Source organism: Gopherus evgoodei, chromosome 7 (genome assembly GCF_007399415.2).
Source record: "Gopherus evgoodei ecotype Sinaloan lineage chromosome 7, rGopEvg1_v1.p, whole genome shotgun sequence".
In the NCBI taxonomy this organism is placed as follows: domain Eukaryota; kingdom Metazoa; phylum Chordata; order Testudines; family Testudinidae; genus Gopherus; species Gopherus evgoodei.
The window spans coordinates 125334867-125623224 of record NC_044328.1 but is presented as its reverse complement, the minus strand read 5'-3'; the positions used below and the strand labels follow the sequence as shown (position 1 = coordinate 125623224).

At 44.5% G+C, this 288358-nt stretch overlaps 2 protein-coding genes and 1 long non-coding RNA gene across 7 annotated transcripts in view; all 3 read right to left on the bottom strand.

Annotated features, from left to right (window-relative positions):
• Positions 1-4201, bottom strand: part of PSMD6 (proteasome 26S subunit, non-ATPase 6) — a 9712-nt gene extending 5511 nt beyond the window's left edge. Inside the window, exons 1-3 of the mRNA XM_030569902.1 lie at positions 4018-4201; positions 2155-2360; positions 1245-1390 (exon numbers count right to left, since the gene is read on the bottom strand). Coding sequence (XP_030425762.1) covers positions 1245-1390; positions 2155-2360; positions 4018-4162 — 497 coding nt within the window. The 5' untranslated portion in view covers positions 4163-4201. The remainder of the gene's footprint in view (positions 1-1244; positions 1391-2154; positions 2361-4017) is intronic.
• Positions 4202-42775: 38574 nt separating this feature from the next.
• On the bottom strand, positions 42776-48280 carry LOC115655461. The gene is made up of 3 exons (XR_004001396.1): positions 48155-48280; positions 45436-45441; positions 42776-42788 (listed from the first exon to the last, which is right to left on the bottom strand). It is a non-coding gene; the product is annotated as an uncharacterized LOC115655461 (long non-coding RNA).
• A 50525-nt stretch (positions 48281-98805) lies between these two features.
• On the bottom strand, positions 98806-286799 carry PRICKLE2 (prickle planar cell polarity protein 2). 5 transcript variants are annotated; one of them, XM_030570703.1, is made up of 9 exons: positions 286737-286799; positions 286151-286236; positions 158802-158985; positions 142218-142331; positions 140151-140288; positions 138602-138805; positions 131606-131792; positions 121557-122420; positions 98806-101673 (listed from the first exon to the last, which is right to left on the bottom strand). In XM_030570703.1, exons 1-9 carry the CDS (start codon positions 286776-286778, stop codon positions 100805-100807), a joined length of 2688 nt encoding a protein of 895 aa, XP_030426563.1. In that variant the 5' UTR covers positions 286779-286799; the 3' UTR covers positions 98806-100804. The 5 variants fall into 5 exon arrangements, with proteins under 5 accessions (XP_030426563.1, XP_030426568.1, XP_030426566.1 ...); XM_030570708.1 differs by lacking the exons at positions 286151-286236; positions 286737-286799 and adding an exon at positions 227635-227716; XM_030570706.1 differs by lacking the exons at positions 286151-286236; positions 286737-286799 and adding an exon at positions 210705-210950.
• Positions 286800-288358: the final 1559 nt, after the last annotated feature.

Here is a 288358-nt window from a genome sequence, read left to right as displayed (position 1 = left end):
ACTTGTTTTCTTTATCTGAAATAATGAGTACAATACATTTAACAAGATTAGAGTGCATAAGGAAGTCTCAGTTATGAAGTACACTATCTCGTAACAATTAGGGCTTCAAAAGTGCGCTTGTCGTTGGTAGATGGGATGCTTTCCTTGGTGAGGCCAGAATTCAAGCTACAATTTAAAAAATTTAAAAGTTTCTAGCCTATTTAATTGTGATGTTAATCTTCCAAATGTGAACCTATGCAGTACTGTGATCCTGAGTCTGCAAACACACACCTCCAATGCTGCTGTTGCTCACAGCTTTGTCCACCAGTAGTAAACTAAAATCATTTTTAAAAAATGCAAGGGGGGAAAAAACCCCAAAACCTATGGGTAGCAGTGAAACTTTCAAGATCCACGTAATGCTGCTGTAGCCAATAGCAGCAACAGAGGAAGGGCCAGGAGCCATTCACAGGGGAGAACACAAAAAATAGTGACTGAGGGAAAAGTAAAGTCAAAGATCTCTCATTGCAACAGCCAAGATGATGAGGAATCAATAGTGGAGACCAGCTCATTGCAGCAGCCTGAAAGTGCTACGGTGCTAAGGGGAAACAAGTTCCTCTCCCTTCTAGCAGCTACAGGCAGGAAGAGGTTTGGAAATTCAAGCTCAAACACAGGATAGCCAGGAGCAGACACAAAAGATTCAAGCTCCAGGTAGTGTCCAGGGGCAGCAAGCAGCCTCACAGAAATCCCAACACCTGCACTTCCTCACTCCCAGCAGCTGGAGATTGTAAGGGCACCAATGTTTCTCCTATGGGATTGCCCCATGACTAACTGAGGCAGCATCCACTCATCTTTCATATCTAACCTGAGCTAGTAGGTTTAGTCCTCTGGCTAGTGGGTATCTGGTTAAGTTTTTCAAGCCCTGGTTATAATCGTTTGTGTCCTTCATAACTTTACCCAGGACCATAATGTATAACAACTAGATTTAATTGCAAATTAGTAAATAATGAGAATACAAATGTCACTGTATTTTAATTATAAGCTCCATGTGGCAGGAACTCAGATTTCTTTCAGATTGCGAAGTGCACTGTGCACTTATAACAAGAATCAGTACTATTTTTTTAAATTATTAACAAATAAGCCAAACCTATTCACTAGCAATCGCGCAGTTCTATAGCTATCTTCAAAACTAGTGTTTCGTTAGACATATGCAACCAATGATGCTTTACTTCAAAAGGTGATATCTGCCACAAATCTAACAATGGTACCTTTTTGCCTTTTCAATATTCCGTGTGATGAGGTCATTATCCATGTAAAACAAACCAATTCTTAGAAGGTAGAACACAATATCCAGACGATGTCCCAGTGCCACAGTTTTGTCATATGTTTTACGAAAAGCAGTCAGAGCTCCTTCCTAACAAGACAATATTTTCTAATATTAGAATATAAAAAGGAACTGGCATCCCACTAAAATGTCTTATCAAGGGAAGCTGCCTTGCGTGTTACCAGAGTAGTGTACAGATTTATCTTGTTGAAGGACATTTTAGCAGTACTGTGGGGGCAAAAAACCCAGACAAGTGAAATGTGTCTTGGCACTTAAAAAAGCTGGCAGCCATCTTAGAAAGCCAGTTTAAACTAAGTTAGCATGCTCTGATCAAGGTGTATCACCCACAAGAGAACTGTACAACTGTCTATCCTAAATAATTAAAATACCAACCTTCTTCAGAAAAGGAGATTAACATTCACAACTTGTCAAAGTTTAAATCTGAAGTTCCAAAAGTTACTCTCAAAATACCTTAACAGAGTCCCCAATGATTATACGAGTACAGTAACTAACTCACTTTGCATATGCAATTATGATGTAACAGCTTAAAAACAAAACATTAGGTAGGTAGAAAATACTGTCTACAAAATGTTTTGAAAAGTTTTAAATGGCAAACTTTTATTTGTTCTCTTCTTGGCTTGCCTTTCACTTCCCAGTTTTACATCTTTTTCCTTTCTCTTGCTGCATTGCTTAAATATCACCATCCACCCCACCCATGTGTGGTTCTATTTTCTCCAGATCATGAGTCAGCGTGCCTCCTCTAAATGCATAGAATGCATAGGAATTTGCCTGGTTTGAAAGACGAAGAATGATTTTAATGACAGCAGCCCAAGGAACCTGGGCCTTTAACTCACCTTGTCCCCAATTCGGCACAGGTACTCAGCCTTGGCCATCATTGCATCACGGATTTCACTCTCCCCCAAGATCTTTTCTGCATCTTCCAGTTCATTGTCGAGACGTTTCAACTCTTCCTCATTCGCCTTTTTCATCTTATTCAACAACTCCATGTCCATCTGCCAGTCAAGTGGCTTGCAGAGTGCTTCATAGTATGGTGCCATATCTGAAAGAGAATTGGAGTAGCTCTTGCTGTCTTAAACACGGCTGCAGGATCCCATATCAATAGTCTGAAGTGCTAAAGGAAAACTCCCATTGAGGGAGGGATATAACCAGATCAGTTATCAGGAGCTGCCTGTTAAAAGGACATTTAGACACTATGCATTGAAGATTGTGTTTCAGGTTCTCTTCCTGTTTGACAGTCTCCTGCCTCTTATGCACAACTCATTCACTTCCCTGGGCCCCAGCCTGCTCTTTAGCTACTTAGAATATCAGGGTTGGAAGGGACCTCAGGAGGGATCTAGTCCAACCCCCTGCTCAAAGCAGGACCAATCCCCAAATGGCCCTCTCAAGGCTTGAACTCACAACCCTGGGTTTAGCAGACCAATGCTCAAACCACTCCACCTGCTTCTTGCTATGTTACTAGTCTAGCTGCTTGGCTCTTTTCTTTACTTGCTTATACAGGTCTGTCGCATCTTATGCTGGGGTTACGTTCTGCACTCAGTGTGTAAAGCGAAAATCGCATATAGTCAAAATTACACTGAGTAATGGAGGGCAGAATCACCTGCACTACAGGTACAGTATTAACACTGGTCTTCTCTTGTTTTTGTTTTCGCGGACCGTGTAAAACTGAAATCGCACATGTTAAAAGCGCGTAAGATGCGATGGACCCTGATGCTGGACTGGCACTGTTAGCTGTTACTGCAAGATAAACAACAGCCATTTCTCTTCAGCAGTAGAGACCATGGGGCACACAGACTGATATGTACCCACACCTCACAGAATAAGGTGATGCTGTGAACTCCCCCCACCCCTATGACTGCTGGCAGGGCACACGGGGGACTCGTTACTGGGGGAGAGAGAGAAACCCCAGGCTGCACCTCCTCAGGGGGACAGGGAATGGGGTCTGAGGTTGGGGGGATGTGGCGGGGGCAGGAAGGGGACTGGCAGTGGGAAGTTTGGGGAGGGAGGGGTTGGGAACGGGGATGGGACTAGGAGGTCAAAGGGAATGGGGACTGCGGGCTGGTGCTGGGGGATGTGGAAGAACAGAGTGGGGGGGACAGACAGAGGGAGGAGGATGGGGGGGAGAGAGCTAGAGCTGGTGGGGGGGGGAAGGGAGCCCGAGCGGAGGAGACGACAGAGAAGGGAGGGAACAGGGGTCAGAGAGGGGGCTGGGGCAGGGGCCCGGGAGAGGAGAAATTGGGGGAGGGGCTGGGGCGCGGGAGTGGGGGCCGGGGCCGGGAAGAGGAGGGGAGGGGAGGGGAGGAAACAGGGCCCAGAGAGGGGAGAGAAGGGGCGGAGGAGGGGACCTGGGAAAGGAGGGAACAGGACCCCGGAGGGGGGGGAGGCGAGGGAGTGGGGGAGGGCAGGGGAGGGGAGGGAACGGGGCCCGGGGAGGGGCCGGAGGGCAGGGCAGGGAACGGGGGCCCGGGGAGGAGGGGCCGGAGGGCAGGGCAGGGAACGGGGGGCCGGGGGGGAAGGGGCCGGAGGGCAGGGCAGGGAACGGGGGCCCGGGGAGGGGCCGGAGGGCAGGGCAGGGAACGGGGGCCCGGGGAGGGGGAGGGGACGGGGGCCCGGGCAGGGAACGGGGGCGGGGGTCAGGGCAGGGAACGGGGGAGGGGGAGGGGCCGGAGGGCAGGGCAGGGAAGGGGGCCCGCACTCACTGTGGCGCCGCACGGCCGCCATGAGCTCCTCGCGCACGGCGGGGTCGGGGCGCTGCGGCCGCAGGCTGAGCAGGAAGCGGAGCTGGGCGATGCGCAGGTCGGGGTTCTTGGGCAGCCCCTCCTCCTCCAGGTTCTCCAGCGGCATGGCGGGGCCGGGCGGCGGGCGGCGGCGGCCAGTCACTCAGCCGCCGAGAGACGGAAACCGGCGGCGGCCGCTTCCGCCCGCCCGGCCCCGGCCCGGCCCCGGCTCCGGCTCGCAGCGCCCCCTGCAGGCTCGGGGGAGCGGCCTCCGGGCCCAGAGACCCCGCCAGGCAGCGCCCCGGCTCCCCCCACAACGCCCTAGCGACCCCCGACTCCGACCCCTCTACCACCCCGACACCCCCTGACACCCCGACTCCGAACCCCCATATCACCCCTCGACACCCCGACTCCGACCCCTCTACCATCCCCGACACCCCGACTCCGAACCCCCATATCACCCCGACACCCGCCTGACACCCCGACTCCGACACCCCCATATCACCCCTGAAACCCGCCTGACACCCCGACTCCATACCCCCATATCACCCCTGAAACCCGCCTGACACCCCGACTCCATACCCCCATATCACCCCCCACACCCGCCTGACACCCCGACTCCGAACCCCCATATCACCCCCCACACCCGCCTGACACCCTGACTCTGACACCCCATATCGCCCCCGACACCCGCCTGATATCCCGACTCCGACTCCCCAGAGATCGACTGCCCCATATTGCCCCCGACACCCACCTGACACCCCCGACACCGACCCCCCCTTATTACCCCCGACACCCGCCTGACACCCTGACTCCGACACCCCCATCTCACACCTCCAATACTGACTCTCCCATATCACCCCCCGACACTCGCCTGATACCCCGAGTCTGACAACCCCAACTCACACCCCCGACTCCGACCCCCTATATCACCCTCGACACCAGCCTGACACCCTGACTCCGACCCCCCCCATATCGCCCTCTGACACCTGCCTGATACCCCGACTCCGACACCTCCATATCATCCCCGACACCTGCCTGATACCCCGACTCTGACACCACCTCACACCCCGACACCAACCGCCCCATATCGCCCCCCCAACACCCTCCTCACACCCGCGACACCGACCCCCCATATCGCCCCGACACCTGCCTGATACCCTGACTCTGACACCCCCACCTCGCACCTCCGACACTGACCACCCAATATCACCCCCCGACACCCGCCTCACACCCCCGACACGGGTCCCCCCATATCGCCCTCTGACACCCACCTGATACTCCGACTCCGACACCCCCGCCTCACACCCCCGACACCTGCCTGACACCCTGACTCCGACCCCCCATATCGCCCCCAAACCCCGCCTGATACCCCTCATAATGCCCCCAGACACCCTAACACCCTCAGAGACACCCCCATAAGTCCCCCGACCTACCTAGCACCCTCAGAGACCCCCCATAATGCCCCCAGAAACCCCGACCTCCGCCTAACACCCTCAGAGAACCCCCATAAGTCCCCCAACACCTACCTAACACCCTCAGACACCCCCATAATACCCTCAGAAACCCCAACCTCTGCCTAACACCCTCAGAGACACTCCCCATAATGCCCCCAGAGACCCCGACACCTGCCTAACACCTTCAGAAACACCCCCTGACACCAACACGCCCATGACACCCCCAGAAACCCTGACACTCACCTAACACCCTCAGAGATACTCCCTGACACCCCGATGATGCCCCCAGATCAGGGGTGGCTCTAGGTGTTTTGCCGCCCCAAGCACGGCAGGCAGGCTGCCTTTGGCATGCTGCCGAAGGCAACCTGCCTGCTGCCCTTGCGGTGACTGGCAGAGCGCCCCCCATGGCTTGCTGCCCCAGGCACGCGCTTGTCGGGCTGGTGCTGGAGCCGCCCCTGCCCCAGAGACTCCTGACACCTCACTCACAATGCCCTGGAGACCCCCCACACCACCACACATGGTGCTCTCAGAGACCCCTCCCACCCCATCTCAATGCCCCCAGATACTCAGCACCAACACACCCCCACACTATCCCCAGAGACCATTGACACCCCCCCAAGACCTGTGACATTGACATCCCCATGGTGCCCCAAGACACCAACCTTCCTCCAACCCCCCCAAAGATCCCTGACACTGCCCCCCCTCCATGTCCTCAGAGACCCCTGAGGCCAACAACCCCACAATGCACTCAGAACCCCTGGACACCAACACCCCCCACTAATGCACCCCGGGTCCCCTATGCTAACTCCTTCCCCTCCCCCAATGCATCTCCCCCAGACTCCTTCATTTGAGACACATATTTCACCATAGACTCCTCCCACTGACACAGACACTCCTCCCCCACACATCGACTCCTCCCGCTAAGAGAGACCCATCCACCATGGCCTCAGTATAATCAGACTCCACCAATGGAGAGGCATGCACAAGCCACCAGTACCCCCCGCCCAAATTTTCAAATTTCTAATTGAAATGTGAAACATTTCTGTCAGCTGTCATATTTCACACTTTTCTAACACTTTCCATCCGTTGCTGTTAGTATCACACTGCGTAAAACATGTTATCTCTGCTGTAGCTTTCTTACTCCCTCATACACTTTAAGGCCAAAACCGACCATCTTGATCAGCTAGTCTGACCTCCTACACATCACAGGACATAGACTCTCACCCACCCATTCCTGTAATAGGCCTATAACCTCTGGCTGAGTTACCGAAGCCCTCAAATCTCAATTTAAAGATTTTAAAAGTTATAGAGAATCCATCATTTACTCTACTTCAACAAACAAGTGGCCGGTGCCCTGTACTGCAGCGCAAGGCAAAACCTGACCTGGGGGAAAATTCCTTCCTGAAACCCAAAATGGGAATCAGTTAGCATGGAGGTGAGACCTACCAGCCTCATCATTACTTCTTATTTTTAGTGAAAAGTCTGAGCATTTGTGATAACACTGCTCTACAGCCAAAATGCTTCTGAAATAAATGTAGTCCAACTTTACTAATTCTGGGTCACTGAGAACAAAAATGATGCTTAAAATTGTTGATTGGCTCTAGTTTTCAGGATATGCTATTGGGTCAGTATATACGACCCTTGACTTGGGAATGGCGGAGGATAAGTGAGTTATAAAGGGAAGAGATCTCAATTTAAACCAGAAATGACTAAAATACATCTTTGACTGGATCTATGAATAAATCTATGACTGGGTTTGGACAGTACTTGCTTTTTAGGCAAAACAATGAATGATGCAATCTGAAGCTGGTATTGTGTCATACATGATATGAATTGCATCATGTTATTCCTAGAAGTCATGGATGTTGCAATCATAACGAAGCTTACATCACTCTGCTGAACAAGTTGCCCTATATCAGCTCTAGAAATCATACAGTGTCGCTCTCTTATTTGTCAGTGTTTGATTTTGCAAAGGGACACATTTCTGTTTAGCCAAAGTGAGCAGAGATGCCTCGTACTTGTGTGAACAGTGCAGATAACTTCTGCTGTGTTTGTGGGGAAGTGACTTTTGCATCACAAAAGCGCAGTATAACCACTATAGTTAAGAAAGCCTATCACCTTTATTTTGGCTGCAAAATTAGAGATCAGGTCAAGAGGTGGGCCCCACACAGATGCTGCAACACTTGTGCAACAAATCTTCGCCAGTGGTTGAACAGGAAAAGGAAATCTATGCCTTTTGCAATGCCAATGATTTGGAGAGAGCCAACAGATCATACCAGCAATTGTTACTTCTGCATGGTGCCTCCAGTTGGGAAAAGTGTGTCAAAGAAGAAAAAGTGGACTGTGCATTATCCAAACATTCCATCAACTATACGCCCAGTACCCCATGGAGAAGGACTACCGGTTCCTGATGCACCAGAATCATTCTCACTTGAGTCAGACGAGGAAGAGGAAGAGGATGAAACTTCTGGTCCTGAACCATCAATGTCACAGGACCCACATTTTCTCCCATCCTCCTCCTCTGGACCACACCTCATAACACAAAGTGAACTGAATGACCTTGTCAGGGATTTGGAATTACTCAAGAGTAAGGCAGAGCTGTTGTTCTCCAGACTACAGCAGTGGAATCTCCTGGCAGGCTATCAGGGCAAATGGAGCCCATCAATGCTTGCAGACTATTGCTGGACAGTGACAAGAGATGCTCCATTTAATGAATGCAAGAGACAAGCCAAGAAGCTCCGAGTAGACACTGAATAGGACTAAACTATGTACATAATAGTTTTTTGTCTTTTGTTTCATAATAAATTTTATTTATATAACCCTTTTGCTGATTTTTAAAGTGTTACATAAACAGGACAGGTGAAGTATTATCATGTAAAGCAACCATAAACACATGAAAAGACCTAGGTTTACAATTTATGATTAAAACTCTACTATCTACACAATATACATAGACACGAAATGTAAAAACTTAAATATCTTAGAAACAGTAGCCAATCAGTTGTTTTAATTGTCATATTTGAATTCAGCGCCTCAAAATACATAATAAATATCACATTTTATCTCTGAAGCAGACGACTTCTCAAAAATTGTAGACCAGTGTAATTTGAGCTTCTGTGATATTGTAGTTTGGACATTAGAATAGCAAACTGTTTTTGTTATTAGGTATTAGTATTGTGGTAGCCCCTGGTTTCGCCGGCTGAGATGGGGCTCCATTGTGTTAGGTACTATACTATTCTTCTTCGAGTGATTGCTCACATCCATTCCAGTTAGGTGTGCGCGCCGCGCGTGCACGTTCGTCGGAAACTTTTTTACCCTAGCAACTCCAGTGGGCCGGCAGGTCGCCCCCTAGAGTGGCGCCGCCATGGCGCTCTATATATACCCCTGCCGGCCCGCCCGCTCCTCAGTTCCTTCTTACCGCCGTGTCGGTCGTTGGAACTGTGGAGCGCGGCATAGCTGTCCTCCACGTCCCTAGCTCTCCTAGTTTTCAATCGCTTATCTCTAGTTCTATATAGTTGTTAATTAGTGTTGTTAAGTAAGTAGTTTAGTCAATAGTTGTTAAATAGTTCTTGGCCGGGGGCTTAGCCCTTCCCGGCACCCGGCGCCAGGCTCATGCCTGTCTCGCCGGGCTTCAAGCAGTGTGCGGCCTGCAAGAAGCCCATGCCCACCAGCGATCCCCACGAAGCGTGCCTGAAGTGCCTCGGGGAATCGCACAGGTCTGACAAGTGCCGCATCTGTAAGGCTTTCAAGCCGAGGACAAAAAAGGAGAGAGATCAGAGGCTCCGAACTCTCCTAATGGAGGCGGCACTTGACCCGTCGACTTCGCGGACCGTGGTCTCGGCACCGGCACCGGATCGCTCCGGCACCGAGAAGACTCCTCGGCACCGACCTTCTCCGGCACCGGAATCACAGCCTAGGCCGTCGAAGTCTGCTACTCCGGCCAGGCAGACCCGGCTTGAGCGCCCGGCCTCGACATCGGCCGCGGCACCGCCGGCACCGTCAGCACCGTTGACTCCGGGCCCGGCGGGTCCGTTGAGTCCGGTGCCGCCGAGCTCCCCCATGAGATCTGGGGTTGAGATAGTGGTCCCATCAACACCGGAGACCTTCGCCTCGGCTCGGGACCTTATTGCCCTGACGGAGCCCACTCGGCTGCCACCCCCGGTACCTCCGGTGCGGGTCGTGTCCAGGGGCAAGCCCATGATGTCGGCGCCGCCCAGAGACAGTCCTTCGCCATCTAGGTCCCGACGTCTTGGGCGCTCCAGATCCCGACGCCGCTCGCAGTCCCGGCACCGCTCCCCTCAGCGGCACCGGTCGCACTCGCGGCAACGGTCGACCTCCAGACGGTTGCGGTCAAGCTCCAGTCGGCGTCACCGGCACCGCGACTCCAGGAGCAGGTCCCATCGCTACTCGCCGCACCGGTCGACCTCCCGGCACCGAGCTGGTGGCAGGTCCCGGTCTCGGTCGACCTCCCGGCGCCGAGCCGGTGGTAGGTCCCGGTCGACCTCCCGGCACCGAGATGGTGGCAGGTCCCGGTCTCGGTCGACCTCCCGGCGCCGAGCCGGTGGTAGGTCCCGGTCGACCTCCCGGCACCGACATGGTGGCAGGACCCGGTCTCGGTCGACCTCCCGGCGCCGAGCCGGTGGTAGGTCCCGGTCGACCTCCCGGCACCGAGCCGGTGGCAGGTCCCGCTACCGAAGCGACACCCGGTACCGATCAGGATCCCGGCACCGTGACAGATCCAGGTCCCGGTCCCGATCCCGGCACCGATACGACTCCCGGCACCGGTCCCCGGCACCGAGACGATCCTCCGTGCCGGCCCGCGCCGGCCCGTACCATCCGGGGTGGCCCCGCCGTGGCCCTCGAGACAGCCGTCCGTATCTTCTCAGGCGGACAGTGCGTATGCGCTCGGCACCGACCGGCAGGCGGCGCTCTTCGGGGATCCGCCGCTGGAAGACCAAGGCCCACCACAGTGGGGATTCTGGACACCCTGGGCATACCATCAGGCCCAGGGCCCCCAGCAGCTCCCTCCCACACCGGCGAATGCGGAGCGTAGGGCCCCTGAAGCCTCCTTGTCTCGCCCCCCCTCCCTCCCCGGAGGCGGAGGAAGGGTCCAAACAGCAGGACTCCGCTGTGGCTCCGGAGGTAGAGGCGAGGGCTGAGGAAGACCCTCAGTTGGACACTATCGTGCCTGGGGTCTCCTCATCCTCCTCCCCGGATGAGGCGGTGGCGGGTACCTCCTCCAACAGTCCCCCCCCGCTGGATCTCAGGGCGCACCAGGACCTCCTCAGGCGGTTGGCCCAAAACCTGAGTCTGCAGGCAGAGGAGGTCTCGGAGATAGAGGACCCGATTGTTACCATCCTCTCTTCGGATGCTCCCACCAGGGTCGCCCTGCCCTTTGTACGGACCATTCAGGCCAATGCCAATACTATCTGGCAGTCCCCGGCCTCCATCCCTCCGACAGCGAAAGGAGTCGAGAGAAAGTACATGGCCCCTTCCAAGGGGTATGAATACTTGCACGTTCACCCGACTCCCGGTTCACTGGTGGTGCAGTCGGTGAACGATAGGGAGCGTCACGGCCAGGAGGCTCCGGCCCCCAAATCCAGAGAGGCCAGGCGCATGGACCTCCTTGGCCGTAAGGTATATTCGGCTGGGGCCCTGCAGCTCAGGGTCTCTAATCAGCAGGCCCTGCTGAGCAGGTACGCTTTTAACTCCTGGGTGGCAGTGGACAAATTTAAAGAGCTGCTGCCACAGGATGCTCGCCAGGAGTTTACGGCCATCCTGGACGAGGGCAAAAAGGTCGCGCGCACGGCCTTACAAGCATCCTTGGACGCTGCGGACTCGGCTGCCCGTACCCTCGCGTCGGGAGTTACGATGCGTCGCATCTCCTGGCTGCAGGTTTCCGGCCTTCCGCCAGAGCTCCAGCACACGATACAGGACCTTCCTTTCGAAGGCCAGGGCCTGTTTTCGGAAAAGACAGACCCCAGACTCAAGAGTCTGAAGGACAACCGGGTCATTGCGCGGTCCCTCGGGATGCACACCCCCGTGACGCAGCGTAGACCCTTTAGGCCACAGCAGCAGCCGTACCGTAGGCCGTTTTCCCAGTTCCGCCAGCGGCAGGACCCTTACAGGCGCCGCGGCAGGAACGGCAGGCGCAGGCAGTCTGGGAACCAAGGGGGGCAGAACCAAGGCTCCTCGAAACCCCCGCCTGGTCCTAAGCCTTCATTTTGAAGGTGCGCCCGAGGGCGCTGTAGCAGTTTCCCCTATGGATCCTTTCCCCCCGTTTTCAAACCGCCTTTCGTTTTTCCTCCCGGCGTGGTCCCAAATAACATCGGACCGCTGGGTCTTAAACCTGGTGCAGACGGGATACCGCCTGCAGTTTGTTTCGTTTCCTCCTTCCCGCCCTCCTTCCTCGTCCCTCTTCAGGGACCCCTCTCACGAGCAATTCCTTCGACAGGAGGTGCAGACGCTCCTCAGCAAAGGAGCCATAGAGGCGGTTCCGGGAAAACGAGAAAGGCAAGGGGTTTTATTCCCGCTACTTTCTGATCCCCAAGGCCAAGGGGGGCCTCAGGCCTATCCTCGACCTGCGAGAACTCAACAAATACCTCGTGAAGTTGAAGTTCCGCATGGTATCCCTGGGGACCATTATTCCATCCCTGGATCCGGGAGACTGGTACGCCGCCCTCGACATGCAGGACGCGTATTTTCATATTGCCATTTGGCCGCGCCACAGACGCTTTCTCCGCTTCGTTGTGGGGGCTCTTCATTATCAGTTTGCAGTCCTCCCTTTCGGCCTGTCCACGGCCCCAAGGGTGTTTACAAAATGCATGGCAGTTGTCGTGGCGCATCTTCGACGCAACCGTGTCCACGTGTTCCCTTATCTGGACGACTGGTTGATTCGGGGCACGTCGGAGCAGCAGGTCAGCAGCCATGTCCGCCTGATCACCGCCGTATTTGCAAGTCTGGGCCTCTTGATAAACACAGACAAATCCACTCTGAGGCCCACGCAAAAGGTGGAATTTATCGGGGCGGTCTTGGACGCCACGATGGGCAGGGCCTCGCTGCCTCTGCAACGGTTCCAGACCATGGCGGCGATCGTTCAGCGTTTGCGGTCAGCCCCGTTGACGTCAGTAAGGACATGTCTAACCCTGTTAGGCCACATGGCAGCGTGCACTTTTGTGACCGGCTACGCTCGGCTCCACATGAGGCCTCTCCAGCTGTGGCTTATCAGCCGTTACAGGCCGCAAAGGCAACCTTTAGACATGTTAGTCACAATCCCCCAGAAGGTCTTGGACTCTCTCGGCTGGTGGTTGGACCAGTCCGTGTTATGTGCGGGTCTTCCCTTTCACCCCTCTCAGCCATCGGTATCCCTGACAACGGATGCCTCAGATCTGGGCTGGGGGGCCCACCTGGGGACCCTGCGGACACAGGGCCTGTGGTCCCAGGAGGAGGTGGGGCTCCACATCAACATACGGGAGTTGAGAGCGGTCCGCCTTGCTTGTCAAGCGTTTTGTCATCAACTTCAGGGTCGTTGTGTCGCCGTGTTTACGGACAACACGACGACGATGTACTATATCAACAAGCAGGGCGGCACCAGGTCCTCCTCCCTGTGCCACGAGGCGATACGTCTCTGGGACTTTTGCGTAGCCCGCTCCGTTCACCTCAGGGCTTCCTTCCTCCCTGGAGTACGGAACACTCTGGCAGATCGACTGAGCAGATCCTTCCTGTCGCACGAGTGGTCCCTTCGCCCGGATGTCGCTCTCTCCATTTTCCGGAGGTGGGGTTATCCCCGGGTGGACCTCTTTGCGTCCAGGGGGAACAGGAAGTGCCCAGCATTCTGCTCCTTTCAGGGCAGGGAACCGGGGTCGATAGGGGACGCCTTCCTCATCCGGTGGTCGACCCACCTGTACTATGCATTTCCCCCGTTCCCTCTAGTCCACAAGGTCCTCCTGAAGGTGCGCAGGGACAAGGCGCTCGTGATCATGGTAGCCCCGGCGTGGCCCAGGCAGCACTGGTACACCATGCTGCTGGACTTGGCCATAGCCGACCCAGTTCCCCTGCCCCTTCATCCGGACCTGATTACCCAGGACCACGGGACCCTTTGTCACCCAGACCTGCAGTCGCTGCACCTAGCGGCGTGGCTCCTGCGTGGCTGACTGGCCCAGAGCTGCGATGCTCCACGCCTGTGAGAGAGGTGCTCTTGAGCAGCAGGAAACCGTCCACAAGAGCCACGTATTCAGCGAAATGGAAGCGCTTCTCCTGTTGGTGCGTAGAGAGAAATCTCCGCCCTATGGAAGTTTCGGTTTCCGAAATATTAGACTACGTTTTGTCCCTCAAGGGGCAAGGTCTGGCCTTATCGTCGTTGCGAGTCCACCTAGCTGCTATCTCCACCTTTCACCCGGGTGCGGACGGTCGCTCCGTTTTTTCCCACCCGACGGTGTCGAGATTCCTTAAAGGGCTGGAACGTTTATTCCCTAACGTCCGTCCCCCTGCTCCCACCTGGGATCTTAACCTGGTGTTGTCCCGACTCATGGGGCCCCCCTTTGAGCCGTTAGCTACTTGCTCCCTGCTCTACCTCTCTTGGAAAACTGCCTTTCTAGTGGCTGTCACCTCAGCTAGACGGGTGTCGGAGCTCCGAGCTCTTGTGGTAGACCCCCCATATACGGTCTTCCACAAGGACAAGGTGCAGCTGAGACCACACCCTGCTTTTCTGCCCAAGGTGGTCTCAGCCTTCCATGTCAACCAAGAGATTTTCCTTCCGGTTTTTTTCCCAAAACCTCACTCCTCAGGCAGGGAGCAGCAGCTCCACTCGCTGGATGTCCGTAGGGCTCTCGCGTTCTACATAGACAGGACTAAGCCCTTCCGAAAATCCCCCCAGCTTTTCGTGGCGGTAGCAGATCGTATGAAAGGTCTTCCTATCTCCTCCCAGAGGATATCCTCTTGGGTTACGTCCTGTATCAGGACTTGTTATGACTTGGCCCATGTCCCTGCGGGCCGTGTGACTGCGCATTCTACCAGGGCGCAGGCGTCATCGCTGGCTTTCCTAGCCCGTGTGCCCATCCAGGAAATCTGTCGGGCAGCGACCTGGTCATCGGTCCACACTTTTGCTTCCCACTACGCCCTGGTCCAGCAGTCGAGGGAGGATGCGGCCTTCGGAACTGCGGTGCTCCGGGCCGCGACTTCTCACTCCGACCCCACCGCCTAGGTATGGCTTGGGAGTCACCTAACTGGAATGGATGTGAGCAATCACTCGAAGAAGAAAAGACGGTTACTCACCTTTGTAACTGTTGTTCTTCGAGATGTGTTGCTCACATCCATTCCACACCCGCCCTCCTTCCCCACTGTCGGAGTAGCCGGCAAGAAGGAACTGAGGAGCGGGCGGGCCGGCAGGGGTATATATAGAGCGCCATGGCGGCGCCACTCTAGGGGGCGACCTGCCGGCCCACTGGAGTTGCTAGGGTAAAAAAGTTTCCGACGAACGTGCACGCGCGGCGCGCACACCTAACTGGAATGGATGTGAGCAACACATCTCGAAGAACAACAGTTACAAAGGTGAGTAACCGTCTTGTCAGCAGTCACTGCCCTACAGATTTTACAATCTAAGCCTCTATGTAGGAAACCACTTACATAGACAAGACACATTATTTTTGAACTTTCAGGGTTGGCGGTACTGCCTATGTATTTATAATTTAGACTGTTCAATTTCTGTCTAATAAAATTTTACGATTGTTTTTTATCTGTCCAAATATCTCAGTTTTGTTATATTTTCCCAAGTGAACACATAAAGCCCATGTATTTCAGTGCATTTCTGGGGATGTGATTTTGTTTGGAGACTGTAACATTATCTGGAGTCACCAGATGGCACTATACATACAGATGATCTTGTATGAGTGATAGTGTGACCGGGTCATTAGCAAAACTAGACAATCTATCTCTGTGTTGTTTAGTGGAAGTCTTGAATTTGCGATCTGCTCCAGCAAAGTCGATAAATCATTTATAGCTATGCTGAAAAGGCTTAGGCTCAGATTACATCCCTGTGTTATTCCCTTCTCTTGCCTGAGGGCTGTTTGCAAATTGTTTATTTTTCTTCTGTATTTGATAGGTTGGTAGATTGATACAGTGTCATGTTTTCTCACTAATTCTAGTTAGTATCAATTTAAGAGTCAATCCTGGGTGCCAGACTGAATCAAAAGCTTTTTAAAAAGTTACATGAAGCAGAAAACTCTCATCTCTTTTTTTTTTAAATATGTTTGTTGATCATCTGCTGGGCGAAATGCAATCAGTGGCTTAATACCGTTTGGTTTTTTATTATTACATAGTTACTGGCTAGACTAAAATGTATTATTGTTTTCATTGTGGGTGCTACAGAACAGTTGATGATGTTGTTGGTAATATAACGACCTTTGAGATTGTCTGAGTTGAGGCTCTCTCTCTCTGCTTTTTGAATGTTTAGTTCATCTGACCTTTTCGGAGGGAAGTGTCAACACTGGGGAGGTTGGGCTAAAAATTTAAAAGGCTTTCTAAATGATTTCTATGTTGTGTTTCAGTATCAATTTGAAATGGAAATAAATTTACAAAGGCAAAAATGGCAGCCAAGCACCTAGTTCCTACAGACTGCTAATGCAAGTTGGGCACCTAACTGCCATTAGTGTCTTTGTAAATATTACCTATATTATCTGGTCTGTATGATTTTCTGAATTTGTGTTTCTGAAGAGTTTTCTTGAGTTTGAGTATTGTAAAAGGGGTCTTCAGGATGGTTTGGTGGTTTTAAACTGCATCTTCAAGTCAAATCTTTTTAAAAATTATGCTCTTGTTTTCTTGAATAAGGTTTGGGGTTGGATTTCTTCATAAAGGTCTTGGAAAGAATTGTTTTGTCCATATTTCACTACTTTGAATTCCTAAAGTTTTCCTTTTTTATTGGGTTTAAATTCTTTACAGGTTTGCCAATAGGAATTGTTACCCAATGCGTCTTTGATTTGTGCTAAATATTTTTAAATGGGACTTTTGTTATTATTATTCCTGTGAAAGCACTAATTAGTAGTTCTGTGGTATGGTAAGTACAAGATATGTTAGCTTCAAGAGTTTGTTTCAGTGTTTTAAGTTGGAGAATTCCTGTGTTTTCCCCCTTTGCTTATGATAGCCTATATCTAACTGTTTTTCTTCTTTTTTCTTTTTGAATTTTCAGTCTTCTTTTGCTGGTTGTATGATTAGGGGTTGCTTTGATGCTCTGTTGAGAACTCTGTGTAGGTCTTCTGCATCGATGTTTATGTCATTTGCCTGTTGGTCATAGCATTTGTTCAGGGTTGACTAGGGTTTCAGGGCTCTTTTGTAGTTTTCTTTTGATTCTTATCCCCAGATATATTTTGGACAATTTGTATTGGTTTTGTGGTGTGTTGTTTGTTGATGGTATAATTTAAGAATATAAAAGCTGGTTGGCAGTGGTCTGATAAATATGGCTAATGTCTCAGCACACACACACTCCCCTTGCACACTCATTTACATGCAGACTCTCTTTTTCTTGTTCAGACACAGACCTATTCCCATTAAACTCAATTAAACTGTTTACAACATTAAGAATTCCTTGTGAATAATTAAGACAGGATTGGTTTCAGAGTAGTTGCTATGTTAGTCTGTATCCACAAAAAGAATAGAAGTACTTGTGGCACCTTAGAGACTAACAAATTTATTGTAGTATAAGCTTTCATGGCATTGTACAAAATCTTATGGCATCGTGGCACGAAAGCTTATGCTACAATAAATTTGTTAGTCTCTAAGGTGCCACAAGTACTCCTGTTCTTTTTGTGACAGGATTGGAAACATAGGAATTGCCAGGCAGATCAGACCCGAAGTCCATCTAGTTCAGTATCCTGTCTCCAAGACTGACCAGCACCAGATTCCTCAGAAAAAGCAACCTCGCATTAGGCAGATGTGGGATAATATGCTCTCCTCCTCACCCCCCGCCCCCATATTAGGTCTCCTAACTAATCTCCATTAGTTAGTGATTAGTTTTCACCCCCAAACTTGAGGGCTTATATCTCTTCCAAATTGTCTGTTTGCATTAACTGAAAGCTCTGGATATTCTTGTTTTCCATACAAATATTGAATCCCTCTTTAAATCTTGCTAAATTTTTGGCTTCAACAACATTCTATGGCAATATGTTCTACAGTTTAATTGTGCATTGTGTAAAACAGTATTTCTTTTTGATGTGCCACATTTTAATTAGGCCCTAACTATTGTTACCCCTTTTGAGTGCCCACCCAATAAGTCTGGGTTTTGTAGGTTGGCCCAGTTAGGAGGAGAAATTGATGAGAGAGTTAGGTACCTTGGTGCAGTCTTGTTTGTTTACAAAGAATGTGCAAAGTCCTGTTTCCCTGAACACACGAGGAACCAAACAACAGCTGCCAATCCTCTCTTCAGCGGTGGGTCCAGGCACCAGCGCTCCAAGCGCGTGCCTGGGGTGGCAAGCCACGGGGAGTGCCCTGCTGGTCCCTGTGAGGGTGGCAGTCAGACAGCCTTTAGCTGCTTGCCTGCAGGAGGTCTGCTGGTCCCGCAGATTCAGTGGCAAGGCGGCGGCGGGTACGCCAAATCTGTGGGACTGGGGACTTCCTGCAGGCAAACCGCTGAATCCGCAGGACCGGGGACATCTGCAGGCAAGCCGCCGAAGGCTGCCTGATTGCTGTGCTTAGGGTGGCAAAAAAGCTAGAGCCACTTCTGCCTCTCTTAGCCAGGCCCCCAAATCCTCTTTCTAGCTTCTCTCAGGGCCACACACCATGCTTATCCAGGCTGTGTCTGTAGCTTCCTTTTCCTTCAGATTCTGTATGCTTTTCTTATTGTCTTCCCTGCCACTAGTGCCAAAATCAAGTTTTGCATCCAGATGAGGTGAAGCTGTGGTGGACAGCAAGCCCACCATGCATTCTCCTGGCAATGGCGGCTCTTGTCCCAATGCTTAGCCCAGCTCCCCACTCTGAGCATTGCCACCTGGAGCCCGGCCACTCTTCCATCATGACAGAGGGGCGACTGGGTTAATTTTGAGTGTGTGGCATTGCAGCATGGTACATGGGATTGCAGTGCTACATCACAAAACCTGGAACAACAGCCAGGCCCAATCTGTGGGACTGCAGCAGCTGCTGTTGGATGAGTATGGGGCTGGCTTTCTCTCTAGCCCTGTGTGAAAATGTGTGTCAGACTCCTCCTTTTGTGAATTGCATAATATGCTTGAAAAGGCACACTCATACACCCCTAGCCTGTCAATTAGCTCCACCAGTAACCACCCACATTCATTCAGCCAATACTTGGTGAAGGCCTTTGCCCACATAATTCACATTTCCGCGTGGCCTTGGACATGCCTTTGTTGTGAGTGGACACTGATATTATTTCATAAAGGAGCTTAACTGTTTTTACTATCTTAAATGACGGACATCAGTTGCACCCGCCAGATTCAATGAGGTTTAACCCAACCTATAACAGTATGTTGCTATGAGTGAAAAGAGAATAAGACAGCTGATTTTACTTTCAATGTGGTTTTCTATTATTGTTAAAGTAATGCATTTTGTTTTGGCAATTATATGTGAAAACCTAGTTAATTTATTTTTCAATTTTTGTCTAAATATTTAGCCCACAGTTTTCTAAATGTATGTGTCTTTGTTCTTCCCTTACCTAGTGGTTGCTTGAAACAATAACTAGGAGGAGAGGAACCTAATTGTGTGCCTTTGATCTTTATTGCCAAATGTGTTAGAATTCAGGGAGGTAATTCTTATGTCACCAATTGTTATAAGAAGAAAATAAGGCTTAATTTGGTGGTAATAATTCTAATTTGGATTAAGATCGCTAAAATAATCCAAATAAATAAATTCCTTTGTTGCAAAAAGTATCAAAAAGTAGGGCTGAAATGGTCAGATGGGGGAATGGAATCAGAACTCCTGGGATGCTTCTTTATATTCACATTACTTCATCATTCCAGAACAGGTGTACTGCTTGAAGAGGGGTAATGTAGATGCGCTGACATGGTTATTGTAATGGCTTAACGTGACATATTTATGCAGTTGTATTAGTTAATCCATTTTTAAACAGTTCTGCTGTGCTCTTAGTGTGAATGTGGAAGGTATAGTTTGACTAGAAAACTATCAGACTATTAACCTCAGATGATATGGTAGAAGCGAATAATATGTGAAGTATTTAGTCTTCAAAATATACAAATCGTTGTATTATCCAAAATTCAGATCACAACTCAAATTTGTTCTTAGCGGTTCCCTGATTTTCCTAAAGACCTTCATACAAAATTGAGGTTTGCCGCCATTAAAAAACGACAGTGCAGAGCTGCCCATCATTTCCTGTCTGTGTGCTGAGCCTGGCACCTAGCCAGCTGCAGCTGCTGAGCAGAAGGTCTCCGGCAAGTTTGTTGCTTTTCTTTTTCCTGTAAGGCCCAGTCCTGTGAACACTTACACTCAGGAGTAACTTTAATCACGTGAGCAGTTCCACTGACCTCGATGGGACTACAGTAGATCTCTATTGACAGGCCCTCTGCCTCTTCACAATCCCACTGTAGCAGGTCATGTTTGTCTGTTCTTGTATCTGTGTGGTCCTAAATTCAGAATTAGCAAGGAGAAAGTAAAAACAATGAGGAGTTTGGTGGCACCTTAAAGACTAACAGATTTATTTGAGCATAAGCTTTCATGGGTAAAAACCTACTTCTTCAGATGCATGGAGTGAAAATTACAGATGCAGGCATTATTATCAGGGAGAAAATAATGACATTTACTATTTAATTGAAAGGGTTAATAGATAGGGCACTGTTTGGTAAAACTGCCAGCGGGCGCCAGTCCTCTCTGGGTGCATTTGTTTATTAAATCAAGAAGTATAACAACATTAACATATTTAAGAGCAACAGCCAGTTATGTTACACTATCCTCCTTGTTCCCCTTCAAACAGCCAGCCCTTCCCCACCACTAAGTTACAGAATTTCTAAGTGTACTTCCAGATACTTCTGTGCTAACGTATGCTCTCACAGGACATTAACACAATTCCTAAGAAAAATCCCTTTCATCTTTTTAATTCAACCTGCAAACCCAAAAGATGAGGTAGCTGTACATGAGTATCGTAGATTATTAGTGTTGGAAGGGACCTCAGGAGATCATCTAGTCCAACCCCCTGCTCAAAGCATGGCCAATCCCCAAATGGCCCCCTCAAGGATTGAACTCACAACCCTGGGTTTAGCAGGCCAATGCTCAAACCACTGAGCTCTTTACATAGAGAGGTTTGTTTTCTATGGCTGACACATGGGATAATAAAAGGGCCTTGCACAGTCTTTCTGGAGCCATAACCAGCTCAGACCCAGAACAGCCAAAACAACAGGTGGAAACTTCCCAGAAGGAAGGCGCCTGGGTTTTACACACTGTCCCGTCTTCACTCACAGCTCAGTGAAATGTGCCTGTGGCTGCTGAGCTGATATTGTCTATGTTGACAGATACTACAGGCAAATAATACTTGGTGTGAAACTGAAAGGTGGGAGCCCAACTTCCACGTCAAGGCTTGGTATTACTGCTGCTGGCATCCCCCTCTCTCTTTTCTCATAAGATGGCTCCTCCAACAGCCCAGTACTAACCCCTTCTCAGTCAAGGGAGCGTCAGGCAGGGCCATGAACCTATCTTGCCCAACACTGCTTTCTTGATTTTGGCAGCACCGGAGGCCTCGCCTTCTTCGGCTGCAGCAATGTGGTCCTGCCAGGAGATTCTCTCTGCCTTTAGACCCCCTGCTGTTATAGCCTTACTGTATTCCCTGCTCACCGATGTTCTTCTCCTGTCATCTCTCTACCGTATCTAGATACACCTGCTCCACTGACCAGCTTTGTGACACTTTAGAAGCCACTGCTAGCTAACTCCTGTTTCCTGAGAGTGCAGTGTGCCAGAACCATGAGACAGTCACTTATGCATGAGCACCTTAGCTCAGGAGGAGTTTATTACCCACCTCTCCTTTGTTTAGATCTGCCCTGTGCTCCAGTGACAATATGGGGATTTTTTTTTAAAGAGTTACCCTTTTGTAAGTGAGCTGCACATATCAAAGGCAGAGTCTGGCAACTGTTCTTTATGCAGAACTGGTGGCATGTACAACTCTACGGAAATCAGCGGAGAGACTCTGTATTCAAACCAATGGTAACCGAGAGAGGAATCTGGCCCACTGAGTGGTAAGTAGTGAGGTAAAAAGTTTGGCTTGGGTAGCTGGAAGGAGTTACAGGACAGAATTCATTGGCTGTGTTTTGGAGGAAGGGGTCAAAACCCACAAGGGCTTTAGATGATGAGATGAAACACAGTAGGAGTTCAGTGAGTGGCCTCCTCAATTAATCCCCTGCTTTCATCTCTTCAGCCACAGATACTGGGCTGTAGCAGGGATGGGTGGACTGCTTTGACAAAAGAAGAGCCCTCCTATCCCTTTGTTCTGAACCGTAATCTATTTCTTGCACCGCGCCTGGTCTCCAGAAGTGATCTGGGTTGCACTGTGATGTGATGTGCTACACCTGCAAATTGCCACAAGGTGACAGTGTTTCAGAGCAATACTGAAGCATAATTTTACCTCTCCTTTTTGTTGTTTTTCCACAATGTAAAGTGAAACTATGTCATCACTAAATCCTAACTAAAATGATCAGGTAACGCCAAATTATCACTAAGCAACAGTTGTCGAAATGCTTAGGTAATTAAAGCCATAATTGTGGACGTTTGGGGTAGGCTGCCTGAAATCACCATAGAGATGATTTTGCCTCTTCTTCATCTGTCCAAATTCATTGTTCTTAAATCAAGAATGCTTGTTTCTCCTTATGAATTGCCTGTGAATGTTCCCACTTGGGGGACGTCGGACTCTGACCCTTGGAATTTCAGGATACCAATGCCTCTTAGAGCCGACAAACACCATCTTGCAACACCCCTTGTTTAGAGTTGAGGTTATAAAAGTGTCATGTGACCCCAGCCACCTACATTTGTTCTTTCCCAAGCCAAGCTGTGGATGTAGTGACCTTCTGTCAGTGCATGTAGCAACTTCTGATACACAGCTTCCTTAATTTCTAGTGTTTTAGGTACTTAGCTAGTTAGCAAATATTAGATAGTTTACATGATTTGGCATTTAGTTTATCCTGGGCCTTGGATGTTCAGAGTTTTCAGTCAGGGCTGGTCCAGTCTCAAAGGACTCAGGGTACGTCCAGACTACCCGCCATATCGGCGGGTTAAAATCGATTGCTCGGGGATCGATATATCTCATCTAATCTAGACGCGATATATCGATCCCCGAGCTCGCTTATATCGATTCCGGAACTCCATCAACCCCAACGGAGTTCCGGAATCGACACGGAGAGCCATAAACATCGATCCCGCGCCGTCTGGACGGGTGAGTAATCCAATCTTAGATATTCGACTTCAGCTACGTTATTCACGTAGCTGAAGTTGCGTATCTAAGATCGATTTCCCCCCCTAGTCTGGACCAGCCCTCAGATAAGCAGGGCAGATTTAAGTGATGTGGATTGCGGGCCTTCATGTTCCTGAAGCACATTGATTGTTTGTTCAGCCTGGGAGAAGAGCATCCTCATATCACTGCATGGTGCATAAAGCCTACACACCCCAGGCCCACACAGACAGGTTGCTGGCTCCAATGTCAGATCAGTCATCTGTCCCTATGAAGGGACACAGCAGTCCATCTTTGGCTTCAAAGTCAGGGACAGTCCTGAGGTCAAAGTCCGCTGCAGATAGATCAGGTTCCAGGGCAGTAGTGTAAGACCCAAGTCTTCTGTAGGGCTGAAATCTCATTGGCACTGAGAACATCAGCTTTAAGACATGAGTCTGCCGATGCTAGAATTCCACCAGTGCAATGGCTGATTTTTCACTTATTAGGAACCCAGTGATTTGGTTCCATCATTGGTGCCATTTGCTCTGCAGGTAGCTAAGAAATTGGATACTAAGGAAGCATTCACAGTGACAAAGATTTCTCAGTGCCAAAAGCCATGTAGGTCCTCACTTAATCTGCAGGTGTTCATTGATGCCAAAGAAATCGGTACAAAGGCCTTGTTGTTACTGTCACCTCAGTCTCAAGTAATCCTCATTTCAAGGACACTTCAGTGCCTCTCTTCACTGCCATCAAACTAAAAAAAGTTAAACAAAAAAGGTACCAAGAGATTTTTGGTGTTGGAGCTGAGCACCATCTCAAAAGGGTGGGAGGAAGAAACGTCACTATAGGTATGTCTGTAATGCAATCCAAGGAGTTATTTCAGCTTGGCAGGGTCAGCTCTGGCTTTTTTGCCGCCCTAAGCAAAAAAAACAGGGTGCAAACTTTTGGTGCCACTTACTTGGTGGCTCGCGGCTTCCTCCCCCAGGTGAGCTGGCGAGTCTCTGGGTGGGCAGCGGCTGCACTCTGGCTAGCGGGACTTCCTGCACTGCAGACATGCCCAGAGCAGCGGAGTGAATGCCCTGGCTAGCGGGGGGGGGGGGTAGTGAGGGAGAGGGAGAGTGGGGAAAAGAGAGAGGGGGAGGGTGGTCAGGGCTTCCTTCAGCTGGGGCGTTCACCGCTCAGCCCCTCTGGCAGTGCTACCTGCCGGGAGGGCTCCACACCGCTCCCGCCTGCAGGTGAATTGAAAGTCATCAGTCGAAGGGGAGGGAAGGACGCGGGCTGCCCGGCTTGCTGCTGACCTGGCACTGGCTGGGGCAAACGGAGTGCACAGCTCTCTCCCAGCAGGGCATTCCCCTCCTCCGCGCCGCCACCCCCTGCAGTGGTGCACTGAAAGTTGTCAGCAAAACAAAAGAAAAAACAAAACAAAAAAACACCAGGGCACAAGGTGGCCGGAGCGGTGAACCTAAAAAAAAAAAAAGAAAAAAAAAAGGCAGCTGTGCCACCCTAGGATTGGACGGAATGCTGCCCCTTAGAATCTGCTGCCCCAAGCACAAGCTTGCTCCGCTAGTGCCTGGAGCCGGCCCTGCAGCTCGGGTAGACATACCTGCTCCAGCTTTGCCTGGCCTAGCATTGCTAAAAATAGCAGGGTAAATGTGATGGTCCAGGCTTCAACACGGGCTGTACAAGCCCTTTTGGAACATGGGTAGCTACTTGCATTGCCAAAGGCTGTGCCACCTCATCTATGCTGCTATTTTTCGCAGTGCTAGTGCAGATATGTCTACCTAGGCTGCGTTCACAGTGTGGGTTGCAATAGAGACATACCCTGTGAGACTAGGGACGTTGTGGCTGAGATATCTACCATGGCGCCTTTGAGGCTGAGGGCTCTTGCACCTCTTTTCTGGCCCAACATCTGTGTTTGGTGCAAATGTCAGAATGGATATTAGAGCATCGCTTTCTGAATTCAGGACCATCTGGAAGCATGGCATCCCTTGCCTTTGTATTGCAAATGCATACGTGTACATACCATGGACTAATTGTAGTATTTCAGCCATTGTGGTGTCTGATATTATGCTTAAGTATCCTTTGTACGGAATGACATTCCAAGCTGCAGTTTCTTCTCTCAAATGCCAGTTACGTTTTCTCAGACTGTTTGTTTGAAACCATGCTGCAATGCTTGGACAGCTTGTTTCATTTTCCAGGCTGCCCTAACTTGACTTTGGAACTGATGATTCTTGAGACATTCGTTCTTTATCCTTCAGTTCACTGCTATGAACTGTTGAATGTAACACTAAGATCTGTCCTAGATCTATGCTTCCTATCAAATTAATATATATCTCTGTATCTTTTTTGAAACCTAGGGGGGGTGTTTTGCAGGGAGTTTGTCTGAATATGTCGTCTAGAAGATTGTGATCTGCTTTAATAACTGATTATTGTTGACATTTTATAATCTGTGGAACTTCTCACATCCAAAAATAATAATCTTTGTGTTTGATCAATTAAAGATGCAGAACCAAAATCTCTGCTGGTGTAACTCCATATTCTGAGTAGCATTAAGCCACCAGAGTATTTACCCCACATTCTCCTGTGTACATTATTAAGTCTTAGGATATTCAGAAAATGACCTTGTTTTGTGATCTTTCCATCTCAAGAATTTCTTGATTCTTTCTGGGGACTGGATGAATTCTTTTGTACTGAGTGCTCATTCCCGGCATCTCCATGTTGCTAATTCCATTGAACCAATCAGACATTTGTTTCATTTTAATTGGTTTGGGTTTGGGTTGTAACCTTTTAAAAAAAAATTAGCTGGATGTTTTCTGATCAGCAATTCCCCTCCTGTTATTTCAGCATTATGCTTTGAGATACAACTTTTCACATACTACTAATAATAAGTCTCTTTAAACTTTTTTTTTCTGTTAATCAGTACATACTAACAAATGGCCATTTAAAGGGATTTATTAGCATGGGAAGAAGCAAACTAAACTATCATAATTAATTACAAGTTGGAGAGACTGTTGGCCTTTAATGGTCAGGAGGTGTTAAAAACTAGCTATAGATCAGATGAGTGTGAAGGAGACCCACACACCCCTTCCCTACTTTTGTCCCAGTCATACCCCCTCCACTGACAGCATGGGGGGGGGGAGTACAGAAGCTGCAACACTGTCTCTACTCCTGTCATGGTATAATTCCCCACTCTGAACCTTAGCGTCCAAAAGACGGGGCACCAGCAGGAATTCCTCTAAGCTCGATCACCAGCTTAGTACTTGTAGCGCTGCCACCAACCAGGAATTCCAGTGCCTGGTACACTCTGGTCCCCCCAAAACCTTGCCCAGGGACCCCCAAGACCCAGTCCCTCTGGATCTTAACACAAGGAAAGTAAACCCTTTCCCTCACCATTGCCTCTCCCAGGTTTCCCCTCCCTGGGTTACCCTGGAAGATCACTGTGATTCAAACTCCTTGAATCTTAAAACAGAGAGGAAAATCCACCTTCCCCCCTCCTTCTCTCTCCCCCTCCCAGACTCTCCCTGAGAGAGACAGTAATCCTAACAAACAGAGAAAATTAACCTTTCTCTCCCCCTTCTCTCCTTTCTCCCCACCAATTCCCTGGTGGATCCAGACCCAATCCCCTGGGGTCTCACAAGAATAAAAAAGCAATCAGGTTCTTAAACAAGAAAAGCTTTTAATTAAAGAAAGAAAAAACAGTAAAAATTATCTTTGTAAATTTAAGATGGAATATGTTGCAGGGTCTTTCAGCTATAGACACTGGGAACACCCTCCCAGCCTAAGTATACAAGTACAAATTAAACTCCTCCCAGCCAAATACACATTTGAACTCCTCCCAGCCAAATACACATTTGCAAATAAAGAAAACAAACATAAGCCTAACTCGCCTTATCTACCTAGTACTCATTATTCTGGACAGATAAGAACCTGTATCAGGGAGATTGGAGAGAAACCTGGTTGCACATCTGGTCACTCTCAGAACCCAGAGAGAACAACCACCAAACACTAACAGCACACACACAAACTTCCCTCCCTCAAGATTTGAAAGTATCCTGTCCCCTGATTGGTCCTCTGGTCAGGTGACAGCCAGGCTTACTGAACTTGTTAACCCTTTCCAGTCAAAAGAGACATGAAGTACTCCTGTTCTATTAACCCTTAACTATCTGTTTATGACAAGTCCATTATAGGATCCCCCTACAAAATGTGAAGAACCTCCGAGGGTCTGCTATTAATTATTATTATTATTTTGTTTTATCATTCTGTAGCGAGGCGGTGTGGCTCCCCTCACCCTCAGGGAGGGTCGAGCCCTGCCGGACACCTAAGGGGGCGGGGCTACAGAGCAGTGAGCCCGCCCCTCAAAGGGTCAGGCGGCGACCCGGAAGTATAAAAGCCGGCCATCAGAGCTCAGTTGGAGCCCAGCCGCCATCGGGAGCAGACCTGCTAGAGGGAGCTCGTGACTGGGAAGCCGCTGGGGCCCAGGGCAGTTGCCCTGACTGGCCGGAGCTTCCCCGCCCCCATTACTGGGAGGAGCCCCCGGAACTTCCCCGCGCCCGCTACGAGGAGGAGCTGCCGGAGTCGCCCCGTCGCTGCTGTTACCCCGAGGACCCCCCGGAGCAAGCCTGGCCGGACTTCCCGGAGGAGCTGCCGGACCTACCGCCCAGCCCCGGCCGGGAGGAGCCCATGCTGCTGGCACCACGGACCAGGTAGGCCCGGAGGGGGAGATTGGAAGTAGCCCGGGGGCAGCCGACCCCAGTCAGGCTGCAGACGTACCTGACCCCATGTCAGTGTGTTGCGGTCAGGAACCCCACTGACTGACCAGCGGAGTGACAGCCGCTGCCAGGGCCCCGGTCTGGGACGCAGTGGAGTGGGAGGGCCTGCGTCCCCCCTGCCACCCCACTCCGGGGTGGCAGACTCCCCCTCTCCCTGGCCTGAGGAGGCCGCTCAGATTAGTCTGTGTTTGGTGCCCCGCCCGAACCGAGGCTGGGCCCATTTGAACGGTACCGCTGCTCAGCCCTGCATCAGAGGGGCTGAGCTCCCCTGAACTTTGTGTTTGCTCAGCCCTGAGACAAAGGGCCTGAGCTCCTAACTGACTTGTATTATTGCTCAGCCCTGCAGCAGAGGGCCGGAGCCCTCACTAACTCGGGGCATCGGTGCTCCGCCTTGCAGCAGAAGGCTGGAGCTCCCAAGCGACTGTGCCGTGTCGCTCCACCCTGAAGAATAGGGCAGGACCCGACTACGTGTAGCAGGCTGGTGTGGCTCCCCTCCACTCTCAGGGAGGGTCGAGCCCCAGCTGCACAACTTTACAGTTCCCTTATTTGTGTGATAGTAAAACCTAAAAGTACCAACAAAGATCTGGTAAGAGACAGTTCCTGCTGAAAATTGCTTATAATCTAACTAGACAAGAGAGAAGTTTGAGAGGGGAACCAGAGGTATAGCTAGGGGAAATGACACAGCCAGAGTCATGCAGCAGGTCAGTGTCAGAGCCAAAAACAGAATCCAGATGTCCTGAGTCCCAGTCTGATTCCCTATTAACTGGATTATGTTGCACAGTGTTAGCAGTGCAATACTTAAGTGGGCATAGTGCAGAATCTGGGCAAAATCTCATCACAATTCTGTCTCATGGAAATTTAAAGCTGAATTTCCCACTCACCCAAAAGGTCAGTGAATACACTAGATGAAAGCTGATCTCTATATATGTCCAGCCAGAGGCGACACATGGCCGGGGGTGGGGGGTGGGGGAAGGGTATGTGTGGTCACGTGCCCCTCCTCCTAATTTGCTACTGGGCTTGTACTGAGCATGCTCACACAGACTGAACATGCTCAGTAACACTACTGAAGCCAGCTGCCTTCACTCTGCCCCTCCCCTGCATCAGCAGGCAAGGGTCATCTCTGGTTCCAGTATAAAGTACAATACTTCATCAGTATGAAGTTAAGATTGTCATAATATGTATATTACCAAACCAAACTAATATTAAAATACAGGGGAAATTGGCAAACACCATTCATAAATATATACATTAAAATAGTGAAATCTCTGACTTACACTTTTGAAATGCAACTTAAAGATAATTTTACATTTTGGACATTATATGCCAGAGCCTCACCCCATCTGAGGTTCTGACCACAGTTTTGTGGATGCAAACTCTGAACCGTTAGAATCAAGCCACTTATTAGCTAGAAGAATCCTAAGGAAATGCTAGATTGCAAGTCTAAATTTCAGAAGGACATTTTAGCTTCTCCTTTCTCCTAAAGTACAGATTTACTACCGGAAAGTAACTGTCTACTCAAAGTGTAAATGGATGAACTTTGGTGGGGATACAGATTATTTTTCATATATAACAAAAGAATCTGGGCCCAGATTTTTAATGGTATTTAGATGTTGCTGTACTCACTGTTGCAACACCTAACTGATTTAGGAGACTAAATCTCTCAAACGTTACTTAGGCACTTAGGAGTTGGCGCACAGTAACACCTAAATACCTTAGAAGTCAACATCCATTGAAGGCAGTAGGAATCTCTTTATTGGCTTTGATGGGCATTGGATTTAGGCTTTGGTTCCCTGCTGTAATTGCACATCTCAGTGCGACCTCTAGACCGCCTCTAGAGTGAAGTAAATGAGACTTTGGCATGAGTAAAGTCTGCAGCGTGAGGCCCATTATTTTCTTAAATAACTTAGAGTGTGCAAAAACCCATGGCTCTTCATTACCATTTGCCCTCCCCAGCTGCGTGCCTGTATATTATGTCTTTTTATTGAAGTAATTTGTGCAGTCCACTTTTACCAAATCATTGTACGTATTGTGCACAGTTCCTTCTGGACTTTTCTGTTGAATCTAATTACTGCCACATCGACTGCATAAAAATGTTCCTTTACTGTATAATTAACTTTATCTGCTTTGCTACAATGACTCTCACTGTTAATTACACGCACTTCAGCTCTTTCACTGCATTTCTAAGACTTTAAGAAGTGCTGATTACCCTTGCCCTGTCTATGTCCAAACGGAAGGTTTTCATATGTGTACAATTATATCTTTTTTTCCTTGCAACATTCCTGCTGTAATTTGGATATTGATTATACCATGTACAACATGATCTTTAAATAAACCATCTGCTTGGGATTCATTGGTTTTGGCATTATTACACGAGCCGGAGGCAGAATGATTGCTTGAATCACCAGGTTGCTGAATTATTAGTGTTACAGTTAAGACTTTCCACTGAGATGATCTGGAATGGAGAATGGGATTTGTGAAATATTTCACTATTTTTGTCCCTTCTTTTGGTATTTTCCAGTGCTTGATTTAGGTTAGCAAGCTCACATGCCTCTATTCTGATTTCATGGAACAGTGTAACCACCTTTGCCCTCTGAATATTTTTTCCTTACAGTGTGCTGCTTTATTCTAGATATCATTGAAATGTTGTACCATATTTCCAATTCTCTACAACCAGGTTCCCTTCCGAGCTCAAGGACTCTGAGGGCTTAATTTGTTTCACTGTTCTCTTTGCAAAGAGTAAGTCCTTTTCACATTATGTAATAAGAAAGGCTCCCAGCAAAGAAGTTTTAAATACACTCTCCTTAGGCCTGATCCCTTATCATCTCCAGAGGAAGTGATGCCAACTACTCTGCAATATAATGTTACCCTTTAAAACAAGCAGAATGTTGTAATGTTTCAGAACATTGTATTACAATAGCTGAGGATCAGGCTTACCCTAACGGTTAGTGAATTTCAGCTCTGCTCACTGCTGCAGAATGTACTTGTGCCTGGAAAGCAGTTTCATAATGCCCACTGATTTGAACAAAACATTAAGTTAAAAGTCACATCAGGTGCCTTTGGTTTCACTGACTGAGCATCCTGGATGAACTCTATCCAGTGAGGGTTTAAGGGTTGTAAATGTTAGCATTATCACTCAGACATAGTGTTGTTTGTGGTCATGACAGTGTGTAAGGGCCTACAAGTTTCAAACATGGGCCCATAGCCTCCCAAGCAACCCTCACACCCTGGCCACCCCCGGATATTTCATCCAGAACTATTGGAAGTGAGGGACTAGCAGAACTGTGACCCCTCCCAGGAGGATCCTGACTGGGGATGATGACCGGCCCCACCAATTTGCCCAGCCACATGATCTAAGCCAGAAGGAAGCACAGGCAGTTGACTAAAGCAAGTGAGAGACTTCATGGTGGGCTGGTGCACTGGACCTGACTCTTGGCTTGGTCCCTGATTCTGCCTCTGACTCCTGGATTGCTTCCTGGACTCTGATTCTGGCTGTGAGACCTGTCTTTGCCTCTGCCTCTGACCACTAGCCTTGACCACCCCTTCTCTGACCTCTAGATCTAAACGCCCATGTCTAAGTCCTGACAGACTGTCCTGGAACATAAATGTTTATTTTTGAATAGTCTTATCCATATTAAATTTGTGATATCACTTTCATGACAAATTACAGGTGTTCTATAGCTGAAGGGAACCCAAGGTGGCTAGGCAGTAAGCCTGTATCCCACTGAATGTGTATGGGATACAGTATATCAGGATAAATGCACAGGAGGGGAACTTTGGAAAGAACAGAACTGGGTTTCTGTTTCTTCCTGGAAAGGGGGAGAAATATAGATCTGGAGGGAGAACAACCCAGAGAGAGTCAGTGAGTTCCAATTAATGGCTTTGAATGGAAATGCTGCTAGTTTCACATAAAAATACAATTATCAGCCTTTGGCCTGTGTACCATAAAACCCAAATCTTACATGGTGCTGAGCATCTCAACTCAATGGTTGTTCAGGATGGCCACTACCAAGCAGGATCAGACCCTAAATTTCCAGAACTGTAGTAGCCCAGCTTCCCATAGGTACTTTACTTTAATCTGTTTTTCTCTTCCTTAAATGCAGCTGTGCCTGACATTCCACTTTGAGATGGAGATTAATGCTAATCTCCCTGTGAACAAAAGATCCTATGCTCCTGTGGGGTGAAAAGGAACATGATGGAGGCGATGATATTCTTGCAAACACCCATGGTCAGTGAATGAAATTATTGTAGGATTTGACCCTTTGTAAGTGCTAAGGATTAGTATTAGTTTAAGTTCTAACACAGTTCCTGTAATTACTGGTACTCTGGAGTTTGTAGAGTTCTGTCTTTTATGTGGGGCGAGGTGGGGGTCAACACGTGGTCACTCTTATTTGATCAGTTTGATTTGGATTTAGAGTTTTCTTTTTTGTTGGTATTCATTTTAGTTGTCTATTTCATCTGAAATTTCTGCACCTGCATTTGCGCATGTCAGTGTAAATCTCAATAATTAGTTCCTGGTGGTCTTCTTATGTTGTAACTGTGACTCAAGAATCCCTTTTTGACAACTGGCCAGAGGGTTACAGGAATATCTGGATTCTGGTCTGTACCTCCTGGTTCACCAAACATAAGAGCATGAGAAAGGCCATACTGGGTGAGACCAAAGGTCCATCTAGCCCAGTATCCTGTCTTCTGACAGTGGCCAATGCCAAGTGCCCCAGAGGGAATGAACAGAACAGGGAATAATCAAGTGATCCATCCCTTGTTGCCCATTCCCATCTTCTGGTAAACAGAGGCCAGGGACACCATCCCTGCCCATGCTGGCTAATAGCCATTGATGGGCCTATCCTCCATGAATTTATCTAGTTCTTTTTTTAACCCTGTTATAGTTTTGGACTTCACAACATCTTCTGGCAAGGAATTCCACAGGTTGACTGTGCATTGTGTGAAAAAAATACTTCTTTTTATTTGTTTTAAACCTACTGCCTATTAATTTCATTTGGTGACCCCTAGTTCTTGTGTTGTGAGAAGGAGTAAATAACACTTCCTCATTTACTTTCTCCACAGCAGTCATGATTTTATACACCTCTATCATATCTCCCTTTAGTCGTCTCTTTTCCGAGCTGAATAGTCCCAGTCTTATTAATCTCTTCTCATATGGCAGTTGTTCCATATGCCTAATATTTTTTGTTGCCCTTTTCTGAACCTTCTCCAATTCCAATATATCTTTTTGGAGATGGGGCAATGTGACAGGGAGCACTCGCCTCCGCACTAGACTGGGAAGGGTTAATCCTACATTGTGCGCTGAGGAAGCCACGCCCCCTCAACTCTACTGGGCATGCTCCAAATGCAACAGTATAAAAGCGAGCAGCTCAGCTTAGTTGGGACTGCCTGCAGGAGAGTAAGATCACACGCTGCTGGCTCCAGCCAAGGATCAACCAAAGCCAGAGACTGTGGGAGCCAGAGATGCTGTAACCAGGCAGACTCCAGGCTACCCACAGAGGTCCTGCAGAGTCCAGAGTTGCCGGGGACAGCGCAGCCCGGGGAACCCAGTGACAGCCGAGATGCCCAGACTGCAGCAGTGAGAAACACAGTAGGAAGCAGCCCAGGGGAAACAAATAGTGGCCTGGTTAGTGAACCAGAATATTGAGTCAGTATGTTTCAGTGTTCCCTCATCCTCCGGTGACTCAGTGGCATGCGTTCCTGCCACTACAGGGCACTGGGCTGGAGCCTGGTGGAGAGGGAGGGCCTAGACTGCCACTACCACCCTTTCTGGGCATGGCAGCCTCCTTCCCTGACTGAGTCCACTTAACCACTAGGCATTATTGCCCTGTGAACAGGGGTGAATCTGTTGACTATGGCCATTAGGCCTTATTGCCCCGCAGACAGGGATGAATCTGTAGACTTTGATCACTGGCCCTTACGGCCCTGTGAACTGGGACAGTTCTAATTGACTTCAGCCACGAGGCCCTACTTACCTGCTAAGAGGGGTGAATCCATTGACCCTGGACGCTAGGCCTTACTGCCCTGCCAAGAGGGAGGATCTATTGACTCTGGCCATTGGGCCATACTGTCCTACTAAGCGGGGCTAATACATTGACTTTGGCCATTGGGCCTCAATGCCCCGCTAATAGAGGCAAGTATATTTACTCTGGTTACAGAGACATAGATGCTGGTGACATACAGCCTATACCCTAAGGGAGATGGGGCACACTAGCCCTGCACTGGATGGGTCTCCTCAGCCCTGTTACAGGCGACCACATCTGCATGCAATATTCAAGATGTGGGCGTACCATGGATTTGTATAGAGACAATATGATATTTTCTGTTTTCTTATCTATCCCTTTTTTAATGATTCCCAACATTCTGTTAGGTTTGTTGACTGCTGCTGCACATTGAGTGGATGTTTTCAGAGAACTATCTACAATGACTCCAAGATCTCTTGAGTGGTAACTGCTAATTTAGACCCCATCATTTTATATGGATAGTTGGGATTATGTTTTCCAATGTGCATTACTTTGCATTCGTCAACATTGAATTTCGTCTGCCATTTTGTTGCCCAGTCACCCAGTTTTGTGAGATCCTTTTGAAGTTCTTCGCAGTCTGCTTGGGACTTAACTATCTTGAGTAGTTTTATATGATCTGCAAATTTTGCCTCCTCATTGTTTACCCCTTTCCCCAAATAATTTATGAATATAGTATAGACCTCTGGGGGTTACCACTATTTACCTCTCTCCATTCTGAAAACTGTCTTGTGGTGATTTCCCCTGGGGTGCCACCTGGAACTGGGGTACCACTGAGACCCCTAACCCACCAGCCTGGGCTCGCTCTCACACTGTACTGCTGTGGCAAGCTGCAAAACCCTCCACCTGCACTTACACCAGCATTCATACAGCTAGGGTCACACCCAGATGCAGTTACATGCAAGCTCTCTGACCAGCCGCGGTGTAGGAAGGTTACAGCCAAGGCAACTCCCAGCTCCCCAGGTCTGGACCCCCTCTGGAATATAAACCCAAAATTATACCATCTTGCACTGCACAGGGAACTGTGCAGCGTAAGCTCATAAAGTTTGCCCCCTCCCTCATTGCGGAGAGGAATATGCAACAGCCTTTGCCCCTTGAACTATGATTCTCATTCACTTCACTACAACTCACTGGTTTAGATAAAGCAAAAAGAAGTTTATTAACTACAAAAGATAGATTTTAAGTGATTATAAGTGATAGCAAACAGATCAAAGCAGATTACCTGGTAAATACACAAAAATGCAAGCTGAGCTTAATATACTAGATAGGTAGGATATGAATTAGCAAATGCTCACCCTGAGTAATAAACACATTGGCATATTCTTAAGGCACAAGCTGCCTTTGCTTTGCAGCTTGGGTTTCCCAGGTTTTCATACATAGGCTAGAAATCCCTTTAGCCTGAGACCATCACTTCCTCCCTGTTCAGTCTTTGTTCCTCAGGTGTTTCCATGTATGTTGTTGTAGGGAGAGTGAGGTACCATGATGATGTCATTTCCCCATTTTATATCTTCTTCCCACTTGCTGGAAAGTTCTTTTGCTGTGACCTGGGTCAAACAGCTCCCATTATGTAGAGCTATCTCTGAGAGGTTTCTGTTGTACACAGTTCCTGGGATAATCCCTGTGCTTGTGTGCCTTTCCTCAATAATCCAGAAACATTGTTTGGCCTTTTTAGTGTTATACTCGAAAGGCTGTTTGTGGTTGTTTTCAACCTCACAATTTTTCTGTAACAGATACACAGCCAAACATCATAACTTCACATACGAGGATAGCACATACAATCCAATGAGATATTAATGTCTAGCAGATCAAGACTTTTAGAATGATACCTCACAAGGCATAGTTTGTGCAAAACATATCCTAATTATATGACAGTGGTGAATAAGGGGGTGCCAGAGTGTCGTGTGATGATTTTTTTCCTACCCTTTGTTTCCTATCTTTTAACCAGTTACCAATCCATGAGAGGACCTTCCCTCTTATCCCATGACAGTTTACTTTGCTTAAGAGCATTTGGTGAGGGCCTTGTCAAAGGCTTTCTGAAAATCTAAGTATACTATATCCACTGGTTCTGTAAGGTTTCAAATGAAAGCCATGATCACAATGGTCTTTAATATCACTATGAAATGTATGTACGATACTATGTAAGGAGTTATGTGCATATATACTGAAAAATATGTTTTAAAGTCTGTATCAAGGCATTGGTCACCAACGGAGGTGGAAAAAGGTTTTCCTCCAGACAGAAGGTAAGAAATTTAGCATTGTAAGCTAACACAGTGAATGCCCATGTACATTCAATGTCAAATGTTAACAAAAAGATGCAAAGTCAATAGGGAAACAGTGCACAGAAAAAACAAGCCACTGGTAGTTATCCTGTCTCTGAGAACAGGAGACAATGAACTTTGAGTTTATATGCAGGAGGCAAAGAAGACACCCTCTCATCCTGCACCTACAAAGGAAATGGGCAGTGTGTTTACACTAATAAAAATGAGATCTCGGCTAACCTTGGTTGCAAATGCTTCAAAAGACTTAGGTGGAGAGAGAAACTTCTTTTGCCAGGAAGTTAACCATAGTTAAGTTTAGTCTCTAGAAAGTGAGTTATGATTTTGTTTTATATTTAACCATTTGTTTCCAATATCCTTACTCATTATCTCTTGAATCTCTAGACTTCAATAATACATTTATATATAACTATAACTATATCTCAGTGCTATGGTGTTAAGCAAAGAACTGGGTCCTGAGCTGAACCTTACAATCTGGTGTGTGTATTCTTCCTGGCAGTATACCTGACAACAGACCTGGTATTTCTGTGGGTAGCAAATGTCAGGGGCTAGATATCACAGGGACTGGGGTGCACCTATTGACTTGCAAAGCAAAGTAATGTCTGGCATAGGCCAGAAGAGAGTACTTGAGTGGTATGGCTGGTGGGGTCAGGCAGCTGACACACAGGTCAGCACAAGCATGACTCTCTCCTGCTGGTGCACCGATGACACCAGCTTCTTCCTGGGGGGAGGGGAGAGGTTGAGATGGGCTAGCCTAGACAGAAAATTGTGGTGCCCTTGGCATGAAGCCCTGCCCTTCTCCAAGGCCCCAGCCCTGCTCCTTCTCAGGTAAGTGCCAGCCCCACCTCCTCTCCCTTCCCCTCCCCTCCTTCCCCGAGGGCCTGCCCCCTGGCCAGGTTGGAGGCTGGAAGCTGAAGCTGTGCAGTGCAGAGTGGCTGCTGTGCTGGCTGGTGCCACGGTGCGGGTGGCCATGGCATTCCTCCTTCTCTCCTCCTGCTGCTGCTTGGGTCCCGGGGCTGCAGCTCCTCCTCAGCATTCCACCACCCTTCAACTGCTCGGTGCCAGTAAGAGCCACCCAGGCAGGGGTGGGGGACCTGGCTCCAGGGCCAGCATAGCCCTCAGGAGTCAGGGCTGGAGTGGGTCAATCTGGGCCATTGTGGGGAGCCCCAGACCCTCCACCTGCCCTGGGCAGTGCTCCCCAGTGGGTGGGGACATGGGCTGGGGTATGCTGTCAGGCACCCTGGTCCCTTTCCTGGGCTTACTTGTGTGCTGCTGCTGGCGCTGCCTTCAGAGGCTGCCACCAGCAGCAGTGCAGAAGTATCTGCGTAATATCTGACCTTTGCACTGGGAGGGATGGATACGTGGGGGCTAAGGCAAATTTCTGTGTGGTTATAGCCTCCGCAAGTTGCCCCTCAGTGCCACACTTGTGCTGGTGGCAGAGAGTAACAGGGCCCCCAACAGGGGAGGCAAAAGGGGCAGGGACATTAAGCGCAGCAGCACTTTAATGTGGGCTGGGTATGGGCTGGTGCGGGTTCGTACTGGTGCAGAGTACCAGCCCATACCGGCTCACTTCACCCCTGGCTTTAAATCAGAAGTGGACAAACTATGGCCCGTGGGACCCTCCTGCCTGGCCCAGGAGGCTACCCCCAGCCCCTCCCCTGCTGTTCCCCCTCCCCCACGGCCTCAGCTCGCTCCGCCGCCGGCACAATGCTCTGAGCGGTAGGGCTGCGAGCTCCTGGGGCAGCGCAGCTGCAGAGCTGGCCTGTGCTCTGTGCTGCACAGTGTGTGGCTGGCTCCAGCCGAGTGGCGTGGCTGTAGCGCCACCAGCCACCAGTGCTCCAGGCAGTGCGATAAGGGGGCAGGGAACAGGGGGAGTGGATAGAGGGCAGGGGAGTTCAGGGTGGTGGTCAGGGGGCAGGGGTGTGGATAGGGGTCGGGGCAGCCAGAGGGCAGGGAACAGAGGGGTTGAATGGGAGAAGGGGTTTTGGGGGGCAGTCAGAAAGGAGAGGGGGGGTTAGATGGGGGGGTGGAGGGCAGTCAGGGAGAAGGGGTGATTGGATAATGCAGGGGTCCCGGGGAGGCAGTCAGGAAGGAGAGGGGGCATTGGATGGGGCAGAGCGGAGCAGTCAGGGGTCGGGGAGTCCGGGGGCAGTCAGGGGACAGCGAGGGGTGGATGGAGGCAGGGATACCGGGGGGGCATCAGGGGACAGGGAGGGGTGGACAGGGCAGGGGTCCTGGGAGGCCATCAGGGGGTGAGAAGCTGGGGGGCGTCGGATGGGAGTGAGGGTGGGAGCCAGGCCTCACCTGGCTGAGGAGGCACAGCCTCCCCTAACCAGTCCTCCATACAATTTCAGAAACCCAGTGTGTCCCTCTGGCCAAAAAGTTTGCCTGCCCCTGCTTTAAACATTTGCTTTTAGCTGACTAGAATTTCCACTTGCATATTGTCATTTTCTCTTGATTTGATTCTTCCTTTCAGCCTACCTACTAGTTTACCTCCCATTCCCACAACATTTATTGCCAGTAAACCCAAGTATTAACATGGCCCTTACTGCTGGCATTCCCTGTGCAAAGTGGTTTGAGTTTCAAGAATTGATTCATAGTTATGATCCATCTTTTTTATTACCATTCCTGACAGCTTCCGGTTGGAATCCACATTTAGCTCTGGCCTCATTCATTTCCACCACCCAGTTGATCCATATAACGGTTTCCATTGATTTTGAAGTAGCAGTGGTCATCCCAGATACACACCTTTATTTTCACTTTGTAGTTTGTAATCAGACTTTGTATCTTGGGGTCCATCTATCTGTCTTGTTGTTGTAGCTAGGTATTCCATGTGCATCCATCACTACATTATCTGAGAAAGCACTGGCCAGAGGGGTATGCTGGGACGTAAAATGAAGTCTGCACCCCTCCGAGGGGCTGAACTGAAAGCTTTCATAGCACTCTCTGCTCTTGCTCATCTGAGTAATTCAGTACGAGGTTAGAACTACACAGGTGTATTGCCACACTACCAGGTTACTAGCTCTAGAAAATGTCAATAAAATTGGGGATAACCTTCGCACGTCCAAATTCCTTTTATCCTGGTCATATTTTGGATTAGGCTTAATGTTCACTTTCTTATTGCAGGTTCATGCAAAAAAATTGGCTTTTGTTTCAACATCTTTTTGTTATTTCCTCATCTACTCTTCCCCTTCTCCCAGTCACTCCATTCCATCATGGTTTGCTCATGATGCTTCCTTCAAGTGCTGAGCGTTGATCCTTTGATACACTATTTTTTTCAGTCTGTCACATATAATTCTTGGCTTTTTTCCCCCATACACCAAACCCTGCCAACTTGTAAAACCTCTTCCGCTTTACTGCGCTTGTGTTGTTTTTCCTTGAGTTGACTGGTTTTTTTCCATTTTTCCATAGGCTGGTTCCTTTCATTCGAATCTACTCCCTTTTTTTCTAGCTTCCTCTCTTGAATCCTTTTACATGTAATCTAAAACACACTGCGTGTGAATGGAGGCCCAGAGAAGTATTTGCTCTGGCTTTTAACAGCACTTAGCAATGCCAATGAACTCTGAAAGAAGGGATTCTCAAACTTGCAGTAAAGTGACCCTTTCCTGTAAATCCTAAAATGTGAGTCGTTCTCACAAACTACAGGAGAGATGATTATCTGCCTCAAACCATAAATTTTAATCAAATTCTACAGAGTGCATTCAGAACATATTTTGAGTTTAAGCCATGATGAAACATAACTAGGCTTGCAAGGATTAGATTTTTGTTGGTAAATATCAGTAAACACTGATTTCACCATATACACACAAACTGACAAAGATATATTTCCATTGATAATAATCAAAATTTACAGATAGGCAAAGTAAGAAAAATGCTGTTTTAGAACTCATGAGAGTCAAAATCCAGTGGTTTAGACTTTTGAGCTAGGCTTGTTACAAATGAACTAGCGAATAAATAGTAAAAACCTGTATGATTTGTTGATTTAAGGATATTGATTGTATATTTTGACATGTGATGTTGAAAATTTGTGTTTTAACAGTTAGGAGGTTTGGGTAAAGCAGAGTGGCTAATGGAAATAAGGATATGAACATGAAAATGACCACATCCGAGGTGAAAGTCAAACTGAGACATAATAATGGGACTAAATCGGGGATAATCTCCATCCAAGAATATTAAAGGAATTGGCACATGAAATTGTGAGCTCAATAGCAAGGATTTTTAATGAATCTGTAAACTTGGGGGCCACACCCTATAATTGGATTGCTAATATAATACCTATTTTTAAGAAAGGGGAAAAAAGTGATCCAGGAAACGGCTTGTTAGTTTAGCCTCAACTCTATGCAAAGTCTTAGAACAAATTTTGAAAGAGAAAGTAGTTAAGGACATAGTGGCAAATGATAATTGGGATAAAATACAACATGGTTTTACAAAAGGTAGATTGTGCCAGACCAACTGGATCTCTTTATCTGAGAAGATAATTGATTTTTTTAGACACAGAAAATGCAATACATCTAATCTACCTGGATTTCAGTAAGGCATTTGATATGGTTCCACATGGGAAATTATTAGTTAAATTAGAGAAGATGGGGATTCATATGAGAACTGAAAGGTGGATAAGGAACTGGTTAAAGGGAGATGACCGCGGGTCATACTGAAAGGTGAATTGGCAGGCTTGAGGGAGGTTATTACTGGAGTTCCTCAGGGCTTGGTTTTGGGACCAATCTTATTTAACATTTTTTTAATGACCTTGGCACAAGGAGTCAGAGTGTACTAATGAAATCTGTGGATGACACAAAGTCAGTACAGAGGAGGACTGAAATATCATACAAGAAGATCTGGAAGACCTTGAAAACTGGAATAATAGAATTGGAATGATAGTGCTAACTGCAAGGTCATGCACTTAGGGACTAACAACAAGAATTTTTGCTAAAAGCTGAGGACTCATCAGTTGGAAGCAACAGAGAAGGAGAAAGACCTGAGTGTATTGGTTGATCACAGGATGACTATGAACCATCAACGTGATGTGCCCATGAAAAAGGTTAATGCAGTCCTATGATTCATCAGGCGAGGTATTTCCACTAGATATAGGGAAGTGTTATTACCATTATAAAAGGCACTGAAGGCACTGAAGAACCTCATCTGGCTAACAAAACAAAGGCTGAGGGGAGATATGATTGCTCTCTATAAATACATCAGAGGGATAAATACCAGAGAGGGAGAGGAGTTATTTAAGTTAAGCACCAATGCTGACACAAGAACAAATGGATATAAACTGGCCATCACCAAGTTTAGGCTTGAAATTAGACAAAGGTTTCTAACTATCAGAGGAGTGAGGTTCTGGAACAGCCTTTCAAGGGGAGCAGTGGAGCAAAAAACCTAACGGCGCCAAGATTGAGCTTGATAAATTTATGGAGGGGATGGTATGATGAGATTGGCAACATACAATTGTAGGCAATCTGAGACTGCTAGTAGCAAATAGCCCCAAAGGCCAGTGAAGGGACACTAGATGGGGAGGGCTGAGAGTTATTACAGAGAATTCTTTCCTGGTGTATGGCTGTTGAGCTTTGCCAAAATGCTCAGGGTCTAACTACTAACCATATTTGGGATCAGGAAGGAATTTTCCCCCTGTTCAGATTGGCAGAGATCATAGGTTTTTTGCCTTCCTCTGTAGCATGGGACACAGGTCACTTGCAGGTTTAAAATAGTGTAAACAGTGGATTCTCTGCAACTTGAAGTCTTTAAATCATGATTTGAAGGTGTCAGTAACTCAGCCAGAGTTTATGGGTCTGTGACAGGGTGTGCACACTCCACATTGGAGAAGAAAGGGTTAACCCCCACACTATGGGCGGCGGAAGTTCTGCCCCTCAAGCTGTGCTGGGCATGCTCCAACTCTATTGCCTCAGTATAAAATGGAGCAGCCCAGCTCATTCTAGGTGGATGGCCGGAGGGGAAGAACCTTCAGCTGAAGCTCCAGCTAAAGATCTGCCACAGCCCTTGCTTGCAAGAGCCAGAGACCCCTCGAGCTGGAATGGAGGTCTGGAGCCCAAGGAGCCCCAGAGGACCGTCCACGCTAAGAAGCTCACGAACAGCAGCTTCTGGAACTATGGTAGGAAGTGACCCAGGGAGGGTGAGCAAGTGGTGTCTCCCACCCAAGTGAGGTCAGCATGTTTCGGTGGGATTCCCACTGACCCAGTGACAGACCACTTCGTCACTGTTAGAGCCCTGGGTTGGGGCCCGGTGGAATTGGGTGGGCCTGGGCCCCCTGCCTGGGCTGTCACTGCCCTGGTGGCGGCCCTCACCTTTCCCCACCCTATTGACTCTGGCCATTAGGTTCTGTTGCCCTGTGTTTGAGGGTGACCATATTGTCTCTAGCCATTAGGCTGTGTTACCTTGTGTCTGAGAGCCACCATATTGACTCTGGCCATTAGGCTGTTAACTCTGACCATTGGGCTGCACCGCCCTGAACCTGTGGGCTGTTAGCCAAACACTGGCTGCTGAGCCACCCTGCCCTGCACCCGAGGGCGATTACATGGACTCTAGCCACTGGGCTGCACTGTCCTACTGTTACTCACACCTTATTGTCAACTATCTGTAATGGACCACTCTCTTACCACTTCAAAAGTTATTTTTCCTTCCTTGGCATCCTGCTGTCAATTGAATTGTCTCATTAGACTGACCTCACACCTGGTAAGGCAAATCACATCTTTTCCTGTATTTATACTTGCTCTTGTATTTTCCACTCCATGCATCTGATGAAGTGGATTCTAACTCACGAAAGCATATGCCCAAATCAATTTGTTAGTCTCTAAGGTGCCACAGGGACTCCTTGTTGTTTTTGCTGATACAGACTAACATAGCTACTGCTCTGAAACCTGTTACTCTGTTCAGTAGTACCTAACTGTAACAAATGTGCCTTCTGCATTTTCAGAGAATGACTTTGAATACTGATTTGCCTAAGTGCTAAGCAACCCACCAACCCCCGCCTAACAAATCGATTGACTCATGGGCTCATACGAGCACAAGGGAGACCAATAGATGCCATTTAGAGTAGTAACTGAATAATGAGTGTTTCTGCTTTGTGTAGACACTAGCTCTTCAAAGCTCCTTGAACATTTATTCATCCTTCTGGTGGCTCCCACTGTTAGACTAAAGATAAAAGTTTTACAGCCTTGTTGGAGGAATTTGTCTTTCCAAATGAAAACAAATTGTCTGAGTTTTGTGACTTTCACATGTCTCTCTAGACTTGTGCTGCTTTAAGACCCTTACATCCTGGTTGTATTTGTAGGATAAGTAAAATAACAGGCATTTCCAAGGACAGCCAATCATTCTAAGAGGCTGGGATTCCATTTGCAAATTAGGGAAAGATCCAGGTTGGTGGTGGTCAGTGATCCTTCATGGAGGAAGTCAAGTGAGAACTTTACAGTGTCTGTTTTAAAAAAGAAGGAAAGAAAAGAGAAAGACTAGGCTTTTTTTCCTATCAGATAGCAAAGTGCATTTTATCACTGTGGAGTGTTTTGTTCAGAATTTTTATGCTATCATTGTACTTTCTTAATAAGTTATTGGTTACGGGCCTTTTGTTTGATACAAAAACTTGGACACGGTCACCTGCATCTGGTTTGTTAGGAATAGCAGAGAGACACTACATAACCATTGTGTCACAGAGGTGACCTAATTACAGTGGTCATCATAAAAGCACCACTGTATTGCCTGGCAGGTACTTCTGTACCAGATGTGTACTGAGCACAGAGCAAGATACGCACCAGATATGTTCATCATAGGATGCTTTAATGCTCTGCCTGGCCTTGCTGAGTTTCAATAAGATATTTTACATATAGCAGCACCTAGTGGCTGAACAGTATAACACATTTAGCATTTTATTACGTTGCCTTTACCATGTTATAGCTGTATTCACAATGGGCCCTGTTAATTAATACAGTGCAGTTATACAGAGCCCACTGTATTTCAGGCACATATTGCCTCTCCCTCAGATTCCAGCTATGTCTGTCTATGCAGAGGACGGGTGGTAGGGATCAGCAGCCTGATACTTAGGGTCAGCACTATTTATCATCAATGCTGGCAGCATCCATAGGCAGCTTTTGGGTGATAAACCCGACTTTTGTGCATCCCTGAGGCCTGGCTGGATTTCCCTAACTGAGTGCTATGAACCGCTCAAACACAGAGCGTGTAAGGCAGGGGGGTTGGGCCCACTCTGGGCCTGTCTGACTTCAAATGGAAAAGAGGCCCTCCCCACAAACTCCTTTGCTCACATGAGTCAAAACTAAAAGGATGGAGGCTGCTCCTAGAGCTTGGTGGGATGATAATTAAATCTCTGGTGGCAGCAAAAGAGAAGACATCAGAAGAGGACCGTCTATCCCAGCTTAAGCCAGGTTCCTGCTGTCATAGGAGCAGACCTTGTGACAATGACCATTTGTCTGGGGTGACCTGGATCTTGCAAACTACAGCTAGATCCATTGTATGCACGTGTGAGAGAAAACCCCGCTGAAAAGTTTGCAGTGAAACAGCCACCATTTTCTGTTTCTGTCTTATTTAAAGGGAGAAGCAGCACTCATGGAAAACTAACTGACAGGAGCCCAGTGTGGGGTTCCTGTAGCTTATATCTGTCATGACTTGTTTTTTGTGTCATTTTTCAATTTAAATGGAAAGAAGAATCTCCCTTTTGGCTGCTGAGGCAGCTGCTTATTTGCATTTCAGATGTAGCTTGTTGCAGGGGGCTGCTCGCTTGCTCACGGGGCTCTCCTGTGGAGATATTTCTGTTCTTGTTTTGCTGTTCTCCGGACATAAAATAAAGGTCATTCCATCTGAAAGCTCCGTCTGCTCTTTCTTTATGGAAAAATGCCCCAGTGTGTGAAAACAAAGCCTTTGTGAGAGCCTGATTTCCAAAATGCCAGGTGCTCACTTTGTGTGCATTTGTGCTCCTCGGCTGTGCTTCAGCTAACTAGGGACAAATGCACAGAAATGGTCAGTTTTGCATCTGATTGGCCACTGGTGCCTGATTTGCATATTTGTTCATAAAACAGCATGCCAGATGTTTCTGAGATCAGGCACACGGCGTGTCATATTTGCCATCGTATAACAAAACTAATGTATGCAGAGCCTATCAAACTGTTGTTTTCACAGAAATGAGAGCAGTCACTGCCTAGCTGGAGCTCCTGATCTACAACCATTTGGTGTGTGAGTGACTGTTGCCCGCCTGTGGATACAGAACCTGTTACTTAACAGGACTATGGAGTTCTTCAGCACTCTGGCTTTTACTCTCTATCTGGGATTTTGGCACTAAAGGACACGGCTCTTCTCACAGCTGCTCTTCAGGTAGCTATAATAGTCTGTCTGCAGCATATGGATTTATTACAAGCTTCCTAGATAATGCTACAAGTCATTTATCTTTTTCTCAGTTAGAAGGACCCCATTAGAATTTACTGCAGACTGGACAGAGAACGTCTGGCTACGCGAAAGTAACACACATCCTTGAGAAAATAGGAAAGATTTTTTTCATTTGACAGTTATCTGCGGAGTGGATTTTTTTAATAAGCTCACAAAGCTTTCTTAAAAGAAAAGCTATTTTTCCATCTGAAATATTTTCATTTCATAACTGTGTGTGATGTCTAACATCCAGAAAGTCCTTTGCATGAAAATGTAGCTAAGATGTGTCAAAAAGTTAAGTGAGCATTGCTGGGAAAAAAAAATAACCCTGCCAAATTTGCTCTATGCATAGAGATTGTGTGTACATTCTGACCTGTCTGAACCAGAGCAATAGATAATTATATATGTGGAAAGGCTCTTTTAGACTGGGGTGAACAACAGGGAGAGAAGCCAGTCTCTGTGTCTCCATAGAGCTGGAAGAAATCTCAAATATTTCTGGTTGTCTGCAGAACAGCTGGTGGGTTCTCGTCTATGAATCTAATTAAACATATTCCTTGCCACAAACACTTTTAGTTCTATTTCTGAGATGCTGAATGTCTCTCCAAAATGTATCCTGGAGTATATTGCTTTCATACAGCATGCTCCTAATCCCCATTGGAAGCCTTTTTTCTGTGGCAAAATGAAATTGCACTCATAGGCTAACTCAAAACTCACCCAAGTAAATAATGTTGATTGATTTTCTGGTTATCAATAAAGCATCATGAATTAATGATGGTTGAATTTAATGCACCGGACCATAGAGGCTCCTTGTCAGCCTTGCAAGAATGATGAACCCAACCTTAAAGCCACATTTTCAAAACTTGTCTTGGTCCAGTGGTTCAGGTGCTCACCTATGATTTAGATTGGTCCCTGCTTTACCACATGCATGGTGCCTGATCTTGGACAAGTCACTTAGTCTGCCGTTTCCCCACAGCAGTTCCCTATCTCCCCGGGGCATTATGAAGAGAAGTACGGTACCATTTTGGAGTATTCAGACATTATGATAATGGAGGCTATCTAATCCCTAAAAAGGATAAGAATTTTGCTCACATGGTCAATTGCAGATGCAGTGTTTGTAGAGTTCTCAGTTGTAGGCTAGAATGTAAGTCCTTAGAGGCCATAAATAAGTAAATAAATAATTGAGTGCAGATATTCTAGTTCACTATTATTGTGCAGGTGTGCAAAATGCATCCAGTAAATTATCCGACTAGCATTCTTTGATCAGTTCTATTGCCTGCGTGGCTGAAGATCAGATAGTTAGACATGCCTAACCCTGTCTTTTCAGCAGTGCAACCTCACTGACTGTGGTGGGGCTACACTGACATAAAACTGGTCAGGCCCCTTCTGGGCTGAGGCCCTTTGGAAAATGTGCCCTCAAATGAAACCAAAACGTAAGTACTTTACATCTCTGTAGCAGCTTGTATCAGAGGTTCCCAAATCATTAATTTATTCTGGGATGCTCATCACCATAGTGTTTGTCTCATAACTTCAGACTAACATTACCCTGGTGAGCTAAGTAAATCGCATGATCCCCATTACCAAAAATTGAAACCAAGGCCTAGAGACAGGTAGGGCCTTACAGACACTGACTTGCACTGGGAGCAAGGCAGAGCCACTCTGCCTCCACAGATGCACCTGCCCATAGCTTCAGACCCTGTGAGGGATGAAACAGGAGCTCCTGTCACCAGCCAGTCTGCTCCTCTGGATGTGGTATAGCGGCAGGGCCATGACCCTACTGCTTCCTGCTCCATTTGAGATGGCCAATTCCCATTGAGAGAGTCTTTTGCTCTCTTTATGGTTTGGATTTTAGCAGTTCTCACGGTATTTCGACACCTCAGGCACCTAGTCCCCCACTAAGCTTGAGTGATGGTATTTTTTTTTCACTTATCTCAGAAAACAAAATAAACCGCAAGTTAAGGGCTACTGCTATGTGACATTTCTACTGCGGTTTAATGAGCTGGATTCGGTGTGCTAATTTTCCCACTCTGGATGGTAGGCAGTGATTCAGCAGAGCAGAGTTGCCCCTGTGTTCAGGCTGTGTGGTCAAAGGAGTTTCTTTTATCTGAGGGAGTCAGCTTAGGAGGCAAATATAAATATTAAGGAGAAGTTTCTCTTTTAACCACATGCTGCACTTTGAACCCCAATATTTATTGTTCTGGCACAGAAGGGACTTTCAAGTCAAAGGGCTGGACGGTGCCTTTACAATCAGCCCTGAGTATTCGGTGAGATGGCATGGAGCTGTATTGGCCCAGGAGGAGACTGGAGAATGAACTGTGACTGAGGCACCACTCCTCCCCTGCTTCCCTCTTGCTCTGTTCAGGGAGCAACTTCCTCCTTTCTGACTTTCCATCTGGATATTCTCTCTACTGGGTATGAGGGCTGGGCATGGAGTTTAGGGCTACTCCCGCTCACCACCTGCTCCTTCCCTTCTCAGTCACAGCACTGAGTATTGGACAAGTAACCCCAGCCTTCCCATCCGTTCACAATCTGAGCAGGGCCAAGCAGCGGGTAAGGGCTTTACTCTGTCATACTCCCCTGTGCAGTCGAGTAAGGGCTGTCACGATCTAACCCAGAGGCCAGAGCTGGGAGGCCCAGGTTACAGACCCCTGAGCTGGGCCATGAAAATGGAATGGATGGCAATAATCCTAGGAACAAAGGACTGGCCAGATTGGCTCAGACCAGTGGTCCATATTGCCCAGTATCCTGTCTCTGAAGCAGTGAACAGAACAGGGCAATTATCAAGTGATTCATCCCCTGTCATCTAGTTTCAGCTTCTAGAGGTTTAGGGACATCTGGAGCAAGAGGTCACATCCTGGACTATCTTGGCTAATCACCATTGATGGACTTGTCTTCCATGAACTTCTCATTATTTTTTGAAACCAGTTATGCTTTTAGCTTTCACTACATCCTCTGGCAATGAGTTCCACAAGTTGACTGTGCATTATATGAAAAAGTATTTACTTATGTGTGTTTTAAACCTGCTGCTTGTTAATTTTATTGGGTGACCCCTGGTTCTTGTGTTATGTGAAGGAGTAAAGAACACTTCTTATTCACTTTCTCCAACCATTCATGATTTTATAAACCTCTGTCATATGCCCCTTTAGTAATCTTTTTTCTAAACTGAACAGTCCTAGTCTTTTTAATCTCTCCTCATATGGAAACTATTCTATAACTTTATTTTTTTTGTTGTCCTTCTCTGTAACTTTTCCAATTCTAATATTCCTTTTTTTTGAGCTGGGGTAACCAGAACTGCACATTGTATTCAAGGTGTAGATATACCATGTATTTATGTAGTGGCATTATAATATTTACTCTCTTATTATCTATCCTTTCCTGATGGTTCCTAACATCTTGTTAGCTTTTGACTGCAGCTGCACATTGAGCAGATATTTTCAAAGAAATATCCACAATGACTCCAAGGTCTTCCTTGTATGGTAACATTGTTTTGTATGTATAGTTGGGATTTTGTTTTCCAGTGTGCATTACTTTCAATTTATGACCATTGAATTTCATTTGGTACTTTGTCACCCAGTCACCCCATTTAGTGAGATCACATAGTAATTCTTCTCAGTCAGCTCTGGACTCAAGTATTTGAGTAATTTGTACCATCTGCAAACATTGCCACCTCACTATTTACCCCTTTTCCCATATCATTTATGAATATGTTGAACAGCACAGGTCCCAGTATAGATTCTATTTACCTCTCGCCATTGTGAAAAACTGACCATTTATTCCTACCCTTTATTTCCTATATTTTAACCAGTTATTGATCCATGAGAGGACCTTCCTTCTTATCCCATGACTGCTTATTTTGCTTAAGAGTCTTGGGTGTGGGACCTTGTCAAAGACTTTCTGAAAGTCCAAGTACACTATACCAACTGTTCACATGCTCATTGTCTCCCTCAAAGAATTCTAATAGATTGGTGAGGCATGATTTCCCGTTACAAACGCTGCGTCCACTCTTCCCCAGCAAATTGTATTAATCTAGGTGTCTGTTAATTCTGTTTTTTACTACAGTTCAAACAACTTGCCTGGTACTGAAGTTAGTCTTACTGGCTAATAATTGCCAAGATTGCCTCTGGAGCCTTTTTTTAAAAATTGGCGTTATTAGCTATTCTCCAGTCATCTGGTACATAAGCTGATTTAGTGATAGGTTACATACCAGAATTGGTAGTTCTGCAAATTCATATGAGTTCCTTGAGAACTCTTGGGAGAATACCATCTGGTCCTGTTGACTTATTAGTGTTTAATTTATATTTTTATTCTAAAACCTCCTCTATTGACACCTCAGCTAGGGACAGTTCCTCAGTTTTGTCACCTTAAAAAAAATTGCACAGGTGTGGTAACCTCCCTCACATCTGCTATGAAGACTGATGTAAAGAATTCACATAGCTTATCTGCAGTGGCATGGTTTTTGCTGAGTGCTCCTTTAGCACCTTGATTGTCCAGTGGTTCCGCTGACTGTTTGCCAGGCTTCCTGCTTGTGATGTACTTAAAAAAAATATTGCTTTTAGTTTTTGTGTCTTTTTGCTAGTTGCTCTTCAAATTCTTTTGTGGCCTGCCTAATTATATTTTTACACTTGACTTGCCAGAGTTTATGCTCCTTTCAATTTTCCTCAATAGGCTCTGATTTCCAATTTTTAAAAGGATACCTTTTTGCCTCTAACCAACTCTTTTACTCTGTTTTTTAGCAATGGTAGACTTATTGTTTTTTCTGTTTGGGCTATACATTTAATTTGAGCCTCTACTATTGTGTTTTTAAATAGTTTCTTTGCAGCAGTTTCAATCATGTTAATGTTCCTTTTAATTTCCATGTAACTACATTTCACATTTTTTTGCAGTTCTCTTTTTTGAAGTGAAATGCTGTTGCGGTATGTTTCTTTGGTATTTCTCCCCCTACAAGGAATTCAGGTACATTATGGTTGCTATTACTGACTGGTTCAGCTATATTCACCTCTTGGACCAAATCCGGTGGGCCACTTAGGACTATATCAAGAATTGCCTCTCATCTTGTGGATTCCATGACTAGCTGTTCTAAGAAGCAGTTATTAATGGTGTCTAGATATTTTATCTCTGCATCTCATCCTGAGGTGACATGTACCCAGTCAATATGGGGATAGTTGAAATCTTCCATTATTATTGGGTTTTCCGTTTTTGTAGCCTCTCTAATTTCCTTGAGCATTTCACAATCGCCGTCACCATCCTGATCAGGTGGTTGGTAATATATTCTTACTACTATACTCTTATTATTCAAGCATAGCCTCTCTGTCCATAAAGATTTTGTCATACAGCTTGATTCATTTAAGGTTTTTTCTATATTTTACTCTTTCTTTCACAAATAGTACCACTCCCCCACCAGCATGACCTGTTATTACCATGTACCATTGATTATCATCGTTCTTCCAAGTCTGTGTGATGCCTATTATATCAATATCTTCATTCAATACCAGGCACCCAAGTTCACCCGGATTATTAAAAACCATCTCTAGAGTATTTGAAGGGGCAATACTGATCATTTGATGACCCTCACATTATACCCCCATCTCAATTCCCTGAAGGAAGGAAAGTAGCATCAGCCTAGGCAATGGAACAGCAGTGCTCCAGTGGAAGCTAGAACACAGGAGAAGCCCTCTTTCACCAGAAGGATGTTGAGAAAGGACAAATGGATCCTCCCAGATCTTGACTCGTGAAGGGAGTTACACAGATACTAAATGATCAAATAGGGTGGTAAGGGTATCTTGTAGGTAGTGGGAAATGGATCAGACCAGGGAGTGGTTAAAAAAAGCTAGAGATGGCACCTGGGAAGAGAGAGAGGCCCCCCACAAATAAAAACTTTGACTGTTGTGGCTTTGGAGGTTTCTCCAGGTTGGATGTGCTGGTTTCTCATTCTCCCCACTTTAATAGTATGAGTATTTCATCAAGTTGTCTGAACTATGCAACCTGGCCTATTTAATTCTTCCCATGTGGCTTTCAGGGACAATATAATACATTGCTGTTGTTTTCAACAAGCAACATTTCTGAACTCTTTTTTTTTTTTTTTTTTTTTTTTGCATGCACAACACTTTTTTCCCAGGCTGTGCATTGATTTCAACTTGTGTTACACTGGGTATTGTCGGCAGTCTTGACATTTCAGAGGATCACTTCATATTCCAACACTGATGCGGGTTTTACATCCATGTATTTAATCATCAAGAACAGCAGCTTAGCTCTTTAGATTTAGGTGCCTCACCTATGTCTGAAAGCATTGGCTATTATCTATCTCACTGTAGCAGACAATGGATTTGAATTTCGTTTTCACTTTGTTCCCATGTCATGCTGGCCCCGGAGCAGAGTGAAGAGCGTGAAGTGACAGCAGTGATTCTATTTGCAGATCATTTGAAGTTTCTTCTTGCCTAGATTTTACTTGTTGCTCATTTCCTGGCAGGGTATTTTACCCTTTAAAAAACAGAACTGATCCCTACTTTTGGGTGAAGGTCCAAAATAGGGTCCTCCCCTCTCCTGTTGAACTCACAGAGGAGTTCTCTTCCATCTACATCCCTCTGTTTAAGAGCTTTGTCTGTGAGCTGGTACGTCTGATCCTGCACCATTCAACTTCAAAATGAACACAATCACATCCTTTGTGTAAATACAGCTGGGCTGTGTCTCTTTCTGTTCTCTCTGTGAGCTTGCTTCTTTTCCACTGATACATGTGAAATCAGCTGGAGTAACATCAGGACTGTGCCGAAGGCAGGAAAGGGTTACAGAGGGGCAGAACATGGAAAATGTATGGAAATTTGATGTCGGGGCATTGATTGAAAGGAATATTTGTATGATACACCTGCATGCATGCGAATAAGTGGTATGGCAAATTCATCAAGAGCAATATAAACGTACTTCACACTGGACTATTTCGCAAAAGCCAGTTTTTAATAAAGTGCAGACTATTATTTCATGGCTTAAAGGTTTTTCTGTAGAGTCCTGAGTGTTATTTCTCCCATGGTTGGGACCCATGTGCACTACTTCAGTGCAAATGCTAAACAATTATAACAGCGTATTAGACTCCACAGCCCGGCTTGCTGAGGAGTTCTTAGACCTTATATGAACTGATCTCTCCTACTCCTTTCCCTGCTCCATCCACTTATGTGGAAGTGGGCTCCTTTGGTCCTGTTGCGTAGCACTGCCACAGCTGGTGCAAGAACCTTTTTTATAAGCTTCCACCATCTGGACCAGCCTTCTTTTGTTTCCTCGTCTGGTGACAGTGCATCTCTTTTCAAACCCCATTGCCTTGCCTGTACCTCTTAAGTTGGGTCTCATTCTGTGGTGGTTTAACTCTGTGAAGTTATGTGGGAAACAATTTCTAATGAAGCTGTTGCTCAAAATTGAGTTGCATCAGAAATACATGGTTAAAATCATGGCTGATGTGGAGAAAGTAAATAAGGAAGTGTTGTTTGTTCCTTCTCATAACACAGGAACTAGAGGTCACGAAATGAAATTAACAGGCAGCAGGTTTAAAACAAACACAAACAATGCACAGTCAACCTGTGGAACTCTTTGCCAGAGGATAATGCAAAGGCCAAGACTATAATGGAGTTCAAAAAAGAACTAGATAAATTCATGGAGGATAGATCCATCAATGGCTATTAGCCAGATTGGGCAGGGATGGTGTCCTTAGCCTCTGTTTGCCAGAAGCTCAGAATGGGCAACAGGGGATGGATCACTTGATGATTATCTGTTCTGTTCATTCCCTCTGAAGCATCTGGCATTGGCCACTGTCAGAAGACAGGATACTGGGCTAGATGGACATTTGGTATAATCCAGTATGGCCGTTCTTATGTTCTTCTAAACATTGTGATTTGCCTGTGCACCTCAACTAGTTAAATGAAACGATGTTCACTTGCATGTACAAAGTAAAGCTAAAAACAATTAATTGCCACTGATCTGTTCTCTCTTTTATAGGAAGCATGATGGAGAATAAAATATATGATCATTCAAGGTATTTCCGTCCCTCCCTCAGTGGCATCAGTAAATATCACACACATCACATTTTTTGATGTTTCTTTGACATTTTTCCAACAGTGTGAAATTTGCTTGCTGATGTCAGAGATGTGAAAGCAGGGCTCAGAATTGGAATGCAAATACATTAACCCTAAAACTGTAGTAAGAATAGTTCACTACTCATGATTATAGAAACAGCAGCAGATTATGAGAGGGTCCATAAGCCAGAAGCATCTTATGTCCCAGCAGCTCTTGAAAAATGATGAAGGACCCGGATCTTCTTGAGTGCAACCATGTGCTCATATAAAGCCCTACTGACGAAAGTGGGTCATCATGTGATGTAAGAGTTTCTCTGTGCTTCCAGGATCAGGGCCTGAACGTCTCCATCAGCTGGCATTGCGTTGTTATCGAAACAAAGCAGCTCAGTAGCTTGTATATGAAAAACAGAATTTCAGGTGGATGTAATATATGACCTGGAAAATCCTCAGGGATTACAAAGAATGTGATCACTGACCCTCAAAAGAAAGCCAGAAGTGGTAAAGTTTCATCTCAAGAAATTGTTCACTGGGCAGCTTTTAGCCACTGTGTGAGCACAGTGCTGAATCTTTGGCCTAGCAGTTTAAGTCCGATTTCTGAAATAAAGGTGAATCTTTACCCTTTTGAAAACTGCTTAACAAATTCCACCCAAATTCGAGCTGAGCAAATGGTACGGGAAACTATTTGAAACATTCACTTGAATGAAAATGTCAAGTTTGCTCCATGTCCTTTTGTGTTCACCTTGGTTGAAATCCTCCCCTTGCAGTGGGCCAGCACAAGACCTGTGAATCTACCTCTCAGAAGAGCCCTCTCTGCAAATAATCAACATGGACGTGAACAGGAGTGCTTATAGAAACAGATAATTTCAATGAATGTCCAGTCTGAGCATGCACACCAGAAATTTGAGTTGAAGAGTTATGCAACCAAGAAACAGACGCGATATCATATAACTTATCTGTCCACGCAAAACTAACTGACTTCTCTTGAATGATGAAGATTGAGCACGCTTGATATTCCATGCTCATAAACTATTAGCAGAACGAGGGCTATTCACTAGACCAGGATTTTTAAAAAAAAAGTTTTAAAAAAGGTCAATTCTTCACCCACACCTTTTCTTTTTTGCTTCCAAAATTTCAATAAAAATTTGGTCAGATTGTTGAAAATCAAAACATTTCAGCCAGTTCCATTATTAATAATTTTGAATAACAAATGTATTTGCCCAAATCTCAAACTGCTCTAATATAATCTGCAACTAGGCAAAACAATCATCTATAAAATTACTTTCTAATAATTATTTGCTTGGCTCCATAAGTTACAAAGAAGCAGAGGACACTACATGCATGTATTTGAAAATGTGGGGCCCAATCCAAAGCCCACTGAAGTAAATTGAAAGACCCCCCATTGACTTTACTGGGCTTTGGATCAGACCTACAGTTCTGAAGTCAATTGGAGTCAAGGGCAATTGCAGGTCCCTTGCTTGTGCAATGGAGAAATGCTACTTGGAACCTTCAATAGACCCTCTCCGATGCGATTATTTAGGTCATTTTTGCTTGAATGTCCCTTTTATTAGAGAGAACAAGTGAACTCATCTCATTTTCCTTAGATACACTTTGATAATTATACTTGATATAGCTGGGGATTGAGGAATAGGGTGTGAAATGTTGCAACCTTTTAAAAGCACAGGTTGATTTAGATTCATAGCAATGATGGAAAAAATTGTAGTGTCTGAGACAGTTCTGCTGCTTCTTGCATTATACTGTCGCCTATTTGGAGATGACCAAGGCAGAAACTCTATTATAACAGCTACTTGTGGGTGTGCACTGGAAAACTGCAGTTTCTTATGAGTGATTATAAGTGTCGCATCTGTTCAAGTTGCTATGGTGATGCCAAGGCTGATTATAAGCTAGGTTAACCACTTCGGTGCTTTTCAATGCACAGCCTCATCCTGTGGATCAGTGCTCATCCATCCTCGGGAATGCATGCTGCATAGCCCATCCCTTCGGCAGGGAAAAAGTAGCCTCAAAATAGACAATATTGCAGTTTGGCCAGGTGATGAGTGAAATCAGAGCGCATATGAGTTATTGGGAACCACTGAAGAGTGTCTTAGATACCCGCGTCATACAAATGACAATAACAAACCATAAAGCTCAGTGTTTGCAAATGGAGATGACTAAAAGAGGGGAAATCGGATACACCAAACACCTCCTCAACGCAAAATATACTGACAGATCCTCATCTAGCAAAAGTCCACGTAGTTCCATTTCAATTGTTCGACATTCTTTATCAGTGAATGCTCCAAATTGCTGTGCACTTACTATCAAAAGGTGGTAGACGCTTCTGGGGATCATACTACAGCACTGAAAAATCTATTGTTTCAAAATGTGGCATGTACAGTGTAACCTTAAATACAGCATTCTCATAAATTAGCAAAGAAATTTATTCTGCTGTGCAGTAAAGGTTACTGTTTGGCAGCAGGTGGTTTTCTTTTATGTAACAGCTATTCTGTCATTACTAAATAAACATATATGTGATAAAAAGGCAACGGGGTTGACACACAGCTAATCTATTCTTAGATTTGGCATTTGCTTAGGAGGGTTTCACCACATTGTATCTGACTCGCCGCATGTGCCATTTCCCAGGCAAGCAGATTTTCACTGCTAATAAATTCTGATTCTCATTTAAAATTCAAAACTACTGTGCAGCCTTCCTGCATGGTGCTCTGATGTAAAGCTTCCTCTCTTACCCTGGTGCTGGTGCACCTTGCACTATCAGCATCCTGTCTATGGAATGGATCCTTCTATCATTTGTACATTTAGGGGTTCCACAAAATAGTCTTTCAGGGCCCATTTTTTTCTAGCTTTGGCCAACTTTGGCTCCAGAGATGAGGCTGCTCAGCACTTGTCAGAATCAGACCTTTGAGTGTGCATCACTGAACTTCTTGGAGGTAGTATTAAGTCCCACTGGGCTCTTCAGTGGCTGCTACCAAACAGCCCTCCTGGGTCCAGCTGGAGTCGGATCTATTTGGAAACCCTTAATCTGAAACAAAGGCTCTTTCCCTTGGATTACAAATTTAGTGTGAAAAGAACAGGAGTACTTGTGGCACCTTAGAGACTAACACATTTATTTGAGTGTAAACTTTTGTGGGCTACAGCCCACTTCATCGGATGCATGTAGCCCACAAAAGCTTATGCTCAAATAAATGTGTTAGTTCCTAAGGTGCCACAAGTACTCCTGTTCTTTTTGCGGGTACAGACTAACACAGCTGCTACTCTGAAATTTACTCTTCCAGATTTCAGTCATTTGACTGAAGGTCAAGAACACTCTTCTCTTTTGAGGACTGTAATGGAAACAGTGTTACTGCATATGGAAATGGGGTCAGGTGAGCTGGAGAGAGATGGGACAGAGATTCAAAGGAAATGACAAAAGCTCTAATAATGGAACTGAAAATATGGACAGAAGTCGGTGAAAATCCCACAGGAACTTTTGTCCTCTTTGAATTTCTTCAAGAAGTTTAAGCACTCTTTGTTCATCTTGCCTGGATTTTTTAAATTATACAGTTGTAGCTGAAAGTGTGAGGTTGGGGGGGCAACTGCTTTAGGAAATCCACAGGTAGGAAGAGAAAAATGTAGTGGAAAAATAAGCAAATTAAGGTGGCTTAAGTCTAAAACTAAATAGAAATGTGTCAGCATTTCACCTCTCAGCATTTCGTTAAACCCCACTCTTTAAAAGGTTAGGTGGGTGCCTTGGCAATTTAGGCCAAGGGAAAAAAGACTCAAAGAAACAGTAGAGGTTTCTTTTCCCCCCTTTTTGCAAGATGTAGTTTGTCATTGCCATCCCAGGCTGCTGAACAGGAGCTTACTTCCTGCTGTCCACCCACCTCCTGTCCTTAGTTTAGAATTATTTTCTTAACGGGTGCATAACCTTGGCCAGATTTTCAAAAGTAGCCTTTATATTTGCACATCTGAAGTTGTTCATGGAAGTTTCTGCTTAAGTTTTTGCCCTTCCAAAACTTGAATTTAGGACCAGAAGGGACTACTGGTAATCTGACCTTCTGTCTATCACAAGCTAGCTACACTACTCAGCACCCACATATGGACTTCAGCATTGTTTGTGCTGGTTTGAGCATTGGCCTGCTAAACCCAGGGTTGTGAGCTCAGTCCTTGAGGGGGCCATTTAGGGATCTGGGGCAAAAATCTGTCTAGGGATTGGTCCTGCTTTGAGAAGGGGGTTGGACTAGATGACCTCCTGAGGTCCCTTCCAACCCCAATATTCTATGATTGGCACTCTTATGCACAAATTGAAAACTAACCGATCAACAGACATAAATACCAGGGCAAAATGGGATCCCATTGTTTCATAGACACGAAGGCCAGAAGGGACCATTGTGGTCATCTAGTCTGGCTTTCTGTGTAACATAGGCCAGAGGACTGGCCCAAAATAATTCCCTTTGAACTAGAGCATATCATACCCTCTCTCCACCACTGACACACAAATTAAAAAAAATAAAATCTTGATTCAAGAGTGGTCATTGATGGAGAATCCACCACAACCCTTGGTAAATAAGATATAGCTTTCTGGACCATGTGTTAGAGGCCTGAAACTCTTGACCCACCTGCTGTGCATCACTTGTAGTATGTCATTTCCTGCCTGTGCTCTGCAGGTAGGTGGAGAGGCTTTGGATATAATCTTCCTGGCCATACACTGCTGCATGCCGAAAATTGGCTTTCCTTGGGCCTTAATTGAAGAAGTGATGCTGAAGACCCTGTGAGAGCAGTAGAGTCTATTCATGAGTGAATAAGCAACAGAGTATGGCAATAGAGCCAGTGTGGTTATCGGGGCTATTTGAAGAAAGCACATAAGATATGGAATTAGATCCTGAGCTTTTCACTTTAGGTTAACAAAATGGAGATTGGGGAGATGCTTGAAGAGGAAAAACATGATTGCAAAAGCAGAGGCGATATCACACAGTACTAGAGACTTTGCTTTTTCTAGGGCTAATATAACCAAACCATGTTGTGGTATCTTACTTTACATCGGTCTAGGTATTTCTGTGACGTCCACCTGGGGATTAATGGATATAATATCTCATTTAAAAATATTAATTTCTTGACAATTCTTTACTTAAGATGTGGCTTGTTATGAACGAACACTAGTGTGTGTGTTCGTTTGTGTGTCTTAATTATTCCCCCCTTTCGGAATAAATGAGGGAGTGTGAATCCCTCCATATTTAGGGCTGGAGCTAGCTTCCCATTTTAAACCGATTTTCATTTTGTTCTCCCTTTTCGTATACATTACAAATGCCAAAAGTTAAAAGCAGTAGGGAAAAGAAAGCTACAATAGTGCCATTCAGGTTCTTAGTGTTATTCCTCTGGCAGCCAAGGTAAAGAAAAGGCTCTCTGTTCTTCATTGACTCAAGGTCAGTCCCCACTGGAGATGCACTGGAGGTGCTGTATCAGGCCCCCGGAGGATTTTCCCTGGTCCTACATCACCACCTGTTTCTGGTTTCCAGCATGGTAGCATGGGGAGAGTGACCATTGGATCACTTGATGATTATCTGTTCTTTTCATTCCCTCTGAAGCACCTGGCATTGGCCACTGCTGGAAGACAGGCTACTGGGCTAGATGGGCCTTTGGTCTGACCCAGTGTGGCTGTTCTTATGGCTAGGACATTCCTATGCCCTGGCAATCTGTGTCTGATGGAATGGCCCATTGGAACCTTGGGTAAGCTGGGGGTAAATTAGAGCATCCCCAAGCTTGCACCAATCAGTCCCAGAACTGTGGGGACATAAAGGTAGCTTAAACTTACCTTCTCCCACACCACCCATCCTCCAGTTGTGCAGCAAGCTCAGCTCACGTTGTCCGGGATTCAGTCTCTGCATCAGTGGTTAAAGAAATAAACCTTAATCCAAATAGGTAGCATATTTACTTGTGCTTTTTTTAAAAAAAAATGCCTGCAACTTCAAATATTTTCAAATCTCCACAGTTCTTGGCTGAATGCAGAACAGAAGCCTATGCTGAAGCATGTTTTCTGCTGTACATTCTGCTGAAGGAATTCAGTCTTTAACTACTTCTTCAGCTGGAAAATCAATTACCAAGGCATTTCTTTAGCAAACTTTTTGGCTTCTCTGGCAATAGCAGAATGACGAATCTCCTCATGGAGAGTTCTAGATGCTTTGCAAGTTATTCAACAGGGCATTTGAATTACTAGTATTATTAAATGGAAATCCTGCTGATGACAAGGATTGCTTGATATAAGCCAGACAATCAGATTTGGGATTGCTAATGAGCGCTCTCCACTTTTAACCAGCTCGTGTCACACCAGGGTTGTTCTGGTTGTGTAATCTTTCATAAAGATGGATCCAGGTCACACAGAAGAAAAATTGTTTCTATGGGCAACAGACCCTTTAGTTTTACCATGAACAAAACCTCTGTCCTGAAGAGATTTTATACACACAGTGACCACAGCATGGTATTCTCCCTGGGTCTGGCAAATTTCCAGACAGAGGTCTTTACAATTGGAAAGTTTGGTTTAGCAATTTGGTGCTTACAAGAACCTTCTGTATTTCATCTCTCTGGGTTTCACTCGCTGCTTCAGAGCCTTGGCATAGGCTCCTACTTAGCTCTCTATTGTCTTTGCCTGTTCTTCAGTTAATTTCATTCTTCCTCTTAGTTTCTTGAAACTCATGTGGTTTAATCTAACAGTGTTCACCAGTGTCCATATGGCGAGTGGTATGTTGCTTTTTTCATGATGAGCTGGCAGCCATTTTCATCAGGTTGGGATTTAGCATGTCATGTTTTTGAAAGAATTAATTCTCTTGAGTCGTTTTACAATATTGACTCGTCCAGAGATGGGAGGCAGAAGCTGGTGAGGTCAGCCATGTAGTTTTTCCCCATTTATCACGCACCTTATAGCCAAGTCCTGCCAGACATGCAGTTTACCTGAGGACTGAAAGAAATCTGAGCAGGGATCTCAGGAATTGGGCCCCATAGTGTTTATGACGCATTGTTCATAGTGGCAGTTATTTGACTTTGAAAAGGGGCTATTGTGCCTGCATGTTGGATGCTTATGTCTTTTGCACAATATTGAAAGCGTGGTATGATTATACAGAGGTTCAACAACCGCATTTCTTATCCATCGTGTCCACGGAAATGTGTTCCGTACAACACACAAAATCATGCACCTCTGCCTTCTGGTGAGTTTTTCCTGAGTGAGAAGGACCTGCAGACCATGCAAAATGTTGGAGGAAGTTTGATTTAGACTTATGGGGCCAGATCCTCAGCTGCTGTGAACTGGTGTAGTTTCATTGACTTCGGTGGAGCTATACTAGCTGACACCAACTGGGGATCTGGCCCATGTTCTGGTGCTGTTGTAATGATAATGATAATACCTAGCTTCTAGATAGCCTTTTTCAGGCTTACATCTCAAAGCACTTTACAAAAGCGGGAAAGGCTTAGGATCATTATTTCCATTTTACACACAAGGAAACTGAGGCACAGAGTAGAGAAGTGATTTGCCCAGGGTCACCAGAAGGCCAGTGGCAGAGGCAGGATTTGGAGACTGGTCTGCTGAGTCTCAGTCCAGTGCCCTGCCCACTAGGTATAATGATGGTTCAGTCCTCATTACAATATAATTAGGAAATTTTTAAACGTGCTTTTCTTTTCCTTTTCTTTCTTTGTATTCATTAGCTTGAAAGAAAGAAAGAAAGAGAATATATCAAACAATTTTAACTGGACAGTGTCGCCTTTACTAACCTGAAAGCAAGCTCCCCGTACAAGTAGTTTGTTGTTATGACTCCCATCAGGTTAGTCACCTGTGATTCTGTAATTAAGCCAACATGGTAAGTGATGCTGAATGCTTCTCCTTGTTTGCTAGCCCCTCACATGCTGTATATCAAAATTCATCTCCTGTCGTACCTTTTGTAATAAATCACTACATTCATAAATATCCAGTGAATTCTTTGCTCCAAGCAAAACCCTTAGCTCTCACAAAGGGAACAGTTAGGCCACGTCTACACTACCCGCCAGATCAGCGGGTAGGAATCGATCTATCGGGGATCGATTTATTGCATCTCGTCTAGACACGATAAATCGATCCCCAAATTGACACCCATACTCCACCTCTGCAGGAGGAGTAAGCGGAGTCAACTGGGGAGCTGTGACGGTCAACTTGCTGTTGTGAGGACGACCAGGTAAGTCAAACTAAGATACTTCGACTTCAGCTACGCAAGTTGCGTATCTTAGCTCGATTTCTCCCCCCACCCCAGTGTAGACTAGCCCTTAGAGAAATAAGGTGGGTGAGATCATATCTTTTATAGGACCAACTTCTGCTTGTGAAAGAGACAAGCTTTTGAGCTCCACAGAGCTCTGCTTCAGGTCTGGGACAATGTCAAGTCAGGCATAGTAATACACTCAAGGAGGCAAAGTTACCCAAATAATTCTAATTGTGAAACAAACTACTAGGAAAATAACTTTAAGAAAAATGTAGGTTTTATACGAAGCAGCTGAACAACGCCACTGAGTTCTAAAATACTCTGGCTAGACAGTATTTCCAGAGGTGCTCAAGCAATGTGCATTGAACCACCACCCATCAGTGCCTCGCTCCACAGCCAAGTGTGCTTCTTATTGGTCTGTCACTTGTGCTCAGGGCCTTGCACTCAGTATTTCGGAAGGAACAAAGGAATCTCTCAGCCACTGGGGAATGATACATTTGACTTCAGATCAAGAAAAATAAAATCACTGGTCTGAGCACAAAATATTCAGTGGTAGCAGTCAGAAAAATAAGCCATAAGGGGCCAGATCATGTTGGTTTTTGACCACACTAGCTTTGTGGAAATGCAAAAATGTTTGATTTTTTTCCCAACACACTTTTTCACAATAATAACTTGGCTGCTGTTGGGTCATATCTGGGTCACGTGTGAAGTTTTACTGTCTTGCAGCTATCCAAGTGCAAGGTCCTCTTCTTGCAGGGCTTGAGGGAATGTTAGTCCAGTTTGGACTCTGAGGACATACATGCGAATACCATTTTACTCCTTAGGAAGCCTCTTTACTTACATGTCTGAGTTACCACTATTCTTCTCTCCTCCCTACTAGCAACAAAGGGGAGTGCTGACAGCCTCTCTGGCGGACAGCCGTGCTGGCTGGCAGTAGGCACTTTTGAAAAGCTAGAGTGTGCCTAGCCTGCTCATGTATGTAAGTATAAGGAGCTTGCCTTTCTTCCCCACTTATACTCCTGATGACAAGAACAGTTACATTTGCAGTATCTGTGTCCCAGGGGGAGCACCAGGACTGCTTCCGCCTTGTACCCCCAGTGGCACAACCTACCCCACCGAGGCAAGGAACAATGTAGAGAGCTGGTCAGATCCCAAGAGGGTAGCACAATGCAGTATCCAGAGGGATGTAACAGCATGTCCACACTCCCTGCTGGCACACCGGTGATGTCCTCTGAAGGCACCGTTCCTCCCAGAACTTTCCCATGAGGCAATGCTGCTCTGCACCTCCTCCTCCCCTTGGTTAGCTATCAATGAGACATTCTGGCATTCCGGGAAGAGCTGTTCTCCTTTCCTCCCAGCACACAGGACTGGGCCTGGAATGGCATGTCTGAGGAGATTTCCTAGGTTACACTACAGTCCCCAAAATAGTCCAGGTTACCTGAAAAGTTTGCAGAGATGGAAGCATAGCTTAAAGCAGAGTTGGGCCCGCTGAAGATTTTGATTCAGAAGAGGATGAAACCCGGGTTTTGACTGAGCTCTGGGCTGGTTTGGTTGTAGGAACCTTGAATGCCAAGCAAACACCAGGTGAACCAAAATGGAAGAAAATGTTCACACAGGCTCTTACAAACTGAAATGACCATGCGTCACCCAGCTCTTCTCATAGCTCAACAATGTAATTTGACATCTGTATATGGAACAAGCTCTCAGAGATGTTAAGTAGGCCTAGTGTTTGGGAGAATCAAAGGTGGAGTTCAGGTTCCAAGCTGATGACAGTGCAATCTTGCAAGGCTTTGGCTCCAAATGACGGGAGTCTTGCGGTATCAGAAGTTCTTGCTAACTTTTGACCATTAGATCTGGGTGAATAATGAAACATAATTTGCAAGTATTTCACTCAACATTTTCAAAACATTTTTTTAAAAAAAGGTTGTAAGTTTTGTTTAACTGCTTGAATATATAAAATACTCACCAGCTGCATAAGTTGGATAAATAATGGGGGAGAGAGGGGGAACCTTGGTAAATCCACACAAATCATGACATGCATGATTTGATGGCAGTAATTTGACCAGGTGTATTTACCATCTTGGGCTAACATCTCAGAAGGCTTCTGCCTCTGAACTAGAACCAGAAATGTTTCTCTTTCAGATTTTGGCGTTGACCCAGAATGAAAGTGAAACTGCACGGATGGAATCCGATCAGGGGGATTTCACTTGGAATCCTCCACCCAAATTTTGGAGTGCTTGGATTGGCTGCTCTCTCCCAGTGTGTTGACACATGCTACTCAAGATGGCTTTGCTTGAAGAAAAATGCTACTTGGTGTTTAAATTAATAAAATAAAAACAATTGTATGAAAAAGAGATGGCAAAAATCCATTCACCGGTGTTCAGATGTCTCATGTTTTCATAAGAAATTGAAGCTAAAGTCACCAAATGTAAGTATTTCTGAAAATGTGTGTCAGTTCCTGTTCCCCCTATATCAACGTGAGTTTTGTGACTGAATTAAATGAGAACAAGGGTCAGCCTTTATTTACCATGGTAGTTTGCTAACATATGTGCCAGAGTGTGACAATATAGAATTTCCGGTTTGAAATTAACAAGACACTAAACATAATGGGGCAATACTTTAATATTCTTGCAAACAAACTAATGAGGTCTGTTAGTCACTATGCAGCACTTTGTGGAATTCTTGTGCATTGCAGATGATAAATAGTAATCATATTCCCAGAGGTTTGGTAGATGTTCCAGACTTAATTGTTTTGTTTTGTTTTGTGTGTTGAGCTACTTGGGTACCAAAAATGTAAATGCAGTAGAACCTCAGAGTTCCTAACACCAGAGTTACGAACTGACCAGTCAACCACACACCTCATCTGGAACCGGAAGGATGCAATCAGGCAGCAGCAGAGACAAAAAAAAAAAAAAAAGCCAATACAGTACAGCATTGCGTTAAAGTACTAAAAAAAAAAAAAAAGGGGAAATTTAAAAAAAAAGATTTGTCAAGATAAGGAAAGTGTTTCTGTGCTGGTTTCGTTTAAATTAAGATGGTTAAAAGCAGCATTTTTCATCTGCATAGTAAAGTTTCAAAGCTGTATTAAGTCAATGTTCAGTTGTAAACATTTGAAAGAACAGCCATAGTGCTTTGTTCAGAATTACAAACAACTTCCGTTCCTGAGGCGTTCGTAAGTCTGAGATTCTACTGTGATGAGCTGCAAGAATGAGGAACAAAACAAAAGAAAGCTAATTAAACCAAGCACCAAATGAAACAGTTTGCCCAATCCAGTGTCAGCTGCTTGTAAAAGAATATTTGTGAGCTAAAAATTGGAAATTAAAGGCGTCAACTTCCAGAAAAAAAGATCCTTTATACAGTTGAACTGAGTTCTTTAGGATTCTGAAGGTCTCGGTGAAGCGTATACATAAAGAACTGAATGGAGCTTGAATGCCCGTGTGCAATCACTGAAGTGGGAACAATAGGTGGCTCAGATCTCAGCGCTTGCATCTGTTTTTCAACACGCAGTTTGGTGTGATGTGGGTGTAGCTGGAGCCAGCTGATCCTTTTGAGGGAGTGAAAATCCATTTTTATGAGGCACTAAGGAAGAGACATACCCATTGTGATGGTTCTCAGGGTACTCCCTTCATTTAGCTTGAGAGAGTCCTGCCTGTGATAACGGAGGTGTCATCTCCCTAATATCATCAGCCTTTCAGCATTCAAGCCCTCTCCTCTGGGCTTTGCTAGCCCTGTGTTCACCTTGCAGGTCAACAATAGGTATCCCCCAGTTCCCCAGTCCCTTTGAATCATTCTGTGATAGCCTGCCCCTGACTCTGCTTACTCACAGAAATCCCAGATCCTTTGCCCCCAAAAAAGCAGAGTACCCCAGTTTATCAGTTTCACCTTAAACTTCAGTTCGGTTATAAACACAGCACTTGTCGTGAAACCAAAGAAGGTTTATTTGAGAAAGGATAGAGATTCTATTAGAAACAAGAGGGAGGGGTGGAAACAAATGGTTGCAATACAAAACAAAACCATGAAATGCAGATCTGAGCCTACACTGATTAAGCGTTACCTTTCCTATCTAACAAAGCAGGATTTCCCTCCAAAGTTCAGCCTGTTGCAGAGGTAGCTGGCTTCCCAGGAACCAAGATCCAAGTTTTGGTGAGAACATCCCTGCTCCCCAAGATGTCGTCCCAGTCAAAGATTGCAGAGGGCCTCTCCCACTCCGTGACAAAGTTCCTTCTCTACGTTGGTGGGTCCTGCACTTATTGGCAGATTTGCTCACCTCAGTGATCTTCCCCACAGTCTGGGTCAAGTCCTCCTGTGTCTGATCAGAAGTTCAGAGGTTTGAGGGGAACCTGGGCCCACCCTCTACACCGGGTTCCAGCCCAGGGCCCTGTGGATTGCAGCTGTCTATAGTGCCTCCTGTTATAGCTGCATGACAGCTATAACTCCCTGGGCTACTTCCCCATGGCCTCCTCCAAACACCTTCTTTCTCCTCACCACAGGACCTTCCTCCTGGTGTCTGATAACGCTTGTACTCCTCAGTCCTCCAGCAGCACAGCCTCTCACTCTCAGCTCCTTATGCCTCTTGCTCCCAGCTCCTCACACACACTTCCTCTCCTCTGGCTCCCCCCCCCCCCGCCTGACTGGAGTGAGCTCCTTTTTAAACCCAAGTGCCCTGATTAGCCTGCCTTGATTGGCTGAAGGGATCTAATCAGCTTGTCTGCCTTAATTGGTTCTAGCAGGTTCCTGATTACTGTAGTGCAGCCCCTGCTCCGGTCACTCAGGGAACAGAAAACTACTCACCCAGTGACCAGTATATTTGCCCTCTACCAGACTCCTGTACCCCACTGGTTTGGGTCTGTCACATACCACTCCCCCCTGCTCAACACCAATGGGTTGGCCAGCTTGGGATGCCAGACAGTGCACATGTGACAAGCCATCAGCATTGCCGTGACGGCTCCCTGCTCTGTGTTGCATACAGAACTGGAAAGGTTGGAGGGATAAGAACCACCTGGTCACCCTTGTGTTCTTCTCCTTGTTCCACTGCATCCGTTGAAGAGGGCATGGTTGGTCACGAGGACAAATCTGCGCCCGAGCAAGTAGTAGCACAATGCTTCCATGGCCCATTTTACGGCGAGGCAGTCTCTCCACCACTGCATATTTTTGTTCCCTCGGAAGGAGTTTCCTACTGAGATAGAGAATTAGGTGTTCCTCCTCCCACACCATCTGTGATAGAACAGCCCCCAACCCTACTTCCGATGCATCTATCTGCAGGATAAATTCCTTGGTGAAATCAGGGGCTACCAGTACAGGGTTACTGCAGAGGGCAGTCCTTAGGTCTGTGAATGCTTCCTCTGCTGCTTCAGACCATCTCACTAGATCAGGTCCATGGGCTTTTACCAGGTTTGTCAGGGGGCTTGCCCTTGTGGCAAAGTGGGGGATAAATCGTCGGTAATATCCCACTAACCTGGGAATGCCCAGACTTATTTCTTGCAATGTGGTTGGGGCCAATTTTGGATGGCCTCCAACTTGTTCACTTGGGGTTTTACCAGACCTTTTCCCACAATGTAGCCAAGATATTTGGCCTCCGTAAACCACACAGCGCACTTGGCAGGGTTTGCTGTAAGGCCAGCTCGTCTGAAGGTAACAAGGACTGCCTCCACCTTCTCTAGGTGGGTTTCCCAGTCTGGGGTATGAATGACCACATCGTCCAAGTAGGCAGCAGCATAACTGGTATGCGGACATAATAGCTTGTCCATGAGGCGCTGGAAAGTAGCCGGGGCCCCATGTAGTCCAAAAGGGAGGACAGTATATTGAAAAAGACCATCTGGTGTAGAGAACGCAGTCTTTTCCTTTGCGTCTTCCACAAGGGGAATCTGCCAGTACCCCTTTGTCAAGTCTAGGGTAGTCAACTACCGGGCATTACCCAGACGGTCCACTAGCTCATCTATGCTAGGTATGGAGTATGCATCGAACTGGGATACTTCGTTTAGTAGCCGGAAGTCATTGCAAAACCTTGTGGTGCCATCAGGCTTGGGCACCAGCACGATTGGGCTGGACCATTGACTGTGGGATTCTTCGATGATCCCCAACTCCAGCATTTTTTTTACTTCTGCTTTTATTTCTTCCCTTTTGGCTGCTGGACCCAATAGGGCCTCATTGTTATCCTGGCTTCAGGGCTTGTGATGATGTGGTGATATGCCTCGGTTGTTCGCCCCGGTTTTGTAGAGAACACATCTTGGTTCTGGAAGATTATCTCAGATATCTCATTCTTCTGGTCTGGTGTTAAATCGGGAGACTTTCTCACCTGTTTGGAAGGCTTGTTTTCCTGGGTTAGGTCTTTTCGGACAGTTATGCATGCCTCTTGTGCATGCTAGGGTTTCAGAAGGCTGATGTGATAAATCTGTTCTTTTTTTCAGAGTCCTGGCTGCCGCACCTTGTAGATTACTTCCCCCATGGGTTCAACAACCTCATAGGGCCACTGCCATTGGGCCAGAAGCTTGCTTTCTCTCGTGGGTACGAACACCATCACCCGATCCCCTGGTTGGAACTGTCGGACTTTTGCCTGGCAATTGTAATGGGTTCTCTGGGCCTCCTGTGCCTTTTCCAAATGTTCCCGTACAATAGAGGTGACCCGGGCTATCCAGTCTCGCATCTATATTACAAGTTCTATTATATTTCTCCCCTCATTGAGTTCCTCTTCCCAGATCTCTCTGGCGATATCTAGTATGCCACGGGGGTGACGCCCGTATAATAACTTGAAGGGGGAAAACCCAGTTGAGGCCTGAGGTACCTCCCGGATAGCGAACATAAGATAGGGTAGTAGGGTGTCCCAGTCCTTCCCGTCCCGACTTACCCCCTTCAGTATCATAGCCTTGAGGGTTCAATTAAACCTTTCTACCAACCCATCAGTCTGCGGATGGTAGACTGAAGTTCTCAGGGTATGTATATGAAGCAACGTACAGAGGTCCTTCATTAGCTTTGACATAAATGGGGTTCCTTGATCTGTTAATATCTCCTTTGGCAGCCCCACTCGGGCAAAGATACCCGCCAGTTCGTTGGCTATCATTTTAGAGGCTGTGTTCCACAGGGGGATGGCCTCTGGGTAGAGAGTAGCATAGTCCAAAACAACAAGTATATATTGGTGGCCCCGAGCCGTCTTCTCCAGGGGTCCCACTAGGTCCATGGCTATTCACTGAAAGGGGACCTCTATGATGGAAAGGGGTACTAAAGGTGCCCTCAGGTGGGGATGGGGACTGTGCAGCTGACATTCCGGGCAGGATGCACAGTACCTCAGCACTTCTTCATGTAGTCCGGGCCAGAAGAACCATTGTAGAATTCGTGCCAGGGTCTTCTCTACCCCCAAATGTCCCCCCAAAAGATAACTATGAGCAAGACTTAATACAGCATTCTGGTGTTTTTGAGGTACTAGGATCTGCTGTACCTTCTGCCCCTGTACTGGTGCAACCCGGTATAAGAGATTCTTTTTCATTATGAAATAGGGTCCTGGTCCCTGGGTTTTCCCTTCCCCGGGGACTCCATCTATTTCAGTCACCTCCTTCCTAATGCTGTTGTACCTTGGGTCTTCAGCCTGGTCCCGTCCAAAATTTCCTCTCCCAGGGCTAATCTGCCCAAGAACTAGGGGCTCAGTCTCTGTTGCCTCTACTGGTTTGGAAGCGTTAGGCTGGGGGTCAGACTCAGGTGATTCTCCCTCCTGAGTGGCCTCCTTTTCAGCTGCTCGGGTCCGCCTACCTACAAGAGCGACCCTCTGGCTTTGAGTCAATATTCGGATTCCCAAGGCCTTAGCTACCCTCCTTTCCCTTTTTGACTTTCTACCCTGTCTGGGTAGGGAAAATAAATCTGGGGATATTTCAGAGAAAACTGGGGGTTGACTGTCTACTGTGGATGCCTCACTAACTTCAGGGTTCCCCTCTGTCTCCAATCCTACTGGGAGTAAGTTTCAAAACCCCGGCAAGTCTCTCCCTATGAGCACCAGGTATGGGAGTTTAGGGACTACACCTGCTGCTACCTCAGTAGTGTTCCCCTGAATCTCGATTTTTACTGGGATGGTGGGGTAATAACCTACTGTCCCATGGACACATGTTATCTCCGTACGCTTAGCCCACAGCAGCTGACTACACTTCACAAGCTTCCTCAAGACAAGCACGATAGCGCTCCCCGAATCAACCAGTGCTGTGGTCTCTAACCCATTTAGCTTTACTGGTCTGGTGTACATATGTGGGGTTAGTGAGACCCCCTACAAGGTGGATTAGGGAGCATGGGTCTGCCCAGTTCCCCAGGTTACACTGCATAGGCTCCTTCGCATTGGGACACTGTGCAGCTATATGTCTTCACTCCCCGCAGGCATAACATCTGTATGGGGCCCTAGGCATTCCCCGGTCTCTTGGTTTGGGCAGTCTAACATCATGATCCTCTTCCCCCTCAGTATTCTGACTGTTTGTGGCTTCTGATGGGCCTTCAGCCCCTCTCTTTTTCCACCTGGGCTCTCCTGGTGGCCCAGTCACCCGAGCTCTAGGGCTTAGTGCTGCTAGGGGTGCCTCTTCCTTAACTGGTTGGGTCAGCTCCCTTGCCGTCCTTTGCCTCTCTATCAGTGCAACAACCTCATCATAGGTGGAGGGTTCGTTCTGGCTTACCCAGGCACGAAGGTCTGGCGGTAGCCCCCTCATGTATCGGTCAATGACCAGAACCTCTAGTATCTCCTCCGGACTCTGTGACTCTGTTAGCAACCACTTTCGTGTGAGATGGATGAGGTCATACAATTGGGACCGCGGGGTTTTGTTTTCCTGGTACCTCCACTCGTGATACCTCTGGGCCCGCACTGCGGTCGTTACCCCAGATCTGGCCAGAATCTCTGCTTTCAGCTGGGGGTAGTCTGCTGCAGTCTCTTCAGGCAGATCATAGTAGGCCTTCTGGGCCTCCTCACACAGGAATAGGGCAAGGTTGCCAGACTACTGATCTCGAGCCCAGGCCCTCCCATAGGTCTGTCCTCTCAAAAGCCAGAAGGTATGCCTCTACATCATCCTCCTGCATCATTTTCTGCAGCCAGTGGCTGGCCTGTATGATCTGCGTCCCATCATGGCCACGGTTCAGCTCTGTAAGAGTCTTTACCTGGTTTACCAGTTCCCGCAACATAGCTCAGTCTTGAGAAGCCTGGTCCCTCAGCAGGTGATTAGTCTCTTGCTGCAGCCACATTGCCTTCTGTTGGGCAGCTTCCTGGAAACAGGTAGCCTCCTGCTGGGCTGCCTTAGCTTGTATACTAGTGGTATTTTAGTGGTGTTCTTGGTAACTAGTGGTGTTCCTCAAGGGTCAGTCCTAGGACCAATCCTATTCTATTTATTCATAAATGATCTGGAGAAAGAGGTAAACAGTGAGGTGGCAAAGTTTGCAGATGATACTAAATTACTCAAGATAGTTAAGACCAAAGCAGATTGTGAAGAACTTCAAAAAGATCTCACAAAACTAAGTAATTGGGCAACAAAATGGCAAATGAAATTTAATGTGGATAAATGTAAAGTAATGCACATTGGAAAAAATAACCCCGACTATACATACAATATGATGGGGGCTAATTTAGCTACAACGAGTCAGGAAAAAGATCTTGGAGTCATCGTGGATAGTTCTCTGAAGATGTCCACGCAGTGTGCAGAGGCGGTCAAAAAAGCAAACAGGATGTTAGGAATCATTAGAAAGGGGATAGAGAATAAGACTGAGAGTATATTATTGCCCTTATATAAGTCCATGGTACACCCACATCTCGAATACTGTGTACAGATGTGGTCTCCTCACCTCAAAAAAGATATTCTAGCACTAGAAAAGGTTCAGAAAAGGGCAACTAAAATGATTAGGGGTTTGGAGAGGGTCCCATATGAGGAAAGATTAAAGAGGCTAGGTCTCTTTAACTTGGAAAAGAGGAGACTAAGGGGGGATATGATAGAGGTATATATAATCATGAGTGATGTGGAGAAAGTGGATAAGGAAAAGTTATTTACTTATACCCATAATACAAGGACTAGGGGTCACCAAATGAAATTAATAGGCAGCAGGTTTAAAACAAATAAAAGGAAGTTCTTCTTCACACAGCGCACAGTCAACTTGTGGAACTCCTTGCCTGAGGAGGTTGTGAAGGCTAGGACTATAACAGCTTTAAAAAGAGAACTGGATAAATTCATGGTGGCTAAGTCCATAAATGGCTATTAGCCAGGATGGGTAAAGAATGGTGTCCCTACCCTTTGTTTGTCAGAGGATGGAGATGGAGGGCAGGAGAGAGATCAGTTGATCATTGCCTGTTAGGTTCACTCCCTCTGGGGCACCTGGCATTGGCCACTGTCGGTAGACAGATACTGGGCTAGTTGGACCTTTGGTCTGACTTGGTACGGCCGTTCTTATGTTCTTATGTATCAATGCCCGTACTAATTCATCCATTGTGGTGAAAAAAAACAAAAAACCCTCTACCTTTTTTTTTTTAATCACCCTCCTTCTTCTGCTGCACCGTGCACACCAAATCCCACTCAGGGAACAGAAAACTACTTATCCAGTGACTGGTATATTTGCCCTCTACCAGACTCCTGTACCCCCCTGGTTTGGGTCTGTCACACCCCATAGTGAAGCAGTCTAGACCAGTGAGCCTTGCATTGCATCACGCGCTAACTAGGAAGGGTGACAACTCCCTCGCATGTGACTGGACCATCACCTAGACATATTACTCCCTGGTGACTTTCACATCAAGACCGTAAACCGTACGTCCAATATTTTTCCTTAAACATCACCTGGACATGTATCTTGAAATGATGATGAGTCCCAGTAAGTTAAAAGCTTTCTGTAAATACCTTAAATGTTACCCTTCCTAGATAAATATGCTACAAGATGTGTAAGAGTTGTCAGGTCTGAGATGAAAGTTGTTTGCAAAGAACAGGAGACCCTTTGTAAGGGAGCCTCTGTGTCATACCCATATGGCCACAGACAGACACACATTCACTTCCTCTCTGCTCTCATTCTCTCCCTCTCCCTCTCACACACACACAAACACACACGCCTCACCTGGACCAGGATTTAAGCTGCAATGTTAACACGGACTAGCTAACGTGTTAACTAACCTGTTATAAAAGCCTGATTTAAATAACAGGCACTGCCTTTAATTACGTGCTTTCATTGTGCTTTCAATGACGGGGTCTGTTTTCACTGCAGAATTAACCCAGGTTCTTACTCTGGTGTTGGCCCTAACCTCTTTCAGTCCAGGCTAGCTGGCTGCCCCCAGGATATAGGCTAAACCCTGCATGGGGCTTTCATTAGGGCTGTTAACCCACCCACTTAACTGTGCAGCTGCAGGCTAAATCACTCCAGTGCAGATAGGTCTCCAGTACTGTCCCACAATTTCTGCCGTGTGCCCAGAAAGACACAGCCAGGGTCCCACAATTCCCTGGGAAAGACTCAGAGAGCAGTTAAGCTTCCTGCAGTGCAAAGACCTCTGGGGTGTGACTCCAGAAGTCCTAGCGGTGTGCACAGGGGAGTGGGGCACCAATGAGGATGCAGTCATTTGTGTGTGGCTACTCACGCCCAGGCTAGGCAAACCCAGGTAGTCTGACATGCCTACTGCAATGAAGAAATGGCTTGAGGCCATTCAAAGCCACACCCCTTCCCAAGGGAGGATATTGAAGAGGAGCCTTATTCAGTGGAAAGGTCTGAAGTATTGTGAGACTGCACCAAGCTATGGCTGTAGGGACTCATCACACCATCAACGGGGAGTCAACAAAGGCATTTCCCAGTGAAGAACAGCTAGAAAACACTGCCTTGTTCCTGACCAGTCGCAACATGCTGTGCGATACAGTCACTACTAGCTTTCCTGTGAAGTGACTTTGCCTTCTCACCTCTCTCTTTTTGTGTTTTAACCCCACATGACCCATTGGGGTTACATTAATCGCTGGTACTGAGCTCTGCACTGCCATGTGATGGGGCAAGTCATTCTTGGTCAAGCCCTTTTCAAATGTGGGCTAGACCTTTAAATCTGGCCAGGCTCCGCTTGGTGTAGGACTTGGGCAGCAAAGGTAGCCCAGGGTGTCTCTGATTCCTACCTGTAATCACCTCCTAGCAAGGCTGTTCGACCAGTGAAGATTGCTGGAGTACAGCATGTTCTGGACACCCCCGCTCCAAGCCCCAGTACAACCGCTATGCGTGTGAGATAGAACCACTATTCCCACTCGGGAGGGCTCACCAGGAGCTAGAGACACTGCAGGCTAAAGATCAGGCCCCGTAGACAGCAAGCGAAGGCTTTAGCAGTGTGGCTTTGATTATTTATTCTGTGATGACACTGTGCTTGGCGCTGCACAGAACACAGATGCGGTCAGTCCCTGTGCTGAAGAGTTAGCAGTCTCTTGGTCCCGCTACCATTGCAGAGCAAAATGCACTCTTTATTTGCCTCCACAGGACTCCCGGCATCCTCAAGAGAGCTGTTAGACTGAACTTTTGGCTTTTATGTGAACGAGGGTATCTGTGTACAAGACACCAGGCAGGTACGTGAATATTAAACAGAACATGTGCAAGCAATAAAAGTGCTCCAGAGGCGGAAAACTCCTGAATAAAAACACTAGGCCATGTAACAAGGCTGAAATATCCTGGCTTTAGCCATATGACTGTAAGTAGACCTAGAGGTTCCTTCAGTTATGGTAACGAAAAAATAGACCAGTCAGCCTGAAAGTGAGCGTAAAGGGGGTGGAGGATGAGTGTCAAGAGGAAATTAAGGCCTTAAAAATACTTTTATAGCAACTATCACCCAAGAAGCTCTAATCACCTTACAAATGGGAATTAAGCCTACCCTCATAGGATAGAACAGTTATAGACGGGGAAACTGAGGCATATACATTTCTGTCATTCTGCCAGTCAGTGGCAGAACTGGAATGCTAAATAGTAATTAATATGTTTGATTTGTTAAGCACCAATGGCGTACTCAGCTCTATATGAGACACAGTCCCTGCCCCCAAGGAATTTACACTGTGACTGGATTAGGACCTAGGAGTCTGATTCCCTGTCACCTGTCCTGATGACTGGACCATAAAGGACCTAGCCTTATTTCTAAAGTATCAGTGATTATTTCATAGAGGAAGATTGTAATTCAAGATCAAATTCCAGGCTTAATGCATATTTTATTTTATGAATGATGTATATGCACTGTGATACAATGCACATTTTTCTGGGTTTATTTAGATTGAACTGACTTGTTACATTTGACCTTGTTTGCTTATCAGTTCCATTTAGTCAGATTTTGCTTATGAAACTAACTGTATTTGCACACTTAAAAAAAAAAAGTATAGCAGATATTCTTGAAACGTTTGCCCCCACAACTTTAAAACATCCCTGGAAATTCTCTAGCAATTGATTACATGGTTCTGTTTAAAGTAGGGAAGCAGGTACTCTGCCACCATTTCATTAGCACGAAGCACTGCAACAGGCAGGCAAAGTTGTGGGAAAGATCTTTACGTAAAGTATGCCAAGTGGCCAGTATTACATGATAAGTGCTCTAAAGTTTGAGTGTCAGCAGTCTAAACTCAGCGGCCTCCATTCCTGCACTCGCTGGTGCGATACTGAAGTAGTCCCTCCTGAAATCTCACCTCTTGCTTCAGTTCCACTCATCATACTACACCATTTTTAGCTGCATCTCAATTACTCTGTCTGTAGACGCAAAGGTCAGAAGTGCTTTGAGCTTTGTAAAAAATATGCCATTGAGAAAGAGAATGTGGCGGGCACACAGTAAATTCTCGCAGTTTGAACCATGATGGAAGTGCACAGAAGTCAGCTTTTTCCTAAGGAAGACGCGGTGATGGGAGCTTGAGGCTTATCTCTTTACCAGCTGTGTTTGCTGCTCGCAGTGAAGGATGAAGAGACAATGAAGAATGCCTCAACCCAGGGGCAGGTTTCAGTGGAAGGGATGGTTGAGTCAAGCAAGTTAAAGTTTATGGCTTCCTCTTGTGCCTGAGAGAATTCAGGCAATCTAGACCAGTTTCCTTGCATTAAACACTAATCATAGGATGGCCAGGTGCTGAACAAATATGTGAGCATCTGGGAATAACTGTCTGGGTTAAGGAGAAGAGAATTATTTTCTTCCACACTGCAGAGGTAGAAAATCATTCTGTGAAAGATTAAAACTCTTTCTTAAAAGACATTGAATTAGATTTTCAAAGGTATGGCAGTGCCTATATGTTCAGATAGCTGTCTACTGGTATTTTCAGATCACCTAACCAGGTTGGGTGCTTATCTCCTATTGAAGTCAAGGATTAGTAAATCTTTACTACTAAACCTGCCAAGAGATTCACAAAGACAAGCTAAAGGAAGTGACTAGAGACTTACTTAAGACAGACAAAGAAAGGAATTTGTAAGGCACCTGGCCAGCTGAGCTTATGATGGTGCAAGAAACATCAACCTATCACTATAACCACGCTAGAGTTTGAGGGCATCTCCATTTCTTTTAAGTCAAGGCCACAAAACTCAGTGGGTAAGTGGCAAGAAGAGCTTTCCAACAGCAGGAACCAGTACACCATTACAGTCCTCTCCATTGTCTCAGCATGGTTAGACAGATCCTGAAACTAAACGTTTGCAAGATAATCATCCTGTGACCCTTGGAAAAGAGTCAAAATCTCCGGCTTACTGAATTTGTTCAGGTTTTGGCAAATGCAGAGGATAGCATGCTCTGGGACAACTTCCAAGGAAAGAAGGGAAAACATGGAACAGAGAGCCAAGCCCTTGGTAATCATTACCGATATCACAGGACTGAGTTGCTACTTTGGTGGCTAGATTAGAGAATTATTTATTGATTAAAAACCTCTGGAAACTAGTGGTACCGGGAGAACCTTATCAGTGGGTAAGGTTTTCAAACATGCCTAAGTCCCATTTTTAAAGTAATTAGGGCTTAGGCTGCTAAAGGATTTAAGTGCTTTGAAAATGGGACTTCGGGTCCTAAGTCACTAAGGTGTAGACCTGCAGGTCTCAAACTAAAGGGCAGGCCTCCCAAGGGAGGTGCAGGAACGTGTCAAGGGAGGCACGAGCTGTATGCTCGATTAATTTATTTTCTTTGGAAGAACTCTGGCTACCAGCCTGGGGTGACTGGGCTGGGGCTTGTGCACAAGGGCCGTGCACACCTGAGTGGCGGGGATAAAGAGGACAGCTGGAGCCCCACCACCCTTTCGGATGCCCTCCTTCCCCTCTGACCCCATCCCTCACTGGAAGGCAGCCCAGGCTCAAGCTCTCTTCCCCCCACCCCCAATTCCTCAGGCTCGGGGTGTCTGCAGCAGCGCAGAAGTAAGGATGGCAATCAGGTGCTAAGGCCACAGTGAAAAGTGCTACTGACGACTACAGACGCAAAGGAGGCAGGGGGGATGAAATAAGTTTGAGAACCACTGGTCTAGATTCTCCAGAGTCTTTAGGTACTTAACACTCATTGACTTGAATGGAAGTGAGGCCCCTAAGCACCTTTGAGGATCTGGCCCTTAGACACTTTATTTCAGGTGTTTAAGGAGTGGTAGTGAATCAAATGGGAACAAAGAGGACAAATTGTCCTTCAAGATCTATGAAATTGCTCTCAGTTACTTACTGAATTATCCCCTGGTACATTAGTCAAACGGCTCTAATAGGTGACAGACATTCTCAGAGAGAATGAGGACACCCTAGATTTCAAGAATAGCACAATTGTACAACAGCACTGACAAATATTTTCCTCTTCGCGACCTAAAAAAGAACAGTATTTGTCAGCTAACGGCAAGGCAAGCTGTGGTTATCCAGGCCGGAAGCAAGCTGTTCTACTAGGCAAGATAAACAGGGTTGGATACTTTTTTTCCTGGAGATTCAAGGATGCGTATAGCAAAAGAGTAGCCTGAACTTCTCTTTACAGCAGTCAGCATTGTACGTACAGCTGTATGTGTGACAGCACTGCTCCATCTGCAGAACACACCATCTGCCAGTTGTCTGACCTAGGATAAGCTGGGAAGGAGATCTGTTAGAGAGAGAGAAAAAAAAATTAACTGCTCTCCTATTTCTCTTTCGTCATGCTGAAGCAGCAGTGCTGAATACTGATGAGGCACTATTTAGTACAACCCCCAGGCAGTCCTTTCTGAGTATTAAATGCTGGTACCAAATGCATGACCTTTGCGAGAACTCTGTTTTCTCAGGTTTCCCAATGACAGGGCAGGTATTTTTGTAGCCTGCTCTGGAATTTAAGAAGATTGAGTAGTCCACTTGCTGATAGCTAAGTAGCCCTGGTGTGTTTTTGTTTTGATTGTGGGAAGGTTGATTCTCTGGAAGGAGAGGTGCTGGAGGCTTGGGAAAAATAGGGGGTAAATCAAAGGAGGAAAACAAAAAGCAATACACAGCATCAGGCCAAACCCTGACTCAACCCCACCTCCCACAAAGTGGGTGCTAGCTGATATACAGGCAGGACCTGGATCCCTTGAGCAGAGTTGGATTGACTATGGCCAGGGCTTGCAACCTTAGAAGGCTGAAGCTGAAGCATTGAGGGTGGGATTTCAGAAGTGCTCAGCGTCAGCCTCACTCTTCTCCCATTGAAGTCAACGGTCAAATGCCCACTGACGTCCATGGGAGGAAAGCTAGGCCGGCCCAGAGTTCTTCTGAAATCCAGCCCTTAAAGCCGCACGGAGACACCTACATAATTGGCTTGATCTTTCCAAGCTGCCAAACACCTTCAACTCCCATTGAAATCGAGCTCTGGCCCATCGCATTTGTGCACTGATGTCACTGATTGATTTTGGTTTGGTTTTGCTTGCTCTTGCACACTTGCTGGTGCAAGCCCACAATGCATTGCACAGGGAGACTGAAATAAGCAAATTTGTTCCACTTGCAAATAGGAGTTAGATCAGGGGTCAGCAACCTTTCAGAAGTGGTGGGCCGAGTCTTCATTTATTCACTCTAATTTAAGGTTTCATGTGCCAGTCATACATTTTAACGTTTTTAGAAGGTCTCTTTCTATAAGGTCTATAATATATAACTAAACTATTGTATGTAAAGTAAATAAGGTTTTTAAAATGTTTAAGAAGCTTTTTTAAAAAATAAATTAAAATGCAGAGCCCCCCGGACTGGTGGTCAGGACCTGGGCAATGTGAGTGCCACTGAAAATCAGCTCGCGTGCTGCCTTCAGCGCCCATGCCATAGATTGCCTACCCCTGAGTTAGAGTATAACCATTTTGAGATCAATGTGGTTCTGATTATTTTAAAATCTTTTACTTCCTATTGCCAGCTCCTTTAGCACAGTCTATGCCCATCTGATTATAATTTGTCTGGGTGAATTCACTTGTGTGTGGCTTTTGAACTCTCTGTAACTAGGACACCAGATTTCTGGGAGTTTCCCTGAGGATTTATGGCTTCAGAGCAACAGAGAGAATTTGAAAATGTGAATCTGCCCTGGGGGGTGATGTTTCTTGCTGCAAATACTCAGAAGTACATTGCAGGATGCTTTAGAGAGGAGTGTATCATTTTCAGGAAGACGGCAGCAAGTTGTTCATTACAGGTGACAGTGGAGCTATCAAGCAGTATCCCACAGACTCACATGGAAAATATTTCTGCTCACCCACTAAAATCTTTTCTGTCCTCTTTCACTTTGCTAACAGAATTTCATCCAGGGCCCAGGAACTTGCATGTGACTAAGATGCAGCTTGCAGAAAGGCATCCAGTCCTGATTTGAAAACATCAAGATGGGGAATCCACCCCTTCCCTTGGTAGTTTGTTACAATGGTTAATAAACCTCCTGGGTAAAAGGTTGGGCCTTATTTCTCATTTGTATTTGTCTGGCTTTAGTTTCCAGCCTTTGGTTCTTATTCTACCTTTCTCTGTTATATTAAAGAGCCCATTAGTACCTGTTCTTTCACATATGCCCATTCTTGCTTTCACACTGGTTAGTTACAGTGGGGCAGCACTGGAAAACAGGGTGGCTTTACTGGAAGAGAGATCTTTTCTAAGCCAAAAGTCGGGCTTGTTCTGAGGCCTGAGTCTACTGCTCAGTTTATTAAAGATGCCAAGAAGGCAGTGAGTTGTTGGGAGTCTCACAAAGCTCTTCTGAGCCAGAACCTATCTCTCATAGGCGATGGCTGTTGTTGTACCACAGAACAGCTGTACCAGATTTTTGCTAGAGAACAGGACAACTATACTTACACATCACACTGGAGAAGTTCAGGGCACTTTACACATAAATTAACTAATCCTCACAACACACTCTGGAGGCAAGTTAATATCTAGTCCCACTTTACAGATGGGAAAACTGAGGTACATGCTAAAGTGACTTGTTCAAAGTCATACAACTAGAGGAAAGTAGAACACAGTACCCTGACCTCCCCAGGCCCCCTACTGCTCTAACTACTAGGAAACACTGCTTCCCCATACAAACCCTCCAGGACAGTACGTGTATCCAGTATGAGTTGGTTTGGTGGGCAGCAGTAAGCCACGAGATGAAACAATGGGCTTTAAGGGCAAGCTGCTCAAAGAGAAAATGGTATGAGAATTCTTGGTGGAGCTCAGTTTAGTCCTTGGGGAACTGGACAAATATTGCAAAATAAATTCATGGCCATTCATGTGTCACTCATAGATGGTCAGACGAGATGCTCACAGAGGCCTTATCTGGCTTTGGAACTGCCGAATAGCTGCAGTAGTGGCACATCCCTAGTGAGTTGCAGCAGCGAGAAGTACATCTCCCAGTCTGCCAGCCACTCACATTGCGCTCCCGGCCCACTCTCGTTCCCCTCCCCATAGTAATAGCAGGGCTCACCGCCCAGCGGGGCCGTAGCTGTGTCCTCCATGGCGCTGCACTGCGCCCCACTGCCGCCAGCTCCCACCATTGCCCCCCTCCCCCTGTGGCACGCCCAGAGACCTACCCCAGGGTGCCGCTCTGCCAGCCCGGGCCAGGGTCCTGCTGTTCACCCCCAGGCACATCCAGGTCCAGAATCTCAGCCCCTGACCCAGGCACATCACTTCTCTCCCCCGGCCCCTTGCAGACTACCTCACCCCCTGCCTCCCAGCATAGAGCAAAGCTTGAAGACAGAAAAGGAACAAGGAGTAGGGGGGCTCCTATTTGCTTGGGTTGGGGGAGGGGAAGTGAAATCGCTCTAGACCCCACACTGGGGTGGGGCAAAACAACAACAAAATCATTGCAAAGTGCAAATGTGCAAAAGCCAAAAAAGAGGGGGGATTTTTTTTTGCTTGGGGTGGTAAAAAACCTAGAGTCGACCCTGATAACCCATTAGGTTTGATGAGGTCCCTGCCCCGCCCCACCCCCCCGAACAAGTGGTTAAGTATCACTGGGAGGACTTTACAATTAGGCTGCTAGCTGGTCCCTGTACCCACAATTAAGACGTTCACTTAGTGAGTGTTCTTCTCTTAGGTGCACGTCCCAACCCTTTTATCTAGGAATCATGCTGAACCTGCTGCCTCGTTGCATAACTCTACATGCCACTGGGTTCTTCCAGCTGGGAGGCCCCAGCCCAGGCCACAGCTCAAACATGCATGTTATGGTCACTTTGGGTGGCCCTTACCAGATGAGATTCATTTTAGTTATAATCCATCCAAGAAGACAGCAGCTGAAACAACAATTGAGCCCCGCGCCCCACCCCCTAAAAAAATATGAACAGAAATAATTTCTGAGCAGATGTTTAAATGAATTGTAATTAGGGCTGTAATAAAATGAAGGGTGTGGGGAGCTGATAAAAAAGTACTAATTATGGGCTTAACTTGACTGGCTGAGCCTCATATACCTGATCAGATTGTTAGCAAAAGGGATGACAGGCTAGCCTAGCTCTGCTCATCCAGCTGGCAAAGCTTTTAAAGAAAAAGATGTCGAGTCTTTTGGCAAAGGCAACACACTACATCTTTAATAACTTGTCATAGACATTACACCTTTTGAGCCATAAACATGGCACCTTTCACGGTAAGCAGAGTGCCAGCACCCTTTCTTTGCTAGGGATATGAGCGTTAGTAACTGCAAAGTGATAGCAAAGAAAATAATTTTCTAAGGGCACTTGTGTTCCCACAGGGGATCAGAGAGCCTAGCCACAGCTGGTGCAGCAGGGCCCGATGGTTACAGAGCAGAAGGTCACAGGTGTGTAGAACCAGCAGCCTAGTTCAGTGGGATTGTCAGAACCATTTAATCAGAACCATTAGTTCAGTGGGATTGTCAGAACCATTTAGTCAGAACCATTAGCCCAGTGTAGGCTAACAGAAAGTATGAATAGTTTTCCTGTGTATAGTGGGTGCGAGCAGTGATTTCCCTACACCCCCCCCCAGGGGGTGTACACCCTCCCTGAATTTCCTTAACACCCCTCACCCCCCCAGTTTTGTGAACTAGTTACATGCCAAACCTGGTGGCTGAACTTTGCAACTTTGTCCTCAACTACAACTATTTCACATTTGTGGACAATATATACCTTCAAGTCAGCGGCACTGCTATGGGTACCCGCATTGCCCCACAGTATGCCAACATTTTTATGGCTGAGTTTGAACAAAGCTTCTTTAGCTCTCCTTCCCTAACACCCCTACTCTACTTGCGCTACATTGATGACATCTTCATCATCTGGACCCATGGAAAAGAAGCCCTTGAGGAATTCCACCATGATTTCAATAATTTCCATCCCACCATCAACCTCAGCCTAGACCAATCCACACAAGAGATCCAGTTCCTTGACACTACTGTGCTAATAAGCGATGGTCACATTAACACCACCCTATACCAGAAACCCACCGACCGCTGCTATACTTACCTACATGCCTCCAGGTTCCATCCAGGACACACCACACGATCCATTGTCTAAAGCCAAGCTCTAAGATACAACCGCATTTGCTCCAGTCCCCCAGACAGAGACAAACACCTACAAGATCTCTATCGAATATTCTTAAAACTACAATACCCACCTGCTGAAGTGAAAAAACAGATTGACAGAGCCAGAAGAGAACCCAGAAGTCACCTACTACAAGACAGGACCAACACAGAAAATAACAGAATACCACTAGCCATTACCTTCATCCCCCACCTAAAACCTCTCCAGCGCATCCTCAAAGCTCTACAACCTATCCTGAAAGGTGACCCCTCACTCTCCCAGATCTTGGGAGACAGGCCTGTCCTCGCTTACAGACAGCCCCCCCCCCCCAACCTGAAGCAAATACTTACAAGCAACCACACACCACAGAACAAAAACACTAATCCAGGAACCTATCCTTGCAACAAAGCCCGATGCCAGCTCTGTCCACATGTCTATTCAAGTGACATTATCATAGGACCTAATCACATCAGCCAAGCCATCAGGGGCTCAGTCACCTGCACATCTACCAACGTGATATATGCCATCATGTGCCAGCAATGCCCCTCTGCCATGTACATTGGCCAAACCGGACAGTCTCTACGCAAAAGAATAAATGGACACAAACCTGACATCAGGAATAATAACATTAAAAAAAACCAGTAGACGAACACTTCAACCTCTCTGGCCATTCAGTAACAGATTTAAAGGTGGCAATTTTGCAACAGAAAGGCTTCAAAAACAGATTCCAACTAGAAACTGCTGAACTTGAATTAATATGCAAACTAGATACAATCAGTTTAGGCTTAAATAGAGACTGGGAATGGCTGAGCCATTACACACATTGAATCTATTTCCCCGTGTTAAGTATCCTCATACCTTCTTGTCAAACTGTCTTAAATGGACTATCTTGATTATCACTACAAAAGATTTTTTCCCCCTGCTGACAATAGCACATCTTAATTAATTAGCCTTTTAGAGTTGGTTGGGCAACTCCTACCTTTTCCTGTTCTCTGTATGTGTATATATATCTCCTCACTATATGTTCCATTCTATGCATCCGATGAAGTGGGCTGTAGCCCACAAAAGCTTATGCTCAAAGAAATTTGTTAGTCTCTAAGGTGCCACAAGTACTCCTGTTCTTTTTGCAGATACAGACTAACACGGCTGCTACTTCGAAACATGCCAATTTAGTGACTGGAAATTTGGAAATTTGAATTGAAATTGAAACATTAATACACACTTTAAAAGCGTATACGGTGTATGATAAAATACGTGTATCTGAAAGTATAATAGATTTGAAAAGTATGAACATAGACTAGCTTCCTTATACAGCTGTTGTGTTTTATGACGTCAGTGCATTCATTTCAGTGACGTTGGCAACCTAATAATTTCAAATGATGATTTGTAAGCAAAGTCTAAATGAGCTCTCCCTGACCGCTAATGATGAGGTGGGGGGAAAGGCTTCAGGACCAGATTGTATTTACAGTCACACCTAATCTACTTAGATATCCATCAAACAGAGCTGTGTTGCCCAAGTGATAGATTTTGGCTGGGGTTGGGTTACAAATCACTTGAATGTGGGGGGTGGAGGTGGAGTTGGGAATGAAATGTTGTTCTTATTGTATGAGTAAAGGGCAGTTGAACTGTACTTAGCTTGGGCTGATTGAGGGCATCAAAAGAGAGAGTGAGGACCTGTCCCTCTCCACAGTTTAAAGACAGAGCTGACTAGGCTCCATAGAGAGTCTTTTGTTCTAAGTGACCACTGCAGCTGAAATCACTGATAACCAGGTCTAAATGCTTAGTCCTGCTGTGGGGACAGTGTTCCTGTGCGTACAGTGTTTTTGTGGAAGAGACAGCCCAGACTGCGCTAGCAGCGAGGTTCCCCCACTGAGAGCTCAGCTGAAATCACTGAGAGCTGGTGGAACCTCAAGAGACCAACTTGCAGAGGTCACGATGGCAGTAGAAGGTGACTGCGCAGGGCCATTGGCATCTGAGTGGTGGAGTGAACGGTGGCACAATGAACGGCCGTGGCCAGAGCGAAGAGTGAGCAGCTGGAGGAACGAGTAAGGTGTCTTCTTGCCCCCCCACCTGGGAGATGTACTTCAGTGAAAGTACCTCTAACAGCTTAAATAAGGGGCATGTTAAATAAACATTTGTTTCTTGGACTATATTTTAGTGACTTTGCTATAGAATGCTAGATTTGTGACTGGGAATGGAAACTTACATATATATGTTTCCTAGTAGGTCACGATTTTTAAAATGCATTATCTGCGAAGGTTGTTATCTCACATTGTTGCTATCTTGAGAGGTCATTATGTTGGGGAGTTTCTGTACTAAACAATTTTATTATTATAATTAATTTTTACATAAGAATGGTCATACTGGGTCAGACCAATGGTCCTTATAGCCCAGTATCCTGTCTTCCGACAGTGGTCAAGGCCAGGTGCTTCAGAGGGAATGAACAGAACAGGTAACCATCAAGTGATCCATCCCCTGTTGCCCGTTCCTAGCTTCTGACAAACAGGCTAGGGACACTCAGAGCATGGTGTTGCATCCCTCCCCATCCTGGCTATTAGCTACTGATGGACCTATTCTCCAGGAATTTATCTAGTTCTTTTTTAATCCTGTTATAGTTTTGGTCTTCACAGCATCCCCTGGCAAAGAGTTCAACGGATTGACTTAATGGTGTGTGAAGAAGTACTTCCTTTTGTTTGTTTTAAACCTGCTGCCTATTAATTTCATTGTGTGACTGCTAGTTCTTGTCTTATGTGAAGGATTAAATAACATTTCCTTATTCACTTTCTTCACACCAGTCAAATTTTATAGACCTCTATCATATCCCCCCTTAGTCGTCTTTTTTCTAAGCTGAAAATTCCCAGTCATTTTAATTTTTCCTCCTGTTTCATACCCCGAATCATTTTAGTTGCCCATCTCTGTACCTTTTCCAATTCCAATATATATTTTTTAGGATGGGTGACCAGATCTGCACATACTATTCAAGGTGTGGGCGTACCATGGATTTATATAGAGGCAATATGATATTTTCTGTCTTATTATCTATCCCTCTCTTAAAAAAGAAAAAGTTTCAGAGTAGCAGCTGTGTTAGTCTGTATCAGCAAAAAGAACAGGAGTACTTGTAGCACTTTAGAGACTAACAGATTTATTTGAGAATAAGCTTTTGTGGGCTACATCCAGTGAAGTGGGCTGGAGCTCACAAAAGCTTATGCTCAAATACATTTTTTTGTTTCTAAGGTGCCACAAGTACTTCTGTTCTTTTTAAAAAAGCAGACAGAATGTTGGGAATCATTGACTGCTGCTGCACATTGAGTGGATGTTTTCAGAGAACTATCCACAATGACTCCAAGATCTCTTTCTTGAGTGTTAACAGCTAATTCAGACTCCTTCATTTTGCATGTATAGTTGAGATTGTTTTCCGATGTGCATTACTTTGCATTTATCAGCACTGAATTTAATCTGCCATTTTGTTGTCCAGTCACCAAGTTTTGTGAGATCCCTTTGTAACATTTCGCAGTCTGCCTGGGACTTAACTATCTTGAATAGTTTTGTACCATCTGCAAATTTTGCCACCTCACTGTTTACCCATTTTTCCAGATCATTTATGAATATGTTGAACAATAATGGTCACAGTACCGACCCCCCCAGGGATACCACTATTTATCTCTCTCCATTCTGAAAACCAATAATTTATTCCTACCCTTTGTTTCCCATCTTTTAACCAGTTACTAATCCATGAGAGGCCTTCCCTCTTATCCCATGATGGCTTACTTTTCAAAAGTCAATTTAAATTAAATACATTTAAAAAAAAATTATATGTTTTTAGAAATCTAGATCTGTTATATGTTTTGGTGTAACTTGCATTATCCTTATGTTAAATTTGCATTGATCTTAACAAAACATTTACTTTATTCATATCTCTTTTATATATATCCCATTGGTCCTGTCATCCGCCCCCTGTAAATTCAAACACCCTTCCCTAATTTCAATTCCTGGGGAAACCACTGGGTGCAAGATAGCAGCCACTTCAGAGCCCAGCCTAACCTTGTGGTTTCACCCAGTGTGCTATGTTTTGTATATGCGTCATGATTGCCCAACAATGTCGTCCTTTTAGAACCTGAAGCACAATCCCTCCAGCAACATCTGAACTCAGCGAAGGGCAAAGCGGCGCGGCACATCTCCCATGTCCCTCCAGCCAGCCCACACATTTCCTTTTGTTTGGCTGAAAATGACACAGGCCTATAGCAAAGTTGGTTGGCAGCTGAAACTCATGTACGGAGCCCACTTTGGGGCCAGCATGTTTTCTTGGCGCCAACACAGCCTTTGACACAAAGCCACTGGGATGGCTTGACCAGCGAGATGACCAGCTCCATACAGTAGGGTCATATGTAACGAACCCAAAGCCCATTAACAAGGGTGACCATACAGCCTGTTTTGGCCTGGACAGGCCCTTTTTATAAGCCCTGTCCCAGCTATCCTGGCAAGAGCAAACGGGACTAATGCCCGTTTTGTCAAAAACCTGTGGGGGGGGAGGAGGAATGTGCGGGGATGGGAGGTTGTGGGGGGGGAGCAGCGCAGCCAGCCCTGCAGGGGAGGGGGCTAGGGGCAGGGGGCAGGGCTCACGCCCTACCATTAACAGACTTGCCATATAAAAGGAAATTGGTTTGTTGTACTCAGCAGAGCGGGGGGGCCCCTCTGGAGTACTGTGTCCAGGGGCGATGGAGTCTTTCTAATAGTGTCTCTGTGTGTGTGCTGGGGTGGAGTGAGGAGGGACATGAGGCCCCGCTAGGGTTGCCAATTTTCTAATCCCTAAAAACCAAAAACCCTTCCCCTGAGACACCATCCCCCGGTCACTCACTCTGCCATCCACTGGGACTCACCTGCCACCTGCAGAGTCGGGCTAGGAGGAGCTGATGCGACACCGGCCCACCTGCCCAATGGGGCACAGCGGAGCATGGCAGGAGTCAATTCCCTGAGCGAGGGGCTGGTGAGGGGAAATCGGGCGGAGCCATGAGGGGGGTTGGAGCGAGGGGCCGGAGAGGAGAAATCGGGCAGAGCGGGGTGGGGGGGTTGGAGCGAAGGGCTGGAAAGGGGAAATCAGGCCAAGTGTGGGGGTTTGGCACGAGGGGCTGGAGAGGGGAAATCGGGCAGATCAAGGTGGGGGAGGTAGGTTGGAGTGAGGGGCTGGAAAGGCAGTGCCAGATCTAGGATTTTTTTTGCTGCCCCCAAGCAAAACAAAATTTTGCTGCCCCCTCCCCGCCGCTGCTGTTTTTTGTGTCTTTTACACATTTGCAATTTTTTTTTTTGTTTTGGCTCCAGGGCAAGCTCTAGCCATTTCGCAGGCCCAAGCATGGCGGCACGCCGCGGGGGGAGGGGGAAGCGCTCTTCTGCTCGCTGGTCCTGCGGCTCCGGTAGATCGCCCGCAAACACCCCTGCGAAGCCGCGGGACCAGTGGACCCTCTACAGGGATGCCTGCGGGAGGTCCACCGGAGCAGCCTGCCGCCCTCCCGGCAATCAACAGAGCAGCCCCCATGGCATGCCACCCCAAGCACACGCTTGGCGCGCTAAGGCCTGGAGCCGGCCCTGTTTGGCTCCCACAGTGTGGGGTCTGGAGCGATTCCATTTCCCCCCCCCCAAGCTTTGTGCTGGGAGGCAGGGGGTGGGGTACTCTGGAAGTGGGGCGGGGAGAGAAGTGATGTGCCTGTGTCAGGGGCTGGGATTCTGGGCCAGGATGTGCCTGGGGCGGAGGGCAGGACCCTGGCCTGGGACATTCCAGCCCCCGGCGGCTGGACTGGCAGAGCGGCATCCTGGGGTAGGGGGACAATGGCGGGAGCCCCCTTTATGGACGGCGGTGTCAGGGTGCAGTGTGGTGCCATGGCGGACATGGCCTCGGCCCCGCTGGGTGGTGAGCCCCACTATTACTATGAGGAGGGGAACAAGAGCGGGCCAGGAGCACAATGCGAGTGGCTGGCAGACTGGGAGGTGTCCTTCTCGCTGCTGCCCCTGCTCTACATGCTGGTCTTCGTGCTGGGGCTGTCGGGCAATGGGCCAGCGAGCTTCACTGTGTGGCGGGGCCCACAGGCCAAGCACCGCTCCGCCAGCACCTATATTGGCAACCTGGCGCTGGCCGACCTGGCCATCACTGTGACCCTGCCGCTGGCCCTTCGGCTCGGCTCTGGGGCAGCTCAGCAGCTACCTGGTGCTGCTCAACATGTTCACCTCTGCCTCCTGCCTGGGCTACCTCAGTGTCCAGCGCTACCTGGCCATCGTGCGCCTCTGCGCCGCTCTCGCTGCCTGCCCTCTGCCTGCTGCCCCTGCCCGCCCTGCTGCTGCATGACACACAGCACAGCCCGGCCCACAACCAGAATGCCACCCCTGGAACTGTGCCGCCCCAAGCATGTGCTTGCTTTGCTGGTGCCCAGAGCCGGTCCTGTGGAGAGAGGAAATCGGGCAGAGGGGACCCCAGAGCGAGGGGGCTGGAAAAATTGAGGCACAGTGGGGTCAGAGCCCGTTCCAGGCACCAGCCAAGCAAGCTCATGCTTGGGGCAGCAGATTCTAAGGGGCGGCTTGCCTCAAGTCTTAGGGTGGCACGGCCGCCCCGTAGGGGGCAGTGGCACAGAGGAGGGGAGCGCCCCGTTGAGAGTCGTCTGCTCGCTCTGTCTGCCCCGGCCAGTGCCAGGTCTGCAGCAAGCCCGGCAGCCTGCATCCTTCCCTCCTCGCCGACCGGAGCAGTGTGGAGCCCTCCCGGCAGCCCCCTTTCTCTCTCTCTTCCCCCTCCCTTCCCGCCCCCCGCTGCCTGGGGCACATCTGCAGCGCAGGGAGTCCTGCTAGGCAAAAGTTTGCACCGTCTGCCCCACAGGTGTTTTTTTTTTTTTTTTTTGCTTTGCTGCTCCAGGCCGTTTTTTTTTTTTGTTTGAGGCAGCAAAAAAGCCAGAGCTGGCCCTGAGTGGGGTGTGGGCGGGGGGGTCAGGGGCTCGACAAGTCAGGATACAGTGGGATGGGGAGGGCCTAGACTGAGAGGCTGGACAAATCGGGGCATAGTGGGGTGGGGAGGTGAGGGGGTGGGGATGGCGGTGGGGGTCTGTCCCTGGAGCAAAGGCTCTGGGGAACTCAGGGCACAGTGGGGTGCGGGATGGGGTGTCTGTCCCTGGAACAAAGGGCTGGACTAATTGGGGCACAGCAGGGTGTGAGGGGGGCGGTAGATAGGTTATCCCCACTGTCTGGGAGCAGGCAGGTCTCTCCGTCAGGCTGGGGGGTGGGAAGAACAGCAGCTGCTGAGCAGAGCTGCTCCTCCAGGCTCCAGCAGCGGCTGCTGCTCGTCCCTTCCCGCCCAGTGGTGGTCAGTTACGGTCAGGTTCCTTTTTCAACCGGACCTTCTAGTCGAAAACCTGGCAACCCTAGGCCCCGCCCACTTTGTGGCCCTGCCCCTCCTCTTCCCCCTAGTGTGAAGAGAGTGTAACTGAAACAGCGATGGCTGCTTGAGTCTGCAGCCAGGCTGAAACGATGGCTTAGAGGTGTGTGACCGTCCCCGCGTACTTAACAGCACAGTGAGAGTACAAGCACTCTCAGTATCATCGTTCCCCAGTTCTGATATGATCCGGGATGGGGAAGGCGCTGGCTGTGACCCGCATGGAGAGGAGGGGGAGTTCCTGGGAAGGAAATGCAGAGGGGAGAAAAGAAGAGCCACACAGAGACAGGGAAGCAGGAGAAAAGCAGAGCAAGGGCAGTAGGGGAAGGAAGCGAAACAAAGAGCAGAGTAGCTGTGATGCTAAAGGTGAGGTTCCTTTTTCTCCCTGGGAGACTGTGACTGTCACTCACTCAGCATTTGTGATACCGCGTGATCAGTGTGCAAACCTCCCTGTGGCCTCGCCAAGCTCTGCTTGGAATTGACGGGGTGAGGGCTGGAGCTCCGCTCCTCTGCCCCAGCCTAGGGCCCTCAATTTAAAATGGAAGGTTGCCCCTCTCCCACTGTATATTTGTACCTGGTTCTATGGTGACTAAGCTGAGGTGGTTTATTTCAAAGGGCTCTTTAGCAAGCCTGGGAGATTTCACACACCTCTGCCTGCTGCTTTCTCCCAGATGCTGGGCCAGAAATTGGTTGCAGTGTCCATGGGTTCCTCCACTGCAAGCGGGAGATGGGACTGCAGCACATGTCACCAGCTCAGGCACTAATCGCAGGACAGCTTGCGAGGTGAGCTAGGAGCCTGCGTACAGGCCCCTGGGGGCCCTGTCAGTGCTCAGGTAGGTAGCCTGTGGTGCAGAACATGCTGCTGCAGCTTCAGTGCTGGCAATACCACGGCTTAGCGAGGGCAAATCTAGCTCAGGTAGGGCTACACATGCTGCGTTCATACCTCAGCTGCGCAGTCATACCCCGGAAATAGGCAGCTTCCTCCTATTAGACACACACAGTTGTATCAAGCCTCTGGGGGAAAGGGCCTGGTTTCTTTCACTGCAATCTTACTGAAAAGTTCCGGCTGTAGGGCTGTAGGGCAGACATTAGCTCCATTTTGCAGGGCATAGAGCTCAAGCTAAAATGTTCAAAAAGTCTCCTGGAGGCAGCCCACACAAAAGATTCCAAGCAGGGCAGAAAGAACCAGATAGCAGCCCTGCTTCACAGCCTTGATGCCTTACAGATGGTGTTGGATGTACTTGAAAGGAAAACAGCTGATGGACTTGGGGGGAGACACGGGCCTTCAAGTTGCATTATAGATGGCCTGGTTTCTAGAGGAGCGGCTCACCCCCCGGCTTCCATTGACCACAGAGCTTCACTTCAATGGGAACCATGGGTGCACAGAGCTCTGAAGATCCGGATGAAAGAGGAGCTAAAGCAGAGATTAACAATGGCAATGTTGCAACATTCTTAGGAAAGATGGAGCCTAATTCACTGAAAATTAGAGGGAAAATTCCTTCCACTGCCAGACTCCCAGAGTGAAATTCTCTGCCTTGTGTTATGCAGCATTGCAGCCTAGAGGATCAGGCCAGTCCCTTCTAGCCTTAAAATCTCTGCTGTTTATTCTGTTAGTTATAAAATGTCCATGGTACGTATAATACATTCAGTCAGCTCAGGCCTGTATGGCCTGCTCCTGGCAACATGGAACCTGATACAACCTAACATGGATCGGGTTCTCGGTGCCTAAACCAGGAACCCCACCACTTGATTGGGGGCGGGGAATGCCAGAGACCTACTTGAATGAAAACCACTGTCCATAAAGGAGTATCTCCCTCTGGTGCTGCTGCCTTGCAGCTAGTCCTTGTTCAAATAAAGTGAGAGGTGTAAACCCTGAACCAAATGCACAGTGGGGAAAAATGTCAGACACTTTGCACTGCAACTCAGCTCTGCCCTCTGGAATCTTCTGCAGCTGAGCTGGCTTCTGAATGTCTTGGCCTCCAATGCTGTTGGTCCTGCCAAGAGGGGGGCTTTGCCTGCTTATGGCAGACATGCTAAAGGTTTGGATATGATGGTTGCTCTTTTCGTACATGCACAGGTATGACAAACAAACAATCTAGAGGTGGTCAGTGACCCTAGAAAGGCCACCATCATTGACGGAGAGCTGGAGAAGCTTGACATAGCTGCTTCTCCAAAACCAGCCTAGTCGAGGCAGGTTCGCTATGTGAGATTACATCTCGTTCTACCTTGGAAAAAGCAAATGAGGGTGCTGTGAACCTGGGGTGAGTTTTGCAGTCAAAACCTTATTAGAACCCATGGTTGAATGTCCCGTTGCAACATGAATATCCATCAAAGTTTGCTTTGCCATTATCACCAGTATATGTGGCCCAACACTTTCCTCCACCTCTGAAGAAAAGGACTTGCTCTATCAGCAACTCAGCGGTGTCATTATTAAGTTACCAATGGTTGAGGAAATCTATCTACCAGGAGACCTCAATGCTAGAGTTGACTCAGATCACAAGATGTGGTTGCTATGCATTAGTCCCCATAGGATGGGAAAAATGAACGACAATGGGCAAAGAATGTTGGAGCTCTGCACCCACCAAGGATTTTTCATTGCCCAACACTTGCTTCCACGGTGGTCCTCGCCGGAAGGTCTGGTGGAGACACTTCAGAGCTGGATCCTGGCACCAACTGGATTTAAATGTCACTTGTAGAAAACACCTACAGGATGTTCTCCACACTCAGTTTTCAGAGTGCAGACGGTGACACAGGTCATGAGTATGCATGTTGCAAAAAAAAAAAAAAAAAAAGGCTTTCGCTGAGGAAATTCCATCATACCAAAAACAGCTGTTGCCTGCACATTAACATCAACAGCACAAAAGACCAAGGAAGTTGTTTCCAATTTACTGCAAATCTCAGGGAAGCTACGTCATTGAGTGCACCTCCCTGAATGCTAATGCAGCATGAAATGCACTCAGAATAAATATCCATATGGCTGCAATCTTAACTTTTGGTTAAAAACAAATCTGTACGTGATAAAGACTGGTTTGCAGCATACTCCAAAGAACTGCTTCCAGTTAGTGAAGTCAGCTGTACCGCATACTTCCACCACCACATGTCTGGAGACATGCTAAACTCAGAGTGGCCAAGAACACATTGCAATGAACAGCAAAGCAATGTGCCCATTCACAGTGGTTGGTACGTTCAAGAAGATTCAAACAGCCTTTGAGAATGAAGATCTGAGTGGTGTATATGATGGAATCAAGACCACAATAGGTCCTTCAGCCAAGAAGTTTGCCGCACTCAAATCTTTTAATGGAGACCTTATTGACAGAGGCAACCTTTTGCAATGCTGGGTGGAAAACTATCACAGACTCTATTTGATTGAAACCACTGTTTCTGAAGCAGCACTAAATGCAAAGCCCAAGGCTCCAACCTATTGAAGCATTGCTGTCGAACCATCTATGAATGAACCACCTCCCTGGCCACAGGAAAAAAATGCAATTCTAGCTGAAGTACTGAAACAAGGAAGACAGATTGTACTTAAACATCTGGCCAATGTCTTGCTTGCCTGCTGGAGGGAAGAAGGAGCACTACATGATATGAAGGATGCCAACAGCATAACATATAAAAACAAAGGAAAGCAGCATGTTTGTAACAATAAAGAGGAAGCTATCATTTTAGTATTGCTGGCAAGCATTTGAATGGGTCATTTTCAAAAGACTAAGGTCTTGAAGAATGTATATATCCAACCAGTCAGTGCAGCTTTTCTGTTGACAGATCAACAATCGACATAGTTTTCACACTACGGCAATTGCAAGAAAAGTGTCAAGCCCAAGGAAGACCTCGCTACATGGCCTTCACAGAGCTTACAAAGGCTTTTCACCCAGTCAGCACGTAAGGCCTTTTCCAATTGCAAGAGCAAATTGTCAAATATCAGAGGGGTGGCCGGGTTAGTCTGGATCTGTAAAAGTGGCAAAGAGTCCGGTGGTGGCACCTTATAGACTAACAGATGTATAGAAGCATGAGCTTTTGTGGGTGAATGGATGCATCTGATGAAGTGGGTATTCACCCACGAAAGCTCATGCTCCAATATGTTTGTTAGTCTATAAGGTACCACAGGACTCTGCTGCTTTTAAAGAGCAAATTGGTTTCCTGCCTTCTAAATCTCAATCTGATTTGTTTCGTCCATGGTGGCATGAAGGCTATAGACCAAGTTTAGTATGCTGAGGATGAAGTCAACAGCTTTGAAATCCATAGTGCTGTCAAGCCAGGATGTGCTTTGCCACCAACATTCATCCCTCACTGCTTTGGCATGCTGTGTCATCTAGCACCAAGGATGGACAGCTCCATGCAAGAGCAGGTGGAATACGCTTCAGCAGTGCATGTCTAAGAGAAAAAAGCAACTTCGAACACCTGCTGATAAGAACTTTTCACTGATGCAGTGTTCATTGCATGCAGCGAAGAGGTGCTCCAGCAACTTTGCGGTAGCTTTGCTCCAGCTTATGATGGATTTGGACTAACCATCAGTCTAAAGAAGACTATGATTATGGCACAAGGTGTGTTGGCTGCACCAGAAGTTAGAATAGCTAGTGCACTATTCTGGAGATTGTGCACAAGTTCTGCTATGTATGATCTACAGTGTTGGCTAACTTAACTCCAGATGAATAGTTTAATTCTCACATTGGCAAGATACCACATTTGGCCAACTGACCAAGTGCATGTGAGAAAACAGGAAACTAACCCTGAACAATTAGCTACAGGGCTACCAGACGTGTGTTCTAAGTCTGCTGCTGCATGGTGGCAAGACCTGGCCCACCTACAGCAGACATCAGAGAAGGCTAAACATCTTCCGCACCCATTGTCTTCACCATATTCTAAATATCAAGTGGAAATCCAAAGTCCTTGACACTGAAGTACTTGAGAAAGCAAAATTGCCAAGTCTAATCACTAGCCTCAGCTCGTTGGCTTAGTCGTTTGCACTGAATGGACAATGGGTGCATTCCAAAGGATCTCCGGCCCAGGGGGAATTGTGGATGCTCCAAGGCCACGGGGCTGATGTAGGCTCAAGTTCCAGGATGTTTGCAAGGGGGACTTGAACACTTTCAGTACTGACATGACATAAACTGGGAAGAGGCAGCTTGGAACAGGCAACACCAGAGGGCTGCACTGTGTCAGGGAGTCACAGAGGCTGAAGAGAGGTGGCTGAGAGAGAAGAGTGCACAGAGGAAAGCACAGCAGTTTCAAGACTAGTAGGCCGCCATCCTGTGCCTTATGCTGGATTAGCTGGGGTAAGGCCTTTTGGTTGAGAACTGGCTGTCTTAGTGACACATGGTGCTGACACATAGTAGCTGAACTGTGCTTACACTGTCATCTTTTGAGGTGGCCCACGGCTATTCTAGTATAAAGGAGAAGCAGGCCCCAGGTATCTACAGTGCCCTAAAATACACCCAAAGCAGCCTGGCCTAACAGCGAGGTCACATCTGGTGCTATACGCTGTATGCGAAATGACCTTTGGGGCTCTCTGGAGAGGAAGCCATGTGTATGAAAAGGCTTCTCTGCAGCAGCATTTCTCACAAAACTATCAATACTCCAGGTCAGAGCCGTAACACAGCCAGATGATTCTGGTTTGATAGACAAAAACTGGGTTAAAAACTGAATTCCCCCACCCCTGAAGCCATAATTAGCATCATTCCTGGGGCTCAAGACAGAACTTTCCTCCAGCTCCTTAAAACTCTTCTCTGCCACATTCCTAAAAAAATTCAACAGCTGTCAGGCAGTGCTAGGATCACCATGTCTCCTGCTGACCAGTACTGTCTCATTGCGTCCTTGTGTTTTCTGGATATGTCATTGTCACATGCTTGATACATCGACTGTAAGCTCTTTGGGGCTGGAACTCTCTTTTTCTTGTGAGCAGCACCAGGTGGCCCTGAGCTATGGCTGGAGTTGCTTGACACTAATAATTGACAAAAGCATTATTGGTTCTTTCTTTTTCCCTCTGCTTTTCTTCATCTCTGACTCTACTCTAACAGATGTAACTCCATATACTAAAACAAATTATTTGTGTTGTCATAGTGCTTAGGAGCCACAGGCCTGGCCTAGAACCCCACTGAATTAGGTGCTGTAAAATCACATCACTTGTATAGGTGCCTTGCTAGATTTTTGTGTTGTGTGCCCAAAAAGGTCGCTCTGCCCCAAAATGTTACTTGCCTGGGTTAGGTGGGACAACAGTCCTGCACACCTTTGTTCTTGGGTTCCCCCTTCTAATACACCTGTATTCTTGGAGTCATAAAATTGTGTTGAGAGAGGAGGGATCTCTGGGTGTGATCCAGTGCGTATACAGTGGGGAACAGCTACAGAATCAGGCCATAAACTGGAATTAGCCTAAATAATGTTAAGGATCTGGAACATGGAGGTTGGAGTTTTAGGTGGTAATCCGCGCTGTTGGGTAAATATCTTATCCTTGACATGTCCAGAGGGTTGACCACATGGCCACAGAAACATTAGCTGGGCTGTTGCTACCACGCCAAGAGTTGGGCTTACTTCTCCCCCAAACTGATGGGTTCTGTGACTCTTACTTCTTTGATTGGTAACTGCTAAACTTTTATTGCTTCCTAGTCACTCTGGAGGGGCCTATAATCTGAAACATGAGAACTCATAAGACATAGGCCCATTAAAGAGCTGGCATCCTACCTTATCATGGGCCTTCCAAACATTTCTCAGATAGTAAGCCAGCTCACTGGCATTCAACCGTGGCAAAGCTTACACCATCAATCAGGCAGGGAGCAGGAACCATGGCAAGGGACTTCTCTCTAGCTCTTTGTCACAGGAGAGAAGCAGGTTTCAACTGTCTATATTGGGTCGGTAACCTTTCAGAAATGGTGTCATGAGTCTTCATTTATTCACTCTAATTTAAGATTTCGTGTGCCATGTTAACATTTTTAGAAGGTCTCTTTCTATAAGTCTATAATGTGTAACTAAACTATTGTTGTATGTAAAGTAAATAAGGTTTTAAAAATGTTTAAGAGGCTTCATTTAAAATTAAATTAAAATGCAGAGCCCTCTGGACTGGTGGCCAGGACCCGGGCAGTGTGAGTGCCTTTGGCATGTGCGTTATAGGTTGCCTACCTCTGGTCTACATGATGTGACTATATGTTTGGCCTTTATTTAATTTTGTTGCCATGCAAAATATTGGAGAGATGAATTTAAGCAAGGGGTAGAACAGGGTTTCTCTAACTGCGGTTGCCGCTTGTGTAGGGAAAGCCCCTGGCAGGCCAAGCTGGTTTGTTTACCTGCCTCGTCAGCAGGTCCGGCCGATCGTGGCTCCCGCTGGCCGCAGTTCGCCATTGCGGGCCAATGGGGGCTGCTGAAAGCAATGCGGGCTGAAGGACTTACTGGCTGCCGCTTCCAGCAGCTCCCATTGGCCTGCAGCAGCGAACCAGGGCCAGTGGGAGCCGCGATTGGCCAAACCTGCAGACCTGGCAGGTAAACAAACTGGCCTGGCCTGCCAGGGGCTTTCCCTACACAAGCAGTGACCCCAGGCTGAGAAACACTGGGGTAGAGTGTACATGGAACTTCTGGGAGATTGCTTTTTCCAAGTAGCCCTGCATGAACACATTTGCTGTTGAATGAAGATTGGAGACATTAATATAATGACTATTCTGGAGCATAGAGAGGCTCATTGCTCTTTTGACCTTTACTGTACCAGACCCCAATCTCACTTCCCCAGGCAGCAGGTGAGGTGACCAGATGTCCCGATTTTGTAGAGACTGTCCCGATATTTGGGGCTTTTTCTTATATAGGTTCCTATTACCCCCAACCCCACCCCGTCCTGATTTTTCACGTTTACTGTCTGGTCACCCTAACAGCAGGCAGCAATAGCGTGGAGGAGAAAGAGGCCGACAGCAGCCTGGTAGTGACTGTGGCCCGGCAGCAGGAAGAGAGGAGCTGGCTTGAATGAGCATGCCCAGACACAATAATCCTCTCATTACAGCATGGCATTGTAATGTGGGCCATATTTTCAGTACCTATGGAATGGCCCTAGACTTCATTCATTAAGGTTCTTATCTTCTGCAACGCCAACCCATGTAAGTGGAACCTACCTAGAACAGCCTGGTGGATCGGGGCCTTAGAGAGGAATTATATTGGAAAGGTTGTAGAAATCATCTCTGAGTGGTGATAAACTCTGACCACCTGTTTAGGTAACCAGCAAATGTAACCTTATAGCCACTGATTTTATCAGAAGACTTTTCTTTCCATTTTCCTGTTGGTAATGAAAAGCCATAAAAGGCAATAACCTTGCAAATTAGTCCTTAACCTGTTGGCCAAGAAATTTAAGAATTTACTATACAAACAACAGTTAATTCTCAGGAGGTTCAGTTATGCGAAGCATTTAGATCTGAAAGACAGCGTGCAGACCTAAGAGATTCATTGTGTTTTTTAATCATTGACAATGAGCAAAAATTGTATTTTTGAGAAGCAAATTATATAAAGTACCCTGCGATTAATGTCATATTTGTCATTGAGAGAAATAAATTGACCCTACTTACCAGAACTCTTCTGGATACTACCTAAAAGGCTGGGATTCTTGTTAAGAAAAATGATTTATAAATTATAGGTCAGAGTCTCACCTGATGAAAACTGGTATCACTCTAGATTCCAAGAGAGCTGTGCCAATTTTCATCAGTTGAGGATATGGCCATATATATGTAAAACTAATGAATCATGGTCACATTAAGACAGCAGATTGCCAAGGAGCTCCTATATGCTGATTTCTCAATAAACCATCAAAATCAAATCATACAGGGCACTGTTTTTCAACAACTGGTCTGTGGACCAGTACTGGTTCCTGAGATCTCTCTGACAGAGTTTAGGAAGGCAGCAGGCAGGTCCCTGGTATCAAAGCGGTTGAGAAGAACTGATGTAGGGGATTTAGTTCGTTTTTGTGCTTTAATTATAGAACGGACTGAAAATAAATTAAAAAAAGACTCATAACTTCACAAGTAATAGACATTCTTTAAAAAAAACACATACACACACACATTGGTCTTTTTCCCCTTTGGATCAATATTTCCATTTATTCCAACTGGAAAAACATTTGTTGTTTTAATACTTAGTCTTGTCTTTCTCTCTTTTTTTTTTTAAATAATCATCATCACATTCTCCTTACAAACAACAAAAATTTCCTAGCAATAGTCTGTGGTATGGAGACCTTCATCTTCAAGATTTCCCACATTCGCTGCTTTTGACAGGCAATAGTTTGTTCCCAGTTACAAAACACGTTACGTTAGGTCCCAATTCCGCAATGGAATCTGCCTTTGTGGCTCTAACTGCAGGAATGGGTCAGGTGCATACAGGTCTTTCAGTGCCTAACTATGCAGACAGGTGCTTTTGTAAACCCCTCTAGGTGCCTAACTCCCATTGACTTTTAGTGGTGCCTAACCTGTTAGGACAATCCCACTAGTCACTTTGCTGCATCTTTAGGCACCTAAATACCTGTGTACCTCTGCTCCTTCTGCCACTGACATCAATGGGAATTTTACCATCAACTCCAATGAGAGATTGATTGAGTCCCCAAACCCTCCACAATATAGTACAAAAGCTGTTGTGAGCTGGCAACACCCTGGCCTGCTGGGAACATGTGAAAGAAATTGCACCCATATTACAACCTTACAGAAAATCTGCCCTCTTCATTGTCCCATCTGAGACTAGGATGAGACATACCTTCATGTCAGGACCCAAATGGTTTAAAGCATACAGAGAAAAACTCACATCCACCATAGCACAATACATTTGAGTCCTAGTTATACAACACTCTACCATGTTGATGCTTTTGTAGATTGATTCTAGCTCCAAATAATGGGCTCAATCCCACCCTGGGACTACACACTCCAAACTCCTATTGACCTCCAAGGGAGCTTGGGGTGGGGGGCATAGCTCCACGCTGGAATTAAGCCCAATGTGATTAGTTTGTATTCATTTTATTATGATCTATGTAGCAGGCGGTGTTGAAGATTCCTTTTGGTAACGAACAGCAGTTAACATAATCCAGGAAACTAGAGCACCATAAAACAATTCTACACTCAAAACAACGTCATGCTGACATCACACAATTGCACCATTTACACTTTTATTTACTCCAAATAATAGTTCAGAATTTAGTAACATCAGCATTCGCTACAGAGATGGAAAATTCCTTCCCCGACTTTGGTTGTTAAAACTTTGCAGACATTTGGTAGTTGGTTCTATTCTAATTGACGAAAAAGTTACTTTTGCAATTGTAAAGACTTCTATATGTCATGGATAGAGTAACTGAAAATCGAAGGTGTGAGCAGACTCCAAAACGCCATCTAGGCCTCTTTAAGATTGAACAAAGCATAAAAAGTTCTTTTGATTTACCAGGAAAGAAAAGACTTAACCCCTCCCCCCGCCCCAAGATTTCACTGATATACTTAATACATTTGATGGCAAAATGAGAAGGAATTGTGAAGTACCATTTGTTTAGCTCTGGCTGAAAACAATAATGAATGTGCATGCAGTTTCCCAGTGACTCCTAAGATATAGAAATTCCTCTGATATTACAAAATACAAAAATATTTTCTCCAAACTCTCATTTACATGGCATTTACAACAATCAGGGAAATAACTTAGACTCCAGCACTGACTGAGAGACCAATTACTTACCAAAATGGGTAATGAAAACCAAAGCGGATTAGGAGAACACAAGCTATTCGCAAGCTGTTGATTACAGTGAACAGTGGTAACTAAAACAGATGGACAAACTGGACTTAAAGAAGTGGCAGTATTTAGGAAGAAGAGGAAAAACACTAGTTAAATATTACAGGCTAAAGTGAATCGTTTTTTTCCAAAGTAAAATGTGCAAAATATATTCACCGTGCCAATGATTTATGACTACTTACAGAAGCCAATTTACAACCTTCTTACAAATCCCCAGTCTTCAGGTCTGTTTGTTACAATAAAAAGCGCATTGAAGATCTAAAACAGTGCAAGTTTATGAGTGAATTTACATTCTCAGAACATGCCCAGGCAGTGACCCTGTTACGATATGATACAGTTTTTGCTCTTTTGTCTTTTTCGGCTGTGCAACTGTCCTCTGCCACCCAACGTGGAAGACTTGGGCATGCCATATGATCCATATTTGTGCAGGAGCTCCTCGCTGGTAACGTATCGGAGATGGGCAGGTTGCGGGATTGGCTCCCCAAGGAAATATCCTTCATTGTCAGACTCCGAAGAGGAGGAGCAGGTAGAACACCAGTCATATTCGGCAAAATAGGGGCCCCATCTCTCCCCCAGATGGTTCTGCAAAGCAAGATCTGACACAGTCCTTGGACACTGACCATACAGGTCTCTGCAGGGGCCCTGTTCCATCGTCTCTCTGCAGCTTCTCTGATGCATGAATTGGTCATAGTCCTCTCTGGCTCGCAGCGAGGGCCTCTCTTTCAATCGACAGCACTGTTCGCTGGCCAGATGGAGGGCGTTATCCGAACGGGAGCGTCTGGACCGCCGGGATCTGTGTGGGCGGTAACGCCGATCGTCATCCCGGAGATTAGTTCGTCTGCGTGTGCGCTCGCTCATAGGGGGAAGTCTAGCACTATCCTGTACAGGAATTTTGTTCCCTGGAATCCCGCTGTCATACTCAAAACTCTGATGCATCCTTCCATGCGATGGCATCTCTCTGTAATTGGCAGGATTGGCAAGGTCGCGCAGGTTCGGCTCCATATCTTGGTACTGTTGCACAGACAAGAGGCTACGGACGGACTCGGCACTTCTAAACTGCACAGAGGAGTTCAGCGTCCCCATGTTACTCATCTTCTCCGAGACATTCATTCCAGAATCTTTGCTCAGATCAGGCATTGAGAATCTAGAGAGGTGCTCCTGGCGCTTGGCGCCACCGTCCGCAGAGAGTCCTGGTGGTGAGGAGGAGAAAAAAGACTGTTAACATGAGAATCTTCCATTGCAACAGCACAATGCAAGGGGCTGCACTTTGCTTGGCAAAACCGATCCCAATTGTCAAAAGCAACCAAGGCCCAGAGCCTTAAAAGGTATTTAGGGACCTAACTCCCATTGGAATCACATCTGAGGATCTGGACAGAAGTGATTTTGGGTGCCTCACTTGAAACACCTGAAGGAAGCGTGATTTTCAGAAAGAGCTGAGCACCCTCGCTTTAGTAATCAAGGCTGCTTTAAGGTGGTGCAAGTTGCCTTCTTCCTCCCCCTGCAAAAATTGGAGGTTTCCAAAATCACCAGTCACTTTTCAAAACCTGGACCCAGTCTCCCCTCATATTTCTATTAGGACATGACTGAAACTTTGTGAGAATGACCAGTGCTATCCCTGGCAACGTTCATGCTTCTGTAGCAGTATCAGGCCTTCTGTCCTATGACAGCCCACAGTAATAACGAGTGGTGCGATCAGACACCATTCAGAGACATCAGGGCTGTACCTCGTGTAATACTGTTTAGCCACTAGGCGGCGACATGGCCATAAACTGTTGAGCAGACCCATACGCCATCCTGCGGAGGACACTGGTGACACAGAGGTATTCCGGAAGGACAGAGCAATGTACTGTCACAAATTCAAGGCCACCAGAATATCACAGTAATAGAAGCCAGACACTGGTCCAAAAGCACAGGCTTCCATCACTTGAGCTCAGCTAGACTATTAGCAATATAGGGCCTACATGACCCAAAGAGGAGCAATTCTGTCATCCAGGAGAGGGCAGTGGTGCAGCTAGGCACTAGCCCAGGAGCAGCCAACCCGTGGCTCCAGAGCCACATGCAGCTATTCAGAAGTTAATATGTGGCTCCTTGTATAGGCACCGACTCTGGGGCTGGAGCTACAGGCGCCAGCTTTCCAGTGTGCCGGAGGGTGCTCACTGCTCAGCCCACGACTCTGCCACAGGCCTTGCCCCCACTCCACCCCCTCCCGATCTCTCCTCTATTGATCCCTGGGGAACTGCCTAATTTGGGGGGAATTATCAGGGATCGTTGTGTAGATTCTCTGTCTAAGAGCCTCCTCTTGGAGGATGGGGGAGCCAGGCTAATATTAGCAGTGAGACGTACAGAATGGCAACTGGATTGGAGCCGGAGAGGCTCGGACTATCCGCGCACTGCTTGGTAACTGGCTGTACCCAATGCTCATGTTGCATTCTCTAGGTGCCACATTTCAAAAACTATTTCAGCTGAAGTATAGTTTATTCCAAATCAAATGTTGAAAGTTGACTTTGGCATTTTTTATAACATTTCAGTGCAAACTAATTGGTAAGATCTCTGCAGCATTAGCTTGGTTTAAAGCATGAGGCATGCCCCTCATGCCACTGCTGAGACAGTCTGACTTTGCAAATTGATTGAAAAAATTCACAAATAAATTGCTTTGTTTTTCTTAATAAAACTTTCCATTGCTTAATCTACATCCTGACTTCTTTGGCATAAGCCATTTTCTGGCAAACTTCATTTTATTAAGGCCAAATTCTGCTCTCAGTAATGATGGTTTAAATCTAGAGCACTTCTGTCAAAATCAAGATGTTACTCTGGACTTTCTGCATAATTTGGTCCCTGAAAATCAGCTGTTATTTGACAGAAAACTTCAAAGATTGACCAGGATTATCAAAAGTGCTCAGTTTTGGCTTAACCCTACTCCCACTGAAGCCAATGGGAGTGTTACCATTGCAATTTGCGAACTCTTATCACGAGTCGTACAATATTTGGTGTTTTTCTTCAAGCCCCAGCTCCTGGAGTCAAATTATTATGCGAGAATCTCAGCTTTCATTTTAGACAAAGTATATTTCTAGACCTAATGATTATAGAGAAAAGCTAAAAAATGTGACTCCTAAAGACTCAAACACCAGAAGGCAAATAAAACAATGGTGCATTTTTATTTTTTAAGCCAATCTCATGATGGTGGAGGGGTGAGACTCATGACTTTGGAAATTTGGGGTTGGCCACACTGACTTTAATGGGAGTAGAGTGAGGCCAACCCTGCACACTTTTGAAAATTCCACCCATAATGTCTGTTTAGAAATAGTCCTGCTTTACGCTCGATGCCATTTTCATTTTTCCTTTCCTCATTTCCCCACTCCATCATCCCTATTGCTATTTTTCTGGCAAATGAATCTTTGCTGCTTGAACAGTTATCTTCTGCTCCTTGTTCCCCACTCTGTCACACCAGTCTCTTCTACAGCAGTCAGTTTCAGGATGTCACTAAGAGAAGACGTACAGCTTCAAATGAGGAATAACTGGCTTTTAGCAATAAGCAACACCAGCACCACTTTGCATTTATATAGTTTCAAATACCTCTGTGTATTTCCTCAACAGCAATGGATTAAGCCTCAATATCCTATGACCCAGACACAGGGAGAGAGCGCAAATAATTTGCCTTGCATACACAGCAAGCCTTCTAGATCAAACATTAGAACCCGCCTCTCTTGACTTGCAGTCCCATGCTTTAAAAACACTCCGTTTCCTTTAATTCATCATCAGTAATAATAAAAATTACTCTCTAGGGAGAGTTAAATAAATATGGAAGTAGATGTAGAGCTGAACAATATTTTTAAATTATTCAGGAGAAATAAGAGGCTCCTTAATCCTACCAAACAAGACATGTTTAAAGGAAATGCATGTGCCACCATCACACTGGGCTCTTATGTTGGAGATATGAAATTCTAAAGAGATAATCATTTATTTCAGGTAGTGCCCAGGATGCGCTAGGCCAAGGGTTCTCACAAGAAATTTTCTGGTGGCCTTAGCTTGCGGCCACCAACTCTTGATGGGGGCCGCTCTAACAAGTTTTCCTAAAATATTTAACTTTACGAAAAACAAATATGCACATATCCATGTCCAAATCATTGTAATTTATTTCACTGACTCAGTGACAAAAATAATGTGCAATTGTCTTTATTCCTTACAGGATCTAAACAGAACAGAAACAAAATAAGGTGCTTTGCAAGGTCTCGTCTTTTTTTGTTATTTCTTTGGCTTTTTTGATTCTTTTTTTTTTTTTTTAAGAGTTGCTAGCTAGTAAGTCTGCTGCTGTCAGTTTTCACAGCAGCGGACGTACTAGCTAGGTGAGAGGCTGTGAAAAGTGATATTACAAACATACAAATATCACTTTCCACACCAGACTTACTGAGCCGCAGCACAAGCTGGGTGACAAATTAAGCCCTGGACAACGTGGGTGGGAAGTGGTGGGGTCCAGAGTCAACGGGGGATTGGTGAGCCCGCAGCCAGAGCTTGAAGCCCTGCAGCCGGGGAATGGACCCCTGCAGCCAGAGCTTGAAGCCCTGCAGCCGGGGAATGGAGCCCCACAGCCAGAGCTTGCCGCCCACCGCTCCAGGGTGGAAGCTGGAAGCCCAAGGGCCACAGCCCCTGGGAAGGTGGGGAGCTCACATCAGCTGCCTGCTCCTTTGGCATTTGTGTCTCCAGACAGGGGTGATGAGTTGTATGGGCCCATGTTCCAGCAAATTCAGGGCCTCAGGGGCCTAGCTCCACCAACGTTCAGGGCAGGGTCTCTCCCCCCGGTCCCGCCTACTGCGCCCACATGCCTTCCCCAAGCGTCCCTGCCTCACCTGCTCCCTGGAGAGCAGGCAGCTGCCCCCTGCGAAGGGAGCGGCGCTGGCGGCAGGGAGGAGGGGAGAAAGTGCAGTGGCATGGCAACCCCCCTGTCCCACTAGGCTTATCCTGTCTGGACCTCCTGGGCAGTAGCCTGCGGCACGGATGTGCGTTGTGTGGGTGGGAGGGGGAGGAGATGAGGGCCCCTCCCCTGGAGCTCGCTGATGCTGGTGGGGAGAGGGCAATGGGGGCCTCCTCTGTGGCCCCACCCCCGGGAGAGCCTGCCTGCTGCACCCCAAAGTTTGAACTCATCCCAGCCCAGCTCCACCCCAGAGCCTGCACCCCCAGACAGAGCCATCACCCAACCCCAACCCTCTGCCCCAGCCCTGAGCCCTCTCCTGCACCATGAACCCCTCTTCCCTGGCAACACCCCGCACTCCAACTCTCTACTCTACCCTGAGCCTCCTCCCACACTCCAAAACCCTCGGCCCCACCCCACTAATTTTGTGTAATAATAATCAATGGATAAATTCTTAATAAAGTTACCCAGAGAAAAAGAACAAAAGGGTAATTCATCAAGTGACAGCCTGAGTTCGACCCCCAGCTTGCAAACTGACGTTATACAAAAGAAAGATGTGGAAAATCTAAAAGATAAGAAAAGGAGTTTTCATCAGTCTTGGCTATCAAGATTGACGTTGCTAGAGTACAATAGCGAATTAGACAGAACTTTTTGCTTTTGAGGGTTATTGATCCAAGAGTGCTTGCTTGGTTGTTCCCGTATTCAAAAGAGTATTAATAACGTTGATATTCTTTGTTAAATACTTTTTCTTACGTTAGTGATATTGTGCAATATTGGGAAACTGTTAAACATTTTCTGTTTCCGGTCCATTTTTACATTATTTTAAAAGACATATCAGTTTACAAGGCTGAGGTTTGTGTGACACAATCCCTCCCTCAAAGAGTTCACCACCTAAAGACAGTCAGACAGACAGGTTTGTGGAAGGGAGTACAACATATAGACAATGACGTTTCTATTGGCCTTTAGCGCTGTTAGCCTTTTCAAAGATGTCCGAAGGAGGAGAGGGCAGGTCATTAGGGCATTGATGATTAGGTTGAAATTTGTGTTTGGTGATCACATGGACGCCACAAGCATCAGAGGTGTGACAAGACTGCTACTAACTGACAAAAATTGAATGTCCAGACAGACCTCCTTAAAAACTTGGCTAGAGATTGTGCTGGGTAGGGATACATGCTCTCAGGCCAAGTCTTGAGGATGGCAATGTGTTTCAACATTGTACAATTGGGTCAGAAGAAAAATAAATAGCAAGTGGATTTCTGGTTGGCTGCCATGTGGTCCCACTCTTGTATACTGGCAACCCATCAACCCACAGAGCTTCAAGCCAAGAGTGTCAGTGCAAGTAACAACAGCTGTAATAGTGAAAACAAACAGAACTGCAGAGGATAAACACGGCCAATGGTTACTTGGCAACAGAACATGTGATGGCAATGCAATACTTGCCTGTTGATGGAAAGGGACAAGAGGCACCATAGGAACTGCAGAAAGGGCAGACAGAGCATCAGGAGGAGGAAGAAAAGTTCTAGAGCAAAAGCTAAACGTCTGCCAAAGAGAAAGGCCCTCTCCTCTCCGATGGACTCACCAATACCCTGGGCCTAGATAAGACTTTATATATAAATTACACAGTTAAAAATAGGACCAATTTCCAAAAGCTAAAAGCCCCCAGAGCACCCCCAAATTTCTCCCATGCTTTCTCCCTCCCGTCTCCTCACAGGAAAAGCTTGGGACAAGTGATGTGCCTTGCTGTACACACCGTGCATCTGCTTCATAACCTTTGCTCCCTGCTACTGTAGGAACCTCTATGACCGAGGAAGTGGGGGCAGGAGGGGGTTGGAGCTGGCCTTGAAGGTGCTTTGAGGTTCTCTGATAAAGGCTCTAGAGAAATGCAAAAGTAAATTCCATGAGATATTCAGCAGATAAGCTATTTAGGCATCTAATGATGCAGAAAAGTGCCTACAGCTACATCTTTAGGTGCTTAATTCCCTATGGAAATCTGGCCCTGAGACAACGTGTGTATGACACAGTCACAAACACACATACACTTAACCACAGTTACAGTAGTTAACAGCAGTTCCCCTGACTCAACCTATCGTGCAGCAGAACTACCGCATGATATGAGGCCTTTCGACATTACTGCAATACAAATGACCAACAGTAAACGTACAGTTAACGAGACAAATTTGGAAGCTTTCAGTTTACACATGACATTTATCGACATTGCCTCAAGGTACCATTGAGCTGGCAGTTTGAAAGTGGCAGGTTGTAACAGGCCGAGTACTGGGATAGTTATATGCCTAGTACCAGCTACAGGCCCCAGAGTGCCAGGTGCCAGTTTAACCAGGTCCTCAGCATAGAGGGAATCCTCAGCTAATGCTGAGTTGACGTAGCTCTAAGCCATGTCCTATCGCAGCAGATGAGCATGGGGGAGGTGACTGGGAAAAGAGGGCATGTCAGGAGCGCCTCTGCAGTCTGGCTAATTCCAGATGCCAGAACAATACCTTGGGGCCATGGGAAGCCAGGTGTAAATAAGAGCAGCTTTGGGCTGCCCTGATTTATACCAGGAGCCAGACTGGCTTGTGCTAGCTCCAGAATTGTTTCTCTCCCAGTTGGATTCCTAGAACATTTTAATATAAATTCTGTTCCCCGACTAAGGCGCAATTGAGGAAACATGAGCGTGAGTCTCCACTCCATTACATGGGGTCTGTAACCATTACGTGAGTGTGTCCCCATTGACATCAATGGAGATATAAAACTGGGTGTGACAGATCTGCGATCCAGGCTTTACAGCTCAGATCCACAGAGGTCTTAAGCCTCTTAACTTCCAATGATTTCAGTGAATCTGGGCATAGATCTTTAATTGTGCTCCGTACCTTCCAGACTCTCCCCACTCACAACACACACTGAGCTAGGTTTCTTGAGAGTCACATAGAGAAATAATTTCAGACTATAGGGCAAGTGATGCAGTGTTATCTAATAGTGGGGTTTAAGCAGCACTTCTTAGGGTCCATGGGATTCTGGGGCTCTTCACCCACAGAGCCTCATTATTAAACACCCATCGAGATTTAGAAGAGTGGGGAAAACGTTGGTGATAGCATGAACCCAGTTCTGAGAATATCTACCATAATCACAGCTAAACAATCCCAGGGCAGACTACAGCACACACTCTGAGAAGCCCCCAACGCTGTTCCCAGAGGAAAGACACTCCAATGCAAACAGGAAGTCAGTCAGCTGTCCAGCAGCTGCACAGCGTCACACTGCTACTCTGATCACACCCCTGGAGAGAGGTTAGGCCCGCCCTAGCAAAGGGGGAAGCCAGCTTTTCATTATCTGGCTGAACTTGACTCAAAATAACTTTGCGAAACCTAACCAAATCCACTTGAAACTTCACGAAGAGAAAGTCATGCCAGCATGATTTTTTTCCTACCAAGTCTGAAGCAAATTGGAGACAGTGTTGGTGGAATATGAGGGGTTCAAAACAAAATGAGGTGGGCTTCACTTTAGAAGATTTTGCCTCCTAATCTGTCAAAAAATAACTTGGCCTAGAAACTCCAAATTTGTTTTAATCTTGTTGACCTTGGCAATGAGGGGCACGTTTCCCTGGTCTGACATTGCTGGAGGAAATTAGCTCATTAATCAATGGCATTGATGCAGATATTAGGAATGCTGTGGAGCTCTTAAAGTGAGCAAAGCAAGGACATATGTTCTAGGCTATTCACAACCACAGGCTGTGGAATTCCTAAAGCACCTAAAATGCAACTGAAGCTTTGAGGTTGAGCTACAGGAGATGACTTAGTGATCCAAGCACCAAGACTGAAATCCTGTTCCCACTGATGTCAATTTGCCGTTGACTTCAATAGGGCTAAGATTTCTAAAAGTCTCCATGAAGCTAGGTTTATACCTAGGGAATAGGTTGGCTCAAATATCCTGATTGCTCTGTCCAAATATCAGAAAATCCATCATACATCCATCACGCGACGGATGTGCCCTGGTGTCCTGTACCAACCTTCTTCTGCACCCGGTCTCACGCCACAGCCTGCCAGATAATGAAAAGCTGGCTTCCCTCTTTGCTATGGCGGGCCTAACCTCACCAGGGGCAGCTGCAATTAAGGGCATCATATCTATATCATTTGTAAAGTGCTTTGGGCCAAAAGGTGCTTTAATGGGATATCTCCTAAGATATTAGTCACAGTGCATGGAGTTAGGCACATGCAAAAGCCTTTTTGCAGGATAATGGCTTTACTGTAACAATAATGAAAGATAATAACTTCTTTGCTTAAGTGTTATATCTCCTGCTCGATCAAGCAAGTGCCAATAAGTGGGTTCTAACCAGGTGTCACCCATTTTAACTATTAACTCTTTTCACTCTGGGCTCCTTGTTGCTGTGGTGCTCTTACAACCAATGTGACTTTGCAGCTAGGCTGTCTGTGCTTTGCCTTATAAACCACAATGGCCTAGATTCAAGGTGTCAGCATCACCAAATGTTAATACACGTGTCTGCAGGGTTTGAGATGTTCTCAGGTCCCGGGGCATCCAGCGGTAGTGCGGTTTCATATTAGTTAGTTGCGATTATGGTCTCAGTTGTGTATTGACCCTCCACGGAGGAATGAGTAACTGTGTTTCCATGATATAGATGAATGTACCATTAACCTTCCATCGTCTCTTTTTTCTGACATTTGTATTTTAATTACAACTACAAAATCTGGGGTGATCCCCTTAAATTACTGATATTCATTTACAGCCCCCTTAGCTCCAGCTTAATGATGTGTTTTGTCTGGGAACACAGTTCATAATTCGATCAAGTGAAATGTTACCCTGGAAGAAAGAGAGAGGGTCCCTGCCACGCAAAGGATATTTTTCTATTAAAGAAATTTGAGAATCTGTTTCACCAGACTATCCAGGGGAGCGGAAAACTTACTCTAGCCCATGGCTGGAGCACGATTTTATTGTACAAATATAGTTTTTCTTTTCCCCTCACCTCTGCAGGACCTTCTGAAATGTCCCTCTTGATTGGGATTAAATCACCATCTCCTGATGACTCTTCAAAGCCTCAATGTGAGAAGCCAGAACAACTGTGTGGCCTTGCCAAGCCTAGCGCCATGTGACTTGGCTGAAGGTAGATGGCTCCCCGGTGCTACCAGAGCATGGCACAGTGCGAAAGGCCAAGCATCTTGTTTTGCTGATTCAAGTCAAATTGTTGAATGAAAACACCTGTCTCATCAAGACACCATGAAATTCTAACCAAGGACCAAATTGAGCCTCCAGTTACTTCAATGGCAGCTGTGCTGGTACACTTGGTTCTTCCATAAAAAGGCTAGAATGATGGGGGACTGCAATATCTCATCAGACCCTGTAAACTTCCAGTTCCAAACAACACTAAAGCCTCAAAGCAAGACTGATTTCATCTACAGGCGAGAAATCTGTGTCCCCACTCCCGCTCGCGCGAGGCTGACCAGACAGCAAGTGTGAAAAATCAGGACCGGGGTGAGGTGGGGGGAGAATAGGAGCCTATACAAGAAAAAGCCCCAAATATCGGGACTGTCCCTATAAAATCGGGACATCTGGTCACCCTACCTCCTGCTGTCTTATTGACAGCAATTGATCTTAAGCAACACTACTTCCAGTTAACAACTGTATAGTTACAGGAGTACACTCCCCCTAATGTAGATACACTGTACAAAGGTCAAATGAGGCTCACAGCCTGTAACAGCATCCTTGCGTAACATCAGATTAAGCTTCATTGGTACAAACCCCGTTTGATGTCAGTGCAGTGAATCTCCATTAAGGGTTTGCAGTGGTGCCACTACACTGACACAGGTACACTAGAAAGCACAGAAAGAGCGGTCAACGTAAATGCTTCAAGGAGAATCTCAACTCATGCTGCATATTGGTAACTTTGAGGATCCAGCCAAGGACAGACCTGAATGGGGAGCAACTATCGATAAAAACTGTAAACACTTGGAGAAAGACAGATGCACCAAATAATGAAAAAAGGGCCAAGTGTCATGCCAAGTCTTCAATGAGAGGCTCTGCCTTCCTACGTGACCTCTGTTCGCGACCTTGCTCCTCACAGATCGGATTTGCAGCCACCAGAAAACACATGAGATGCCGTGAAATCATTATTGGACACTCGGATAGCCACACACAGTTACACTGGTTCAAATGTTTCGAATGTAGGCAGGGCTTCAGACAAAACGAGTAGCAATGACCCGTTTCCATGCTAAAGCCATGGAAAACCAGACTGTAGATGAATGCATACATCATCTGGAGGTCACTCTAGTTTCCCTAAAAGCTTTGTGAACCTTGTGATGATGCACAAGACACGAGGTAGGTTTTGCAATGGTTTTACGGTTTCACTGTGAACATTTTTGCACAACACCAACTTAAATCCCACCCTCGTGCTGTCTCATTGACATCAATTGGTCTTAAGCCCATGTTGAACTGGGCAGAGAGGAGGTTTAAATAATGCTTGATTAGTTTGTTATACCACTTGTGAATACAGCAATTCACTACCACTCCACTTCCTTACACTCACCACAGGGCATGGAAAGCAAGTCCTCTGTGGGGCATAGTAACAGGTCTGAAGTGTGTTAAATGTGTAAAGCTGAGCGTACACATTTCCATAATCAGCATGCCCTGATTAGCTTTGTTTAACCGCAGCTTCCACAGGCAGAACAGAACAGAACAGAACAGGATAGCTTCTTTCACTTCTAACCTTCCCTCCCCCAAATGCCCCCTGAAGCTGCTGGATTCTGGTTGTCTCTACAGTGCTACGTAGGCACTTCTCTAAGAACCCACAGCCCATGAAATGGGCTTGATCTTAAATTCCACCCCAGGAATTGAAAGGAACTTAGGAAGAGGAGCAGTGCTGTCAGTGACTTGCTTATAGCACAGCTTCACTCCACTTTGACCTTGGGATTTGCAGAAATAAAAGAGAACAGTTATATAACCACTGGAAATAGCTAAAAGTAAACAAGGCTGGGAGAGAAAGGCAAGGAACCTTGTAATTCAGAGACAAGCAAAGTGCCTGCCAAGCCGTTCATGATTCTGACACTCAGCTGTGCAGCTTGGTGCACTGTAAATCATGACTATTTTCTAATGATTTCAGGATACGTTTCTTGTCACAAACAGCTCAGACACCCAGCACACTGAAAACAGCCACTGTGCCAATACTGTCTGGGTGAGAGATTTGACTGGAAATTATTAATGCAGTGTGCCTGGTGTAACCTCCTCATCTGCCATGCCACATTAGTGACGCTGCAGTCTTTGGGGTACTCAGTGGGATAATCAGGGCAGATTTCTACACCAGTCATTCTGCAAACAGGGCTCCCTCCCACCCCGATCTGTTTTGCATGCAGCCAGAAAAGACAGCCCACTTCTTGTAGAATCCTTCTGCTGCTCCTTTTATCTGCCTGCTTTGCAGTGGAGGAGTTTTCAATAGGAAAGAAAGCTGCTGAAACGCTTAGATGTGCATGAGGAAGGGGCCGGTTGTCATTTCAATGCATCATTTTGGGAACTAATTTCAGTTTTTCTCCCGACAACTGATTTGCAGGTGAGAAAGATGAACGCTGTTCAGAGGAGAGCAACAGTTGAGAATGTGTGAGCAAACAAGGGAGCACACACATTAGAGAAAGGATCTGCAGAGCCCTCCAAGTGGCCAAGGCTAGATTTTACGACTCTCCACAAAACAAACAGGATTCCGTCTCCTAGAACACAACGTCCTGGGTTTGGAAGGGTGGCTGACCGGTCAGGGAAGCACAACTATTTGATGCACAATTATTTTCTTGCAACAATATCGGGTTCCAAGGGTCCATTTGAGGTCTCATTTTGTTTTGCAAAGCATATGTGCTTTTGTCTAAAATAAAAGTCAATGCCAGCAGCCTAGTGTTTACCACCAGAGATCCAACAACAGCAAACCAGCATGTACTCACGCAAGGCGGGAGCATCTCAATATACACACAGACTCCAGGCCAAACGTCCAGGGGAATGAAGGAATGGAAAACGAGAGAGCACAGAGTGTACTAATCAGAGTTAATACACTTTGATATTGTCCTTGTCAGAAGGAGAATCTCAGGCTTCGCCTGTTTGATCGGGAAATGCAAGGGTCTCTCTATATTTTGAAGTTGCACCAAGTCTGCTAAGAGCTGTTGCCGTAGTGACTTGAAAGAAATGTTCCATTTTCTGGGGCTGGAAGGGAAGGGAAGGAAAGGGAAGGGGATGGCTGAAGACCTGGGAGAGGTCTTCCTGCCAGTGAAAAAGCCAGCGTCAGCTAAATGGAATTGGGAGCAGTGTGCTGCTTAGCTGTGTACTCGATGGTACAACAGTCTGGCTTTTCATCCTCCGCCTTGCCATGAACAGCCGCATCCTCAATGTGGGCAGGAGGGGAAGAGAAAACAATACGCGAGGAGTGGGATTTTCAACAGCGCTCAGCATTGGCCGCACAGAGCTCCCCAGCTACCAGGGACATCAGTGGGCTTTTGGAAAACCCAATCCATGATCTTTCATCTACCTTTGCAGCAACAAAGAAAAGGGAGAGGCTAGTTTGGGCCCCCGGGTTTTGCAAGTATGTCTGAACTGCAAGCAGAACTTTCAGCTTCAAATCCCCTCCTCACCTGGAGGAAGAAAGGGAAACAGACTGAAGGCCAAGAGCCCGTCAGGTCAGCGTTTCTGCCACTGCCACTCCACTCCGTACACTGACAGACTCTCTCCACCCCTCGCTTCTGACTCTTTGTCCGATGCAGATGGGCTTGGCAGCTGCCATGAAAGGCTGGGAACAGAACTGCTCCAATGGGATGAGAGGCTATTTGCTGAGATTCCTATGGCAGTGGTCTCGTCTTGCCAAATATGGCTGAGTTGGCACAGGGAGATGACCTTTTTAAAAAGGTTTTTCTGTCATAAAAGGCCCTGTGTTTCATTCAATGCCAACATGAAACGATTCTATTGTGATGGTCTCACATCCCTCTCTCCCCCTTTTACGCGTGAAGTTATAGTTTGCAGAACATACTTGAGGGTAGCAGAGCTGGTAATTCTCTCCCTCTCCGTTTACAGGCGGTCAGAGTTGCTACTTGAGTTGCTATAAAGCTCAGCTGGAATTTCCACTTTAATTCCAGAACTGGGGCTTTGTTAGATATTGCAGCCTTCTTTTATGCACAACGTTTTCATTTTATGGCCACCGTGTTTACTCTGCTAACGCCCATTTGTCTGTCTCTTCCACCAGTCTGCATCGCGCCATAACCCTAGGTTGGAAATTCTTTTGGTCAGAGACTGCCTTTTACAGCTGGTTGTTCAGTTTTTAGAAGACCCTAATTGGGGTCTCTAAATGTTTTGTGATATAAATAACTCCAGTGGACACCTGCCCTATACCCGTTGAACCCAATTCTGTCCTGATTGGCACCCCAAGGAATCCCACTGACTTCACAGTAGTTACTCCAGATTTCCACCTATGTCAAATGAGGGCAGGAGTTGACTCTGTGTTGTTAACCTACATCGAGCTGGTTTTCTGTTTACAATCTGTTTCTCCTTTTGAGCCCTCCAGCAGTGTCATCATTCAGTGTGGGCCTAATCTCTGATACCTCCCCAAGTTGTCTGCAAACAAAGAGACTGTTATTTGACAGTGAAATTTTGTTTGCCAGTCCTTCTTAAAGGGGGCTATTAGACAACTGGTGTCGGAATCAGCAGAGAGAAGTTTTTATTGATAATTTGGCTGCTAAGTATGCACAACACTTCGTATCATCTTTGACAAGGTTATGAAACACTCATTCGAATTAAAATGACAATAGCAACAAGACAACTATTGGACTCAAGCTCAATTCTATCAGGGATTGAACGCCTTCCAGGTTGTGCTTAATCTCTGGCAGGATCAGCTTGTTCTCATGAGATAAGGATCACAAACCCCAGAACACTCGCATCCTGCCAGTTTAATGAATGTAAAAAGGTATACACCAAAGCTTCTGTTTCAATGATAGAATCTACTGCTGCTAATTTTGTGATGTTGGAAACTTCCATTTAATGGAGATTCCCAAAGTTGGCTGGCCAAAGGAAACTGAATATGATAGGCAGGGAAAAAGTAGCAGCCGTTCAAAGAGTGAGCTGCAAATGTCTTAACATCTCAGCTTCTAAGCTGGGTGACCCATCGCAGAGCAACTCAGAATGCTGAGGTTACTGGAACTGCAGCTGTGAGAATGCTAAAATGCCGATATACTCCCCCTAGTGGCTCCGTTCTTGTTGGCCAACAAATAACTGAAAACGAAGAGTTCCTTGCTCTCTGAAGAACTCCAAAGCCCAAATGTTTTAATATTTCAGCACCCTGTCTGTTCACAAGAGTGAAGCCAGCAGAGAGGCTAGAAAGATGGCACAGCTGGGAATTTAAGAATGTTGCCGCACACTCTTTTGGAGGCCAAACGTTGGGCCTGCCAATTCGGTTCTCTTATGAACCTCTGCTGGGAGTAGAATTTCTGTAAAGTTGCCCATCTGATCTCAGTAGGAGGATGCTCTCTGGCTTTCTCACAGAGTTCCAATGAGACGAGGCTGGCTCCAGGCTGCACTGGAAAACTAATGCATTTCTCCTCCCGCCTCTACTTCCGAGACTGTTTCTCATACATTTAGACAGATTAGTCTAATCTGAGTGAAGGCACTGTAGCAATTCAGATTGCCTCACAGATTACAATTGATATTGCAGCCAGGGAAACGTTTAAATAAATCACAGTTAAAAAAACCCGACAGGGAAATGAGAGACAAAAACTACAGTCAGGAGTCTATTTTCCTTCGCTGGCGTGTGTGGTTACGTCCCATAAATGTTAATGGAGATTATACATGCCCAGCTAGGGGAGAACAGACCGCTAGTGATCTAATTTAAATCCACAGACAGAAAGGAAATGCAGGGTTATGGCTAACACTGCAGATTCAATGGTCTAACTGAATCTCAATAGATTAGTACACATGGTGTGACACCAGAGCACATCCAGACACTTAGGGTGAGTGCTTAGTAGGTTTGCCCTTAACATTAGTGTTACATATCTTAATTAACTCATTCGAGTTGGCTGTAAAGGGATTAAATAGAATCGGTTTCGAAAGAACCCTGCAGGATTTCATGCCATTCTCACCAGTGAAAAGTCTGGCTTACAAAAGTCACTGCTAGTGTATACTTATCCATTCCAGTACTTATTGTTCATCCAGTACAACCATTTACTAGGTAGGACCACGAGGAAAGAAAGATCTGCTTGATGCCCACGCATTAGACTGAGACTCAAGAGATCTGTGTTCAATTCCCACCGGTGGCATAACATTCCTGTATGACCTCAGGCAAGTCATTTAGAAGAACCTGGTCTGGCAAAGCATTTAAGCGTGTGTGAACCTCAAAGTCTGTCAGTACCCGGTTGATTTAAATGGGAATGCCCACGTGCTTTGCTGAAACTCTCTGTGCCTGCATTTTCTGCCTGTATCGCGGGCACAATACTACTTTGTTTTTCTAGTCTTTGTCTGTCATTTAATTAGACTATAACTCTTGTGGGGGGGAGGTGTCTCTTCCTGTGCATTTGTACAGCACCTGGCACAGTGGAGCCTCAATCTCGGTTGGAGTGTCTAGGTACTGTTGACAGCAATGCAGATATAACAGTAACAATAACTTTTCACAGGTGGATGACACAGATAGCTTTTTACCCATAGAAAATGGACTCCAGCCACACACCTGGTTTGTTATCTGCTTTCCCTGGCACCTCCAGCTAATTACTGGTTGAGCTTTAATAGAAACATCACAGCAGAATTTCCTCCCAGGATGGAGTCAGTCAGATTGTAACATGTGCTGTGCAGGTCAGAGACTGTTTGCCCTTCAGCTCTATATAAAATAAATGCTTTCAGTGATGTCATAAAAATATTGCACAGAGTCAGAATTAATCACTCCACACAGTGTCTTTTATAAGGTGAAGCAACTATCTGGAGACGGAATTTTAAAGGGACTTTTTCAGTGTTTTAGTACAAAGGGAAACGCTGGAGTGTTTTCCAAAAAAAATGCACTCAAGCTTTCTTGGTGGGAGTCACAAATTGCATGGATAGAGTGACTCTGCATGTTTACTTCGCTTCACTTAGGAGACTTGCAGTTTAGTGCTGTGTCAAGCAGTGCTCTGGAGCACGAGGCACCGTAGGCTGGTTCTGATTTGTGACATATTTACTGTGGTATTTGCTTTGCAGGGGGTCTGCACTGAGTGCTTTCCAAAAGCCAGGCTGAGCCATCGTGAAAAGTAAAACACCATGTGGGAGCTGCACGCTGTGTCATGGGCTGAGCAACAGCAGAGTAGGTGGGAGAAAGGAGCCCTGCCTCTGAGAGGAGAGGGCAGCTAAACAAGGTAGCCTGTGAAGTACTTAGTTTTCTCTTTCACTACTCTACAGAACATAACCTAGCTGGCTTCAATTCCCAGCTCTGCTACCGATCTCCTGTGTGACCTTGGGCGAATCACTTAAACTCTCTGTGCCTGAGTTTGCTATCTATTAAATGGGAATAACAATCCTTTCTTTCTTCTCCCAGGCAGAAGACAAGTCAGTCTTATCTCCTCAGATAGTGAATAATTTGGGGCAGGGATTGCCTCTTATTCTATTTGTTCTGTGCCCAGCACAATGGAGCCCTGATCTCAGTCAGAGTCTCTAGGCACCAGGGCTGCCCGGGGGCGGGGGGGGGAGGGAAGAGGGGGCACGCAAGTGGGGCAATTTTCCCCAGACCCCAGGCCCCATGAGCCCTGGCGGCGGTCTGGGTCTTCAGCAGCATTTCAGCGAAGATGAAGACGCAGAGCAACTGAATGGCCTCCAGCCACCGAAATGCTGCCGAAGACCCAGACCTCCGCCGGGTGAGTACAAGCGCCGCAGCTCCCCCGCTTTGCCCCAGGCCCCCTGAATCCTCTGGGCGGCCCTGCTAGGCACCACTGTAATACACATTACCATTGAGAACTATGATCACCTGGATTTCGTAAGTAATTGTTTGACACCTTCAACGCAAGCCTCAGCATTCTGAACTACTTCTCCAGTAGAGAAAACTAAGCAGGAAGGAACAGATTAATTAACAGACATTAATAGAGCAAGTGTTTGGAAGGACAGTTTGATTTTAAGGACAGATTTTCAAAAGTACAACTGGGAGTTGAGTGCCACTGAAAACCTCCCCGTAATGCTTTAAAAAGGGATATCCTAAGATTAAATATAGAGATATTTTGCATTATAATAATTAAAACAATTTTTTAAAACCCGCCTCTTGATCTGTGGCCAGATAACTTGTTACATGTAAGCTTCAAACGATGAAATAATTATTGAAATAGCTGTACACTGCCTGCATGCTGCAAATCCAGTAACAGACCTCAGTGCGGTCCAAGTTTATTTATGCTAAGAAAGTTTCCATATCAGGAGAATTAAGGGTGTGGGTCCGAGGCTTTCAGATTGTTTTCACCTACACACGTGTACACTGATTTCTGAAAGCGACTGAATTTTGCCATCTCTGTTCTCAATTTCAGATTCCCTTTTTGAACTGTATATAGGGTGGGAAGACTGCCTTCCTCTTATGTCCTATTCTGATCTTAATTTATGGAAGTTGAGCGGGGATCTGACTGGAAACAGATTATTTCAACTCCAGGTATGGCGCTGGCAATCCTCCTAGACAAACACACCAGAACCCATAAGCTTGTCCTGAAGGCAGAGGAATAACAAAAGAGTCCTGTTGGTTCAGGCCAAGGAAATTCATAACCCTTCTAAAATTCACTCAGTCTCCACTAACCCCTCTCCGCTCTCAAAGCCGGATGCTACAAAGGGGCTTCAGAGACACCTCTAGACTTATCCCTACTGTGTTTCCTGAGTGGGGTTGGTCTGCCCTGAGCTCTCAAGGGCTGGCCAGGGCCTCGCAGCTGTTCGTACAGTGCTGAGCATATGCCAGCACCTTGTAAATAACAACAATAGCAGCCCATGCAACTGGACTCTGAGCCATTTCTAGGCAGCTAGATATGAGGTGAAAGCATGAGAAGTAGATCGAATTTTCTGGGGGGAGGGGACCGTACATGCCTGAATCCAAACAAAGCTTGGCCAAAAAGAAAAAAACCTGGGGGGGGGGAGGAGGAGGGGGAAAAAGCAAAGTAAATATCTGTGGCTAACAAACCATACTTGGCATTTTCTTTTCAAGGAGGTTTCGTGCTTTAGGGACTCCTGAGGAAAGGCTGTTAGCTGTGCCAGATTAGCCTGGTCATCTGATAACGTAAACTACTGTCGACTGAAGAAAAACTCCATTGCACTGGGGTCTGATCAACTAGCATTTATGTTGCAAAGACACCTCTCAAATAGATGTGTGCTGCATGAGATCAGCTAAGATGCTCTGGTCACTGGTCCCCATGGAAGAGAGAAATGGTGGCAGGCTGGTCTCTTGACCTTGTTTCCCTCTCTTGGTCTGACAACACCCAAGCCTACTGACTGACAGGGCCTACTGCAAAGCTTGCCATATCCTCAAGGGTTCTACGAAGAGACGGACTCAAAAGTGGGGGGTTAATGGAGTTAGATGGAGGAGTGATTTCTGGATGAAGCTGAACAGGTGAGGAGTGTGTGTAATGTCTTCTCTTAAGCAAAGTAAGCTGTCATGGGATAAGAGGGAAGGTTCTCTCATGGATCAATAACTGGTTAAAAGGTAGGAAACAAAGGGTAGGAATAGACGGTCAGTTTTCAGAATGAAGAGAGGTAAATAGTGGTGCCCCCCAGGGGTCTGTACTGGGCCCAGTCCTATTTAACATATTCATAAATGATCTGGAAAAAGGGGTAAACAGTGAGGTGGCAAAATTTGCAGATGATACAAGATAGTTAAGTCCCAGGCAGTCTGCGGAGAGCTACAAAAGGATCTCTCAGAACTGGGTGACTGGGCAACAAAATGGCAGATGAAATGCAATGTTGAAAAAGGCAAAGTAATGCACATTGGAAACCATAATCCCAACTATCCATATAAAATGATGGGGTCTAAATTAGTTGTGACCACTCAAGAAAGAGATTTTTGAGTCATTGTGGATAGTTCTCTGAAAACATCCACTGAATGTGCAGCGGCAGTCAAAAAAGCCAACAGAATGTTGGGAATCATTAAGAAAGGGATAGATAATAAGACAAAAATACCATATTGCCTCTATATAAATCCACGGTACGTCCACATCTTGAATACTGCATGCAGATGTGGTCGCCCCATCTCAAAAAAGATATATTGTACTTGGAAAAGGCTCAGAAAAGGGCAACAAAAATTATGAAGGGTATGGAACGGCTTCCGTATGAGGAGAGACTAGTAAGACTTGGACTTTTCATCTTGGAAAAGAGAAGACTAAGGGGGGAATATGATAGACGGCTATAAAGTCATGACTGGTGTGGAGAAAGTAAATAAGGAAATGTTATTTACTCCTTCTCATAACACACGAACTAGGGGCCACCAAATGAAATTAATAGGCAGCAGGTTTAAAGCAAATAAAAGGAAGTATTTTTTTCATACAATGCACAGTCAACCTGTGGAACGCCTTGCCAGAGGATGTTGTGAAGGCTAAGACTATAACAGAGTTCAAAAAAGAACTAGATAAATTCATGCAGGATAGGTCCATCAATAGCTATTAGCCAGGATGGGCAGGGATGGTGTCCCTAGCCTCTGTTTGCCAGAAGCTGGGAATGGGCAACAAGGGATGGATCACTTGATTACTGTTCTGTTCATTCCCTTTGGGGCACTTGGCATTGGCCACTGTCGGAAGATAGGATACTGGGCTAGATGGACCTTTGGTCTGACCCAGTATGGCCGTTCTTATGTTATTTTGTTTGATCTAATTATTTAGGGATTTTATGAGTATGTGCACCTAGCGCAATGGACAGTCAAAACGGAAAACACAGTATCCATGGAAGCGCCCTCTGGATTCAAACGCAGGTCACCAGCTCTGCTGCTCCTTGGCTCCACCACACAGCTGCAGGGCTTCAGACTCTGATTTTTGCATCGCAAAATCAATTAGATTGTCAAACCTGGGAGGAATCCCTACCTTTTCATCATCAACCACATGCATTCACTATGCTGCTGCAAAGCTCTGCAATTCTACTTCCACACAGCAAACCATCATTTTGTTTTAACTGGTAGATTCACCTATCTTTCTGTCTGCCTGCAGGATTAACAACAGAACATTGTACTAGCCTATAGTGTCTTACCTGTGGCATTTGAAAGGGCGAGGGACTCCATTGAGCCCCGTGGCGTTTGCTCAGTGGGTGTTAGGTCCTCAGTGAATTTAAGTGCGTTGATTGGATGCCTTGTTCGACACTGTTTGGTAGACATCCCGCCTTCTTCCCCTTCATCATATTTTGGAACTTTGATGTTTCCTCTGGTTTCATTAAAACTCTGGTTAGACATATCACTGTAGCTTTCTTGTGACCTAAGCCTTCCTGAGTAATAATCTTCTCTGCACTCCTGGATGAAGCTTCCATTATGCCCCTTCATCGCTACAGATGAACTTCTCTTTGGATTGCTGAAATGTTTGGCCCATAAATCTGGTTGAGTGCTTGGGACCTGTCCTGGGTTATAGGAAGTCCTTATATTACACTGGCTGAGAAGCTGCAAGGGGCTTTGGGATTGACTTTGCTCCATTTGATTTCCATAGTGGTAGAGTTCATCTCTGCTCCTCCATATGTGCTCTCTGTTTAAGCTAGGAGTCTGACTAGACAAACTCAGCAAATCCATCTGTAGTGACAGTGGGTCCACATCTGCAGAAAGTCTATTTGAGGTCACTTGCAGTTGACTGCACTGATTTAACATGTTTTCCTCCACTTTCCCTTTGTTCTTGCCAATTTTGGCACTGCGGCGGGACTCCTTTGCTCTTGCGTTCTGAAATGCCGAATCTGACGAATCTGAGCCATTAGGATCATCACCCACGCTGCATGCCCTCGAACAGAATATCTGCCCTTGTTTTGGTAGGAAAGGTCGACCAAGTAGGGATTTCTTGCACTGAGCACAGCAAAAACAGGTTTCTGTAGCATGCCAATGTTGGCCGTCATAAGTCATCTGGCCCTGGTCAATACCTTTGGAGGAATGAAAAAAAAATACAGAAAGTGTAAGATCTATGTCATGAATTGGAAGTTACTCCCCAGAAGTTTCAGTGGTTTCATTTTCTAATAATGCACGAAAGATAAATCAAGAATGAAAACACAGAAGGCCCCGATTCTACCACCTTTCCTCATGTTGTGGAGCAGGCGCATAAAAATAATCCACACATAGTCCCAATCCTTTGTTAACTTCAACAGGACTACTGAATTGTGTAAAGCTAAGTATAAGTCTTCACAGGTTCAAGGCCTAACCCAGGGACTTACTTTATGTGAGGAAAGGTGGCACAACTGAGTCAGGGGTTATTTCATTTTAAACAGTTATTTCATATTTAAAATGGTAGGAACATGAAAGGTTCTTCACAAAGTTGTTGAAGTCAATGCAATAAAACCCTAGCTACTTAAAAAAAAGCCCCCAAAACCAACAACCCAGAAGAGATATTTGTGTTGCTTTCCCAGTTATGAGACGTAGCCAGATATAAACCCATCCCTGTACTTGACTGCTCTATTCCCTGTATATTTTAAGGCCCAAACTTATTTTAATTAATGTAGCCTCTTCTCTAAAGAGGAGAGGTAAAGAGACTACGTGAACAATCACCTTGGCTTGCTTTATAGTCAAAATCCATTAGGTAGCAGCCGCACAGAGGATGAAGATTGCCTTCACTCAGCCCTGCCTGGCTAACTGAGGGAATTAAATTCATTGTAGGCCTAACAATGCGAATCTCTTCTGAACAAGCAGACTCACGAGTCTTACCAGCAATAGGTTACACTAGCTGTAACTGCAACTGATCACCAATATATCTACCCAAGAATGATCCCTGCCAGGTTAGCTCTTCTTTGTACTCACAATGGAAGGTGGCTTTAAATCATCTATATTGCCTGAAATCCTCTTTATTAACTGGTGTTAAAGTCTTCACTGCAGACGAATGTACCGTACCTCCACTCCCCCACACCAGGGTTCAAAATTCAACAAGGTCTAAAGACAATTTTTTAAAAATGGGGTAGCCAGTGAGAGAGCGGGCAATGGGCAGTCTGTCCGTCAGCACTTAACCTACACAACCACTAAACTGAAACACAGTCATTACATTGTCACTCCAACTTCCTAGGCATCCTGTGTGGAAGATTCAGAGTGCCTTTTCATTAACCCTTCCTGTTGTGTATTTGGTTGTCGTGGTAATAGAATCTTGTGTTGCTATGGCAACTGAGTTAGATTATTCGGGGATAGCCCAGCCAGTTTGGGCTGGCTGTTGGGTAGTTGTGTGTGTGGCAATAAATGGCTCTTTCAAGGTTTACAGCTCTCTGTGTCTCCAGTGATTTCTTCCTAAAACTGTTGCCCCTAAGGATATAACAACATGGTGACGAGGGTGGGATCCCTGTGCTGCCCCAGCAACAGAAGGAAGTAGAAGTTAAGGTACAAAAAAACCCACAAAAACCTTTTTTTGCGGCTGGAAGGGGGTGAAAACCGGCTTGTTTGCACTGACTGTGCAAACGGAAACTAAAGTCATGGCTACACTTACAGGGCCACTGGAACCTTTTGAGGAGACTATTGTGCACTGGCATGTGCATACTGAGCGTTTTGAGCTTTGTGTTATTCCACATGACATTACAGAAGAGAAGAAGGTGCCAATATTCTTAAGTGTTGTAGGGGATAAGACCTGCTCCTTGCTATGCAGCTTACTACACCCTGTTAAGCCTGAGACCAAATCTTACAGTGACATTGTGGAAATCCTGGGATCCAATTTTTCTCCAAAACTGCTGATAATTGCTGAAAGATACAGGTTCCACAAAAGAGACCAGAAAGAAGACGAAACAGTTGTACAATTTGTAGCAACTTTGAGAAAGCGTGCAAAACACTGTGAATTTAAGGAGATGTTAAATGAGGCCCTGCATGACAGGTTAGTGTGTGGCCTGCACAGTGAAGCTATGTGGAAGCGCCTATTGACAGAGGCTCAGCTTACCTTCCAGAAGGCCATTGATATTGCAGTCTCCATGGAACTGGCTACAAAGGAGGCGCAATACATCGGTGCATCCCCTAGAGCGCATAAAGTATCACAAGAACCTACCAAGAAAACTGTGGGGAGTCAGGAATGTTACCACTCTCGTAAGCTGGGTCACCAAGCATCAGAATGCTGGTGTAAGGACCTGGTGTGTCAACACTGTGGCAAAAAGGGACACATTGCATGTGCCTGTAAACAAAAGAAAAAGAGGTCTGTGGTCTGGCTGACCAAAAAGGGAAATCTGCATACCCTAGAGCAGACCCAGGATGACCAAGAAGAAGAAGAGCCATTCCACATTTTGTCTTTGGCAGTGGGATCACATGAATACTGGGTAACACTGTTGTTGGACGGCAAACCTATATGCATGGAACTGGACACCGGTGCAGCTGTTTCGCTGGTCTCAGAGACTGTGTATAAAGAAAAGCTACAGCATCTTCTGCTTAAAGCAACAAAAACAGTGCTGAATACATATATGGGAGAAGCCGTGCTATGCTGGGCACTACTGATGTTAAGGTGGAGCTCAATGGACAGGCTGCTAAATTGCCACTGTTTGTGGTGAGAGGTAATTACCCAGCCTTAATGGGTAGGTCTTAGCTTAGGAAGATCCAGCTGAATTGGGCAGAAGTACACCGAGTGACTAAAGAAGAAACCGGTCTGACCACTATACAAAGGAAACATGCTGCTGTTTTTGGAGAGGATCTGGGAAGTATGAAAGGAATCACTGTGACATTGAACATTAAACCTGACAGTCAACCAAAATATCTGAAAGCCAGAACTGTGCCATATGCCATCAGGCCGAAGCGGACCTGGAGCACCTGGTCACAAATGGAGTCTTAACACCAGTTAGCCATAGCCCATGGGCAACTCTTATTGTTCCAATAGTGAAGAAAAAAGGCTCCCTCCGGATTTGTGGTGATTTTAAAGTCACTGTCAACCCAGTGTTAGATGCAAAGCAATACCCGCCTCCCCGCATCGATGACCTCTTTGCAGGCCTGTCTGGGGGACAAGTTCAGTAAGATTGATCTGAGTCAAGCATATTTACAGAGGCATGTTGATGAAAAGTCCCAAGAGCTGTTGACTATTGTAACTCACAAGGGGCTTTATTGATACTGTTGCCTACCCTTCGGAATAACATCTGCTCCCGCCCTGTTCCAGAGGGCTATGGACCAGATCTTGTGTGGCTTGCCAGGAGTCCAGTGCTATCTGGATGGCATCCTGGTCACAGGAAGGAATGAGGAGGGTCACCTAAAGAATTTAGAGGCTACCCTACAAAGACTAGAAGAGTATGGACTGCGAGTCCACAAAGACAAGTATGAATTCTTCCAGCCCTCAGCTGAATATTTGGGACACATCATTGATGCTGCAGGTCTTCGTAAGGCCCCTGACAAAGTTAAGACTACTGTGGAGGCTCCCTCTTCTGGAAATGTTAGCCAGCTTTGCTCATTTCTAGGATTATTGAACTATTATGGAAAGCTCATCTCACACTTAGCCACACTGCTAAAACCACTTCACGAACTCCTTGGGCAGAACAAGGCCTGGAAGTGGACTGAAGCTTGTGATGTTGCATTTAACAAAGCTAAGGATGCATTGCTAAATTCTGAAGTGCTGACGCACTTTGATCCATCCTTACCCCTACATTTGGCCTGCGATGCATCCCCTTATGGAGTGGGAGTAGTCGTGTCACACATTATGCCTTCGGGAGAAGAGAGACTTATTGCTTTTGCTTCATGCCCTCTAAGCAAAGCAGAAACTAACTATGCCCAAATCGAACATGAGGCACTGGGAATTGTTTTCAGGATTCAGAAGTTTCATCAGTACCTGTTCGGATGGAAGTTTGCTCTTCTCAAAGACCATCGACCCCTGACTTCAATTTTTGGACCCTGCACAGGCATTCCTCCATTAGCCGCTAGTCATATGCAACGGTGGGCATTGTTGCTTTCAGGAGCGGCGCCAGGGTTTCTGACGCCCTAGGTGGACGGCCATTTCGCTGCCCCCCGCGGGTCCGGTGGACCTACCGCAGTCATGCTGGCAGTCGGTCTGCTGCTGGAAAGGCTCTGGTGGACCTGCCGCAGGCATGACTGCGGTAGGTCCGCAGGAGCCTTTAGCCCAGTGCACCATCCGCCGAAATGACTGCGGCAGCTCCACCGGAGCCTTTCCAGCAGCGGACCATCCGCCAGCATCACTGTGGTAGGTCCACCGGACCCGCGTGCCGTCCCCCCGGCAAAATAGTGCCCCCCAAAAATTCTGGTGCCCTAGGCCATTGCCTAGGTCGCCTAAATGGTAGTGCCGGCCCTGGTTGCTTTCCACGCACACATATGAAATAAAATATCAGAAATCCACTCTGCACGGCAACGCGGATGGTCTCTCAAGGCTGCCTTTGCCAGTCAAATGTCAAGATATTGCCCAGAAGGAAATCTTTTACTTTGAACAGGTAGAGAATACACCCATCACCGCTATTCAGGTAAAGAAGGCAACTCGAGTTGACCCAGTATTGTCCCAAGTTATGGACTGGTGATGCATGGAACATCTCAACGAACCTCTCCGGTCTCACCTAACCTTGTTACTTGAGTTATCAATCCAATCTGGTTGCCCGTTGTGGGGGAGACATGTCATTATCCCACCACTGTTGAGATCACAGATGTTACAACAGCTCCATTCCAGTCACTGTGGAATAGTGCACATGAAGGAAATTGCACTAAGCTATTTTTGGTGGCCTGGATTGGACAGTGCTATTGAAGAGAAGGCAAAAGCTTGCATGTCATGTCAGGGTGTGAGGAATGCACCCCAGTGGGCATCCCTACATCCATGGGACTGGCCTGAAAACCCACAGCAACGTATTCACATTGACTTCGCTGGCCCCATTGAAGGAAGCATGTTCTTGGTGGTAGTAGATGCCCATTCTAAATGGCTAGAAGTCTCTATAATGAAGTCCACTACTGCAGAGAGTACTATTCAAAAACTACGAGGACTCTTTAGTTATTTTGATCTGGCAGAACAACTTGTGAGCGACAACGGACTGCAGTTCATCTCTCAGGAGTTTCAAAAGTTTATGAAGGCAAATGGGATACACCACATCACGTCAGCACCATATCATCCATCCACCAATGGATCAGCTGAAAGATTTGTGCAGACAATGGAACAAGCTTTGAAATCGGCAAGGGGACACTTATTCATTCAAAAGCATCTGGACACCTTCTTACTATCCTACAGAAACACACCTCATGCTACGACCCAGGCATCCCCGGCCTTTCTAATGATGGGACGACAGCTGCACACTTGCTTTGATCTGCTGAAACCTTCTGAATCCCGACAAATTGTGCAATGTCAGCAGCAATATCAAGTCATCAGGCGTGCACCCAGAGCAAAAGACCGAACCTTTAGCCCGGGACAGCCGGTTTTGGCTCGGAATTATACTTCTGGAACTAAATGGTCCCTGCCACTGTTATTGTTCAAATAGGACCGGTTTCCTACACAGTCCGGACTGCAGAAAATCTCACCTGGCGGCGACATGTAGGTCAGTTGTTGCCAGGTCATACCAGTCCTCAGGACACATCTTCAGGTGAATTGCCTGACTTCACCACTTCCAGCAAGACACCGAATCAAGAGTCACCTGTTCCTGACTTTTCCCCTCCATTACTGCCAGCGGCAGAGATACCCCTCTGCACAGCACGAGCTGATACCCTATCCTACCCATTCGCCCTACGAACCCTGAGCCCATTGTCAGGCCCATGCCCAAGACACTTTCGGGTGCAACACCAGAAGTCCGCCGTAATCCACCTAGAGAGAGAAGGTCTCCTCGTCAGATGGATCTTTAGCTAGGGCAAACCCACAGTTATGGGGCAAAATAATCCCCGGGGTTCAGCCAGGAATGGAGGCGGTCTAACCTCATTCTCTAGTTAGTGTTTGTTTTATTTAGGGAACATTCTTATTAAGGGGGGAGGAATATGTTGTGTATTTGGTTGTCTTGGTAATAGAATCTTGTGTTGCTATGGCAAATGAGTTAGATTATTAGGGGATAGCCCAGCCAGGTTGGGCTGGCTGTTGGTTAGTTGTGTGTGTGGCAATAAATGGCTCTTTCAAGGTTTACAGCTCTCTGTGTCTCCAGTGATTTCTTTCTAAAACTGTTGCCCCCAAGGATATAACATTTCCCCCCACAACATGTATTGCAAGCGGAGAGCAGTTACTTTGTATTTATGAACAGAAGAGCCTAACACCAAAAGAATTACAACAGACTGCTCAAAGAGAGGCAGACAAAGAATGTGTGTGGTACATACATGGTGGTCCTTTTTTTGGTCAAAGATACATGCATTTTCGGGGGGGGGAGGGGAGGGTGAAAACAGCTACTGAAGCCACAGCTATAATTCATATTGTTATGTGTCGGGTTACATTGCAATTCTTAGGAAAAAGTAGTTACCTTAGTAACTGCTGCATGATATACAGAATGCTCAGGGCTAAAGAACATTATGAAGAATTCAACACAGGTTTGCGCACAGAGGGTACATTTGACTCTGTGTGTGTGTGTGTGTGTGTGTGTGTGTGTGTTCCCATTAACCCAGGGTGGCCAACCTGTGGCTCCAGAGCCACATGTGGCTCTTCAGAAGTTAATATGCGGCTCCTTGTACTGGCACCAACTACGGCTGGAGCTACAGGCACCAACTTTCCAGTGTGCCAGGGGGTGCTCACTGCTCAACCCCTGGCTCTGCCCTAGGCCCTGCCCCTCCCCTGAGCCTGCTGTGCCCTCGCTCCCCACCCCCAAGCCTTCTGAATGCAGTGAAACAGCTGATCGGGAGGTGCAGGGAGGGAGACTGGGGGAGGTGCTGATCGGTGGGGCTGCCGGTGGGCGGGAGGCGCTGGTAGCCAGGGGTGGGGGAGCTGATGTGGAGCTGCTGACGTATTGCTGTGGCTCTTTGGCAATGTACACTGGTAAATTATGGCTCCTTTCAGGCTCAGGTTGGCCACCCCTGCATTAACCCATTAAAATATACCCATTAGCCCATTTTATTCCAAGCTAGAGCTGCTTTCAGTGTAACGAACAAACCACTCAGATTGCATTTCAATGCCAAAGGGAGAGAAGGCAGTGGGCAGAACATCTGCATTGCACTCTATCAGCTTTTTATTCCGCCACATAGTGCCCTCTCTCCTGAAGTTACCTCCAGGAGAAGCAGGAGGTTCCCCCCCACCTGATTTAGAGGCCCTGTTATACACCCCAGTTCTGCAAAGGTCTTAAGCTCATGCTTAGTTTTAACTGATATGGGGCTTAAACTGGGCCACCCGGGGGGGGGCAAGTGGGGCAATTTGCCCGGGGCCCTGAGCCCCACAGGGGCCCCCATGAGAGTTTTTCGGGCCCCTGGAGTGGGGTCCTTCACTTGCTCCGGGGGCCCCGGAATACTCTTGCAGGGCCTGGGCCCCTGGAGCTTCTTCCGCTCCGGGTCTTCGGCGACGGGGGGTCCTTCTGCCCCAGGGTGGAAGGACCCCCCCACTGCCAAAATTACCGCTGAAGCATGACCTGCCGCCGAAGTGCCGGGTCTTCAGTGGTAATTCGGTGGTGGGGGGCCCCCGCCGTGGGTCTTCGGGGCACTTCGGAGCGGAAGGACCCCCCCGCCGCTGAATTACCACTGAAGTGGGGGCCCCCTGCCGCCGAAGACCCCAGGCCCCTGAATCCTCTGGGCAGCCCTGGGCTTAAGAACACGTTTACGTTATTAATCATTTGCATTGTGGTAACACCTAGAAGCCCAAGTCCCGCTGTGCCAGGCCTTGTACAAACCTACAGAAAAAAACATTCCCTCCCTTGAAGAGCTTACAATCTCAGTAGAAGACAAGAGACAGACTGCTGGGCAGCACTGAGGTGACAGCGAGACAAGTGTGATAAGCATAGCAGCTGCTTCTCCAGTGTTGAGTGTTCTGAAGGCATCATAACAGATATCAGTTTTAAGGAGGGATTTGATCGAGAACAAAGTTAAGCACGTCCTTAAGTGCTTTGCTGAAATTTTTTATTCCTCTCTGTTGACTTAGTTGGTCATTTCATGTGAGAAAAAGGGTTCCCCACCCCCACAGTGCGGTACTGCATAAAAACGTGCACTTACCTACGGGGACAAATAAAGGCCTGTCTGTGCACTCATCCAAGTAAAAAGATTTTTTGTTTTTTTTACAATGCACAGCACAACAGCCAGGCAGATTCCAGAATGTAGTAACATTAGCTGCCAAACTCATGTTAACCATTGTGATTGGTACCAGCTTAAGGAATGTTAATGCATCAGTGTTTAGGAAAGAAATTAGCTAGCACCTAGTGTACAAATGTATTTTTAGAGCACCAAAGTATAAGCACCAGAAATCTAGATTAAGTCTGCAGTTGTTGTTGGTTTTCTTTTTTTTTCTTTTCTTTTTTTTTTTTCTGAGCACATCACATCTATTTGTGGATTAAAAAAGCAAATTGAAATGTTAATGATTTCTAATGAACACACATTTCCTCTTGGAACAGCTCATTAACCCATATGCTCCCTTTGAAAGCTGGAGTGAGGAGGATCAGCTACAACAAGTGCAAGAGTATTTAAAAGAAAATGTTAAAACAGACGGTAAATGAGTGAGTGAAATCCTTTGCTTTTGGTAGTTCTATTATCTCCTGAGATTGCTTTCCAATGGTTTTCCTGTTTCAAGAAATCCCTCCTCCCTAGCACAAAAGGGGATATGCTCAGCCTCTCTTTCTCCTCCCTGCAGAAGCAGTCATTTAAACAAATAAATTACCTTTCTTGATTCTCCAGGAAAAGTCAGATGTTTGCATCTGCAGTTATTTCCTTTCTATACAATCTGCAGGGCAGGAATGTGGCTGGCGGCAGCTGTACATAGATTTTCCTGGCACAGCGGAAATGCAGCGGTATTGACCGAAGTCCCATATAGGCTCCTGCATTGCCAAGTTCTTTCCGAAGGATTTATTGAAATAAGTAACAGTGCCAGAAATGGCCTTTCAAGTACAAGTCATTTCAACAGGTTGCCTCAGGTGTGTTTCGCTCAAAATATTATCAAAACCAAGGAAATAAAAGCAACAGCACAATAAAGCATTATATCACCATCTTAAATGAACCCACATCAAAAGGCGCATGGCTTCATTTTCCCCCCCTTCCCGACTTGTGCTCTCTCCTGTTGACAGCTGGCAGGGAATTCTGCCCTTACCTATGTGTTGTGCGCAGGTGTCGCAGTACTCCGCATACAGAGATTCAAAGCAGTTGCAGCAGTAGGGCCTGCCTTCCTTCATGATGTACCTCTGCCCCCCAAGCACTGTTTCGCATTCAAAACAGCAAAAGTGCTTCATGTGCCAGTGTCTACCTTCAGCCTCGGTGCATTCGTCCGCAAAAATGATCTAGGAAAAGCCAGAGAAGGAAATGAGCCAACCAGGATCACAGACAGACAGAGAGAGGGTTTAGAATGTGGAAATTTGTATTACACCGGTCATGCCGCTCACCTCCACCCCCTCTGTCAGTTTCAGCCTACTGTTGTGTACTGTCCAACATGTGGACTGGGAGATCTCGGGGGGCAGGGAGTGTCATCTTTGTTATTTGTCTGTACTGCACCTAACACAAGGAAGCCCTGATCCCCGATCAGGATTTCTCAGCACCACCATATTATAAATCATCGGGGCTAGACATGGGATTTGGGGAGGAAATAGAAGTAAAAGAGCTGCCTTGGTTTTATTTTTAGCCAGGGGGATTGATTTTAATTATGATTTAAATCAGCAAACAGGAAACCTTGATTTAAAACATCGATTTTAATTGTGTTTTGCATTTCTACTTCTTACTTATTTTCTTAAAGAAATGTTGATTCGCATTGATTGGTCACCACTAAAATACATTGGACTGCACCTAAATCTTGGCACTGAATTTGGTGCTTCTGTTTGCTACGCACGAGGCTACGTTCTAGCTATACACCTTTATTTAAACAATTGTTTGGCTTAACTCAGGTCCCCGACCTTTTTACTAAGGTGACCATCAACTGCCATTTGTCCTTCTTGGGGACCTAATATTATCCCTGTTCCTCCACCTCTTCATACCTGCTCTGCTCCCCTTCTCAGCCCTGCAATCACCTGCTCCCCCCTCTTCTCAGCCCAAGCCACAGGCTCAACTTCCTCCACCCCCTGGCTCTTGCTTTCCCAGCCCTGTTCCCGTCTGCAGCCCTAGCCAGTATCTGTTCCCCTGCCACCAGCCTGTGATGGCTACCAGGCTGCTGACTGTCTGCTCGCTGGTTCCGGTTACTTCCTCTGTGCTGCTGCTGCTGCTGCTTGGAACCCATTCCCCACATCGCTGCCTGCCGCCCAGGAAAAGTGAGAGCGCATCCATGTGCGGAGGATCCTTCCCAAGACCCAGTGGTGAGCCGGGACCCACCATTTGGGAAACACTGGCATAATTTACCATTATTCAGATTCTTAGCTTTTACTGTTTTTTATATTAGAAAAAAGGTGAATTATGCATTTCTGATTTAGTAGATGACGATTCATTTTTGTACTTATGATTTGTGCCAAGCTCCATTTGGCTGGAAAGCCAACTTCAATTAAAAATGCACAAAACCAGATTTTTTTTTTTAAAAAAAGAAAAGAATAAAAGTACCATGGATACATAAGAAAAAAAAAGTTTACCAAAGAGTTGATGAAAACAGCTTTTTACATTTCAAACTAACTGCTTTGTTAAAAAAAAGTAAAGAATAGCTGTAGTTAGTGAGATGAGGTAATCAAAGAAATCATCTGCAAACACTTGGAAGGTGGTAAGGTGATAGGGAATAGCCAGCATGGATTTGTAAAGAACAAATCGTGTCAAACTAATCTGATAGCATTCTTTGATAGGATAACGAGCCTTGTGGATAAGGGAGAAGCGGTGGATGTGATATACCTAGACTTTAATAAGGCGTTTGATACAGTCTCGCATGATATTCTTATAGATAAGCTAGGAAAGTACAATTTAGATGGGGCTACTATAAGGTGGGTGCATAACTGGCTGGATAACCATACTCAGAGAGTAGTTGTTAATGGCTCCCAATCCTGCTGGAAAGGTATAACAAGTGGGGTTCCGCAGGGGTCTGTTTTGGGACCAGTTCTGTTCAATATCTTCATCAACGATTTAGATGTTGGCATAGAAAGTACGCTTATTAAGTTTGCGGACGATACCAAACTGGGAGGGATTGCAACTGCTTTGGAGGACAGGGTCAAAATTCAAAATGATCTGGACAAGTTGGAGAAATGGTCTGAGGTAAACAGGATGAAGTTCAATAAAGATAAATGCAAAGTGCTCCACTTAGGAAGGAACAATCAGTTTCACACATACAGAATGGGAAGAGACTGTCTAGGAAGGAGTATGGCAGAAAGAGATCTAGGGGTCATAGTGGACCACAAGCTTAATATGAGTCAACAGTGTGATACTGTTGCAAAAAAAGCAAACATGTTTCTGGGATGCATTAACAGGTGTGTTGTAAACAAGACACGAGAAGTCATTCTTCCGCTTTACTCTGCGCTGGTTAGGCCTCAACTGGAGTATTGTGTCCAGTTCTGGGCACCGCATTTCAAGAAAGATGTGGAGAAATTGGAGAGGGTCCAGAGAAGAGCAACAAGAATGATTAAAGGTCTTGAGAACATGACCTATGAAGGAAGGCTTAAGGAATTGGGTTTGTTTAGTTTGGAAAAGAGAAGACTGAGAGGGGACATGATAGCAGTTTTCAGGTATCTAAAAGGGTGTCATCAGGAGGAGGGAGAAAACTTGTTCATCTTAGCCTCCAATGATAGAACAAGAAGCAATGGGCTTAAACTGCAGCAAGGGAGATTTAGGTTGGACATTAGGAAAAAGTTCCTAACTGTCAGGGTAGTTAAACACTGGAATAGATTGCCTAGGGAGGTTGTGGAATCTCCATCGCTGGAGATATTTAAGAGTAGGTTAGATAAATGTCTATCAGGGATGGTCTAGACAGTATTTGGTCCTGCCATGAGGGCAGGGGACTGGACTCGATGACCTCTCGAGGTCCCTTCCAGTCCTAGAGTCTATGAGTCTATGAACTGATTGTTCCTGGTCACCAAGCCCTTCCAAGTTTTAGTACCTGTAGATCTCATCCTCTCACACTACAGCTGTATCCAGAGATTGGAATTGGAAAAGAGGTTTTCCCGCTCTTTCAACTCCCAATTGGTTTCTTGATTTTGAAAGAACTAGTCATTGAACTGAACTAGTGGAATAAACTGAACCAAAAAATATATTCTCTTTGCACCTGCCAAAAGCGGCGACTGCTGTCAAAAGCTGACTTAGCCTTTCGACAGATTCTGGTTCCAGGTGCTTAGCCAGTGACTTCCACCAGTTCAGTGGTTTGACCCTCTAACACTTGGAAGCAAACATGCATTGTTGAATATTTATTTTTGCATTCAATTTAAATGATTTTAATACATTATAAAATATTTAGGTTTATCATAAAGTTGTCAATTTCAAAATTTAATTTTAAGGGGTTTATTTTTTTAAAAATAAATCTGGATTTAATTTAAATAAAAAAATCCAATTTGAATAAAAAACTATTTTACTTTAAAAAATCATCACATTTTATCCACCCTGTTGATAGCACAATATTGCAGGCAGGAACAGCACTTCACAGGAAAACAAAAAGATTAGATCCTCTAACCGGGATCTTACTGTAATAATTAGGATCACTGCACAAATTACAAAGCACATAAAGTCACGTTTACATTAAGGTTCTATTTGTACCTGGTGTATGAAGAGTTAATGAATGATTCATAGATATGATAAACACGTTACAGACACGAGTAGTATGAGTTGTAGATGCTTCTGAGTACATCAGTGGATGATGTGAAGTCAAAGTAATAAGCAACTTATCGACCTGTGGGACTCTGTATTAATAACTGATTAACCATTTTTTAAAACATCTATTAATCATTTATTCACCATTTATAAAGGGAAACGAAAAGGATGTGAGAAGTGAGACAGCAGCAGTAGCAACTGTAATGTGCAGCACCCCGACAATGCTTTTCATCCACAGATGGCCAATTGTTTTACAAAAAATGAGGAAGAATTAGCATCCTCATTTTATTGATGAGGAAACTGAGGCACAGAGAAATTTGCTGAGTTATTTGAGGTTACACAGTGAGTGAACAACTGAGTTGGAAATAGAGTCTAGACCTCTTGATTTCTAACAACACTCCTATTCAGTTAGCTACTTTGCTCCGTGACAGAGCCAGTACAGTATATTCCACGGAGAAGGTTAATCGGAAGCTTTGTCTTGTGGTTATTTCATATTATTTGTGATTATTGTTGGACGTAGAAGTGTTTTAAAGAGGGAATTGAACAGAGTATTTGTACTAGAATTTGTAACAGGACTTTGCAAGGATAAAAATACATGAAAAAAAAATTACTCCGCTTAAAAGGACCAGAAATGGCCATTTCAATAGGAGTTTGCTTTGTACGGGTAACATTACAAATCTAATTGGATACATAAGGCAATGCTCTTTATACTTGATGTGGATATACAATGGGATTTTTATTGTACACTTGCACAGATGGGATTTAGGATTTTTATAATACTTATGGTTTTCCATACTTCAGTTTTCATAACTCTCAAAGCCAGAACAATTTTCTTTACCAGCCTTTAAACTGAAATTGACACTTGAGGAACATCCAGAATCAGCCTTGAAGGTTTTTTTGTATATTTGCTCAGCGTCTCATATCCCTTTTAATTTCCTCTATTAAGGTCTATTTCAATACAACGTAGAGTCAAACTCTACATATCATAAGATATAGAACACTCTCTCCTCCAGTGCAAAGGTGAGGTTTCCTCTGGTAGATCTGTCTACAGTGGAGGCACCACCACCCATGACTGGGCTGAAATTGAACCGCTTGGTATGTCATTACAGGAAAGTTACTGAAAAGTTCTCCAAGGCCCCTGACCCTGTGAGTAAACCTAGATCTAGGGTAGCATGACCCTGGGCTGATTTGAAGCTGAAACCTCCCAATGCAAATCAAGTGCAAACTTGAAACCGAAGGGAAAAATGTTCATGAACCCTAACAAACTGTTGATATGGCTTTGTGTGTTCTCTGCCACGTAGTGCAGAAGTTGAGCTATATCAGGTCTACACACACCCCAGGCTGTTAGAGGTACACTGTTTACATTGAAATGGGACTCTGAAGTTACACACAATGGAAGGGAAACCTCATGCCTTCATTAGGAAAATTCGTTGTTTTGCCTACATATGGTGTTGCACCTCAGTCCACAAAACTCAGAACACTGCAGTGTGAGTTTATTTTAATGTTAGTTGCCATATGCAGAGAGTATCCCAACACTAGCAATCCCACAATATGGTGATTATTTTTCTAAAGGAAAAACCTATTTAGAGGCAAGATTTGACTTCTGTCAAACTCTAGTAGCTCAGCAGGCCTGACATTTTTTTGTTTAGCATTTTGGGTCTGAGCATAAAAATCTTTGCCTTTTATAAGTAACCAATCACAGTCCATGTTAGAGCTGAGTAAATAATTCATAACAACTCATTTACTTTATGAATCAGCCCTTTTTTTCCGGTCTGCGAACACATTGCGATTCTCTCAGATTTATTCATGATTTAACATGAGTCAATTTTTTTCACCAAGTTAGTTCTGAGCTCAGAAATCAGAGCAGCATTGCACAGTTGTGCTTGTCATAGAAGCTGGACATTACTGATTCTGCTCCATGACTGGATGAGCTTAAACACTTACAATCAGGCTTCTGGTGTAAATTATTGTGAAAAGAGAACTTCAGCTCCACTGGGAGGATTCGAATATTTTCACAATCCTTGGTGCTACTAAAACACAGTCCCACGAACGTTCATGGGAAGTGAATGTCCTTTAAAAATTGCACCGGGAATGTTCTGCAGTATTTGCTAAGCTCATGACATTACAGAAGAGGGGAAATGGTTGGCAGCCAATGCAAATTTGCAGCTCTCAGCTACCTTGAACACAAAGGTACCATGAGGCTCTATCCATCCAAAAGTCTCCACAACCATACTGTTCACACGAAGCCAACCAGGAGGCAGAAGTGGACTGTTCAGTGGACAGCCTAGTCAGAGGACAGGTGAGCTCCTGAGAATCCCCCACAGTTCAGAGTTGCTGAACTGGTAAATAAGCTTCCCTCACCTACACACCACAGCCCCTTATGGGCCTGGACTCTGCTCATCCCCATGAAATACACAGTGGTTTCGACAGCCCTCCAGCTGTGAGAATCCCCTTGAAAATCTCCCTAAGGAGAAGCCGAGACATGAGACCGTTCAAGACTACCTGCCTGAGTGGCAGGCCCATTCTCCCATCTGCCAGTCCTAGGAGAGAAGTGGTGCTGGCTGGAGGGGGAGTTGGGACCTACCGACATTGCTAAGGAGTTGGGGTCTGAAGGGACCTGAAGAATTCAGTCTGCTAAGCTCCTCTGTAGCCCTCCCTGACCAAGTTCTGATTTAGGGCCCAGCCATCTCCAGGCTGCGTTGCCGCTTTAAAATTTCTCCCATGGCTGATTGCCACTCCGAGTAACAAGCCCATTATTCATGTCTCTCTGTTGCCCCTCATTTCATGGGGACATCACTCACTGAAGTCCCAAAATCAACTGAGTTCCATGCAAATGTGGTGTCTTCCCCTTCCCTGGTGAAAATTATTGATGGCAGCAAGAAAGCAGAGATGGGGCAGAGATGACCAAAAGGGACTTGTGCTGCAGGAACAGAACCCACACCACTTCTTCTTCCCTGCAGGAATAATTTGCTGGCCCCCCTCATTTTGACCCATACGCTCCCTGCCATTGGACTCTGGCGGTAGTTGGAGAGGCAGGACCCTCTCGGTTAGGATGGCGAGTCTCTCAGTCTCATGGCCAACGGGCTGAGCACCGGTTGTAGTTAATAGAGGTGCAGACTTGAATGGCCACAGGACACCCCAATTCAGTATTTGGGGTATCCTGTGGCCCCCCAAATCAGTATCCCACAGCAAAACAGACAGTGGTGCTAGAAGCTAGGCGACTTCCACCGTCCAGTAATTTCACATATTCCACAGGCCAGTAACCACAGAGGCAAGTTTGGGATGGATGAGCGGAGTTTCTAAAGAGGTGGCTCAGTGCTCTCAACTGCTCATGTATTAACACAAAGTAGCATAACACAAGGCCCGGGCACAAAGCTGGGCTTGCTCTTACCTCGTCACACGCTGCACATCGAGGCTTCAGGCATTCAGCGTGGTGTCTGCCACAATAAATCTTCCCCTCTTGATAAAAGTAGATCAGATCAACCAGCAGCTCATTGCAGACCGTGCATATGAAGCACGGGGGGTGCCAGCAAATGCCGTGGCCTGCTCTGGAGGCAAATACAGCGATGTCGCCTCCACTGATTTGGCCCCCACACTGGTAGAAGAAGAACAAACAGGAAGAGGGCTTGTTCGACAGGCCATGTTTCAGAAGTTGACTTACACAATGTGATAAAGCAGGAGCTTCCCCTGACCCCCACCTGACAGTTCATATGTTTGCATCCATCAAATGAAAGCTGGTTTTGGGGTCACCACCCCTTTGATCTTAGGCTGTGGTTTAGGGCAGCCCGGAAGGTCCCTAGGCGTTACAGTTATCACTCTCCGGACGTTAAAGGCAGAAAATCTGCACAGTTTCTCCGGAGGACAAACAGAGAGAATTCTTGGGACACTAGTAGGCTATGATTACTACAGTGTCCCAAAGCTGGCTTGACTCCGGCTCTGTGGCAGTGTCTTTGCAGCGTGGCCAGTCAGATCCCATGGGCAAGCATGGTGCCCTCAGGGCACATTTCCTCCCTAGGCCTGTAAGGGGGGGGAAATGGCCTTCCTGGCATGGCTGAGTTTCCGCTGCTTGGGGAACTCTATAGAAGAGCCAAATGGAGTAACCGCCTTGGCCAGCTGGTCACTTATCATTGCACTGCAAAACCAAATGCTTCTGATGACTCCAGATGTAACAACACTGCCTTTTTACTTACAGCTTCCTGAACGGAACACCAGGGGCCCCATTCGTCCTTCCTCCATCTCCTGGCTCCTCCTTCTTCCAGCAGTCGCCCTTCCCACAATCCCCTCTCTAAATGCCCCAAAACCAACCTCCCCGACCGATCTGGGCTTATTACTCAACTCTCCCCTCTTGCTCGCACTGGGCTGCTTCCCTGGGGTTTTCCCATTCCTGCTTCTAGTCGGTTCCCTCATTGACACTCTGGGCGTGAGCTCAACCTAACTGTCTCAACCCTGTTTTGGCAGTCAGTAACCAGTGTTGCAGGAGCAGTTCCTCTGGGGAGCACAGGCTGGAGATTAATCAGGAATATTTCCAGCTGTGAGGGGGGCAGGATGGGTTGGGACACCTGCCTGGACTGAGTAGCGCATGAAATTGACACTACTGCCTGCTATCTGACCTGGGAAACCCCTAAAAACACCCAGCCTGTTCCCACTCGGGAGCTCGCCAGTTACCTAAGGGATAAATTCAGCCTTCTGGCAGGAGAACCTGGATGCAGAGGTAGATATACTGCAGTGCATGCATGTGAATACCAGGTGCATGTATTCCTTCTCCATAGGCAGAGGGGGATCAGACTTCCCAGTGCCCAACACAGGGACAAGAATGGCTTACTCTCATTTAAAACAACCCAAACTAATATATAGTCACACTTTCCACGGGGTAGTAAACCCCAGGTGAATCAACGGATGCCACTGGCCGAACAACGACATGTCCCGTAATTGGCACTTACCTGTTCGCAAATGGCTCCAGTCATGGTGACAGGGAATGGTCGAACATTGCCTCTCCCTAGATTCTCCCTTTTCCTCTGATTGCTGAAGAGTTTTAGCTCCCTTTTCTCTTCCTCATCCAATGAATTACAATAGCGGACCTAAGAGGCAAGCAGGGATATTTTGCTTTACCATGAACAGAACCACAAACGTACTTGTTGTTACTGTGCCTACTATTTTCAAAGCTTGGTTGATTTACAGTCAAGTGAGAACTACTCCCCTGAGACTCGGCAGGGGTGATCTGGAGTAAAAATGCTGATTCAGGCTGGCTCAGGATCTGGCCCAAGTTTGGAAAGGCTGAGACCATGAGTGCTCTTTATAATCCAGTAGCAGGATAGTCATTTAGTTCCTTCAGTCTTTTCATGCCGGAGGTATTAGAGCAGCCCAGTAATGGCTCTCTTGTAACACCCACTTTTGCTAAGTTTATGATGTGCTACTAATTATTTGTATGGGATGAAGACTCTATGCCCAGCTTCAGTTAAGGATTTATTAGCGATTCCAAATTTTTTTTGGGCGGGGGGGAGTAGGTGGGAAGGAAATGGGAGGATGTAAACAATCAAATTTATAATGTCACCAAAAGTTCAGCGAATGAGAGGTTTCCACAGCTCAGATATTATTTTCATGCTTACAGATTTGATCTGAAGCTGATTTGATTCCAGTGGAATTGGATTATGGCATTTGGGGAGAAATGTTATTGCCATGAGCCGTAACAGGCCCAATCCCACATGCCTTACTCACCGGAGTAGAGTCATTGAATTAACTGAGTTTCAATGGGAAATGGACGCCTAACTCTCTCCCTGGTTGCAGACAAATCCCAGGATCAGGCCCCTAACTTGTAACAGCAAATTACGTATTTATTTATTGTCAGGCACTGCAGACTGTCAGGGAGCTGCTCAAGCTCAAGGCCTACAGGATTGGCTGCTGAAGAATTTGACTCTGTCCTCACAGCTGCTCGGAATTCTCCTGGATTCTGAGCATTGTATTTATATGGCATCTTGCCAGGCACAGACAAGCACATTAAAATATGACCTAGATAAAACAAGTTACGGACACGTCTTTCGCAGAGGAGCAATGTGCGGATCATTGTTTATGCAATGGAACTTCATGAGATATTCAAGTTCAACATCCATACCCTTTTTTGCTGTCTCATAAATAACACAGGATTTAGTAATTATCTGAATACACCTTAAATTGCTGTAAATGGTTTTGACTGGAAACTCAGAGTTGAGGTTCAGTGTCTATAAAATCACAGATCTTAACTCATCTTAACTCAGCACAAATACAAAATCACTCCCTGTTTAGAGACATTTGCAAGCCCTCGGTGAGACAAAACAGGACTTTATACAGACTTTTGGAGTTAATTTAAAATCTAGCTCCAGCTGATTTAACAAGAACCTTAATACAATTGTAACAAAGTTTTTGCCTTTGAGTGTAGAAAGGTTTCTTTGTTTTTCACCCACCCGATTTTAGGAAGATGAATTTTAAAAATTAAAGCTAAAATTTGACCTTTAAAAAACAAAACAAGAGCTTCTAAATATATAATGTATCTATCACCTTAATAGGGACTTAACGAGTAAGGGCCTCAAGAAATTAATATTCTACAGAAATTTATTTATGAATATGCAGAGAAAGAGCTCCCCTGTCTACAAGTTTTTAAACCATTCTAGAAAATGTAACAAAGAATTAGATACTTGTTATCGAATGTTGTAGGTTGGTTTAAAAAGTTAGGCTATTAAATTCTAGAGGAGTTTTGCATAAGGGAGCTTCTAGTAATATGTGACAGTGAAAGGCACCTGGCCATACCATTTTCATAGCACAATATTCCAGACAGATGACAGAAAATGTAAAAATTTATTGGTTCTTTTTAAAATGAAAATCAAGAAAACTCCAATTGAAAGCTGCAGTAACGTACACAAGATTCTTTCAGTGGTTTGGCTAATCATGACACCAACGCTAAATTAAAAAGGTGCATTCCCCTCACCACCAAATATGATATACTGCAATGTTTAAATTATTTTTAAACCACTCACCTCATTGTCATGCGGCGGCAGTTGGTGCAAAAGCTGCTTAATGCGCAATTTCTCTCCAGGACTGTTCACGTAGGGCACTTTGTCTTCCGGGAGGCAGCTGTAGTACTGGTGAACCTAAACATTAAAAAAGGGCACTGTAGTACAATTCCTTGATTGACTTTGACACATTCTTTTCAACTGACAGAACAGAACACTTGGAGAGCAAGTGGTCACTAAAAATTAAAGGTGCAAATGGAAAAAAAAAGCCTTTAAAGTTAAACCATCTGGTTATTCTATATCTATATAGCTATATCTATATGAAAACAAACAACTCAGTTTGTTTTTAAAAAGAGAGAAAAGAGGAGATAGCAGGAGTTTCATGTCTAACCTAATTCTCAGGGGTTGTGCTTTACCGTTTTCTCTGTTAATGTCCATACTGTTAGCATGTTTCCCTTGGTCGGGAGAATGTGTTAATACCTCCCTTTGCAACAGAGGTTAACAATGCTACTCCCTGGCACCCAGCGTGTTACTGGGTACTTCAGCCTCCACCTACTCTGAAACCCTCAAGGTCTTTTCTGTAACAATTTGTGAAAATAATCAGCAGATAGAACCTGTTGGAAGGCTTGTTTTTCTCTTCAGTCTCAGAGTATATAATTAAAACAATTATTTAAAAGTACAGCACGGTGGAGCGCAACATGCCCGCCTCCTAGGAGATTGTGCCCACCTCCTAGGAGAGCCCGTGCGTGTGTATGCGTGTGTATGAAGTACATGCACAACTCCAGCTCATCAGTTGTCTGGCTGATATTGAGGCTTGGCTGAGGGCTTGCTGGCTGAGACTCAACTCAACGGAGGCTGTGGTGATGTCTGAAGGCTTGGGAAGAGCGCCCAGAAGGTTTGACAGAAATTAAATTGTTCCCCTTTGTCCGCTCACTGGTCAGCTTTGAAAATTGCAAAGAATTGGCGGTGGGTATATACTCAGCTGGCAGCAGCGGGCCAGATGGCTCTCTTTAATCTGTGCTTGGTTAGAAGGGTGCTGATTTCAGTACGGCTCCTCATGCCTTCGCCACCTTGAGGTTAATCTCCAGCTGGGCATCTCTACTTTATGATTCCGTAGAAATTGAATCTAGAGCAAGATGCGGCTGCCTGCTAATTTAGCAGTGTTTCGCTCAGACAGCACAGAAGCTACAGTGGCTTCCTACCAGTTCCTCTGTGGAATTTAAGTTGGGCTTGGCCTATGAAGTACCAAGGGATCCGACCTTCCTGAGAGACCGCCTCTCCCCTGGTGCCACCCCACTGCAACTGCAACTAGGGCTGTGGTGCCCCAGCTAACAAGATCTTTCAAAGGACAGAAACTAGGGAGAGGGTCCTTTACCCTAGAACTCTCTATCCCACTGGTGCTTTCTGGTGGCTGGTGCCCAACTTACCTCTTCTCTTGGGGGACTTTTCCCAAAGGATAAGTGAGGAATGAGGAATGCACGGCCAGCAGAGACCAATTTATATTTTGAGAGTAGGAGAGGCTTAAGGAAGATTTTTCACCCTTTAAGCGGCCTGCCTTCCTCTAGACCCTAAAGCGCTTATGGACACCCCACATCCCAATCATCAGGGCACAAAAGGACGGATGGGGGACCCATTGCATGTTAAGGGGGAAATCTGGCCAGCATACCTAAGGGACTGATCTCCAATGGGGCTTGTGCTTCTGAGGGCTCGTTCACACATGGCGTTATTCTGGAATAGCTATTGTACTTTAAGGTCACATCCTATCTTAATCTGAAACAACTTTCAAGTCACTTAGCTGCTTCTGAAAATCTCCCTCCGCCTCTTTATTTTGGAGTCCTTATCTGAAGCAATCCTAATCTTCAACCCTCCCATTATTGCTTTCATACTGATGATGAATTTTTACATGCCTCCATATGTATTTTTGCTCTGCTGATGGCAAGGGTCTTCCATGCAGTATAGACTGCTGGATCCCGAGAACCCACTGGGTAATATGCAATGATCCAAACAGATGGCACAGAATTAGTTTCGCTAATGCAAGAGACAGACAACCAACCTTCTAGTGTGGAAACCAGAAAAGAAACTGAAAGTTCCAAATAACCCTTATTTAAAAATAATAACTCAAATACTAAATACAATAATACTTACTTTGCATTTATAGAGCATCCTTCATCCAAGGATATCCAAATACTTTTACAAACAATTAAGCCTTACAACACTGTGCCAGGTAGCAAATACTGCCCTATTAGGAACGACTAACTGAAGTGTACAGATGTTAACTGACTTTTCCAGGGTCACGTAGATAGTCGGTAGCAGAATTACTTATACATTCCAGCAGGAGCTCTGACTGCCATATCTTTTATCTGAGTGCTGGGCTATACCACCCTCCCTATTACTGAGGTCTGCTGATTTTTCTTTGCAAGATTTCCACTCAAGTGTCTGTACTGATAGCTTAGCCTCTTTGCTCTGTATCACCTGGGTTCAGATTGTTGTAAATGAAGATCTTATGCACAATGTGTCCTTGAAGGAGTCCAGAAATAATTTCTTCTTGACTAGCTGCCAAATTACATTATGTTGTTCAGGTCCCTCAAGTAATGAGCTGTAAGACACACACCGTATGCTAAAGGGGTGACGGATCTAATGCAGGTCTGCAATCCGGTTTCTGGTAACTAGGTGTTTGTTTCCTGGCCATCAGACAGAACGTTCTGCATGTATGGCCATTAGTGCTTCCTCTGGGGATTTTTCAGTTTAATCTCAGGAGACCCGCTGGAGCCGGCTCCCATAAATTTAGCAAAATATTTCTGTAGGGATGGGCAAATTAATTTGGAAAACAAAACAAAATAAAACAAAAATAGCAGGCCCAGACCTGCGCGGCGTTGCCTAAAATGAACCTGAAACATTTTGTCATATTCAGATCACCTTAGGCAGGCCTTCCATGTGGTATCTGTCAATCAGCAGAGTCAGCGGAGGGACTGTCCTCACGAAGACATCTGTCTGTTCCCTACGAGTACCAACCCTCCTCTCTGGGGCGGTAATGCCTTGGGACCGCCACACGATTCATCATGTGGGATTTTGCACAGTCATATTTCCGCCAGCTGATGTTTTTGCTTGTATTTACCCAAAGAGCCAAATCCTTGCCCCAAATGGGTGCACTCTAACAATGGTAAAACAGAGTGGTCATTCTAGTTTGATGCTGTTAGTGCCCACAATGCGCTAGGTTCTTTCTAGACATTAAAGAAGGGATGGTCCCTTTCCCAAGGAGCTCATGGGTTAGGGACATGGAGACAAGTTGGGGGAAAGGGAACAATTACGGTTATTTTAAAAAAAGTTTGCTTGATTCTCAGGAGGCAGCACAGCAGGAGTGAGTCTTTGACCTGGTCAGCACCTGCATTCTGTCCTCCCTGCACGTCTCCCATGCTAATGACTGGCCCCTGGAAGAGAAATGGATGAAGTGGGGAAGGAGTGCATAGAGGTCATGGGAAGGGTTCCACACCCAGACACATGGACATCGTCCTGCCCTGGAACATCAGGAAGGTCTCTGGAATGTCAGCTTCCTGGGTTTGGGGAAAATCGGGATACCCACAACTTGTCTTATCATTGCTGATGTTTGAGTGTGTATGTAAGAACAAAGCCAGAATCCAGCCTTTTGTACACTGGTTTTTTGTTTTTTTTTAAGGAAAAATATAATTTGTTTACGGCTTCTGGAGCAAGGAAATGGAGATCCAGCTTCTGAACTCTTGATGTGCTAGGAGCTGCTTTTTACCCTGTACATTTATAAAAGGGCTGGTCTACACTACCGCGGTAAATCGATCTAACTTACACAACTTCAGTGACGTGAATAACGTCACTGAAGTTGATGTAATTAAATAAAATGTATGGAGATATATTTATCTCCTAGAACTGGAAGGGACGGTCATTGAGTCCAGCCCCCTGCCTTCACTAGCAGGACAAAGTACTGATTTTTGCCCCAGATCCCTAAGTGGCCCCTTTAAGAATTGAACTCACAACTCTGAGTTCAGCAGGCCAATGCTCAAACCACTGAGCTATCCCTCCCCTAGTTAGAGCCACTGCACTGTGTAGATAGGAGAGCATCTCCCATAGACTTCCCTTACACTTCCCGGGGAGGTGGAGTACACAAATCGATGGGAGAGTGTTCTCTCATCGACTGATTTAGCGTGTCTTCACCAGACCCGCTAAATCACTCGCTGCATCGACTGCAGCAGTGCCGATCTACCGGTAACTTTAGAGAAGCCCTAAGTGTCTGACACCTTAAGTGAAGGGTCCCAGCTAGATATTGAGGGGGAAATCCTTCCAAGGTGGACAGTGGACCTAATGTGTGAGGTTCCATTGCGGGTTTTGGAGAAGGTAGGGCAGGTAATGGACTCTGGCACTCTGCCCACATGGAGTACAGCTCTATGTCCCAGTGCAAAGGAGAAGGTGCATCAGAGCTGGGAATCTTTCCTACGCAAATCCCACCCACCCCCATCTTCCTTGCAGTGGTGAGGGTTTATTACACATGCAGAAATTGTAGGCTGAAGCAGCAACTGTGGAACAGCTCTGCAGCTTGGGGGAGAAAGATTCTTTCCCCCAGTGCATCCCTCAGCGATATGATGGGGGCACAGGACTGAATTCTTTTCTCTAGGACCGGGACAATCACTGAGCCATCCATTGAGTGTTCCTGGCTGTGTAGAACAGATGCTGTCTGTATCCGTCCTACAGAGGTTTTTTGCAGATCATGTAGTGTTTAACACACACACAGGTTGAAGTCCCTTTATCTGAGGCATTATTGAGTAGAACTGGACAATTTTTAGTGTGTGCACAATGTAACTTGCTGGAAAATGCAGCTGAAGGATGACCGAAAATGTTCATGAATTCAGATGAGTTTGGTGAATAGTTTTTGCTGCAAAAAAATGGGGAAGAAAATCAAAATAGTCAAAACATTTTGACTTTTCATTCCAAAATGATATTTTGTTTAGAAATGGAGCTAGATTTAACTAAAAAAAACCCTAAAACCACTCCTGAAACTGTTTCATTTTGGGTTGGACAAAATTTTTGTTTTTGTTTCAGTGAGTAACATTTTTAAATAGTCATTTTGGATTGACCTGAAGCAATTTTTCCCCTCTGGATTTTGTTGGTGTGCCACTGAACCAAATTATCCGTTATTGCCCAGTTCTATTACCGATTCATCAGCCTTGCTGGGTCCTGACAGACTGCACCGAGATTCAGCCAGGTTGCAGCAGGAGAGCATAAAGCATTGTCTCACCCAGTCTGAGACAAATTCACGTGTGTGAAAGGGAATCTCACATTTGACGGAAATTTTCTCTCTGTACAGAAGGTTCATATGCTGGTAGGGGAAAAAAATAGTTTGGAAATAAATGGGTTTTCAACTTGGAGCAAATGTGCCAGGAAATTAAAGTTTATACCAAAGAATATGACAAATCTTTGGTGTTAACCTAGTTTAGAAGCTGTCACAGTTCTCTATGTTTAGTCTATTGCTTAGCTGTTTACTGTATCCTTAATGGCTTCTAGATATCAATTCACAGCTGGATAGGGAGTCTAGTTTAATGGTTACAGGAACTGTGAGGCAGGAATCACATGTCCTATTCTTGGTTCTGCCAAGAGTTTCAACAACATCCATTAATTTGTGGGGGCCAAATTGAGATACCTGGGGCCTAATTTCAGAAGCGCACCAGCTTCGTTTAAAACTTTGTTTTTCTGAAAGAAAATGGTATTTTTGATTAAACAAAAAACTTTCAGGGAAAGTTTCTGCTTTCTGTGGAAAACTTCAACTTTTCACTGAAAAACCTAAAACGTGTCAGTTTTCCTTTTCTTTCTGACAAAAAGCCAGAATTATCCCCAGACTCTCCCAGCCCATTTCCAAACAGCTCTGGTGCAAAGCAGTGATGTCAGTGAGAACGGTGCAGGCCCTAAGTGACTGTCTGTTTGTTTTTGTTTGTACAGAGCTAGCTCAGTGGGGTTCTGCTCTATGACTAGGGCTTGTAGGCATTAGGCAATACTAATAAATTAAATAAATAAATAAAGGAGAATTCAAGATGGGCATCCCAAATAAGTAGAGACATCTGAAAAATTTGTTCCTTCCAAGTCTCAGTCTGCTTAACTGTGAAATGGGTATAATGTCATTTGTCTGCACACAATGAATCATTGTACTTTTAATTCATCACAGGTAAAATACAGATGGAAGATGCTACGTAAGGACCTAATTCAAAGCCCACAGACATGAATGGGAGTCTTTCCACTGACTTCTGCAGGCTCTAGGGGAGGCCGGAAATGCATGTAAGATTTGATTACACCACAGAATTGTGTTGCAGCGTAACCCAAATAATTTTTTTTTACTGTTAATTATTTTTAATTACTACATTATTCAGTACTTTTGCCACATGCAACATAAAAGTTCAGTTTTGAGTTATTTCTCTGTGTAACAACCTCCTTCGTCTGTAGCTGTTTTAGCAAAAAGAACTGTTATAATTCATAGGCTCTTGAGAAGGCTAAGTTAGATTTCACTCTGAATTAATCTGTGTTCCTCTCTCCTCTGTGACTTGTGTCAGATTTGAATTAGATCGACCGTGAAGGAATTTAAAAGATCTCAGGCCAAATCCTAATAAAAGTTAACCCACGTCACAGACCCCAAGATACAACCTGGGCCAGTAACCTGACAGTAATGGAACAGAAAGGCATTGTAGGGTGGGACTCAGAAATACCGGCAAGGCAAGGGGAGTAGCTTCAACAGGCATAGTCTTGCTTTTAAGGAGGTCTCTCTCTCTCTCTCTCTCTGTCTCTCTCTCACACACACACACACACACACACGCATTCACAAAACAAGCAGAGGAAAACAAGACAAAATGAAAGATATTGATCTTTATACTGATTGTTCTTTTCCCAAAGTATGTGAGTCTCATCTTCCCCCATCCACCTCAAAAAGTAGAACAAACAATATACATTTTAAAGAAGACATTACTAGCAAAAAAGCTAATACGTATTTTGGAAATTAATAGCTCCTTCAAAAGAAAAAAAATCCTTGTAAAATGAAACTAGGGAAAAAAATTCTTTAAAGTTGAGCCAACTCTATTCAATTAATTGAGGGAAATAATTACATTAGTACACAAATGCTTATATTTTTCCAGTCTTAGTTCTGGGACTGTTTTCGGTTTAATTCCTCGGTTTAGAAGTTTAACCTTCAAAGTATGAATAAATGATAACTTCAGATTCCTTTGGTGAGTCTATTTTCTTCTACTGACTAAGTATGCAGAACCTCTTTCAGAAAGAAAAAGTTGCACACACTGCAGGGATTCAAGCTATTGTTTCACAAAAGACATTCCATGTGCAAGGAAGGGGGAGTAGCATCAGCTGTCTCTTTTGCCTTGAGCTGCTGTCGCAAAGTGGGGCTCAACCATTTTTTTCCCCTCCCATGACAAACTCTGGATGGTATCTGAACATTTGAGATTGAGTGTTTAGAAATATAAACTGCACCAGCTGTTCTGAAAAATTATCGCTCTCATGTTTCTACAGCCACATGGCAATGAGACCCTCTTATTTACTTATTTCTCATTAAAATGTCAGTCTGGGATCTGATTACTCCGATTGCCAAAATAAAGCCCTTTTTACAGTTTAGACTATTCCTCTGCTTCGGTTTCATTGTAGCAACAACCACCCAAAATACAATTCCACAACATAAATAACTTTTTAATATTGAAAAGCTTTATTGCTCTTAAAACGTAACACAGGGATACTGATCTCCCTCTTTGTTTTCTACCCAGATAGCTGCATGGTCTTCATTACTGTAATATCAGAGCCTTCAATACCAAAACCATGGCTCTCTAACTCTGGGGCTACGGGAGAACTTGTTTAGCTGTGAGAAAGTAACAATTTTGTAGTGTCTGGCCAACACAACTAAAGGAGATGTAATCACATGGGCAGTGTGTTACATAGTTGGTATTTCCAACATCTCAGCTTCAACCCGGCCTGTCCCTAATGCCTTTCTTAGCAGGTGATGTATGTTACCAAAGTTCCAAGATCATTAATGCAGGAAGTTTAAATATCTGGATTTGGTTGATATGAACACTGAACATGGGTTTTAAACAAATCCCAGGCTTGTCTTTTGAAGGTGTTGTGCAGGTTTCCTTTGAGGACAAGGACTGAGAGATCAGGTACGGAGCGATCGCTCTGTGAAAAGCGTTCACTCATGGATGATAGGGTGTTTTTGTTGTTTATCATTTTTCTGTGCGAGTTCATTCGAGGGCATAGTGATTTTCTGGTTTCACCCACATAGTTGTTGCTGGGGCATTTAGTGCACTGGATGAGATACACCACAGGTTGTGATTGGCATGTATAGGAACCGTGGATCTTGAAGGATCTCTTGTGGGGGGGTATTGATAATCGTACCAGTGGAGATATTATGTCTGCATGTTTTGCATCTGTTATTCAGGCAGGGTCTGGCACCGCTTTGAGTTAGTGTGTCCTGGTCTGTGGGGAGCTTGCTTCTGACGATGAGCTTTACTCATGTGCTTAAAGTCAAGCACGTGCTCAAGTGCTTCCTTGGATCATGGCCAGCACACTCAGAACTTTGCAGGGTTTAGCCCTACGCAAACTAAAAGCATTAAGTATATAACTGGGTGTGGATCTGCAGCATATTGTTCAATCAGCAGTTACTGAGAGGCACACGTTTATATCCAGTCCATGGCTCTGTGCAAAATCCACGAATGTCAGCAGTCAAGTCAGGGAGCAGGATGCATTGAAGTTCACCAGTGACAGCAGGATGATGAGTCACATGTTACATGTGACTAATCAGGGACCAGGAGGGGACTCATGAGAGAGAGAGAGAGCTGAGATTGCGGCAGGATTTGCTTATGCAGCAGAGAGCTCCTGATTCTATAACCCTACCTGGGAACATACGGAGTTCTTATCCCTCCTCACTGACCCTCACCGAAAGTGAATTTATCATGCCGGCATGCAGAGCTGTTCACATAATGAGGTGTGGGGCCCTTTCTGCTGGTACGTGTGTGTATATGTGAAATCCACTTGAGGCCTCATCTCATGACCCTCTGTGTGAGAGCTTGAAAACGAACCTTGGCTTAAGAGGGAAGAATGCAGCAAACAGTTTAAACAAGTCTGCACTGGCTTGAACTAGGAGAGCTGCTTCTGCAACTCATCCAGGGGAGCACTTAAAGCTCAGGGATCCAGGTTCTAGTCCCACTCTGACTTCTCCCTGAAGACTAGCTTATTAAATGGCATTTTTACGAGATGGTTCATGGACTTGAATAGTGTATGTTTAAAACTGACATACCTCTAAAGAAATGAACACTGTTCTCCTGCTGTAGTTGGAGTTTATATTTATATGATTCAAACTGGGTTAAATTAAACAAATATATGCCTCCAGAATTTTGCATGTGACCTTATTTACATGTCCACGGAACACAATTCTACAATTTCTATGCATGAAAATTATAGCATCTGCAAAATTAGAGGAAGGGTTAAAATCCCTCTGCAAATTTGGCCCATCATGTTTCCCCATGAATAGTATATGATACAATATATTTTGACAAACAGCCTTTATATTAAGTCAACACATAAACAGCTAGTCAGATACCACAGAGAGATGACTAGTACTTACTATTCGTAGTAGTTGCACCATGGTAATGTCTAGGTTCCTCTCACTGAGATCTAGGCCCATGTGCTACGCACTGTACACACACATAGTAAGAGAGAGCCCCTGCCCTGAAGGGCTAACAAGCTCAACAGACATGACAGAAAGGAGGCATTTATATCTTCCATCTTACAGATGGAGATCTAAGGAGCAGTGAGATTAAATGGCTGGTTTATGGTCACACAGGGAGTTTGTGGCAAAGTCAGGAGATGAACCCAGATCTCGACTCCCAGATCCAATGGCTTAACCAGAAGACCATCCCTTCCCTCACCCACTTTCTGTCCAGAGCTGGGGCTGGACACTATAATTAAATCCAAACTAGGAAGGCAAAATGTTTTGTGAGGCCAATTATTTTTTCTATTTTAGTACATGAAGACTGGATTTTGGCGTGAACTCTGGAATCTCTCCACTTAATTTCCTCCCTAAACATTCCATACTGGGCTGAACCATTGTTCTGGCTCAGAGAGACAGTGTGTGTGTATATGGGGGGGGGGGGCGGTAAGAGGACGTGCACAGGGGGTGAACTAGATTTGGATAACAAGCGTTGGAATGGACCTAGCGATAAACACAGAGAACAAATGAAAACTCATCTAAGATCGGGATGCGACCACAAACAATTTGACTAGCTAATAGAGCCCAGCGGCGATCACGCAGGAAGAATAAATAAATCTCTCTGGCAGGAAAGAAATCATATTAAAAGAATCCTTGTATGTTTGTTAGTATTTAAAACCACATTAATCCATATTATAATTGAGGAACACCAAGGTGTGCATATAATCCCATGCCTCCGGCGCTGGAAATCATTCTGTCTTTGATTTTAAGCCTCACGGTACAAGACAGGTGTACTCGGGTAAGGTGTATCGTAGATGAAAATCCTAGGTGGGATGAGAACTTCATCATCCTATAAGTCTACATGCACCCTCAAAGGCCCTTAGAAACTGGGGCTTTAAAATTCTGGAGGTCTAATGGCAAAACACAGGTAGATCTGAATTATCTGGTATACATCATGGGTCAGATTCTCAGCTACTTTAAAATCAGAGGCCATTCCTCCCCCATCAAGACACCCAGGGCTGCAGAGAGAGTGGCATAGGACCAAATGGCAACCCCTCAACACGCCAATTTACACTAGCTGAGGATCTGGCTCTTTTTATGGGGATTGCTCAGAACTCTTATTGGCAAATCAGAATTCTGCCATGTTTCTTATTCAATCATTATCCGGCAGTGTTGTTCCTGTTGTCTTTCTAGTCATATTTAAAGGGACAGAGACAGGTAAAAAAAAATATTTGAGTTAAAAAATCCTTTTGTTACCAATGACTCCATAAACTTTTCGCTGGTTTTACTTCTTCCATTTCTCTTGGCATGGATGGCAGAAGTAAATGAGTCAGTTTCAGTGGTGTTCTACACAGTCACACTCTTGCTCTAGCAGAACTCTGCAAGGCTTGGTTTGCAAACATTCTTTAAGCAAGATGACTTCATTGGCATTACAGAAAAAGAATGAAATTGTGGAAAAATATTGACTGGTGTTAGATTTTGTAAAAGCCTAGGAGGGAGACGAGGAGGGGAGAAAACCTAACTGTAGCCTTACAATGACCCTTTAAGATAACTTGTAAAAATGATTAGCAGTTATTTTATACTGGGATCTACCAACTCACTTCATCAAAACCCCTCCTAACAGCACTAATCCCAGGAGCTTGCGAGAATTGGGATAATCATTTACTACAGGTACCATCATTGGCATGTTTAGAAATCCACCGGAGTGTACCAACTGAGAATTCTTTTGTATTTACAGTAGCATATAACACTTGGAGCCACACTGACATGCAAAGGCAGCGGATGTTGCATGCTGAAATAAAGACCTAACACTGTGGGATGTGTCAGTTTTAATTTCCCTGTCCTTGATATTTCCCCTGCTTCTTACCTCTGCTGCCCAGGACACATTCACTTCCAGTTTCAAAACATGTAAACTACTTTAGATTCAGTTTAAAGAAAAGAAAAACAAATGGAGAACTACCAGCATCTGGTTTCTGATGTTAACGGTTTATACAAAAAAGCTAATTAACTCCCTGATAGTACAAGTCAGGGAAGGGAAATTCCACAAGAAACAAACTGCTCCAGCCATTTCCTTCAGCTAGAGAACCAAACTGATCCCACTGAACAACGGGTTGGATTCTCCGCTTTATCGTGATTACATTCAGTGAAGCAGAGAGAGAGAGGCAGGCGCCATGAACAGGCTTACTGTTCCCTGATTCCCAGCATCGCCCCCACAGCACATTAGAGGATGAATCTATAGAGACAATACAACATATTCCAAGTGAAACAAATCTATGAATCTAGAGCAGCGTGAAGCTACTGTAACCTGCGCCAGCTGGCAGAGGGCCCCAAGGGAACATCTGTCAGAACACAGCATGCCCTGGTCACTTCTCATGTCTGCCACCAACACATCTGCTGCATCAGGGGCTGTAGCGAGGGTGACCTGGCTATACTGGCCTTTTCTCTGTTGGGGACTCCCCAATCCTGTGAAATCTTCAGCTGGGAGATGGGGTCTGTTCCTTTTGCACAACCTGAGCAATGCACAGGTAGCAAAGCAAGGCAGAGCATCTAAAAATACATTTTCCTTCTCCCATATGCAAAGCTGCAATAGTTGACAACTTTAATTTTAGTGGTTAAGTCTGCGAATTTGATTAAAGCTCTAAGAGACCCTTGGCTGTTCTTTGCCCTACAGCTTAACAGCTAGAATAGCTACTGTTGTAACTTGAGGGTATTATAAACTAGGCCTCCTTCATATGTCTAGCCAAAGATACAAAACAGAAGCCACTGCATGTATTAACTATTGAATAGATTCTCTGTGACAGCTGCTCATTTCACACCATGTTGCAAAGCTCTCAAGGCCAAGATTGCAGTGTTTGTTGTGGAAGAAATTGGTCTCATGACCCTTAGCACTATTAATATTACCTTAGATCATATTTTTATAACTTTTAAGGGACTTGTCCTGAGCAACTGTGCTATCAACAAGAAGGGATTAATTTTTTTTTGCTACATAAAGGGGGGTTTGAGTCCGGGAATGACAATAAACCCAATTGGAGGTTATGGGGCAGTTGAAAGAGAGGAGCACTAAATACTATCTTACAGAATGTGCCCATCACCACCCCTTTCTCATACTGAGGCACAGTACAGATGCCAACATTAAGGCTGCATCAAGCTTTTGGCTTTGACGGGGCTTTCAAATATCTCTGTAGCTCAGTCTATATGACATTTTGGAAAAATTGGAACCAGCACTGATGCCGCTTTGAATTTCGAAAGCCATTGAGAGAGCAAGCGAGTGCTCCTGAAATAAGCTATAAACCCGCAAAAATCCCTCCTAGTCAGAAATGAAGTAGGAATGTTAAAGCTTGGTCTAAATTTCTCTAGCTAACAAACCACAGCCCCTGGGAACTCCAATCCCCCCACTCCCTCCTGCAGTGTCCAACAATAGAAAAACTACACATTTACAATGTGAAATGCATGCCCTTAATGGAACATACCTGCAGGGAGCCCTGTGACGATTTAGTTAGCAGAGCACCAGCTCCAGCCAAAACTTTGACTCCTAACACTGTCTCCCAGATTTCCTGAGTCAGCAGAGAGCGCTGGACTGTGATTCCAGTTTACTTGTCTTTATTGGTTTTTTAATACTGAGATTCAAAACACATATAAGAGTAATGAACTATGGAGTAACGACAAATACTGCACAAAACCGGTCTTGGACTGGATAGGTCTTCCCTATAATGGTTCGTCCCTAGCCATCCCACATACCCCTCACGGACATATCTGTGTTTTCCGTCACCTAAGAGATAAATCCCTTTCCAAGAAAAAAGACACTTTCAGATAATCTTATAAATCGGATGCTCGCAGAGGCCTTGATCCATTGAAGTCAAATGGGCCTTGGATCAGGTCCGTGAAGCGATTTCTTTCATGCCAATGTTCCAGTCTTTTGAAATTGGGACTTAGGAGCTTTTCTGTCTTCTGAGATCAATTTTTCAGCCATTTTGTACAAGACTTTGTAGTCCCATGCATTGAACACCATCGTTTAGCTAATATGGTTTTAACCCAGCTAATAAACACAATTCTTATATCATTATTTATAAAATCCTTGATCCCAAATTTCTGTTACTGTTAATTAATGTGCATCAAGTTACCAACCTGATTCTTACACGGTCAGCACGCATCATTTTCCAATTGACCGTATTTGAACAAGTGGACAAGAACCCACCCCATTCTTTGTCTGACTGCACCGACTCTCCTGAAAATATACTTAAACATCTAGGTAGCGACTTTTTGGACCATCAGAATTCTGTAATGATACATCAAAGCTGTCAAAACCCGATACTGTTATTTGTGAATAAGGGATTTCTGGATTGATCATACATGGGGATGTGACCTCATATTCATTCATAATTTCATCTACTGATGCCAAAGGAAAATGGAAATACTTCTTTTCCTGTAGGCCTTAGATCTACTGGGGGAACTACACAGAAAAAGGAAACATTACATCGCTGGCAATCTTGGGTAGAAACAGCAGTTTAAGACTAACTGGTCATGAATGATGGATGTTGGCCATCTTCTCCTCTGATAGCCTTCAAAGGCTCTTAGTAAATTATTGTGTCTTACTGAGATGGAAGCTTTGTGTTCCAAACATATCAAGAAAGTTCTAGTCTTCCATGGGATTATTTCCTAATCTACTCAGACTTTTTTTTTTTTAAAAGAGATTTTAGTAGAGTTGAAAACTGAAGAAAAACTCCCTCCATCAGCCCATCAGAGAAATGCTATAGAAAAGCAACAAAAACCACGGACACAGTCACTGTCTGCAAATCCATATTTCAGTAGATTTACTCCAGATTCACAGAAGCGAATCCAGACCAGATCAGAATGTAGCCCAATAGCTAATTTAATGGCTGCCTTAGGCCTATGCAGTTGCATAAGACACAGTGCTTCCAGGGACTCCACATCATGTACACACACCTGACTTATCAGCCAAGAAGCCATGTGCCTGGCTGCAGTTATGTACAACTCCAGTACCAGCGAGTTGCTGCAGAAACTGATTCCCCTCACTGAGGAACCCCAGTTATGCCTCTTGGTAACTGTGCTTCACTCCATCTCCTGATCCATTCAGGGGGCATCACCCAATGGTTTGGAACTTCTTGAATGGACTTGGACCAGAAGTAGGGGTCAGGGCCTAGTAGACAGGAGGCTGCAGGATGGGGGAAGGGACAGGTATCGTGTGTGTGGACTTAATTATGGCAGCACACCAGGGTTTTCCTAGGGAGCCTGCAAAGTCTAATATTGGCCTAGTTTTTCCACAGTATAGATGAGTCAGCCCATGACTTTGTGCCCTTAGAGGCTCATCAGAAATAGGATGGGTCCCAAAATGGCTCCTGGCTAAGATCAGCAGAAAGTCTTAAAGTATCCATCTTAGCAACAGCGAGTTAGGTTCACAGCACTAGACTTCGTTCATTCACAGTACATATTCTGTCTATGTCATCTTCGTGGTGATTACAGCCAGACCCAGAGTTGCACATTTGTTAGTCTGAAGATCAAATAAGGTGGACCGAGAACCACAACTAGAAAGTTAATATTCATGTCAAGGAGTAAAGTGACCTCAGAGAGAAGCACAAGCTGGAAGCTAATAGACTAAAATGGATTAACCTTGGCGGTAAGTCAGACTTTCAACATCCTCGGAAGCATTTTGAGATTTAAAAGACCCTGAACCAACGCTCCATGCACATGCATTATTTCTCAGGATGCGTCTGCATTCAAAGCATCTTGGAAATAAAACAAGCACCCACAGAAGGGGCTGACTTCAATGTTCTTTTGGAGCATGTGCCACCATTATATTGGAATTTGGGTTCTTTTGACTCTAAATGTGTGTCCTCCGAGTCTCTGGGAAGGCACAAAGGAAATCTCTCTCATGAAAGCTGAAAGAAAACAATGCTGAATCTGAACTAGCCTGGCTAGATGGCAATAGATGAAATGTAAGGTGCCAAGGAGTTTAAAGCAGGGATTGGGCATTGCTGTAATGCTTGCAGAGACAAGAAAGAAAAATGCAACTAGATTTTCTCCAGTCTGACAGATAATATTTACAGCCTGTGGGTGGTGCCAAAATATTTCAGGAAATGCCAAAGACTTTCGGAATAAAGCTAGGGAAAACAGAATATTTAAAGACAGCTAATATAAGACTAAGAATATAGGCTTCCCACCCGATTTCAGCCTCCTTGCATGATTTCAAAACGATCACCATAGCAATTATCAAGGCTAACCTCACTTTACAATCTCCTCTGGAAATTAAGCTTTAAGTCTAAAATGTAAAAGCTCAGCATAAAGGCTAAACAAATCAAGTAAACTGCACGTAACCGAAATAAATGAACATTTTACACTGACAACATACTGGGATAAATCCACCCTACTAATTTCCTATCTAGAAATATGCAACCTTCATTTTAGTCATTTGAGTGACTTTATCCGGTGAGTTATAGATAGTATGATGAGAAACCAAACCCATATGGGGAAAGTATGAGCATTTGTCCAGATCTTTAGAAGGGCTGGGTACCTCACATGTTCCTTTGGTTTTAGTGCAGGAAGTCACACAATTACTTTGGTTCCTTATGTGTCATGATATATAGACTCACTTTTTCTTAAAGAGGAGGCATTACAGAAAACAGCTACAGTGACCCAAAAAAAATAAGGAAAAAAAAAAAAAAAGAAAAGAAAAATGGGCAGGTTCCACACAGCACAAGTCCCAGCTTTGTCTCACTCGTTTACCTAGGCCACACTGTATCTGTTACACTACAGCACACAGAGACATCTAGTGGTTGAAAAACATACTGCAAGTGAATATCTCCTACTCAACACCCCTGAAAAATCAGACTAATTGTTTCTAAGAGAGAGTTTTTAAGTACATTTTAAACCAAAGGTTTTACCTGTTCTGGCTTCAGCCCTGGAGGCACCCATGCATACTCTTCCAAGGCACAGCCCGAGTCATCATCAGAAGTGGAATTCCTCTGAAAGTCAAACATGAGCTTGGTCACCGTCTTCTCCATCTCCAGAGGCATTACTGTTACAAAGTGCTCTTCTTGTGGGCACTTACAGTGAAGGCAAATCTTCCTGTAAATTGTGAAGAAACAGATCCAACTGTGAGTTTCATTTTGAAAAAGAAACAATCTGAGTGATCGCTGCCAATCAGCAGAGCTCAGATCCCAAACTATAAACACATACTCATTGGCAGCATGCCCCTGGCAATAACCCAATTCATCCAGAGCAGTTTTCTAATTCGGTATTTATGTCTTTTCTGGGGGAAAAAAACGCCAGGACTTGCTAAAACAACCTCGGAGAGTCAAGGACTGTATCAGATTGTTAAAGGTAGTCAGAGAGAGAATTGTTTCCTCCTTTATGCTGAGAAATAAACTTCCACAGGGCTAATAAATATGTGTAGAGCAGATTCTCAGCTAGTTTAAACTGGCAGAGCTGCAGTGACTTCAGACTGACACCAGTCGAGGACCCGGCCTGTACTATTAAATATGGAAAATGTCAGTTTAAACGGAAAGATGTGAATGAAAAGTTCCTTTGCCACTCTAATCGCATAAATTTGCTTTAAAATGGCATAAAACGTATTATAATCGAAGCATGTTAAATTAAAAGATGCTATGAAACACAATCTCATGGCAATCGTCTCTCTTTCAGTTACTTAGATTGTAAGGTCTTTAGGGCAAGAATCATCTGTCACATGTGTTTGTACAGCACCTACCACAATGGGGCTCTAATCCCTCACTGAGACCTCCAGGTGCTACTGCAATACAAATAACTAGTAACAGAACACCCTAAGAGTTGCCATTCAGAAATGCACTAGTTTAATTCATTGCATGCATCGCCCTTTTTTTAGCTCACTCAGCCTGATCTTGCATTATTTAAGTCAAGGAGAGGTTTTCCATGGTCTTGAATGGGAGCAGGAGGAAGCACTGGGGAAAGGCCAGGAAGATACATAGTACAACCCCATTTACCTGACCTGCTTCAAGGATATTAAGCACAGTCAGTGAATGGAGTGATGGGAGACTGTGTAATCAGGGAGGTTGCTGGCTATGAGTCACACGGGGGGACTGAGATTCAGAGACGAGGGAGTTCAAATGCTTTTCCGTAACATGGCCTATCAGTGTGTGCTTTTCGTTTAATGTGTAAGACTCTGCGCTCACTTACTTCAGCGATGATTTACGCTACTGCAGTAAGGGCAGATTCAAGCCTGCTATCTGTTACTCAGAAAGCGATGAAGCAATGCAGAAAACAAGGGCAGGAATGGGTTTACAGTTTGCTGGTTTCTTTTGCTATAATTTACAGCCAAGGAAAACCTGAAAGCAGAAACAGGTAGAATCTGGGGTCTTTTTCTCCCAAACTTCCTTATTTCATTTTAGCCGTGGTTTCAAAGAGAGCTAATATTATTAGGACTCTGATCCAGTTTCTGTCTACATTTCCACAGAGCCCTTCCACCCTCGCAAAAGTCAAGAGGCTCCGTTAAGTTAAGCCAGGGAGATCTGCCAGATTTTCCCATTTTCTACTTTTCATCAGATCTAAAATACACACCGACCAAAAGCACAGAGCGCGTCTGGCTTGCATCCAGTCCATCAAAGGGGCTCAGTATAGCCTGTGGCTGTTACCTTAAAAAATAATCCAGGCACAATTTCATGCGAATACTTTAATTAATCAGCTACTGTGGAAAAGCAGAGCAGCTGGTTTCACAACTGTCTCTATCTCATTTTATGGTATGATTAGAAGCAGCTCAACATGCGACAATATGGTAGGAATAAATAATGTGGTTAGAGGCTAATATTTTGCATTTCAGAATTTGATATGTATTCTAGAGCAGTGGTTCTCAAACTAGGGCTGCTGCTTGTTCACGGAAAGCCCCTGATAGGCCGGGCTGGTTTGTTTACCTGCCGCGGCCGCAGGTTCAGCTGATTGCAGCTCCCATTGGCTCCCACTGGTCCGCTGCTCCAGGCCAATGGGAGTTGCTGAAAGCAGCGGCCAGCACATCCCTCGGCCCGCACCGCTTCCCGCCGCTCCCATTGGCCTGGAGCAGTGAACCACGGCCAGTGGGAGCTGTGATCGGCCGAACCTGAGGACGTGGCAGGTAAACAAACCGGCCCGGCCCGCCAGGGGCTTTCCCTGAACAAGCGGTGGACCGGCTTTGAGAAGCACTGTTCTAGAGGGTTTAGTTCTGTTTTACGAAATGTCACTCAGGACAGCAATCACATTCTTCCAGCCAGCCAGGACACAATATTTTCAGCATGGCGAACTAACAAAAAAACCTTCAATATCAGGGGGAAAAATGAAGACAATGGTGAACGCAGAGAAGAGAACCAGAACATACAGCAGATTTCTCATTGACTGAATTCATAGAATCATAGACTATCAGGGTTGGAAGGGACCTCAGGAGGTCATTTAGTCCAACCCCCTGCTCAAAGCAGGACCACTCCCCAACTAAATCATCCCAGCCAGGGCTTTGTCAAACCTGACCTTAAAAACCTCTAAGGAAGGAGCTTTCATCAGCTCCCTAGGTAACCCATTCCAGTGCTTCACCACCCTCCTAGTGAAAATGTTTTTCCTAATTATCCTAATTCCCAACTGTCTCTCTCAACAGAAGAGCAGTTCAAAAGAAAGAGATAAATAACAGATATTAAAGTAGCAGTAACGTAAGCACAATGGAAATGGGTTTTACCCATCTCTCCCCAAACTGCTCATGTCACAAACATTGTCACTGTTCAGCCAATTGGTTCTTACTAGTAGTAGGCTCTGATGCTACTTTTAATGTTCTATTTTCTTCCAGTTTGTGTGTCATGGGCACCTCTCACCAGGGGCCTGATCCTACTCCCACTGAAATCAACAGCAAAGGTCCCATCACGTCAGTGGGAGTCGGAGCAGGCCCCAGCGTGAATGTTTAGACTGTTCTACTTCTGCCTGTTAGTTCCATTGTGGGCTTCTAATCACATCCATTCTGGAGGACCTGGAGCAGCTCACACTGAAACCAGAACACCATCACAGATCGGACTGCCCTTTATACAAGGTACAGGACTGCTTAATTGTGACATTGTCCGGACAGCAAGATTTTTGAAAGTACAAACATTGTAACATTAAACAAAAAACAAAACAAAACAATCTAGGCACCCCCATCCAGCCATAGTGCCACAATATTTAATAGTACTTAACTGCCAAGAATGTGCCCAAAGTTTTCAGTTATTATTAAATGAGGTAAATATTTATGATGATTTTTTTAAATGAAAAAGTGTCTAACAATGAGAAGTGGCAGCAAAAAATTTGAATGGTCAGTCAGAATCCTTGCTTTACTCTACTTGGGTCTCATCACATCACTGATACCATGTCTATATACAACTCAGCTTGTGAGGAAAAAACCCAGGAAGCTTGTTCATACATAGCCTTGCTTCCTACACATTTCAGTTATTCATTATTCTGCTATTTGTATTACTATAGCACTCAGAAGGCCACGTCCTGGAGCCGCAGCCCACTGTGCTAAGCATTGTACACATGCAGAACACAAAGCTGGTACCTCTTGCTGTTACCATACATGTACATTTCATCAACTAAGGGATCCCAGCTGCAGACCTTCACTCTTATGGAGAGGACTCAGTTTAGCCTTGGTGCAACCACACTAGATGAATTTGTCCCTTCCCTTAGGGACGCTGTTCATTTCACACTGTAGTCTGTGTATTAAAAATAATCTATTAAGGGAGGATGTTTTGTGTCCCAATTACTGTGGGTCAGTGTAATCTCCTAGCAGGAAAACGTCTGCCTGTATAAAGAATGGTTCATATAATCAAAGGAGCTGAAGATGCAAAGATGAAATAGCTTATTTAGTTCATCTCCCCAGCTGTGTGGAATTGTTCTGGACACTGAGCTTTCCAAGGCTTTGCCCATTTCAGTGTTGAATGCCTCAGAGGATGGGACTTCTGTCACTTCTCTGGGAAGATTTTACAGATGTCAAGATCTTGCCATCAGAGAGTTGAATTTTCTACCTTTCCTCTCATTACACCATCCTAAACAACCCCACTTTCCAGTCTCTGACTCACAAGCAGCTTGTCAACCAGTATACAATGATCAGTCAGACTGGGCTGCAGCCCTATCGCTTTCTATAGAATGCCCTGGGGTCTGGTACAGCTGAACCATTACAATTTACTGTGTTACCATATAACTGAAAGCTGAGAAAATAATATTTTTGAAAATTTTATTTTATGAATGTTGGGATCTGATGTTTCATGAAGGCAATGTGCAATACCCTGTGGGTACTTTTCTTTACTAAAATATAGTTCCCATTTGTTCTCTCTATGGGTAGACATGAGCTTCTAGCCCAATTCAATTAAAAATAATCTCCCTTAGTGCAAATCTGATAAATGTGTAGATTTCAAACTTCACCTCTGTGAGATGAAACTGATGAGGCAAAGGCATAACAATTGGTGCAATAAACCGATACATCTATAATTATGCAGAGAGATGATGAAAATGAGAAGACAGTGCCAGTATTATATTTGAAAGGCAAAGGGGACCCAGTTCTGACTCTGGTTTCATGCTGGTGTAATTCCAGTGGCATCAATGGAGTTAGTTCTCATTTGATCAGAATCAGGCCCCGTGAATGCTCACCGCTGTATACAGTATCACTAACACCATGACCTTGCAAACCACAGCAACTGGAACACTCATTGACCGTCGCAAAGATGGTGTTTAGCCAGTTGTACATATGAGGTAAGAATATGAGAGTCTGGACAAGCTCGAGGTTCGTAGCTAGCATGCCAAATACATTACTATATAAAGAGTTACACAGAGCAGGTATAGCCACATATTTCCCTGCAGGGTAAACCCATTAACTTCATTTTGTCCAGCCAGAAGCACTGACTTAACAATAATGATGTTTTGATCGAGAAAGACTTTTATCTTTAAAGTTCTGGGCAGAGTGTAACTTTTCCACATATGCAGAGGAACCCAAGGCTGTCTGAGAAAACAGTGTGTGCATCTGCTAAGGAGAAGAAAATTAAGTCAATCACTCAGCGTCTTTCTAGAAATTTCATCTTCATTCCAAAGCAAGCCTTTCTGGTGTCAGTCTTTGAATAGTAGGGGTCTAATTCTGCCTTGGAATACACACACACAATCCCCACTGACAGCAGTGGGGGGTTGCCAAGTTGTATTAGAGAAATGCTTGCCCTATGGTAATTAATATGTCAGAAACTCATAAGTAGCTATTTTAACATGCTTTGAAATTTCAGAGATGCCTTTGGGAGACAAGAACAACATGGCCAACCTCAAGCATTCAGAAATCATGAGTCAGGCCCCCAAAATCATGAGATTGGCTTAGAAATCATGAGAGTTTTTAAAAAACAATTTTGGATTCTTTTTATTTACTTTCTGTTGGTTTTTTTAGGTTTTTTTTTTTTAGCCTTTCAGTTTCACCTTTTCACATTTTTCTGCAAAATCAGGAGGACTGGAACTTATTTTCTGAACTGATTGCTGAGATCCTCATGGACACACCTGGGGCTTTAAGAAAAACACCCAATATCATAAGACTTGCAATAAAATCATGGGCGTTGGCAGTGCTGAAAACTCAAGAATGGATGCGGGACCAACTGATGCAGGAGACTGGGGAAAATCACTGGGTTTGAAAAATATTAATAGCTTGTGAAAGGGGAGATAAAGAAAGGAGGAAGCAGGATGCTGGCTGCTCGGCTACCGAAGCTTGAGATACAGAACAGCCTTGGTATTTCTAGTCTATAAGGAGCTACACACTTGTTTGCCCTGCAGCAGGCCCAGGAAGGAGGGAGATAAATAGGGAGAAAACAACATTTCCTGGTTTCATATTTTGTTGGAAAGAAGCCCTTGCTGAATTGACTTCACATGGGACCAAGATGTAACCTCCCTAAACACACTGAAAAATTTGTTCTACCCGGGGTCAACAATTCATTTGACGAAGTTACAGGATGGATGCATTTTATTTTCAACATCTGTCTTTCTGCTGTTTTTCTGGTATAACTGCTGCTGCACTCTGCAGAGAAGGGACTAAACTCTGTTCTCAGTTACATCGACACACTCCCCACTGGCCGCAACGGAACAACTGAATAGAATCTGGCCCATGGGCTTCAGATTAAAAGGGATCTACTTGCCTCTCAGCAAAATAATCAGCATTCATACAGTTACCGCACTGCAAGAATAGCTCAGGCTGGCCTGTGGAGAACAAGGGCCCAGTGCAAGCTCTCCTGAGAAGTCACACTAACCCCCCCACGTTGTTGTGCAGCTTAGCTGCCCCATGAAGATTACGGTAACAGTGAGTGGATGAGTACTAGGGAGTTAAGAGGATTGTAAACACGCCTGGTGCTTCATACAACATAAGGTGAGGCAGGATCTTTGCTCCCAAGAACCTGCAATGACTTTTAATTGGACGAGCATAGGGTAGCACCTGCAACTCAAATGACAGAGGGGCAGAGAAGAGATTCATGAAGGGGGTGAGCTTTAAGGCGGGATGTGGAGAAGAGAAAGAGAGGCTACTTTACAAAACCTCTCATAACTTGAGCACTAGAGTCTGCCAATGTGACCTCTCCCTGGATGGTGCAAATGTCTAGCTTCCCCAGAGAAACCTGGTGGTGAAAATGAATCACCTGGTTGTGCCAAATTCTGTACTGCACAGCTCAGGGCAACAGGATTTTATACCCCTTCTCGGCCTGTCATTGCAGCAACCTTAGTAGCTCCTGCTGTTCTGAAAACCTTTTATTCTGCCCTGTCCTGGTTTAAAACCTTAATTTTCTGACCAAAGTTATTTTCAAGGCACCAGTTTTGTCATGTCTGGTAGCCTACTACATAGTCACTGCACCACCACTAGCTCCAATGGTCGCTTCTTTCATTTCTTCAGTGTTATTACAAAGATGGTGGGCAACTGAGGCCTTGTCTACACTACGCGTTTAAACCGATTTTAGCAGCATTAAACTGATTTAACGGCCCTTCCGTCCACACTACGAGGCCCTTTATATCGATATAAAGGGCTCTTTAAATCGATTTCTGTACTCCTCCCCAACAAGAGGAGTAGTGCTAAAATCGGTATTGCCATGTCGGATTAGGGTTAGTGTGGCCGCAAATTGACGATATTGGCCTCCGGGCGGTATCCCACAGTGCACCACTGTGACCGCTCTGGACAGCAATCTGAACTCGGATGCAGTGGCCAGGTAAACAGGAAAAGCACCGCGAACTTTTGAATTACATTTCCTGTTTGCCCAGCGTGGAGCTCTGATCAGCACGGGTGGCAATGCAGTCCCAAATCCAAAAAGAGCTCCAGCATGGACCGTACGGGAGATATTGGATCTGATCGCTGTATAGGGAGACAAATCTGTTCTATCAGAGCTCCGTTACAGAAGACAAAATGCAAAAGTGTTTGAAAAAAATCTCCAGGCTACACAGTGCTGCGTGACAAGCGTAACGGAAAGCCAAAGAATCAAATGGACGCTCATGGAGGGAGGGAGGGGGTACTGTGGACTCCAGCTATCCCATAGTCCACAGCAGTCTCCGAAAAGTATTTGCATTCTTGGCTGAGCTCCCAATGCCTGTAGGTTCAAACACATTGTCCGGAGTGGTTCAGGGTATAGCTCGTCAATTTACTCTCTCACATGGGGGGGGGGGGGAAAGAAAAGGGAAAGAAATCGTTTCTTGACTTTTTTCAGTGTCACCGTATGTCTACTGCATGCTGGCGGTAGACGCGATGCTGCAGCAGTGAAGAGCAATATCCACTCTTCTCCCCTCCCCAGTGGCAGACGGCACAATATGACTGCTATCCGTCGTCACCATCAGCCCGTGAGTGCTCCTGGCTGGCCTCAGGTGAGGCTGGCCAGGGGGCGCCTGGGTAAAAATAGGAATGACTCCTGGTCATTCCCAGTAGATGGTACAGAACGGCTGGTAACCGTCTTCATCATAGCAACTGGGGGCTGAGCTCCATCAGCCCCCTCCCTTTCATGTGTAAAGAAAAGATTCTGTCCTGCCTGGACTATCATAGCAGTGGGATGCTGGGCTCCTCTCCCCCGCATCGCTTAATGTCCTGCCTGGACTATCATAGCAGCTGGAGGCTGCCTCCCACTCATTTTATCTCACTAACAAGTCAGTGTTTCTTATTCCTGCATTCTTTATTACCTCATCACACAAATGTGGGGGACACTGCCATGGTAGCCCAGGAAGATTTGGAGAGGAGGGAAGCAATGGGTGGGGTTGTTGCAGGGGCCCCCCCCGTGAATAGCATGTAGCTCATCATTTCTGCGGGATCTGACATGGAGCAGCTGCGCTCTCTGATACACTGGTTCTCTAGTACACTTGCCCCATATTCTAGGCAGGACTGACTCTATTTTTAGAAACCATAAAGGAGGGATTGACTCGGGGAGTCATTCCCAGTTTTGCCTTTGCGCCCCCGGCTGACCTCAGCCAGGGGCACCCATGACAGCAGCAGACAGTACAGAACGACAGATAACCGTCATCTTATTGCCAATTTACAATAGCAGCAGATGGTACAGAACGACTGATAACTGTCTCTACTATCATGCAAAAGCAAACGAATGCTGTTGTGTAGCGCTGCAGTAACGCCTCTGTCAGCGGCATCCAGTACACATACGGTGACAGTAAAAAAAAAGCTGAACGGGCTCCACAGTTGCCATGCTATGGTGTCTGCCAGGGCAATCCAGGGGAAAAGAGTGCAAAATGATTGTCTGCTGTTGTTTTCCCGGAGGAAGGAACGAGTGACGACATTTACTCAGGACCACCCGCGACAATGATTTTTGCCCCATCAGGCACTGGGATCTCAACCCAGAATTCCAAGGGGCGGGGGAGACTGCAGGAACTATGGGATAAATATGGAATAGCTACCCACAGTGCAACGCTCCGGAAATTGACGCTAGCCTCGGACCATGGACGCATACCGCCGAATTAATGTGCTTAGTGTGGCCGCGTGCACTCGACTTTATACAATCTGTTTTACAAAACTGGTTTATGTAAAATCGGATTAATCCCGTAGTGTAGACGTACTCTGAGTTTGGGAGTGAAAAAAGTCTAAAAGGGAAATATTTCCAGATCTGGTATCTTTGATATTTCATTAACGGTGAGCTGCAAATCAAAGACTAAGGTAAGCCCAGATTTATGGGCCAGATGATCCTACTGTCCAGGCTGATGCATTCTGGGATATGTCCAATAACCAAATGGCAGCTGGAGAGTTTCGGAGATGGGGAAACTAATTTTGACCATATTAGTTAAAATTGATTTCTATATTGGTTTCCTTCCTGTCTCCAACACACAGCCTCTGATTACTAGAGGCATTCAGCATAGAAATCTGTTCTTAACTCAGGTTTCTCTTTGCAGGTCACCTTTAACGAAATATCACAGATCCCAGTGGTGAAACGTGCCACTCTCTTTAGGTCTTTTTCACTTCTGTACTCTGCTGTTTACCATCTTTAATTAGGGAACAGCTGTGAATGTGTAACGATTGCAAGCAGGCCCCCGCTAGCCATGTTCTTTCATCTCCTGCATTATTGTAATGACACGTGGCAATGATTCTGCAGCCATATATCAATAACGCTACATGACACCCCTGTGAACAGATATGCGATTATCCTACGTGTGCCATGGTTAGCTGCTGGGGTCAATGGAGATCAACCCTTGTCATGTAACCTTTGCCAGCAATCCTGTGTGTCGGTATTATTACAGTACCCATTCTGCAGACTGGTAAACTGAGACATGAATGATAAAGCATGCAACTTGCTTAAGGCAATATCAGTCCAAGCCAGGAATAAAAGCCATGGTCCCTCTGTTCTAGCCATGATGGGGAAACACAAACCTCCTGATGTTTGTTACGTTTCTGCAGGTGGAATCCTGTTCTACTTTACAGAGCAGGGCAGCGGTGTGGGGGGCAGCAGGCTGACATCTAGTGGATACAGTAGGGCATAAGCATTTTATATTTTGACTCCAGCCGTCAGTAAATCCTACTTGCACTGGATCACCGTATGCGTGGAATGTACGAGTCTGATCTTGTCTAAAATGGAAGCAGCAGGAACAATCAAGGCAAGATTGATGTTAACATCACTCAGGCTGGACAAGGGACAGATCAGGAACACTCAACATTCCTAGCATTGCTTCTCCTTCCTCCGTTGTCTCTTGTGGGACTGAATTCAGTAAATCGTATCAGACAGAAATTTTGTTACAGGGAGAACGTGCAGCAAATACGATTTCCTGATTCGTAGCACAAGCTACTGGCTTTGCTCATATTTGATGCACAGTGTAAGAAGAAGAGACGGTTGTACCATCTGTGTAATAAAAGATCTGCATACATTTGTGTACATATTAATATGTGAGGTTTCGTAATCCCTTTAAAACCAATTCTCTGGTTTCTGAACAAAAATTATGGCTGAGTTCTAATCAACTACATTTTGCAAAACTAGTGGGGTGCTTTTTAGCCTCTAGGCTGCTTGTTATATGCTTGAGTTCATGATCTTTTGCAGTATTGGACAATGTTTTGATTGTGAGGAAACTCTGAGTCATGTTTCATCAGTCAGTGTATCATGAAAGATTACTGGAAAGCTGCCTGATCCAACACACATTTCTCAGGCATGGTTTCTTAGGGTCCAGTTCTGTTACCCCTCCTGCTGAACACAATTATGGAACTATTAGGAGAGCTAATTGGGAATTGGAAGGGATGGTGTCCTCAGCATGTGTCCATCTCTTCTGACCCTGCCAGGAGAAGGAATAATTTACAGAGGCTAAAACATTAACATAATTAGCTTTTGTATAGCACTTGCAGCCAAAGCATTTTAAAAAGCAGAGTAAGCATCACTCTCTCCTTTTCCAGATGGGGAAACTGAGGCACTGCAAAGGAACATGACTTCCCCAAGGTCACACAGCACACTAGTGACAGATCAAGAAAGAGTGACTCTGTTTCCTGACTCCCACTTCTTTGGTTTACCTATTAGACCATGCTGCTCTTAAGTATGGATGATTGGGACATAGATGAGGACTAAGTGGATAAGAAAAGTCTGAAATGTTGCTTTGGGGTGGATAACACAGCTGGGAGAAACATCCATGTTTATATCAGCACCCAAGCTATCGCTACAGATCCTGGTAGCAGCAGTTGCCAAGAGAGCTGCAAACAGTCCTTGGCAGGAAGGTTGAATTTTTTTTTTCCTGATGTGTCCCTTGCTGTGGTTACCCATGTCTTTGTCACTTTGAGATTGGGTTACCACAACGAGCTTTCGCCTTCAGGCTATTCAGAAATCACAGCCAATGACAGAATGCAGCAGTCCGCTGGTTAAGGAGCCTTTCAGCGGCCAGCACATTACACTGGCTACCAGCTGATTTCCAAGGGAAGTTTAAGGTGTTGAAGTTTAAGCTGAAGAGCTCTGAACGGCTCTGGTCCTAGCTGCTTTAAAGGCTGCCTCTCTCCCCATCTGAAACTACGGTAGCTCCTTTCGTCCAAGGTGCTATGATGTCCCAGGTCCCAAACCCAGGCCTGGGAGGTCCCAGACAGCTGCTGGCATCCACTCAGTGGCTACAGGAACCAGATGAACTGGGAAGCTACAGGGCTACAGCCCCAGCCCAGGCACCACCCATGGGTGCTCTGATTGGAGGATCGCCCGACTCCATCAATTGGTCCAACTACGCTATTTAAGCCAGGAAGAGGAACAGGAAGCTTGTCTGAGCAACAAGGTGGTTTCCTGTTATGGCTGCATGAACCCTGCTTGTGCCTGACTACTGCACCCAACCCTGTTCCTGCTCTTCTCCTGCCTTCGCTCCTGTTCCCACCACTCTCCTGCTCCATGCTGGATCCTTGCCTCTCCCTCCTGCCCCTATGCCTCATTTCAATCCTCAGTGACCAGTCCTGGCTCTAACCCTGGTCTCCAACTACTGACCCTTGACTCTGGCTTGACCCTGGGCTCTGACCCTTAGCTTTGATTCCCGGTTCCGACTCTTGGCTTGAGCCCTGGCTCTGGTAACTGGCTGTTGACTCTGGTGCAGACCCTTGACTTCGTTCCACCCCCCTCGACGCCTGTTCCATCCACTAGCCCTGACTCCTGCTCTGACCACTAGGCCAGACCACCTACATCCTAGTCCCTAACAGATGCTCCAGCTACTAGCTCCCGTGAATTAAATGAGAGAGGGCTGAGGGCAAAGTGGTTGGGCTTTGGAACTCACGTCTCCTCGTAGGTCCACTAGTGCTGCAAACTCTGTCTGTGGTTTCTGAGTTGCAGTTGGTTCTGTTCTAATGTCCCTTTTGACATGGATTTCATTATTGCCTGTGCTTGTAACACTGCCCCTGGATATTGGTAGGAACAACCAAGAAGACTCTAAATAAACCAATGTAAGGGATTTTCTGCTGGGGTTCGTACCTCACTGCATATGTCTTTGTTTAAGCAACTTGAGTAATATTAAAAAAACAAATACCACCCTTTGGGTTGTGCCCAGGGAAATTTCCTGTCTGTAGCCTGGCCTGGCTGTATAGAAATGATCTGTCAAATATGGAGGTCTAACGTTGCAACAGTCTATGGCAGAGAGACTGAGGCAGATTCATACATAAGCCCTACCAGGAGAGCATACAAAAATAAATGTGTGGCAGTTAAGACATGAGCATAGCCAACTTGAGGCCAGATCCCACACTGTGGTCACCGTAAAGTACAAAGTCGCTCCTCAGTACCCTTCTGGAACGAAAGATTCTGAGGTATCGGGGACTGACACAGAAATGCCAAGAAAGGAGCTGGCAGTCTGCCCAGCGGAGAAACAGTGCCAAGAATTACCATTGCAGTTGCTCTTGACACTGCAGACAGAGGGATTTTGAATATTGCTGCATTACCCTGCAGTTGTGGATGGCAACAGGTTTCACAGCTGAACTTGGCAGTTCAATCCACAAGGCTGGAAGCAAACCATCCACTGGATATTGACATGAAGGCTGGGTGTTCAAACTCCAGCATGCAGTCAACTTCAAGTCTATGAAAGACAGTTGCATTGCCGTAATGCACGTTCAGGTTCACCTGTGTAAATCCAGGATACTTCCAACTTCACTGCTCTAAAATTCAGCTACATCAAAGCCCAGAGAGACTATTTTGCTCTAAACAGTTGTCGTTTGGGTCCCTGAATAATATTTTATGTGAGCGAATTGTATGATCTCTCTAATCAGCACAACTCTTTCTGTACGCCCTTATATGCACTGTTGCAGTGATTCCTATAGTGATCTGGCACAAAATATGTGCTGCACTGGTAAAGGGCAAAAACTGAAATAGGATTTTTAAATGGCTGACTAATAGCATCGGCCTAGGAGTATCACCTGAGAGATCAAAAGAAGAGCTGCCAACTTTAACCATGCACTGACCCTGAGTTCTGCCAACCAGAAATGTTGGATCCCTCCTGATCACCCTCCAATCTTTTCCAAGTGCATTCTGACACTGTACTTTGTACCAGACTCTCACAGCTCTTAGCCACCTCTCTGCTGGGAAGCTCCAAAGTGATCACAGAGTTCAGCTACAAAAGGGGTCGTTTTTGGACAAAACATTTCTTTGACTTCACACATCCTTCAGTTGCTCATTGGTATGACACTATCGCTTAGCAGAAGAAAGAGCTAATACACACGGACAATAGTTCATTTGTACAATTGGGTTTTAAATGGTATAGAAGTAGAGGATTTATCTGCAAAGGGGTATTGTAAGTCTTCTTGAACAAGGAAGCAGAAGTAAAGCTACCACTCCTCTGCTTTAGGAAATTCGAGTTGCAAAAGCAGCCAGCAAATTGTGGTTTTCATAGCACTGAGTGTTCATGAAACATGGAATTTGATTTAGGGGAAAAAATGGGCAAACCCTTCCTGTGCCAAACCGCCCTGTAGCCCCTCAGAACACACATATTCAGACATGATCATTTTTGAATTACCCAATAACCGCTTAAGGCAGTTGAACGAGCTTTTTTGGTTTGCTCAGGCAGAGTGACAGAGGACAGTGTGAACTATACGGCATGGAACGGTTTTGAAGCCAGGTAACAATCAGTACCATTGTCCCGCAGCATGCAGCTTGTTGGTTACAAACGGAATCCTGCAGACACTACGTGGCTGTGTTTACTAGCATGAGGAGTTGCTTACCACAGTGAGGACTCCCGCTGAAGTCCAGAGGATGCCTTATGATTGCAGCCACTATGTCCTCTAATGAGTTTTGCATGGCAGACACCTTAAATGGTGACTCTTCACAGTGGGATTCATTTTGCTTTGGTGGCCACCATGATGCATGCACACTGATTGCCATAGTGAAAAGCAAGCTCAAAAATCTGGCATCTGCACAACAAAAACATGCAACAAAGACAAAGAGTGGTGAAGCACTGGAATGGGTTCCCTAGGGAGGTGGTGGAATCTCCATCCTTAGAAGTTTTTAAGGCCCAGCTTGACAAAGCCCTGGCTGGGATGATTTAGCTGGGGATTGGTCCTGCTTTGACCAGGGGTATTGGACTAGATGACCTCCTGAGGTCCCTTCCAAACCTGATATTCTATGATTCTAAGACAATCAGCTATGGCAGAGGAGCACCCAGGGCAGCTTAGGACATGGGGGAACCAGAATGTTCTAAGCAACTTTTACACCCAGCTGGTCCTGGGCCAGCCCCTGAAGTTCTAACTTGCACCAGCCACTGACAAGTAGCCAGTAGGGCCGCTGGGCATTATCTGTGGGCAGGAGCGCTAAAGCCTTAATTCCCTACGTCAGGAGCCAGGGGTGGTGAGATTGTCTTCATTCTGCTACATTCACTCTGTGCCTCCAGTGCCGGATATTGTAGGTCCAGAATTTGATGGCAAAGCAACTGCAGTGCACCACAGGAAAGTTATGCCGTTGGCCTTACTGTTTTATGAAGAGCTCCATCGTCTATATATTAAAATACTAACAGAAGGAAAAAGCATCCTGGTAATAAATGAATAATTGTAGTGGCTACCCTAGATCACGCATAGCTGCAAATCTCAAGATAGGATTTGCATTGCATGGGTTGCCCTTCTCTTCCCAGGAAAAACAAAGCAGGATGACAACAAGTGACAGGCTGGATTTTCACTGTAAACTTTAAATGTCCTTGGTTTGGGGATGTAAGACATACCCTTCATGTTCCCTGGATTAATTCCCTGTGACTTTTATAGTGGCAACAGCAGCTTATGTCATAGCTAAGCTTATGTGAAGTCTTTCATTATAACTAGACTATAAGATTTTTATTGGTAAATGTTGGTAAACATCAGTTTTGTCGTATACACACAAACTAAGGAAAAAATCGTTTCGTTGATGACAACTGCCGTTTACAGGTAGGCAACAGAAGAATAGTGCTGCTTGAGACCTTATTAGCATTTACAGATATTTGCTTCGCATATTTTGACATGTGACGTTGACAATTTGTGTTTTAATGGTTACTAAGCTTTAACTTTTGACTCTCATCATCTACCATCACTAAATAATTACTGTCTGATGCCCCTCAATATTTCCCATAGCTGGGGAAATTTAAATTGATACAAATAGAAAAAATGCTTAAAACCCATAATTTTGCACAACTGTGAACATTTAAATCCGTAAAAATAAAGAAAAGGTTTAAATAGAAACATTGATAGCAGTTGTCAACATTATAAAAATAAAAACTGAATTTTGCCAAGCTTAATTATAACTTCCTTTCTACGTGCTGATAACTCTGAAAAATTCCCCTTTCTGGATGAAATTCTCCTGGTCTGAGACCAAGCAAGAAATTATTTTTTTTTTTAAAAAAGATTCAGCAAAATACCGTCACCTGTGATTTATTTTATGGAAAGATGAAAAAAATACATTGTCCCCTTTTAAATCAATTTTAAGAGACTTTTTGCTCAGGGGGTAACGTGTGTATGGCTGAAACTGACAATATAAAATGACATTTCAGTTAGCTTGTCCTCATGTGAATTGCGCTTTTCAATTCATGCAAAGGACGAAAGAGACAGGAGTCCCTCACTGCTCTACTCCTCAGCTGAGCACTAGAACAGAGAAGGCTGGGGGGAAAGTTATCCTTAAACCACCATTGTGCTCCCCTGGAGTCTACATCTCACTGGGGGACTGCACAGTCCCTGGCACGTATTAGAGCAGCCTCAAGGCTGCCTTAATTTATGTTCTGCTACTTACGGCCTCCTAGCCAAGAACAGATGGAACACAGAGTCTGGGAAAGCCTTTTATGCACTGGGATTATTTGTGCCTTATTTATAACCTCTTTTACGCTACTGGAGCAGAACCAAGAATAAATCTCATGAATGTATGAAAGCTCAAGACCTGATTCTACAGCACCTCATATCTTGGTAAGCCTCACATCACTGCAAGGAGGAATAGCTCAGTGGTTTGAGCATTGGCCTGCTAAATCCAGGGTTGTGAGCTCAATACTTGAGGGGGCCACTTAGGGATCTGGGACAAAAATCAGTACTTGGTCCTGCTAGTGAAGGCAGGGGGCTGGACTTGATGGCCTTTTGGGGTCTATGAGCTAGGTATAGCTCCATATTTTTATTTTTATTTTTTTAAATAGGAATGCTCTGATTTATTCTTAAACCCAGGAGTCAAACTGTGACAATAAGTATGAAGTATATCCTGGATAAAGGCGAGGAACTTGTAATAATGATAAATATGTAGCTTTTACACAGCACTTTTCATCCATAGACCTCAAAGCAACTTGCAAAGGACATTAAGTATCACTGCGTCTCACTTACAGGTAGGGAAACTCAGACACGGAGAGACAAACTGATGTATGCAAAGTCACACAGCAGGCCAGAGACAGAGACAAGAACAGAACCCAGGTTTCCTGTGTCTCAGTTCAGCCTCCCAGAAGACACATGGTCTGTGGGAGCCTGTCCTTTCTCATGGAAAAAAAAATTGTATAAACTACCATAGGAGAAAGAGGTTGTCAACTCACAATTTTACCACTAATCTCATACCATTTAGTGTTTTCTTAGAGCCCCAGCATCTGGAGTCAGGTGATTACATGTCAATCATCTTTCATTAAAAAATAAGGTTTTAGCCCTCGAATTGTGGAGAAAAGCTTGAAAAAGTGATCCTGAAAGGCTCAAACCCAGAAGGCAAATATCCCCCATCCCACTTCCCAAATAAATCATGGTGTGAAATCCTAGTCCTGGTGAAATCAATGGCAAAACTCCCACTGACTTCAATGGAGCCAAGATTTCACCAACTATTGGTATTATTATTGTTTAAATCTCACGATTTTTATGCCAATCACATGATTTTTCAGGGGCCTGACTCAGGGCTTTTGAACGCTTGTGATTGGTAACACTACTGAAGTTTCCCATATGGCAGCACAAACACAGTTCCTAACCTTTTTATGAACTAAACAGACCCTTTCAAACGCATAATGGCAACTCCAAACACACCATTGTCTGGGCTCTACAAACATCATTCCAAGTGCACTGTGAGAACCAGACTCACATAATGAAGACTCAGCGAAATCCTTTTAATTCCACAGCCCTCTACCCAAGAGAGCTCTCAGTCGTTAAAATATCAGTGTCCCTTGAAAAGCTTGCACTATACCATAGGTTATCTTTTGACATTTTTAATTACACCATTTGGTTGCTTTCCAGCTCAGCAAGATACAGCGCTGTAGTCCTGTCTCAAAGGATTTCTTTATATCGCCTAAATAAGGGAGGAGATTGCTTCCCAATGTTTGATTCTACCAGGGTTTATACTTTAATTTCTAACTGAGCACGGCACTTACTAAGCTCCAGACAGACAACTGTGGCCTTGCTAGCATACGCAGTCCTTTATTTGTAAGTTTGCATAATACTGACCTCTCCACAGTTATTTCATGGGCTCTCCCTTGTGTACCACCACATTCTAGATTTCATTTTTTATAATGAACTCTGTCCGTTCTCTTTTAAATTAAAGCTGTTTCACTATGATGTCTCCACGGTGCTATTTTTTATTTGAAAGGATATTTACAGCCTTTGGTGTGTAGCAGGTAGGCAGTAAATATGTTTCCCTTTTAACATATCCTGGACCCAAGATTCCGAAGAAAGAAAATTTGACTAACACACAAAAATACTCAGAAACATTACAAGCAACGTCACATTAAGAACTATCGGAATTATTTCAAAGTTGAGGCTTACCAGAATTACTGACCTATCTGTGAATGCTGTCACCAGCAGAATGATTTTTGTGCACGTTGGCTAACACTTGCAAATACTGTCTGAAGGAAACAGGCTAAAGCATCTCATTTTGCTCCGTTCAATAAAGTTGTTTAAAACAAACTACAGGAGAATGAAACACAAAGCAAAACATAATCTTGTTAACTGCAGACAGTTTACTGAATAAATCTTCACCACAGATTCAAGTCAATACCCTTATAAATGGAACACACTGAGGTCAGACGCTTAAGCAGTCACACAGTAGGTGAAAATAATCACTGAATAAAAATAAGTAGGGTAAGGTACAAGACAACAGAGCTAAAACTAAAAGGATGACACTGCATTTGTGTGAATAATTATTCTGGCATTACTCTGTCCAACACTAATCCTCAATGGCTCATAAAGGTTCAATCAGTCTTTAGTGTAGCCCAGGAATCATGGCTACAAAACAAAGAATAACTGGATTAAAATCTTTACATGGTCACAGGTCATGTCTGTGTCACATATGGTCGCTTAAAGGAATATAAAGAAGAATCTACTAAAAGAAAATGACATTAGAAAATATAACTTCCTGGTTTAAGGGCTAGCTCAGACTACAGGGTAGGTGTTCTGGCAGTATAACAAAGGTGACGTATGATTAATATTTGAAAACTGTTTTCAGAATTATGTCAGTAAAATAATAAAACAAATAACCCTACTTGTAATGTCATCATCTAGAAACTATACTGTATACAGTTTGCTTAAAATATCCAATGCTTCCAGACTTCCTGAAGCTGAATTTACCAATGAGAGATCAGCATGTATTTCTATTTAAAACCTTTCATAATTATTTTTTAAATGAAAAACATGTTAATGAAGCTGAAACATTTCTCTTTGACTTCCTGCAGCTGTAAACTTCAATTTAAGAATTAACCTTTTTCATTCATAAACAGCAAGAACAGCAAGGTTTAAAAAAAGTCTCTAACACCTACCGATAACATTCTATCAGCAAAGTTATCACATCATTACATGTACACATAGCAGAGCTGTCTATCCCCTCTGCCCCCCTCCCCACATGCTTCAGCGTCTCTCTAAAAATACAGAACAAAACAAAAGTTGCTAATAAAAGGTCATGTCTTACCTATTCTCACCAATGATTATGCCAGTCTGGGGGGGGAAAATCCGCTAATCTGTGCTGCTATGTTAGTTTTTACAGTTTACTTTCCTGTGATATGCTGCTACCAAGAACACAGACAGCACTGCAGTGTGATAAAACATCTTGTTTTCTTTCTCAAAACTGTGTGGCATACACTGGTAGGAGCCTTCTTGAAATGAGCAGTAGGCTCTTGCAAAAGCCTTTTAGAAGAGAGACACACAAAACATACTGTTGCTTGAAAGAAAATGTGCTGTGGAAACCATCAGCAGGAAAAGGGTGGTTTTTGCCCTGTGTCTGGATGGGCTTTATAGCTTACAGTACCTGCCTCAGAATTCCAGCTTGGTCGTTTTGCTTTTTCCCTACCAGATCCTCTTCCAGCCATCCAAATGCTTTCAGCAGACCCCCCAACGTTGGCTTGGATAAATGACCCTTAGCCAGCCAGAGTATATTCCATTTACTCTCCAAAGCACAAGACATTAACAAGGAAAGGAGCAGCCCATCGAGAATCATTGCCAGCTTGATAGCTCAGCCAGAATCTTCACTGTTGCAGTGCTCTCATCTCCTGCATGCTAATGAAGCAGTGATGTCAGCAAGTCAAAGCTATTGCATCTGGACAGTTCAAATTGTCATTGGCCAGTGTCTATAATTTATTTACATGTAAATCAGGCTGTTCTTACCAATCAATAATCCCTGCAGGCTGTTTAGGAAAAGACAAGAAAATCCTTTTATCTGGCCCACGTGTATATGACAAACAGTTGTCTAGGTACCAACGATCAAAACTGAATGGTTTGAAGATACCAATTATCCTTCTAGACCTATGATCTATTTGTTGCTGACTAAATTTCAATTTGAGTCACTGCATCCCGTGTAAGCTGTTCTAGCTCATTATCTAATATTAGAGCAGGCTTTTAAAGAGACTAATTCTATAGCTCATAATTTATTTTTCTCCTAACTTCCAATGCCCTCTTAATTTTATTCCCCACTAATTTCCTATGATGCCCCACTGATCCTAGACACAGCAGATTTGCACCAGCAGGGCTAAACCTTCTAAGTAATACACATGATTATTAAGGTGGCATTTTGTTTAGTGCATATTTTATGACCTTTACTTATCTGGCCGGGAGAGTCATGAGGTTTTCTTCTTTTGTGTATATCCCAGGAACATAATCCAGACCATAAGAATAAGATCACATAGTCAACAGAGAAAGAGAGCATCCCCATCACGTGACATGATCTTAAAAGAAGAGAAACTATACGGAGTAAACGATGTTGTCAACTCTTGGGCTTTCATCACAAGACTGACAATATTTGGTGTTTTCTTTAAAGTCCAGCTCCTGGAATCATGTGATTACATCAGAATCTGAGATTCAATCTAGGAAAAAGTGTGTTTCTAGCCCTCATACGTGAAGACAAAAGCTTGAAACTGTGGCCCTTACAGGAGAACAACTGAAATAAAAAGACTCCAAAATGTATTACTTTTGGACCAATCTCATGATTTTTCAGGGCCTGACTCAGAATTTTGGGGCACTTGCTATTGGCAATGGTGAGTAAATTAGCAAACTCTATATTTTGCAAACAAACAGCCATGAGTTTCCAATGCCATAAATGATGGATTTTATTATGTGATATAAATTTTAATTATGTGGCATTATACTCAATTTACCAAGGGCCAGATCCTCAGCTGGCCTAAATCAACATAACTCCACGGACCTCAGTACATATCCTCTGGGTCACACTTTACTGAAATAAATATTTATGGAATTAGCCAATTTTAAAAAAGAAAGTATCATTTTATTTAAATTACCAGTTCAAGCACATGGTCCTACATAGTAAGTTATATGCTCTAGTAAGGAATCAGGCTCTGATCCTGCAGTTGCATTCACGGAGCCAGAACCCTGAGGCTACTCCAGACTGGCCCCTGGCTCTCCTGAGGGGCGTGGATGTATGTATATGGGGGACAAGAAACACAAAGTTGTCTTTAAGCCACTTTTGTCCCCTCTGCTGGGTCCTGTGCTGAGCTCAGCTCAGCAAGACTCAAGGAACTGAAACCCTCTGTTTATACAGTTCTCCATGCAATTCTACTAAAGAGTAACAGTATCAAATGCTTTACTAAGGGTACGCTAGGGATTTGGGTAGGTTTTTATCCCCTTCTCAAATTACACAATTCAATAGTGTATGTAGGAGAGAAAACAACCTCCCTCGGGCAGACACTTTCACTGAATAGCCACATTTAATCTGTTCCTGCTTTCATCACTGTATAGGCAGGCTGGCTGTAAACTCAATCCTGAATAGTTAATGTGGATATAGCACAAGCATTTGGTAGACCCCTGAACAGTCTGCACACCAAGGCCCCCAAATGATATTTTCTCTTTAATATAGGATACATTAATTCAAATATGTGGTAAATCAGACGAAACTCCACTGAGCAAAGAGCAAAATGAAGTTTGTTTACAGACTGATAAGTTAAAGCAGAAACAAATTATATTTACTGTAACAATTTTCATTGGAAATATTGTTAAAACCACATTACATACAGGTAAAAATGGGCTTCGTAGAATCATAGAATATCAGGGTTGGAAGAGACCTCAGAAGGTCATCTAGTCCAACTCCCACTCAAAGCAGGACCAAACCCACTAAATCATCCCAGCCAGGGCTTTGTCAAGCTAGGCCTTAAAAACCTCTAAGGAAGGAGATTCCACCACCTCCCTAGGTAACCCATTCCAATGCTTCACCACCCTCCTAGTGAAATAGTTTTTCCTAATATCCAACCTAGACCTCCCCCACTGCAACTTAAGACCATTGCTCCTTGTTCTGTCATCTGCCACCACTGAGTACAGCCGAGCTCCATCCTCTTTGGAACCCCCCTTCAGGTACTTGAAGGCTGTTATCAAATCTCACTCTTCTCTTCTGCAGACTAAATAACCCCAGTTCCCTCAGCCTCTCCTCATAAGTCTTGTGACCTTGCCCCCTAATCATTTTCGTTACCCTCCGCTGGACTCTCTCCACATGCTTTCTGTAGTGGGGGGCCCAATACTGGACACAGTACTCCAGATGTGGCCTCTCCAGTGCCGAATGGAGGGGAATAATCACTACCCTCAGTCTGCTAGCAATGTTCCTACTAATGCAGCCCAATATGTCGTTAGCCTTCTTGGCAACAAGGGCACACTGCTGACTCATATCCAGCTTCTCGTCCACTGTAATCCCCAGGTCCTTTTCTACTGAACTGCCACTTAGCCAGTCGGTCTCCAGACTGTAGCAGTGCAAGGGATTCTTCTGTCCTAAGTGCAGGACTCTGCACTTGTCCTTGTTGAACCACATCAGATTTCTTTGGGCCCAAACCTCCAATTTGTCTAGGTCACTCTGTATCCTATCCCTACCCTCCAGCATATCTACTTCTCCCCCCAGCTTAGTGTCATCCACAAACTTGCTGAGGGTGCAATCCATCCCAGCATCCAGATAATTAATGAAGATGTTGAACAAAAATGGCCCCAGAACTGACACCTGGGGCACTCTGCTTGAGACCGGCTGCCAACTAGACATCGAACCATTGAACACTACCTGTTGAGCCTGACAACTTAACCAGTTTTCTATGCACCTTATAGTCCATCCATCCAATCCATACTTCTTTAACTTGCTGGCAAGAATACCGCGGGAGACCGTATCAAAAGCTTTGCTAAAGTCAAGGTATATCACGTCCATCGCTTTCCCCATATCCACAGAACCAGTTATCTCATCATAGAAGGCAATCAAGTTTGCCCTTGGTGAATTCATGTTGACTGTTCCTAATCACCTTCCTCTCCTCCAGGTGCTTCAAAATGGATTCCTTGAGGACTTGCTCCACGATTTTTCTGGGAACTGAGGTGAGGCTGTAGCTCCCCAGATTCTCCTTTCTTTTTTAAAAAATGGACACTACATTAGCCTTTTTCCAATCATCCGGGGCCTCCTTTGAGTTTTCAAAGATAATGGCCAATGGCTCTGCAATCACATTTGCCAATTCCTTTTGCACCCTCGGATGCATTAGATGTGACCCCATGGACTTGTGCATGTCCAGCTTTTCTAAATAGTTCTTAACCTGTTCTTTCACCACTGAGGACTGCTCACCTCCTCTCCATACTGTGCTGCCCAGGGCAGCAGTCTGGGAGCTGCCCTTGTCTGTGAAGACTGAGGCAAAAAAAAAAAAAAAGCATTGAGTACTGCAGCTTTTTCCAAATCATTTGTAACTGAGTTGCCTTCCCCAATCAGTAAGGGTCCCAGACTTTCCTGATCTTCTTCTTCTTGCTAGCATACCTGTAGAAACCCTACCTGTTACCCTTCACATCCCATGCTAGCTGCAACTTTCATTGTGCTTCAGTCTTCCCAGTTATGCCCCTGCATGCTCAAGCAATATTTTTATACTCCTCCCTAGTCATCTGTCAAGTTTCCGCTTCTTGTAAGATTCCTTTTTGTGTTTAAGCTCACCAAAGATTTCTCTGTTAAGCCAGACTGGTTGCCTGCCATATTTGCTATTCTATCTGCACATCGGGATGGTTTATTCCTGCGCCCTCAATAAGATTTCTTTAAAATACAGCCAGTTCTCCTGGACTCCTTTCCCCCACATATTAGCCAGACTCCCAGGGGATCCTGCCCATCAGTTCCCTGAGGGAGTCAAAGTCTGCTTTTAAGTCCAGCGTCCATATTCTGCTGCTCTCCTCTCTTCCTTTTGTCAGGATCCTGAACTCGACCATCTCATGGTCACTGCTGCTCTGGTTGCCACCCACTTCTACTTCCCCTACCAATTCTTCCCTCTTTGTGAACAGCAAGTCAAGAGGAGCACGGCCCCTTGTTGGTTCCTCCAACACTTGCAACAGGGAGTTGTCCCCAATACTCTCCAAAAACTTCCTGGGTTATTTGTGCACTGCTGTATTGCTCTCCCAGCAGATGTCAGGGATTCTTCAGTTCAAAGAGTAAATGCCTTTGAGAGCAAGGAACACCAAATACACACACTTCTGAATGGAGTGGCTCATGATAATGACCATTACACTCCATCCTAAGTGTTGGAGGAGCTTTTAGCTCTTCCCCTAACTGCATGCATCCAGCCTCACACATGCAACTGATCCCAGAGTTACCATACAACTGGGTTTTCCTGGACACAACCTCTTTTTTCTCCTCCATCCGGGACAATTTTTCTGCTCCAGCCTTTGCAGCTCAGAAAGGGCCATCTCTGCAACTGGATTGGTCCTTCTTCTGCATCTGCTGGATCCCGCCTGCCCTGGCCCAGCCTGACAAGTAAGCAGAACTGCCAAGTGCCTCTTGGCCAGTGTGCCTGCCCCACCACAGGGCCTCAGAGCCCGGGAGGGGTGGTGCAGCCAGGCCCCTGCTCCCCACCCTGGGGAGGGGAGAGGCCTGCAGTGACAGGCTAGCTCTGCATCCTGGGCCTGGGCCAGCCACCCCGCCACCGTGACAGGGAGCATGACACTGTCCCCCATCTCGAGTGTGAGGCTGCAGGTACCCCATCCAGCACCCCCTAAATATCCCTCCCTGTACACACACACACACACTCAGCACCCCAAATACTCCCTCTAGCCCAAATACTCCCCAATTGTACTCCCTCATTAGCTCCCCTCCCCCCGGCAATGTTTTCTATTTGGTAACTTGAAATATGGTAACGCTAAACCTGCAGCTATTTTCCATGCACAAAACCACTCCCATTTCCATTGCAAACCAGGTGGTAGAGCGAAGCAGATATGATCCACCTGAACTAACAGTCTTTTATTGTGCACAGAATGGTCACACCTCCATTTTTTAATTTTTTTTTCTTTTTTTTTTTTTTTTGCAGGCAGTGTCAGCTGCTCCCGCAAAAGAGGCTGTGCAGAATCAGACGCTGGGGCTGAAAATTTAGCTCCCATCGTCAGCCTGTTCTAGCCCTGCCACTCATCAAGTCTAACTTCTGTGGCCTATTTGTTTGGCTATTTATGTTGTTAACCAAATACTGCTGGAAATAGTAATTACATGCGGAATTCCAAGATTTTAGGTAGTAGTTGACACACAATGGTACAATGAAGGTGCAGGTCGTGACCTCATGTAACAGCCCCATAAAACAAATGTTTATAGCCATGCAGCTGACCTAGAGGTTAGCTAAGAAGAAGAAACCTTTGCACCACAAGAGAACGTATATTTCTCCTCACTCCTGGCAGATTTCCTCCTCCAATACTTGAGAGACAAAGTATCCTCAAAGTACAATAATTATTGTACAAAAATTATTCTGAGACAAAACAGATGAGATTGTTTAAGTTTTGGTTCCAAATTTCTCATAAAAATGTGCTTCTCTCTTCTGGAAAGGTGCTGAATGGGTTTGTAATCATCACTTTCATATTAACTGCTCTACTGCCTGTGAAAACACCACACATGTTCCAGTAACTCCAGAGGGCACATTGTATTCCCTATGACCGAGGCTGTGCATCATGCAGTTTAAAGGGGTGTTTCATTAAGGAGAAAGGTGCTGGCCAAGCAAACTGAGCTTGTTTCATAAAGGTCACTTGAATGACTTTTACAACTGCGGAGATGAATCTTGCCAACACTCGGATGCAATTATTGCTCCGAGCTATCATTTTGTTCAGAGAAGAACTTCGGGATGGGATTCGGAAATTTAAAAAAGGACAAATTATTATAATCAAAATGTAGAATCCCACTCCCAAATTAGGCAGTGCAGGGGCAATAATTATGCCAAAGAAATGTGATATCCTTTTTTGCTGTTGTTAAGGCAGAAAAACTGGACTCTATAATGGTCACTAATTTGTACAAATTCATCCCTACAGCTAGCGTGCGGGAACTGTCATTTTAAAAGCACACAAGCTTTTTTCAACAGCTCGGTTTACTGATTACCTGTCTGTCAATGTGGATTCATGTAACATTGTTTAATCTTTAGACTGCAAAAAATAATACATTACATGGCAAGTGTAGCAGTGGCAGGTAATCGTCAGTGAGGTCACCAGGCTCCTAAACCAGACGGGTGTCAGCTCAAGTTGCCTTTCTGAATTATTTAGTGAACATCCTCTCAAGAGGCTGACCAAGCTTGTCAAGGCAGCCTGCTACAGAAAGAATGTGGTCACTTGGGGATGACTCACGGGTTAGGAGCTGCCTCTGAGGCTTCCTTAAATGGCGCTCAGCAAATATGCAGCACCAAGTCACAAATCCTGCTTTGGAACTTGATTGCTGGCACTCTCTCTTTAGCCAGAGTAAAACTGCAGCTGGTCAACAATCACACGCAGCTCGGAGAATCAGAGGAAGGCACATCAATGAGAGAATGGAAAAGGAAACACTGTAAGATAAAAGCAGCACTGACCTACTTACAGTACATTTCAGAAGGAACATTACCACCTTTGGATAGGAAAAAAAAAACATCTAATGTCCAATGCACGTATCTTCAGAGGAGATACAGGCTGAGGAATCTACAAATACCAGGCGCCAGGTTGTAAAAAGCCTTGCCCTAAACACACAGTGCTAAGCAACGCTCCTGATTTAAACCTACAAAACAATACATCTATTCAACAGCATGCACTGCCTGGAATTCTTCTTGCAATTGGGGTGGTGATTGTTGGTGGCGATGGTGGATTATTTTGTTGCCATACTCCATCACAAACCCTTTGTTTGCGCACACTAAGCCTCTCAAACTTCAGATACACACAGCAAAAAGCTCACTTTCTACACATTATTTTACCTACAAAAATGCAAAATTGGTTGTTTTACAATCATTTTTTCAGTCCCCTCCACCCCTACCGTTTGCGATTTGCACAGAAAATCTGATACATCGGATCATAAGAATGTCACAGTAAGGGACTTAGATGTCACTATAAACCCCACTGAAGTCCACAGTAAGGGATTTAGATTGCAGAAGCACATGGTGCAGTGATAAAGCACTAGACTAGGAAGTCATGGGTTCTAGTCCTGGCTTTGCCACTGAACTGTTGGGTGGCCTTGGGCAAGTCACTTCTCCTCTCAGTGCCTTTGTGTTCCTTCCCATTGTCTGTCCATGTTGTATGTTCTTCAGGGCAGGCATGAGCTCTCCCTGTGTGGGGTTTGTACAGTTTGCAGGAGGGGGCCCTGATCTCAGTTGAGGCTACTGTAATACAGCATCAGCCAGTCTTATTAATCAGAGCCGCAAGTCATTCTGAAGCATGGCTAGTAAATAAATACTCTCTTGTTCTGCATATTTCTTGCCTGCACCACACCCACTGTGTTCCTTCCTAAAGGATCTTCAGCACTGCAGGGGATGCATTATTTCCTCATGAATGTGGACTAAAGAATGCAGTAAGTTGGTTAGTGAGTGGTTTTCACAATGAGTCTCTTTCTTTTCAATTCCTCTTTTTGTGACCATTTGCAGTACAGTGTGTCAACTGGTAGGGTTAGAAGGGCACAACCATAGACAGGAGACAGCTAAAGTGGGTAGGATCAGAATTGGAGAGGCACAGGCTGCTGTTTGCAAAAGCTGAAGGAGAAACAATGCAGTGAAGCAACTTCCAGGTGCCATCAACATCCTCAGACACTAGTCAGCAACGTGCTGATCTGAATGGTAACCTCAGCTCCCGGATATGACCACACAAGGAAATGAAGACACAAATACACCTTTGGATTCTCAGAATAAAAATCCCCAGCTGAATGAGAGAAAAAGTGAGCAGCTGGTAGACAGAGAAGGACTGATGGCCTTAGAGGAGAAAACCTCCCATTTAGAACTGACATGGGTTGGAATGATGAAAGCTAGATTTGAGGGAAAACAAGCTAACCACAGAAAAATGAAGACTTGTGGCCTTTCAGACAAAGCTGGATCAAATCTGGCAACTCTTTTTTGTTAATAGGAGCCCTGGAGATCAGATTCTTCCCTCTCCAGGATGCAGGGCTGGCTCCAGGCACCAGCGCAGGAAGCAGGTGCTTGGGGCAGCCAATGGAAAGGGGTGGCACGTCCGCGTCTTCAGCGGCAATTCAGCGGTGGGTCACTCGATCCCTCTTGGAGGGAAAGACCGGCTGCCGAATTGCCGCCGAAGAATGAAGTGGCACATTAGGGCTGCTGCTAGTCACGGCTTTTTTTTTTCCCCTCTCTTTGCTGCTTGGGGCAGCAAAAACGCTGGAGCCAGCCCTGCCAGGATGCCTGAACTAAGGGATTTGCCTCCCAGTTTAAAAAAAAAGAATGTTGCTGAGTAAGAAAAGAGGCTGCACCATCCTGATTTCTTCAGTGCTGCTGGTGGTTGCAAAAAGCTCTTACAAGCTGCAAGAAGAAGCAGTGAGATCCAACAGGAGGATTCTTTGATCTGATTTTCTCTTGATTACAACCCTGTCTTTGTAAGGAGAAGTTAACGGTTTAGGGGACATGAAAAACTGTTTGGAAGACATGGGCTATGAATACACCCTTCCTTTTTCAGACAGATTAAGGTGTTTTTTTTTTCTGGGGGGAGGAGGGGTGTTGTCACAGACATCCCCAATTTCAGTGCCAGAGGGAGTTTTGGCTTTTTTGATCAATGCATTAAAGAAATTGCAAAAGTAAATGGAAGGAGGGGAGAGAACAAACTTCAGATGGTGACAGTGTATCCTGAAAACTTGGATTTCTTATATTTTTGTTTCAGTTTGCCTAGGACTCAGGCTTTTATCTGTATGTTGGTTAATGCTTGGCTTTACACGTTACTCCTGCTGTTACAATTGCTACCTTTGATCTGTTAAAAGTAGAGACATGCATAGAAGAGAAGTTGATGGCTGATTTTCTAGATGTTAATGTGCAACATTGGTTGCAATTTTTAAATATTATGTAGTTTGGCAGCAGGCCATATGAGGGTGCCTGTGTACTCCATGTTTTCAGCACCCAGTTACTGTCATAGCTGTAATTCTATTCGTAGAAATAATTATTTACATATATTAATAAATTATCCAGTATTGTTTGCTCGGTCCTGCAAAGCCCTAAGCACCCTCAACACCTATTGCGTATGGGTGAAATACACCCTTGTGCAGAGGTCCAGCAAAAGGCCTATAAACCACTGAAGTCCTAATTAACATCTCAGAATAGAGTTTACATGGTAAATAGGCCTAATGCTGTACTGGGAAGAATTGCTCCTTATATTAGTAACAGATTAGTCATATTGTAGATCAGGGGTTCCCAAACTTCATTGCATGAGAACCCTCTTCTGGCATTAAAAATTACTACACAACCCCAGGCCGGGGGGATGGGGGGGGCTGTAACCTGAGTCCCAGTACGCAGGGCTGAACCCCTCAGGCTTTGGCCTCGGGGGTGGGACTCAGGCTTTGGCCTTGGGCCCCAGCAAATATAAGCCAGCTCTGGTGACCCCATTTAACTAGGGTTGTGACCTACTTTGGGGTCCCGACCCACAGTTTGAGAACCGCTGCTGTAGATGATCTCTCAGTACGTGGATAGAAAACCGTGATCTGTACTGAGTACAGTAGGTTTTCTTGGCCCGTTGGCTACTGCTCATGGTTATTCTTTCCCCAGAGCACAGAGGACTGTGTCCCATAAGGGCGCCACATGATTCTATGAGCATAGTGAAAACTGAGCCTGTTTTGAATTTCTGTTTTGTGGGAGGAAGCAGGTTATTAGGATCAGGGCCGGCTCCAGGCCACAGCGTGCCAAGCACGGGCTTGGGGTGGCACGCTGCGGGGGGCGCTCTGCTGGTTGCTGGGAGGGCAGTAGGCGGCTCCAGTGGACCTGCTGCAGGCGTTTCTGCAGATGGTCCGCTGCTCCCGCATCTCCGGTGGACCTCCCGCAGACACGCCTGCGGCAGCTCCACCAGAGCCGCGGGACCATCGGATCCTCCGCAGAAACGCCTGCAGCAGATCCACCGGAGCCGTGGGACCGGCGAGCGGCAGAGCACCCCCCGCGGCGTGCCGCTGAGCTTGGGGCGGTGAAATTGCTAGAGCCAGCCCCAATTAGGATGCAAAGCAATATCTGATCCTCTTCTTTTGTACTGCACTGTGTGATCCTTGTCGTAAGGCCGTTGGATATGCTATCGGATTTGCTGCACCTACTGAAGTTGGTTAAAAATGATTTTATATTTACACAGAGATACACACATATCCCTCTCCCCCCGCACATCTCCATGCTGAATTAGGAGTCAATCTGCAGCAAGTGACATGAACTGACTCCAGGCTGAATGTGTATTTTCTTTTTCTTTTCATTCTGGAGAAATCATCAATTTCTACTAAAGTTATCAACTGTCACTTTAAAGCTACAAATCCTAGAGTAAAAACAAATACAGTGTCCTCCTGTGACCAGCCGTCAAGGGCTCTAGTCCCAGTGTGGAAGAGTTTACAAAGAGAGACCTGGCTATCACTTGGCTGATCTGGGGTGGCTAGAAAAGCAAAGGAAAAGTTGTTGCAGTGGTGGGCACCTCGGGGGAAGGGCCTGAGTTCTTGTTCCTCTCAGTTTGCTGTAAACTGGAAAGGGCTGTTACCCAATTTTCTGAATTTCTTTGCTCTTGTTCTTGTATCTTCTTTTTGTTAACAAAGCTAGTCCTGAGGAAAGGCCCTTGAACTGGGCTGTAGTTTAGGACTTTACTTTGCCTTATGTGGCTGATGTAAGCTAGCGGGTAGATACAGCTACCAATATTACACCCGGAGAAATTCTGCGCCACTGCGCAATGCAGAATTTTGTAGAAATTAATGGTGGATGTGCAGAATTTCCCTCCCCCCCCCCCACAAAAATGGGCTGCAGAGATGTTGGCTGCACTAGGGACCACTGGACCCAGCAGAGCCCAGCTCACAAATAGAAGACAAAGCCAGAGTGAGGGAATTGGAGGGTTCCCGGCAGTGGCAGGTCCCAGCACACTCTGAATGAAGGAGGCAGCGGGATGCAGGAAACGCTGTGTAAGCCTGGGACCTAGCATCAGACTTTTTCTCTCTTAAAATAGCCAAGTTACAGCTCAAAGTGCATAGAGAGAGGAATTGCACAGGAGATGCTTGCATTTACTTGCAGTAGGTCTGAGTACACTGGTTCAAGTCAGAGCTATCAATTTCTCTTTCATTCGCATCACAATTCACTGTGTACAAGAAAAAGACAACAGTACCTGAGGAGTATAATATGATTACTCCATTTTTAACCCGTCAGGCTGTACCAAGCTACTGCAGCAGGCTTGAGATACTGGCAGATCTTACATGTCACAGACACTGCTGAGGCACAATGGAGGAAGATACAGACTGAATTTCAATCAATCACTGGATCTTCTGTTTTTATAATCACCTTAATGCTAGACACTTGAAACGCTTAACAGTAATAAGCCTTCTTCAGAGCCTCCAGCCTTAACTATGCATTATTAGATTTTTTGGTTTTGTATTTTGGTCGAATTTTAAACAATGGCCATGTTCGTTTTTTTCCCCCTCTGTCCTTCTTTCAGCTTGACAGTATTCTCATTTCAGAAGGAAAAGATGGTCTCTTTAACAATATCTCCAAAGGTCTAGTTAAAGCATGTATCTGAATGTAAGCTAAAAAAACTGAACATTGTATTTTTTTAAACGAAATATTTTTCTTGGGGCCTTTCCATAGCCAATAAAGCTTTCTCCAAAAACATGCAACGAAGGAAATTCATAAATCTTCTGCTTCTCTTGTGGGATGTTTTCCAAAGATCTAAACCTTTGTTCAGTTACCTAAATTAATTTTCTATTTACAATAAAACTCACTCGCCTGTTTTGACATAGACCCCGGCAGCATTTGTTCTTTCATTCTAGCTCTTTTTACTAGCTGATGTTGTCTGGGTTAATGTCATGTTAGACATTTTTGGTTTGAAACATACCCACTGGGGTGCTTGAAGGCATTGCTTATGCCTCGAGTCCAACTTCCGCCATCCATCTTCTGTCCCCTTTACTGCAGCTCCATCCTTCTAGTGGGTGAGGCCCGGAGATGACGCCTTCTGGAGTCCATCAACATACCTCCTTCATCAGCAGACAGGAGTGCTCTTGAGTGGCTTTCCATGTTATAGGCCCTCACAGGATGGTGGCAGTTCACTGGCCCAAGAGCAAATGACTGTTCTGAAGATTCCAATTAGTTTTCCTGAAGAGCAGTGCCCAGTCCCACTAACTTAGATTGGCCAAGGTCAGCATTATTCTATAACTCCATAAACGTGTGCTGCAGCACAGCAAGACGACACACCTAATTTTCAGTGGCATGCATTTGTCCCTCTGCCTCCTACAGAGACATTCTCACAACTCTTTCTTTTCGCATTCTCCTTTCTGCTCCTCTGTGTGTACGAATGCGTTCTTAATGTCATGTTGCGTGCACTGACTTACCCAATCTGTGTGAGAAAATGTTTTTCATGTACATTTTGCCTGGACGTGCACGAGCCTCCGCTACTAGAAATCATATTTTTTTGGTCCATTAAGTCCACACAACAGAAATGAGAGCAATGCCATGAGACTCTCCCTAAGAAAAGCAGGAATCTCAGGAAAGGCCAAAACACACCATGGCTAAGAAAAGCAACATGGTGATCATCTGGAGAAATGGCAAAAGAACAAAACTGCCTCCCATAAGCATATAGCGATGCAAACCAAGGAGTTTTCCTCATGTGTTTGCCACATGCCCTCTCATGAAACAAAAAACTGTCACAGTTGACAGTACCATGATTGCAGAGAGATCCCTCATTTGCAATGTTTGATACTGGTACAATAGCTTCCAGATCACTGCCTCCATCTGTCTCCTCAGCAAGGTGTGAATATTTCAGTAATGATGCACATTCATTTGCACGTGCGCGCCTGAGTGTCTCCATGCTGACAGATGAATCTCTGGCCATTCTGGATGACGGAACAATTGTACAATTTCCTGAAGTTCTTTTTAGAGTTAATCTACTGGAGCTGGGTTACACCTCTTACACATTGCTAGGGGGGCCAGGGAGGACAACGATCCTGATCCAAAGCCCCTTGAAGTCAACAGAAAGTCCCATTGGCATCAGTTGGCATTGAATTGGGTCCAATATCCTCCAAGGAGGTTGCAGAACCAACCTGATACTCTTGGCTGGCAAATATCTCTTGAGACCAGAACACAGCAGAGCTGCCTGCATGCACAGACGGGTGAACACCCTAACGCTCAGTGATTGCATCGGCAGAGGCTGCTGGGTAACAGCTAATCCATCTAGGAGGAGGAGATTTCCTGCACGACAGTCTTGATTTGCACAACTTCTGTGACATGAGTGTCACAGACTGACAATACTCTGTCATATTCTGAGCTGCCCTTATAGAATTAAGATAAAACTTCACTGAAGTAGGTCAAACCTTATTGAACTAAGGTTAATACTTGGGGAGGGAGAGGTGTACACCGTATTCAAAATGTAATTGTGCAATTTTGTACTAGTCTCTAGTAGGGAGAGGGGATGCTAACCTCTTTCCTCTGTATCAGCCTTTGATGCCCCTCCACACACCCAGAGAGAGATGCATATACTAGTTCCAACTAGATTCTCCAGCAGACAAAGAAAATACTTTTGGATAAAAGCCTGGGTTGTAAATGGACTCACGGCCTTCTTCCTGATCCAGCACACAGACAGGACCCATGGCCATGGAGGGCCCCAGTCCTTAAGGAAGCATTGGAAAGACTTGACCTACCCGTAAGACCATGTGCTTCTTCTGAGCTGAAGCGTTGATGATCTTGTAACCACAAAGAAACCCTGAAAATGGGGTGATGCCTGGTAAGCTTATTAGCAAACATGTAGGTTCTCTTATTGGTTTTAGTTTGTTTTCTCTGTAATGAATAAGAAAAAAACTAGGCTTACTTCGATCGAACTGTGTGGTAGAAATTGCTGTGTTGTCAGGCTCTGCAAGGGAAGCAAGCAGGCCTGGGTACGCAGACCACCTGTGCTGGGAAATGCACAGTGAAGACAGGGAACTGTGCAGCCTGGGAATACCGAGGTTAGAAGGGAGAGAGAGAGGTGGGTCTCCACCCAGAAAGGCAATGGCTGGGGAGCTGAAAGCTGAGAATGGGTGCCCTTGCTGAAACACGGAGGGGGATATGTAGGTGCAGTTGCCCTGAACTGTGACAATGACCATCTGTATCAGTGATTCAGTGGCCTAAAAATGCAGCTTTTGCTCCCTTTTGGAGGTAGACTGGGGCTGATATTGATGCCAGAGACAGAATGTGGAAGTCGCTATTTAAAGCATCATGCTCCCTTTTCCACACTGAAATCACCATGAGCCACTTACCAGCCTCCTTCCTCAGATCTGCTGCACCGTGGTAAAGCCTGGCCCTTCTCTTCTCCAGGCAGCTTTCACCACAGAGCCCTATTTTTGCCCTCTCCGTAATTTACACTTGAAAATTTCATTGTGACCAAAAGTTACCAAATTCACTCAGATTGCTCAGAAGGCAAAGCTTGAAGAAGACATTTTATGACACTGATTCTCAGTTATTAAAATCTGACACTGACTGGAAGGTGCTGAGATGTGACAATGAGGTCCCGGTTACAGGACCAGCTGCACCTTTGACTTTTCTCTTATCACTGAATGCACCCCTCTCAGGGGTGAGCCCACTTGCCTTCACCTCTCCTGGGATGGAATCCCACCATTCTCCCACTAGGTCTTGAGCTACTGCCCCTGTTCACCGCCCAGAATATCTCAGCAGGCCTCGCAGAGCTTGGGAGCTTTCTTAAAGCAAAGTCTTGTTTAATCTTAACAGTAGATTCCTCGATTCATTGATTCCAGGGCCAGAAGGGACAGTGTGATCATCTAGTCTGTCCTCCTGTATAACACAGGCCAGAGAAATTCCTCAAAATAATTCCTAGAGCAGGTCTTTAGAAAAACACACAATCTTAATTTGAAAATGGCCAGTGAAGAGAGACTCCACCACCACCACCCTTGGTAAGTTGTTTCAAACACAGCACTGAAGACAGACTCCACCACCACCACTCTTGGTAAGTTGTTTCAAACACAGCACTGGACTTTTAAAACAATAAAATAGTCTATAAGCATATCTGTCTTCCCTGAGGCTTTCCATCCTCTGGCAATTAGCAAGCCCCAGAAGCTTTAGACTCTCTCTGCAGGACCTATTGCTGTCTTTCTGTGTCAACCTGTTCTACCAGGAACAGCTCACTGACCACTCCCTCCCTCCCCACATTGTCCCTTTCTAACTGTTCAGTTTCCTTGAGCTGTTAGTTTCCAGTCTTGGCACGGGGTGGGGGGGGGACACAAAAAAGTAACTTACCTGGTGTTTGTAAATAGTATCTTCTCAGTTTAATAACACAGGCATTTTTTCTTAGCCGTCTTAACATGATTGCAGCAAGTCACTTATCTAGGGCCAATGTATTACCTTCCTGTTAGTTTCCCAACAGCCCTGCTATTAAACTAAATCATAACATGCATACAGCAAACATTCCATCCCATAGCTATAACAATCCTTCAAGGAGCAGATTCAGAAATCATTACAGATCAGCACCAAGCACTTTGCATGCAGGATAAGAACCTATATAGAAAGGAACAGAAATAGAATCTGAACTTTTCGTCTAACATTTCTTTGTCTCCATTAGCTTCAAGCCACTTATATTATTTGTGCTATTACTCATCAACTTTTCATAGAGTTAAATCTCCTTGAAAGCTTTTTCACCAGCTTTCTTTGACGAGTCGTCATGTTGCAAAGTCTGAACTGATCTTTGTTTAGGGATTCCACCCGACTTTCACTGATGTTACTTGGAATATCTCACATTTAAAAGACTTTTATTTTTGGTTTATCTTTGCAAAATAAAAATACTAAAAAATGTTCTTTCGGAATCTAGTTACTATTACTAGATGGAAACAGTGCATTTGCCTATCACAGCAAATACATAACCAGGCACTTAAAAGCAATGAATAGCTCAGAACATCTCAATTCTTATCCTACCCACATAAGAAAAATGTATGTGGCTTGTTAAATGCCAACTACAAAGAAAAGATACTTTTTGGGGGGTGGGGGAGGGTGTTACTATAGGTCTTTGGGAGAGAGTACAGGAATAAACATATATTGTATTATGCCCTTTGGAGGAAAAATGAAAAGCTTGTTCAGGATTCACACTATGCTTTTTATACCCCTTTAGGGGGGTGTGTACGCATGTATAGGGCTTATGAAAATGAGGGACTGAGAATACTGCTTAAATCCAAGTATCCAGTGCTACACTTCAGCTAAGATGTTAGAAAAATGAGTGCATACTGTACTGTTAAGTTTCTGAGCCCTTATTTAGGCTCCTAAATAGGTAACCTAATTTTCAAAAGTGTCGGGCATTTCCATGGGAGACGCTGACTCCACAACACATTTAAGAACCAGGCCACTTATTCAGGAGTTTAAAAAAAGGACTTAGATGCCTAACTTTAGGCACCCAGGTTTTGAAAGGCTTTTCCTGCATTCCTATTCCATTTACTGATGTACCTCACTGCTAACCTACATCGGCTGTATCCTGTGGAGGAGCTTGTCAATGCTGTAAAGCGTGTCAATGGATTTGGTGGCGTTGTGATGCAGACAACTGTTCTACTTCGCCCAGCATTCTGGGCATGCTTGTGAATTAGACTGTATGAACTCAGGTGTCTATCAGGTAGAGGCCAGTATGGTGTATTAATCACATTTGATGCCTGCTATTTCTTCCTTCCCCCATTGTTTTAATTAGAAATAACATTGTTATTGTAGCTGGAGTTTTTTTTTCATTCTTAGGAATAAACCGCTTTATAGAATTACATATTGAGATTTCAATGTGCTTTCTGTGTTTGCATTAGATTTTGCTAGCTTATAACAAACCATGAAATTCACCACTCCTGCCACAAGCAACTCATGAAATATGCCACCCAGACTGTGATTTATAGAGCACCTGACTCATGGAAATTAAAAGGCTTTAATATTCCTAAGACCGTATATAACTGAAATTGTACACAGCTGAATTTGTAAAAAATATGAGGGCACAAACTATTTCATTGTTTTATCTGCCTCAGAGGTATGGATATTAAACTCAGGATAAAAATAATTCTCAATATTAACTAATTTGAGTGTATAATTTGAACAGTCTTCTTGATAATATGCGTTCAAGTCTGCAAGCTATTTCATTTGCTTCATTTGCTTCTTTTCCAACATTTGGATATTATGTAGAGGAATATATTTAACAATACAACTTCTTCAGGGGTGATTTACTGCTAATTAGGCAAAACATATTCTGGCTGAAATACAGTAATTGAGAATTGTCTCTGCCTTGTAATATTTAATAGGGAAAGGATTGTTTCCCAAAACCACACCAGGAACGTCCACCAAATACAATACACAAATAGCCAGCTGCATCAAAATCATTACAAAAGCCCCACGGGCCACTATGAAGAGGTCGCCATGTCAGCTGTCAAATCTGTATGGTTTAAATACAGATCAATTCCAAATTCACATGAAAGGGGACTAAGGTGAAGTCAATCAAACTGCTGAATTTGAAAGCTGAATCCCTTTGGAATTATAACGCATCCCTTTTCAAACTTTCCGACACCAGTTTCTGCATTTCAAAACGCGACAAAACTTTCATCATGTCATGATCTATGGGGAAAGTAATCAGCACAGTAAGGGGAGATTATGATTCGGGGTGGAGCAGGACTACACTGGATCTGAGTCCACCAAAATATGGACACTGCTTTCAACATACTCCTCCTTGCTCTTGCTCGTTCTCTGGAGAGTTAGCCATGTGGTCACTAGATCATCCAGTCAGATCTCCTGTGTATCACAGGCCACCAACATCCACACACTAAACCCAGCAACTAGGGTGACCGGGTGCTCAGTCTTCGACCAGCAAGTCTGGTCGAAAAGGGGACCTGACAGTGTCCAATCATATCTACTGACCAGACACCTGAAGTCCGATTACTGCAAGCATGGGAGGCACCACTCCAGCCCCTACTCAGCCAGGGCCGCCTTCTACCTTTGTTGGGCAGCTGCAGCTCCCAGCCCTAGTTCCACAGGCAAGTCCCTCCTGACCCTGGGCAGATGGGGGTGGGAGGGGAAAAGCAGCAAACGACAGAAGAAAGGGAGAAGAAGAGTGGATGGGAGCGGGCCTCAGGGGAAGAGGTGGGGCAGTGGTGAGACTTTGGGAGAATACGCAGGGCAGTGGAGGGCCTCGGGGGAAAAGGCAGAGTGCGGGAGGTTCCAGCAGTCTTGCTGGTTTTTAAATATTACCAAGCTGACAATCCAAAATGAGAGCAATGTTTTACAACCCACACTGCCTACTCATTCCCACTCCCCTCACTTCCCCGGCTGATAGGGAGACACAGACCTCTGAAGACAATGCAAAGACTTCTATTGAAGCCAATTGATCAAGATCTTTGTGTATTTCATCCAGCTTCTGCCCTGTGGCAGAGAATGGCTGAGCAGCACCAATCAGCTACGTGCGATGTTGCCTGCTGCTCATTGACCCACTTCCAACCACAGGGCCCAGATCGTAAAGATCCTGCTTTGCAATTAACCCCCTCCCCGAGACCATGAGGGCATATTGACCATTGTGAAGTGAGCCAACAGTAAGCACAAGAGCTGTTTGTGAAATCAAATTGCCCAGCATAAAAGCGCGACTTGTATTTAACACAAAGGGCAAAGTCATTATTTAATACTATTGCTGCAACGAGCCATTATTCGTTAAGCATGCAGAAAAACCACAGGCCATTTCTTCATATTTTTTCCCTCCCCACTGTGCTGCATGCAGCATTATCTTCAAAGGGTGAAACAAACATGTTTGCTAAACATTAGCAGACTAAATTCATCAGCCTTCTAAACGTAATTACTGCTGCCAGAGATTCTGTTGATCTCGCTGTTTTGTGGCTCCGAAAGTATTTTGCCGACTGCTCTAGCACGGATTGTTCTTCACAGAGAGATCTTTGTGACAATGAACAAAACGTTTTTCTAGAAAGCAATAAAAAACAGGTGGCGATCAGAAGGAATCTTTTTCTTTGCAAGGATTTAGCTTTGTAACCAAATGAATAACACAATCCATTTGGATTGAAACGAAAATCACAACTGCAGTCAGTACTGCAAATCAGCTTTACAATGGCACTACATGCTGCCATGTTATAGTTAAGGTATTCACACGATGCCCCCTTATTTTAAGGGCTTATAGTTGAACTATAAAAATTCATTCTATGCAGAAACTATTATCTCTTTATTTATATTGTAATAGCAGAAGAGACCCAAATTAGGGATTAGGGCCCCACTGTCCTAGGCACTATAAGCACATCACAAAAAGACAGTCCCTATCTCAGAGAGGAAAGACAACAGGTGGCTAAAACAGAGAGACAGGGGGAGCTCAAAGTATCAGCAAGACCGTTATAATTAGCGTAGTGAACAGCAGCCACAGCTGCCTAGCCATGGCTGAGTATCTGCAATGCTTGGCAAACAAGCCTTCCGACAAGCAGGATTTCTATCACTAAATTTCTAACAAACCTAGTTTGCTGGTTTTACAGTTATTCTAGAGTGACATATGCAGAGGTTGAAGATTACAGATGCCTTCATGCAGTTACAGAACTCAAAGAATTTGTCTGAGGAAGTATCACCTGGTACTTAGAGCAGAGGATTAGAATGAAGTGGACCTGGGTTCTGTTCTCAGTTGTGCTGGTTTGATCTTGGAGTAGCCACTTCACCCTTCTGAGCTTCAGTTTTCTCATTTGCAAAATGGGGTAATCCCATTTACCCATCTTCATAATGTGCTTTGAGCATCTCAGATGAAAGGCTCTATAGAAAAATGCAAAGTCTTATTAAATTGTTCATCACAGAGATTGTCGGTCACTCATTTCTGAAGTGACTGGGTATACTGGGCGTGGCTGGCACTCAGGCACAGCTGATTCCCATGTAATACTCTGATATTTGCTCCTGCCTTGCCCCGGCTCACAACTTCAGAAAGTTAGTGATGAGGATAACATAAGAAGTTAAGAACATAAGAACGGCCATACTGGGTCAGACCAATGGTCCATCTAGCCCAGCATCCTGTCTTCTGACAGTAGCCAATACCAGCTGCCTCAGAGGGAATGAACAGAACAGGTAGTCATCAAGTGATCCATCTCCTGTCGCCCATTTTCAGCTTCTGACAAACAGAGGCTTAGGGACACCAACCCTTCCCGTCCTGGCCAATAGCCATTGACAGCAGGGGAAGCGGATCTGGAACTCATTTTAAAAAGCCTGGCCAAACAGGTAAAATCTGAAACAGAGTCAGGGTCAGATGCATATCTGACAGTTTCAGATTCCAGAGGCACACACAGATATCCCTTTCATATTGAAATTCACTTCCTATAATTGAGGCAACATCAGGAGCGGCGCCAGGGTTTTTGGCGCCCTAGGCAGGGGTCCTTCTGCGCTCCCGGTCATTGGCAATTTTGAGGCAGGGGAGGTCCTTCCACGCTCCCGGTCTTCGGGGCACTTCGGCGGCGAGTCCCAGAGCGAGTGAAGGACCCGCTGCAGAATTGCCAACGACGACCCAGAGAGCGGAAAGACCTCCCGCTGCTGAATTGCCGCCGCAGGCGGCAAAATGCCACCCTCCGAAATCCTGGCGCCCTAGGCGACAGCCTAGGTCACCTAAATGGAAGCGCCGGCCCTGGGCAACCTTTTGTTTTTGGGGAGATCTGTCAATCTCTGCTCAGAACCAGGGAAAAAAGGAATTCATCTGATTCCTTCCCTGCTAGCAACATAAATGTTATTCAGTAGTGCTGATTGTGAAAAAGGGTTTCCCCATCTACTCTGTAGAAAAACTTGGTCAATATTTAAATCATAGCTACACCGATAACTATGGAAGGTTGAAGTATATATTATTGGACAATGCTACACGTTGGGGCTAGCTGCAGGTTGAATACTGGTCATGCGTATGAAACTCATACTAGCTAATCAGAGGGTCAGATTCCTCCTTGGTTAAACCTATACAGTTCCACTGATGTCAAAGAATTTGGCCTGGAGAAGAGAATTCCTACAGGAGAAGGAAGTGGTGGATTCTCCATCGGTTGGTCTTGAATTGAGATTCTGTCTTTCTGAAAAGAAAGCTTCTAGTTCAACAAGAAGTTACTGAGTTTGATGCAGGAATTAGTGGGTGAAATTCTAAGCCATGCGTTATGCCTGAGGTCACTCTAGAGCATGATAATGCCAACTTCTAGCCACAAAATCTATGTATTCAACTCTGATACAACGGATGCAGTTTCCACTGACATCAGTGATGGTTATACTTATGCAGCAGAGCAGACTTTCACTCAGAATGGGCTCCTTCATCTGTTTTCTAAATGTGAATTTACACAAAGTCTTCCACCTCACCATTATATCTGAGCTGGCAGACCAGCATCACAACAGAGAATCCGAAGATTCCTTCAATCCCAGAAGCCTTTGCCAACAGTTCACTCTCTGCTAAGATTGCACAGTGTTTGTGCTAGACTTTTTGCCAGTTGTACTTACCGAGATGCTCAGTTCCAGTACGTGTGAGCCGTATGAACAGAAAGGAAAGGCACATTGCATCTGCTTGTCAGCTGGGCCACGCAGCCTGCTGTGTGGCTACTTGATTGTGGTGTGGCCATAGATAAAAGAGCAATTGTTTGACATGCCTTTCACTTTAGTGCAAATCTGTGCGATGTGCCACAAAATTCTGCACTGTGCTCTCACATCTAAGGCCTTGGCTAGACTCACACTTTACAGCGCTGCAACTGGGGTGTGAAAAAACATCCCCCTGAGCGCTGCAAGATACAGCGCTGTAAAGCGTCAGTGTAATCAGGGCAGCAGCGCTGGGAGCGCGGCTCCCAGCGCTGCACGCTACACCCGTAAGGGATGTGGTTTACATGCAGCGCTGGGAGAGCTCTCTCCCAGCGCTGCCGCTCTGACTACACTCACACGCAGCGCTCCCGCAGCACTGCCGGGGCAGTTCTTTGAAATTCCAAATGTAGCCATACCCTAAGGTAGCCAATGCTTAAACAAAAACCGGCTAGCTGACAGGTCTCAAAATAAAATAGTAAACAGGGAATCGTCATCGAGTGGGCATGTTTCCACTGGGGTCCCACAGGGATCGGTTCTTGGCCCTATGCTATTTAACATTTTCGTCAATGATCTGGAAGAAAACATAAAACCAACACTGGTAAAAGTTTGCAAAGTACAGAAAAATTGGGGGAGTGGTAAATAATGAAGAGGACAGGTCACTGATTCAGAGCAATCTGGATCGCGTAAACTAGGTTGGGAGGGTAATTAACCAGGGGAACAGTTTACCAAGGGACGTGGTGGATTCTCCATCACTGAAAATTTTAAAATCAAGATTGGATGTTTTTCTAAAAGATCTGCTCTAGGAATTATTTTGGGGCAGTTCTCTGGCCTGTGTTCTACAGGAGGCCAGACTAAATGATCACAATGGTCCCTTCTGGCCTTGGAATCTACGACTATAATTCTGTGCTGGTCTTTCAGAAAGCAAGCTGTACCCCATTTGCTCATCCCAGAAGTTGGGAATGTCAGTGGATAATGACAATTTACTTTTTGGGAGTATAATGGATATAAGTCCTGTAGTTAAGGCCCTGGATTGGCACTCATGAGAGCAGAGCTCAATTCCAGGCTCTGTCACAAGCTTCCTGGGTAACTTTGGACAAATCACCTAATCCCTTTGGGCCACCCGTAAAAGAGTGATCTTGATACTTGCTTTCCACTACCTCTTTGTCTGTCTGGTCTATTTACACTGTAAGCTCCTTGAGGCAGGGAATGATTCAAACTATGTGTATGTCCCAAACTGCGTTGCATAGGACAGTTTCATTAGCGAGTGAATACTGGTGATGAAATAATGGAATACTGAGGCCAATGAACTCTACGTGAAAGGCTGAAAAAATAAATATTTGAGTTTGAAGCCAGAACAAAGATTCTGGAAATGTTCTAGTGCAAGAAAATAAATGTGTATTTGAATGACAAACTGCATGTTTAGAGAAACTAGAAGGGAAAAACATTACAGCTTTGATCGTTGTTAGACAAATTCTGAGTCATCCAAAAGAAATCCGGACTGTTTCAAACAAGCAACAGCCACTAAACTTGCAAATTCAGTAAGTGTTCTGCCATCATCTCTGCCAACGATCCACACAAATGTTAGGAATCAGTTATTCAGCGGAGGGATAGAAGGCGGGTTAATCAAACATGTCTAAGCATTGTGTTACACTGCATCAGTTTACATGAAATGACAAAACATGACACAACAGAAGTTGACGCATAGTGAGAAATTCTCAGCTCTGTAAGAGCAGAATGAGCCATGCAATTTTCATTAATGCTACTGGGAGCTGTAAGGTTCATTTCTCATGCACTGCAGGAAAAAAATAAATGAGACCTTTGGAAATTACAGGTATATTCATGTCTGTTACTTGCAGCGTTTGACTCTGCAGTTCTGTTCTGGTAAGAATCCAACCAAAATTAATGGGAACACATAGGGATGGCAAAATCAGCCCCATCATGCCTTTCAACTTCCTTGCTACAATAAGCAAGTGTCTCCCCTATATCTTTTCACTATTTATTAAAGGTACCTCACTTTCTCCAGCTGTCAAATTAAACAGCCCACTTGTATTTTGTTTCTAAAATTATTCTGAATGCTACAAGGCCACTGTCAAGATGAGTTTTAATAGTAACCTTGGCCTTTTTTGTCTCGTCAGAAATGTTTAATCTTTCTATTAGTTTGCAACTGCTTCAAACACTTTCACTTATTACTGAGGGATACATATTGACACATGCCATTATGCTATAATTAATTATACTGTCACAAATAGTTAAATACACTTCAAACACTGGCTAGCTTACTATTCCAAGTGTAAAATGTGATTTAATACACCGTAATGTAATGTTTTATAACTTGTGATTTCATAACAATTGCCAAATCACTAAGAGTGTTTGTACCACACTAACACCACCTCTAATTTTGAGGGCGTAATTTAGTGCTTCAAAATAGTGCTCCAAAAGAATACTGTCCATAATTTTGCACCTACAATGGATTGTGGTCATTGGCCTTGAATCAACAAGGTGGTTTTCAGAATCACTGAAAACTCAAACTCTGAAAAATCCGGCCCCTTTAACATGTCTCCAAATTGAGCATTCTGAAACAGAAGTACCCCAAAATCACTAGTCACTTGCAAATTTAGGCCTATCTGCCTAACTACCTGTCCTGCCCATGAATCAGGAAGTGTGATGTCCAAGTGCTACTAATTGTGCCTGAAAAATCTGAAGCCAAGTTGGTGCCAGTCAGAAAATCAGGCCCAAAATATTTATCATAAACATCCCCATAATGCGACAAAGAGTCCTGTGGCACCTTATAGACTAGCAAACATATCGGAGTATGAGCTTTCGTGGGTGAATACCTACTTCGTCGGATCCCACGAAAGCTTATGCTCTGATACATTTGCTACTCTATAAGGTGCCACAGGACTCTTTGCTGCTTTTACAGATCCAGACTAACACGGCTACCTCTCTGATACTTGATCCCCATAATGGTAATTTACACTTCTGACATACTGCCATTGTTGTTAATCCAAAGTACGATTAAGGTACAAGGACTATATTAGTATAACAATGTAAGAATTCATAAGCTTTCTGGACTAAAACTCTTTCCAGCTATTTCACTGCATGACATAGGTTTGAATTCTCCGGAGAGCTTTGCTGTCCATTGCCAATAAATATTTAATGAATACTTCCCATTCAGTCCTGATGGGATTAAGCAGCAGCCTCATTACCAAAGTCTACCTTTCTTCTTCACAGTGCAGTACGAGCTGGAAATATGGACATATAATGAAATATTGGAAACATCAGTCCATAGTCCAAAGCAGGAGGAGAAAAGTGTCCGGTCAAGTAACAGAATTCAAATAGCAATTATCTCTCTCCACCTTACATCCACAGTTTGTGCAGAAAGGCTGAAGAGACAAGCCAGCAATAGGAGTTTATAGATAAGCCTTGGGGCCAAAATATTATCATTATTCATTTATTTATATTCTGGCAGCTCTCAACCAAGATCTGGCCTCATTGTGCTAGCCGCAGTGCATACTCATAGCAAGAGACAGTCCCTCCCCGAAAGAGCTTACATTTTAAATAGACACACAGCGGCTATATGAAAGGCAGCGTTGTTAATCCCAATTCAAAGGTGGGCAATTGAAAGGCAGAAAGGTCAAGTGAGTTGCCCAAGGTTACCAAGAGATCTGTGGCAGAGCCAGGAACTGAATCCAGAACTCCTGAGGCTCAGCCCAGTGTCTTAACCACAGACCCATCCTTTCTTTCTATTCAATTCTGGCTTCGTTTACACCTGTGCAATTCCATTAACCTCAGTGAACTGCATGGGTCTAAGGGATGGCAGAACTGAGCCTCCATCTCATATAGGGTAATCTGCCTCTAAAATGTAAACAATAAGAACAACATTCCACAACCACAGCTACACTTACCCACCCAGACCACCTCTATTGCACCAACCCACTATGGGAGAATCCAACCTGACATCTTACACCTAGACTACAATACTTCCAGTCAAGCTGTCAGCATTAACTCAGAGTCTCCACACTGATATCTGAGCTAGAAGCATAAAAAAATGGAGATAATTTCAGAGGCTGCTGCATGCTAACTGTGGGGAAATGTTGATTTTTTAACGGTGTTCATTGTCCCTTTCTCCAACATAATTTTCTCCCATTGAAACGACATGTATACATACAATAATGGTAAGAGATGGGTGCAAGAGAGAGACAAAATATTCTTCAGATGCAGTATTGCCAACCCTGAGCATGCAAAAATCATGAATCAGGATCTCAAAATCATGAGATTGGCATAAAATCATGAGATTAATCAATAATAATAATAGGTTCTTTTTATTTGCCTTCAAGATATTGAGCCTTTACAGTTCATGCTGTCAAATATTTCTCTGCAATCATTAGGGCAGGAAGCTTAGTTTAAAAAAAAAGGAAAGCTGAGATTCTCACATGGTCACTTGATTCCAGGACCTGTGGCTTTAAGAGGAACATCAAATATTTAAAGGCTAGTGATAAAATCATGAGAGTTGGCAACACTAAAATATAGTATTCTATAACTCGTGAGACCAACTTTATTGACTGCTGGATCTGACACATGGGATTTCTAGGACAGCCACAGGTGAGTTCTCCAGCTGGAGCACTCTGACTCCAGCATAGAGGTACTGGGTCTGATTTCCCACTGCATTACTCCAGTGTTACGCCAGTGTAACCCCACTGATTTTGGGGGTATTATACCAGGTTGAAATTGGAGTACTGCACCAGAGAATCTGACCTACCATGTTTCCAGTGAAAAGTTCCTTAAGAAAGAGAAGAATGTGATATATTTAAAATTTAGTCATTGCTAAAAATAAAATAAAAAAGCACAGAGTAAATCCTGCATATTGTACAACTCTTGATAATCCACAGAATATATCACTTTTTTGGCACACATGTTAAGATTTATCTGAAGGTCACAAAGTAACCCTTCAGTTTTGTTTTAGTTGGGACAGTCCCAATTTGTGTCTCTTCTGACTTGCATTTTAAATGTGCAATCAGCCTCACTCTACATGGTACATTTCAGCAAGTCCTGCATAACTTAACAAGGATGGAGAGGAAGTATTAAGGGGCTATTTAGAAGTAACAGGATGAAACTAAGAGCAGAAAAAATTAGGCTTAATGTCAAGACTGTGAACTGTCATCTTGCACATCATCAGGGATCTTCAGAGCTAAGAACATGAGCCCCTACAGCTTGGACTAAGAGACTTTGATTCCTAAATGAGTGTTCTAGCATAGTTCAGTGCTCCAGGCACAGAAGAAGAATGCATAAGCTCATACTGAGTAAAGGTTAACCTAGAGGGATTCTCAAACATGTACAGAGTGGACCATCTCTTGATGTATCCTCACGGACATTTGTCCTACCAAAGGTAATCAGATAACATCCCTTGGGCAGCCATAATTGCTTACATGGTCAAGTTAGGTTAAAAACATATTATATACTTGCCTAATTTCTCTTAATGTGAAGACAGCCACCACCACGGCAACAGCTGCTCTCGTAAGATAACCAGCAAATGCTCTGCAGACCAGTGGAGATTCAGGGACATCTGTTTGGGGACCACTGTATCAGACAGTTGAACATTCTCCAAGTCTAGTAATGGAAGGCGCATTGCATGGCATGGGTAAAATAGAATGCCAAAGAACTGGAGAATATCCTGTATAAAATAACCCAAGCCAAGTGATCTCCCACAGGGACTCTCAGCCTTTCCGGACTACTGTCCCCCTTTCAGGAGGCTGATTTGTCTTGCTTACCCCCAAATTTCACCTCACTTAAAAACGACTTGCTTACAAAATCAGACATAAAAATACAAAAAATGCCACAGCACACTATTCCTGAAAAATTGCTGACTTTCTCATTTTTACCATATAATTATAAAATACATCAGCTGAAATATAAAGATTATACTTGCATTTCAGCGTATAGTATATAGAAAAATAGAAACAAGTCACTGTCTGTATGAAATTTTACTTTGTACTGATTCCGCTAATGCTTTTTATGTGGTCTGTTGTAAAACTAGGCAAATATCAAGATGAGTTCAATACCCCCTGGAAGACTGCTGCGTAGCCCCTCGGGGTACATGTACCCCTGGCTGAGAATCACTGATCTAATAACCACTTCTGATTTCATGTTAAAAGGCCTCGCATGTCAGTCAAGCCCTTGGTAGCCAAAATGTCAATATTTTGAAACAGAAAATCCTTGCAACCTTAGAGGGGTATATGATGTTATATTGCAAGAAATTTCCCAGATACCTCTATGAAATATGCTGGTTTGCTTGATGACAAGGAGAGCAAGGATGATCTTGTGGTTAAAAGCCCTGGGCTGGGCCCCAGGAAATCTGTGTTCAGTTCCTGTCTCTGCCACAGTTTTCCTCAGAGAGCCACTTACTCTCCGTGTGCTTCAGTTCCCCATCTATAAAATGGGGATAATAATCCTTCCCTTGTCTATTTAAACTGTAATCTCTTTGGGGCATGCGTATGGACAGTGCCTATTACAATGGGGCTCCATTACTGACTGGTGCTTCTTAGTGACAGACTGGCCCCCAGCTATGATGCTATTTTTAAAACAAGGAGATGGTTCAATATTGATAGCTAACTGAAATTTGTGTGTCAGAGTATGCTGTCCCCTCCCCTCCCCCGCTGGATGAACACAAACAAAACTGACCCTACACTAAGTAACACCAATAGCTACTGTGGTGTATTCATTACTACAGACATAGTGCATCTTCAGTGGGCTTCCCTCGGGATGGTATCAAACGTTTTTCCCATCAGCTGAATGTGCTAATTTGATGGTAACTTGCGATTTCCTACAAAAGCCACTAGGCGTGTGTGTGTGTGTGTGCCTGCTAGCACTGCATAGGAAAGATAGAGAGCTGTGCTCGTAATTGGAGGAGAAAAGGTGTTTCATTATCTGGAAAGTGTGTGCTCTGTGACTCGGCTGGGTGCACTTCCACAGAGCAAAGGACCCGAAAGGTATTGGAAGATTAAACACTGTGTATAATTTCCAAAGAGACTGTTAATGAATTGGCCCAGGAGCTCTGATAACTCCCTGGAACTCCTGAAGTACTGGACGGTGTGATAGTAATGCATGACTTCATTCCACCCATGCACTTGTCCCCTTGCCAACAGTGACCATCCAAACACAGTTGTTAGCGCAAGCTGAATGCAGCGCCCCTCCCACCTCAGCCTCCAACACCTTCCCAGATACACAATGCAAAGATCTGTACCCTACATTTCGGGCTGCATTGTCCCTGGCCTTTGCACGGGGGCAGAGTGAATATGAGTGGGAAAAACTTTCCCCTCTCTCTCCCATGCATCTTGTGTAAGGCCCAGTAAATACTCCATCCTCGCAACCTACAGATTGCCCCTACAAGACACAGAGCTGGCCCAGCTCACTGGGAAGAGAAGGACGCACCTTCCCAAAGAATAATGTAGACAGCACATTTCTCCTGCATGCTGGAGAATGTAGGAAGGTCCCAGGACACAACTCCCTCCCCAAGCTGTCCCACATATGGTGCATATCTACACACATCCCTCTTGTGGCCCTGTGGCCAAACAACACAGCTAGTCTAGTTGTACTGCAAACTGTTTTAAAATATTTTCCCTGGTTGGGTTTGAGACAGCAACTCACCTCCAATTATTGTATGTAATTAATGTATTTAACATGCCCATTTCTAAAACACACTTTTTAATTCTGTTAAATCCTTGCTCTGTTTGAGAGCAACTGCCACCAACAGATACAAATGACTGATGTGTTTTTCAGTGACACATCAAACAATGCTGGGTAGCTGTTTGCCCCTCCCCCCAATCCAGAATTTGAAATGTCTGGGTGCATATTTAGGTAGCCTTCCACCAGCGCTGTGCCCTCTGACCTAGTTCAAATCGGCAGAACTCTTACAGAAATATTTTAAGCACATCCGCATCTTCTCTGGAGAGCTGTATGCTAAAGCCATACTCTCTCGTGGACTGGGATCCTCCGCAGTTCTGAATTATCACTGACAAAAGATAAAGGTGCCAAAGAGATGCCATTTTGCTTTGCCTCAGTGCTGTTACACAAGACGGTATTTTCAGTTTCCTGTTCCCTCTGACATCTTTACTTCTTGTCTGTTCATAAATGATGCGCTCACTGGTAGCCCAGGCAGCTTTAACAATGCTGTCCTTATGTCTCACTCCCCAACTCTGCAATGCCATAAACAGTCAAACGGAACTGCTATGTGTTGGTTTAGTAGTGTTACAGCCCTTTAATTGAAGCTCCAGCGTCACCTTTGCAAAAATTCATACAGATTCTAATCACTGGAAGAGCAAATAACATGAACTCACTGAAGGTATAAGAAGATCAAGCAGCTAATTAAGGAAATAAGTGATAACTTAATCAAGATCATTAGAGAAATCAGCATGTTGCTGTGATTACTTAAATGGCAATGTAAGAAAAATACTCTTGCTTAACCAGAGCTTTGAAGGACTCAGGGAGGCCTGCTCTGTCAATAGGCAGAGAAGCACAGAAAGACTGCCCTGGAACAGTACTTTCTTGTATTACACCAAAAGCTGTGTCCCATCTGAGGCTGATTCAGGAAAATACTCAAATCCCCTGGTAATTTCCTGCAGACAGAACATTTAATCATCTCCAAGCCTCCACCACAAAAATCCAAAGTAAATGATTCACACTTTCAGAGAAATTTGCCTTAAGAACCAGAATAGTCTTCTGCTCCAGGATGGATCAACTATTTGTCCATGCAAAAATATTTTATTTCCCTTTCTCTCAACAGAAATAAAGTCAAGTAAGCCTGGCCATAGCATCTCTCTTTTACTTTTTTTACGTCAGCCAACTGCTCCTATGATCCGGATTATGTGCAGTTCTGTGGGTACAGGCTATGCACTGACTCCATAGATACATAATATTGGATCATTTTTGTTTTTTTTTATCCCCGCTAAGAGGCAGTTTGTAATATGAACAGAATTAGAAACATACAAGGTTTTCACTGCTCCAGCTCACTTGACACCTTCAGTTGCCTAGCACTATGTTCTCAAGTTTTTGCAACTGATTATTTTAAGAATTGTCCTAATCCACTCCTTCCCAAGTGGATATTTGCTCTGTCTGTATACACAGATCACTATGTCTGCCTCTCCAATTACTCCACCAGTTGCGCAGATCAACACATCTGCTTGAAGAAAGCAGGAATCCCAAAGCCTACAAGTGATTTAAACTGGCTAAATGAATGCAAATAGAGGAGGATGTTAAACATATCTATAGCAGCAAATAGCCAAAGTAACTTCATGCAGACCAGCATTCTGTAGACAATGTGCTAGTTTGTATTTGTAAGAAGTATCTTTTTTCACCCAAATGTGTCTTTTATGACTAACCAGTGAACGTGTGAAATGTGACTTGCCAGTTGCTTAATTGCAAAAGTATTCAAAACCCATTAAGTTAAGTATGTTTCATTAGATACTTAAAAATCTTTGTTTTACTTGAAACAAAAAAAAGTGCTTTACTTTGCATCAGAGAAAGTCTACATTCCATTTAGAATTCATGCTAATATTTTTAATATAAAAATTCAACATCCAAGAGTTAAAAATAACATTTTAGCCTGTATTAAACACAGCTGTCAAAAGGTTCAAGATTTGCATTTTGTCATTCCACACAAATCCCCACAGCAGCTGAGATGACATACCCTACATTTTGAAACTAAGAGCTAAAGATAAGCTTCAGAGTCTCACAGTGTTTTACATTTTAGACTCTTAATGCACTAAAAAACTACAAGTGGTCTGGAAGTTGGTAAGAGAAGCTGTGCAAAGCCACGGTTCTCTCAGTTTTACAACTTGCCAAGGTAAAAAAAAACCCAAACCAAACCAAACCCCACTTGAAGTATATATATTAATAGTCTATATTAGTAAATCAGGTCTGGACTGTAATTTAGCAGCAGTAATTAAATGAGACCAAAATTGTCTACAACATTTGAACTAGTTAGATCAGTTTTTCTGCCTAATTGCAAAAGCAACCCTGAGATTACAGCTGGATACAGAATATTACAACTGAAAACAACTTTCCAAGTGTAAATATTAGTCTCAGATTAAATGGTTTATGCTTTCCTATGTTACAAACTGAACACGATTACTTACCCCGACTAAACAGGCATTTATTTCGCGTGCACAAAAACCACTGCCTCAGTGGGAAGGAGAAAGGAAAGAGAGAAAGATGGAGAGAAAAAAAGAGAGACGTCTCTTCAATGTCTTCCTAATGAGAAAAGTGTGGTGGCTGAAGCAAAGAGCAAAATGCTTACTGAGGCCCTCTGGGGTACTCAGCGAGAGGTGGAGAAGCATTCTCACACAGCCTGACTAAAACACTGCCATTTGGAGTGGCTTTGCTGTTCAAGAAGGCTGTTTGTAGCTGTGAGTCAGTTAGGTCATTTGGGGAGTTAAAGCACTCAGGCTGTTTCCAGTGACGCCCACCGAAGTTTTAGCTTATTGGAGAAAATCAGAAGGCATAACCCAACCCTGTCCCTCTAACCAAATTCCGATCTCAGGAGCCAGCATCCCTTACAGCTTTAACTAACAGAGCTAAAGGAAAAGTTACTTTAACTACCACAGCTCATGGCTGTACGTCAGTAGAAAAAGGTTTATAAGCAGCATGTAGTTCTAAAAGTAAAAATGACTCTCACAGTTAACTATCATGCCATAAAAGACGCCTGGCAAATAACCCGAATACTGTTCACGTGTGTTCTTTTCAATAGAACCCAGCTGTAAAAGAGGCTCAGTTCTTTTCACTGCATACAGATCTACATGCTTGCTCATGGTACTAACTTTTGAAACAGACTAAACGAGGGGCTACTCATAAAATTATAAACTGCAGAGCTACAACATGTGCCATTTCCTGCAGGAGGCACAAGGACCTAGAAACTTTCTGTTCATTCTCAAACAGGTCGGCATGAAAGAAGATACAGGCCTTTCATGCTCACGTGATAAATTTTGATCTTGTACAGTTGTGTAAACCTGGAGAGATTCTGCTGACATATTGTACCTGCAAAATTTAGTCAAAAAGTTTAGATACATTTGGAATAAATCTGAAGTTATGTTGTAGTTATGTTGTAGTTTTCAACCTGTGACCCGCAGACCCCTGGGGGGGCCGCAGACTATGTTTAAGGGATACACGAAAGGTGACTATGAAAATAAACGTTTCGGAACTCAGAAAAGGCATTTCTATTTTTCTGACCAATCGGAAGTATGCGAATATCCCCACCTACAGCTCAAAACCTGGAAGTGTTGTTGTTACCATAGAAGCCCACAGTTTAGCGCCCTTTCTCATGCTGCATCAAACGCCGGGCCAAGTACATGCAACATTTATAGTTGAATTCTGTTGAGTTGGTTTTGAGTTTAAGACTTCTATGGTAGGGGTTTGCGGACCACAAGTTGCATCTCCAACTGTCCACAGGGTCCACACCTGCTTTCGACATTTTTTTAGGGATTCACAAATGAAGCAAGGTTGAAAACCACAGCCCTATAGTGTATACTCAAGAACATTGAATTATGTATGGACTGCAGAAACCAACCTTAAAGTAGTTTTTGCAGCTTGGCACAGGCATGTGGATAAAGCCAATGAAGACTACATGCGAGCAAAGGAGTGAGGCTAGAAAAATCATTTAGCTATGGTATTCCCAGTTTAAACTTTAATGGACTGTTTTGCATTTTAAAGTATTACCTTGCAGATGCAAAATATACACTTTAAATTTAGAAAAGGAACTCCAAACAAAAGTTCCAGAATAACCAAAACACAGGCAAGAAAAAAGGTATGTCTTTAAAACTTCAGTGAGATCACTTCAAGAGGAGCGAGAGTAGGAAAGCAAATTTCACTTCCATTCATTTTTGAGATGCTGAAGAAAAATCAAGGGCTGGAAGATCAAAAGAATGCTTGAAAGAATAATCATGATTATCTCAGCAAGCAGGCTTTCAGAAACTCGCTCTTTCTGATTGTTGGAAGCACCTCGTTTTCCTGCAGCTAGCTCTCACCAAAATTAAGTGTGTAGAAAATAGTCTAGCAACTTCAGACATAGAAAAAACATCAGAATTTGGGGCAGGCTATTATTACTACAGAAGGCTAATGAGTGTGCTTGGTACTTTATAATCAAATGTCTCTTTACCAAGGAGTTTACAACGTATGTATGATACATAAGATACTAGTTAAAGTACAAGAACACATTCAGACACCGCCAATCACCATACATTGGAAGGCTTCACAGACTAAATAGGTTCTAAGGAGGAGTTTGGAGGTTATCCTGCTCATTCAGGAGTCTACTCAGAGCAACCAGTAAGAGGCAACTTGCATCCGATAAAATCCCCAAATAAGTTTTTACCCAGCCCTCAGTTATACCACACGACTGGGCTTTACTGCAGCTGTTGTTTTAATTGCGTGAATTCTAGCGCTCATCATAACATGACAGCAATGGAAACTGACGTCTTCAGGCGTATCCGCAGAATCAAGAGAACTGCAGGCCAGCCCTCCACACACTGCTGTGGTCTCTCTAGATGGAGGGAGGACAGAGTGCAAAAGGAAGGAGTTAGGTCTCCTTGCATGTTCTGTCCTGGGCTTCTTTGCTGAGGCTCCCAGCAAGAAAGGCACTATTTACAAGAGGCATTTCCCGCCTCCAAAAGCGGAAACCTCTCTGCCCACCAACAGAAGCAGCTGGCCCTCCACTGGATGGGAATGTCTTTCAAGCACTATCGACCTGAGCTGCAACCAAACGGAAGAGAACGGTTTTGTATCCATTTACCAAGCCCCAGAACAAAAGTCTACCACCTGAAGCCTAGGGGAGAAGCTGCCAGCTTCTGATTCTGTTCCACTTGTTTTGTAAGCTGCTCTTCAGTTGTACTCCTCCGCTCCAAGAAGCTATTCAGCTTGTCCCCCATAGCCTTTCAGCTGGCCCATAGCAGCATGCTAAGGCCCAAGAGGATCTGATTCAGGTCCAGGTATTTGGCTCAGTTTGCTTACATGGCATGATCTCCTTCAGACACCGGGTAGCACAGTCCTTCCTCTCCAGCCCCTCTGTTACCCAGATACACTCCATGTGCCAGCAACATCACCCGAGTCAGCAACCACAGTCCAGGCTCAGCAGGGATAAAAAAAAACAAACAATCCCCACCCCCACCCCTCCGCACTGCAACCCAGCAACTTAAAACTCCAGCCTGGCAACTTCCTATTTCATTAAAACCACATTAGGAATATCCACAGGAGCGGATTTTACTAGATGATGTCACGAATATTTATGCATGATTTTTCTTTAGCCGTGTGTATTGTGCAGCTGAGCTGGGTGGGGTTTCCCCCCAAGTCACAGTGTTACTACAGCATGGACTTCTGTTTGTTCGCGCTTCTCCTAAGGTATCCCAGAGCAAAGGTGGGGCATTGCAGTGCTGCACCAAAAATGCCAGATGCTTTTCTGCAGTCCAGCCCCTTTGCAGCACCGGACGTGGCAGGAAAGCCACCAAATCTACACAACTGAGGATTCTGCTGGCACAGCCAGCTCTGCCCCCTCCTCCGTCCCCCATTATAGAAGACATGGCGGGAGGGAGGGAGCATGGCCACGGCCCTCTTGCGGTCTGGCTACTTTTGGCTGGTGTTTGGAGCAACACCAATGCTACTCTCTCTATGCCGTGGCTGGTGTAAAACCAGAATCAGGGAGCCACAACTAATTCCACCGCAGCATCCACCACAGCTACAAATTTGGCCCAAAGTGTTTCCAAGAGAGCACAAGTACATTGGCGTGGCTGAATCTCATGAACAGCAGCTCTCTCTTGGAGCTCGGTATTGGGTCGGGTGGGAAAGTTGCCTTACTTGAGGGTTTTCTTCCTCTTCAATGTTTGCGTTGCTGTGAGGAAATGGGTTAGAGCAACTTTAGCTCAAAATTAACTAAGTTATTTTTTGTCCAGAGATGCTCAAACTCATGACAATATCAATTTGTTATCCTGAAGGCTGTGGGATGCGATTTCTCTCCAGGAGGCAGCAGAACTCAGAAACTAGAATGTATCAGATTATGAATACTTTCCTATCCAAGCTCTTTTACTGCTCTATAAATCATTTTCACATTGTCTATACAGTTCTTCCCCACCAATATTGGATTAGCTGGAAAACCAATAAACATCCTTTTTAAGATCCTCAGCTACACATATGGACTGGATTAAATGATATTTCATTTTCCATTTACTAGTGCAAAGAAAATGTGTTCATTGAACCATTTTAATTTTGCACATATAAGCAATTTATTCCTATTTTATAAAACTATTTATCTTCTAGCCAGTACTCCAAACATCCATCTATAAATTCATTCTGAATGTGCCCATGACAGAACTATGTAAGTGCAATTTGCTAAACTATGATACAAAAACAACATGTTCAAAAATCTCTTTCTTTGAGATGTGTGTACAGGCACTCAGACACATGCAAACCACATTTTTGATATTTAAGACAAGCTAATCAGTCCTTTCTTTTAGCCTCACCAACATAAAAGCAAGTTTACGGACTCTGCGAGTCCTCTGTACTGATAAGATATTTTATCTCTACAGTTAAAATGGATCTATGACATTTTAAAGAAAACCTCTGAAAAGATGAATGAGAAATGCTTTGTGAAGTGTCTGCATAAACTCACAGTGCTATTGAGCAATAACCTGCCAGATCCACAGGTGAATGGATTCTTTAATGTCACTTCACTTCAACTGTGATGTTTCAATTCACATCACGTGAGGATGTGACCCCTAAAGTCTATGGGGATGGTAACAATGGAATTGATTTGGCCTGTCTTGCTGAAGTGCCAAGAACCCCCATACTCTTGCAAAGTACGCACTTCCTTCTTTTTTTAAACCAAGGAGTCTGGTTTCTACATGTTGCTGGCCTGTTTTCAATGGGGACTTGAGAGGGCCCAGCACCTCCCAGGATCTGGCTCTTAACCTCTTATTTACACTCCTCCAGTTTTATTTCTTGCCTCTCGCCACAAGCAATTCAGTAACTGACATTGGGTCACTTTATCTACAGCTGTAAGGGCAACACACACTGCTTCACTTTTCAATCACCCTTTGAAGTTGCTCTTCAGAGACCACTGCCTCAACTACTTCAAATTTCCATTAATTTTTTGTTCTGATTAGCAGGTCAGTCCTCGCAACTCCAATAACGACAGGGTTGATAAGTGCAACTATATTAAAATTATCTATGCATAATGGAGAATAATTAGGGGAGCAAATTCTTGCCAACACTTATCAGCTGTATGCTGGCTGCTTGCTTTTGTACTGCTAGAGGCTTCAGAGAGCCCTAAACTTCATTGCTTCTCAACACAGTGTCTCCAGGCAGACAAATCTCTCCTCCGTTGTGGGCAAGATGTTGACTGTAAAACCGTGGAGGCAATCATTCTGCGAGGCAGGAGCACAGAGGAATTAGAGCAGTGGTTCTCAAACTTTTGTACTGGTGACCCCTTTCACATAGCAAGCCTCTGAGTGAACCCCTCCCTTATATATGAAAAACACTTTTGTGTATATTTAGCACCATTATAAATGCTGGAGGCAAAGCGGGATTTAGGGTGAAGGCTGATAGCTCACAGCCCCCCACGTAATAACCACGTGACCCCCTGAAGGATCCCGACTCCCAGTTTGAGAACCCCTGCATTAGAGGAACAGCCTCCTCTCGGTGCGTCTATGCCACTTCCTTTTACGCAGATGGAAATTATGCATGCAGTTCAAGTAGGTGACTAGGTTTAGAAAATTCAGCTCTGGCCTTAGGAGCAGGAGGCACGGGAGGAGGGATGGCGAGGAAAGAAACACAATGTCTGCTGAAATCATGAAAAGCCATAGCTGCTTGTAACCACAGGAACTCCTGCAAATGCTCAGTTCTGCACCCTCCAGCAGACGTCATTAGTCAATGGTAGTCACAATGGCGAAACTGATCAAGATAAAAGGTGGTTGAGACAGTCATAAAAGACTTGTAAAAATGTTTAAGATCTCAGCTCTTTTGAAGCCATCTAGAGCTCTGCTAAATTGCTTATTTTATTTGTTTTCTGGTAAGAGCTAGCTTAGTTTTCAGCTAACAATATTTATTTTAATACACCACATATCTTGGCCTGTAGGTCAAAGCCACTGCAGACATGCGTAATTATTTAGTGTAATTCCCAAGCTATGAAATTAAGCCCAGCCCTGGGGAATGTCATCTTCTACTCCCTGAAATTATAGTGGGGTTGTAGGAGTTAGGGCATTGTCTACGTTGCATTCACATAGTTTTGCCATTGACCCCATGGGAGCAGGTTCAGGATTCTATCCTGAAGAGTCTGTTCCATTTGCAAATGTTCTGAAGAGCTCCAACAATGTTCTGAACTGTGAAAACCGGATAACACTGATCAACATCACAGGCCAGATCCTTAGCTAGTGTGAACTGTAGAAGTCAAAGGAGCTAGGCAATTTACATCCGCTGACGATCCGGCCTATTGTTTTTAAAACTGCCTTTCCCAGACAGCTCTGTATAGCACACTTTATTCTTTTTGTTCTGTCACAGTCGTTTCATTATCTGCATTGGCAGGGCTGGCTTAGGCCTATTCCACCAATTCCCCCGAATCGGGTCCCGTGCCTAAGAGGGCCCCAAGCACTTCCATGAGTGAATCCCTTCCCTGGCTAGAGGCGCCTTTTTAATTTTTACTCACCTGGCAGCGCTCTGGGTCTTCAGCGGCACTTTAGTAGCGGGTCCTTCGCTTGCTCTGGGTCCTCAGCGGCACTTCGGCAGCAGGTCCTTCAGTGCTGTTGAAGACCTGGAGCAAGTGAAGAACCCGCCGCCGAAGTCTCGGAGTACCACCTGGTGAGTACAAGTCCCACGTGTTTTACATATGTGTGTGTGCACGTGTTTTTTTTTTAAATCATCCCTGCTGGGGCCCCATCTAAACTGCTCGAATTGGGCCCCAAACTTCCTAAAGCCGGCCCTGTGCATTGGAATAATAGACGGAACATGTCTTGACTTGACCTCTCCATTTCTAAATAGGCAACTGTAATGAAAGGTTGGACTAATGAGCAGAGGTACAGCTCAGAGCTTCGTTGCTAGAACTATTCAGCTTTACAGTCCTGACCCCCACACTACTGACTAGGTGGCACTATAAGAAATAGCCATAAGACCTATGAATGTAGCTTATAAAGCTCCTGTGTTCAGCTAGTTAAATCGCTCACCTGGCCGAGCATTCCAAGGGAGCTGTCTGCGGATGCTTCTGAAAATGCCTTCTCAGGGAATGGAATGGCTCTTGCAATGATGAACTGCTCAGCTGTTTCCAGCAGGAGTGTGTTGTGTGTAACATATTCTGAGGGAGCTCTCAAATGTTGTAAATGAATTTAGGCAGTGGGGCCTGTCTCTTTCCCTTTAGTGCAGGCATGCTAGAACGGTTCCACTTTGCAACACAGTCCAGGCCACCTGCCTTTTTTGTTTTGTATTACCAGAGCAGCTCACAAGACATCACTCCAGGGCACATGTTAACATACAGAAGAACGTACAACAGTACGACTACACAGACATGCAAATTAGACAGCTAAAATGCTTCCAAACAGAACGAGAACATTACATTTTCAATGTGACAGATTATGGAAAATAAGAGCCTTCACTTCCTTGTGTTGAGGACACCTTACTTCTCTCTCCCTCTGCCATTTCTTTGGCTTCACTGGACCCTACGATGACAGGAACTGTTTCTTGAATTAGGGAAATGAAATCTAATTGGGCTCTATTGGTGACAGTTCCTGGAATTCTCTTCCTGAGTGCTCCAGTTCTGACTTACCTGTCATCATGTATCATTACATTAAAACACACCCATGACAGAGACTATCGGCCCATCTTTTACAAAGCAATTTTGTTTTTGTTTTTTACCACCACGCCAGAGGACCAGATTTTCATTACTGCACACACAAACTCTGTGCAAGCAATTACTGCAGCTGCCCATTCAAATGGCCAATTGGGTATTCTGCATGTACACTCACTACAGTTTGCTGATGCTTACATAATCACAGCAGCATGCTTAAGTTATTCACATGTACTTCTACGCACTCAACTCCACATGTCATCATCATCATGGTATGTGGAATCACAACTCTTTTTAAACAGGAGGCATTTTATTAAATAAAGCAGCTACCCCTACCAAAACACGCTAACAGGCTTCCGGAGAGCTTCAGTTCCCGTTTTGTCTCTCTTGTTTACCAGGGAGCCCATCCTCTCTGGAGTTCTAAACAGCACACAGAGAACACCTAGTGGCTGGATGATAGTCTGCATACAAAAATATCATTATTGATACAGTAGGACCCTTTATTTAATTCTCCTTTGTTACACCAAACTATGTAAATGCTGTATCCCATTATAAAATACTGTTGAGGATTGTAAGTTCTTTTCCCTGAAGAAGACCCTAACTGTTCCCTCTTTCAATGTTAGTGCCGCTCAGCTTTGGTGTTTAGGTTCCTCTCCCCTGGTGCTCACAAAGTCTCTGCCCGCCCCTTATCAATGTGCACAGTTGGGAAAAAGGAGAACACAAGAGCCTGCCTTCCGTAACCCACGGCCAGGACCAGGGCCAGGCACAGTCGTAGTCATTGTGACCATGGATTGCTCCATCCTTTCTTCCCTATTCGCCGGGCATGCTCAGTGCCCAAAAAGGGGCTTGGGAGGGCTAGAGCATTGGTCCCACCCCTCCCCACTCATGCAGCAGATGGTGAAGCTGGCTGGCCACCTGAGGGGGCCTGAGTAGTGGGCTGCACTCCGAAGGGGCGCAGCAGTGGGCTTCTGCAGACTGAGGGGCTCTACAAAGTGTTTCAGCTCCCAGCGCTCCACTTTGGGGATCGAGCCATGGGAGGATTCTACTCTCTAATTGACACAAGGCACAAATGACTTGTTCAGTGGCATTCAGGATCACAAAAAAGCAAGGGGGACATGGGAGACTTCTGGGTAGGGTGACCAGACAGCAAGTGTGAAAAATCAGGACAGGGCGTGGGGGGGTAATAGGGACCTATATAAGAAAAAGCCCCAAATATCGGGACTGTCCCCATAAAATCGGGACATCTGGTCAAGCTACTTCTGGGGAATGGATGAGGGTGGACTTGCCACTGAGGGTGCAGGAAGGTTTCTCACCCAGGAGGATGATGTCGGTGAAGGAATGTGGTTATTTTGGGGAGGAAGGGGTCATGGAGGAGGTGTGTGTGGCAGCCAGAAGGCAGTTGAGGGAACATGACACTGGACAGAGGGAGGAGTTTTAAGAGCTGCGAGTCTGTTTGGGCATGTCTTAGGTTTTGGAAGCTGTGGAAGGGAATAGGCTCTATTTATTCTGTCCTATTTCTAGGTATCCCATAATCCAGGCACTTTCACAGTGATTAAACCCACAGTTATCAGTATTAAACCACCCTCTAACACAAAGTACATACTGGGATGCTCATACACCACCCCCCACCATTCCACATCCTGGGTAACAATATCAGGGACATCAGATCTGCACCATCAATAAATACATTTCACTCGCGCAGGATTTTTAGAAAACTAAAACAGAAACATGAATTTGCCCATGTCGATGAATCTAATGAACAATGCCCACAACAACTTTTTTCCTGGATTTGATTACACAGAGAACGCAACACACCAAAAACATTTTTCCCCTTTACAATAAACTCTGTGTTCTAAAATTAAAGCCAGCAGGGTAAGCAAGCTCCTGGATAGATTTCAAAAGATACTGCACTCTTCTTCTTCTTCTTCTTCTTTTGAAACCCTGCCTGCACTGTAGAGACACATTGCGAAAACCCTCGAGTACCTCTGGCACCAAACGTAAACACTACGAGAGCTAAAAATCATGTACTGTTTTTACTTAGATAGTCTACACCAGAGAGCATAGCTGCGGTTCGCCATTTCATGATCAACCACTCTCGGCTTTAGATCATTTTTAGTGTGTTACTGTGGATGCAAAAGCAAGATATTATCATAAAAAGACAAAAAAGAGGGAGATGGAACAACCAAAGAAACGTGGGAATTAAAAAAATGAAACAGACTTTTTAAAAACACATTTCTTAGGCATCAAAGTTCGCATTTCCCTTAAAGACAACTGAACTGTTTTGTGAGTATATAATAAACCCTAAAGAAATTCTTGATCTTTTGTAAATAGAAGGCTCCTGTATGTATTTTTCAATTGAGATGACTGTAGCTGGGTCTCAGCTTTAATAATGTCAACGATTACTTACATCTTCTGTAGTTATTTCTACTGCAAATGGATAACTGGTGCTCATTAGAAGAAAGAAGTAAACCTTTCACTTTTTTTTATAACACTCTCCTCCACATAATAGTGGTAAGTAGGCTATAAGATCAAAACAATGTAAGAGCACTTAGTGGCTTAATTAAATTGGATAGAAAGGAATTATCTCTATCCCTGTAATCGCAGAGTGAAAGAAAAGCCAGGAAAAGTGTACTGAGTGATCAGTATTGCCAGCTCGTACGATTTTAGTGAGAGTCTTGCAATATTTGGTGTTTCTCTTGAAGCCCCAGTTTCTGGAGTCAGGGGATTATGAGAGAATCTTAATTTAAAAAAGTAATTTCCTAGTCCTCCTGGTAATGGAGAAAAGCTTGAAAATACAGCCAAAGGCCAATGACTTGAATGGGGCTAGGATTTCACCCATAAGCCCTACAGGCTCAAAAACCAGAAGACAAGTGAAAAGAACCCAAATTTTCTCTTTTTTTTTCTATCAACTACGTCTTCTGATTTTGAAGCCATTTCCTGATTTTGGGTGGCCTGCCTGATGATTGTTGAGCATTTGGGGTTGGCAACATTGTATGCTTGACTGGAGGAACTCCTGCAGAGACGGAATCCTTCAAAACTAGCATGTCGACTTTGCTTTCTGTTTGAGTCAATAATAACAGTTTCCAGTTACACACGCTCCCCTCATTTCTCATCTTTCCTTAATTACGGCTCCCCTGGAAGAATACACAAATGGCTACTTACAGCAGAAGAAAGCAGTTAAATACTCTTGAACAGTAGGAGTTGCAGTGGCACGTTAATGAGATTATTGATTTTAATGTACTTGTTTAAAAATAAAATTGCATGCATTTGTACAGACCTAGCAGCTTCCCAATGCACGGGAAACCATTTTTAATGCACGTTACCCTGGAGCTGTCTTGAATAAAAACTGATTTCTCCAGTGCCTTCCAGCTGTTTGTCACACTTCCAGAAAAATGGCACCTGACTGGAGGTGTGTACAGTGTTTGGACACAAACTAAAAAGTGCCGAGTCATTTCAGCTACCATTGAGGTCAATGGAAAGTTAGGACATTTTGCACCAAGATATTGCAGAATCAAGTACCATATTCTATTGAGGTTTCATTGACCTTTCGCATATGGCTTATGACCATGTGGGATAGCCACTGTTTCTCCTGACATCAAGATATGCGCTGGAAACCTGCAGAGCTAAATCCATGAGTTTCTTCATCTCAACCTGAACCAGCACTTTGAAGCTGGAGGTTGTAACAGACTCATGCGCTCTTTGGATCAGGCACAGAGATGGACATACAACAGACCAGTGGGCAAAGTTAAAGGAAAAGTCACAGTAAAAAAGTGACCTCCTGAAATTCCAAGTCCTCGCAGAGCAAGAAAACTTCTTCAAGGCATCTTTAACTTATTTCTCCTAGAGAATGGGGCTTCAGTAGGACTAAAAGTGCCTGAAGTTAAGCATGTGCTTAAGTGTTTTGCTGGATTAGGGCCTAAAGCCATTTTATTAAATGGACAAGCTAAAGGTGGCCATGCAGTTTTCTTGCCCAGTAGAGGTTGAAAAGACTAATACAGGCTTAGCTAATAGAGCTGGGTCATGCAACTCAGGCAGCAGAAGTTTATGCTTTCAGAATCAGAAGTCCCAGTCTCAATCCCCCACTAATAACAACCCACCCACGGGTGCAGCATTACGTGTCCATATAGGCCAGGCGCGAAGAGTCAACGGAACGCATGAACAAACAGGAAGATATAAGTACTTATACCATGAGTTCCGCCACACTGGGTAACATTAGGAGGCCCATTGTAATTTCTACAGCTGTATAATGTCATGTAGCCTGTGATAAAGGACAATATGTGCTGCTGTAGTTCTGAGGAGCTCCCATACGTCTGACTTGTCACATGGTCACTCCATAGCATTTTGAGGGTCATTCTTAGAAGCGCTGCCACCTGGAAAACTGTGAATTATGTCACACCATGAGCCCATGCCTTACGCTGTGATGCACTACTCCAGGGGTAGACAACCTATGGCACAGGTGCAGAAGGCGGCACACGAGCTGATTTTCAGTGGCATTCACACATCCTGGCCCCTGGTCCGGGGGACTCTGCATTTTAATTTAATTTTAAATGAAGCTGCTTAAACATTTTAAAAACCTTATTTACTTTACATACAACAATAGTTTAATTATATATTATAGACTTATAGAATGAGACCCTCTAAAACGTTAACATATATTACTGGCAGGCAAAACCTAAAATTAGAGCAAATAAATGAAGACCTGGCACAGCACTTCTGAAAGGTTGCTGACTCCTGCACTACTCAGAAGTCCTGTATCTGTGGCAAGACTTCTAGGAATACTGATAGCCAAAATGGTGGAACTCTCTCTGGCTTAGAGGTTCAAGACGTAAAATTCTCAAGCTCTCCAGTGGTAGAAGGTACCTATATCAAGGTATCCCAAACTAGGTGAGGTCACTTTAAATCTGAGATGTTCTAGTTTCTTTGAGGAAAGGTTAGATTATAATCCCTCAGCATTGTTTTACAGCTTTTAACAGATATGATCAATAGACACAGTGTATTTATTTATTTTTCTGAAACTGAACACAAATAGAGGCTCCTGTGCACTGAAATCGGTAAGAAGCTTAGCATTGACTTGGCTTTTACAGAATCATAGAAATGTAGGACTGGAAGGGACCTCGAGAGATCATCCAGTCTATCCCCTGCACTGAGGCAGGATTAAATATTTCTGGAAGCACTTTTGTGAATTAAACTGCCTTCAGCAAGGAACCCTGCAGTACTATCTAATTCATGACAATCAAAAGCAGTGAGCAGCCATTCAGAAGAGAGGCAATGATGCTTGAATGACAGTGATCTATTATTAGGGATCTACTATTCCAAATGGATCCCAGTTTCACCTCGCAGCTCCTCTCTGAAAGGGTATACCAGAGCACTTCTCTTTCAGAAACAACACAGTTGTTTGCGTTGCATCCTTCTCACATGTCTCAGATCCCTTCCTGTGTCCCTAGAGTATTGTTAGTGTGAATGATTGTTCGCTAGTCATAATTCCTTTAGCCACACTAACACCAGAGACTGACCAAAACCCTGGGTTCTCCATTTTGAAACACAGTCATGAGGCAGCTTTTACAAACTCCACATCAGATGCCGATATTCATCTGCAGCAAAAACGTGGGAGGCTAAAGGGTCAGCTAAGCACAAGCAATCATCTTAGGAGAATATGAGTAACCACTCAAGGTACAGCAGCTTCATTCGCATCATGTAAAATTCCAATGGTCACAAAATGAAACCATTAACGCCAAAGCCCTTCACTCAGGCCTTCCCTCGGCACCTTTGCTTTGCATTAATGAAAGAGTTCACCCTCATATCCAAGTAAATTAAATTGTCATAGGTAGCCAGTACCCACAGCAGGATGTAAGTGAAAGTGTGGGAGCTCTCAGAGATAGACCCAATGCTGCTGGGGCACACTCCACAGCTTTAGATTGGGCTCATGCTGTTCCTCTTACATTCGAAACAGGCCTTGTTATATAGAGCCTTGATAACATAAAATCCCCAGGAGTTAAATCAGTGTGTAATATTCTCTTCAGATTGTATACATCTTTTGACTTCCAACCTAGCAGAAAATAATTCTAACATTATACAAGGGCAATACTCACAAGCGAAGCCCATTGAAACGCAAGTGTTGTGGGTCACACAGAGTCAATCAAACAGTCATTGTAACTCAGATTGTGTATGCATTAACGTGTTACCAGTTATAATGCCTTTGAGTTTTCATACCCATGAAGCAGCATTTCTGATGCAATATTTTTGAAAAATCAGAATCAATGAATAAACACAGAAAAAGGCACAGCTTCCAAAACTGCAAGGCAAAGTTAATTTCCCCATCTCTGCCCTTCTACAGCATTCATTATAAGCCAAGGTACTCAACAATTCAAAATTCGCTCAACAATTCAGTTTTACCCTCCTGGTTATTTATCAAGGGACAATGTCATTTAATATTTCTGTTATAATAGTGAATCTTCCTAGATCTTTGAAAAATAATCCAATAACATTTCACATTATTAAGTCATTTGTTACATGAAACAAAGCTATGGATAATACTCAGATTATTCCCAAATAAATATCTATACAACTCAGGAGGAAACTGATTAAAATGCATTTTATTGGAAACCATAGATAGAAAAAATATTCACTTTCTTGATTATGTAAATAGAGAAAATGCATTACTATTAAGTCCCAGCCTACAAGAGGACTATTGGTTTATCTCAAACAAGACTATAAATATATTCAGCTATTAAAATATTGCATCCTTTCTCACTTCATATAACCTTCAAAACAAGGCAATCATCAAATCTTTATATAGCCTCCAAAATATATTAAATTACTTAAATGTAACATAGGGAAGCCAACAGAATGTTTTGTATCACATGTAGGAATAAAATAATTGACAATCAGAACTAAATATTAAAGATTGATTTAAAATAAGGAAAAAAAGTTCAAATCCTCAAAATCAGCCTCATATATTCAGACCTGATTTTTGGTTTTGGATATTAACTGGATATTAATAAAATTACATACAGTACTTCTGATACCAACAAATCTATGTTTCGATAATACTTGTGATTCAATTAATCCCAAATTCTTTGAATGTCAAACCACTTTAGATATTGGGAGGAAAAAACTAATTGATTTAAAAGACATTACTATTGAAAGTTGATTTTCACTTGTCATTCTGAAGTCACTCTCCCTGAGTAATCTAGCTGGTATTAAAACAAAACAAAAACAAAACAGAAAACAATAAACAAACCCCATTGCCAGATACTGTCATTCTTATATTGAAGAAAAGGAGAGACGCTTAGAACTCTCTTTTAACCAATGGCACCTTCCCTATTGAACACACACATGTAAAGATTCAGAAAATCAAAATGTTTCAACTAATTTATAACCCATTTGGTATCCTGTTGAAAGAATATGGAACAATCATTTGGGAAGCTCAGACCTGGTTGACCCAAATCTTTTCTTTCTCCTTTTTAATTTCTTTTCCTGTAATTGTATTATTTGTTATTTGAAGGTCTGTCTGAATGTCTAGATAGATAGATAGATAGATAGATAGATAGATTTAAGGCTGGAGTTTGCAATGGAGCTTTAACTGAACACCCAGTGCTTTGGGTACCTAAATCCCTTAGGCTATTTTAAAAATCCCAACCTAAATCCAGTGGAAGTTCTGATCCAAACAATCCCTGCCCAACACAGAAAAAAGCAGCTCCCACCACACCCTGCTCCTTTTTTGTTGTTTAGGATGAATATACCACTGCCTAAATACCCTTTAAGAATTTGTAGGTATCATTGTTTCAGGCTTATGATCTTTGTTTTAAAAGGCACTGCAACCAGACGTTTTAAAGCTGCAATGTTCCAGCGATGTGTTATGACTTAAAATGCAGTGACTTCTCGGGATTCAGCTTTGCTCAAAGTCTTATTCAGGAGACACAGTCAAATATTAAAATATAACAGCGGGGGGGAGGGGTGTAAACTTAGGGTTTTAACCAAATAACTCCCATGGGAAACACTTCTGCCATGCTGAGACTCACAGACATTTAAATCTGAGGATGAGGCAGGGGATTATTTTATATCTTTTTTCTTTAAATATAAATTAACAGTTTTAAAGTTCCTAAAAGCAAAACCAGAATGATAGCAGGACCTAGTCCTACCACTTTTTCTTTTTCTTTTTTTTTCACCTGCAGAATCTGATCCTAAAATCTGCTAAGCTCATCCTGCAGGATGCTGAGTGCATTCAGCTGTCATTGAGCGCAGAAGGTACCAGGTACTCTGGAGGTGGTGCTAAGCAGCTCACTGGATCAGGCTCCCGAGCAAAGCTGTCTAGTGGTGGCAAAGTCTCTAATTTCACAGCTCTCCTACAAACGACAGACACTATTTCAACATGTGATACCCCAGTATAACTTTATTTTATTCACCCACTATGCACGCATAAACGTATACAGATCTGCACATGTGTCTCCCAGTTCAAAGCTCTGCAAATCCAGCTAGTGGAGGACTCCCCCTACATAGAGAGCCAGAGCCTACTTCTCCTCTGACACGGGGGCATGATGGTGGAAAGGGGTCATGACTGGGATGTCCATGTGCCCCAGGGATACAAGGGTGTTGGCAGCTGGATCAGATGCTTATCTTCCTTGGGAGACTGCAAAGGCATAAATGTGACCTATAACTGCCTTTGTCTTTCCCTTCTCCTCCTGGGCTTTGTTCTCTATTGACTATGATCTTCTGTAGTCATTTACAGCTGGACAAGGAGGGAGTACAACGGGCATACAATGCAAATCAAAAATGGTCCATTTTACTCTGAGGTTGGTCAATGTCTGCACGTGGCCCAAAGTCATGGAGAATGAAGCCCAATATTATAATTGTTATAATGTATCTGAGCTCAGACAGAACACGCCAGTCCTCTGTGGGAACACAGTATTTACTAATGGTCAGCGGAAGAAGAACTGTTTGAGAGAGAGAGAGAGAATTTCTTTATAAAAGGTAAATATTTCTTTTTACACAAATAGCTCCACAAAATGGTTGTCTTTTAAAACCAAGCAAAAGTATTAACACCCAACATATAGTGTAAACTATTCCAAGCTTCATATTTTATTCTTTTAAATATAAGGAGTTTCTGGCGAGTTCTTCCATATGCTTATGTTTCTGTAACCATTTAATAATATCAGAAGATAGAAATCATTTGAGAAAGTATTTTTAATAAATGATCCTACGTGGCATAATCTCAGTGTTAAACACTAATTAAAAATAGTTTTAAACAAATTTACCTGTGACAGGTCAGAATATCTTGATCTGTGGGTGAACGTCTGATGCCTTATCGGCTTTGGAAGGTGCCTGGCTTTGAGTGACAAGAACCTGAAACCTGTATTGTTCAGATGCCAATTTCAGCAGGAGTGTGAAAACTGTACAGTAATTGCAGAACTGCGCTTCCTGCCCACTGAAGAAACAAATTGTTCCAGTCACCTGGCTGGGGAACAACATTGGCATGGTTACCTGGATACCTGTTGCTGAGGGATACGTACACTGCAGTGGAATCTTGGCAAGTTAAAATGCCTGATGTGTCACCATAAATGAAAACCCATTAGAAATCTTACTTGGGTGAAACAAATGCTGTGACCCAAAACGTCTGAAAGTGAATGGTGATTTGGGAGTACTTCAATTCCTGACTGGCCAGACTGCAGTCGCAAGGTATAACTGCAGATCATGTAGATATAAACAAGCTAGTTTTAATTTAGTTGTACAAACCCACTTAGGAGCTTGGATAATTATTCACGGGGCTAGATCATGAAGCGTGAGCACACGAGTTGCTGCATCTTCATTACCCCAGGACTTGAGCTAGCTCAATTAAAGCTAGCTTGGGTTTGTCTACTCCAGGTGTAGGCAACCTATGGCACGGATGCCGATGGTGGCATGTGAGCTTATTTTCAATGGCACTCACACTGCTCGGGTCTTGGCCACCGGTCCGAGGGGCTCTGCATTTTAATTTAAATTTTAAACAAAGCTTCTTAAACATTTAAAAAACCTTATTTACTTTACATACAACAATAGTTTAGTTATATATTATAGACGTATAGAAAGAGACCTTCTAAAAACGTTAACGTGTATTGCTGGCACGCAAAACCTAAAATGAAAGTGAATAAATGAAGATTCGGCACACCGCTTCTAAAAGGTTGCTGACCCCTGGTCTCCTCAAACTGCAACCACACCCCTTGACTGCAGTACAGACACACATCCTAAAGTGCCTGACTTTCAGGGATGGGCATTCTGAACTTTCTGACTAGTCCCTAATATAGGATTAAGCAGTCAATAAGGATTTAATTATTTTTGGCAAAAGTGTGTTCGTGGAAGTGGGGTTTTCAAGAAGAAAAGTAGCTGACAAACCCAATTTTAAAGGGAAGGGCACTGGATTTGCAGAAATATTAAAGATATTACATGACATAAGAAGTGTAGTTTTCTTGAATAGTCCTAGTTTTTAGAAAACCAGGATCTTCTAGATTCATAGATTTTAAGACCAGAAGGGGCCACATTTAATCGGACCTCCTACATAACAGAGGTAACAGAATTTCTCTCAGTAATCCTTGCAGGGGAAGGGATTACTCATTCTTGCAGGTGTGTAAGAAATGCCTGCACTCTGAAGAATAAAGGGGAAAAAAAACATAGGTAAGAAGAATCAAATACTAAACCAGAAATGACAGGCATAACTGGCAAAGCGCCCCACATACAAAGCTCTTCCACTGGCTGAAAGTTCTGTAGATAATGTTCCCACAGTAATACAGAATTGGCAGAACGATTCCCAAACAGTATTTCTAACGGGAAGGAGCAAGAGCTCAGCCATTTACTACAATTTTTTAACAGGATTGCTTGGTGGCTAAAAATAAAAAACAGCATAAATGGATTTAATATAACAACTCAGGATGGCTCATTAGCGTGGAAAGTGAAGAATGTGTGTTCTACCGGTGTTGTCAGGAGTGCTCATGTCAGCAACAGAGCAAGAACGAGTGTAATCGATCCTAGTTATTTAACAGAAATTGAGTTAGATTTCACCACATAGGAGGGAGGGGTTTCTTCTACAAGAGTGGAAAACCTGATACAAAATCAAGCTTTCCAAAAACCACAGATGCAATTGGGGAAAAATAAAACCCCAACACAATACTGCCTCAGCAATATGCTTGGGCAGGATTTTAACATATGTGTATATCTGCTACTGTGCATATCAAAGAGGTTGATGCTAAGTAGCACTTAAAAGCTCTAACAAAGTTTATTTTAAAAAATACAAATAAACAATTGTTAAAAAAGTCAAAGGACTAACCCACTGCATTAGTGTTGCCCTTGAAACTGCTCTGCCATGACACAAGCCTATTGATTATACATATCGCTCGCTTCAAAATTCTAACTGCAAACATTCATCTCAGTCATTTTCCTTGGTCTATCGTTTCTCTTGTTTAATTTTTCCCAGCAATATTCTTCAGTCATAATTGCATGCCATGGTATAGTTATGGGCATAACTATGAACAACTGTGCTCATTATGCCATCAAAAGCTCAAAGTCCTGAAGCCACATCTTTAGGGACTTTTCAAATAAGACAAAGCTATTTCCCAGTTAGTCAAGGATGGGGGCTCTTTATCTCTTTTCTAAAAGTAAAGCAACAATATGACCTGCCACCCTCAGCAGAGTGGCAGAACCTACAACTAAAATATTTGCTGCCATTTCAATTTGGTCCGGATGCCCTGCTACCACCAGAGGCCCTAGACCTACTGGGAACCTTGGAAATGCTTCATAAACTCCCCAGGCCAATACCACTATGTATGTTTTACTAGTGAAGAGGAACTCCATTGCAGTTCTTTGTGAAAGCACAGGAAGGAGTTATCACAGCTATTCAAAGAACCCCAATGGCAGAGCGTATTATTACACCTGATACAGCAAATGATTCTATCGGATGCCACAGAGGCTGTGCAAGCTGGGGGGCCTTGTCTTCTGATGTTTGTGGGCTCTTTAATAAAGAAGAAGGAAGCCTGATGCATATGCTATAGGACCGTCCAACAGTCAGGCAGCTGTGGAAAAAGGTGGACACAAGAGTGAAATTGGTGCTTGGCTTCATTAACCAAACATCAGCTGAAAATTATATCCTAGGTTGGGGGTACCCAGAGGTCTTCCAGGGGATACATCAACTCATCTAGCTATTTGCCTAATTTTACAACAGGCTACCTAAAAAGCACTAGGGAAATCAGTTCAAACTAAATTTTCATACAGACAATGACCTGCTCTATATACTATACATAGAAATGTAAGTACAATGTTTATATTCCAATTGATTTATTTTATAATTATATAGTAAAAAGGAGAAAGTCAGCAATTTCTCAGTAACCATGTGCTGTGACACTTTTGTATTTTTATGTCTGATTTATGAACAAGTCGTTTTTAAGTGAGGTGAAACTTGGAGGTACACAAGACAAATAAGCCTCCCGAAGGGGTACAGTAAGCTGGAAAGGTTGAGAGCCACTGTCCTAGGTTATGTACTTACTTTGCTAGGTTAACTGTGTCACAAAGCCTTTGGTTCTTGAGGGCTTCAACAATTACCAAGAGCATGATTTTAGGCCTAGGCCTCCAAGAAAGTAGTGGTATTTGGACCTGTCTGAGTTTGCAGAGCAAGAATAGCTTAATGACACAGAAAGCAATTATGTGAATTTGTACAAATTAGGACCCTGTTTCTTGATACATTTGGCTAAAGAATGCTGAGATAGCTGAAATAATTCCAGACTTTCGTTCTACCCAACCTCTCTGCTTGTTCCCAGACACCAACCCCTCAGTCCTCTCCTTCTCTTTTAACCTATTTGTGTATGTCTGTTTGTTTATGTATTATTACACACCGTAACATGTGATTTTGACAAATAGGGAGGAACTGGTTGAGAATTTGTAAGTGGAAGGTAGCTTGGGAGAAAGTGGAGGAGGTGTTTAATGACTTCTTTGTTTCAGTCTTCACCAAGAAGGTTGGTGGTGATTGGACGTCTAATGTAGTGAATACCAATGAAAATGAAATAAGATCAGAAGAGATTAAAATAGGGAAAGAACAAGTTAAAAATTACTTAGACAAGTTAGATGTCTTCAAGTCACCAGGTCCTGATGAAATGCATCCTACAATACTCAAGGAGCTGACTGAGGAGATCTCTGAGCCATTGGTGATTATATTTGAGAAATCATGGAAGACAGGAGAGATTCCAGAAGACTGGAAAAGGACAAATATAGTGTCAATCTATAAAAAGGGAAAAAAGGACAACCGAGGGAATTACAGACCAGTCAGCTTAACTTCTGTACCAGGAAAGATAATGGAGCAAATAATTAAGCAATGAATTTGCAAACATCTAGAAGATAATAAAGTGATAAGTAACAGTCAGCATGGATTTGTCAAGAACAAATTGTGTCAAACCAATCTGATAGCTTTCTTTGACAGGGTAATAAGTTTTGTGGATGGGGGCAATGCGGTAGACGTGGCATATCTTGACTTTAGAAAAGCTTTTGATACTGTCTTGTATGACCTTCTCATACACAAACTAAGGAAATGCAACCTAGATGGAGCTATTATAAGGTGGGTGCAAAACTGGTTAGAAAACCATTCCCAGAAAGTAGTTATCAGTGATTCACAGTCATGCTGGAAGGACATAATGAGTGGGGTCCCACAGGGATCAGTTCTGGGTCTGGTTCTGTTCAATATCTTCATCAATGATTTAGATAGTGGCATACAGTACACTTATAAAGTTTGCAGATGATACCAAGCTGGAAGGGGTCACGAGTGCTCTGGAGGATAGGATTAAAATTCAAAACGATCTAGATAAACTGGAGAAATGGTCTGAAGTAAATAGGATGAAATTCAGTAAGGACAAATGCAAAGTACTCAATTTAGGAAGGAACAATCAGTTGCACACATACAAAATGGGAAAGGACTGCCTAGGAAGAAGTACTGCAGAAAGAGGTCTGGGGATCATAGCGGACCACAAGCTAAATATGAGTCAACAGTGTAACACCATTGAAAAAAAGCAAACATGATTCTGGGAAGTATTAGCATGAGTGTTGTCAGCAAGCCACAAGAAGTAATTCTTCCATTCTACTCTGTGCTGATTAGGCCTCAACTGGGGTATTGTGTCCACTTCTCTGAGTCACATTTCAGGAAAGATGTGGACAAATTGAAGAAAATCCAGAGAAGAGCAACAAAAATGAGTAAAGGTCTAGAAAACATGACCTATGACAGAAGATTGAAAAAAATGGGTTTGTTTAGTCTGTAAAAGAGAAGACTGAGAGGAGACATGAGAACAGTTTTCAAGTACATAACAGGTTGTTACAAGAAGGAGGGAGAAAAAGCGTTCTTAACCTCTGAGGATAGAACAAGGAGCAACGGTCTTAAATTGCAGCAAGGGAGGTTTCGGTTGGACATTGGAAAAACTTCCTAACTGTCAGGGTGGTTAAGTATTGGAATAAATTGCCTAGGGAGGTTGTGGAATCTCCATCGCTGGAGGTTTTTAAGAGCAGGTTGGACAAACACCTGCCAGAGATGGTCTAGATAATACTTAGTCCTGCCATGAGTGCAGGGGACTGGACTAGACGACCTCTCAAGGTCCCTTCCAGTCGTATGATTCTATGTTATCTCTGTATAATACTGTTTGATTTTCTACTGTCTGTCCTGGGAAGCTTTGACAAGTTGTAAAATGGTGCAATTTCATAATTTTATTGGATATCCTGTAAAACATGCAGTATTTGGTAACATATACAAGCTGTAAGTCATTTATCTTTCTGTATTTTTTAGTCTGTTTCTTTATGAAAACTAATAAATTAATCACAAACCAAAATAAGATGAGGCTAAACTTTAAGGGCAAAATTCCAGTCCCATTGAAATGAATGGGAATTTTATCATCGACTTCAATGAGGCCAAGACTTTCCCCTAAACATTTACTGTAGGGAGTAGCCCTTCACTGACAGGCACATGTGTTTTCTATCTCTGGCTGCTAGGTAGAAGCAACATCGTGTTTTACTGTATGGGTCAAATTTGTCACTGAAGTTACGCCACTAAATATGAGTCAACAGTGTAACACTGTTGCAAAAAAAAGCAAACAAACATCATTCTGGGATGTATTAGCAGGAGTGTTGTAATCATGACACAATAAGTACCGGTAATTCTTCCACTCTACTCCGTGCTGATTAGGCCTCAGCTGGAGTATCGTGCCCAGTTCTGGGCACTATATTTCAGGAAAGATGTGGACAAACTGGAGAAAATCCAGAGAAGAGCAAGACAAATGATTAAAGGTCTAGAAAACATGACCTATGAGGGAAGATTGAAAAAATTGGGTTTGTTTAGTTGGGAGAAGAGAAGACTGAGGGAGGACATGATAACGGTTTTCAAGTACATAAAAGAGGGAGAAAAAGTGTTCTTGAGGATAGGACAAGCAGCAATGGGCTTAAATTGCAGCGAGGGAGGTTTAGGCTGGACATTAGGAAAAACTTCCTGTCAGGGTAGTTAAGCACTGGAATAAATTACCTAGGGAGGTTCTGGAATCTCCATCATTGGAGATTTTTAAGAGCAGATTAGACAAACTGTCAGGGATGGTCTAGATAATACTTAGTCCTGCCCAGAGTGCAAGAAACTGGACTAGATGACCTCTCGAGGTCCCTTCCAGTCCTATGATTCTAAAGCCACGTGGGTTATTATCAGAGATGAAAAAGACATCCTCTCTCTGAAAGCTTTAATCGCAGTTAAAACCAATATTAAAATGCCATTGAGCTACAGAATCCCAGGTGTCTGACCTTGGTGTTAAAATGACATACCAAGGTTTATAGCTCCTTTGTGGTAGCCATACTGAATAGCACCACTTTGTAAATATTTCACAAAATATTAAAATCAATGCAGACAATTGCCTGTAACCCCAGGCAAGTTGCCAAAGATTCATCGGAAGATACTCTCTGTTAAGGCAACAGAGATCTTCCTATCGTGCTTCTGTGATAGCCTGTGGGCTAGAATACATAAAATGGATGATTTCAGTTCCGTTCTTGGAACTGAGACAATAGATGAGCTAGCAAAGTTGAATTTGCTTGTGAAGGTAAATGTTCACACAACAACGTTCTCCCTGCAAGCAAGATAGAGGCATGCTAGATTAGCTGTGTTTATCAAATCAAGGTACTATTAGTAATAGATGCAAGAATCAAGACACATTCAGAACTTACCACTGTGGCCACTTTGGAAAAGCCCAGGACATCTTTGTCAGCAACCCAACTCTGGTCCATGCACAGCAGTAATTTGAAACTGCAAACAAAATGTTAGAGCGTGGAGGAATGGAATAGGAAACAGAGAAACTATTACAGTGCCGTTCTGCAAATCAGTCATTGCTACAAACTAATATGGAGGTCAAGAGCTTAATAAAGATTAGACATTAATATAGATAATGAGAATCTGCGTAGTTACATTACACTGGATACAAACATTATTTCTGATTTTTACAAGAGCTATAAGTCCTCATGCTTCAGGATGCAAACCAACCAATAGCTGGTGGCGGTTAGGAAGAAAACTTCACCAGTGGGCTGATTACTCCATAGTTATCCATTACAGGGTTTCTTACACCTTCCTCTCAAGCATCTAGCACTGGGCTCTCTGAGTGTATCCACTGGCCTCCAGTGCTCCTAAGGAAAGAACAATCTGCAGCATTCATCCCCTGAAAAGGGCAAAATCTAAAAAGAGGAGCCCTTAGTTCTACAACTGGAACCACTGCTTGTTGACGCGAGCCATGTGGAGCCCCAACCCCTCCTAGATGGCTGGCACTGGTAGTGTGCTCTGCGTACCAGGAGCTCAGAGTTCAGTTAGGTACTCCCAGGACTAGGCCAGACAGGCTGCGGAGGATTCCATAAATAGTCACATGTTCTGAGTAAAGGAGGAGCTTTGCTAGAGCTACCAGAAATTAAGAGGTATTCATGCCCTCGCCACGAGGATTTTAATTACAAAGGAAGATCCATCTAATAGTTCCTAGCTCAGACCCTGGCGACAGTCCAAGTACTGGGGTCTCTACACATGCAGTCATCCCTACGCCTACTGCTTCCAGACCACTGCATCCTCGTGCCTTGGCTACTGCTAGGGTGACCAGATGTCTCGATTTTATAGGGACAGTCCTGATATTTGGGACTTTTTCTTATATAGGCTCCTATTATCCCCCACCCCATCCTGATTTTTCACACTTGCTGTCTGGTCACCCTAGCTATTGCTGGCCTCTTGCCGGCACCAGAATGCCCGTTACCCAGCCTTGCCTCTGCAGCCAGCTCCCAGAATTATGGAGCCCTCTCCTGGTTAGGACAGAAGTTGAACTGGGAATCAGAGCCCTCCACTAGCTGGGGGGGCAGGGAAGCTACTAATATAGTAGGGATCCAGAAAGTGCATTAAACTATTCAACACAATTATTTGTTGAAGTCTCACAACTCGCCCAGTTTATCCAGCTACAATTCAGATCAACGTCCACAGCTAATCTGCAGTACACTTTAGAAAAGCCATTCTTTAAAATCAGTCAGGATGAGTTTGACCAAAGATAAAATATTCACTGCTTTTATGGTTACGGGAAGCTAGCAGGAGAGAGTTATTTCTGGGATAGATATATTAGGAAAAGTCTAAGCCAACATCTGATAGGAACCTCAGATGAGGCAGGAGGTAACAAACACCTATCTCTCTGTCTGGCCATTTGGCCTCCCAAGGTATGCTTAGGTACATACTGAGCCTCAGGTAACAGAAGAGATGGAGAAAGGAAATCTACTAGATGAAACAAACAGCAAGGGCAGGGGGTGTGGTCCTGGTTATGAATAAAGACAAAGGATTGTTCTGGTATATCTTCCGGTGCAAGGGAACACGTGGGATCCTTTACTTAGAGTCAAGCTGACAGCACGTCTGTCTCACGTAAGGAGGGTTACAGCCAACCTGGCTGCAAAGATTTTGGGTGAGCAATACTGAACAAGACAGGAGATTATCTCCAAAATGCTTTATTTCATATGCACTCATTTGTCGCCAATACTTCTCCTGGTTATTATTTGAATCGCTATGCTTTGTAAAATAAACTTATACTTAATTTCACTCTGAGCATATGTAGGGGTTGTGTGTGTTAAGCGGAGCAGGGATCTGTGGTGGAACAGGTAAGCTGGCGCGTACTGCGATGTTGGAAGAAGCGACTCTGAACACTGAGCATCCAGCAGAGCAGGGGCTGGACACTCCAGGGAGATGCTCAGAGGGCTCGAGCACTGGGGTGTGCCTATTGCTAACCTACAGAGTAACAGGACGACTTGCGAGGCCTAGAAGGCAGGGCTTATGTTGCCAGTAGCTGGTGGAGCTGATGCATGGCAGGCACATACGGCTTCCTTATGCCAAGGGCAGTTGGTAGCGAGGGGTCTCACAGCCCTGGGTACCTTGGGCAGCATCACAGGTATGTCTCCTCTGTGTGTTACTTGTTTGCAACCTGGGAGTCTGTTTAGAGTCTCAACCATTGCTGGATTGTCAACCTTCGGCAGTATCCGAAATAGACATCTATCGTGTGTTTATGGCTAGAACACGGTGACTTTTCCTCTTTGGCGTGGAGGCATCATTACCCCAACTCAAGTCTTTGTAACCAGAGGATCAGACTGCTGTGATATGCTCTACACGTTGCTATGCCTCAAATCATTCAGAAATGGAAGCACACTCATAATGCATTAGCTTACTGGTTCAGTGCATACTAAACCACTGCTCCAGGACATACTGCTGCCTGTGGGTTTCCAGGTGGAGTTTAAAGGTTTACTGACTTATAAAGTTAAAAACCGAAGAGTTTCAATTTGGAAATGGTGCCACAGTGCACCACGGGGGTTGTAGTTTAGATGCTCATGTCCCTATTCTCCTCTATGGCCTGGACTTCTATAATGCACCATGGTCTCTCTTGTATCTGAGCTACGATGGTGCATCCTTGGAGTTCCTGGCCATAGTGCATTGTGGGAGGTGTAGTTTGGGCGGAGTACCCAGCCCACAGAGCGAAATGGGGGCATGACGCACATAATGCAAAACCTTGATAGTGACCTCAGCAGTGTTAAGGCAAAATAACTTCCCACATGCATGGAATGTAAGAGTCAGCTGTGCTGATCTGATGATGTAATTGCTATACAAGCTTAAGGTTTTGTATTTGAGTACAAGTCTGATGAAGTATGGAGGTGAGGGTTGTGTGAGTCTGATTTAGATGAGTATGCATTACTTAAGGGTATCTGCTGGAGATGGAAGTAGAAACCTTATATAGCATAGGAGTCTGGGCAATATGAAGGGGATGCATAAATCTTTCTCCTTAACTTCTGTCCATGCTTTTAAGATGTTGGATGAATGTGGTGTGCCATGCTGCAACCTTAATCACCACTTAGTATAGTAAAACTTTGTTATCCAGCATGATGGGGGAAGCAATCTGGTTAACTAAGAGTTATACTTACCAATGGAGGAAGGGACTTTGGGTGTGGGAGGGGGCTCAAGGCAGGGGGTTGGGTGTGGGAGGGGTTTTGGCTCCCCTCAAGTGGCGATATGTCTCTGATGTTCCTAGGCAGAGGAGCGGCCAAGCAGATCTGCGCACTGCCTCCGCCCAAAGGCACTGCCTCCGTGGCTCCCATTGGCCACAGTCCCTGGGGTGGGGCAGCACACGGAGCTCCCATGGCCATTTCTCCACCTAGGAGCAACAGTTGGTAAAGTGCCAGATAATACAGCGTTTACTGTATAGTGTTTGTTTGCTAATTAGATCAACCTCTCTTCTGGAACAGTGATAAGCAAAATCTCTATCAACAAAATGCTTCTTAAAACAAAGCCGGAAAGAACATCTCAGTTTATCTACACTCCTTCAAGCAGATTTGCCTTCTCAGTGTTGTTGTTGTAGAGAATGTTAACCTTTATACTGGGCTTTGAAATGGATTCTATTTTTTTTTTTTAAAGATGAACAATGATATTTTTGGTAACTTACATTTCAATTAAAAGAGTCCCACTCCATGAATAAACCCTGCATAAGAGTATATTATCATCTCCCAGAAAACAATGTTCCACACAGTAAGCAGGCAGTGAAAGCACCATCCAACTTGTGGGGGGGGGGGAGGACCAATCACATTTATGTAGCCTATTGTTTTTTCTCAGTGCAAGAACACAAAAGTTTTTATCTTGTCAGATGCTACAAGCATTTGACATTGTGAATGCAATCCAATAATGCAGGATATGAAAGGCAACATTCCAGGTCTCCAAAGGGATAAAATTATATGCTATTTATATATAGTAATGCGTGTGTATTTTTTTCCCAAGCAGTTCATGTTTCTTTTAACATGCTGCCTAACATAATTGTCTAAAGTGACTTAAATAGAAATGGAAAATTCCCCCCAAAGGGCTTAAACTGCACTGTCCAATTTGTAAATTTCCTGGGTTCTATGGAAGGTAGGTAGAGTTAATATAGGAAACCTCACTGATATGGACAGAAAGTTTTCATTATGGAGTTTTCTTGAAATGACAATGCTCAGATCACAAAATAACCACAAAAGTCTGCTTTGGATTAGAGGAAATTGTTCAATGTTAGCATTCTTATTTGCTGTTTCTATGGTTCTAGTTCTGCAATACTTTACTGAAAAATGTAAAGATACATTTCCGTTAACTTCAATGGGGCCAAGATTTCATGCAAGGTCATTGCACTGGTTAGTTTACCAAGAGCCTCTTTCTACAAGCACTCAAGCATGTGAGTAATTTTACGTCCGTGAGCAGTTCCCAGCAAGGGGAAGGAGACTGGGGTTCAGTTATAATGCAAATGCTGATATATGGTTTTACCAGCGTTGCTTTCTGTGAATCCAGTTAGAACTATTGTTTCTTTGTTTTTTTGGTGGGGGCGAGGGGGACTGGAAAAAGCACAATTATTATGTTTATAGTTTCTCCCTTTTTCCCCCCAGTTAAAAACTTCACAATGAAATCTTTGGAAATGAACTCATTTGCATGTCCATTTGGGGAAAAAACTGTTTGGAATTTGTGGACTTCATGTAAGTCGGTTTAGCTTCACCCATGTACACCAGCTGAGAATCTGGTCCATGTAACTAAATGTTCCATTGTTAGCACGGCCTGACCACTTAGCGCTCTGCGGTGAGCATGTTTAAACTGTAACTTCAATATGAATGTCGGACAACACGAGAAATGAGATACCATAGAGCAGGGGTTCTCAGCCTCTCTTTCTGAGGCCTCCTCAACATGCTATAAAAACTCTATGGCCCACCACCTGTGCCACAACAACTGTTTTTCTGCATATAAAAGCCAGGGCCAGCGTTAGAGGGTAGCAAACAAGGCAATTGCCTGGGGCCCCACGCCATGGGGGGCCCCCAGGAAGCTACATTGCTCAGGCTTCAGCTTCAACCCTGAGTGATGGAGTTCAAGGCCCTGGGCTTCAGACCCATGTGGTGGGGCTTCGGCTTTCCGCCCTGGGCCCTAGTGAGTCTAATGCTGGCCTTGCTTGGTGGACCCCATGAAGCCTGCTCATGAACCTCCAAGGGGCCTCAAACCCCTGGTTGAGAACCACTGCCATAGACTAACAAAACCATTTTCAGCCATCATTCTAGCAAATCTCTCTCTCTCAGTGTGTTTTAATCAACATGAGGCTATTTTGACTAAAAATGCAATCAATCAGGTCAGTATTTTAGAAAATTTATCCAAATCTAAGTGGGAGATGATAGTCAATAGTCCCATAAAAATGTGCATGTGTAGTTTACTAACCCAAGGGATTTGGCATGCATTTCTTTTTGCTACAAGGAATAACACTCAGCCATACAAAAGAGACGTACCCTTGCAAACCAATTTGTGCAGTATTAATGAGACAATATAGATGATAAGAAATAGATCCAGTGTCTGGATATAATGTATGCTCTGGGGAACAAAAGTCATATTAAACTGGAAAATAATGATCTATTGTGTATAGGATGTACGTTTGAATGAATGATTTCCAGATGGGATCACGCCACTCACAGATAGCAAACGCAGAAGGCTATTTTTAATATCTGTGTTCATGCTGTAGCTTTTGTGCTTTCAAAAACAATTTATAAGAAGAATTCGTAGCAGCTTAATGGTAATTAAAATTGAATGTTCACTGAGCAAATATTTAGATCTGTAATTTTCAGTGAACTGTTTTTTTTGGCGGGGGAGGGCTGGTTGCAGCTCTGTGTAGAACAGGTTTTTTAACTCAGATGAGGGGAGATTAAAGGAGCATTACCAAACCTTGCTGTATAAACTGCCAGATCCGATAACTCTCTAGACAGCAAAGATGCATTCACAGACTGGTGCTCAGACGCTCTGTGTCTGAATCCTGGAATTTCTTACTTTTATGGCATTCCTATCTGCATCTATGAATATACTCCGTGTAACCAAACTCATCGCTGAGCATGAGGAAAAAATAATCAAATGTGCACAGATTTAAATGAATGCATCAGGCTATCAGAATATGAACGTTATTTGACACAGCCCAATCAAACTCCTAAAATTACTGAAAGGTCATTTAATAAGGCCACATAGAAAGCTCTTTACTAACAAATCATGCTAGAAGATTATAGTCGCAAAGAGCAGCACAGGTGTTTTGGAGACTGGTAACTGGAGACAAATGCCATTCTAAAACTTGATAGAGAGGTTATTAAAAAGCTGATTAGTTTATTGTGCACAGTGCTGTTGAAAGTCTCCCAGCTTGCCAATGAATTTTAAAGCAATTTTCAACAAGGTTTGGAGTTACTACTGAAAGTCCTATAGGCCACGTCTTCATTGTGGAGTGAACTAGGGTGATTAGCACCTCAGGCTGAGAACCTGGGTTTGTCCTTGCCCAGGTGCAAGCATCCCGACTGCAAAGGCCTACCCACGTTACTGCATCCTCACTGTTTCTGCACTTGGCCAGGTGTGTTTGGGGGCATATCCCATGGTTCTTTGTGCTGAGCTGCTTTAGGATTCTTTCCCAATCAACCGTGGGAGAACTTGTCTGTCCTTCTGGGGGGAATTATGGGAAGGCTTTGGAAGACTACCAGCACTCATGTGATTTAGACTGTCCCCTCACTGCAAAGCAGGTGGGTTCCCACTCAAGTTAAAGCAGAGCCAGTCAAGCCAGCTACCCCAGGCTTAAAGCACCTCCATGCAGAGGTTTTTCTAGGCAGATGGCAGTGGGTGGGCTGGGCTAACACTCTGGGTTATCTCTGCAGTAAAGATTACACCCTTAGGGCTCAAACCTGCATTGAGTGAAATCAACTGGAGTGTTGCCATTCTTAACATCAATGGATCTAGGATCGACCCTTTCAGAGAACTCCACGAAACAAGCAGACTCTGATTTTGCTTGTTAAGGTTAACAAGCCTAACATTTGACCTACCTTCTCTTTCTTGTGTCAGTTTGCTCAGTCTGGATATTTAAAAAATATACATTTTCCCCGCAAAGAATGCCAGCAGTTCTGCGCTACTGAGTAAGGCCATGAGCCTGTCAGAGATCACGGATTCCGTGACTTTCCGGGACCTCCGGGACTTCTGCAGCGGCCAGTGTGGCTGGCCCAGCTGCCGCTCGACCACCTTGGGGCAGCCGCTAGGCCAGTCGCTGCTGAGGCAGTCTCAGGCCACCGCACACACACCCAGCAGCAGCAGGGGTCCTGGGCTGCTGCGCCTCTCCACCGCAACTCCAGCAGCGATGCACCTGCCCACCCCCACGCAGCAGCAGTGGTCTGGGGCTGCTCGCTGCTGCCCCCTTGCACCCTCTGTTGCACCAGTGGGGTCATGGGCTGTGAGCTGTGCCCTTGAGCCACCCTCATCCACCAGAGCACCCAAAATTTAGTCAGGGGTATAGAATACAACATGGACTGGTCACAGGCCGTGGATTTTTGTTTACTGTTCGTGACCTGTTCATGACATTTACTAAAAATACTCATGACTAAAATGTAGCCTTATTTATGAGCTACCCTACAATAGCCAACCACCAGAACCTCTTACTGACGTTCTGGCTGCACTTCTCCCCACATCCCTTGATCTTGGCACACGCTAGGGCTGCCAGGTGTCCGATTTTTGACCAGAACACCCAGTCGAAAAGGGACTCTGGCAGCTCTGATTAGCACCACAACCGGGCTGTTAAAAGTCCAGTCAGCGGTGCTGTGGTGCTAAGCCAGGCTAGTCCCTACCCATCCTGACTACGCACTGCACCCTGGAAACAGCCATCAGGTTTGGCTCCTAGAAAGGGGGGCCAGGGGACTCCAAGTGCTGCCCCTGCCCCGAGCACTGGCTCTGCACTCCCATTGGCTGGGAACCAAGGCCAAATGGAGCTGCAGAGGCTGTGTCGGCGGTGTCCACTGATTGCATAGACAGCTTTGAAGAGCAGTGGGTGTTGTCGGTGGTTCTCTGCTTGATGTCCCCTTCTGGTTCTCTGATTTTCACCCTATGACCTTCACTCCATTTTTTCATTTGTTGTCACCAGTATTCAGTTGTAGCCTGGGTCCTCTGATGCCTCTCCCCTAATTAAGAGGGAGTACCTTTCACTATGCATGGTTCTAGGCCTGCCATCTCCCAGTACCCACTACTGGTACAATAACCAACCATTCATTGTACACAAGTTGGCATATTTTTGACTTTTATAAATATAATTTAATACCTGACAGCACAATGTGTTTTGACAACTGTCTGAGGATTGGTATGCGTTTTGACATGTGCTTTGTCAAAACAATAAACTGAAAAGATTCAAAAGACCTGATTCTGATCTCATTTATACCAATATAAATCAGAAGTAATTTCCCCATTGGCCAATGGATTTATATCAGTGAAAAGGTGGTGAAAAATCAGATCCCATTCATGAAGTTCACAAGTTTCAGCCCCCAATACGAGTAGAACATACATAAGATTTGTTAGGTTCTTAAAAGACCACATACCGAATCAAAATCTCTGTACAAAGAGCTCTGGGTGATGCTATGCAAGGTGCCGAATTCCAAAAAAAAGGGTCAATGCCCAGCCACAGATATTTACCATTTTATCTCAGATTCTGAGATACATGTTCAGAAACTGTTCTCAGCAAAGGATAGCATGTGAAATGACTGCAAAGATATGATTTTAGTGCTGAGTTCTGCAACAAATGTCTGTCACTGATAAGCTGCCTTGTTAAAAAAAAATGAAGAAAAGCGTCTCCCCCCATCATTGGATGGGTAATTAAATTGCGAGTTTGTGCTTTTAAAAACATTCCATAGGGAAAAGTTTTTTTTAAACTCTAGATAACCTCGGTTTTACATTGGTAATCACACTGGTAACTGTGCAATTCATTTATGGAACTGTTTCTTTGGTTACCAGCATTTTCAGAGATTTAAAATCATTTGTCAGAAAACTACTAACTAAAGGATTTAAAAAAAAAAAAGACAATATCTTGTGGCTGCTTTCATTACATCACAATACCTCCTCATTCCCCAGGAAAGAGCGATTCAAAAAAGAGCTGAGCTAGTGAAGGTCTATCTTACAAAGAGGAGAGAAATCTGATCTTTTCCTGAATATTCCTGACACTGGCACAAAATATCTCACTTTTACAACATATGAACTACAATGCTTCCTCTGAATAAGGCTTTCTTCTCTATCTCAGGTATAAGAGCTTGATCCCCACATCCACTTAAGTCTAATATTGATTCTCCGGTCTTGGTTTTGGTTTCTTTTACACTGGTTTCTACAGAGGAGTTAAGACGATCAGAACCACACCCACTTTATACATTTAAAGAAGAGTCTTACCAGCTCACCAACCTGGTACTGTAATTAGTTACACTGAATGATTTCAGCAATAGCACTAAAGCAGAGGACAACCAACCTATGGGAAATTTTGGTAGATTTCAAAATTTAGGCCTGGGCTACACTATCGGGGGGTTCGAACTAAGATATGCCACTTCAGAAGTCAAAGTATCTTAGATCGACTTACCTGGCCGTCCTCACGGCAGCGAGTTGACTGCCGCGGCTCCCCTATCAACTCTGTTTACTCCTCCTGCTGAGGTGGAGTATGGGCGTCAATTAGCAGATCGATTTATCGTGTCCTGATGAGACGCGATATATCAATCCCCAAAACATCCAACATTGCCCGCCAATCTGGCGGGTAGTATAGACGTACCCTCAGTTAAACACTTAGTTAAGCAATTACAATTTGCTTCTTTTTTTTTAATCTTCTACGCAAACTGACTCAGAACTCAGAACATAATTTAAACCCCTTCTCTACCAGCCTCTGGGTAACACCCACAGTGGCTGATGAAACTCCACGGATAAACATACCATGAATTCCTCTGTTACTAAGGTTAGTTCTACTCTCTGGTGACGATACCCGCCCAGTTATGGCGCTGTAGCTATGCCAGCATACCATACAGCATAGACAAAGCCTATATGGACAGAAGGGGTTTTCCATCGGTGTAGGAAGACCACCTCCCCAAATGATGGTAGCTACATAGACAGAAGCATTCTTCCATCAACATAACTGTATCTCCTCTGGGCGTTAGCTCAGCACAACTACCTTGGTCAGAGGGTGGGATTTTCATGCCCCGACCGACGTAGCTTTGTCCATCTAAATTTTACATGTACACCAGGCCTTAGTCTGAGCCCAAGCTAATTAGCTGGCTGGATTCCCTCGTCTGTACTGTGTTTACTTAGTGCAAAAGGCCGTTAGAACATTCATTTATTACAAATTCATGAGCCAGAATCAGCAAACATGATGTAATTATAAAAAATAAGCTGACTTGGAAAATCCACTTAAAAGCGTCCTTGAGAGAAAATACACTTCTTGATAAAATGCTTCCAAAAAAATTGCTTAAAAGCATCTTGACAACACCACAGTAAACAACCTAGAAAGGAATTTAATTTAATCTTGGGCAACTGATACTCCAGGCAGCTCAAACTGCATTACACAGCAATACTGTGTGTTCAGAGCACAGCAACAAAGGACCAGGTCCTGCAGTGAGCGTCATGCATGCAGCCTCCTTCCATTTTCCGCTCAGGAACAGCTCACCCATCGCTACTAGAATCTAGTGTGAAGAGTGACAGAATGGCTATCGTTCTCTGCTTGTCAGGCAATGCTAGGGGATCTTCAGCTTCCACTTGTTCAGCCTCTAGAGACAGTCAGAGGAGACCTTTGTTTAACATCTCATCCAAAGCATGACAGCTTCTTTTAATATGCTCGAATGATGTCAAGTCAAAACAGAACCAGTGTGCTTTTTAACTCTAATTTTTAGAAAGCTGCCCAGCATTTTGGGCACTACAGAACGGTGTTGCTAAACCAGAGGGAATTGAGAAAAGCACAACAAAATTATTGGGGGATATAAGAAGGAAGATTAAATGATAGGAATATATATTGCTTGATCATACTGAAGGGGAACCAGGATAATGCTCTGCATTGAACCTCGCAGTATTCGAGAAGCGCAAACAAATAATGGAAATTAATTACTTTGGGTGGCACAAGTACATAACTCACAAGATGAAACTGACCAGGGGAAAATTTAGATTGAATATCAGGAAATAATTTTCTAAACAGAGAGATCTATTAGACTGTGGAATAGAAAGCAACGGAAGTAGTAGAAGGCTTGAGTCATTTAATACTAGGCTGGACAGAGAAACAACTGCTTGAGTCATTTTCAACTAGGCTAGACAAAACATTTGAGAACACACAGTTGTTAGGAAGATGAACAAGATGAACTAATAGTTCTATTTCAGCTCTAGTTTTTAAGAGTTTTTTTGTTCCACAAGGTTTCTTTTAGCTTTTATTGAGCATGTATATGCTAATCATCCTAAAATTAAATTTTAATTGTCCTAAACTCCAGTTACCGTGACCCAGAACATTTGTTAATTTCCCTTTTATCATTAGTCGTCATCTAGCCACAAGCAAGGCTGGAAACAGCTGTATTTATTTGAAGTGAAGATAGCTGACTTTTTTAATACACGGCATCACTCTCAGTTTTCCTTTTTCCATTTGCAGCAAGATTTCCATGCAAGGGATAATAAAACCGTCAAGAAAAACTTTGCACAATACGTGCATCTTCACATGGTCAGGCTATTATATTAGCTCTCTCAACAGCTCATGAGAGCACCAACCCTCGGGTTTACTGACTTGCCCACAGGACCTGACAAGAGTGGACAAGGTTATTCTTCTGTGGCACCTTTTGTTAATTTCCAAGACGCCTTAAAGGGTGGTGCTGGGCAACTGCTGATCTACTCTGAGGGCTCCACTGAGTCATGGCCTCTTGTTCAAAGTGGGAGTCACTTGAGGAGACCAGGAAGTATTTTGGGTTGCAGAAATATCAACTTAATCATGACACTTAATTCCACTTCTCCGATATGTCAGAGCCAACAGCTTTCTTTCGTTTCCGACAGCTTGCAAACACGGGAGCCTGGATGATACCTGAGATGGAGCTGGATAAGACTGAAGCCAGCTTATTATTTGTACGACAATGGTTCCTAGTAATTCTAGTTATGGATCAGGGCCTCACTGCACTCGGCACTGAACAAGCACATGACATGGATCCAATTCCTGCCCCGTGAAACCAGGCTAATTCTAGCTGGCAGGGAGAAGCAACTGGAGGAACTCAAGGAGTGCCCTTGCTTAGAAGCTCTCTAGATAGGTTTGTTCTCCTCTCCTGTCTGTCCTGGCTCCCTTTTAAACTCCTGGTCCTGCTGCAGAAGGCTCTGCAGGGACAGAGTCACCTCAGCCCAGAACTGCTCCTTAACCCTTACTGTCCCAGTGTGGTGTTTATAGACCCCATCACAGGCCCCTAGCCACTACCTGGCTGAATTTAATATCTCTACATACCTGATTAACTTCTGTGATTTTCCAGAGAGTGTCTATGGAAACATGCACAAATAAATAGATTAAGTTGGGCACCATGGGATCTTATTCGCTTTCAACATGATTCCCTTCTACTTTTCTCTTCCTCGTACTAATTGCTGCTCCTCACTCAGTTCAGAAAAGACTGCACTGAATCTCCTGCCAGTTCCCAGCCTTTGTATTTTCCATCGGGTCCCCTCCTATTAAAAAGAAGCAGGTCATTTTTGCCTTCCACTGGACCAGCAGAGCAAGGAAGCACAATTGTTGCAGGTCTCCATGTGTGGTCTGTATTTAAGCACCATCTGTCTTGAGTTTAGCACAACAACACTGCAGTAGAAGCAATTAAAACAAGCTGCTCAAGTTAAATCCTACATGAATGCAAAGTTAAGTAAATGATCAGAGGTAAAGATAAATAGAACTAGAATTCTGGAGTGATAGAATGTATTATACAACCAACAGGAAGAGGCTAACACAGCTGAGAAATATTTTGGCTACCTTCCATTATGAGGGTACTTGCAATGCTGCCTCTTGAAATATGTGGCAGATCAACACCACAAAACCCCACACCCGTGCTTCCAAGAAAGTGGCTGCGGTTCCTGTGATCGAGCTGTTGACTTGGAGAAGGAGTTTTTATAAAAGCATGTATGAATAGACAAGCTGTACATTTAAGCAGGCCGATTAAAAACAAAAAAATGTCAAAACCTCTCTCGGGTTTCAAGTCCCCTCTGGCAGCAAGAGCTCAGATCTTTCTGAAGGTTAGCTGCCCGTTCACATCCCAGATTTGAACATGTTGGTTTGCCAGAAAGTGACAATCGCTTATCTTAAAAAAACTGAATAGAAAACAAAACTTTACAATGGACTTGGAGTGATTCCAAGATAATAACCAGGAGATCCTCTAATCAGAGGCTAGTAAAACATGCAAAAGCCCAGGACATCCAAGACTCAAGGGACTTGATTCCTTACACTTATGCCACTTTATAAACCATTTGTTTCAGCTGAGCTTATTCCTGATTTAATAGCAGAGCAAGAGAAGATCCAAACCCTACATTTCTAAGGGACTGGGGAATAATGACAAGGATGAAAAGACAAGCCACGTTCCAAACGCTCCTGAAAATCCCCAAAGCAAAACAATTCTGGGCACATCCATTTCCCCATCCCAGCCATTAGTGTTCCAAGATCCCAACGAAGTTAGGAGACTGGCTTTAAAATAAAATTGCAGATCTAACAAGTGCACCGATTCCTTTTCACTTTCTCGCAGCACAAGCATTAGTCAAAGGAGGGAGGATGAGCATGAGACATCACTCATGAAAAGGCAGCTGACTGGCAGAGCCCAGTGTTAGTGGAAAATGACAGTGAAAACATAAAGCCTGGGTTTGCCATTGAGGGACTAAGTCCATGAGTTAAAAGCAGGTCCAGGTTTCACTGATGGAATTCCAGATTCCTCGAGGAGCATCTAAGTTTTTGCCCACGTTCCCCCCCATTTTTGACAAGGAAAAGAGCAGGAAAAAAGGATAAAAGAGCAGTTCTGGCCTTCTGAGGCATTAGCATGTGGCCAGAGTGATACAGTATGAAATGCTGGCCATGAAATCCATATATGGAATGAACCAACCGTCTGTACTGGTTTGGAATATGAACATTGCTGAGTCAGGCTCATCTCTGGACTCATGTTACCATTTGATGTGGTTTCCACCAAACCTTTAGTTACATCCATGGCTACAGCTGACCTTTGTTAGTTTTTTCTTGCACATTCTGCCTAAAAAAAAAATTTTTTTAAAAGGTTTATTGCACAGTTTTAGGAAGTTATGTGTAGAAAAGTAAAGCATGATTAAAGTAAGCAGAGAGTGGGTCAGGTTTACCCAGCCATAGATACACAGGTCAGAGATTACACAGGGCATTAACTGTCCATTACAGCACATTCCAGGCTGCCAGCTCTGAACGACTTTGTCCAACTCCTTCAAACTGTCATCTGGAAACATGAACCGCTGCGCGTTAAAGGGCTTGAAAAAGACCACACTGAACTCAATACGCTGTGGGAGATAGAACGTCATCTAGCTCATGGCTTACTCGCCAGGCCTTGGATTCACTGTATCCTACAATGGTGTTGATAAAACTCGTCTAGTGATTACACAGCCACCCACCCCCACCTTTAAACACTGCTTAAACTTGCCGAACAAAGGCACTGCAAGAAGCCGAGCACTTGGAAATATATCTCTCTGTGTGAACAGTTCACATACTCTGCAAGGAATGAAAAATCCTGAACCAGGAACAGAACAAACAGTGTGGGGAGGGATAGCTCAGTGTTTTGACCATTGGCCTGCTAAACCCACAGTTGAGAGTTCAATCCTTGAGGGGGCCATTTAGGAATTTGGGGCAAAAATCTGCCCGGGGATTGGTCCTGCTTTGAGCAGGGGGTTGGACTAGATGACCTCCTGAGGTCCCTTCCAACCCTGATAGTGTATGATTCCTTGCTGAAACATAAAGGGGAGCAGTTCCAGATTTCATAGTATGGGACATACCCTAGTCTTTTCTCAGGCAAAGCTCCCACTGAGACCAATGCTTGGAACCAATGGAGTTTTGGGGAAGGGCTGAGAAAAGGCTGTTGGAGCCGTGCTACTGAGGTCTGAGGGGGAAAAAACAAAACAAAGATAAACCAACTATGTTGCCAAAATGCCTCACAAAAGTAGCAAATGGGTTGTCTTCCCTTTTGCTCACTAGAATCCTGTCATTTAACTTTCTGTGGCTATTGGGTTTCTCAGCAGATGAAGGCTGGCGTGGGGAAATAACTCTAGCTGAAACTAATCTGTCTTGGGGTTTTTAATATGGACTAAATGTTTGGTCTGTGGATCAGTCCTCGCCTTTTGTTTCTTGTAATTATTCCTCAGTATCCTCTATTCCCAGGTGTATATCACTGGGATTTCAAACCTTTTGATCCTACTTATTTAGTTTCTGCAGCAAACAGATGGGAGCCTCTACTGCAGTTACACTGACGGAAGCATATGGCTCAGGTGTCTTCATAAATACATAATCTGAAGTGTGTGCACCTGTGTTTGTGAGGAAAAGGTTGAGGCCATAGCTTCAAAGCTATCCTTCCCGTCGCAGGACTGGTGGAATGTTTTGGAGGAAGTGACACTGCTCCGTGCACGCGCTCAGGACCAAGTTAACACCACTACTTCCATGCTATGCGGGCGGATTGTTGAAAGAATGATTTATGTACCACGTCCTGGAGGTTTTGCATTTCTCTGTCTGCTCTCAAAATAGACGAGCTTCTGGGGATTTTCAGAGATGCAAAAGTGACTTGTGAAAGAGTAAGAGGCACAGTGAGAGTATTAGACCATTAGCCAGTCACAAAAACCCTTCTGTTTGCCTTGCCTTATCCTAGGGCTCACTTCCAACACCCCAAAATGCATCAGGATTATCCAGGCAACCTGCCTTGCTTTAAACCAGTGGGGAAATGTTTCTATATTGGAAGACGCACAATAGATTACAAGGAGGTAGCAAGTCACTTGGAGTGTATACACAAACACAGATCAGCTAAGTCATATGTCCTAGTCACAGGATTTCCGAACCTAGACAACCCATTGCACCCGGTCGCCCAGATTGCTGTACTCTTCCTCAGTAGTTCCTGAACTCCACAAACTCTCCCTCTGACTTCAGTGGACTGACTCGTAGCGCAAGGTACTATTTAGCATCAGTGACGACTGGCCAATGTGATCACTAACGGCCTGATTTGCTTTCATGGAAGACAATGAGATGATGCCATTGATTTCAGTGGCAACAGGAGTCAACCCTAATGCAGCAGGTGCATAGACCTAGCAGAGGGCTAATCAGGGGCCTGATGATAGCTGTGTGGTAGCATCCCGACAGCTAAGGTTTAGACTAGCTTACTGTTCATCGGCTGATGTTTCTATGCTCAGAAATCCACCCCACCTGTGGACTCGAGCTAAATCTAATGGGACTCTTACCACTGACTTTGGTGGGCTTTGGATCAGGCCACTTTTGCATAAGATCCACTGCTTCCATTTTGTTGGCTTAAGAATTGCAGACGTGAGCTGATCAGCACAACCAGCAGCAGAGCAAATTCTCACACAAGGGCTGGTAGCACAGAAAAAAATCATCATCGGCTACAGCTGAGTGGACCCCCTTAGGAAACGTAGGCAGCCAAACTCCGGTCACCTGTATCCTACATTATATGATCTATAAACATAATATAAAATATCCCAGTGCTGATTTCTCTGCAGTAATGTATCTGCTTGTATTTACCACCCACATACTATTTTATCCAGACATAATCAGCCTCAAACGAGAACTGCTGCCATTGGTGAAGTTTATTTTAACATATGGTTGACTCAGCCTAAGAAAAACATGTAAAATGCATTTTAAAACTGTTAGTCGTGCCTAAGGGTTTTTATAATTTTCTTATGCCCAATATACACAGTCCAAACATGGGGGGAGGTAGGTAAAAAAATATTCTATCAGTCATAGGGTTACTTGTTAAGTGAACAAGTACTATATTACCTTTGCATTAGTCCAAAAATGCTAGTGCTGTTTTAATTTTCAATATATGAAGGGTAATTTGCGGTTTCATAAATTCTGTTCACAACATCATAATTCTTACATGGTAACAGCTGTCAGGGGTACATATGTTTTACTACAGCTAAGGACTTTTAAGCCAGAGATGGATCCGCATAGAACTCATGAAGAATGTAAAATGTAGCTAAATTATTCCAGTTTAGAAAAGGCCCAGATAACATCCTATTCAGGATTAGTCACTAAATCATAATTCAGTGAGACACGTAAGTACCTGCCTAACGTTAAGCATGAGAGTAATTTCATTGACTTAGGTTGGTCTAGCCACGTGCTTAAAGCTATGCACATGATTAAATACTTTGCTGTGTAATCAACTAACTGGCCATCATTTGCAGGGTTAATGGCTCTTAAGAAATGTCTTCCGAGCGGCATCTTTTCCCAGTGCTGTAATCTCATTCACACAAGTACTGGAGGTAACACCTGCAGGAATGTCACGTCACTTTCCAAATCTTAGGGTGATGTGATCACAAATCATCAACCTGATCCAAAGCTGCTGAACACTTCAGTGCTAAAGAAAATTATCTTTTCCCAAACTGTTTTCTTGCAGCTAATTACTATCCCCAAAGTGTTTGACATGATGTTAGACAGAATGAATAGCCCTCCTAGTTTCACTGCTAACCACCCGGAAAAATCAGGCTTGCTAATTCTGTGCAGCTATGAAAAACTATAGTTCCCCATTCTTGGCCAAATGCAGAATAAACACCACTTTAAACACTGGAATTGTCCACGTGCCTGCAATGCATTTTGTTTTGTTTTTAAGATCCTTGCCACTATTACCTTCAGTTGTTCACTAAGGTATCATTCAGAAACTTCTTGTTAAACAAACTTGCTGGTTGTGTTCCAGCAGTGGTCCTGAAAAGACACAGGAAGAATTGCCTTGTGGTTAACACGCTGAACTGGGACTTGGGAGATCTGTGTTCAGTTCTCTGCTCCGTCACAGGTTTGTGGGCAAATCCCAATCTCTCTGTGCCTCTGTTCCCCATCTGTAAAATGGGGATAGTACTTCCTAGTCTCAAAAGGGTATTGTGAGATGTTCAAACACTGCCCATTGCTGTAGCATCTGGATGCCATACAAAGCACCAACTGCTCCCAGTAGTCAGATGGAGTATAAAATCATTCCTCATAACCAACTCCTCCTATGGTTGGAAAAATTCCTAGTTGCAAGGGGCAGATCATGCATAATTTATCACAGCCAATAGAGCTGCCTACATAGGCCTTCTACACGTTTCTTGCTTTTCGGACTGTCAGAGAGCAAACTTTACAGGCATTATCCCTACGTTAAAGCCCACTGGGCATTATTTAATGGAATGTATTTTAAAATATCAACTTTTGTTTCTTGACAGATAAACCAGAAGATGGCTCTCTCTTTTACATATATTTGAAAGAGCGATTGAACTAAGGATTTAGTGGTTATTTAACACCCTCCCCCTGAATCTAAGGTTCAAGCCCAGGATTTAAATATTCACATTATGAGATGAATTTGCAAGACAAGTTTTAAACTGCACTAAACACATTCTAAAAACGGAATAAAATAATCAATTCCACGTGCAAATCTCTGGCTTCCCAGTAACCTTACTGACCGAAAGAAGACTGACACCATGACTAGTTAAAGTCAGTTAACCCTCTGCCAGCTCATTGCCTGAAGAAAGTAAGCTAATAGGTCAAGATAAAAACACTTCCCAATTTTGTAGGTTTCATTTAAGACTCATCAGAAAACAGATAGCAGGACTAGCTGGAAAGATGAACTTGGAGGATCCTTAATGCATACACTGCATACCTTTGTGCATTACTGACGATCTGATTCACATCCTGTTTTGATCTAGTCATAATGCTACTTAACTGCTGTTTGCAAATTTGGCAAGTTTTAAGGCTGATCTATCAAAGCCCTTAAGCCTGTGCTTATCTTCAAGCATGAGAGCAGTCCCTTTGAAGTCAACAGGGCAACTCAGGAGCCTCATTGTTTTGCTGGATCCGGACGTACTGGAGGCCAGGTCCCAATCCTGTAAGGTGCTGAGCACCCTCACCTTACTAAGAGTCCTGAGCTCCTTGCAGGAACCAAGCTCTTAAGAAGATATTTAAAATTGTGCTCGGTTAGCGCTCCGATCAGTCACATTAAGTTATGCTTTGCTGCTACACACGATGCAGTGACAGAACAGTGAAATCTAAATTCTTAGTACACGGTCAGTTTGATTTGGTTTAGGGTATCCATGTGGAAACAGCTACACCGCAGTCCAAGGGACGGAGCTCGAAAGGAAACGAGCGCTGGCTACATCACAGAGACGCCCACCACCACTGAACACACACTAAGGGGGTGGTCTCTTCTCATGCAATGCTGTTTGTATCATCCGAATACATCCTATTCTCATGGGAAGCTCTCAAGCTTGATCCCGTGCCAGCTCTGGGTTGTCATTTTTGTGACCCGGCTCTGGGGTTTTTTTTTATAGAAAGAATTATGGCTTTCCACATCCAGTGAATCACACTCCTTATAATTAGGGTTGCTGGTTTCTATGGCAACAAGGAGCCAACTCTGTTTATATGAAATGAAATTTAAAAAAAAAAGAATAGCAACACTACAGCTGTTGGTGTGGTCTGGGCATTGAAAGCCAATAAAAAGATTTCATTGCTCATTCGGCACAGCCAGCGTATTTAAGCATATATGTCCTGTCTCTGGTGTCGAGGTGCTGAAAAAACTCAGCCCAAACTCATTTTTTTTATTTGATAGCCATTGCAGTTCGGGTTCCTCGAGCTTCCATTTTCCTCTCTCGGCTGGGCTTGGTGGTTGGACTGTATCTCCCATGATACGTCGCAGTCTCCACTCTTGGAAAGTGGATCATGAGAGTCCCTGGTCACGGAAGATACAGTCTAGCTGGGGAGCCAGGCCCAGAGGGGAGAATGGGGACATGAGGAAATCAAACAACAACTCTCATGAGACATTTCCAAACTGAAACATTGCCATTTTTGGACACTGTTTTTTGACAAAATTACATTGTGCATGGAAAGACGACGCTTTTTTGGAGCCGGGGGGGAAAGGGGAATCATTTAGCTGAAAACCCAAGTTTCAGTTGAAAGACAGTTGTGACAGAAATTTTTCAACCCGCCCTACTTGTGAGTGACCAGCTTATCCAGCAACACTTTTTGCCGGCTTTTCTTCTCCATCTGGAAGTGTGCAACGTATGCCATCGATCCCAATGTCTTGAGCGCTGGACCTGGGATCAGTGCATTAGATAAAATGGGGAAAGTCACACACACAACCTACATTTACAAAAATGACTAGTGATTTTGCATGCCTGGGTGTTTGAGTGCCCAACCTGAGGCACTTTAAAGAAGGCTTGCTTTTCAGAGGTGGAGAATCTTCCCTTTTAAGGAGTCTCAAGTCGGGCACCAAAAACACGAATCACTTCTGAAAACGTAGGCCAGGTTATTTTCTAACATGGCCACTAACTCTAATCCTGCTTCTGGTGAACCTGAACCCAAAGTAGGTTCACAGTCGGATCTGAGCACATAACAACCAGGTTTGTTCCAAGTTAACCCCTTTAGTATTCCAGGTACCTATGCGAACGTACCTGACACAGAAGTTTGCAAGCCCACTTCCAATTATACACCGAGAAGGGTGCACATAGGTCCTGCCATGAAGGGTCTCACTTCCAGATATCATGCTAAAATTATAATTATATACATATTTATTTTTAAAAGAGCCTGGTTAGGTTTACTCTGGTATGACAGTTCTTAAACACAAATTGTTCTTGCTATTTGCACAGAGAAATGGTTTTGTATTTGTGCTGAAGGATGTTTTTAACTTTTGAAGGACTTTTTTAAAACAGTGTTTTCATTAATTTTGCCCTTCACCATATCCAAGCCCAATGACTTTTCTTGTCACCGCGATAAATATCACAGTCTTCACAATGGTAAGAGTATGTACATTGCTCAAAAAAAGTCAGGTAGTTTGTATGAGAAACACTAACAAGCAGGTTAGGCTAAAATATCAGATGGGCTCTATAACTGGACACATGTCAAGAGTTTGCACTGCTAACTGTCCAATTTGAATATGTAAATATCCACTTGTGCAAGAATTTGAGGGTTTGTATATACCAATGGATTAGTCTTTCAACGCCACAAGTACATTTTAGGAGGCTGTTACATATTTAACCCTCTAAGGTTAAAGCAACATATCTAGAGTAAGCCGGTATTTTTTATGAAAAAAATCAAATTATTTAAGTTATAGAGACTACCCGTGGTGAGACTATAAAATGTTACATCGGAAGAATTAATATACATTCCCTTTGCTTCATGCAATCTAACCAGATTTTGGTGTTTTCCCCAAGTTTTAGCAGGTTACAGACACCAATGCCAGTCATGCTTTTTCACTTTAAGACTAACATTAAATAATGATTGAATTCCTGGGGCACGCCTGGAACTAATCCAGTGGGGGGAATTACATAGTGTGATAGGTTTACAAAATTCACTTGGTTAATACACCAGAGAGGTCCTAGCTCTCTAAGAAAGCCATCCTGATCAAAACAAAATTTATATATTTTTTTAAAATTACCAATTTTTTTTTATCAAGAAGGAGGAGAAATTTTTAGTAAGTTTTCAGGAGAAACTATATTTTCTTGTTGCTATGACGGCTAAAAGAAAACTTCACATGCAATGAATAAGAGGCCTGATCCAAAGCTCACTGAAGTGAATAGATTTTTTTCCCAGTGGCTTTAATAAGCATTGGATCAAGCCCTAGATGAAAAAACAACTGCCATAAACGATCATGGAAGATGTCCCTCTAAGCCAACATGCATAATGTTGAAAAAATTATAATCCATTAACCATCAGTAAATATGGCAAAGTTCACAAAAAAGGCCTAAATGTGTAATCATTTTTTCTGACACTCCCCTCCCATGACTATCGGACTTCCAATACTAAAGCAGTGCCCAGATGAAAAAAATCTTTCCCTTAGCAACAGTGCAGAGTAGGCTTTTTTAAAAAATAAGAAACAAATCTCAAGCTAACACAGATGATTTCAACAGCAATAAATATAGTACGTGGGCGTAATCAAAATCACTGAAACGCAAATCACACTTTTTAGCCTGGATTATTTTAAAGCGTGAGTAGAATTGCTAGTGATCTGCAAAAGAAGAGAGGACGGGGGAAAGGGGGTTGGGAGGAGGGATCTTGTTAGCATGGAATGAAATTTTACATTCTTTACTAAATCTCAATCCTTTATTGTTGATGAGATGCTGGATATTTGTCTTCAGCACTCGGTACTTTCTCAAATTTCAGCAACATATTTCTCTGCCTACACATTGCAAAGGTCAAGTACAGTCAAAATCTGTTAAATGCATAACCTTGGTGCACAGCAAACTTATTCTTTTCACAGCTCTATTCCTTTAACAGGTCATTTAAGAGAGCTGTGTTGCATTTTTCCATTTGGTGTTGGGAAAATGTTTTCTTTCACTTGGCTTTGAGCCCAATTCAACAGAGAGATTAAAAAAAGCCCTTCTAGTTTCCATGGGGTTCCGCAGTGCGGAAGCCGGACACATTTTTGCTTTAATTTGGTCCACTTCAGTCTTTTTTCAGATATTTGTTTAGCCCTCTTTTCCCCTTTTCTTTCGCCGTTTTCTTCCCCTTGTCACTTAGTGGATGATTTAACCCTTTGTTGTTCAAAGTCCACCTTTACCAATGGTAACAGCCAAGTGCAAATTCCTCGTGCTGCTTTTCTTGCTCCAAGTGTTGGAAATCTTAGGGCTTGATTCCAATCACACTTACGCTAATTTGACCGCATCGATTGCAGTGGAGTTATTCTGATTTACACCAGCATAATGGAACAGGATCAGGGTTGGAATCCTGACTCAACTGATGACAACAGACGTTTTGCCACTGACTTTAATGGGGCTCGGATTTCACCCCAGATCCAAACTTATCCAATTTGCGTTGCAATCAATGCAAGTCTTTCCGTTAAGTTCACTGGGAGTTGGACTGAGCCCTAAACCCATGCCGGGCCTTCTCCAATTTCTGGTGCTCAGGAACATCATGCATGGCACATCTCTGATTCTATGAAGGCTCTCACAAACGGCTCCTACATTTCTACTGCTAACACCAAAACAAACCTCGGGGAGGTTGTAAATAGAATCTCTGTTTCTCTCTCTTGATGGACACACTCACACAAGTCTAAATTCCCTCCTCCACCCCACCCCACAACTAGACCACATAACACAGCATGGTTTCTAACCGAGAACTGCACAAAGTTAAATACCACTGTTTGTGACACAACATCACAACATGCTCTGTCATGACACACAAACACTGGCCTTTAAACATGACCATTGACACAACCTGCATTGACAAACCAAGACCCGGAGCCTGCACCTTTCCTCATTCAACCCAATGGGGCTTTGTGCAAGATCTGGAATGGAATCATTTGCAGGCTCGGGTCATCAACAGGAGACATGTTAGCAAATATGATCTGGACCCATGCAGAGATCTTCGGAGAACTCCTTGTTCCCAAGCTGGTAAATCAGTTTGAAGGGCACATAAAAATAAATAAACAACAGTACTTTAGATACGTTTTCCATTGGTTTTGACCACATCATGTCCTTATCTTATTGTGAAACTAATATACAAACGAGAGCTTTCCTGAATTCTCAAACAGTTAGAAAAGATGAACCAATTATCGCCATAGTCTCTCAATTATTCCACCCGGAAAACAATTCCTGTTGTGTTGTATTAGTGAAGCTGTGCGCAAGACCCTGTGCATTCTGTGGTAAGATAAGCCCAATTCTGTGGTATAGTTCCTGACACTCTCATGTGGCAGATGGGGAACTCCTCAGTCTTTGGGCAGAAGCCTTGAAATTAAAAAGTTGGAGATTTTTTACTAAATAAATTATGCATTCAGCACAAGCCCCGGCATTCATTGCTATATTTTCTGTCTGCCATGTGGAAAGATTGCAGCACTGACAACGCACAGCTGCAGGAAAGAAGTTGTCAAGGGAAAACCAGAGGCTTTGGCGATCAGAGAGAAGGACAGTTGAGGCTTCTGGCACTCAGGAATGCATATGGGACTCGGGGATAAACTAGAACAGGGCAGATCACAACACTTGGAGCTTTCATTTCAGGTTCTCTTCAGACTCAGGAAGACAATAATATAGCCAATTTACAATCAATCCCTGAATGTAAAAAGTTTTCTAGCAATCATTAGGGATAGAAAAATAGCTTCAGTTTTCAGTTAAAGTGGAAATTCTGGAGTGCAGTTTCACAACCAGGGAATCACAGGATGCTGGGCTCCTCCAGCTGAAAGAGCATGCAAAAAGCTTGCCTGCCTGAAAACTTCTCCTCCCTCTTATTCTCAGACAATTTACCAGGTGCTTTTATCTAAATAACTGCCAACTTTGGGGAAAGTCCTTGACAGAACCTTGGCACAATAGCATGGATTAACTGAGAGCTAGTTCTCATCACATCCGGACACGATTAATATCTCTGAGGTCCCACATGTTGCAAGACCACAATATACACCTCTACACCGATATAATATGAATTCGGATATAACGTGGTAAAGCAGTGCTCTGGGTGGGCAGGACTGCGCACTTGGGTGGATCTAAGCAAGTTTGATATAAAGCGGTTTCACCAAAAACACAGTACGATTTTTTGGCTCCCGAGGACAGCGTTATATTGAGGTGTATATGTGTGTGTGTCTATATCTATCTACGTCAGTAGAGCTATGCTGATTTACACCAGCTGAGGATTGGGCCCTTTTATGTTTACCTACAATATGTGTATATGAAATCTCTAAACCAGAAGTAAAATAGTTTGAAAGCTCCAACTATAAAAGGCAGATTTGCTCCCAAATCCTCATCATTTTCAATCTTAGTCTCCTGTATTTTTCCTACATTCAATGGACCCTTACGGGGGGGATTAGGTGGCACATGATTATGTCTTATCTTCTTTATGTTCATAGTGACTCATTTCCAAACCTTCACCAACCTTAATCAAAAGCTACAGGACCAACTCGCGTTGAACTGAGAGAGAGTCGCAGCGAAAATAATTTCTCAAATCAAAATTATCTCTCTAAAGCGCCCTGGTGTGCTAGCACCTTGGGGCAACTGCATAAAATCAGCTTACAGATAGAGCAGTATGGAAATCAAAGCACTCATAATATTAAACTTCCAGAGACCAGCAGATGTCTGAGATCCCTACATTTAGACGAGAGGGGAAAAAATAGTATCTGACCAAAAAAACCCAAAACCCTTAATAAAAATACTCAAAAAGTAGCAATTTGTAAAGTAAGAATGTCAGTTAAACTCAATAAGTGACGGATGCATGTACAGAACCACAAACTATCACGCTGAAGAAATGTTAAGGGTTTGCCTTAAAATGGAAACTCAGAGTTAAGGCTCAGCTCAACCCCACCAGGCTGTTTTGAAGTACTGCAATACGGGAGAGGATATAGATCCTCTCAAGATACTACTATAACTCCCATTAAAGTTAATGGAACTGAAGTGTGCAACGTACAAGACAGATACACAATTGTATGCAAGATTATACCACTACAGTAACTCTTGCACTAGCTAGGCACAAAACAGTGAGTTAAGAATGAATAATCAGTCTGAGCTCCAAAGTAAACATCCCCAAAAGTGATCTTGGAGATCTGCTGGAATTGCAAGTTTAAAGTGATTTATTTTAAATGGGATCTGATAAAAGAAAATCAGATCAGGTCCTGTCCCCCTTACTGACACTGTGCTTCAGCCCAAACAGACTTTTTGCAGCTGAGTTCACTGGTCTATTACAGAAATACTTAAAGAAATTTAATTGGTGCCAGTGACTGCAGCTATAATACTAATATTATAGTTTATAGAAACTACGCATGAGTAATGGCCGTCCCAAACTCAGCCCAATAAAAATATTTATACCACAATCATCATCATGGTTATATTTCAGAGGTAGGACAAAGCCAAAACTTTGACTGTGAACCCCTTCAAAATTTAGGGATGAGGTTTTGGACTTCAAGCACTCAGACCCAAACTCATGTCTGCAGTTCTGGTTCCTGGCTGGATCTGAAGTTGGAAGGGTCTAAAACCAAAGGTATCAGCAGGGGCACTGGAATCATTTTTATGGGGGCAGGGGGGATGCTGGAAGTCATTGAACCAAACTGTAAACTCTGTATCTAATGGAATCCACTTCAAGCCAGGGGGTATAGCAGCACCCCCCTACACACACACACCCTTAGTTCCAGCACCTATTGTAGGTATCAGTTACCAAATTCACGTCCAATCTGTAGCCTGAGCATTACCTCTGCAGTCCAGCAGAACAAAACAAAAACAACCCTTCTTAGGAGAACGTTAAGGACGCAGGGTTACAACCTCAGGAGTCAGGTGACATCCAGATTAGGGCTGCACACATTCTTCACTCATGCAAAGGGACCGTGACCATCCTTAACTGTGTCTCTTAGGTGAAATTCACTTGTGAAGTAGGGACATCACTATTCAGCCTTGTCCCACTGAAGTTCTTAAACTAGGGCAGGTAGGATTTAAATCATTTGCGGCCTTTGGGCTTGCCCTCTGTGCCGTGGTGAATTCACTAAAATGGATTGTGCACACACTGTCCTCAACATGTCAAAGTATTATGGGTCAGTCAAATCAAAAGCAGTTTTCCCTGGCACACACCAAGGCACTTCCCAGGAAAGGCTATTTTCATTCCAAATTTCAGCTTTCTATCCCCCAGTCATTGCTGCTGAAAAGCTTTCGAAAGTAGTGAGGTTTTCTTTTTTAGAAATCACAGAGAGGTTTTTTAAATCCTCATTATGCTCCAAAATACTCAAATTTGTCAAAAATAAATTATCTTCAGGCAAAGACCAAGGATGAAATCCAGGTTCCATTTCAGTCAGTGGCAAAACTCCTATTGACTTTGGTGGGGGTAGGATCTCCTATCAAGCCTGGACTATTTCAGGACAAAAAGGGTAAATAGTTATTGTGAGTGATTGAAAAGAGGAGTTAGAACAAAAAATGTGGACCTGGCCCAGGACTGGGGCTCCTACACACTACAATTATGTAACAGTTGCCAGCACCCTGATAGATTGTATATTATATGGCCATAAGGTTAGGGAATCCACTTTTTTCTTTATGCAATATTATGTAAAGGGTCTGCTCCATGAATCTCTGAGCAACAAGGGAATGTTTCACTGGCCCTTTTTTTCTACTTTGGAGATTTTAGCAAGTTCCAGCATCACCCAGAAAAAACCTGAAAGAACAGAAGATCAGCTTAAAATAAATTAAGTGATAAAACTTGGCTGGAAGATTATCTATTACAAAGGTTTTGGCTGTCACATATAAAAACATAGTAATGAAAAAATGTGGTAAGACTATCTAGCTGGACTTCATTGCACTAAGAAAACAGTGCAGCATTTCCTTAACCCTGTCACTGGGACACTGGGGTGTTGAAGGTGTGAATTTGGTACACTCAGAGGAAACTGATGTGCTCTTTGCATGTATGAAGTACACTTGGCAGCACTCGACTGGTTAACGCTGTGAGGTTTTAAAAGCCTTTTGTATGTATTGCATGAGGGTCCTTTAAATGATTATAGTTAAACAGTAATCTTGCATGGAGGTCCACACTTTAATATAAGAAAATATTTTAACTGTGTATTTAAGTAGTTTCACGTCTACTGACATTGGCAAAGGTGAGTCTTTAGACTAGAAGGTCTTCAGAACAATGCAGGCCTATCATTAGCACAGTCATTCTAATGATGTGTTGATAAATACACATTAATGCTAAAGAACCCCTATCAAACTATTATAAATCCTAACTTCCCAACTGGTCAATATTCTGAAGCACTCTTCTTTTGCTACGTGTGGTATCTCATGCAGCTCCCACAATGGGGGAAAGCCTGAATGTCAGGGGAGGAGACAACCAGAGACTGTATTTTTGTTCTGTATTTGTGAAGCACTTAGCAAAATGTGGACCTGGCCCAGGACTGGGGCTCCTACACACAACAATAATAACATCGTCTCCTAGGGTAAGGAAATCTATCGCAGAGTTACACAAACAAAATACAGACACTAGTGAGTTCAATGTGGACATATTTTTCTATACAGCTTTAGATTTCTCCTGTCTATGCCATTCCCAGGATAATACTATTGTAAGTGGTAGCAGATATCAGGACCTATCAAGTCATCCTCCTGTCAGAGGTGAAATCAGCGATATGGAATCGGTATATTCTCAGTTTAGTTTGGTTTAGACTATATTCCCTAGTCCTGGAACAAAGGAGGTTACAAACAGCATGCAAGCAATCCCTTGCTATAGGAATCTCAGGCAAATAACCAACACCCAGTTCCCAGGGAGCAACTCTGCCCCCAGAACTGACTCTGGGTAGAAAAATGGATGCAGAGAGCAATTCCTTTATCAATGCCACAGCTCTGCCCCAAAACATGCTGCCTCGCAAAACTAACACTACAAACATTTCCTAGAAGACTGAAGAGCGCTCATGTTAAGATGAAGAACTTAAAAAAAAATTGTTTTTAAAAGAGGCCTATCTGCAACAGCACCATCTGGTGACTGCTCCCATAACACCACTCAGACATTCATAACAGGATAAACGTTAGCATATAAAAGACTTTTCAGCACAGAGTGTACTGTGCAAGGTTTACTAAACTGTTATGGTTTCATATATTTTGAGTAGAAGGTATTTTCAAATGTCAAATATCCATATTTGAAACATGGGCAATAGAAACCCCCCCATCTGCTCCTTGCTATGTATCAGCATGCGGGGAAATGAGCCACAGAACTCAGTTTTGCTTCTGCATCCCTGCTGCTGCTGCTGCTGGCACTGGTTTCCCGTTGTTATAGTTAATTCCTTCCAGCACATCACGGGTAACTCAGCTCTCGCCTCCAAGATTCCAGAAGGAAAAACCAGGGGCGGCTCCAGGCCCCAGCACGCCAAGCACATTCTTGCGGCGGCATGCCGCGCGGGGCGCTCTGCCTGTCGCCAGGAGGACAGCAGGCGGCTTTGGTGGACCTCCCACAGGCGTGCCTGCGGAGGGTCCGCTGGTCCTGCGACTCCGGTGGACCTCCCACAGGCATGCCTGCGGGAGGTCCACTGGAGCCGCCTGCCGCCCTCCCGGCAACCGGCAGAGCGCCTCCCACGGCACGCCACTCTGCTTGGGGTGGTGAAATGTCTAGAGCCGCCCCTGGGAAAAACTAATCTATGGTCACAACCACAGCTGTGGCCTGTTATCTCAACTAAACAGCACTGGAACACAGGAATTGCCATGTAGGATCCGAAGAATGGGCCACCTGGTCCAGGATCCAGCATCTCCAGCAGTGACTAGTACTAAATGACGCAGTGAGAGTTCCAAGTGGGCAGTTAGGCTTCAGTCTAGCAAAGCATTTAAGCACCTCCATGTCTTTCTGCCTGCGAGCAGGGACGACTCATGTCCTTCAAGTTACGCATTGGGCTAAAATGATTTGCTGTATCAGGGAATAATCTGCCAATGGAGAAAGTCTCTTTCTAACACACTCAGAGGTCATTTTAAGCCCAAAGGCCTTAAGGTTCATGTCCCTTCCAAACTCTGAGGGCTTTTTAACTCCTTACTAATATAGTATCAGAATCATGCAGAGTTATATCATTCCAGTTGATCTTTAATCATAGAATCATAGGACTGGAAAAGCCTCAAGAGGTCCTCCAGTCCAGGACTAAGTATTATCTAGACCATCCCTGACAGGTGTTTCTCTAACCTGCTCTTAAAAACCTCCAATGATGGAGATTCCAAAACCTTCCTAGGCAATTTATTCCAGTACTTAACCACCCTGACAGTTAGGAAGTTTTTCCTAAAGTCCAACCTAAACCTCCCTTGCTGCAATTTAAGCCCATTGTTTCTTGCTGTAGCATCAGAGGGTAAGAAGAACAATTTTTCTCCCTCCTCCTTGTAACAACCTTTTATGGACTTGAAAACTGTTCTCATGTCTCCTCTCAGTCTGCTCTTCTCCAGACTAAACAAACCCAATTTTTTCAATCTTCCCTCATAAATCATGTATTCTAGACCTTTGCATTCTTTTTGCTCTTCTCTGGACTTTCTCCAATTTACCCACATCCTTCCTGAAATGTGGTGTCCAGAACTGGACACAGTACTCCAGCTGAGGCCTGAGTAGAGCGGAAGAATTCTCATGTCTTGCTTATAACATTCCTGCTAATACAGCCCAGAATGATGTTTGCTTTTTTTTACAATAGTGTTACACTGTTGACTCATATTTAACTTGTGATCCACTATGACCCCAGATCACTTTCCGCAGTACGCCTTCCTAGGCAGTCCTTTCCCATTTTGTATGTGTGCAACTGATTGTTCCTTCCTAAGTGGAGTACTTTGCATTTGTCCTTATTGAATTTCATCCTATTAACACTAGACCATTTCTCCAGTTTGTCCAGACAATTTTGAAGTTTAATCCTGTCCTGCAAAGCACTTGCAACCCCTCCCAGCGCGGTATCATCCACAAACTTTATAAGTGTACTGTCTATGCTAGAGAGTGCTGCACACTACCGTAAAACCTCCTCAACATTTCCATGCTTCTCTAACTGTTCTTTACAGTCCACAGACACTCAGTAACAACATTTACATAGCATGAAATTTTGGTTATCTTTGACTACAAGGACTATCACTATAGTTACCAGTCCCCCTGTTCAATACAATGATGTTCATACTTTCTGCACACAGTCCGTGTAAAGCCCTTAGAGACTGTTTTGACTCAGCACAATTTGAATAGAAAGGGACTGGTTGCCAAGGGGGAATGTTGAAATCCTTCTAGATGAATGGCAAATTCTAAAATTCGGTATGGAATTCTATGGGTCCGCCTTAAAGTACATGGGCCAAAGTGTAATATCAGAAATGCAGCTGTATTGAATATTCAAATACGCCACAGTGAAGTAAAACAATGTAAAGTTTAAATTGAACACAGGCTTGGCATTTTCACAATCATACAACTGCTTGCTGAACAAATGCCAACACATCTCACTGCAACATTGCACAATATGAAATACAGACCTTTTAAGCATGTTTTTCCCCTCCCCCTTAAAAGAAGCACTTAATATACATAAAGTAGTTCAGTGAGAAACAGTGCCAGTGTTGGATTTACTATTTAAAATGGTGTGTTTCTGTCTCTGGCATTGTATTAAGCAAGCTACAGCCTCGATTTTGACTTCAGCAGGAATGCTCAGTGTGCATAATGAATCACTTGCCTAGGTCTCTGCACGACTGGGGACTTAACTAACATGTTTGCGATTTGATGAATTTGCAGGTGAGAGTAACTTTACTAACAGAGAGAGCCCCACTGACTTCAGAGTGACTACACACGTGAGCAAGATGGCGAGGCTATAAACATCTTAATTAAGGCCCGATCCTGCTAGCCCTACTCACAAGTAAGATTCTACCTACCAGGAGTGCCACTGAAATCCATGGGGGTATTGGCAGAGTATGGCACTTTCCCCACGAGAAAGGTGCCAGAGTCTGGACATTGGACTTGGTCAGGATCGTGTCTCCCTTTTCTGCTGTGAAGCACTTCTGACACTTTTGGGTGAAATATATATAATCTAATATTGCCTAGATACCGTTCAAGAACTCTGATTTGTAATAGTGCCCACAGCTATACCCACTTGTAGAGAAAGACTCCTTCAGACATATCCCTACAATGCTGACATCTTTCATGATTACTCCTCTTTGTCTCTCAAAATGTATCTTTCTTAGCTTTAAACCCCCGAAGCTTGGTGTACCAACAGGCTGAACACTAATCAATATGACAAGCTACTGAACCAGCTTCAGTGGTGGCCACATATATTATATATACAGCCGCACTGCAATTAACTTCTAAAAAAATATGATTCAAGCAGTTTTTTCCCTTTATTAAACAGAAAAATACTCAGCTAAGCATTATATGGTGCCCTCTGCTGTACACTGATACACACGCTCCTTTATGTAAAATGAAGAATCAATGAGTGATTTTAATATTTATAATTTTACTTTGGATTAAATGTTTGTTAAAGTTAAATGTTTGTGCAATTGAGATGCTGAGCATAATACTAATGCCTGGAGATTTCTCCCATTAAACACTTTCAAATATTCATGTTTCATATGCCACTGATGCATCACCTTTGCAGAAAGTAAATGCAGTCTTTACTGGAACTTCGTGATGTGCAGTTTGGACATGATTTATTTATATCTCTGAAAATAACAAGGGAAAATCAGAGCAAACAAACAATGTGGCTTCATTATTCCAGAATGTATCAGATAGTTTGCATACTTAGCCGAATTTCACATCTATTACAGGTACAAGCTAAATCCATCACATGACAATATGGAACCATTTTTCTTCTGCAAGAACATCATTATTTCTGGTATTAGAAAGAAAAATCACCATAATAAAAACAAATTCAAATGCATCTATTTAAAGCCTTAAATGCACAATATTACTAATCTGTACAAACTGCAGCAAATAATATTAACTTTTACTGTATTCACATTTCTCCACCTTCCTTGAAGCTGACATTTCAAGAAGATACAGTTCCAGCACATTTTCTTTATGGCACAGAATACAGATTTAATACAGCAGGAACGCAGCTTTGTTATAAATGTTACAATTAGTTCTGCATGTGAGAAGAGAAAGCAATTCTTTTTTTTGCATTGTTCTCGACTGATTGCCTGTTCTTTAATAGTCATGTATTTTAAGTAAAAGCCTGACTTTTAGAGCTACAGTGCTTAAATAATGTGTCGAAAGTAAAGGCATGGTTGTTAGGACTCAAGTCTATTGGGGTCTGGTAAAGCTGGCCTATTTTCATCACCAGGTGCATGATGCAAACATCATCTGATTTGTGCCTTCTATGCAGAAGACAAACAATAGTTACGAACTTTGTGGAATGGAACACAACGGGCAAGAGAGATTCCTTTCAGCACAGGCAAGAAAAGTCCTTCAGTCTTTGCAACCTGACACATTGCCCTTCAAATGGCACTTTGCTCAAATAGGTTCATTGCCATAAACAATTAGGATTTATGATTTGTTAAGAACTAAGCACAGGACGTATAGACAAAATTACAACTGTCTGTGGCCCAAGGAGCTATGCCCATTGCTCCGTTTTCCCAGTGTTTATGAGTCTATTATAGATTCCCTTCTCCTGTGCATAGTTCACGACTAACAAAAGTGCACGGCTACTCCACCATAGCCAGATTAGGTTTGCTGAAGTTTCACAGCATCCAGGTTTTACTTTGAGTTTCAGATTTACGCAAACCTAAAACTTGTCATAACAAAGCTCATCTATTTAATTAGGAAATCAGCTACATTCTCCCATATTCTCTTCACACATACATTCCAAAAGGCCCGATAGCTCTTATTCCCTCACTCCCAACTGATGCAATATTCTGGGGAAAGGGACTGCACGTGACAGCATTAGCCAGAAAATTAGAATTTTTTCTATGGAAACTTTAAATTTTTGATGAAAATTCAAAACCCCAAAATATTTCAGTATGGAAATGCCACCACAGTGCCCCATGGAAGTTGTAGTTTGGGTGCCTTCTGGTCCCATTCTCTTCTATAGGAGATGAGACCTCTCACGATGCACCATGGTCCTGCATTTGGAGAGGGGAGGTGGTACAGCATGGAAATCTCCAACCACAGCACATCATGAGAGATATTGTCCAGGCAGGGAGCATAGCCTATGGTTGCCAACCCTCCAGGATTGTCTTGGAGTCTCCCGGAATTAATTATGTCATCTGATGAAACCTCCAAGAATCTGTCCAACCAAAGTTAGCAAACCTAACGTGGCCCCCCAGAGGAGAATGAGGACATGAGGCAAAGAAAATACAACTCCCATGAGGCATTGTAGGTGAATATCCAAATCCAAATATTTCCAGAAGAAAAGTTTTGAGGGAAGTTTTTGACCAGCCCTAATTGCTTCTCCAGTCCAATAGTCAAAAAGGGACCAGAGCAAGGGCCTTCACATCATTAGACACCCTCTCGTCAGAGGCTAATATGAAACAGTACAAGATCTAGGGGCAGTTCTCTCATAGAAATCCCAGCTACTGCAGTTGATGAAAGCTGCCCCGTAGCCTCACAGACAGGGCTCTACATACTCTGGTCTTGTAGTATGGACCAGTCACTGTGACAGAGTGGGATGTGTCTGGGTCAAAGCGTGAACTCCATGTTGTATTTTAACCTCCATTTTGTGTTACATGCTGAACTCTTGTCTAACCTGGCCCAACACAAGGTTATCACACCATGTATTTCAGTCAGCAGCCTTGCCCCAAAGAGGTGTTTGACATCTCATTGAAGGACTCTCCTGGAGAAGCCATCACAGAGCAGATCTGAAGCCATCAACTCTGGTTGCTTCTAAACTGCTGGCCCAACCCCATGGAATAATGGACTCTCTGTAAAGAAGCCCAGAGTGGGCAAGAGACAAACATGGCACAAGAGAACATGGCAAAAGGAGACAGAGACTGTATTCAAGGGTGAGTGCTTCTCTGTGGAGTGGGATCTCACCATCGCCACAGGGAAGCAGGAGAGGAGAGGGCGGGGGATGTGGGGGGATCTGCCCAGTCTGAAACACTGACAAGACTTTGGACCCACAGAAGTGGTCAGATCAAACGAAGGGAGGAGGCATCTCAAGACTTCTGTTAGTTTTCAAAGATCTGTAACTCTGAAGTGCTTTTAAAAGTTAAAGGACTATGGTTAAGAAATTCCTTTGCTAAGCCTGGGTCCCTTGCTTTCCTGACACACTGTGCCTATAGGAGTTAAACTAGAAGCCAGAATGCCCACAGCCTTGTTGGAGCTTTAGGGTTGTATGTGCAAGCAACTGAGGGCCTCGGGAGGTCTGGCAACTGTTTTCAGGTCCTGGGCAGCTGGATTGCAGAGTCCCACATCCCAAGGAAGGATGTCAGACAAAAGGCCTGAGCCTGGGAGTGTGCCCTGTGGATCCAGAGCTAGAGACAGGCCAGACCCAGTTAATTTATGACATGGGACCCAGAGCTTGCGTTGGCTTACAATAGATGGGGACCCTACAGAATGGCACTGGGCCAGGGCCAGGGTGTAATAGTCACACGATGGAAAAGTAGAATTTCCCATCAAATGCAAAATGCCAGTTCCACATAATTATCATCATCATCTCACCAGCAGCAAGCAGTATGAACTGTCAAACTGCCCTGCTGAAGCAGAAGTTGAATTTCACCCTTCCCCCGCAAATCTCAAAAAAAGCCTGGTCCAGCTGTTTTGTTTTTCCCCTGTGGAGCAGCAAGGACTGGCTGTGCCTCGATATTTGTGCCAGCATATACTGAGGTGACGGGGAAAGATGATGACAAGTGAAGACCCCACTGAATTCTCTAGTCTGGCTACTTTGCATGCTTCTCTCCACACATCGGTCTTCTGCACAGCAGCCCGTGTGTGAAATTACCAGCACTAATGCTGCAATGGCCAAGGTACAAACTGAATAATGGTTTGTAAAACACAGCATATGGAATGAGGAGAGAGCAGACCCGTAGGCTTGTTACTGAGGCAATATATATTTACGGAGATTGTAAGCGCCTTGCAGCAGGGACCGTCTGTTCCGTGTTTGCCCAGTGCCTAGCACAATGGGGTCCTGAGCAAAGGTTGGGCCCTCTAAGTGCTACCACCATACAAATCAATAATAATATATGTTTTGGGGGTAGGGAGGGAGTGAGAAGATTTGTATATCTGCCTTGTATGGAATAATATTAATTGTACTAATCGTTAATGGAATCTTTCCCTCCTCCTCACTTGGCTACCGGTGATACCAAAACATAAGTGGCCTGTTCCCCTCCCCATAATGTTCATGCCTCGAGCCGGGCTAAGTATTTTTAATTTTTGCTAACAATTGCCCTTTTCCCAGTGCCAGGATCCTCTGTGAACTTACCCGTCTAACTCTAATTTGCACCAGTGGTTTCCAATTCATTATGAGGATTAATTTAGAAGCTTCATTTCCAGCACTAGACTTGCTTTTCAGTTCAAGTTTCCTACATGCAGCAGTACCAAGGGACCCCTCCTTTGAACAGGTCCCAGAGAAAGCAGGTGAAAACATTCCCTATTTCATTTTTCTCATAAAACTTTCAACAGAACGTCTATTTTCAACAAAACACGTTCATGGTATTTTCACATTTTTTTCTTTCTATCACGTTTGCCCCAGATTCTCCATTCTTGCTGAATGATAAACATTCCATCTCTTTTGCCCACTCTGGGTGACTGTCAGCTCTCCATGGACTGTGCTACTCTGCGTTTGTACAGCTCCTAACACAATAGGGCCCTGTTCTTGGGGCTCTAGGCATCACAGTAATATACAATAGTTACAGTAGAACCTCACAGTTACAAACACCAGAGAGTTACAAACTGACCCGTCAACCACGCACCTCATTTGGAACCAGAGTTACACAATCAGGCAGCAGCAGAGACCAACAAGAAAAGCAAATACAGTACGCAACTGTGTCAAATGGAAACTACTAAAAAAAGGGGGAAAGCAGCATTTTTCTTCTGCATAGTAAAGTTTCAAAGCTGGTACTAGGTCAATGTTCAGCTGTCAGCTTTTTAAAAGAACAATCGTAATGTTTTGTTGAATTACGAACGTTTCAGAGTTATGAACAACCTCTACTCCCAAGATGTTTGTAACGCTGAGGTTCTACTGCATAGTACATCCTTGCTGCACCAGAAATACAACATCTTTCTAAAATACTATCAGAAAGAGCAGAAAAGATAGCGACAGGGAACTAGGTACTGGGAGCCAATTCCCTTTTCTTTCTAGAGCAATTATCATCAAACGTACAATGTTATTTGCACCCTTTGCGTGTGCACAGGAGTCAGACGAAAGCTGTGAAACTTCATTTCTTCTAATAGATCATCCTACAGAAACTTTTCTAGCCAGCTAAAGAGAATTAGTCATCACATCTTGGTTCCCCCACCCTCTGCCTGTGCAGGTGTGTGAAAACATTCCAGTACTCTTCAAGGAATGACAGACTTGAGGTGCTCATCAGCCAGGGGCACAGCAAATATTCTTGGCCATTTGCATGGTTACAATGTGCACAAAATACCAGTGACACTCGCTGTTCCGTTTGCAGAGTACACAGTTAAAATAAAGGAGCCAGGAACCACACAAGACACATTCAGAAGGTTTCCTATGGTTACTGCTGCCATGGAAATCATTTTCATCAGTATGGCCTCAGAAATATCTGGCTACACAACTAGAAAACATGCTCTAGTCCCAGTTAAAAAAAAATTGGACCTATAAGAAAAAATAGAAAATAAAGAAAAATAAGCTTGGAGCTTGGGTCCGGTCTACACTGAGGGTTTTAGCCACCAGCATAGTTGCACTGATGCAAGCCCGTAGCATAGACTTGACAAACACCAACACAGTGCAGTGGGCACTGGGCAACTTCTCCTGGTTCCTATCCAGGGGTGAGCTGAATGGGTACAATTCAGGCTTCACTGGTGCAAATCACATCTGTGTACATTCGCACTATCTCAGCAACCCCAGGGCTAAAATATCTACTGTGGAAAAGGGCTTAGAAATGAACTTGTAAGTGTTTTGAGACTTTGGCAGCTCTGGGTAATTGGCTGCAACTCCCAATAGTTTATAATGAAGCTGAATTTGTTCCTGTGGGTAAGTTAGTGAAAGAACTACAGACCTTTGTAAACCTGTTAGCCACAACGGCTAATGCAACTGCAATTTCACTAACTACATGTAATTTGCTCAAACCTCTAATATTCTCACTCCCCAAGTTGCCAGGGGCTTCCCTTTTCTCACTCATGAATTCTAGCGGATTGGTGACAAGAGATCAGAGGAGGAAAGGTCGTGGTGGTAGTGGTGGTGGGGTGGGTAGCTAATTGCTCACAGCTGTGACCAAACAGCTCCAATTTCATATGCCAGAAGCAGCACCCAGCTGGAAAGTGTGCTGTGGCAAATGGTTAGCATGCTGGTTAGGTGGAGTTTGATCCCTTCTCAAGGGCATAGCAGGAGCATCCCTTGAAGATACAGAGGCAGAGGGACTCATCTATCTACAGGCGTTCCCACCCCAACCCCGCAGAGGGACTTCAGTAATTATATTTCTATAGCTTCCTTATCTCCCAAAGCAGCCATGTCTTTTATCATTGCAGCAGCAGCATGTGCACCAGGGCAACTGATACCGAATGAACTATTTGCCGTGATGACTGAGTGCTAAGCATCACCCCCCTTAGTAATAATAATAACAGTGATTCTTAGCATTTCAAGCGCCAAGCTTTGGAGTCAGATCACTGCAGAGCGTAAGAACCATACATGCAGGAAGAAATACCCAGGCTGTTTCTGCTTAACGCACAAGTGCACTGTGATTTTTGCAGCTCCAGCCCAACTTCTGCGGTTACTGCTCTGTCAGGCCCCGATCCTGGCTGGAGCTCAATTTTAGTGGACCTCTTGTGCCTAGATGGAGCACCAGTGACTTCAGCACAACTCCATGTAGGTGCAGAAGTCTGTGAGAATGAAGGCTTACAGTCCAAATTCACACAATGTCCTCAGCTCCCTTCGAACACAGGGATCGGACTGTCATCGGAGGAAGTCAGCGCCTTGCAGATCCTGGCTGTACGCTATGGAACACCTGTACAGCACCGACGGGAGTACAAGTGAACAACAAAGTGAGTGATTTCCAGCTGAGAGATCATTTTCCTTACATGGATCTAAACGAGGAGCAGCTCCACTGAAACTAATGGAAGACTATATTGGTGTAAAAATAGTGCAACAGGACCATAAACAGCAACAAGCATTTTACTGCACATGCAGCACTATGTTTTAAACACCTAGACATACTAAAACTTAATTGGAAAGATTGTCTGTGTAGCTAAAGGCATGCCTGTATGGCTTACGCAGAAATTTGTTTTCTTTATAATCAGACAAATTACAAATAGCATCACGAATTCCTTAAATGTTAGCTAATGACCACAGGTCAGCATCATGTCGGGTGCACTGCATACAGAACCGTCACCCCTGATTTCCTGGTTATTCATGGTAGAAAAATTAAATGTACAGTTGAAATTCACAAACAAGCTATTATCAGATCATCAGGCAAAAAATCTGAGCTGATGCTGTTTGCCGTTACTTAAGCTTTTCCATATACTTAGAGGACCAAGATTTCTATAAGGAGATAGTATTCAATTAGAATGTAATAGATTATTAAAGTAGTGAATCACTGATACAATCATTAATGGATTACAATTGAATGTACAATTGAAAACTGAAAGAATGTGGAAAGATTTTTAAAGATGAACAATAGACTAGGGAAGAGAATCTCTGGAAAGAAGTAAGAACAATTATCTGTAATGGGGAACAAATTAAAGACAAGGGCCTGACTTCTACTGCTGGAGCTCAGCGTAGGTACTGCACTGCTTTACAGCAGGATCTGGCTGCAGAAATGTTTTTGTCTTAAGAAAATGAATTCTGACTCTGTGTGAAAGCCTGCAAAGTGAAATACTGGCCAGGAAAAAAAGGGATCTTTTTTAGACTAGCACATTTCAGTTTCTTAAGTCCCTTCTCTTTGAGCGCACGTCGAGACTAACCCGCGGCATCGGCGGGTTAAAATCGATTGCTCGGGGATCGATATATCGCATCTAGTCTGGACGCGATGTATCGATCCCCGAGCGCGCTTACATCGATTCCGGAACTCCATCAACCCGAACGGAGTTCCGGAATCGACACGGAGAGCCGCGGACATCGATGCCGCGCCGTCTGGACGGGTGAGTACCTCGATTTTAGAAATTCGACTTCAGCTACGTTATTCACGTAGCTGAAGTTGTGTATCTAAAATCGATTTTAATGCCCTAGTCTGGACGTGGCCTTAGACTATAAGCCCTCTAGTGAAGGCATAGGAGTTTCTCTCAAAGCGTAAATGCCCATTCGTGCTACAATCCTCACCCATGGTGGAGATAATGATACTAATACTAAACCCTTTTGATTGGGCCTCATGCATTGAGCACTGCACAAACATCCATTAGCCCCCTCAACCACCCCGCAGAGAAATAGTACTACCCCCATTTTACTGGGTGGGGAAACAGGTCTATAGGGCTGCATTGTAGCTCTCCCAGCTTCAGCCATGCTCCAAGGGTTTCCAGAAGTATTCTCCCTGCAGGGAGCTGAGAAGTAGAGGTACTATGGGGGAAACCAAGTGAGCACACTCTTGAAAGGGTCCAATGTACCCTCCCTCCCACAATGGTCCCAGAGCCCCTCCCCACCAGCCACAACCCAACCCAACTAACAGGCTCCTAGTTGGGCTCACAAAGCACAAGGTATGGGATTCTTGGAGGCTGACAGCGAATCAAGTAGAATTAGAATCCATGAGTTCCCCGTTCCCAGTCCTGTGCTGACTCCACTAGACCAGGCGGCTTTCCAGGATAGGTCTACCCTGCAAATGAAGTCTGGCTGCAGCGTGGGTAGGCGTATCCCCCGCTAGCTTTCGTCTAGATAGCATGGGCAACAAGAGCAGTGAAGACAAGACAGTGAGGAACCCAGAGCAGGCCCGCAACCCAAGTCCTTAGGGTCCTCAGCGGGCATGGAATGGGGAAGCTAGCATGCGCTGAAGCCTGAGTGGGCCACATCCTCACTCCCACCGTTAGCCACGCCAACTGGACGAAAGCTGGCTCGGCTGTGCACTGCAATCAAACCTGCATTCATGGTGTAGACGTACCCTAAGACGCAGAGTCGATTTACCAAATAAGAAAATTTAAATAAACAATAAAAAAAACAACACCTAGATGGCAATAAACCACAGCAGCACTACAATGAGCCACTAAGCCAAATGACATCTGCAACAATCAAGCCCTTATGCTGGTGTAATTAAGGCCAACTAAAAGCCTATCAAAACATGTATGCCTTACCATCTTAAAGACAACCACACCTGGACTCTGTCAGAATACTGGAGGAAGTTATTAATTGTTATAGCATTACAGACAATTACCTAAAGGCATATCGTGCTTGGCACTGTATATGTGTGTACACACACGCGCGGGCGAAGCTGTGGTTCCTTTCCCAAAGAACTTGCAAAGTGAAGAGAAAACAGAGTGGGAGAAAGCAAGTATTATTATCCCCATTGTCCAGATGGGAAATTGAGGCATCATCGAGAAGACCTGAAATTGAATCCAGACCACCCCACTACCAGTCCTGTGGCTTAACCACAAGATCATCCTTCTTTTATGGAAGTGAGCACCACACTGAAGGACCTTCAAGTCTAAGGAAAAGGACCTTATCCAGGAAAATTCACTCCCAGGAATGGGCAGCAAGAACACCTGAGACAATCTCAACAGCTTCTACCAGCCAGGAGAGACTCAGGATCCAACTCTGCTCTGAGTTACGCCAGTTTTACACCAGCCACATCCCGTCCCTTGTGACTTCATGGGAGTAATTCCCAACTTACAGCAGCATAAGTGGAAGGAGAATCAAATCTTCATTCTATTATATCAGAGGCCTTCAAAGATCTTTGCAACGTGGACCATATCTTAATAGACAGAGAAGTCTCGTGGACATCTCCCACTGACAATATCATGGACACCCTCTCCTTCCTATTTGTTATCCCATACTGTCCTGGTGGCAACTATAGTCATTATTTCCAGTGAAAAGTAATACTGGGGAAATATTGAATGTATTTTTAGTTGACTTTGGTGCAATGTGGCACCTAGAAACAAAAAATTGCCAACATCACGTGGGCTGACAACTCTCCAGGGCTCTTCACCAAGTGCTAGGAGGGCCACCGGTGGACCACAGTCTGAGAAACAGTGTTTTCGTAAATCACGTCCTTTAGATGTCTTTGCACACCCTTTTAATTTTTAGCTGTGTTTCTCTTCTCTGTACCTAGGTATTTTTCTCATCAACCCACTAGTGTTACTCCGAATCTTTTCACTGTTAGATCTTGAATTGCTAGTTTAAAAACCACTCTGCTATCCTAGAGCAGCAGTTCTCAAATGTTCAAGTGATCTGAATGAATGAAGGGCTATTCAATCCCACAAACATTTGGTCAGCGATGGCTGTATTAACTTTCACCATCCATGATGGAGCTCTGCTTCTGAAGCGTTGGGCACTTCTCAAGAGATTGCTCCCACTGAGGGAACCCAGCCCCTTCCAACACTCATTGAGCCACATGGCATGTGAAGTGCTGACGATAAATACAAGGTTCAGGCCCTTTCAGGAAATAAATAGTAGCCAACTACACACTGTTACTATGCAAATCGGAAACCTGACTTGAAAATTAGAACAATATCACTGCAATAGCTCTACGCAAGGGAGCTTTGCTACAGAGTACTGGGACTTCACCAAGGCAAGTTCTTTTACGTAAATATGTGAGATGCCTTCAGATACATCTACCGACTGAATCCCCTCAACAACCGCACAACAGAATATTGTAAAATTCAGATCAAAAAGTTTGATCAAAGCAACCACCCTCCCCCCCACAAAATTCTTCCACTTCACAAGTTCTCCAACTGCTGCTAATCAGTTCTTTTCATACCAAGCATTATTTCATTTACATGCACCTCGCACAAAACGGCCTTGATTCCTGATTGTGGATTCTAAGCAATACAAATAAATATCAACCTTACTAAGGAGTAAAATGACATATCTTCTCAATTACTCATAGGAGGCAATGCCTACGCAACACAGCAAGAACCCTTCATCTACAGGGAGTAGCAGAAATAAGAAAACTGATTGCCTTCCCCCAACTCCCGTTGAGAACTTGGTCCAGTATGCAGATTATCTGAAGCATGAACGTCATTGCAGCAGGAGAACCTCATGAAACAAAATGTAATGGCTACCATTTTTTCCTCCTGGCACCCCATAAAGAAGAGAGTCTAGCAGTCAAGGCTATAACTTGGGGAAATGGTGCTGTATTGAAATACGAGCCATGTCAACAGGCAGAGCCACTGAAACCTCATCCAGTCCCATAAAGGCCTTATGAGAAGGTAAGCACTGATTTATACTTGGCCGTCAAAGAATTATTTAATAGTCACAGATTCTTATTCCTGGCATCCAGAAATTTACACACTGCACAGTACTAAGAGTAAGTCTTCTCCAGACATGGAATTCCAGATGAAATCTTTAGCAATAATGAGCCCTAATTTTCCAGTGCAGATTTTAGGCAATTTGCCAGAGATGGGGATTTTGATCTCAAAAAATCAAGTCCAAATTACTACCAATCATATGGACTTGTGGAAAAGTCTAAAAGGACAGTAAAGAACCTTACAAAGAAAACTTTTGAGAGTGGGGGTGATTTGTATAAACTTTACTGGTTTACTGAAATATGCCTCTGGAGAATGGCTTTTCTCCAACTCAGCAGTTAATGGGAAGAAGGAGTCGATCTAATTCACCAACTTCCTGAAATCTCATCACAATGAAGCCATACAAAGACGAAAGAAAATCAGAAGTGGAAGCAGAAAGATTATTTTGACAAAAGAGCCCATGATCTCCCATCTCTTAACCCAGGTGATAGAGTGTGCCTGAGGAATCACACCTCTAACACTTCCCTACCTCACAGGATGCTGTAAGGACAAATACATTAAAAATTGTGAGGCGCTCAGAGGCCCATATAAGTACCATAGATAGATCAATAATATTAACACTGTTTTTTCATTGAAAACTTGCAGAGAGAAGTCATAAAATAATAAATTAGGTCCCAATACTACAAACACATCTACACATGCTTAACCTAACACATGTAAGTAAATGGGACCATTGAACTCAGATGCTTAAAGTTACATGCAGGCACAAGTATCTTGCTAAGTCGGGTTTTTGTCTGTATAGCTCAATAGCAGCACAATTTAGTTTCTATTTATGTCTCAGAACAGAAGGCCAAAGAACTTCAACTTTGGCAAGAAGTTATTTTCCCTTTCTTAGGGTTCACCGGTTGATGGATCAATTTTACAATCACTGAAGACAATGTAAATGTTTTTCTTAGAAGCATTTTATAGAGTTCAATAAAAATACATTCATTTACATTTGGTTGGTCTTTTGAGTTGGTCACAACTACTATTGTATGTCAGAGCGTTAGATTGCTTCCAGGGCTTTATAGTACACACATGCAGTTAAACAAGAAACAAACAAGTATAAATTCTCACAGGTATGTGGAGATAAATTGTCCCATTGGGGTTAATTTTAAGTCCTGATGTAAAGTCAATGGGCCAAAGCAGCAACTCCAATGTATCTATCGTATGTCTACACTGCAATTAGACACTTGTGGCTGGCCCATGCCAGCTGACTCAAGTTTATGGAACTCTGACTATGGGATGGTTTAATTGCAGTGTAGACTGCCAGGCTTGAGTTGCAGCCTGAGCTCTGAGACCTTCCCACCTTGCAGGCTCCTAGAACCTGGACTCCCAAGGCATTTAATGGTGCAGAGCAAGAACATGCAGAAATTAATGCTGATAGACTCAACGTTAACTGCAGAAGATATAACATCACGTAGAATAGCTCTCCATGAGATAGACCCTTCTTTACTCACTCTGTAGAACTCCAAAACACATGGCATTCCAAGGAATGGCTTCTGGAGATGGGAATGGAAGGGTATTTGTGGTCATTAAGTTCAATATTCTTCCCAATCCCACCAGTACAGTTTTGTCTATTTCAGCAACCCACCACAAAACTGAATAAGATAACATGGCCTTAAGCTACTGCAATGGAACTGATATGAACAGAAGCTCAAACAGGATAAAACTGTGTAAGGTATGCTCATGGTATGCAAACTAAAAGCCTTAAAAATAAAAATGCAAGGACATGTAGAATATCTGAATCCTAAAGGAGACAGCGATGCAAAGCATGTTTATTCATGAAAGGAAACAACTGCAAGCAGTGTAAAAAGGCTGAAAACATATGGAAGCAATAATCTGTATTTCCTTTTTTTTTTTTAAGCCAGAGACAAATGCTTCAGAATTCACTGTTATCATTCATGTGCTACACTGAAAACATTGTTGTTTCTGCCCTTTGGCAGCTACACCAGTAATCAAACTGAAGACCAAAAGCTGGCCAGACACGTGTATATCCCCAGAGAAGAATGTGACTCCAATATATGCAGAACTGGGTTACGTACAAATATAGAATTACTAGTTTCAGAGTAGCAGCCATGTTAGTCTGCATCCGCAAAAAGAACAGGAGTACTTGTGGCACCTTAGAGACTAACAAATTTATTTGAGCATAAGCTTTAGTGGGCTACAGCCCACTTCTTCAGATGCATAGAATAAAACATATCATAAGGAGATATATATACATACAGAACATGAAAAGGTGGAAGTAGCCATACCAACTCTAAGAGGCTAGTTAATTAAGATGAGCTATTATCAGCAGGAGAAAAAAAGCTTTTGTAGTGATAATCAAGATGGCCCATTTCAGATCATCTTAGCCTCTTAGAGTTGGTATGGCTACTTCCACCTCTTCATGTTCTGTATGTATATATATCTCCTCACTATATGTTCCATTCTATGCATCTAATGAAGTGGGCTGTAGCCCATGAAAGCTTATGCTCAAATAAATTTGTTAGTCTCTAAGGTGACACAAGTACTCCTGTTCTTTTTATAGAATTACTAGTTATTTTATTAATTATTAATGGCATGTTAGTCCCTAGGACAGTGGTTCTCAATCGGGGTAGATGTACCTCTGGGAATACACAGGTACATCACCTCATCTAGAGATTTGCCTAGTTTTACAACAGGCTACATTTAAAAGCACTAGCAAAGTCAGTACAAACTAAACTTTCATATAATGACTTATTTATACCGCTCTATATTCTGTACAATATTTATATCTCAATTGATTTATTTGATAATTATATGGTAAAAATGAGAACGTACGCAAGTTTTCAGTACTAGTGTGGCTGCGACACAGTGTGGCTGTGTCTAGTGTGGCTGTGTCTTTTTATGTCTGATTTTGTAAGCAAGCAGTTTTTTAGTGAGGTGACACTTAGGTACACAAGATAAATTAGACTCCTGAAAGGGGTACAGTCGTTTGGAAAGGTTTAGAGACACTGCCCTAAAGGACTCAGCTGAGATCAAGGACTAGGCCCTGTACAAACACACAGTAAGAGACAGTTCCTACCCCCAAAGAATTTACCACCTAAATAAAACAGACAAAGGTTGGGCCTGTCACCATACAGAGATGAGGTGATTTCCCCGAAATCACACAGCAACTAGGTGTCTTGACTCTGCCCACTAAAACACACCACCTCTGTATAAATCTAGGGTCCTCTTTCCTTGAGGCATTGTACATTTTATGAACACAGTGCATGTTTTCAACAGCTCTCTCCACAGGATTTCATTCATTAATGTTAAATATTACTGAGCCGAGAAGATGGTTGAACAAATGGTTTCCCTTCTTTTAAAGATTCTGCTTTACAGTGTCTTTTTAAGTACTGGGCAATGCTTGTTCCATAAACATAAGCCAAAGTTATGGAGACTGTAAAACAATTTTAACAGGCTACTTGAGGAGAAGTGGAACTTTTGACCATCAAAATATGACTTAGGGAAAAAATGTTGCAGCATGTTTCAGGGACAAGAATTCAATAAACAACACAAATGTGATTTCACAGTGGCCGTCAAAAACTAAAAGCATTAGCAGCATTTTTATGGCACATTTATTACGGCTATTTAAAGCTGTTGCAAATAAGAAGCATAACTATGGCAACAAAGATTTTCTGCAAGAGTTTGGCTAATTTCAAAAATACTATCTATCTGAGGGTTTTATACTGCCATCTGTCAGCACGGCATTTGGGCACCTTCCACGTAAACCCAAAAGCAACAGCGAAGTCTCCAGTGAATTTCATGGCGTCTCTGGCACTTCTCCATTTAAGAACATAAGAGAGGTCATACTGGATTAGACCAATGGTCCATCTAGCCCAGTAACCTGTCTTCTGACAGTGGCCAGTGCCAGATGCTTCAGAGGCAATGAACAAAACAGGACAATTCTTGAGTGATCCATCCCCTGTCATCAGCTCCCAGATTCTGACAGTCAGAAGCTTACAGACATCCAGAGAATGGGACTGTGTCCCTGACCATCTTGGCTAGTAGTCACTGATGGACCTGTCCTCCATGAACTTACCTTGATATTTTTGAACCAAGTTATAATTTAGCCCTCACATCATCTCCTGGCAACAAGTTCCATAGGTTGATGGTGCGTTGTGTGAAGTATTTCCCTATGTTTATTTTAAAGCTGTTGCTTATCAATTTTGTTTGGTGACCCCTAGTTTGAAAGTAAATGCCGGTCTAAAGAGGTAAATAACTTGCCTATTCCCTTTCTCCAGTTAGGATTTTAGAGACCTCTATCATACCCCCTTTTGGCTCTTTTCCAAGCTGAACAGTCCCAGTCTTTTGAATCTCTCCTAATATGAAAGTAGTTCCATAACCCTGATCATCTTTGTTTCCCTTTTCTGTACCAGTGCTAATATCTCTTTTTTGAGATGGGGTGACCAGAACTGCACGCAGGATTCAAGGTGTGGGCGAACCATGGATTTATAGAGTGGCATTATGATATTTTCTGTCTTATTATCTGTCCCTTTTCTAATGGTTCCTAACATTCTGTTGGTTTATTTGACTGCCAATACACACTGAGTGGATGTTTTCAGAGAACTAACCATGAGGACGCCAAGATCTCTGTCTTGACTGGTAAGAACTAAACTGGAGCCCATCAGTACATTAATGGATCAGGCCTATGATAAGATGAATATTCATGGAGAAATTATGAGGTTAAAACTCTGCTTGGAGTAGGGGCTTTTGTGTGTGGCGGGGGGAAGACTAGGTGGGGGACATTGGGAATAAAAGGGGTATTTGACTTGTAAGGGTCACTGATGGTGAAAAGACTCTCTGAAAGAGGAAACACATCTAAATAATACAGAGCAGTAAATGATACACCAAAATCAGACAACATGCGGCAGGAAGCATGCGTGATTGTATTCGACACTATATTTTAAAACTGGTACTAAAAGCAATTTCAAGTATAACTTTCTCCAATGTCCATCTGGAAGGACTATCACAAACTTCAGGGTGGCAAAAGCAGCATGAGCCATTCTGCTGCTTGGTACTCATTTGTCACCTTTAAGGTTTGCATATTCATACTAATTGCATTAGGAATAGGCTATAAATTCCTTTCCCTTTTCTCTCCTTTGACCACCTCTTTTGCATGCTTTTCTTCGGCCAGACATTAAGCACAAGACACTTCTAATGGCTATTCAGTCACTCAACTCCAGTGACAGCTTTATTTAATGCAAAGCTTGTTAACAAGTTGAATGGCAAGGAGTTTAATGTAATGCAGATCTGATTAGGAAACAGCAGCCAGACTCCTAAGGAGCTGGAGATTTTATTGAATAATATTTCACTTTTTCACACAACGCCACCTTTCAAGTACCAGCCTATATTAAATACTGAATGAGGAATCTGTTGTTTACATTATGGGCCATTTTCAGGAATACAACCATACACAAATATTTGTCTTTTTATACCTTTAATTCACAGTCTACTGTAATAAAAAAAAACATGATATTAAAGTAAAAAGTCACTTTGCTGTTCAAGACCACTGGGAAATTGCAGGCTACAGTAGCTACTGTTTGATAGTCATGTCTTTGGAGGAAAGCAGCACAGAATTGATGTCTAATGATGACTAAATTCAGTCTTGATTCTTTAGACTATTTTTCGTTTCTTTTTGCTAAATCACTGCAAAATGAAAATTTAAATTCTGAATTATAATAGGTGGGGGATCAGTGATGCACAAACTTCCATGGACTTCATATGAGTATTGTGCATATATAAGGGCACAAATTTAAAGAATTTGTTGCATATGATTTATTCTTACTTGCATCCATTGAAATACATATTAAAAATGCTGGCATATTACCATAGGAAGTTCACAAGCTTACATGAATGTGACATTGTGATGTAAAAATATGATTAATACTATTCATTCATCATTATAAACCAAGATCGTTTGAAAACCCCCTTTTCTTTTAAATTATTATTTCACTTCCTCTAAATTAGACATAATGGTCTTATTCTGAAGGCAGAAATAGTTTGGAAGAATATAATTTATTTATGAATGGTTTCCTTCAAACAGGAAGCATGCATATGCTTCCAAGAATGATAATTTCAATCAATAATCAAAATCAACTCCATACCTGAAAAAAGTGACTTTCCAATTAATGTAAAAGCATAAAAATCTCTGAGATCTGACAGGACACAATTTTGCTTGCTTGTTAACATGGACCTATAGATCATGCCCCAAACTGCAGTTAATTAGAAAACATACAATTCCACATAATTATATATACCACATAAAGCTTGCCTCAGCAACTTTCAGTATCTGCATGCTTATAAATTCCTCTCTCCCTGATGTATGCTGTAAATTCCCATCTTTGAAGCCCAAGTCCAATTTACATTTATCTGCAAAAGTACACTGTTAAAGGATTACAAAAAGGCTTACGAACCGCTAGCGGTTAATTGATATGGGCTTGTACATCCCCTTGAAAACTATTGTTTCTTTCAATTTCACACAGCGGTTTAATGCAGAACCATAGAATATCAGGGTTGGAAGGGACCTCAGGAGGTCATCTAGTCCAACCCCCTGCTCAAAGCAGGACCAATCCCCAGACAGATTTTTGCCCCAGATCCCGACATGGCCCCCCTCAAGGATTGAGCTCACAACCCAGGCTTTAGCAGGCCAATGCTCAAACCACTGAGCTATTGTTTATGAACACCCCCAGTGCCAGTTAAATATACTTTTTTCCATATTCAGCAGGTCTATTCTCCCATGAGTATGTGACCTACAAAAGGAACTGTTATTACTATTTGCCTACTTATACGTCCTAGGCACTAATGGGGAGAACGGACCTCTCAAAAGTAAAAATGAATGTATTTCCACTGTATATATTTATTTAAGTAGGCAAATTAGCTGGCTTCATTTTACTTGATTATATATTCTTATATTTAGGCAATTAAAAATAATTATATGGGAGCTGGTACAGTCACCAATGTAATAAAACAGCTAAAAGAGGTTCTAATTTATGCACATGGGCTATTAACACCAGAACATAAAAATGGCCATTCTGGGTCAGACCAAAGGTCCATCTAGCCCAGAGTCCTGTCTTCTTACAGTGGGCAATGCCAGGTGGCCCAGAGGGAATGAACAGAACAGGGAATCATCAAGTGATCCAGTTGCTGTCGCCCACTCTCAGCTTCTGGCAAATAGAGGCTAGGGACATGGTCCCTGCCCATCCTGGCTAATAGCCATTGATGCTAGCCTCCATTAATTTATCCCAGGCCAATGGGGGCGGTGGGAAGCCGTGGCCAGTACAGTCCCTCGGCCCGCAGCACTTCCCGCCACCCGCACTGGCCTGGGACGGCGAACTGCGGCCACTGGAAGCCGTGATCGGCCGAACCTGCCGACACAGCAGATAAACCAACTGGCCCAGCCCGCCACGGTGCTTACCCTGGTGAGCCACATGCCAGAGGTTGCCGACCCCCAATATAGAATCATAATGGAATAGACCTCGAAAAGTCCTCTAGTCCAGTCCCCTGCACTCCCGGCAGGACTAAGTATTATTTAGACCATCCCTGGCAGGTGTTTGTCTAACTTGCTCTTAAAAATCTCCAATGATGGAGATTCCACAACCTCCCTAGGAAATTTATTCCAGGCATCTTTCATGCCAAATAAATTAACCCAGCCAGTTCCAGCATTATGTCATTCATGTCCCTCATTTTGAGTCTACAGTTCAATCTGATGAGTGAGACCCAATTGTTAGGGGGATGGCAGAAGCCACAAAGATGAGCTGGGCATGTCGAAAGCAGTGGCAGTTGAGTGGGCAGGTCAGAAACAAGCAGCCGGGGACCATCATTCTAGAACACAGGGGGAAAAAATAAGTGCTTAGAAATGTTGGTGTTTCTCTTGCTCTGGGTGTAGGATGGATTTCAGTGCTTTACAATCCCAAATGCATAATATCAGAAATCCACCTGTGCCCCAGGAGGGAAGCAACTTTCTTAGGAAGAAGACAAAACCGACAGTAAGTTAAAAATGACCAAACATGACAGGGAGCAGATCTAGGGTCACAATTCAACAGTCACAGCTGATTTAAATAAATAAATAAATAAATAAATAAAAACCATGGTGCCATATTTTCAAACAGGAGCGGAACGGTAAAAGTTCTGAAGCACAGTAGCAATGAAAGGAGAGTGAAACCCCAACCGAAGGACACTGAGATAAGCATGGCTGGTCACACCTGGGAAAGGCCATTGAAGGGTGCACCGCTGCTGCATCTCCTCTTTGATCCTTCTGGTGGAAAAACAAAGTGAGGAAATTCACACACAAATCACCCCCTTTTGCATTCCGGTAATGAACTTTGTGGCCTGCCCCTGATCCAGTTAAGGAGGAAACTGTAAAACATGCAGGGGTTCCTACCTCCATTTATGCAAGGCAAACCCAGGGCACTGCTCGCCACACGCGTTGCAGGGCTGCCCTCGCTCCGGCTCGCCCAGGGCAGTCAGCTTTGAAAAAAGAAAGCAAAGCAACATGTTTTCCCCGCCAACTAAACCAGCCTCCACCCCCCAGTGCCGGCCGGGGCTCTGATCTCCCACTCAGGTAAGTCTGAAGCCCGTCCGGCTAGCTCCGGACAAAGGCAGGGCGAGCCCCGCTGGATGCGGCTCCCTAGGTCCCTGCCTGGGAGCCACCTTCTGTAGGGTGACCAGATGTCCCGATTTTATAGGGACAGTCCTGATTTTTGGGTCCTTTTTCTTATATAGGCTCCAATTACCCTCCACCCCCTCCCCATTTTTCACATTTGCTGTCTGGTCACCCTGCTTCTGCGGCAGCTGCAGCGCGTGTGGCTGGGGGATCGCGCAGCCGGCTCGGATCCGCAGGGGCAGCAGTGGGGGGCTGCCCGGGCTCGCCAGGGCCAGCAGGCGGGGAAGCGGCTGGCGCCCCCCGGGAGCAGGTGCCAGTCCCGAGCCCTGGCTGCAGCGCACCCCGGGGAGCCGGGCGCACTCACCGATCTGCTGGAGAGCCGCTTCCGAGAGCCCCGGCTGAACATGGCAGCGCCCGGCCCCCGCCTGCCGCTCCCCGGCGTCCGTGTGCAAGAGAGCGCGGCCGGCACAGCCCTGCGCCCGCAGCCCGGCAAGCCAGCGCCCCGCCCGCCCGCCTCCCTCCCACCGGCTCCCTGCCTGCCCCTTCCACCGCCCGCCTCCCTCCTGGCTCCGTGCCCGCCTCCCCGGGCCCCTGTCCTGCCTCCTCCCGGCTCCCTGGCTCCCTGCCTGCCCCTTCCACTGCCCGCCGTGCCCGCCTCCCTGGGCCCCTGTCCTGCCTCCTCCCGGCTCCCTGCCTGCCCCTTCCACTGCTCGCGTCCCTCCCACCGGCTCCCCGGCCTCCTGTCCTGCCTCCTCCCGGCTCCCTGCCTGCCCCTTCCACTGCCCGCCTCCCTCCTGGCTCCGTGCCCGCCTCCCCGGGCCCCTGTCCTGCCTCCTCCCGCCTCCCTGGCTCCCTACCTGCCCCTTCCACTGCTCGCGTCCCTCCCACCGGCTCCCCGGCCTCCTGTCCTGTCCCTTCCCCTTCCACTGCCGGGATCTCTGGAACCCTACCTGCTCCCTGCTTGCCCCCCCTCTCACAAGCTCCCCTGGCTCCTGTCCTGTCCCTTTCCCTTCCACTGCCCGGCTCCCCGGAACCCTACCTGCTCCCTGCTTGCCCCCCCTCCCACAAGCTCCCCTGGCTCCCTGCCTGCCCCTTGTCCGCCAGCTTCCACTGCCACTGCCCCTTCCACTGTCCCCTTCCACTAATTGCAGCAGCTTCTCTTAAAGTTATTGGCTTTTTAAGTGAGTATTTTATTGAATTCAATATGAAAATAAATGCACTCAGTACCATAGCCCTTGGTATGTTATTCAATTTATTTTATGCTGTCCCCCATGGTTCCAGTTGTCAGTAAGCTAGAACATGTTGTGATTAAGTTCCAGGGTTAACAGTCTGTTGTTATTATTGTTTATACAGTGTAATCAGATAGGTGCAGCAGACCAAACACCAGCACCTGCCCTAAGGCCTTTGCAATCTGAGGGGTTATGTGGCACAATACAGGCCAAAATGAAATGCAGAGAGAATGTTGTGCTGCAATCACATTTCATAAAACAGGGTTCTAAAGAAATACTTAGAGACAGGATCAGGAAGGGCTCACCTCCAGCCCAGATGATGGAGCAGCCTCTCCATTATTATTTCGTAGATTCACCCCTAGTGTTTCTTGTGCCTCACAATGTCATCTCATCTCCCTCCTTTCCTTCATGTTTGTTCTCTTCTCTCCCATCTCACTCACTTTGGGACCTGTGTCTTGGAGGTAGTAAAAAATCTGTTTATTGGCTTCATAGTTTTCAATAAAAATGGAACTTTTTTGCTGGAATTGTATAATAAAAATATTTTTTAATGTTGCTCCAAATGTCCAGTGAGCACTTTTTGAGGTTTTGGTGAAGGAAATGAAACTGAAAACCTTATTTCCTGGTTTTTACGTATTAGTTTGAGTTAAAACGTTCGGTTTTCAGGTCAAATGGTTGGTTTTCCAAGCCCAGTAACTGAACATTTTTACCAAAACTGGATAGTTTTTACCCTAAAAGTTTCTGTAAAAGTTACGGAAAA

Coding starts and splice junctions, on each gene's coding strand:
- PRICKLE2 (XM_030570703.1), bottom strand. CDS start 286,778: ATGTTCAGCCGGGGCTCTCGGAAGCGGCTCTCCAGCAGATCG. Junction 138,806..140,150: donor CTGGAGCCATTTGCGAACAG/GTAAGTGCCAAT, acceptor TTCTTCTACCAG/TGTGGGGGCCAAATCAGTGG. Junction 122,421..131,605: donor CACCTGCGCACAACACATAG/GTAAGGGCAGAA, acceptor ATTCCTCCAAAG/GTATTGACCAGGGCCAGATG.